At 45.4% G+C, this 283,153-nt stretch overlaps 10 protein-coding genes, 2 long non-coding RNA genes and 2 other non-coding genes across 32 annotated transcripts in view; 6 read left to right on the top strand and 8 right to left on the bottom strand.

Annotated features, from left to right (window-relative positions):
• Window positions 1-60,383, bottom strand: part of Cog7 (component of oligomeric golgi complex 7) — a 63,339-nt gene extending 2,956 nt beyond the window's left edge. Inside the window, exons 1-16 of one of the 3 annotated variants that reach the window (XR_005730309.2) lie at window positions 60,019-60,383; window positions 56,062-56,210; window positions 55,628-55,744; window positions 52,730-52,898; window positions 44,451-44,533; window positions 43,573-43,695; window positions 34,739-34,937; window positions 29,092-29,219; window positions 27,876-28,030; window positions 22,619-22,735; window positions 20,241-20,306; window positions 17,422-17,608; window positions 15,149-15,289; window positions 10,024-10,107; window positions 7,642-7,795; window positions 6,519-6,633 (exon numbers count right to left, since the gene is read on the bottom strand). Coding sequence is in view for 2 of the 3 variants with exons in the window: in XM_005323747.5 (XP_005323804.1) it covers window positions 6,519-6,633; window positions 10,024-10,107; window positions 15,149-15,289; window positions 17,422-17,608; window positions 20,241-20,306; window positions 22,619-22,735; window positions 27,876-28,030; window positions 29,092-29,219; window positions 34,739-34,937; window positions 43,573-43,695; window positions 44,451-44,533; window positions 52,730-52,898; window positions 55,628-55,744; window positions 56,062-56,210; window positions 60,019-60,187 (2,002 nt within the window). In the remaining variant the exon portion in view is untranslated. Of the gene's footprint in view, window positions 1-6,518; window positions 6,634-7,641; window positions 7,796-9,960; window positions 10,108-15,148; window positions 15,290-17,421; window positions 17,609-20,240; window positions 20,307-22,618; window positions 22,736-27,875; window positions 28,031-29,091; window positions 29,220-34,738; window positions 34,938-43,572; window positions 43,696-44,450; window positions 44,534-52,729; window positions 52,899-55,627; window positions 55,745-56,061; window positions 56,211-60,018 lie in introns of those variants that run through there. The other 2 variants (XM_005323747.5, XM_078024212.1) reach the window with 2 other exon arrangements.
• LOC120887723 (small nucleolar RNA SNORA42/SNORA80 family) lies at window positions 38,206-38,338 on the top strand. The gene has a single exon (XR_005731056.1). It is a non-coding gene; the product is annotated as a small nucleolar RNA SNORA42/SNORA80 family (small nucleolar RNA).
• Window positions 60,384-70,663: 10,280 nt separating the features above from the next.
• On the bottom strand, window positions 70,664-102,393 carry Gga2 (golgi associated, gamma adaptin ear containing, ARF binding protein 2). Of its 2 annotated transcripts, none has more exons than XM_005323748.5 (17): window positions 102,182-102,393; window positions 93,250-93,334; window positions 91,904-91,979; window positions 90,351-90,449; window positions 89,129-89,252; window positions 87,292-87,395; window positions 86,239-86,319; window positions 85,621-85,758; window positions 82,533-82,614; window positions 80,489-80,614; window positions 79,561-79,665; window positions 79,268-79,296; window positions 78,765-78,895; window positions 77,976-78,133; window positions 75,424-75,593; window positions 73,938-74,048; window positions 70,664-73,452 (listed from the first exon to the last, which is right to left on the bottom strand). In XM_005323748.5, the coding sequence occupies exons 1-17, from the start codon at window positions 102,279-102,281 to the stop codon at window positions 73,342-73,344; spliced, it is 1,830 nt and encodes a 609-aa protein (XP_005323805.1). In that variant the 5' UTR covers window positions 102,282-102,393; the 3' UTR covers window positions 70,664-73,341. The 2 variants fall into 2 exon arrangements, with proteins under 2 accessions (XP_005323805.1, XP_021581123.1); XM_021725448.3 differs by having other exon boundaries at window positions 93,270-93,334; window positions 102,182-102,321.
• LOC144367525 (uncharacterized) lies at window positions 95,405-96,493 on the top strand. Its single transcript, XR_013426993.1, has 2 exons — window positions 95,405-95,517; window positions 95,670-96,493. It is a non-coding gene; the product is annotated as an uncharacterized LOC144367525 (long non-coding RNA).
• Window positions 102,394-115,554: 13,161 nt separating the features above from the next.
• Ears2 (glutamyl-tRNA synthetase 2, mitochondrial) lies at window positions 115,555-137,828 on the bottom strand. Of its 7 annotated transcripts, none has more exons than XM_078024209.1 (10): window positions 134,707-136,388; window positions 133,210-133,365; window positions 130,812-130,881; window positions 128,876-129,065; window positions 127,857-128,329; window positions 126,360-126,468; window positions 123,249-123,402; window positions 123,002-123,132; window positions 118,922-119,057; window positions 115,555-118,465 (listed from the first exon to the last, which is right to left on the bottom strand). In XM_078024209.1, exons 3-10 carry the CDS (start codon window positions 130,816-130,818, stop codon window positions 118,382-118,384), a joined length of 1,284 nt encoding a protein of 427 aa, XP_077880335.1. In that variant the 5' UTR covers window positions 130,819-130,881; window positions 133,210-133,365; window positions 134,707-136,388; the 3' UTR covers window positions 115,555-118,381. The 7 variants fall into 7 exon arrangements, with proteins under 7 accessions (XP_077880335.1, XP_077880333.1, XP_077880332.1 ...); XM_078024207.1 differs by lacking the exon at window positions 130,812-130,881 and adding an exon at window positions 133,518-133,587 and having other exon boundaries at window positions 134,707-136,386; XM_078024206.1 differs by lacking the exons at window positions 130,812-130,881; window positions 134,707-136,388 and adding exons at window positions 133,518-133,587; window positions 134,282-134,684.
• Window positions 119,197-125,244, top strand: LOC144367524 (uncharacterized). The gene is made up of 2 exons (XR_013426992.1): window positions 119,197-122,591; window positions 122,677-125,244. It is a non-coding gene; the product is annotated as an uncharacterized LOC144367524 (long non-coding RNA).
• On the bottom strand, window positions 121,875-121,976 carry LOC120887747 (small nucleolar RNA U13). The gene has a single exon (XR_005731076.1). It is a non-coding gene; the product is annotated as a small nucleolar RNA U13 (small nucleolar RNA).
• Window positions 136,883-148,880, top strand: Ubfd1 (ubiquitin family domain containing 1). 3 transcript variants are annotated; one of them, XR_013426991.1, is made up of 8 exons: window positions 136,883-137,061; window positions 137,250-137,582; window positions 138,646-138,854; window positions 141,927-141,992; window positions 142,134-142,239; window positions 143,555-143,599; window positions 146,047-146,129; window positions 148,498-148,645. XR_013426991.1 is itself a non-coding variant. In XM_078024211.1 (8 exons), exons 1-7 carry the CDS (start codon window positions 137,037-137,039, stop codon window positions 146,125-146,127), a joined length of 885 nt encoding a protein of 294 aa, XP_077880337.1. In that variant the 5' UTR covers window positions 136,883-137,036; the 3' UTR covers window positions 146,128-146,129; window positions 148,498-148,880. The 3 variants fall into 3 exon arrangements, 2 of the variants coding, with proteins under 2 accessions (XP_077880337.1, XP_077880336.1); XM_078024211.1 differs by having other exon boundaries at window positions 143,555-143,619; window positions 148,498-148,880; XM_078024210.1 differs by lacking the exon at window positions 143,555-143,599 and having other exon boundaries at window positions 148,498-148,880.
• Window positions 148,881-160,297: 11,417 nt separating this feature from the next.
• Ndufab1 (NADH:ubiquinone oxidoreductase subunit AB1) lies at window positions 160,298-168,012 on the bottom strand. Its single transcript, XM_005323751.5, has 5 exons — window positions 167,796-168,012; window positions 163,949-164,071; window positions 162,680-162,767; window positions 161,398-161,497; window positions 160,298-160,459 (listed from the first exon to the last, which is right to left on the bottom strand). Exons 1-4 carry the CDS (start codon window positions 167,961-167,963, stop codon window positions 161,406-161,408), a joined length of 471 nt encoding a protein of 156 aa, XP_005323808.1. The 5' UTR covers window positions 167,964-168,012; the 3' UTR covers window positions 160,298-160,459; window positions 161,398-161,405.
• Window positions 168,013-174,300: 6,288 nt separating this feature from the next.
• Palb2 (partner and localizer of BRCA2) lies at window positions 174,301-200,979 on the bottom strand. 8 transcript variants are annotated; one of them, XM_021725449.3, is made up of 13 exons: window positions 200,798-200,979; window positions 198,689-198,748; window positions 198,472-198,571; window positions 194,815-196,275; window positions 191,585-192,411; window positions 191,164-191,235; window positions 189,234-189,395; window positions 187,621-187,706; window positions 186,918-187,079; window positions 184,934-185,050; window positions 181,178-181,265; window positions 178,436-178,584; window positions 174,301-174,800 (listed from the first exon to the last, which is right to left on the bottom strand). In XM_021725449.3, the coding sequence occupies exons 1-13, from the start codon at window positions 200,843-200,845 to the stop codon at window positions 174,590-174,592; spliced, it is 3,543 nt and encodes a 1,180-aa protein (XP_021581124.2). In that variant the 5' UTR covers window positions 200,846-200,979; the 3' UTR covers window positions 174,301-174,589. The 8 variants fall into 8 exon arrangements, with proteins under 8 accessions (XP_021581124.2, XP_013213324.2, XP_021581126.2 ...); XM_013357870.4 differs by having other exon boundaries at window positions 191,585-192,267; XM_021725451.3 differs by lacking the exon at window positions 178,436-178,584.
• Window positions 200,980-201,070: 91 nt separating this feature from the next.
• Window positions 201,071-229,568, top strand: Dctn5 (dynactin subunit 5). Its single transcript, XM_005323754.5, has 6 exons — window positions 201,071-201,264; window positions 202,170-202,238; window positions 218,150-218,268; window positions 220,668-220,779; window positions 226,100-226,202; window positions 228,878-229,568. The coding sequence occupies exons 1-6, from the start codon at window positions 201,217-201,219 to the stop codon at window positions 228,973-228,975; spliced, it is 549 nt and encodes a 182-aa protein (XP_005323811.1). The 5' UTR covers window positions 201,071-201,216; the 3' UTR covers window positions 228,976-229,568.
• LOC101978579 (general transcription factor 3C polypeptide 4) lies at window positions 213,404-216,067 on the bottom strand. Its single transcript, XM_040276674.2, has one exon. The coding sequence runs from the start codon at window positions 215,887-215,889 to the stop codon at window positions 213,856-213,858; it is 2,034 nt and encodes a 677-aa protein (XP_040132608.2). The 5' UTR covers window positions 215,890-216,067; the 3' UTR covers window positions 213,404-213,855.
• Window positions 229,569-230,282: 714 nt separating the features above from the next.
• On the top strand, window positions 230,283-252,928 carry Plk1 (polo like kinase 1). Its single transcript, XM_005323755.5, has 10 exons — window positions 230,283-242,151; window positions 242,779-242,947; window positions 243,722-243,866; window positions 244,708-244,801; window positions 246,182-246,401; window positions 250,429-250,584; window positions 251,561-251,638; window positions 251,832-251,986; window positions 252,080-252,262; window positions 252,440-252,928. The coding sequence occupies exons 1-10, from the start codon at window positions 241,753-241,755 to the stop codon at window positions 252,644-252,646; spliced, it is 1,806 nt and encodes a 601-aa protein (XP_005323812.1). The 5' UTR covers window positions 230,283-241,752; the 3' UTR covers window positions 252,647-252,928.
• Ern2 (endoplasmic reticulum to nucleus signaling 2) lies at window positions 252,922-270,411 on the bottom strand. Its single transcript, XM_005323928.4, has 22 exons — window positions 270,316-270,411; window positions 268,127-268,232; window positions 267,739-267,772; window positions 267,459-267,531; window positions 266,355-266,427; window positions 266,132-266,239; window positions 265,732-265,833; window positions 264,712-264,976; window positions 262,999-263,077; window positions 262,768-262,915; window positions 262,535-262,656; window positions 261,695-261,850; window positions 261,287-261,446; window positions 256,286-256,370; window positions 255,911-256,100; window positions 255,738-255,837; window positions 255,449-255,648; window positions 254,237-254,384; window positions 254,024-254,151; window positions 253,536-253,659; window positions 253,395-253,462; window positions 252,922-253,316 (listed from the first exon to the last, which is right to left on the bottom strand). Exons 1-22 carry the CDS (start codon window positions 270,409-270,411, stop codon window positions 253,011-253,013), a joined length of 2,871 nt encoding a protein of 956 aa, XP_005323985.4. The 3' UTR covers window positions 252,922-253,010.
• Window positions 270,412-283,153: the final 12,742 nt, after the last annotated feature.

Here is a 283,153-nt window from a genome sequence, read left to right as displayed (position 1 = left end):
AATCAGGGAGGGAGACAGACAGCAGGAGAGGAAACCAGGGAGAGGAGAGCCACAACCCGAGGGGGCCTAGGTGGGAGTGGGAGGGGCCGGAGAGTCACGTGGAACTGCGACAGGCTCAAGGCCAACCCCACCTCTGGGGACTGAGCATTACCCAAACCCCCCCCCCAACTGTGTGTGTTTGTCACCTGTACAGTAGAGAGAACCAGAGCCCCGACTTCCAGGGATACTGTGGGAACTACAGCCACACGCAGGGCCCCTGCAAGGTGCTCACACACTTGGAACTCAACACGTGGCAGCTCCTAGTTCTAGAAGGATCATGAGGAGAGGAAAGGATCTCACAGGGTCAATGGGAATAAACTGTGGGGGAGGAGGCTGGTCACGGAGGCTGCCTGATAGGGCAGGATAGGGGGCACCTGCAGGATCGCAGTGAGGCTGCAACACGACAAGCCCTTGCAGGGGACCCGGTCAGGCTGCGGCAGGGCAGAATGAGAGGTGACGCTCCAGGCCAGGGAGATGGCCTGGCTGCCAAGGAAGAGGGACACTTGTCAGGAAAGGAAAGAAGGGGAGACGTGAGAGCCACATTAAAGAAAAGAGAGAGAGAGGGGGAGAGTATGAAGCCGACTGTGAAGAAGAGCACACCGTGGTCCTGCTGCGACCACCACTAAAACCAATGACACACGGCCCAGGCTCCGTGAGGACCGCCACCTGCACTCGGCGCCGGGGGACGTGTGGGAAATGGAGCAGCGGCATGGTGTGGCGTTGTTAGGTCGTGATCTTGTTTACACACCCACCTGCCCCACAAATCTAAATTAGAAGGCTAAAAAGACAATCAGGGCTTGGTGGCAGAAAAGCACAAGGGCAACTCGTGCAATCTCAGGTTTCCCAGGAAACTGGCGGCTGGGGTGCTGCAGGGGCAGGGGAGCAGGTTTGGGAGAGGAATTTCTGTCAGAGAACGGCAGAGAGCACCTGCGTTTGAGAGCTGCTGGAGATGAAAGGTGACCAGTGTCTGGTGTGGGTCTCAATTGTCCCCCAACAGTGTTGAGGCTTGGTCCCCAATTCAGCGATACTCAGAGATGGGGCCTCTGGAGGTGACTGGGTCAAGGGCTCTAATCCTTGATGAATTCATTGAATGGCTATTGGGAGGAGGTGGGAAGTTAGGCAGGGCCTCCATGGGGGAAGTAAGTCCTTTGGGGTGTGACCTCGAAGGCTGTCTTGTCCCTGGCCTCTTCCTCTTTGCTTTCTGGCTGCCATGAGGTGAGCAGCTGTCCTCTGCCATGCTGTTCTGCCTCGCCACAGGCCGAGAGCAACGGGGCCAGTGAGGAACCATGAGCTGGAACTTCTGAAACTGTGAGCCAAGATAACCTTTCCTCCCGTAAGTTGATTTTCTCGGGTATTTTGTCACAGCAATGGAAAAACACAACTACATAAAAATGGGTGAAAAGGAGAAAGGGAAATGAGCAAGAGACCAAGGCTCGTGCCCCAGGAGACAATCCAGAGGGAGAGGGATAAGGAGGCAGAGGAGGTCCCACACTGGGCATAGAGCTGCACCGTCCCTGTTTACTGAACAGGTGGGTATGGCTCTTCCACTCAGTGGCAGCAGTTCATGAGTCTGCACCTGCCCACAGACGAACACAGAGGAGGCTCAGCCCCAGAACAGGAGCCACCCGCCACAGTCCCCGGTCCAGGCCTCCAGGGAGTGGTAGACCTCTACACCACGCTCTGCAGCGATTTCGTCCTCAGCCCAAGCCACAACTCCTGCCCCACTGCCAGCCAGCACTTGGACCATGACAAGGACACAGGCCTGAGGTTTCCTGAAAACAACTGCTACAGCCCAGTGTCTGTGCTCGGGAGCACGGGGGCAGGGGGCCCCCGGGACAGTTTAACTTCCCCAAAGGTCAGTGTCCTTGTGGGGAAAGACCTCGTCAAGGTCTTTAAACCCTCCACGGCAGCTCTCCGAGAAAGCCCTTTCCCTGTGACAGAAGGCTCCCACTGGCTGCTCACCACCCAGTTCTTAAAACCTAGAAACCGCCAGGTGCTGTCGGATGCTCACTGTGTAATTGTTCCCAGTTTTCTGTATGTTGGAAAATTTCCATCACAAAATGTTGAGAAAGGAAAACAAAAAATAAAGAAAAAACGAAACGCTCAGCCTGGCTGTTTTTGATGTTCTTATGTTTTCAACCATGTTGAAATCCACTTGGGGTGGCCACCTGGGCGGTGCCCAACCCATGGCCAGCACACAGTAAACAATTCACACACATCTGCGTGGTGAATGAGTAAATGAATGGGTGAAGGGAAACAATGGCTGGCTGGCTCTATCTTCATTTTTTTTTCCCTCTTCGGCAGGGTTGGGGATGGAACCCAGGCCTGGTGCATGCAGGGCAATCGCCCCACCACGGAGCCCCACCCGCCCGCAGACACAGATTCTAGGGAAACAGAAGCAATTCTGTCCTTCCTTGTGATGAAACCAGAGTACACACAGCACCACAAGTTTGCCAAGGAATCTGAACCAGCACTTAATCCTTAAACTTGACATAGAAAAGCAAGATTTATGAGTTAAATGATTAAGAGATTTGCTCTAAAGACTCTAGTGAAAAACATGAGAGAAATAGAAAAACCAGGGGCCATTTTTGAAGCTGGGCTTTGAGTACCTGGGGCTTCGTGACACTATTTGTGTGTGAAATTCCTATGAAAAAAATGTTTACTTTTTTTTTTTTTAATTTAAAAGCACATTTTAAGGGGCTAGGGACATAGCTCAGTGGTACTTAAGTGTGAGCAGACCCTGGCTTTGGTCCTCAGCACCAAAAATTTAAATAAATAAATGAAACTTAAAAGTACATTAGAAAATAGTTGAAAATAAAAATCACTGACATGACCACAGAGTCCTTCAATAATAATAATTAACATTCTAGAGTACAGATACTTCTTGCACACAACAGAGAAATACATTCTTGTAAAATAACGCAGGAGGCACAGATATATGAGTAAAATAACCATCCTTCACATCTTTGCTCCCACGCCCTGTGCCAGGCCCCTGGTCCCCAGGGACGGATTCTTCCAGGCCTGTTCCCAGGGCTTTCTCACTGTATGTACTCAAAGGGTGGGTTCGCTTTACTCTTGATAAAGACCACCCTCAGAAAGCCTTTACCAATTTACTCTCCACCAACAGGCTCTTCACTTTGATTTTCTTCTGGTTTAAGTCATGAGCTACATTGCACACAGGACAGAGGTAGAAAGCACATCACAAACGTTTTAGAGAACAACTAAACGCCACTGGCCACGACACACCTCCCTGGGCAAGAACAAGGCCCCTGCAGTGCCCAAGAGTCCCCACATGGCCCTGCAAGTGCCGAAGCAGGTGTGAACTGGGCCAGGTCTGAGATGGCCTCCTGCTCTGCCCTGCAGTCCGCCCCACAGGTCCCCCACCCCAGCATGCTGCCTGGCTTTGGGTCTCAGGGACTCTGGAGATTTGCCCATGCCATGTGTGTAGCTCTAGCTCCCTTGCTTTCCAGGGTGCAGTGATTTTGTTGGACAGCCATATCATAATGCATGTACCCATTTTAATGCTGAAGGACCCCTGGGTTGCTTCCAGATTGGGCTACTACCAAATCATTATGAAGACCTTTATGATATATCTGGGGCACATATGGATCTGTATCCAGGAATAAAACCTGACGGGCCAAAGGGTCAGCACATTATCACTCTTATTAGAAATGCCAGACTGTTCCCAGGCAGATATACCAATTTCCTGAGGTGGATCAAAGCTCTCTAGTCTTTTCTTCTTACATTTATATTCACAGCAGTTCTGAAAATGGAACCACACGGCATATGGTATACTTAATACACTGGGAACACCTTTCCAAGTCATTAAATATTCTTCTATAATATTTTAATGACTACATAGCATTTTATTATATGGATATACTAGAAAATTTTAACTAATACCTGTAGTTTCTCAAAATGTTTCAATGTTTTGCCTTTATAAAAAGTGCTGGGGTGAAAATTCATAGTTATACTCATGATCATTTATTTTTCCATGTTTTTATTGTGACGTACTAATCATACATAATAGTGGGATTTGTTTTGACATATTTGTACCTGCACTCATGATTATTTTATGAGCATAATTACATAGCAACAATCTAAAAGGTAATTTTGTCAAATAGCCCTGTAGAAATTCAAATTATACAATATAAACTGTTATCTGTCACTATTGCCAATACTAAATGTAGTGGCTTTAGTATGTACATGGCATCCCTCAGGATCCATGGGTGATGGATCTTAGGAACCCCAGAGATATCAAATCCAGATATTTAAATCTCTTATAGTATTTGCATATCATCTCCACTATCCTCCTGTGTACTTTAAATAATCTTTAGATTACTTACAGCACCCAATATTATATACCTGGTTTCTATGCTATTGTTTAGGAAATTATGACAAGAAAAAAACCTGCATGTTTGGTACAATGGAGATTTTTTTTTTCCCAAATATTTTTGATCCATAGTTGGTTGAATCCACAGATGCAGAACTCACAATCAGAAGACCAACAGTATACACACACACACACACACAATTTGATCAGTTAAAAATAGTATATTCTATTTTCATTTGCAGTTACTTGAAGATTAATAAAGTTAAATAAATCTTAATTTGGGGGAGTTATGAGAAGGCCTTCATGTTATTTACTGTATTTCTCTACATAATTGTTACAGATTTTATGCCCGATTTTTTTGCAAGTGGAGTGCGACCATTATGTGAAGCTTTTTTTTAATATATTTTTTTAGTTGTCAATGGACCTTTATTTTTATTTATTTATATGTGGTACTGAGAATCGAACCCAATGCCTCACACTTGCTAGGCAAGCGCTCTACCACTAAGCCACAACCCCAGCCCAAGCTTTTAATTGTGCTGGTATTACTTAAAAATCGTTTTTTACTAAACTATCTTTGCTGCAAGATTAGTATATTCAGAATACTCATGAATATGTGTTCATATAATGGTGATGATCATGCAGTGAAATACAGCCCTTATTTTTCTGTGGGGGATTCGTCTTTGTCTTTCTGATCTGTAAGATCATTTATAAAATAAAAATATTAACCATCATTAGTCACATATGTTGCTGTTTCTTCCAGTTGACCATTTACCTCTTAATTTCCTTTTCAAAATTTCTATCTTCCACTTCAAAAGGTCTTCCATTCTCTCCCCTAAGATTATATTATATCCACCCATATTTTAGCTTAGTAAGTTTCACATTTTAAATATGAACTGCAAATACTAGTCTTTTTAAAAATAATGAGTGTCTTTTGTTTACGGTCCTATAAAACCTATGGAAATTTCATTTGTATCATTTTTGCAAAAGATTTATAGACATGAGACAGCAATGTCTGTTCTCTGTGGGACCCAAAGCTTTTGTTCTGACGATTAAGCACACCAATTATCCTGCTCAATTCCTCTTCGCATCCTAAATAAGTTTTCTTTTTGATGTCCCAAAGCCTAAAGGAGAGGTCTCCCCACAGTCCTGTGGTTTTGTCAAATTCTCAGTGTATGACTGATCAGGTATGTATTACATGATTTATCCGTTGTGTATTTCAGTGCCTTGTCATCTGACACTGAAGAGTATGTGACTATTGCAGGTTTACTGAAGGACTCACTTTTTATCCACATAAAAGAATCACCCAGGTCCCATCTGCTACCTTTTGATTTGAATCCAACTTATTTGTAACAATCATCCTGCTTTTTTAAAATTTTAGGCTATCTTCTGGCATTCTCAGTTTCTAGCCTTCTGGGGTGACTAGTTTATCGTCAGTGTGGAAACTCCCTATGAGCTGCTGAATCTTCCACATACCAGGTTGCTTCTCCTTGGGGCGGGGGGCCAATATTAGAAATTAGGATAATTTTTTGATCAATAAGTTCATGATCCCTGTTCAAATCTGTCAGGCCCAAATAACAAAAAGGAAGTATCTAAATGTATTATATTTTTGTCTGGTCAGTTTAGAGACTCGGGAGCCCTGGGAGTCAGCAGCAAGCTAAGGCTTGAGACATCTGCACAGGAGGCATTCCCTCTATGGGGAGAGCTGATTTTTGACAGAGCAAGCAAATCTGTTCCCATGAGGTGGCACGTGACATGGCACGAGGCCCACATGTCAGGGAGCCGAGGGAGGTGAATGCTCAGCAGATCCCCATCCTGTGAGCTCACTGCCACCACCAATCACCCAGGACCCTGGGCACCACCTCCCCAGCTGAGGGGCCCTGGGTCCACTGCAGGGTCTCCGCACTCCTCCAGGGCTGCCCTGCCTCCAGTTCCTTCCCCAATGGCCTGGCCGGAGCTCTGCCCTGCTGAAGTGCCGCCGCAGGAGCAACCAGTGGCCCTGATGTTTTTCAGTCTCCACTGAATACTCTGACAACTATTTAAGTGGGGTTGAGAAAGAGACATTGGTGAGGAGTGAGGGTGTTAAAAACAAGCCTCAAGGGTCACTGGTCCCTTGGCCACAGGAGTCGTGGCTCCCTGGTCCTCTTACCTTGCTCAGGAGGAAACGGGAGCTTTCCGGCGTGCAAAGCCAGCTCTAAGGCAGAGTCCTCCTGAGTCACAAATGGCTCAAGATTCAGGGGCAGGGACATGATGTACTGCCCGATCTGAAACAAAAGAATGCACTTTCAGTCGGACACTGACGCAGACGGGCACTACTTACGTGGGACACTTGTGCAGAGTCAACAACAGAAAGACAAAGTGGCCAGAGTTGGGTGAGCACCAGTGTGTGGCAATGTCAGCTATGGCGACACCTTCAAAAAAGCCAATGGCAGTTTGCGGGGGACTGTGGATTCACCCTTCTCAGCAGCGGCCCCGATATTCAGGGAGGCGTTCACACAGTGCCTCCCAGGGAGGTGGTGGGTACCAAAGTGCTGTGTGAAACGTGAAGCACTGTGTGCACAGAAGTTCCCGATCCTGCGCACAAGGAAAACCAGGAAGTGCGCACGCCAACCAGAGCTGGCCCAGCAGGGACTCAGAGCCTGCCTTCCACACTGCATCTAGACGATCCAACAGGGGAAGGAAGGGGTTCTGTTTGAAAACAGCCACTTATAACTGCAAACTCACTTGGAAAGAAATATGTAGTTTTCACAACAGAAACTAGAAAGTAAAGATTGACAAAACCAGGCTGGGGCTGAGCTCAGCTGCAGAGGTTTGATTCATCAGCATCAAGTAAATAAATAAATTAATTAATTAAATAAAGGCATTCTGTCCATCTAGAATTACAAAAAGTAAAAATAAGACTGACAAAACTTTCTTGGCTGACAGGGAATCACAAATGGTCAGGTAATGTGATATTTGGGACAAGCCCACAATCATTGCAGCATTTGTCCTGTGTTGTCAGATACTCCTGTGACAGTTATCACGGGTATATCTGACGCACCTATTTCTATTACAGCTCATAATTGTTTTATGTTTTAAGTATATATTTTATCTCAAAATAAGGCTGATTTGGGGGTTACAACAATATATACATTCTAGAAAGGTCTTCTGAGACTGTTGTTGCATTTCTTTTTTGGTGACATATTCTATGACATTCACCTATGGACACTTAATTCCACAAGCTGCAAGTCAGAGGGGTACTAAGGACCTTCTCCATCGGGCTTCATACACACCTCTCAGAACGAGGGCTCCAGGAGCTCATGCAGAATCTACAATCCACCCAGCCCGAGGCCTCTGGGATGTCCACCCTCACTTCCCACCATTTAGCATGGTCTCAGCATTCAGTGGTCTGTGTTGCCAACAAACAGTTCTTGGATTGGTCTCCCTCTAAAGAATCACACAGATGGGAAGAATGGCATGTCTTTTCTTTCCTCTTCATTCATTTACTTAGCACACTCTCTCACTCTAACCAGATAAGTGGCCTCTTACCTCGCAACCACCACTATGGTACATTTCATCTTGAAAATGGCAACAAATCATCTTTCTCCCCACAAGGCTGGGAGAAAGGAAAGATATTACTTTCTGCTGTTGGATTTTCCTTCTAATTCCATTCAACAAGCATTTCCTGTGCACCTGCTACGTTCAAAGACCCAGGCCAATTCCTGAATTTGGTACCTTTAGGTACCAAACTTTGAGGTTAAATCCATGGGCCCAGTTTTGTTTGAAATAGAGTGTCATATTATTATAGCTGGTATCTACGTGGTTTTTAAATTTCCAAGGTCTTCTCTCATTTTCACCCCTTTATGATGCTCACATGATTTTGGGGGGAGTGGGGTGGGGTGATGGTTTACCAACAAGGCAAAAAAAATTTTCAACAAGGCTCGACATTTTAATAATCTGTCACCTTAAACTTCTATCAACTGGCCTTAGATGATAGGGACAGCCGTCGTTCCTAGACAGATCCCATGGCTCCAGCTTTCTCTTGGGGACTCTTGCCTCTATTTGTTCTCTGGAACTCGGTGTGGAAATGGATGCTTATCATCACACCTGTGGGTATTTATCTGCTATGCTCACATAATCAGTAAGCTGTTCTTGACATCCCATGCCTGGGGAAAATGAAAATCTCTGGGATCAGACAGGCCAGGGTTTGAGCCCCAGCTCTACCTCTGCTCGACCCTGGGTGACTTACTCTGTTGGAACCTTGGTGTCATCACTGCTCATATGAGGATGAATCGAGACCTACTTCAAAGTGCCACTGAGAAGGTGAAATGGATACTATGTGATATGCACATAAAGCACCTGGTGTCCCCACTGGGTGAGTGGCTGCTCCCTCCCGGCTGCCCTCTTGTTCACTAGAGCCTTAGCCACTCCTAGGAAAGAGGCTACTGGACAAAACTGAGACCATGGACCGTCTCACAGCACTGTCCTGGCATTTGGTGCACATTTAATAAAGGTTCCTTTCCTGCTTCCAGGGGTGACAACTTCCACCACATGGCAGGGCACCACGGGTGGCAAGGGCCTGGACCTGGGTCTCATCCAGCTTCCTCACTCCCTACACTTTGTTTCTTCAACCTTAGCATCAAGGCAGTTGGCTCTCACGTCCTTTCCAGAAACACCACTTTCTGAATCAGTCTAGATCATGATGCCTATCCTCCTAATCCTGAAGATATAAGCACTCCAATGCCTGGAAAGACCACCCACAGCTAGTCTCGTCCATCCAGGATGGCAGGCAGTGCCCTGGCACACAGGAGGAGGACGGCCACCGCAAACTCGCGCTGCTGCAAACAAGCCCCCGCTGAACACCAGCCTTCCCCCGCTGCAGAGCAGAGCTGCCGTTCACTACTTCCAACTTAGAATAATTGCTTCTCGAATTCCTTATCTGTTACAATTAAGTCACAACCTACACAGGAGCTGGATTCTAAGAGGTTCGGGTAGATAACCTACAACACTCCAGAAGTTTCTTGCTATGTGAGGTATGCACGGCCAGGGTGTGTTACTCCTGTGCAGTCAGTTATCTGCGCACACTGACAATTAGGAGCAAGGGAGCGGGGCTGCAGGAAGGAATGGAAGGAAAGGCCATATGCAGATGACCAGGGTGACTGTCAATTCCTGGGGGTGAGTGAGGAAGGCAGAAATGATTCTAAGGCCCCTCCCCGCTGAAGGTATTTCCTGTTCTCTTTTCACTTTAAGCTTCTAGGTCTACCATTCTTCTTAAGAGATGTGCTTGGTGCAGTGAGGTTCACCACCAACGCACCCAGCACCAAGCCTGGCACAGGGTAGGAGCTCGCTAACTGTGTGCTGAACTTGAATTCAGAAACAATACGCACTGCTCTTCTCTAAGACAAGACAGAAGAATGTGACCACTGGCTCCTTGATTTCCCAGGTCCTAAGTTTTTACTGGACTCTCAAATCTAAAGCCCTCAGGAAATGGTCAATCTCATATAGGGAGAGAGGGAACAGGGTAAAAATGTCTTAGGGCCTGAAGTGGTTTTGTGGCGCTGCTGTCCAAAACCACGGGTGCAGACAACACCAAGGGGCAGTGAACACCTTACCTAGAAGGCCAGAAACAAAAGACCAGGTGAGACCACCCTGGAGAAGCACCCGGAAGCCCTTACGTTGCTGATGTACTCCAGAGGGGTGAGGCTGAAGGCGGGCAGGTCATCGGTCAGGGTCTCGCCGATGCCAGCTGTGGTCCAGCTCTAGGGGAGGAGAGAGAAAGCCGTTGAGGGCACGTCTGGCAGTGCTGGAAACGCCACGCCAAGGCACTCGAAGAAGCGGCCTGCCTGAAAGGGGTCAACTGCGATCAGCACTGACCTCTGAACAACCCAGCGGCCAGGGGTTTCTCTTCTTCAAATCTCCTTGAAGCCCAGAGAAAGGAATCATTTCTCTCTCGCTGGGAACACCCCTTCTCAGTCCAGCTACTGGGTGGCTCGGCTCCCTTTTATCTCACTGGGCACATGAAACGAGAGTCAGGGACCATGTCAAATCCTGCATCTTGGGAAGGAGGCTCAGAAGCCCCTGGGCTGCAGGCTTAGCCCAACGGCAGTCCCCAAAGCAACTCTGCCTCAATTAAAGCTGCAGTTTGTACTCCTATCTGCCTTCTGGATCTATTTCTCCACTGACTCGGGCTCAGAGGGAAGGGAGAGGATGGAGCCTCCAAGCCTCAGCAGCCACCCTCCGTCCTCTCCGTGACTCTGTGACCTCTGACGGACGAGGACCTCAGCCCCTCCACATGGCTCTGGCCAGTTACAGCAGAAACATGTCGGACGTTGCTGCTGGAGCTTCTCAGCACCCTGCAAGTGAACTGCCCCCCACACACGCTCACAGACCCCAGCTGGGCACCCCTCCTACACAATGCTGGCCTCCCGGACCCCACTTGAGCCGCCCTAACGGCAGCCTGGAAAACAGGTCCTTTCCTGGTGGCCCGTGGGAGTGACTCCTGAGGTCACCATGTAGCTGCTCTCAGCAGCCACCTGATGCCTGATCCGGTTGCTTGATCCTTTAAGTAGCATTCCGGGAATGGAATGACCACGTCCACCCCCCTACTGGGCTCCCAGCCCAGGCTCAGCCCGCAGGCCTCCGTGGCCGCCAGCATCGACTCCACTGCTCCCGGGTCTCCTGGTCTTTGCTGTGGGTGAGTTCTGTCCTTCTCCACCTCTTGAGGTTTCCTTGTTCTTGTTTGAAAATTCTTTCATTTCAAAAGATCCCACCTTTTTTCCAAGTAACTCAACCCACTGAGAAGCAACTCTAACCATCCACACTCACCAAGTACCTGTGAAGTGCGAGGTCTCATGCTAAGCTCTGTGAAGCTGATACAAAGAAATCTAAGACTTGCCCTTGTCCTCGGAAGCTCCTTGGAGAAGCAAGATCCCCCTGATACGCCCATGCTGCCTGCCCCCCACCCTGTGCACACACATGCACGTGTCCATGAGAGCTTTCAGGGTCACATGGGAGATTTTATACGGAAAGAGCTCAGGCAAGCAAGAACTCAGGGTGATCAGAGAAGGGCTGGCCATAGGATGTATGCAGTGCCCTGAGGCAGGAGTAAGGCTGGAAGGAGAAAATCAGGCTAGGGAAAGATCTTACCTCCAACACACTGACTGCAAGAGGAAATGGGGGAGGGGGAGAGAGAAAGAAACAGAAAGAGAGACAGAGAGAGAAGAAGAGGAGGAGGAGGAAGAGGAGGCAGAAAAGGAGGAGGAGGAGGAAAGGGGAGGAAGAGGAGGAGAGAGAAGAGTCAGAGGCAGGAGAGAGACAGAAAGGAAATCTATAGTTCAAAAGAGACCCCAAAAGACATGCCAGTCAATCCCCCTGTGCAGGATCCTGGATCCTGATTCAGTTAAAATGACCATGACATTTATAAGACAGTTGGAAAGTGCACACTGGTGGATGATATGGAGGAGCCACGTTCTTCTTTTTCAGGGGTGATTGTAGTATTGTGATTATTCTTAGAGTCCTTGAATTTTAGATGATAGTTTTTTACAAAAAGACTTAAAAATAAAAAGTCTCTAAAAACAGACTGCCAGACTGGCCCTGGAGAGTGGAGGCAGGGGGATGCTTTGAATGGGGCGGGGCGAAACCACAGCAATGCCCTGTGAAGACCGAGGCAGCAGCTGAGGAGGATGGGGGTGCATGGGAGATGAGAAGCTCAAAAGCGGCTCAGAGATGGCAGGAGCCATGGAAACTGCTGGGAAAGACCAGTGACAGTTGGTGGTTCACTGGCAAAGAGGGCGCAGAGAGGAGGCCGAGAAGTCACCAGGCGGGAAACAGAGGCTCCTGTTAAGACCAACAACGGTGCCACAGGGCAGGGCAGGACCACTGTGGGGGCAAAGACCAGCGTGGCCACCATCCAGCCAAGGGATGGGTGCTGTGGGCTGGAGGCCGGAGAGGGTGCTGAGATGGCAGGAGCAGCAGCATCAGAATGGGATCCGTGCAGGAGGAAGAAGGGAGCGAGGAAGAAGTGTGGAAAGGGGAGAGACAGAGTGCGGAGCCTGGGAGAGGCCTAGGCCAGGCAGGAAAGGCGACCTGAGGAGGGCGACAGGGAAATGAGGTAGGTTATTTCTTAATTGTTCAAGTTTATTTAAAATGCCCTTCAAATGGGCTTTTCTACCCATCTGTCACCAGGTAATACAGATGAATGTCAATGATCTGTTCTGAAACTGGATACGGTGTTGGTTTATAGTCTTAAAACATAAAAGGGCAACACAATTTACAGCAAATGTTAAAAGCAAACATCTAATGACCAGGGTTTAATTTTCAGATCCTTCAGGCCCAAGTGTTTGCCTTTGTTTTGTGTGCTCTGCGCTGGCTCGCAGAGAACTCCTCCTAATCTGCAGAGCTGCTGGGCCCATTCCCAGTGGCCGTGAGGCCTGGAGGTAAGATCCCAGCCACCGAGGCTGAATCATATAATAAAGAACTCTGGAATGCAGAAATGGAGGGGAGAGGACAGGTGGGAAGCAGAAACCTGTTGAAATGTAGAAGTCGGACCAAATAACTGAGGGAATTAATTTCAGAACAGAAGGTCAATATCTTAAGCTTTGAGAAAATAAAAATAATAATAGCAACCAAATCTTGAGGCAGAGCAGGGGAGATGAGTGATACAAGGAAAGCTAATACCCTCAGAGCAGGTGATCAGTGTCAGTATCTGTCTAAAATGGAAACACAATTAACAAAAATTAATGACTCCAATCTTCAGAGTTCTCATCAACTTTTTTCTTAACCATGCAGATATCTTCAGAGAGCTAATATCTTTTGTGATGAAAAAAACAATGATCTCAAGTTCAACAATTTCATTTGTTCTCTTTTTTTCCCATTAAGTTCAAATCAAATAAAACTTATATTGTATGTGTTTTGCTTTTAAAAAAATTCAGCATGTACAGAGGAGCTCCATTTCTTCTTATGGATCTATCTGTGACTCTACCTGGCAGCATTAGAAGGTGTGAAGAGAAGTCCAGATTGCCAGATCATTTCTAGATGGTGCAATTTTGAAGGGATTTCTTTGCACTTTCCTATATTCTTTGAGTTTCTGAAAATTAATATATGCATAATTTTTATTTTTAAAAATCAAGTCATTTCTTTTAAGACTAAGAATCATAGCAAGGGGCTGGGGTTGTGGCTCAGTGGTAGAGCACTTGCCTAGCATGTATGAGGCACTGGGTTTGATCCTCAGCACCACACAAAAAGAAATAAATATAATAAAATGATTGTGTCCATCTACAACTAAAAAAAAATGTTTAAAAAGAATCAGCAAGGAAGAAAACTTCTGCTCATTAATAAGGTCTACTCTGGGGCTGGGGCTGTGCTAAGTTCTATCATATGAGTCCTCACCAATCTGTACGTGAGAACGACTGAACCCTCATGGTATAGACGAGGAGGTGGAGACCTCAGAAGAACGAATAACCTCAGTCTTGCGAAGCAACGCGACCACGCACGGCAGGGACCAGGCCCTGAACACTCGCCGCAGCAAAGCTGCCAGGCAGCCGTTTCTGCTCCAGTCTCATCTAGTTTCACCTGTCTTCAATGCCAGAATGAGAAATGTGACTGGAGTAGACTCCTTGGCCCTAAGGAAGAGTGAAAACCACAGAACCTCGGGCACAGGAAGAACCTTACAAACATGGAGTTAAGCTGAGCCATTTTATTTATGGAAATTCTGGTACCCAGAGAGGGGGTGAGACGGGACTGACGTCTTACAGCAGCCCAGGCTCCTGGCCTCAGGTGCTTTCTGGAGGGCAGCAGACAGCAGAGAACGCATAATCATGCCATGAAAGTTCTTGCTGCTTCCTTGGGGGACATTAAAGGCCCATAACTCAGTCTTTCCCAAAAGACTGTTTTTCAAAAGAGTGGAATCCAAATGTACTTAGGAGTTGATTAAGCAAGGGGCAGTCCCACCCCATAATCCAAAAGGAAAGTGGTAAGATCTACGCTGGATGGGAGGAGGAGACAGAGCAAGGGGAGCCCAGGACCCCTAGGCGATGCCTCCAAAGGGGTCAGGACAACCAGGCAAGAGCAGAGGGTGCAGGACGAGCATTCGAGACAACTCAGAAACAACCAGACTCAGGGTACCAGGAGAGAATGCAGCAGAACCCTCCAGGGCCTCCTCAAAAACACAAGATCGGATCTGATAAGGCGCTTTCCTGAGCCAAGCTCCAGGACCAATTCTCCAGAGACTCTCCTGTGGCATGAAAACAATTCAAACTCAAAAGGCAGCATGGCCTCCTGAGCTGGCCTGAGCCGGGCAGTGGCACACCCTCTCCCTTCCTCCCTGGGAAGGCAGGCTGTGCTTTCTGAATCAAGCCACACTAGCAATCCTAGAACACATCCTGCAAAAAAAGCATCTAAGTAACTACAATTAAGATAAGAAATTCATGCTAAGGCCAGGGACAGCGGTGCTCTCCTGTAATCCCAGGGACTTGGGAGCCTGATGCATGAGGATTGCAAGGTCAAGGCCAGCTTAGTAAGACCCTCTCACGAAATTTTTTAAAAAAAAATTTTTTTTTTAAATGGCTGGAGATGTGGCTCAGTAGTAGAGCACCCCTGGGTTTAATCCCCACTACCACAATAAATAAATAAATAAAGGAAGTTCATGGGTAAGCCATGACAACGTGGCCCTCTGCAGCCTAGGACAATCAATGTAGGATCCTCCTGAAGCAGGTGCGGTCGGGAGGGTTAAGGCTAGACTTAAATGTGCTCGAGGAGGAGGCAGGACCTGGGGGGAATCACCAAGGTCACAGGAAAACTCACCTCCATCTTGGAAACGAGTAGCAGCTGCTGTTTAATGCGCAGGAAGACGGAGTCGAAGGCCAGCTGGTGGGCCTGCTGGGTGAGCCGAGTCAGGGCTGCCCGCGGTGCGGCCAGCAGGTTGTGATTACTGGAGCCTTTTTCCTTAGACAAGAAAATCAAAAGGCACTTTGTGAGGCCCTGAAACCAACCAAGGTATCAGCTACTCATGTTGAGAGTTACTGAGAGGAAAAGAGTGAAAGGGGTTCTGTGTACACCAGTGCCTGAGCCTGGCTGCGCCCCAGGTCCTGGGGAAACATCCCAGACCACTGAATCCGAGTCCTCCAGGGTTGGAGCCCTAGAACCTAAATCTCTGACTCACTTTCCCAAGGTGTTTCAGATGCATTTGGGCTAATATTTTGGTCTCATGGATTGGCAGTTTAGGAAGACACAACCTGTGACCCTCCCTCAGGGATAGAGGAGGAGGAGAAAAAAATGACCAGAGGCTTCACACATAAGCAAGAGTGATGGACAGAGCCTGATTCCCAGGGAGGTCAGGTCAAGTTACTTGGCTGAAAGCCAGGTTACGCACCACCTGTGTGAGTCCCAAGGAATGCCAAACAGCCTGAGAAAATACAGAGATGGAAAATGTAACCTTAGTTTTGCTATTACAAATGAACTGATTACAACAGACATGAATCAGATTAGCAATAAAGATAAACAGAGCTGCTTTAACCTAACCTCAGAAGCATGGATGAATGAGCTTACAGAATTGCCTTAAGAAGCATGTTTGTCAAGCTCAAGTGCAGCCAGTTGGTGGGCCACAGTGCAGAGACAGGGAGACCCTGGGAGGGAGAACCGGAGCCTCAGCTGTGTCTAACCTCACTGTGCAGTTCACCCCAGAGCTCTGGGCTGGTCAGGAGCACTGGAGACTGCATCTGGTGGGACAGAGAGAGACACACCTTCTCCAACCAGACCACGAGGTGGGGAGGATTCTGGACCTGATGACCACTGCCCTCTTACAACCCTGGGAGCCATTTCCAGGAAACCCTGTGACTTATCCGATTTGCTGGGAAGTTCTCCCATCTCTGAACCCAAGAGGCCCAAAGTGCAAAGTTAAAGGGAGCTTTACAGCAGACAAATAAAGATCTCAAAGAAGGGAGGAGGGGACCTTTATCCCCAGGTCCTCCAGACTCCTTGTGGTGGAACTCACAGCACAGAGCTTCCTGGGGTCTCTCTGGCCCATCTCTGGGGAAGCAGTGACTTCTCCAAATGCTGATTTGGGGTCCTCCTGCCTGTACATATGGTCCCTCCTGCCATTCAATAAAAGGGGACTGCACCAAACACGGCCAGGGGCTCCCAGCTCCACCCGTCCTGTGGACAGGTCTGCTCTGGAACGAAACACAGCAAGCCCCCGGCCATGGTGCAGAGCCACGTCTCAACCTGGCTTCTACCAGTAAGAAAGATCCATCTATCGAAGGGCCTCTAAGTTGCTTTTGTGAATTGAGCTGCCATAAACACTGATATGGCTGTGTCCCTGTGATATGCTGACTTTAAGTCCTTTGGGTATAGACCAAGGAGTGGGATGACTATGTCAAATGGTGGTTCCATCCCAAGTTTTCTGAGGAATCTCCATAGTGCTTTCCAGAGTGGTTGCACCAATTTGCAGTCCCACCAGCAAAGTACGAGTGTGCCTTTTCCCCACATCAACACCAACACTTATTGTTGTCTGTATTCTTAATAGCTGCCATTCTGACTGGCGTGAAATGAAATCTTAGTTTTGATTTGCATTTCTCTAATTACTAGAAATGTCAAACTTTTTTTTAATTTGTTGATCGAATGTATGTCTTCTTCTCAGAAGAGCCTGCTCTGCTCCTTAGCCCATTTGATTGGTTGTTTGTTTTTCTGGTGTTAAGTTTTGTTCGTTCTTAATATATCCTGGATATCAGCTCCAAAATCATACTGGATATCAGTATGGCAAAATGGTGCAAAGCTACAACCAGAGAAATGAAAAGCTGTGCTGTAATTGTGTACAATGAATCAAAATGCATCCTGCTGTCATATATACCTGATTAATATAAAATTAATTAATTCATTGATTAAAAAAAGAAAGATCCATCGCCCTCCAAGCAGCATCTTAATGGTTTCAACCCATTTGGGTGATTAGCTCCTTAAAAGCCCAACATGAATGAGAAAGAGAAGTGGTGGCAGGACACACAGAGGGCCTGGAACCTAGAGAGGGTGGGTGACAAAGGAGGACCTTTCGTTTGCAAGAATGCCATCGTCTGCTCTCCCACCTTGAGGGTATAGAGGGTCTCCATTAAACTGGCGTACTCGGCAGGGTCGTCTTTCTGGAGGTAATTGTACTCCTGCCACGGGTTCTTGGCAGAGCTCCTCTTGTCTGTCAAGATGCTTTCCTGAAAGCCAGCCAGGCTCCGAGGGCTGTAGGAGTCGGACAGATACTTCCCCGCTGTGGACAGAATCCTGTAATGAAAGCGATGGCTGTTACGCCCCGGGCTATTTTTAAGGAGCTCTTTTTCTCTGAGCAGGCAGATTATTCCTTTCTAAATTGTAAGACATCAAACGAGGCAGCAGAATGAGGTCCAGTTCATAAGGGAATGAAGACAGCCTTCATTACTCAGGAGGGAACTGGACCTCAGGAGCACAGTAGGGCCAGGTGATTCGGTTTCCTATTGAACACCCCAATGGACACTGTCTTCCTAATGGACACACAGCCTACCCAAGGGCAGCTCTCATATGCTGCCATCTGGGACGCAGTGTACGTTCTATGTAGAACATTCTTGCTATATGCGCATCACAGTGTTGAATAACCAGCTGTCGGGATGAGCCACCACCACTAAAGTCACAGAGACCACTGGGCAGGGCAGCGGGTGATCTGGTCCCTGGAGAATAGTGACAACTTGCCACATGCCTCTTTACCCACAGGATGCACCGTCCCACGTGCTGGCTGCTTGCCGGGGAAATGCATGAGCGTGCACCGAGGAGGGAAAGCCACAGTTCTATCTATTTCCTTAGCTCACTTCCTTTTCATGATAAGTTGTTGCCCACTCTTCTGCCCTAAGAACTTGGACACTTATACTGGATTCCCAAAACCTGGTTGTCCATTCAAGTTGTCCTACTATGACACTTTCCTGATGAAATACAGATGCCCTTAGATTTATGATGGGGTTACGTCCAGCAACCCTTTATAAGTTGAAAGTGTCCCAGGTACAAAGTGCATCTGATCCACCCAACCTACTGGTCATCTTCGCTCACAATGCAGCACACCATAGAGCACCAGTAGCTTCCCTTCTGGACCACATGGCTAAGGGTAGCTGAGCCTCACTATTGCTACCAACATGGTGAGAGAAGATGGTAGCCTGAACATCACCAGCCCAGAGAATACCAAAACTCAAAATTCAGAGTGTGGTTTCTACTGGATGTGCATTCCTTTCAGACCATCCTAAAGTTGAAAAATTATGAGCAAAACCATAGTCAGGGGCCTCTGTAACAGTGTTCCAGAGTGAGTGGCGGACACTGGAACACACACAGAAACTGCAGTAATCTCCCTGTGTCTCACCCAAGCTGCCCAGGACTAGAGAATCTCTCCAGTGACACCCAACCCAGCCCTGCTTTACTCAGGCCATAAATCACAAAATGACTCCTTCTGCAAAGAGGTGAGAGCCTGGTGGCAATGTCGGCTATCACTGCCGCAGACAGGAGTGTTCTGGGCGATTGCTCTGCGCCCCGGGGAGTGGTCCTGGTGAGAGTGTGGGTTCCCAAGGGGAGACTGATGGGGAGATAAGATAAGCTTTACAGGCGGCCACCACACATGCCACACAGGCTGTGCAGCCTCCCAGACAGGAACACGGATGGCGACTGTCCCTTCCCAGGCTCAGAGCAGCTAGGATGACATCACCCCCTTCAGAGGCTGCTCTCGTCTTTAGCCAAGGTGGAGCCAGGCTCTCGCCTCTCAGGGACGCAAAACGCAGCTGGAGAGGTTCACCCTCACCCTCTCCTCCCTCTCACCTTCCTAACGGGACCGCCTTAGCCTTTGGATGGTAAAGATCGAGGAAAGCCTGCATGTCCTGATGAGAAAAGATGTCTGATAGATATACTCAGAGAAATGCCAGCACAAGGTGACACGCGGGACGCTCACAAGCTCTGGTGACTCAGGCGACATCAAGGCTCAAGTCAGTGCCTCTCGTACAAAGCTATTTCTACAATTTTTTTTTAACTTAGAAAGTTATTACCTATAGCAAAGTCTATGCCTCAGTGTCCCTTTGCCTATAAACATGAGGTTAGAGTAGTAAGTGCACACCTCCTCAGCCACTGGGGGGATTCATCTTCACCAGGGATTCCTAGTGAAGCTCAGGAAGTGTTATAAAGGGGGAAGGGGACACAGGTGTAGGCCCAGCTGAGACAGGAGGATCACAAGTTCAAGCCAACCTGGGAAACTTAGTGAGACACTGACTTAAAATGTTTTTAAAAAGGGGGCAGGGGGTCATCTGGGGTTGTAGCCAGAGTGTGTGCGTGTGTGCTAGGCAAGCACTCTAACCACTGAAAGAAAGATGGAAATATGGGAAGTTGGCACCCTTTGGACGGAAAAAAATGGGCCAACGGGGCCATCTCAGAGTGATGTAAAAGCCCTAGCAGCATCACAGAAGAGGGGGATAGGGGACCAAATTCTCCTTGCACACACACCTGCTGCACAGGTTTTTACTGCAGGCTGGGGAAGGCTGTCTGGTTCCCTGCTCTGTGAGATGGCCCGGGCCCTTCCCCACCACTGGAACACTGGAGCCCAATAACTGGCTTGACAAACATCAGTGAGCGCCCAGCCCATACACGATTTGGAAACAACATGTACTGTTTCCTCCTTTAGGCTGAGACCTCCACAGCTAACCAAAATCACATGACTGGTGCCAGTAGAACAGCCTTGCCCTTTATAGGTACTCAATAAATGTTTAATGATGACAATAATGACACCTTGTATCTAGGTTCAGACAATTCATGAGCTTTCAGATTTGACCATATGCTGCCCTTGCTGTACTGTACTGGATCAAGTTCCTCCAACCAAGAACCCCAGGGCCTGGACGACAGGACACCCCACTGCTACCTGTTGGCCAGCTGCTGCTCGAAGTCCCCACACTGCCGCAGGAGCTCTCCACAGGTGGCTATTATCCTAAACAAAACAAAAAGCACTTCAAGTTCAAGTACCTGGAATGCCAACATTTACCGGACAAACATTGTCTCATTCATAAAAATTCTAACTATTCACTCCTTTTGGTGGAGCTGTGTTCTGGTGAAGTCATGAACCCTCTGCTGGACCACCTGAGCCATTTCACCAATTAGTAATTAATATAAAGGTAAATGGTGGTCCCTTCCAATACCTTCCATGTTACTAGTATGAACCACAATTCTATCCAAGTGACTTTACATTCCAAAAACATTGGGCTTTATCTTTGAGAAAATGGGTTGGAAATTTCTGTATAATTTTAAAATCCATATATATTACTTACAATGTGTTAGATGCCTACTATTTATAAGGCATAGAACTGTTTTGACACTAGAAGTCTCTCTCTGCCTCTGAGCCCGTGAAGGCAGATGAAGATTAATCCATTTGCTTCTCAGAAATAAGCCTAGTGACCATCACGTCTGTATTTCATGATATTTTAATTTCCAAGTAATTTTACGCCAGACCTTAAACCCCAGCTAGAGCCCTTCAACAGCAAACTCATAAGGTCAGGACAAATCCAAGGATTAAAAATATCTTTAGTTAACTTTTAACTTTCTCTAAAAGCGCCTGTCGTCACCAGGGTATCTGGGCATTCCATCATAAGAAAGGTTTATGAGAAAGTAAAATATTCCACTAGCCTCAGGTGCACAGAAAAAACCTGTGCAGAATATGTCCCTGTGTGCTACGCCACTACAGATGACAGGGGACTCAGTTAACCTCTAGAACATCACATGTCATTAAAAATTAAAAGTCCAAAACAGAGTTCACGAGGTGGTGATCCAACACGGTCCTGGGTGGTCCCGGGTCACTCTGGACAGCCTTCAGTGGGCCTGGCTGTGCTCTGGCATGGGTCACTGCATTGCATACTACATGTGTCACCAGTATTTGGGCCAGGGACCAGGCAAGAAATGTAAGTGGGTGACGTGGGCCAGATGAAGAATGGCTAGTCCCTTTAGAACTTGCATCCATGAGATTTCTTTTTATCTCAGCCAACAGAACAGCTGTTAGGCCACTTGGGAGCAGAGAACCTCGACACTACAGAGAACACATGCCAGTCTCACAGGGACCTCGGCTGCCACCGCAGTGCCACATTGTGACAATGCAGGCATGATAACACCAGAGCATCCAATTTTGTAGGCAACATTAGAAATTTGGGCGATGTTAAATTCGATTTGTCAGTGTTGGTGACTAATCCAATTTAAATGCTATGATCAAAAAACACGTCTATAGGGCAAATCTGGCCATGGGCCACCGTCTGTACCCTCCAGCTGGACATGTCCAGGGCCAGACCTTCTCAGGCCACTCCTGATTGTACTCCCACCTACCTACAGGCTTGGAGCAACAGGGCACCTACTCAGTGGCCCACAGGTCACAGGACTTCCCCAGGATCTGGCCACTGACAATGGCTTTAGAGGGTCACCTGAGTGCCTCTCACAAAACTTGTGTGTGACCCTTTCTAGGACACACGGTATTGTCATACCACAGAATGTGTGGTTGTGTGACCCTTTCCAGGACACACGGTGTTGTCATACCACAGAATGTGTGGTTCTCAGATCCAGAGGCAGGACCGCTGTTCATCCTCTAAAATATAAGCAACAAATCATTTCATGGCTGAAAAAGCTGCAGGCTAGAAGAAAAAACCTCACAACAAACATAAAAAATTAAGTCATTAAAGAAGATGAAGCTGGGCACAGTGGCACACTCCTCCTGTAACCCCAGGGACTCAGAAGGCTGAGGAAGGAGGACTGTCACTCCCAAGTCAGCCTGGGCAACTAGTTAACCCCCTTCTCAAAATAACAGATGAAAAGGGCTGGGGTGTAGCTCAGTGGTGGAGGGCCCCTCAAAAAAGGGAAGACAAAGCTTTCCTAAGAACTTTAATTTATGAGCGGAGGAGTCCTTTTGGTGTTTTGTTGCTGCTGTTGGTTGGTTTGGTTTGTTTTTTGTTTATTGACTTGTTTTTGGAATCCAGAATACTAGCTTTTTTAAAAAGGCAGTTGAAAAGCTGAGTGTGGTGGCGCCCATCTGTAATCCCAGCTACTCAGGAGACCAAGGCAGGAGGTCACCTGGGCAACTTAGCAAGACCCTATCTCCAAATAAAATTAAAAGGGTTGGGGATGTAGAGCACTCCTGGGTTCAATCCCTGGTAATCTTAGAAAAATAAATAAATAAAAGAGGCAGTGAGATTAAAAAAAAAACCACCTGATAAACACATTTATTGTACAATTAGGCCCATGCTTAAACTGCAACCCCCACGTTACCTGATGGAGTTCTGAAAAGCTGTCCAGTCTTCTTGAAAAAGGGAGTTGGGAGGAATTTCGTCCAGTTTGCACTTCTTTCGTATCGACTGGAGAGCACTGGTGAAATCAGACACATACCTCGAGGGAAGCGGAAAAATGACAGGTATGTGAATAAACTCCGCCACTCCAAAGACGCCTGCAATTCCACAGCTTTGGACAAATTGCTGATTACCTTGAGAATGTCTGCGAGTGGCTCCCACATGGGAGGAGATCACCAACAAACCTCTGACCACAAAAATGCCTTCCCATTGTGGCAAGACCATCCTAACCACCTGGCAGGGCAGCCTTGAGAGATGCTCAAGATGAAGAGGAAGGCGACAGCCACTAAGTCAACTCCAATGACAATCAGGCAAGAGACGATGCTGGTAAATTCCCCTCATTCTAACAGATGCATGTCTTTGGAAGCAGATTTGAAGAACTATTTTGAAAGCCATGTGTCTACTATAATAACCAAATGTGACGCAGGACACTGCGGGGCAGCTGCAGACATTCAAGGTACTTTTGCAAGCGAATCCCCTGGATTTAGACCCAAGGCCACGGCAGACGACCACACCTCCACAGCAGGCAAGGGCCCGGCTTCATCAGCACAGGATGGTACACGTGAGCTCAAAGCCGGAAGACCCTCCCTCATGGACCGCAGCCTGCTCTCACTGAGTGAACACGCTTCTTTCCTTGCACCCTCCACACTATAATCAAACAACTCAGTTAGTGTGTGTTTGCTCAGTGCGTGTTGCTATGGGGGCCTGTGAGGTCTGTGAGATCAGGGACTATGCCTCTGTAACTCATGATGGGTCCTGAGGAACTAGCACTGGGCAGAGCATAAAGGAGACACTGGAAATAGTTCCTGAATGAATGACAGACTTGCATGGCACTGTTGGACAAGCGCCTCTGGGTCATTGGGCCTCAGTTTCCTCATCCTTAAAGTGGATTTAATGATGTCTTCTGTATCACCTCACACAGTTGTTGTGGTGATAAAATTAAATAAATGACATAATATACATTCTCTGGAAAGAATAAAATGACTGTTGATGCGGAATGGGTGGTGTTTCTAAGGATTTAAATTTCTTGGAACATTAACACATCAGTTCATGTCCTTGGGCGGGTTTGGTGGTGGCAAGGATAAAGTGAGGGTTCTGGCCTTTGGAAACCAAAAAACTTGTGACTTTGGGTACATCGCAAGCAGCTTTCCCTCTCTGCCCTCTAAATCAAAAGCTCTGAGTGAGGGAGGTAGAACATGAAGCCCAGGGCCTGAAGAGTACGTGTGTGCAGTGGAGAGAAAGGCCTTTCAAGGTGCCAATGGAAGGAAGGACCTCAGACCACGACCCCACATGCAAGCCACACTGCTCTCCCTCCACACAGGCTTCGGGCTTTAAAGCAGAAAGCTACAAAACTTGTGTTCCAGGGATGGCACCTTCCCTTCCCATCAAGAGAGGGGACAGCTCCCTGAGGGAATTAGTTGTCAGGGGGCGGGGCCTGGGCCTCAAGGGCAAGTTAGCAGGGCAATGCCCAGGAACACCAGCTTCAGCTGTGGGAGGGTAAACAACTGTGTCACACCCTGCAACTATGACAAGCATGCATTAGGAGAATATGCCATGCACAGTCCCCAAGCTCTGCAGAAGTTCCTAACAGTGTCCCGGGGGAAGGTGAGCAGACAGGATATCTCATTGTCCTTCCATCTAGAACTCAAAATGGGTTTATCATGAAATCTCAGATGAAAGGGTAGCCTTTACCACATTATTTTTGTCTTCAAACTCTCCAACTCTCTCTCACTATGCACATTTCCAAATGTCTACACACAGAGTTGCTCTGTTCGGGATTTTAATTACAAGCTTTGCTTAATATCAAAACCACCATGGAAAGAAGGTATTATTATCATCAATTTACTCAGAAGGAAGATATTAAGACTCAGAAAAGACTGGTGACATGCTCAAGATCCTAACTAGTAAGTGCCAGGACCTGAGCCCAGGCTGGTCCCATTCCAGGGCCCTCCCACCCACCACAGCTGCCAAGTCCCTCATTCTGTGGCCAGGACATCGCCTGCTGTATTCTACAGTTTCCCTCTAGTTCAAGCCAGGCCCGCCTGCTCCTCCCTCCCCCTGCGCCCCTAACACCCTCCCAAGCCCGCCTCACCAGTGAACCACGTCCCATCTGAACCCTGCTCGAGTTAGCTTCAACCTGGATTTCCTAGTTGTATAAACTTTAGCTATTTTAGTAAATCTTCCCTCCTAGAGGAGATGACCTGATTTCACCATACAGTTTGAATTTTTAATATGGAAATTATTTTTAAAAACAAAGTAAACAAATAATGAACAGAAGAACTAAAAGCAAAATTGTAAGAAGCAAAAGCTCAGAGAAGCAGGAGTTAGAGCAACAGCCTTAAGAAATCTCAAGGCCTCACCTTTCATGTGGAGACAACATTTAAAGTTTGTTAAATTTTTTTTCCTTAAAGTTTATAGGGAAGAATCAGAAAACTAAAAGCAAAATGTTCAAAACCTAGTTACTCATGAGGTCTAAAAAGTGATTAGGAAAGGAGAAGACTTTCACATTTTTATGTCTTTTCATATTTTAGGGGGAATTATTTCTAAAAGCATCATTTCTGCTATTTCATAATAAAATTCTTAGATCAAAATTAAAAAAATCTTTCAGGGCTAGGGTTGTGGCTCAGTGGTAGAGCATTTGCCTAGCATGAATGAGGCAATGGATTCAATCCCCAACACCACATAAAAAGCTAAAGGAACTCAATAAAGGTCTTGTGTCCATCTACAACTAAAAATATTTTTTAAAAAAATCTTTCCAGGACTGGGGTTGTGGCTCAGTGGTAGAGCACTTGCCTAGCAAGTGTGAGGCCCTGGGTTCGATCCTCAGGACCACATATGAATAAACAAATAAAGTGAAAAATCCATTGGCAACTAAAAAAATTTTAAAAAATCTTTCCATTCACAAAATCCTGATAGTGACACGAAAGAGTTAAAACTTTGATTAAATTTGCTGCTGTTGCTGCTGCTTCTCTTTTTCTGGGAACACATCTGGGCTCATCTGGGCACAGTTCCAGCCTTAATGCCAACACTTGGAGCTGCCCTGTGAAGGTGGTGACAGCTCATGGCAGTGACCAAGCGCTCTGGCTCAACAGCCCTTAGATCTCCCGGGGGGTGAGCTTGGTATTTCTGGAATGACAAGAGCTTTCAAAACTCCCCCATCAAAACTGCTTCAGTTCAATTCGGGGAGTTCTGAGACTCAGGGCAACTTCCTTGTGGAACACGCTGCGAGGGAAGGTCCCTCGGAGAGCATAAGAACGTACTTGTGTATAAACTAAGACTGGAGCCCGTAACTTCCTGAGGACCCTTGCACCTCAATTAAACAGGTCAGAGGATCCAGCCTTATACCGCTTTCTTTTTCTTCTTTCTGACAAAATGTAATTTAACTTTCCCTTTATTTTCCTCTCCTTTGGGAAATAGCGCGCGCGTGTGTGTGTGTGTGTGTGTGTGTGTGCGCACGCGCGCGCGCGCTTAGGCATGCACACTGAGCTTTGTACATGCAAAGCAAACAGTCTACCACTGAGCCATACCCACAGACCCTTCAGTAACAGCTTTACTGTGATATAACTCACACACCACAGAACTCACCCATTTTAAAGAACACAATCCAACAAGTTTTTAGTGTATTCCCAAAGTTGTAAAACCGCGGCCACACTTTAAACCATTTTCCTCAGCCCAAAAAGAAACCCACACCATTTAGCAACCATCTGCTGTCTTCTCTCAGTTCCCCTGGCCTCAAGAAACCACAAATCTACCTTTTTAAAATCTTATTTACAGACTTGACTACCCCGGGGAATTTCATATAGATGGAAGGACATAATATGGACTTTTGTGATTGGCTTCTGTCACTCAGCATGATGCTTATGTTGCTTATTTTATATTTTTAATTATATTGGAATATGTTTGTGCTCATTGATTTTAAAAAATAAAAAATAACTAAAAAAACTAAATCTTCTATGACTACAGTCTCGGTTTCCCCAGAGATAACCACTGTTTGGCGTGTCTTGCCTAACATGGGGTAAAAGTTCAGCAAACTTTTTCTATTAAGATCCAGATGGTAAATTTGTTGTTGTTGTTTTCTCTACGCTGGGGATTGAATCCTGGACCTTGCACATGCTAGGCATGCCTCTACCACTGGGCTACATCACCAGCTCCCAGACAGGAAATACTTTTGGACTTTTGAGTCACAAGGTCTCTGTCCCAGCTACTCAGCTCTGCCTTCACAGTGGGAAGGAGCCAAATGTCCTAGGCAAGTGAATGGCATGGATGTGTTCCAATAAAACTTTATTTATAAAAACAGATGGCAGAGCAGATTTGATTCATGAGCTGTAGTCTGTCCACTACTATTTGATAGGAATATGAGATACATTTTTAAAGTATTAAAAAAAAAAGGACCAAGGGGGCTGGGGCTGGGGCTCAGTGGTAGAGCGCTAGCCTAGCATGCATGAGGCACCCCATAAAAATAATCAAATAAAATAAAGGCATTCTGTCCATCTACAATCACCAAAAAAAAAAAAAAAAAGGAACTAGGACAGCACTCCTGGTTTTTTGTAAGTAAAGTTTGATTGGAACAAAACCACATCCATTTTTTCTGCATTATTTAAGACTCTGCAGGGCTGGGGATGTGGCTCAGTGGTAGAGCACTTGCCCAGCATATGCAAGGTCCTGAGTTCAATCCCCAGTGCCTCCAAAAAGGACTATGCTGCAAAGGTCTCTATTACAGCAGAGACTGTAAGACCCCAAAAGACTGAAATATTCACTATCTGCTTCTTAGAAAAACTGCAATCTTGCTCTAGAAAATGGACCCTACATTTGTGTTCTTTTTGCATAATATATTAACTTTCTACATGATTCTGCAACTTGCTTTTTTTCACTGAATACTGTTTTGAGACCTGTCCATGTTGATATGTGTAGGTTTAATTCATACTTTGCCACACAGGGTTACCTCGCGAATATACTGCATCTTATCTAGCCACTGCCTAATGGATGGTCATTTAGGTTTCTTCAAATGTTTCGCCTTTACTAATGATGCTTCAATGAACATCCTTAAGAACATCCTCTTGGGCCCAGGTACAAGTGTTTCTCCAGTGTTCACAACAGGGATAAAGAACACATGCATTTTTAATTGGGACAGACAGTGCCTTCCAACATGGCCTACCCTGTTTTAGCTTCCCCAACCTTACTTGGCAAAGAGGGATTTCAGGGCTGTCAGCAGGCCGCAGGTCCCCAAGCCATTGGTAAACCTGGCACATCTGTCAACAGCTGCAGATGCCAGACTGAAGAGCTTGTTCACGGAATGGCTCAGCTCTTGCACACAGTCCATCACTTCCCCGTGCTCCTGGTCAGAGGTGGACAAGGAAGAGCCTCATGAGACTCAAGAATACCATGACAGATAACACGAAGCAGGCAGCTCACCCAGCCCTCTCCTCTCTGGAAAAATCACTTGAGGTTATCGGAAATACTGTCAACCAGGACAGCTCTTCTAGAGCCCGAGCCCCATGGAGAAGGACAGTTGATGTGGCCAGTGATCCCACAGAAATAACTCACGGCAGAAAAGCATGACCAAATGTCTAGGCTGTCCCTACATTTTACATCTCTCCCCTTTTCCTGTGATTATTAAGATAGTACTTCCTCCTCTGGCTCTCAAGCTAGGACTCTAATTCTCCATACCAGTCACTCTAAATAAAAAGGTAGCAGAAGGAAAATGTTTCCCTCAAAAGCATGAAAGTAACTGAAGCAGAAGGAACTTTCTAGGTAAAATGGGGAATAGCAAGAGGCAGCAGATTTTAACTTCTGTAAGATCAGTTCCTAAATGTCAATACACTTCATGCTGGACAACCTCAAGTGACATGAAAACAAAATAATCTTTAAAAGGAGAGGCGCTCGATCCCCTCCCTCCTGCCCACACAGTCCCCTGAAAGCACTGTCCATGGATGTTAAGCTCCTGTGCCATCCACATCATCTTCCATAAACAGAAGTCCCCCTTAAAAATAAGTTACTAGGGGGCTGGGGTCTCAGCTCAGTGGTAGAGCACTTGCCTAGCACATGTGAGGCACTGGGTTCGATCCTCAGCACCACATAAAAATACATAAAATAAAGGTATTGTGTCCATTTACAACTATTAAAAAAAAAGTTACTAAATCAGAATAAGCTTTCCAAAGAACTTAGGCCTCTCATTTTACTAGATCTCTATGAAGGATTTGAAATGGAACACTGGTAGCATATTTGCGGCCTCATTTTACACTTGGATGGCAAGAGCCCGTAAGGATTGAAAGCCATCTCCCCGCTCAGCTCATTCTTTGTATACTTGACCTCACCCCCAACCCTCTGCCAGACTTGGCCGAAAGATCGGTGCACAGAATGCTTCCCAAATGGCCAGTGGTGGCACTGCCACGTTACCAAGGGCACAGCGCTGATCTGGATGAGGAGGTTGCTCTCCTCCATCTCGCCGTACTTCAGCTGGTAGGGTCTATAGGGTCCGTACACGGCATCCACCAGCTCCACGACTTTCACCAGGTTGTGCTCCTCTTTAGGGAATCGGAAATTAAAAACAATAATGAACAAAGGATCTGAATTAATTGCTACAGAGCAACGGGAGAGAGGTACACTACTGGAACTATTCTTGTTTTATCTTCAGGGGTGTCTACTTTTTTGGTTAATCTGCTTTGATCATTCCAGGTAGCTTCTTCAATCTCATTTCAGTAAATATTTGGATACATTTGGGTTTTGTGCATTGTGTGCTGAAAGTTCAATTGAAAGTACAACTAAGACACCCATCCCCTTAATCCTACAACCCTTGGTAGTTGAGGATCCCTTCAGTGAAGACTCAGGGTTAGGTTCTGCTACAGAGAAAGGTTCTGAAGGAAGTCCATCTTACTCTTCCGAGTGTCCTTGGACTTTAGGGAAACAGGAGAGCCCAAGTTCAGTTACATACAAATTTAAAACATGTTTGTATCCAAAATGTACATGTGCTTATTCTACAGTGCAGCAATTCAACTTCTAAGGATTACACCCAAGAAGCAAACAATAGTGCAGGAACACAGTGCACAAGCACGAACACTCTGCCAGGACAGGGCTGTGGAAGCCATCTGAAGACGATGAGGAAGTGCAGCAGCCTGCTGACTGACTCCTCACAATCTCTGCTCCCCTCCACCTGTCCTCCACACCGAAGGCAGAACACTCCCCAACAGAAGCCTGGCCACATCTCTGCCCCACTCGCCTCTTCCCAAAGATCTCTACTGCTCTTCAGCTGCAAAGCCTGACCTCAGGAAGTGGAAGATGGTGGCAATTAGGAGTGAAGGCCCTGGTTATGCATTCAGATGCCCTTTTCCCTCAATGACAAAATGAGGGAACTGATGCCAACAATCTTAAAAGGCTTTTGTTGAGTAGATAAAATGTGCCACATGCCACATCTTTAATATTAATTCTATAGCCACCTCCTCCTTCACTCTTCCCCTGGCTTCCAGCCTCATAGGAACTTCTGGTCCCAAGCTGAGCCTCCTGTGTGGAAGGACCCTCTGCTTCCCTACCTCTTTTCATCAGCTAATTCCTTCAATACTCAACCAGCTTGATTCTGTTGGACTCAATTATCTTTCTTTGTTTATAAATGCTTAGGACCACCTGTTTTCTTGATAGTGCTCATCTCACTTTGTAATCATACATCCGTCAAGTGTGACGACCTGATTCTCTCCCACTGCATACTCTAGGGACGGTGTCTGCTTTTGTTCATCTTTGCATCCTCAGCTTCTAAACTTCAGTACAGTCCTCTGGTGTTTGAATGAGTAAGTTAAAAATATGTTGACCTATCCAGAATGTGGTCATGAAAAATAATTACATATACATTTGTGTATGTGTGTATCCTGATTGGGAACCAGGATTCTCACTGCAGGAAATGGGAGATGTAAGTGGGCTTGAAAAAGCAAAAAGTAAAAATTTTATAGCATTAAATCTGACTGGGAAATATCAGTATAAATTGCCAATTTTTAAAAAATATGTATTTCCTAGCTCTGTCCACCAAAAGAGCCTAGAAGTAATGATACCTCAGCAACAATGAACAGCCATGGTGTTCAGACTCTCATTTCTAAATACCAATTTTCAACAGAAGAAACTAGTCTCCCTGGAAAAACAGCTGACTCCAGGTGAGGGGTAAAGGAAAGCACAGGTGCTTCTGGAATAGTCTGTGCCAAAAAGCAAGGAAGCATTCAAAGACTGATTAGAGACATGCCAAAAAGGTATGAGAGTCAGCTGAATGGGGACCCACAGTACAAAAATGAAATAATTTGGACATCAAAATGATTGGTAACAATGAGGGGGCTGGGGATATAGCTCAGGTGGAAAAGTGCTTGCCTCAAATGCACAAGGCCCTGGGTTCAATACCCAGTATTGCAAAAAAAAAAAAAAAAAAAAAAAGGTAACAAATCATAACACACTGGATTTTTTAAAATCCATGAATTTTTGTCCATCAAGTGGGCTTCTTTGTAAGTATTAAAAAAATAATAAAATATTTTTTAAAATCCATGAATTTATAGTGACATCAAAGAGGCAGAAAGGGGGGCTGGGTGTGGCTCAGTGGTAGAGTGCTTTCCTAGCATGCATGAGGCACTGGGTTCGATCCTCAGCACCACATAAATGTAAAATAAAGACATTGTGTCCACCTAAAAAAACTTAAATAATAAATATTTTTAAAAAAAGAGTCAGAAAGGGAAATTCTTCTTCATAAGAGAATGCCAGCAGATAATTGTAGAATGAATGATATAATTACGAAATCACTATTTTACAATCAGCACTGTAAGAATTCATTAAGGCAAGGCTCATCGATGGGTGCTGATATCACTGGGCAATTGTTTCTTGGGGAATGGCATATTCCTATGAGCTCACAGTATCACCCCACAAATTACCTAATAATTACAAAGAGGAAAAGGTAACGACAATGGGGAGATCTGGAGGATACATTTACAGTGTGATTAATCTAACCTGTCACCGGCAATTCGATATTATGTGTTTCCCGAGGTGATGCAATGGGAAGTCACATCAGCATCAATGCAACAGTTTTGCTAAAAATGTTTGAGATAAATCTACTAATAAAAGCCTGGAATGTGGGGCATTCCATAAGAAAACGACTTTTTCTTCTTCAAAAACGTCCATGTCATGAAAAACAAAAGAAAAATGAAATGACTGTTGTAGATTAAAAGAGATTTTAATCTACAGAAACAGGACAATCGAGGCAATGTATGTTCGTGAACCAGAGGTCAGTGCGAGGCAGAGGTGGGGAAGCCGCTATGCAGACAGACACCTGTGGAACTGGGGAAACCCGAGCACCCACTGCACGTTAGCTGACAATATGAAATCAAAATTAAGTTCTTGGGTGTGATAATATTCTACTGAAACCAAATTTAAGAATATAAACATATGGATACTCATACACAAAATCTGCACATATACATAATCCCAAAATGCTGTTTTAGAAGGCAGGTTGAGGATGATTTTTTTCCCCTTCCTTGTATTTTCAGGATTTATCTATAATAAATACACATTGCTTGTTAACTATAAAATCAACTTAAGTTACATTTTAAAAATTTGCTTTCTTTTCCATAATCTTTTATATTTTAAATTATATCATGTATGGGTATTTGTTAGTAAAATAACAGAAACATGTTAAAGGTAAAATAAAAGTTAGAAAATATATCAGAAATATATTTGATAAACAACAGGAAAAAGTCCACTACATAAGAATCTTTTAGGAGTATGTCAAAATTTTAAACATGGTTACTTCTAGCAAATAGGAATATAGGAGACTATGTAACATATATTTTTGTTGCTTTTTACAAACATATTTAATAACACTATTTTAAATAAATTACTCTAAGATATTAACAAGAAATAGATTAAAACTCCAAGCAGAACAGGCAAATAAGCAACCAAAAAAGAAAAAGAGATCATTTTTATAATATAATTTTCAAACTTGCTAATGCTGAAGTAAATTAAAATGATATATTATTAACTGTATAAGAATCTGACAACGATGGAAGAGGCAGGAACAACCTGGTGCCTTTATTCACTATTATACAAAAATTGGCAGAAACTTTCTAATGAGCAAAGTAGGAAAAACATCTTTCAATTTTTCCACTTCTTCATGACTACAATTTAAAATTTATCCTAAGGACCAATCAGAATTAGGTTTAAACATTAATGGGTAATACAGTTCATAACAGTTGTACTTATAATAGTGGCTAAAAAATTATAAGCCACCGCCAGGTGCGGTGGTACACGCCTGTGATCCCAGTAACTCGGGGGGTTGAGACAGGAGGATCATAAGTTCAAGGCCAGCTTCAACAACTTAGTGAGACCCTGCCTCAGAAGAAAACATTTAAAAAGGGTTGGGGATATAGTTCAGTGGTAAAGTACAGATGGGTCCAATCCCCTGTACAAAAAAAGATTAATTTAAAAAACAATTAAATATAATTGTTTATAATTAAATATATAATTTTTTAAAAATTTAAAAATATGTGTGTGTGTGTGTGTGTGTGTGTGTGTGTGTGTATAATAAAGGTATTGTGTCCATCCACAACTAAAAAAATATAGATTAAAAAAAACAGGTCTTGGGGCTGGGGTAGTGGCTCAGCAGTAGAGCGCTCGCCTAGCACGTGCGAGGCCCTGGGTTCGATCCTCAGCACCACATAAAAATCAACAAATAAAATAAATGTATAAAAAAATTTAAAAAAAAAAAAAAAACAGGTCTTGGGCTGGGGCAGTTGGTAGAGTGCTTGCCTCACATGTACAAGGCCCTGAGTTCAATGCCCAGCACCATAAAAATACATAGCACAAGCTAAATATTTTTATTAATGCTTAAAACAACCTGCATTTACATTTGAATTACTGGGAAGAAATGCAATGCTGTCAGTGACTCCGAGTGATGAAGCTATGGGTCACTTTTAGCATCTCTTTTATTTTTTGTGTTTCCAAAGTATTTTTCAATTAAAAGTAAAACAAAACATTATTTTGAAACCTTCCACAGCCACTGTCAGAAATCTGCACTCCCATGGCCGATGACAAAGCACTCCTCTATCTGACTCTGCAGAGGGTGGTTCTCCTCGCTTGGAAAGTCCATGGCTGTGGGCGGAATGCAACCTGTCCCCTGCCCTGCCTTCGTCCCACTCTGCTCCAGCAGGATCCACGGCCTGCACACTCTGTAGCCACCTGCCAGGGCAGCGTGGTCCTCTGGAAGCCACCCACATCCACCGTGCCTCTCCCACACCTAAGGCGAGTGTGCCAAAAACACCTGTGACTCATCAGGAACCTGAACAACAAACACACTCCCTGGAATGTCCAGGCAATTAAGCACAAATGTCATTAAAGAGAATAACTATTAAATAAACGCAGTGAGTGACACACAGCAGCCACATGGCAGAACAAGGCCTTCCTCAAGCAACTTCCTGATTTGACAGCAGCATGTGTCACGAGGTCTATGATATCTAAAAATTTACGATGGTTTTAACACAGACGGAAAACAGCTGGGAAAACGCACCATCCCATGCATCACCCCCCCAAAGGGAATGAGGAGTGAGTGCTTTTCTCTCAGCCACCAGGAGAGCCCTTTTCCACACAGCTACCCGTAGTCCTAACACAGCTCCGCTGTCACGACAAACCTGCTGTTTCCCCTTCAGAAGCCCCTACAACCTAAGTGTCCCCTCAAACTTACTTTAGAGGTTGAACTAAGGTTTCGTGACTCGAAATGAAGAGAACACTATCCTCCCAGGAAGCCTGTTGCCAGCTCCTGCCACCTGCGTCTTCCTGCCTCTTTCACATGCTAAGCCACAGCAGAAGGTCCCTCAGTCCCCAGAGCCGAGAAAGCACTAGACAATACCCGGGATACTAGACAAGTATATTACAGCCACTTCCCTAAGGGCAGTTTCCATGGACAGCCTTCCATTTGTGTTGGAATCCTCCCCTTTCTGCACAGTCCCCTGAAAAAGAAACAAACCCAGGCCCCAGAAGCTGCAAAACAGCAAGTAAAGACAAGTCGGAGAAGGGAGGAAGGAATGCCTACGTAGGTGGGGGAGCAGTGCCACCTCCAACCCCTTGGCAAAGTGGGCGGTGGTGTCGTAGAACTCCAGCAGTTTGGTGAGCTCCAGCTCGGGTCCCGCCCTCTCCACGCCAGCGCTGAGGCACATAGGCAGGGAGGGCACCAAGGCCCCCAGGGTCTGGATCAGCAGCACTGTCACAACCTCGTGAGGGTTCTTGAAAACCTGCAGTGGGAAACAGGCAGCTGTGTCAGCTCGCGCCACCAACAGGACAGAGTTCTTAAAGAAGCTGTTTTCTGGATCACTCAAAGAAATCCCCTTAATAGGTAAAAAGTGACTAGTCAAGAGCTACAAGCCCAAAGGTCCCCTCACGGCAGAGTGAACGTGCTCAGAAAGCACAGCAAATCTGCAGGACCTGGAAGGTGTCTGGAATGATGGACAATGTCCTGTCCTGTCTACTGCTGCCACCCCCAACCCCCAACCAGTGCCTTCCTATTTACAAATTTACTAAATGTTTTCCTGCGGTGTTTAGATGGTACCAGAAACTGACTGGAGGGAGGGCTATGAAGGTGCCAAAGGAGAAATGGCTTTGGGGCAGGGGTGGGGGCACCAATGAAAGAAAAGCAATTCACTGAATCACAACTGGAAGGATCTTTATGCAGACTCAGTCTGGCTGCAGCCTCTCCTTGACACTGATCTTGATGGATTCTCTTAAGGACCACACAGAAGAGTGTACCTAGACCCGTTAAAATTATTCATTGATAGTCTTTTCTCTCTCATTATATGTACTTTAGATTTCTTGGGAAATTTTTGAATAATGTACATAGTTCACTTAGAAGGGGGTTCTGTCTACACCACCAGGGTTGGTTAAGTACTTTTTTGTTAAAACATAACCTAGATATGTACAAACATGAGATGATACAAGAACTTTTTTTTAGGCAAATCCAAGGCCAAAAAAGTACAAATTTAAAACTATAAACCCAAAAGAATTCAAAATTTCACTACAAAATACTCTGAGATAAATGAAAATGAAAAGAACAAAACAAAACTTACAGGATGCAGCAAAAGCAATACTAAGAGGCCTGCAGAGCTGCAGGTGTGTATGATTAGAAAAAGAAAAATTTCACATGCACGACCTAAGCGCACACATTAAAGAACTAGGGGGAAAAAGATCAAATTAAACCCAAAGTTAGCAGAAGGAAATAATATGTATTAAAGTAGAGATAAATAAGAGGATAGAAAATCAACAAAAGTAAAGTCTATTACACCAGAAATTGCAGGGTGTTTTTGCAAAGATTAATTAAAAAAAAAAAACTGCTTTTACCTGGACTGATTAAGAAAAAAAGAGAAAGAATTTAAATTACTAAAATCAGATATAAAATTAAGGCATTGTACCAATTTTACAGAAATAAAAATGATTATAAGAGAATTCTGTGAACAACTGTATGCCAACAAACTGAATGAAATGGACATATTCCTAGAATACGAATAGAACACAACCCACCAAAACTGGCTCAGGAAGAGAAAACTGGAATCCTCCTCTACCTATAGTAAGGACATTGAATCAATAATCAAAACCTCCCCTCAAAAAAAGATCAGGATCAGATGACTTCACTGGTGACTTCTACAAAATATACAAGAAGAATTAAGGCCAACCCTTCTAAAACACTTGGAATAAAGCTGAAGAAGAGAGAATATGCTATGGACTGAACTGTGTTCCCCTGAAATTTGTACGAGAAGTCCCAATCCCAATACCTTGAATTTGACTATATTTGCAGACAAGACCTTTAAAAAGGTAGCAAAGGGGAGCTGGGGCTGGGGCTCAGTGGTAGAGTGGGCACCTAGCACATGTGAGGCACTGAGTTCAAACCTCAGCACCACATAAAAATGAAATCAAGATATTATGTTCAGGGCTGGGGATGTGGCTCAAGCGGTAGCACGCCACCTGGCATGTGTGTGGCTCGGGTTCGATCCTCAGCACCACATACAAACAAAGATGTTGTGTCCGCCAAAAACTGAAAAATAACAATCCTTATCTTGGACTCCAAGACTTTAAGAATTTTGAGGAGATTAATTTCTGTTGCTTAAACTTGCCAGTCCAAGATACTCCCTTACAACTAATACAGAACACTTCCTAACTCATTCTGTGTGGTCAGCATCATCCCAATATGAAAAGCAGATAGAAACTGTTGGGAAAACATATAACGGCAGCAGCACCCCAGAGAAAAACCCCAACATGGCGCCTAATGACCCTCTTTCTCCTCTTTTTTTTCTTTCACTGGGGTGAAACGTTCCCGCCGGCACCAATGTTCAAATCCTGCGGGTGGGAAACCTTAGCTCCAATAAGAATTAACTTCTTGGGCTCTGGAACTGACATATGGAAGAGCTTGCCAATAAACGGGCGACCCGTTATCTACCTCAGCCCTGCTACCTCTCCTTAGACCTATATAAACCCACAGCCTTTTGTAATAAAGCGGAACCTCTCCGGTGATCTGTGTCGTGTGGTGTCTCCCATTCGTAGCGCGGTGTGGCGTCTTACAGAAACACTGCAAGAAAACCACAGACCAATATCCCTTGTAAATGTATAAGCAAAAATCCTCAACAAAGTACTAGAAACTGAATTCAGCAGCACATCAAAAGGAGTATGCACCGTCATGAAGTGAGATTTACTCCTGGAATGCAAGAACAGTTCAATGTATAAAAATTAATCAATTTAATATATCATGCCAACAGAATGAGGGGGAAATACATATGACCACCTCAATTAATGCAGAAAATCCATTTAACAAAATACCCTTTCATGACAAAACATACAACAAACTAGGGATAGAAGGAAACTTCTTCCAGATGCTAGGGCAATAGGTGAAAACCCAGCTCACATCAGACTCAATGGTGAAAGACTGAAAGCTTTTCCTTCTAAGTTCAGGAACAAGTCAAAGAAGCCTGCTTTTGCCACTCTATCCAACATAGTACTGGAAATTCTTGCCAGAGCAACTGGAAAAGAACAAGAACAAGAAATAAAAGGTGTCCAAATTGAAAACAGAGTGATCTCTGTTTACAGATGACATGGTTTATGTGTAGAAAATCCAAAATAATCCACAAAATACTGTTAAGAGTTAAAATTCAGCTATGTTGCAGGTAATAATATCAACACACAAAATCAGTTGTCTGTCAACACACTAACAATGAACAATCTGAAAAGGAAATTAATAAAAACAAGTCAATTTGCAATAGCATCAAAAAGAACCAAGTATTTAGGAATAAACTTAACCAAAAAGCTGAACAACTATACACTGAAAACTACAAAACAGCAAAAAATGAAAGAAGACAAATAAGTGAAGACATGCCATGTTCATGAATCTGAAGACTTAGTGTTCTTAAGATGTCAACACAACCCAAAGCCACCTTCAGATGGAATGCAAGCACTGATCAAAACATCAATAGTATTTTTTTTTTGAGGAATAGAAAAATCCATTCAAAAATTCATTTGAATGCATGGGTTGGATTAATGTAGGCTTGTCCCTGGGGCCTCTCATAGTGTCCCATGCTAGAGCAAACTATGCCCCCAAACCGTTGCCTGGCCTCTGTGTCCACAGGCTGCTGGCACTGAAGTGGGTTGCACAGTGCATAGAAGGAACAACCACAAAAACAACTCATCTGGAAGCTCAAGGTACCCCAAATAATCAAGATCGTCTTGAAAAAGGAGAGCAAAGTCAAAAGACTCGCCCTGTTTGGCTTCATGAAGAAAGGGGAATGTTATGGTCTGAACTGTGTTCCCCTAAAATTTATAAGTAAAGTCCTAATCCCAATACCTCAAGTGTGGCTGAAAACTTCTTCAAAAGTATAATGATAGCATAAGGACAGACACACAGACCAGTGGAATAGAACAGAAAGCCCAGAAGCAAACCCAGACATCTAAGACCAATTGATTTAAACCTGGGTGCCAAGGCCATTTCATAGGAAAAGCACAATCATAGCAACAAATGGTTCTCAGAAAACTGGATGTCCGTATGCAAAAGTACAAGGTAGGCCCCGGATCTTACACTGTGTAAAAAGTTAACCTGAGAAGGATTAAAGATCCTTAGCAACTGGTTATGGGATGGCCATGCCCATGGTCCAAAATATGTATATATTTTTTTAATTCTCAGAGAATTTACAAAACTGCAAAGAACATTTGTTTCCCTTGATACATCCTACATTAGACTCCACATAGTGCCACCCTGCTAGAGTCTGGGACAAAGAAATAGGGGGAAAGAAACAATCAAATCCAATAAATTATAAAATGACCAACTTGTGGCAGATGCTCCAATCTGTATTTCCTGAGGCAGTCATCCAGCCATCTACTGGAAGTCACGGTTAGACTGACACTTGGGAACTTAAAAGCACCCAAAATTAGAATCCATCATGTCCCCACTGAACTCCACAGGTGTTCCCTTCAACTTCCTACTTCTGTCAATAATGTCTCCACTCACCAGGATGAAAATCTCCCTTTTGACTTTCCTTTCTTTGAATCCCTTTACTGGTTACTAACAATTGTTTCAACGACTGTTCCTTCTTCAACTTGAACAGCACCAGCATCATCCCTACCAGGCAAAGGCTCTGTCTGTCTCCCAACTCTCCTTAGCAATTCACCCTATGTATCACCACCAAATTCTTTTTTTGTGGGGTGGGGGTAGGGGTGGGGGGCAGTACCAGGGATTGAACTCAGGGGCACTCGACCACTGAGCCCCATGCCCAGCCCTATTTGGTATTTTATTTAGAGACAGGGTCTCACTGAGCTGCTTAGTGCCTCACTGTTGCTGAGGCTGGCTCTGAACTCTCGATTCTCCTGACTCAGGCTCCTGAGCCACTGGGATTATAGGCGTGCTCCACCACGCCCAGGTCCACCAAATTCTTATTTTAAATTTACTTTAAAAGTTCTCTTATATTTTATATTTTTAAATATTGCGAGATTTGCCCATTATTCATAGTTTGGTATTGTTACTCTTTTTTATTGTAGCTATTCTGGTGGGTGTGTGCAGCAGTATCCCACTGTCGTTTTAATTTGCATTTCCCTGATGACTAAGGGCACTGAGCACCTATTTGTGGGCTTACTGGCCATTCATATATCTTCCTTTGTGAAGTGTCTATTCAAGTCTTTTGCCCATTTAAAAAACTGGGTTTTTGTTTTTTTTTTTTTTTGCCTTTTTGTTTTTTAATTGTAGGAGTACTTTATATATTCTGGATATAAGTCTTTGTCAGATATATTTGTAGATGTTTTCTTCTAGTCTATGACTTAAGCAGAGGTTCTAATTTTGATGAAACTTAATTCATCAGGTTTGGTTTGTTCTGGTCTGGTTTTTGCAGTGCTGGGGATCCAACCCAGGGCCTCACACATGCTACGCAAATGCCCTACCACTTAGCTACACCTCCAGCCCAGTTTTTCCATGTCTAGTTACTATTTTCTACAGCTAAGGGTCATCACTGAGCCCCCAAGTTCCAAGTCTGAAAACTTCTGTTGTTCTTTCGAAATGGCCACAGAATCTTTTTTGTCCAGTTACTTTAAAAAAGGGGAAACCTCTAAACATAAGGGGTTTAGGGGTCTTAACTGAAACATGCATTTTTTTAAAAATGCCACTAGAGGTCTAGAACATGACTTCACATATCGACCAACCAATGAGAACTCTCTGGAATACAACCATAGTCTAACTTCGCCCCCACCCCCAAGTCATTTAAGTTAAACCAGTCTTATCAACTTGGGCCACAGAAAGATAGTCCAGAGCTGCATTCACTACACACAAAAGCTAATTCAGGATGGACCACAGATCTAAACGTTAAAAGCTAAACAAACTCCTAGAAGAAAACATGGAAGAATATCCTTGAAACTTGAGGACTAGCAATGACTTCTTAGGATACAGAAAGCAACAACCATAAAAGAAAAAACAAAATGATAGGCTTCATCAAAATTGAAACTTCTCCTCAGGGCTGGGATGTAGTTTGGTGATGGAGTGCTTGCACAGTGCCTGCCCAGCACCTGCAAGGGCCTGAGTTTGATCCCCAGCATTGCAAAAAAGTTAAAAAATTAAAAATAAAACCTCTTTCAAGCCACAGACTGGAAGAAAATGTGCAAATGTCTACGAACATATCTGACAAAGGACTTATGCCCAGAATACATAAAGAACTCCTACAACTAAATAATAAAAAGGCAAACAACCCAATGTTTCACATGGGCAAAGGACTTGAATAGACACTTCACAAAGGAAGACATCCAAATGGCCATGAAGCACATGAATAGGTGCTTAGTGCCCTTAGTCATCAGGGAAATGCAAATTAAAACCACAATAGAACACTACTGCACACCCAGCAGAATGGCTAAAATTAAGAAGACCGACAACACCTCGTGTTAGCAAGCACAGGAAGCAATCAGAACTCTCACACTGTGTGGGAGTGCAATAAGGACGACTACTTTAGAAAAAGGCCTGGCAGTTTCCTATAAATCCAAATATACACCTGCCCTATGATCTCAGAATTCCACTCCTAGGTGTTTACTCAGGAGATATGAAGACATGTGTCTTAAAAAAAACACTTATAGAACAATGTTCATAGCAGCTTTATTCATAATGGTCCCAAACTAGAATGAGATCAAGTAGATCAAGTGTCCATCAATAAGAAAATGTGCAAACAAAACGATGTCTCAGTGGTAGAGCTCTTGCCTAGCATGTGTGAGGCACTGGGTTCAATTCTCAGCACTGCATATGAATAAATGAATAAAATAAAGGTTCATCAACATCTAAAAAAATTTTTTTAAATGATGTCTATTCACATCATGTAACAGAATTCAGCAATAAAAGGGAACAAACTAGCAATACATACAAATTAGTAAGTCTCAAAAACCCACCAGATGAAAGAAACCTTGCCACAACAATAAAGATGCCTTGCCACAGAGTGTCTTCCATCTGTGTGAAATCCCACAGCAGGCTAAATTAATTTATGTGGGGGGAACATCAGAGCAATAGCTGCCCGGGAAGAAGTGTGAGAGAACTTTCTAGGTGGATGGTAATGATTCGTGTCTAGAAAGAGGATAAGGTCACATCTATTTGCATTTGTTTGAATTAATCAAATGGTATATTTAAGATCACTGCATTTCATAATTTTACTTCAAAAAAAATACTTGAACTCTAGTTAATAATACACACACACACACACACACACATATATATATATACATATACGTGTTCTTAAATGAATGTTATATCCCAACTTGTTTTGAAATGAATCAAAAAATAAGGTTTGATGAGTAGATAGACGATGGATAGAAGGATAAATCTGTGACAAAGCAAACAGCAAAATGTTCACTGTCCAGCTGTGAGGTAGGTACACGGGTATTCACTGTAGAATTATTTCAGCCTTTTTATATGTTGGGTATTTTTCATACTAAATACTGGGGGAGGGCCAGGGGTGTAGTTCAGTTAGAACACCTGCTTAGTATGTGCAAGGCCCTCGTTTGATCCCCAGCAACAGGCAGGAAAAGGTTCATTTAAAACCTAGGGGAGGGCTAGAGATATGGCTCAAACGGTAGTGCTCCTCTGGCATGCACGAGGTCCTGGGTTCGATCCTCAGCACCACATACAAATAAAATAAAGATTTGTGTCCACCGAAAACTAAATAAATATTAAAAAAAGAAAAAAAGAAAAAAGAAAACCTAGGGGAACAGAAATGTGGAGGAGACACACCTACAGAACCTGCGGCCCTTGGCCTCACCTGCACTCTGCTGAGCTGCTGGAGATGAAAGCCCACCTGACATGCTCACATCCCGTCAAGAAAACAGGCCACGGCCAAAGGTATAAATAAGCATAAACTTATGCCTTCAAAACCAACAGTGAGGACCAAGCAGAAGTCTGAGAAGCCCCAGTTCTTTCTCCTAGATGATTCTCAGACGAGGAAGGGCATTTGTATGTACAGGCAAGAGCCGTTTTTCTCCTGTGGTTTGAGAAGTGGTAGAAGAGGCCTGGGCGGTAAACGGGTGTGAGCATATAGGCCTGCTGAAAACTCATGATCTGAGGTTCTTTTTCTCCTTAAAAAATCACGCAAACAAAACCTACCGAAGTTTGAATTAGGTTAGTTCAAGGAAGAAGAAGCCAGGATGGAGAAAGGGGCTTTAGCCATCCTCAACGCCATGACCCTGTGCAGGGAATCTCTCGGGTACATTTGAGTTTATTCCACCAAATGACTGATGAACATCTAAAGAGCAATCCACAACTAATGACGAGAAAAATAATAAGCCACACCACCAATAAGCCCAAGTACTCGGGCTGCTCCCCTTCTACAAGAGGGTCTGCTGCCCTCCTGGCCTGCGGATGAACCAGTGACGCTCCATTCCCCTCCGTCTGGAAACGCCTAGAGACCTGGGGAGGGTAAGGGATGGGAAGTTTCCTCCTGAACCCTCTGCTTCATTGCCCCTGCTCAGAGGGTGCCCTCAACACTATACTCTTCCTCTAACTCTTGATGAGAGAAGGGAAAGTGACTGCAGGCCAGGTAAGCTTTACCTGAGGTTGAGATATGAACAGCCGGTTCCCCACCACCGCCTGACTAGGGGCCTCCTGCCTTCAGATGTGAAGATAACGGCTTCCAGGAATTCCAAAGGCTCCCTAGCTGAACCACAGGCAGCACTGTCACATTAGATTCCACTTAAGATACGGATAAGAGTGATAAGAAGAGCTTTAATGGAAACCTAAGGACTTCACTGCCCTGGGTTTCCAAGCCTGTCTTTTAACCCCTTGGTGATGGTGACAGATGGGGACGTTTCCCGTGGGGCTCTGCAGCTGAGAGCAGGTGCTCCCAGCCGGTTACCCATTCCCCTAAAAACCACGTAAGCTGTTACCTGCGTGGCCCACTGGATTTGCGTGTGCCAAGCAGCGAGCAAGGCGTCATAGAGGCCGGTGAGCTGGCGGTCCAGGGGCAGGTCACTCTGGCACAGCTCTTGCCAGGCTGCCAAAAGCTGCACCTGCAGAGGCACAACAGAGAGGACCTTGCTGGGAGCACTGAATAAGTGGCCTGCTCCAACTGCCCTTCCCTTCCACCACCCCAGTGAGCACTGCTGCCTGCTGTCCCGAGCCAAGTGCCCGCTGAATCCATTCACTTTTTTTTTCCTAAAAAGGCAGAAAACAAAAACAGTAATCTCCTGTAATAATCATCCAAACCTTGAATGTGTCACCTCCAAGTACCTCTCTCCTTTTACCCTGCCCCAAAGACACGCCAGGATGCTCCACCCAGTGTGCTGCGCTCTTCAGAAGAGACCTTAGAGGTGGCTGTGAGTTGGTGCTAAAGCTTCATGTCCACTCCTTACTGCTTCAGGACACAGGGGCTTGAAGGACTGGGCTTCAAGGACTGGAGGTCAGCCCAGGAAGCTGCTGTGTTTTGGTAACCGAACTTCATCAACCCCACAAAACTTTAAAAAGTCTTACAGTTTGCTGAAAGGCACAATAAAGCTTATGACATGAATCTCCCTTAAGATACAAAAATGGGAATAAATTAAAACAATTTTTCAAGTCTGTTTGAATCCATCTAAATGAATCCAGCTGTAAATACAAAAGAGGATGAAAACTGATGAAATGTTTTCCAACTGGCAATTAGATGTGCCCATACGCTGGACCAAGAGTGCCCCCTACTGGTTAACGAGAAGAAAAACAGCCCTTAAGTCAAACTGCTGTTGCCAGAGCTATGAGCACTCCACAATTGTAATGGTTTGCAGCTTCTTACCTTGTGACACTTGTAATAGTATGCAAGGAGCTGGGGCATCCGGTCAATTTCAGTAAAAACCTTCACAAATATTTTGGACTGATCTAAAGAACAACATAAAACACATATAAGACTGTTACCAGGTTTTCTGGTATAGCCAAGAGAAATAATTCACTAGGTTAAATTTCATAGGTTCTAGGGCTGGGATTATAGTTCAGTGGTTGAGCGCCTGCCTAGCACGTGTGAGGCACTGGGTTTGATCCTCAGCACCACATAAAAATAGAATAAATAAAATAAAAGTATTTTTAAAATGTGGCTCTATGTAACTAGTATTCAGAAGTTCCTAACTAGATAACGAATTAACTCATGCATGGGGATCATAAATATGAAAAAGAAGTAATGTTAGGAGCAGAGTATGTTACCCAATAATCAGACACCACAAGCTCTGCTTGTTAAAGTCAACAAGCATCCCTGACAAGCATCACAAATAAAGCTGACATTACACATCAGCAAATCAATCAGCACATCTGAACAGTAAAATGAACCAGAATCAGGGTTGGCACTGGGCTGGGGGGCAAGCCTGGGGTATGAAATTTAAAGAAGCTATCACTCTCAGGGTTGTGCAAGCACACAACCACTTGCCTCACCTAGTCCTGGCCCTGATTTGAATCACAAACTGTTAGCGACAAGTACCTAAAATAACTGATAATTGACCTCATTTTGTAGGCAAGAAAACTGCAGCACAGAGAGTTTTAGTGACTTGCAGGACTGCAAACTATAGCAGAGATTGAAGTGCTGGCGCCCAATGTCCTGGCCTACAAAAGCAGCGATTTCATCTGACGTGTCAATCCAGTATTTATATGAACTGAAAAACACTGAGACAAGCAGGCCGTCTGTCAGGTGCCAAGAACAAACCTAGCTCTTAACTGCCTCAGGGTCTCTGTACTTACTGTATCTAAGACGATCTTCTGGTTTCTCCTCAGCCAACCTAGACTAGGTTCCTCCTGCAGTCCTGTCATGCCTTCCCTTCACAGAAATAATCTCAGTCTACATTGTTTTATTTATTACTTATATAATATCTGTCTTTCTCAACCATGAACACAAGCTCCAAGGAAAGCTGTAACATTTCCTATCTTGTTTCACTGTCCCCAGAATTAGCACCACACACAGCAGACACTCAATAACTGCACTAAGGTGAAGTCTGTTGAAATAGCATTGTTTTTCAGCATTATCAGAAACATGTTCATGGAAGAAAAAGTGGAAAAAAGAATAAGAAGAAAAATCTACTGATAATACCGTCACACTCTGACATACTAACGTTTAGATGGACATTTAAACAACACTGCTACAATGTGTGCCTTATCTTAAGGTATAATCACAACTTTCAAAATACCTACCCTATAGAGTAGAATTTCTTTAAATGAATAATAAAGCAGAATTTGCCAAAACAGCAAATGGCACATGCAGAAGTTATATCAAGATAGAGAAGATCAATAAGGAAACAGGAATTCAACCACAATCTAAACCAATTAGACCCGAGAGCCACAAACAGCAAAATATGTTCTTCCCAGTAAACAGGGAATATTCTCCAGGACAGACCATAAGTTAGACCATAAAATAAGTGCTAATAAATTTTAAAAGATGGAAATCATACAGCATCTTTTCTCATCACAACAGAAATAAACTAGAGATCAACAATAGAGAGAGAATTAGAAAATTAAAAATATGTGAAAATTAAACAACAAGCTTTTAAACAGCAATTAAGTTAAAGAAGAAATTCTGAGGAAAATTAGAAAATGCTTTTAGACAAATGGAAATGAAAACACAATATACCAAATTTATGGGATGCAGTGAAAGCAACTAAGCAAAGTAATTCATAGCTATAAACACATCCAAAAAGACCCCAGCTGGGATGTAGCTCAACGGTAAAGCACTTGCCCAGCATGCACAGGCCCTGGGTTCCACTCCCAGCACCACAAAATAATAATAATAATGATAATAATAATAACAACAACCTAACTCTAAATCTTAAGAAGAAACAAGATAAACTAAAACCAAAGACAGCAAAAGGAAAGAAAAAATAAAGATTAAAGCAGAGATAAATAAAATAGAGAATAAGAAAATAAAGAGAAAAATCAATGATTCTTTGAAAAGGAATCTTTGACAAATCTTTACTTAGATTCACTATGAAAAAGAGAAAGGACTTAAGACAACTAAAACCAGAAGTGAAAGAGAAAGCATTACTACCATTGCCACAGAAATAAAAAGGATCACACTGAGTACTTTAAATAATTATATATCAACACACTGAATAGCCTAGATAAAATGGATGATTCTTAAAAAAAATAAACTTTATAGAAATAGAAAAACTCTGAATAGACTTACAACTAATAAGAAGACTGAATCAGTGATCAGAAATCTCTTGAAAACAAAAAGCTCAGGACTGGATGGTTTTCTTGGTGAATTCTTTTATACATTTAAAGAAGAATTAACACCAATTTTTTCAAGTTCTTCCAAAAAAATTACAGAGGAACACTTCCTAATTTATTTTATGAGACTAGCACTACCATGATGCCAAAAATAGACAAAGAACTACAAGAAAACTATACACCAATATCCCTGATAAATATTGACACAAAAATTCTCAATGAAATCTTGATAACATTAAAAGGATTATACAGGGCTGTGGTTGTAGCTCAGTGGGCTAGGGTTGTAGCGCAGTGGTTGAGTGCTTGGCTCACATGTGTGAGGCACTGGGTTCAATCCTAAGCACCACATAAAAAAATAAATAAATGAAACAGAGATATTGTGTCCATCTACAACTAAAAACATTTTTTTTTAAAAAAGGATTATACATTGGGGCCTGGAGTTGTGGCTCAGTGGTAAGAGCATTTGCCTAGCATGTGTGAGGCCCTGGGTTCGATTCTCAGCACCATGTATAAAAAATGAATAAATAAAGGTCCATCAACATCTGAAAAAATATTTTAAAAATAAATAAATAAATAAAAAGGATTATACACCATGACCAAGTGGAATTTATTCCTGTGTGCCAGGATGGTTTAACAATGCAAGAATCAATTACTACTCCACAGTAACAAAATGAAGGGGGGGGGTGATCTCCTTAATTGATGTAGACAAGGCATTTAACGCAATTCAATACTCTCTCATATTAAAACACACTCAACAGACTAGAAATACAAGGAAACTACCTTAACATAATGAAAACCAAATACTTTCTCTTTTCAATTCATTACATTTTTGGGGCACTGAGGATTGAGCCCAGGGGCACTGTACCACCAAGAACACCCCTGGGTTTACATTCCCATCCCTTTTTATTTTGATATAGGGTCTGGCTAAGTTGCCCAGGCTAGTCTTGAACTTGTGATCCTCCTGCCTCAGTCTTCCAAGTAGCTGGGATTCCGTGTGTCACTGTGCCCGGCTGCCCATATAATTTTGTAAAGCTCACAGCTAACAAAATATTCAATGGTGAAGATTATTCCAAGTCTTTCCTCTAAAATTAGAAACAAGAAAAGGATGTCCACTTCCTCCAATGCTACTGAATGTATTAAGGGAAGTATTAATCAGAGAAGTTAGCAAGGAAAATTAAAGTAATTCAAATAGGAAAAAAGAATTATCTCTGTTTGCAGGCAAAGTCTTATATATAGAAAACCCTAAAGATTCCGCAAAAATCCTCTTAGAGCTGAGTACAGTAATGCACACTTGTAATCCCAGCTACTCAGGAGTCTGAGGTTGGGAGGATCACAGGTTTGAGGCCAACCTGGGAAACCTAGCAAGACCGTGTCTCAAAATAAAAATAAATAAAAAGGGCTGAGAACATAGCTCAGTAGTAGGTAGTCCAACCCCCAGTACCACCAAAAAAAAAAAAAAAACTATCAGAAATAATAAGTTTAGCAAAGTTGCATTAGGCAAAATCAAATCAATACACAAAATCGAGTTGTTTCTTTACATTTAATAATGAGCATTATTAAATATTTTTAAAATTTAAAAAAATATTTTTTAAAAAATTTCAATTACACTAACATCAAAAAGAATAAAATACTTTGTAATAAACTTAACCAAATAGCTAAAAGATATACACTGAAAACTACAAAGCACTGCTGAAAGAAATTAAAGACACAAATAAACAGAGAGACATCTCATGTTTATGGATTGGAAGACTTAATATCATTAAGATGTCAATACTAGTCAAAGTGATCTACAGATTTAATGCAATTCCTCCCCAAATCTCAACAATTTTTGCATAAACAAAAAATCCATCCTCAAATTTATATGAAATCTCAAGGGTCCCTGAAAAATCAAATCATTTTGAAAACAAAATGAAAATCTCATACCTCCTGACTTCAAAACTTACTAAGGGGCTGGGGTAGTGGCTCAGTGGTAGAATGCTCACCTAGCATGTGCAAGGCCCTGGTTTCGATCCTCAGCACCATATATAAATAAAGGTATTGGGTGCAACTACAACTAAAAAAATAAATAAATTTAAAAAAAAAAACTTTCTATAAAGTTACAACAATGAAAACAGTGTAGTTCTAACATAAGTATAGACATACAAACTATGTGTCTTTATATAGTTTATATATAGACTATATTCTGTGGATTCAGATCAACAGTGGAACCAGAAACAAACCCCCATATACATGGTCAAATGATTTTCAACAAGAGTGCCAGATCAGTCAGGCACGGAACACCAGCAGCTCGGGAGGCTGAGGCAGGAGGATCACAAGTTCAAACAGCCTCAGCAAAAAGCGAGGCACTAAGCAATTCAGTGAGACCCTGTCTCTAAATAAAATACAAGAAAGGGCTGGGGATGTGGCTCACAATGGTTGGTAAGCGCCTCTGAGTTCAATCCCTGGTACCCTCGTGCCAAAAAAAAAAAAAAGAATGCCAAGATCATTCAAAGGAGAAAGGAAATTTTTTCAGCTCAGAAAACTGGATATCCATAAGAAAAAAGAAGGACTCTTACAAAAATAAGATATTCAGGAGGCTAAAGCAGGAGAATCCCAAGTTTGAGGCCTGTGTAAACAACTGAGCCAAACCCTCAGATTTTAAAAATTATATGTATAAAAAAAAGCAGAGGCTGGTAATATAACTCAATGGTAGAGCAACTTATCTAGCAAGCACAAGGACCTGGGTTCAGTCCCCAGGGCTGAGGGAAAGAACTAATCCCACAGAATGAGAGAAAATATTTGCAAATCATTATCTGATAAGGGAGACAGGGAAGGGCAAGAGGCAGAAAGAGGAACGTAAGTACACAGAGTAGGGGAACCAGATATTACTGCATGTATGAAGTTGACAAACTGGGAAAAATTTTCATCTTATTTTTTGAAGTTAAACATCACAAGTAAAACTAAAATGAAGTTTTATATATATATATATGTATTTCAAATTATCTTTGAGAAAAATTATAAAGAAATCATACAGCATAGAGAACAAAGGAATGGAAAGAAACATACAAGCAAAAAATATAAAAATAGACACATAAAAGACTGGAAATTTCTGTTTAAAAAAATAAAACCTAGATGGGATGAAAATTATTATTAAAAGACATACAAGGACTAGACTTAAAAACAAAATTTGGACTGGAGTGTGGCTCAGTGGTACAGCACTTGCCTGGCAAGTGTGAGGCCCTGGGTTTGATCCTCAGCACCACATAGATACATAATATAAAAGATCCATTGACAACTAAAAAATATATATATTAGAAAAAAAAAGTAAAATCCAACTATGTGTCATTTGTAATAGACCACTCTAAAATAAAACATCTCAGAAAGTCTGAAGATTATAAACAAAGCAAAGACATACTAAAGCAAATAGAAACAAAAAGAAAACAGAACTCATAATATTTAATACCCAAGTTGAACTGAGATAGAAATCATTCAATGGGGCCATGGCAAAATTTAATAAAAATGCTATTTAAATACTAATAGAGCAAGAAGGAAAAAAATGAAGGTTTTCCAAGGTGGCTTCCAAGAAGCCAACACAATCATGATACCACAACCCAGCAAGGATATTCACTTATGGTATCTCAATTAAAAAAAATCTAAATAAGATTAACAAATACCTAGCAGTACATTTATACACATACACACACAGAGTAAACACGCAAGGTTTGTTCTTAAAATGCAAGAATGAAGTCATACTCGAAATGTTATTTATGATTTATCAGTTAGTAGGTGAGTGGAAATAAAAATAACAAATTAATCCTGATAGATGCTGAAAAGGCACTTAATAAGTTTGGTAATGATTTTTATTTTTTAAAAATTATCTAAGTGCTCACTTGATAGTATAATAAATAAATAGATCTTACCTAACACAACAGTGCCTTGTTGCTGCCTCTGGAGTTACTGCATAACCCAGGAACTACAGAGAAAGATTCTCAGCGGAAACAGAGGCACACAGTTCTCCAGAGCTGAAGTGAAGGGACAGCAATTTGATAAGGCTTCACTACCCAGAAGGGGGCCAGACCTTCCAGGCCGTACCTCTGGAGCCAAGAGTGGGGAGAAACTGCCTTCTAGGGGAGCAGTGTGACCACGGGCACAGGAGGCTAAGCTCACTCGTCCACACTGCTTATCAACTATCCAGAGGGCCCTTCTCCAAGAGTTTTGTCCCAACTGGCCCTGGACATTCCTGGTTTATGTTGTCCCAGATTAATTAGGAAAGCTCTCCCTTCAGTCATAAAAAAGTGTTCATCTGCAGCAACACAGATGACCATGGAAGGCATCGTGTTAAGTGAAATACGCCAGGCAACGAAATACAAACAACGTATGACGACTTCTGTGTGTGGAATCTATGAAAGCTGAACTTAGTGAAGGACAGCGGAATGGTAGCTGCCGGGGCAGGAGGTGGGGGAAATAGAGGATGTTGGTCAAAGGGTACACACTGTCAACAGATGAGTCAGTTCTGGGGATCTAATACACAGCATGGTGAATATACAGCTACTAACAATGTGCTGTGAAATTGAAATTTGCTAATAGTAAATCTTAAGTGTTCTCAGCACAGTAAGAAAAAGTAGTAACTATGTGTAGCAGTTTAGACATGGTGTCCCCCAAAAGCTCATGTGACATAATACAAGGTTTGGAGGAGAAATGATTGGGTTATATCTTTAACCTAATCCCTGATAGGGATTAACTGAGTGGCAACTGAAGTGGTGGGTGTGGCTGGGAGGAGGTGGGGCAGTGGGGGCCTGGCTTTGGGGTATCTATTTTTCTCTGGCAAGTGGTCTCTCTCTCTGCTTCCTGATCATCATGTGAGCTGCTTCCCTCTACCATACTTTTCTGCCATGGTGTTCCACCTGACCTCAAGCTTCGAGGAATGGAGCCGCCATCTATAGACTAAGACTTCTAAAACTGTGAACCTTCAAATCAACTTTTCTTCCTCTACAACTGTTCTGATTGGGTCTTTTAGTCACAGCAGTGAAAAAGCTGACTAAAACACTATGTGAGGTGATGGATACACTACCTAGGTATCAAATCCTCATATTGCACATCTAAATATACACAATTCTACCAGAGAACTCAACTGCTGAAAAATAACATAACATCACAGTATTCTTGATAAGGGTCAAAACTTATTCCAATGTCACATTTAAAATGTGTACATTTCTCTAAATATAAACTTTATCCAATAATTATAATCTAATTTTGAACTGTACTTATTGATATGAATACTGAAGTATTTAGGACTGAAGTGTACTAATGTTTGCAACTTTGAAATAGCATTAGAAAGACTAAGATGGGTTGATGGATGGTAGGTAAACACGTGATAAAGCAAACTGCAGCATAATGCTAATGCTGGAATCCAGAGAGTATGTTCAGGACATTTGTTTCAACTTTTCTGTATGTTTGAAAATTTCACATAAGATGTTCAAAACACATAAGCATCATAAGTTATAATTTAGTTCCATTTTTTCCCTTTGTAGTACTGGTTATTGAACCCAGGGTTTTACACATACTACCCAAGAGCTATACAACTGAGCTATACCCCTCACCCTTTTTTAAATTTTTTTTAGTACTGAGAACTTAACCCAGGGGTGCTTTACCACTGAGCTATATCCTCGGCCCTTTTAATTTTTTTTCATTTGAGATAGGGTCTCACTAAGTTGCTGAGGCTGGCCTCAAACTTGTGATCCCCCTGCCTCAGCCTCTTGAGACATGTGCCATGGTGCGTAGCTACTTCCAGTCTTATAATATGATCAACATCAAGACATTTTCAAGACTGAAGACTCAGAAAGTCTTACCTTTATAAAGAAATGTGCAGACACAAGAAAGAGCCATACTCACCTACAGACTGAGAAGTGAATGCTGCTACAATCTGAGGACTGGCCAGGGCCTCCAGTCTGTTCTTCAAGGCCTCTAAGTGCACACATTTTTCTGAGTAGTCTGGTGTATCCACAAGCATTGTCAAGCTGTTCTGCATGCCAGTTAGCTTGGCAGAAATCACAGTGATATCCTGTAAAAAAATGAGAATAGAGGGTATTTATTTTAAAAGACTCCAGCTACCTCAATTGGGATTGAATAAAATACAGGAAAAGGCAACTCTTAATATAAAAAAAATGGCCAATAAACATTATATTCAACATTACTGGTACTCAAATAACTGCAAATTAAAACAAGAATGTGCCATTTTCCTCTAAAAAACTGGGAAAGTTTTTAAAAAATTATGATAGCTATTGTTTGGCGAAGATGCAAAAAAAAAAAGACACTCTGGTGTCATACATGTCTGCTGACTTACTCCAACAGCAACATGACAAGAGTCTTAAAAATACTCACATCATTTAACTTGGTATTTTCTCTTCCAGAAATGATTATTTCTTTAAAGGATATAGAGATATTACTGTATTATAATTAATGTGATTGTAGTGTTAAAATAACAAAGCCTAGAAGCAACATAAATCTTCTATTATAACAAATAAAATATAAATTATGGGTCACTCATAATGGTATATGGAATACTGTACAGCCACCCAAAATTATGTTTTTGAAATGTACTAAATAAAGGTATTGTGTAAAACTACAACTAAAAAATAAATATTAAAAAAAATTTACAACTTACTATTAAATGAAATAAACACTATAAAAAAGTATATAGACACGAGTCCCAATTTTGTTTCATATACATCAATGTAATATATGTAATACATACATATATATTAGTTATACACAGGTATAACTGAATGTACACAGTCATTACATCTGTATACATACAAAAATACATACCTAAGTAAAAAAGTGTACAAACATGTATAAAAAATACCTAATAGGGGCTGGAGCTGGAGCTCAGTGGTAGAGTGCTTGCATAGTATGGGTGAGGCACTGGGTTTGATCTTCAAACCACATAAAATAAATAAATAAAGTTATAAAAATTATTTTTAAAAAAATCCTTTACAGACTTAAAAAGTATATTTCTGGGGTCTAGAAATATGGAACATTTTCTTTCCTTCCTTGTGTACTGAATTCCTCAAATCTTGTAAGATACACATAAATGAGTTTTTTAATTAGAAAAATAATTAATTAAGAAAGTACTACTTGATAGTATTCCAGCATTCAATGAGCTGTGATGTATCAGACACTGTATCAGACATCTGAGACTCCCAGATGAGTAAGGTCGCATTACAAAGATGTGCTCACAACTCAGTGGGATAGAAAGATTCTGATGCAACTTCAGAACAATGGCTCACATGTTACAGGAGCAATCAGTTTTGCCTTGGAGAGTCAAGGAGCCGTCGTAGGGCAGAGCTGTGAAGGGTGGTGCTCTGACTGGACCTAGAGGGACGAGTGGAGGTCCACTCTGATGCAAAGAAAAGCAGAAGGACAGTTCAGGCAGAGAATTGAAGAGCGGAAGGAGATGGCACGTTGGTCTGGAACAGTCACGTGGTGGACAGACATGGGGGGGCAGCCAGGGAAACGCTGAAAGGCAGGCCACAACCTGTCCTGAAATAGGCTGCCCTATTAGGGGCTCAAAATCTATCCAGAAGAGAATGGGAAATCACTTAAAGTTAAAATGCGAGGGGAGGGAGACAAGGAAATGGCAGGTGCCAATTTATGCTTTAGGATATCCCCGTGGTCGCATGTGGAAGATAAATTAGTGTGGCAAAGAGACCAATGGTCAGCTGTCATAATGGTCCAGGAACAAATGATTAAAAGCATGACTAGAATCCTAGCAGAGAGAAAAAGAACAGATATAACTGAATAGGAAAGAAGGAGCAGTTAAGGCTTCTGGCGTTTCTAGGCTAAATGCTTAGATGGAAAATGGCCCTATTAACCAGGATGGGGGAACACAAGAAAGAGTGATGGTTTATGGCTTTGGAGAGAAATAAACAATTCAGCCGGGCATGGTGTCGCACCCCTGTAATCCCAACTACTCAGGGGGCTAAGGCAGGAAGATCTTAAGTTCAAGGTCAGCCTGGTAACTTAAAAAGATTATGTCTCAAAATAAAAAATAAAAAGGGCTGGAGATGTAGCTCCGTAGTAGAGCACTGGCCTAGCATGCATAGGCCCTGGGGTCTATGCCTAATTCTGAAAAAAATAAAAATAAAAACAGAATTCAGTTTTTGAAATGCCAAATGCTAAGGAGAGTCCAGCTGGATACTGCTGGTCTTGTGAGCAGTTAGTTTCAAGTATCAGGAGAGTAAAGGGCAGAAAAACAAGATGTATTTAAACGACTAATTGACATTAGTAGTTAAAATAGTAAACCACTAATGTCAATTATTACAAGCAGAAACCTTATTTATTTATTTATTGTAGTCCTTGGGGACTGAGCCCCATGCTCGTTAGGCAAGCACTCTACCACTCAGCACATTTCCAGGCCTTCTTTTTCCTTTTGAGACAGGGTCTAAGTTGTCCAGCTGGTCCCACACTTGCCATAAACCAGTGTCAGCCTCCAAGTAGCTGAACTGCAGCTGTGCACACCACCCCTGGCGGGGACATGTTGGTTGAGACTTCTCCTCCACTCACTCTCCATGACCAAGAGGCTTCATCAGGCAAGGTGTGCAGAGTGTGCGGGGGAGGACTGAGAGCAGTTTCAGATTTTCCCTACAGGACGTCTGAACATTTCTGTCTGCCGCGAATGACATCCCTGGAGGTTGGGGATATTCTGATGAGAGGCTATCGCATTTGCTTTCCCCAAATCTCAAGCTCTCGCCTAAATGAATTTCCAACACCCCTAAATAAGATGCCTACTTGAGTCTTAAATGTCTCCTCAATATCGGCGCTCAGCGTGCTCCACTTGTCCGCTTCTTGAAGAGATTCAGCAGCAAGCTGCATCCTGGACTTCACCTGGTCGATTTCCACCAATACCTGAAAGGAAATGAAGCAAAAATGAAGCAGAGTTCCTTTTCCTCTACCTTCCCCCAGTGACCTGAAGCATGAGTCTCGTGGCATGCTCCTTCTTCGGGTAGTTTCTGTACCCCAAAGCACCAATCACCTAGTCAATTTTACTCAGCATGCTGAAGAGATACGTAAGTGGAAAGGACGAAGCTGGAAGGTGACTAAAATGATGGCTAGAATTCTGAGTTCAGGCTGGCCTTTGGCAATGCTGTGCTGTCCACCATCCCCTGTGAGAGTGAACACCTTCCAAAAACCAGAATCCCCACATAGGGCAGGAGCCGAAATACCTGCATCGACTGCGATGTGTCCTGTTCAAATTTTTTAATGTCTTCCTTGACAAGAATCATTTGTTCTTTTAGAAAAGATGCCTCCTGTTTAAGAGCTTCAACATCACGGAGCACTTTGGGCATGTTCTGAAGGGCCTGGTGACTTGTTTCTGTAGCACAAATCAAGAACAGCAACATGCACAAAAGGTAAAAATTGGAGCAGTCACCAGTGATAACTTTGAAATATGAGAGACAACAGAGAGAAAACTGCCGGAAGCAGTACAAATCACAGAGCTTTTAGAGCCTGCGCCAAGTGTCAAGCAGGAGACAGGATGGGAGGGGAGGAGGCCTTAGTAAGGTCCATGTCCTCCTCCTCCTCAGTGTCCTAAGTATCTTGGATTACAGGCATGTGCCACCACGCCCAGTATCTTTTGGCAATTCTTAAGATAAGTAACACTTTCCTAGGTACCATGGCTGCCATATTGCAGACCCTGAAAACAAAGTGAGTCACATACTGAATCCAGGTATTTTATAAGTTTGAGGGATTATGAAGGTCAAGGGTGACCCTAGTTGACGAGCGGAGTCCACGGCAACCAGGTTGCAGCAGATAAATAGTGGGGAGTCTCTAGTTAATCCAGTGGTTCTCAAACCTGAACCTGTTTCAGAATTACCCAGTTTCTCTCTCAGTAGGTGTGGGGTAGACCCAAGATCTGCATTTCTAATCCTTCTTCAAACAACAATGCTGGCCCCAGGACCACACATAAGAACCACTAGCCTGCTCCTTCTGCTCCCCTCATCAGACTCAGAAGGCAAATTGTACCTCTAGAACTATGGCACCAGAGTCTAGGTGGCCACTCTGTGGTCTACACAGGGACATGCCAGAGACATGACTGGTTTCTTCAGGCAGTCCTTTCAAAAATGATGTCATCCATGACCAGGTGATGGTGCTTTACCACTTAAACAATTTTATGAAATAGTCAAAAGTATGATGAGAAAGTAGCAATGCTGATTCATGGTCATTCCAAAATGCAGTCCACCGAGCACCAGTGTCAAAGGATATGGTTAAAATGCAGGTCCCGGGGCCATGGGCCAGAGACTTTTATTTAGTAGGTTTGGTTTGAGATCAAGGAACCTGTGTTTTATAATGAATATTCCAAGTATAGAATACAATTTGAAAATCTTTGCAGAACCTGATGTGTAATCTGGATTGGGAGGTCACCAGCAGAACCCTTTAGCCCTTGAAGAGCAATTCACTGGGGAATCAAGCAAAGGAGTCCACAGTCTCCTGCTCCACCCTTGCACTGAATGGAACCTTAATATCCTGATGACGTGCTGTAGAAACCTGCTCATTCAATTCTGTCACAAAATAGCAATACTGACCCAAGTACGGGTCTAAGGCTGAGGGACCAGGGTCAGAACCTGTGAAGGTTTCTTCAACTGACTCAACAGGGCTGACATGGCCCCAGCCACGTCTCCCACTGGCTAAACCTCAGTCACTCTTCAGGTCCTGCTGACCCCCTGTGAACCTCTTTTTCCCTCTCCTTAGCATCCCCAAATTTAGCTGATTCCTATATCTATCATAAAAATTATTTCTGACAGATGGTAGCATACACCTGTTATCCCAGACACTTGGGAGGCTGAGGCAGGAAGAATGCAAGTTTGAGGCCAGCCTCAACAACTTGAAGCCCTAAGCAAATTAGTGAGACTGTCTCAAAGCAAAATAAAAAAGGTCTGGGGATGTGGCTCAGTGGTTAAGTGTCCCTGGGTTCAATTCCTCGTACCAAAAACAAAAACAACAACAAAGAAAAAAAACTCTGTCTTTGGGGGAAGTGCTGGGGAGCGATATTGGGCAAATCATATTCTTATATGTGTGCATGTACAAATGTAAAACAAATCCCATCATTATGTACAACTATAACGTACCAATAAAATATGTGGAAAGAGGAAAAAAACCTAACTCTTCCAGTGGTTGCCTCCCTCTTGAAGGGTCAGGGCATTTTCTGGAGTGTCAGCAACATTCTATGTTTTGGGGTGAGTCTAAGTTATAGTAGTTGAATACACTTGCCCAAACTTGGCAAACTCGTCAGATAAGACCCATGCATCTCACCTATGTAAACTTCAGCTAAAAGAAAACGGTAAATAAATATTGAACTCTACTGTGTCGGGTTCTAACTGAAACTTCAAGAAATGAAACATACCAATATACATACTTACAACTTGTGATTTTGAAATACACCAAAAAAATTAGATGGATCAATGAATAGAGGGAATGGATCAATGGACAGATTCGTGGTAAAGCAAGAACAGTAAAATGTTAATTGCATAATCTAGACAGTGAGTTTATGGATGTCCACTTCACCATGGCTTAGTTCAAGAATCTGCTATAATCCTTCATTTTCTCTCCCTCTTATCCCTCATTCCAGAATCCATCAGCAAATTCTCCCCTTTCTTGCTCCTAATATTATCCTGAAGTTCCTACCTCTCAATATGTTCACTGAATTACCCCCAATCATCTCTTTTTCACAATCATGAACATTCAGTGGAAGGACCCAGCAATGTTTTTGTTTGTAGTTTGGTACCAGATTGAACCCAGAGGTGCTTAACCACTGATCCACATACCCAGGTTTTTTAATTTTTAATTTTTTTTTTAATTTTGAGTCAGGGTCTCAATAATTTGCTTATTGCCTTGCTAAATGACTGAACCTGGCTTTGAATTTGCAATCCCTCTGCCTCAGCCTCCCAAGCCACTGGAATTACAGGTGTGTGCCACCATGCCCTGTTCAGGGGTTCTTTATCACAGAGCTGCCTCCCCACAATTAAAAAGGCTCTCATAAATTTCCAAATATTCCCAAAGATGAGGGCAAAGTGGAAGAAAAGGTTTTGTATCCACTTTCCCACTTCCTTAACACATATAAAGCACTTAGAATGTCATGTGATATACCAAGTCCTCAAGTGTCTGCTATTATACTATTATTCATGTCCTCCCTTTGCCCTAGGAAGTTCTCATTCAAGGACTACTGCAGGGAAAGCCCTTTATGATACTCCCAGACAAGAGATAACTGCACTTTTCTGGCCAGCTCTCAGGGCTCCAGGTTCTAGTCTCCTTAAAGCCACCCTTCATTAAAATTTAACTATTTACATACTTTCCCCACAGGCAGCAAGCTGCAGAGAGTTAACTTTTTCCTCCCCAGGGCCCATTTCTTGATACAAGACAGGAGATGCTCCCTAATTACTAAAAAAAAAAAAAAAAAAAAGCAAAGTACAATAAAGAATCTGCACTGAAAGAAAACCTCTAGTTCCTTTCCTTAAACAATGAGCTTATCTATAAAACAAAGTTCTATTTACTATTCGGTTTCAGCGGAAGCAATGTGTTTGCTTTTTCCAACAAAGCCTAGCAGAGGGCTGGTGTGCAGAATGTACTGAATCAACATAGAGCAAAATAAAGTCAAACAGAGGAAGTATTTGACGTGGCTACTGATGGATATTATTTTTTATAACTAACTATCCCTTAAAAAATGGCTGAAGTTTCCATTCTGGCCAGCCTATCTTCTCCCATTAACATAAAGATCCATTAAAATATTATTTCATCCCGGCGACTCAGGAGGCTGAGGCAGGAGGATCTTGAGTTCAAAGCCAGCCTCAGCATATTAGCGAGACCCTAAGCAACTCAGTGAGACCCTGTCTCTAAATAAAACACACACAAAAAAGGGCTGGGGGTGTGGTTCAGTGGTTAGGCGCCCTTGGGTTCAATACCGGGTACCCCCAGCACCCCCCTAAAAAAAAAAAAGAAAGAAAACTAATGTGCAAAATTTGCAAGTGTTAAAGACAGTGCAGCAGCAGGCTGAGGCTTCCTCCTGGATGCAGTCGGGTCTGCAGGGCTATTTACTGCCCAATCCGGGCACGGCCAGGGCACCCCGCCCAGCTCTGCCAGCCGGGCTCAGGGGAGGGGCTGGGGGGCCGGGCCCCCGCGCGACTCACCCTCCACGGCGTGGTTCACCTCCTGGATGAACAGCTGCAGCTTCATCACCAGGGTGGCTGCGTGGCCGTCCGCCTTCCCGGCGGCCGAGTCTTTCGGGCCAGCCCTGAAGGCCGCGTTGATCCACTCTTTCACGTCGAAGTCGTCGGCCAGGAACTTGGAGAAGTCCATGGCGACACGGCCTCAGGCCTGGCGTCCAGGCCCGAAGAGTAGGCTCCGGGCGGCCACGGGGACGCTGAAGCGGGTGACACGGCGAGAACACCGAAGCTGGCCTCTATAGCGCCCGCAACTCGCCAGGGTGCAGCCCCTCAGTCAACCGGCTGGGGCTGCGACGGGAATGAGCCTCACCGCGCGCCGTACTCCTTCCGGAAGTGGGCGGCCGTTACCATAGCGACTGCCGGCGCTTGGTAGGCGATCCCGGAAGCGCGAGCTCCTGGCAAGTAGGGTCGTCCCCGTTCGGGCTAATAATGTGCACAGTCTTTGAGTACTACTGGTCTCCCCAACGTCTAGATGAAGAACAGAGGCAGTTAAGTAAGACTCGGGCCAGCTGGCCCTGGCGCCTGGTGTTCTACTGCTCTCCCAGGGGGAGCAGGGGAAGCCCGCGTGATCTGGCCTCTGCCCACCACTCTTCCTGCGGGTCTCACGTAGCCTCCTTTGTTGGCCTCCTTTCCCGAAACACTACCTTGAAAACCACCGGTTCTTGCTCAAAACAAACAAACAACGCGACACCTAGGAAATGAGAGACTATGTGGGAGGCTTCCTATGTCATAGGAACCCCAACTTTATTCAACTACTTGAGAGCCTCCTGCCTCAGCCTCCCAAGTAACAGGGATTACAGGTGTGCCACCGCGCCCAGCTAAGTCACTAGAATTTGACAAAGATGAAAAGGCCATCAGTGGAGGATTTCCAACAAATGATCCTGAGATAACTGTATATTGGAATGTAAAAATTTTTGCTATTCCTTCAATCAGCTGGTATTTTGGGCCTTTTGAAAATTTGCCCATTTCATTTAATTGTATAATTTGGGGCATAAGATTGTTCATAATACTACCTTATAATCCATTTTAATTTCTTTAATTTTATCACTTGTTTCCCCCCCCCCTTGGTCAATTTGGCTGATATTTGTCAGTTTCATTACTCTTTTCAAAGAACCAACTTTTCCTTTATTGCAACCTTTTCTGTTTTTTGTTTTCTACCATTGATTTCTGCACTCATCAGTTTCCTTTCTTCTGTTTTCTATTAATTTAGTTTGCTCTTCTTTGTCTAATATATTAAACTGGAATTTTAGGCTACTGATCTGAAACCTTTCTTCATTTTTTTTCTTTTTTTTTTTGGGGGGGGTGCGGTGGGGTTGGGTACTGGAGATTGAACCCCGGCTGTTTAAACACTAAGCCACATCCCCAGCCCTCTTTATTTTGTATTTACAGATAGGATCTCATTAAGTTGCTCACTAAGTGGCTGAGCCTAGCTTTGAACTCGTGATTCTCCTGCTTCAACCTCCTTAGCCTCTGGGATTACAGGCATGGGCCACCATGCACAGCACCTTTCTTCTTTTCTAATATCTTTAAATTACTGGTGTAAAAGAAAAAAAGCACTGGTTTAGCTACATCCCATAAATTCTGATGTTTTCATTTTCATTTGATTCAACGTATTTTCTTTTCATATTCACAGTATGACTTCTTTAATCCATGGGTTAAATGTGTTATTTCATTTCCAAATAGTTGAATATTTCTCAGATTTTTTCCCTATTGTTGGTTTCTAGTTTAATTCCATGTGATCAAAAACATTCCTGGTGTGATTGAAGCTCTTTTAATTGTGTGAAGACTTGTTATGACCTAATATTGGCCTATTCCATGCAATGTTGTGTGTACTTGAAAAGAATATGAATCCACAGTCACTGGATGGAGTAGTAAAGTTGATTACCAGTTTGGTTGAAATGTTTTAAATCCTTATAGTTGTTCTATCAAGTACTGAAATCTCCAACACTTGTCGAATTTATTAGCCTAATATTATTCAATGGACCTTTGTCTCTCATAGAGTTTTTATTTTTTTTCTCCTGGTGGTGGTGGTGCTGGGGATTGAACCCAGGACCTTGTGCATGCAAGGCAAGCACTCTACCAAGTGAGCTATACCCCCAGCCCTCTCAGAATATTCTTATCTTAAAGTCTATTTTGTCGGATATTAATGTACCCATTTCAGCTTTCTTAAGGCTACTGTTTGCATGGCTAATCTTTTATATTCTTTTACTTTCAACCACATTGTGACCTTAGAGGGTCTTTCATAAACAGCATATAGTTGGACTTAGTTTTGCTTTTCTTAATATGGGCTGACAGCTTCTGCCTTTAGATGGGGATGCTTAGATCATTCAAATTTAATGTAACTATTTTGAAATAATTAGGTTCGCATTTGCCATTTTCTTCTTAAATCCTTTCTATTCCATTTTTATTTCTTTGTCTCTTTTTTGGACCCTCTGTTCCTCCTTTAGTCTTAAATGAACATTTTTTTCAGCGCTAGGGATCAAACCTAAGGTCTGATGCATGGTAGGCAGGCACTCTATCACTGAATCACACCTCCAGCCCCCAAATGAGCATTTTAAAATATACTATTTTGACTCTTCTGATTTATTTACTATATAATTTAATCATTTTGTTATTAATTGTTCTAAGGATTATAATATACAGTTTCTTTTTTTGGTAGCGAGAATTGAACTCAGCGGCACTTGTAACATACCCAGCCCTTTTTATATTGTATTTAGACAGGATCTTGCTAAATTGCTTAGGCCTTGCTAAGTTGCTGAAGCTGGCTTTGTACTTGCAATCCCCCTGCCTCAGCCTCTAGGATTAGAGGTGTGTGCCTCCACGTCTGGCTGATTGGGTCATTCCTTTTTTTTAATATTTATTTTTTAATTGTAGTTGGACACAATACCTTTATTTTATTTTTTTATCTTTATATGGTGCTGAGGATCAAACCCAGGGCCTCACACATGCCAGGTGAGCCCTCTACCGCTGAGCCACAACCCCAGCCCCTGATTGGGTCATTCTTATTGATCTGTTTTCAAGTTCATTGTTTCCTCTATCATCTCAAATCTGTTGAGTGATGGTGAAGTTTTCATTTCAAATTACTATACTTTTCAACTCCAGGATTTTTAGTTATTTTATGCTATCTTGGTATTGAAAATAACTATTATTTGTTGTCATATTTTCTTTTTTTAAATATAGTTTTCTTTTTTATCCCTGCTGCTGGAGATTGAACCCTTGAACCCAGGGCCTTGTACCACTGAATCAAAACTGAGCAGTAAACATGATTTTCTGTTTTCCTTTGGGGGAAAAAATTTATAGATATGAATGAAATAGCTGCTGTGAAGACCATCTGCCAAGTCCATCCTCTGGAGACATTCAGAGAGAGTTTCCATTTACTGCTCTTTCTCCCTCAGTATGAGTCATCTTTCCTGTTTCTTTATGTTATGTTTTGATTGAAAACTGAACGTTGCAGTTGCTATACTGTACTACTAGAACAGATTCTGAACTTCTGGAGGTCATCGCTGTCCTTGCTCAGTAGCTTGCCTGAACTGACTTTGTGAACTATCTCCCTTATGGTATGTGGTCACTGATGTCTCTGCTCAGATTTTTTATTCTATTTTTAATTTGTTTTCTAAATCTAGCATCCTACCTCCACAAAGCTTAGTGGCAGTTAACGATCAAACTAAAATTGTGCTTCCGTTTTGAGACAGTAAGTGTGCAGGGCCAGGAGCACATTCAAAGTTCAGGCCATGTTCAGGTGTGGCCCGGCATGTCCTGGCCACTCTGCCCTTCTGTGCTTGTTCAGTGTCTGACTGTGGGTTCCGTGTCAGCCAGGATCGTGTGGCTAGCCTGGGCTCTCTGGCCACTTATGAAGCCGTACCCCACCTCAGCAAGGAATACATACACTCTCTCTACTGATGACCACGACCTCAAACTCGCCCTCCCCACTTGCACACCTCAGCCGCTGCCCCTAACGTCAGGAAAAAAGAAGCCGCCAGACCCTCTGAGTTGGGGGGAGGGGAAGGGGAGGAGCACCCCCAGGAAAGAGTGACACAGACTGCAGATGTCCATGTCCAAACTTCAGCAGTTTTTCCACAAGCGTGAGGGCTTCTCACATTGTCAACTCCCTTTGCTTGGTTTCCACCACTGACATGATCACCCCAAATCTCCAGGCTCATAGCTGCTTTTTGGAAAGGGGGTTTTTCATTCTCTTTACTTGACCACATTCAAAAGTTCTTCCCCTAAGTCCGTCCTTTTTGAGACATGCAAGAGTGAGTTGACCTTTGCTACATGGCCCTAAGCCATGTCCAGGTCCCCCAGATCAGCTTAACACGGGGAAGTTCCACTTCTTACCAAATGCGCCCAGGAGGCCCTCTCTGATGGACATGTGAAACGTAGCTGGGGTAGAAGAAGTGGGCATCGGAAGGTGTGGGATGCTGAGCCACCGATCCTGACTTTGCTTGATATTCTCCTGTGATCCCGTGAATAGGAAGGAATGCCAGCATGTCACAGCATGAGACAGACCAGTCACCAGCACCATCGCACGTATAATTCCCGTCTACCAGTTGTGTCTGATGAGCAGAGCGTAGGAACTCAACAGAAGAAACACCTGAAAATGTTAACAGGACCTGAGGCGGATGCTCAGGGAGCAGAATTAGGTCGCAGCTGCATGTCTAGGCCCTTGGGACAAGCCCCATCACTAGCAGGAGAGACATGCTGTCCTCTTCAGAGCACCCCCTCCAGCCCTGCAGGGTCGGGGAAGAGTGCAGATTAGCCAGAGCTCAGGATCTGTCCATCCAGGTCAATGAACAGAGCATGAAAGATTCCTCACATGTTTTTACAAACTTTCACAGCTTAAAGCTTACTTTTCCTTACCCATCTTTTTAATCCTCACAACCTTTCAAGGTGTTAGTCTTTCTTTTCTGCAGAACTAGGGGCTGAACCCAGAGGCACGTTATAGCTCTTTTCATTTGTATGTATTTATTTTTGGTACCAGGGATTGAACTCAGGGGCACTTAACTATTGAGTCCCATCCCCAGCCCTTTTTTGTATGTCAGTTAGAGACAGGGTCTCGCAGAGTTGCTAAGGGGCTGAGGCTGGCTTTGAACTCGTGATCATCCTACCTCAGCTGTCTCAGCCACTGGGATCACAGGCCTGCGCCACCCGCCTGGCTTCATTTATAATTCTGAGACAGGTTCTCAATAAGTTGCCCTGGCTGGTCTCAAATTTCTGATCCTCCTGCTTCAGCCTCCCAGGTAACTCAAATTCTAGATACGTGCCACGGCATCCAGCATTTTTTCTGTTTCAGAAAGAAGAAATGGAAGCTCAGGTGTGGCTAAGCTTGGATGAGGCTATACTGTGGAGACACTTGAATGCTGGGGAAATTGGTTTTATTTAATCAAAGTAATCAAAGGTCACAATTAAAGAAATGGCAGATTTGTACTTCAGGGAGATTTAGTAGAGTTGGGAAGATGGTGGAGGACGTACACTTAGCAAATGGCTGTCCTGGGAGAAGTCACAGAATAAAAATAGAAGGGAAGAGTGTGTAAGAACCACAGGGCAAGAAAGCACCAAGGGGCATGGCAGGTGCTGCTAGTTCTCCCCTGATTTCCGCCTCACACACTAGGCCTGTAGTCTCCAGAATAAAGATGAATCCCAATGTCCTTTAAAATTAGGGATGTTGTCGTCCCAGCTACTTGGGAGGCTGAGGTGGAGGATGGCTTGAGTCCCAGGTTGAAGGGCAGCCTGAGCAACATAGCGAGACCCCATCTCAAAAACGGATAAAGGAATTCAGTGAATGAAGTTGGGTGTGCCCAGGTGACTCAATGCTGGCCATTGGGATTTGAGAATTTCCACGTGGAGGTCATGGAGGTGTTCTTTAAAGGATCAGGTGAACTCTCCTCCTCCCCTTCTTCCCCACTGGTTGGAATTCAGGTGTAAAGGCAGAAATTATGACTGCTGTCTTGAATCGTGACATGATCTCTGGAGTGGCACACTCTCTTCATGGCAGAGCAACGAGATAGAAGGAACCCAGCTGCCTCCCACCATGGATGGCATAGCAGCCCTCATCATCTCTGGCCTGGGTTCTGGAATGAGAGTTACGTGTCAGCTCAAAAAAGATACGACATGGGGCTGGGGGTGTGGCTCAGTTGGTAGAGCGACTGCCTTGCCTGCACTCCTAGCCTATGAGAGGCCCTGGGTTCGTTCCATCCCTGGCCCGGAGGGGGGTGGGGAAGCTGCATTTCCACTCAAAACAATTGTATGTTGAAATATAATTCCCAGTGTGAATTTGTGTATGTGTGTGTGTGTGTGTGTGTGTGTTTGCCGTTCTGGGGATTGAACTCGGGTCCTTGCTCATGGTGGGCAGCGCCCTGCCTCTAAACTACGTTTCAGAGGCTGGCCTTGAATTTGGGATCCTCCTGCTTCGGTTTCCAGGTGGCTGGGATGACAGGTGCACACCACCACACCTGATCCCACTTGAGTGCATGTCAAAGTGGGGATCAGGTTATGAGGTCAGAATCCTCACAAATGGGATTAGTACCTCTGCCATGTGAAATACAGTGACAAGGCCATCGATGAACCAGAAAGTGGGTGGTCACCTGGCACCAATCTGCTGGCACCTTAACCTTGGACTTCCCAGCCTCCAGGACTGTGAATAATAAACTGGCTGTTGATAAGCCATCTAGTTTATAAACTAACCCGCCTCCATACCTCAGAATGTGACTTCTTTGACATCATTGCAAATGTAACAAGATGGAAGTCATAGGTTGGGCCCTAATCCAATATGATTGGCATCCTAAAAGGATGATCATGTGACGATGAGAACGTGACCATGAGGGCAGGGACTGGAATTCTGCATTTGTAACTGAGAAACACCAAAGTCTGCCACAAACACCAGATTCTCCTACAGGAAGGAGCACAATCATGGCCCCAAGTTCACACTTCCAGCCTCCAGAACTTAGGTATTTCTGTAGCCTTAAGCCACCCAGTTTGTGGTACTGTCACTTCTGGAAAATAATACAGAGGAAACTACTAAGCATGTGTAAGCCACTACTGCTTTGGATTTTTCCATTTCTTACAGCTGATCTTAAGCCTAACAAGTAGAGGGTATGAGTCACATTTTATAAAAAGTGTCAACCTTTTCTGCTGCCTCTGGAAATACTAGATTATTGGCATCCTTAGCCCAATTTCAGTGGTCCCTTGGGAGCAGGAGAGGCTGTGAAAGGAATGAAGTGATAAAACAGAAGCTACCATTCTTAAGGTGGCTCAGAGAAGCCTCAATCTCAGATGATTTTTTTTTTTTTTTTTGTTCTGGGGATTGATTGTACACTGAGCTACATCCTCAGCCGTTTTTGTTTTGTAGACAGGGTCTTACCAGGTTGCTGAGGCTAGCCGGGGCCCCTAGTTACTGAGATCACAAGCACGCAGCACTGTGCCTGGCCCAGTTGATTTTGACAAATAATTGCACCTAAATTTAGAGTCCCTATTGTATCTGGTATTTTGCTCAACTCATTAAATCCTCCCCAAAACTTACAAATTGTTAACATTTTTTCTTAAGAGTATAAAACTGAGGCTGGGTTCAGTAGCACAGACTTGTAATTCCAGCAACTCTGGAGGCCAGGACAGGAGGATCCTGAGTTTGAAGCCAGCCTCAGCAACTTACTAAAAACTGAGGCCCAGAAAAGTTAAGTGGCTGCTCAAGACTCTTCAGGTGGCAAAAAACTAAAACCTGAACCCACCTGGGACTCCTAAGCCACTCTATCCCACTCTATCCACCAGGCCAGGCCCCTAAACAAGGAGGGAGAGGCTAGAGATTCAGGAAGCTACCAGAAAGGGACTATGCCAGTTCTACTATGCTGCTCTTTGAACACACACCCGCTTGGTCATGCCACAGGTTGTCAGGGGAAAGGCGAGCAGGGTGCCACTCACTCTGTCAGCATTACTTAACTCAGAGATAATGGTGTCATCACAAGATGAAAAACAGCGAATCTGCTGAGCTTGCCTAGACCCTCTCTGAAAAGGGACGAGGCATGTACGAGGCGAGTAGGAACTTTTACCTTTTGTATTTTAATTTTGAATCACGTGACTTTTACTGTTAAAAAAATTAACACTGAACATATATAAGTTTTATTTTCATCTTAGAAATGACAGAGAATGAAGAATAAATTCAAAGAAAACTTACATAATTCTGTGACCCAAAGATGACCACCAGAATGTGGACACAATACCTTGGGGGGCCATTTGGCTTTAAAATGGGGGTCCGTGCTGGGATACATGGTGGAGTGCTTGCCAAGCACGGTGAGGCCCTGGGTTTGATCCCCAGCACCACAAAAAGGAGAAAAAAATTTTTGAAAACGGATTCTATGATAAATATAAAAGCATGATCTGTTCTTCACTAGCAGTAGCTCTGAGGGCAGCTTCCTGCAGCCCATCTCATGGTGGACTGCTCACGTACTCGTCTCTTCTTAGTAACCAAACCCCCATTCCATGTGATGTACCAATCCGATGTTCTCGGTTGTCTTTGCACCAATGTGTGAACACATAACTGAACAGGACGAGATGTGAGAGCAAGGGTCCGCACACCTTCTAGGAAGCCCTCAAAACAACGTTGGCATTTTCCCTCTCCTTTCCTCCAGCTCCTTCCTGCAACTCACAGTACCGAGGCGCTGTGGAGCTGAGCCATCTTCTTGGAACACGTCCTCAGGGGCTTTAGGGGATGGCAGGAGCCTCCCTTCTTATTGACTGTGATGTCTGCAGCAGAGATGGTTCTAGACAGCCCCTGGCTTCCTTTCTCACGGGAATGTAAACTGGGTGTTCTGGCCTTATTAAGCAGTAAGTGGTGCTGGGTGATTTTGTTAGAAATAAATGTGATAAAAGGCTTCTCTACATCTACTGAGAGGACTGAGTGGTTCTGAGCTATTAATGTAGTCGATGGCATTCCCAGAAATGCTTTGTGCAGTGTATTCTTTCACTATACTACTGGCTCCAAAGCAGTATTTTAGCTAAAACGTCCCACTCTTCTGCCTGTGTATAATCCCAGCAGCTCAGGAGGCTGAGGCAGGAAGATTACAAGTTCAATGCCAGCTTCAGCAATTTAGCAAGACCCTGTCTCAAAGAATAAAAGGGACCTGGGGATGTGGTTCAGAGGTTAAGGGACCCTAGGTTCAACCCCCCATGCCAAAAACAAGCAAGCAAGCAACAACTGATCTGTCCACTACCTGTTCCATATTTTGGTGTCAAGGTTTTAAATTTCAGGACGTTTACAAATTTGCTAAATAAATTCTCAATTTGTACCTCACTGAAAATATTTTTGTAATTTAGAGTGACTTTGGCTTAAAATAAAAAGGATTGCATTATGCTCTTTAATTTCAAGAAATCCTTTTCCCTAGGTCACATGGCTAGTGAGAGCATCAGGGAAGGCCCTGGATTACAGGAAGGGTTAACAGTCGTTCCAAGCTGCTGGGGCTTCTGACCTCCACATTTAGGTCTGTCTGTGGGGCCTGTACTCTGAGGTGTTATTTCAACTTCTAAAATTCTAAGTGGGATGAAGGAAGTGAAGTACATGTTCCTCTCAAGACGGAAAGTCAAAGGAGAAAGTCCATGCTTTCCAAAATGCCACCTTTCTAAGAACAAACATGGTTGGCTGCAGTCATGGCTCAGAGATAGAGCACTCGCCTAGCATGTGTGAGACACTTGGTTCCATCCTCAGCACCACATAATGAATGAACATGGTATAACTGGCAATGTGTTGGACGAATGGGACGAGAAGCCTGAATTTTCAAACTCTGGACCTTGAGTACCTGAGTTAGGAAACCATAGGCTTGGTTCATCTGAGGATGATGCCTATGCTCTCCTACCTGGCCACACCCTGCTCTAGGTGAAAATCATCAGGCTGAAAAGAAACCCATAGCAAGCATTCCAGAATTCTCTTAGTTTAAAACAAAAGCAACAACAACAACAAAAAAAAAATCACCTGGTTGATAGAATTCATACTTCTGGGGCTGGGTAACTAATTCTTCATTGAATATACTTAAGAAACTTGGAACTAACATTGTAGTAGTTAAGTACGATTTGTATTTTAGATATTATCTTTGCTATCTACCTTTAATATTTGCCATTTCAATTAGTGCTATTTTATCTTAAATGGGTAATAATCATTTCCTTTTGGTTATCATTTATTTTTTTATTTCTGGGCAGGGGTACCCAGGATTGAACCCAGGAGCACTGGCCTACTGAGCCACATCCCCAGATTTTTAAGGATTTTATTTAGAGACACAGTTGCTTAGGGCCTTGCTAATTTGCTGAGTCTAGCTTTGAACTTTCAATCCTCCTGCCTCAGCCTCCCGAGCCACTAGGATTACAAGCATGCACCACCCTCCTGTTTTCAATTTACTATCTATACCTCCCATTTATGTTCAAAGAGTGGCAGAGAAGGTGTTTGTGTGTGTGTGGGGGGGAGTGGAACCCAGTGCCTCACACATGCCAGGACAGTTGTTCTATTCCTGAGCCCTAGCCCCAGAGTAGCATTTTAGAATAGCATTTTGGCTGAGTCTTTAAGTTCAGTGAAGGGATACAGGAAGAGGAATGAACTGCATATATAGTCAAAAAGATAAGAAAAAACATGGCATTTACCAAAGAGCTTGAACAACTTTATTGTTGCGGGGCCATGTGGGCTCTATTCTTGGCAGGTGATGACAGGAGAGTAGGGAGCAAACTTGCAGAAGGGCACTGGACGCCGACACAAGCAACCTGGATTGTTCCTACCCACCTACAGGCATTAGGAAGCCATTCAGAATTTTTCAGCCTAAGATCAAGTGCTCTGATTTGCTAGAGAATTCTGGTGGTGGCAAGTATGAATCACAACTGGGAGGCTACTGCAGTATCAAAACAAAACAAGAAAAGCCAAATTAAGGCATGGAAATGTGAATGTAGGGGAAACAGACTACATGGGACAAAACCGAGTGGATGTACGTGAAGCACAAATGCAGGACCCAGGAAGTCTCAGACAGGTGCCTTCGGGTCAAAGAGCACATAAGGGAACAGGGAGAGAAGGAGGGGTTCTGTTCTAAGCAAGAGGGGGGCCTCCGGCGGAACCTCAACTGACAGTCAAATCGGATCTGATGTCAGCAGGGAGAGGGAGCTTGAGATGAGGGTTAGGATCCACCTAGTGGTCTAGCGGGGCTTAGTTGCCAGGCTCAGTGTGTAGACTCAGAAAAGTCCGAAGGACCAGCCCTGGGAAAGCACATTAAAGGGGCAGAGGTAGGTCAAGAAATAAAGGTAAGCAGGATTCCAGACAGATGAGGACAGGAGACAGCACTGGCCATCAGTGCCAGTTCTCCAGCTGACACAGGATGAACTCGTCTCTCTCCAGAGGACCAGATGATCCATCCGCAGTGCCCACAGCAGTGCTGGCTACGACAGCCGCTGGTGGGTGAGGGAACGAGAGGGTGCAGGCCGGGCTCTACGCACTCACTGAATTTGGTGATTAGAGGAACTCACGGCATGAACCAGGGACCCCCGAGGTCAGCCACCTTCGTCCTCTCTTCCTATCCATCCTCTCTCCAAGTCTACCTATGCAGAGTACCATTTCTCCTGGAAAAGAGAAGGATCTTCAGGGATGCACATGAGTTCATCTCTAAACTACAGGATAAAAAGCCTGTCTTCTCATGTGCAGTCTCATTCACCCATGTGGACTAAGTTCTTCACAGGCAGACACTGTCGTCCTGATGGGCACCCTTTAAAAACTTTATGTGATAGCTTTTCTGTAAGACACTGGAACATGAAAATAATTTGGGGGTTAAGATTAGTCTCATATGAATTATGCCAAATGAAGAAATCTCCCCATCATTTCTCTGTCTTATGAGTTTGCACATTTGCTTACAAATGAGCATCCCTTGAGGATCTTTACAGCTGCCATTTCCGCCAATTAATGTTGGCAGATTTCCAACTATATGCAGACATCAAGACCAGATCTCATGATTAAAAGCTCCAAACAGCCTTGCAGGTTCCTAGGTTGACTGCCACCCAGAAGGCCGCCTCTTGGCCCTCCCAGCCCTTCACTGGTACATCTCAGCCAGGCTCAGGCACCTTTTCCCAGAGTCTAGCTGAGCAGGACTTGTTAAATATGCACATCAAAGATCAGAGCAAACAGTAGATGCTCACTAAGGATCACCTGACTATATGCTTGAATTTCTCCTTCAGCTTATAAATGGAACAGATCTCCAGCTCTGCTCAGGTCTTCAGGGTTTTGTCTTCGTGGGGTCACTGGCTCTCCATCCTTCATGTTCTCCTTACTTCAACAGGAAGCCGATTCCCTTCTAGCCCCTCAGCTCTAAACGCAACTGGCTCTGGGACTCCTACTTCCTCAACTTCCCGCAAGGCAGAATGGCCACTCAAGATTTATTCAATGCCTTTCATTCCTAAGCTCTTTCCATATCTATCTGCATCACAGTCCTCCATCTTGGATTGTGAAGCTGACAGGAAAGGGCTGGCCACTAGCTATGATTTATGACTAACCTGGTGTCACAATCAAAGAGCTCAGAGGAGATGCTTATGGAGAAAGAGGATGAGGATGGAGATGAGGGTCCTGAGTAAGGGCCCAGACAGGCTGCCCAACCCATGGAACCTAAGGCCTGGGGTCTGCTTTCCCTCTGCCTCAGAGGGTCCATCTAAGGGCGATTCTAAGGCACAGTGGTGAAGGACATGATTGGCCCACCAGGTGGTCTTCTGGTCTCACGGCAGCCCCTCGCTGGAAACAGTGCAACAAGCATTCCATTTCAGAGATCTTTCCGAACACATGCAAGCAGCATTCTCGAATGAAATGGAGACAAGGTCTTTCTTGGAAGAGTAGTGTCCCCAGAAGACACTCTTTGCCCCAAGACCAACCAGGTCCCTTTTAAGGTCCCTGAGAACAGCAGTCTGGGAGCAACCAAGACTTTCAAAGGCTGACAAGGCACAGAGTGGATGAATGAAAAGATAACATACATGAAAAAAACTTTGGCTTATAAAACCTCCAACCTGAGGCAGGGACATCGGTGTCCACGACATGCAGAAACAGATGACTGCAGCAGAGATGGTCTTCAGAAATGCCCGGCAGCTTCCACACTGCCACCCCAGCCCCGCTCTTCCCTCCTCCCAGCCCCCGACAGCACACACAGTCTCTGCAGAATAGGGCAGAGGTGGCATTCAGAGCCTGTGTCAGGAGACAGTTTTTGGCACTCTGCACTAAATCACGTGACTGGTTCCAACTAGACAGTGAGAGGAACGTGGCCTAAGCTTGACTTGAAGGGTCTGTCTCACGAAAAATTATGCTGCTCCCAAGACGGCCAGGTCTGGAAAGTCCTTTACTTCTCCTACTTCACTGAAAGGCTGCCCACCCTGGTTGAACGTCAGTTTATACCGCAACCGGATAGGTTCCTGGGAGGTGAGAGATACAAGACATTCAGTTAGACGGGAGCAACCCCGAGGCCAGCCAGAGCAAATGTCTCTAAGGAATGGTGTTTATGTTAATTTCCCCCAAATAAGGGCTTCAAACAACTACATGACAGACACCCTGGCCTGCCTTTTCTGGGGCTCCAACAGGGGAGCCAGACATGTGGGAGCCCTTCCACACTTCCACAGTCCTGAAGTGGGCTGCAGTTCAGAGACTGCTAAGGAAGCAAGCTTCACCCTTCAGGACTCCACGAGATTAGAGGGAGCTCCTTGCTTGGTTCCCAGAATAACAGACCTGCTTTAAATAAGTCCCCAAGAAAACCACCAGCAAGGGATGTCCCACCAACGCCCCAATCCTGCGCCACCCAGAGGCTTCAGAGCAAGCCGCGTGTGCCTCTCTCTCCCCTGCGGTTTCCTCCCTACAGTCCAGGAGCCCCGTTTCCCTGCTCCCCAAGGACACCAGCACTCACTTTGTGAGGATTGTCGAGCAGCAGCATCTGAGAGATCACAGCTGGAGGCACCAAAGGACTGAACGCAGGAAGCTTGGAGCTGGAGGCCGGCTGCAGCTTCACTCTCATTGACTATCAGGGAAACAGCACATAAACATTCCTACCCAGCCCCAGGCTCAGGGAGGAGATCAGGGCAACAGGAACCGGAACTCCACACCACCCATCCAGAAGAACTGGCTTCTTAGGAAATGTGGTATCTCAGTTCCCACTACCTGATGAAAGGCCCCAAAGCCTTTCCTTCCACCCAAAATCTATCTGAAGGGGTGTGGTCAGTGGCAGGCAGCATGAAGAGCTGCGTCACATCTTGGGTACAATTCTCACTCTGCCTCTTACTAGCTCTGTGACATCAGGCAAAAACTGCTAAGTCTTCCGTTGATGGTTTATAAGACAAGGGCTGATAACAGTCCTTAGAGTACCGACTGTAGAGTCATGTAACTATGATACTAACCACAGAGTGAATAACATGCTTCACAAAGGACACCTTGAGGACAAAACACTTCACGCAGTCATGTGCTGCTGCCTTGAATCTTTTCCTTTCGGGAGATGCCCCTTCCCCTGTGATTAGGGTATGGGTATTAATCAGTGGGGCCCTACTTATTATCCCAACTTGGCCAAATAGTTCATCTCCCTGGACACAAGTTACTGGTCAAAGGTATGCAAGTAACCCCAGCAAGGCCCAGCAGAGCCCTTCCTTGGGCAGTCATATGCACACCTCAGGCCACATGAGCTTCTTTTCTTTTTTTAAAGAGATAGTGTCTCATTATATTGCCCAGGCTATACAAACTCCTGGGTTCAAGCGATCTTCCTACCTTAGCCACCTGAGTGTATCCTGGTTCAGTATAGCCCCAAACCAAGAGATTCTTAAGCAATCATTTTAAAACCTACCTGGATTGATTCAGGTGAAGTGAGATATATTCAGGAACCCCCAGTTAAGGGAGCCAATAAAATCCCCATTCTATATAATGCTAAGTGAAGTAAGCCAATCCCCAAAAACCAAAGGCCGAATGTTTTCTTTGATATGAAGATGCTGACTCACAATGTCGATGGGTGGGGAGCATGGGAGGAATGGAGGGCAAAGGGGAGAGAGGGGAAAGGAAGGGGCAAGGGGTTAGGGATGCCGGTGGAAAGAGTTAGACATCATCACCCTAAGTACATGTATGAAGACACCAATGGAGCAAAAATACTTTGTGTACAATCAGTGACTTGAAAAATTGTGCTCTAGATGTGTAATATGAAATGAATTGCATTCTGCCGTCATGTATAACAAATTAGAATAAATAATTTAATTTTGAAAAATAAATAAATAAAATCCCCATTCTATCATCAACTAGTCTGAGAGAGAGTTCTATCTCTTACACCTAACAATGTCCCATAAAGGATCTGGTGCTCAACGATGACAGCCATTCCTGAACAAGTCAAAGAAGCTGGCCAGTAGCGGACGACTTACCTTTGGCACAGCCACTTGAAACATGATGTCCCAGACTGGCTGGGTGGCCGTGCTCATCATGGTCAGCAGTAACACCTGCACCTCTGGGTGGCCAGGGGCCCCCGTCTGGGAGAAGTGGAGCAGAATTCTGAATCCGTTCCGGTCATACACGATAATAGGAGGCAGGCTGCCTGGGAGAGAGGGACCACCAGGAGGGTCAGTACTGCCACCAACTGCCACGAAAGCCAGGCCTCAGAGACCTGTGTCACGAGGGCTGCTGCTCCTCCAGCTCTTGGACTTCACCCTCTGCACCACCGTAAGCCAAGACCTCCTGTGTCCACCGAGTTTCCTATGGTCCTCCAAACTGACCTCTCTCCACAACCAACCATCCTAAGCACATTATCAGCTTTTTAAAAGACAACATCTTTTAAGGGAGATAAAAATAAAGTGTGAACACTGTGGAAAATACAGAATACTATAAGATTTTTTTATTACTATTGATTCTACCCAGAAATAAACAGCCCAAACACTTAGGCTTATTTCTTTCTGGTCTCTTTCATGACTACATACACACAGCCACAGCCACCTGAACATTCAATTTTACAAAACCGTAAAGACAATAAATCTGAAATAGGCTTAATGAAATTCCAAGAGAAATCCCAAAGAGATTGTTTTAATTTAAGTAACAGTGGATTCTAATCCTAATTTTTTGGGAAAAAAAACATGCGACTAACCAACAGGCAAAAAAAAAAAAAAAAAAGACGGGCAGGGCTATTTATGTTGGTAAATATTCAGAGAAAAAACTGCACATCAAGTAAAGTGGAATAAATCAGAGCATGCAGAACAAACCCAAATACAAGAATTTTACAAGAATAACTATTTCAAAAATCAGTAGCTAATTTGATAAAGGGTATTCAGCTGACCTCTAAGCACCTGGGGAAATTTTTAACGAAGATCCTTATGCCAAATGTCACTTATCAAAATGGACATCATAAAGATGTGGTTTTATATAACTGCCAAAGATTTAAAAGAGTAAAAACATAAGTGAAGTGTGTGCTGAGAGTATGGGGAAAAGGCAACCTTTTGGGAAGGGAAACTGATAATGCAGATCAAAAACTTAAAATTGACACCCAGCATTTCCCCACATTCAGGAATATGCTTGATAACCAGGAGACCACGTAGAAAGGCCACCCACGATGTTCACTGTACCACTATTTTTAACAACAAACAAGGTCAGCTTTCACAAAGGCACTGGGCCCAAACACACTTCTGCAATCTCAGCTACCAGGAAACTCAGGCAGGAGGATCACCAGTTTGAGGCTGGTCTGGGCAACTCAGTGAGGCCCTATTTCAAAATAAAACAAAACTGGGCTGGTGGCAGAGCGCTTGTCTAGCATGTGCTAGCCACTGGGTACAATCCCTAGTATCACTAAAAAAAAGCAACCAATAAATGAATCATGGCACATCTATTTAATGATATAATATATGGAGCTATTAAAAATCAAGGTTTTAAAGAACAATTAAGGGCATAAAAAATGCTATAAGCTTATAATGTAATAATAAATAAAACCAGACATCAAAATAGTCTCTACATACTGTGATGTCAATTTATTAAGAAGAACATGTCCACACATATGGGCATGAGGCCCTGGGTTCAGTATCCACCACAGAAAAAAAAGAATATTAATAAAATTTCCATCTCAGCCCAGCTGGTAGTGATTTAGATGATGATGCTTTTCTGCTCTGTCTTTTCTAAAACTCTACAGTGAACATGTTTTCTTGCTTTTAACTTTTTGTTTTACTTTGTTTTGTGCCAAGTGTGATGGCACATGCCTGTAGTTCCACAGACTTAGGAGGCTAAGGCAGGAGATTGTGAGCGCAAGGCCAGGCTCGGGAATTCAGCAAGACCCTGTCTCAAAATAGAAAAGGAGAGAGGACCAGGCACAGTGGTGTGCACCCGTAATCCCAGCAACTTGGGAAGCTGACACAGAAGGATCATGTATTCAAATCCAGCAACTCAGTGAGACCCTGTCTCTAAGTAAAATACAAAACAGGCCTGGGGATGTGGCTCAGTGGTTAAGTGCCCCTGAGTTCAATCCTCAGTACCCCCTCCCTCAAAAAAAAAAAAAAAAAAAAAAAGGAGGGGTTATATACCCAGTGGATATTACTCAGCCACAAAGAAAAATGAATTTACGGCGTTTGCTGGTAAATGGATGGAACTAGAGACTATCATGCTAAGTGAAATAATCCAATCACCAAAAGCTAAAGGCTGAATGTTCTCTCTGATATGCAGATGCTAACACACAAAAATGGCAGGAGGCGGGGTGAGGGGGTAGAAGTTCACTGAATCAGACAAAGGGGAGTGAAGGGAAGAGAGGGGAATAGGAATGGGGAAAGATAGCAGAATGAGTCGGACATGACTTTCCTGTGTCCATACATGATACACAATGAGGGTAACTCCATATCATGTACAACACAAGAATGGAAAGTTATACTCCACGTACGTATAACAAGTCAAAATACATTCTACAGTTACATAGAACTAAAAAGGGAAAAAATAAAACTGCACTTACTGGGCTTCACAGACTCCAAAGGGACAAACACCTGAGCCAGAGGTGTGTTCTGGGAAGCCGGGGAAGGAGCCAAAGGGCCAGCCTCCCAGGACCAACCTGGAGAGGACTTAGTACCTGGTGGCACTTCCTTGGGGATACTTTTCTGTGGGACATAATTCCTACAAAGAAATAAAAAAATATCAAAGACAAACAATAACTATATAGAGAATTCCAGGAATCTGTGATTTGGTTTTCTGAAGAGCAAGATGAGGAAGTGAATACACACACACACACACACACACACACACACACACTTATCCACAGAATGTCCACGCAAGGCGGGTGACTAACATCCACACAATGAATTCTAACATAGCCCCTAAAGAGGATGAGGCAAATACATGCAAACTGGCCAAGATGTGCAAAAATAAGACACAATAATGTACTGCCACATGTAAAGGAAAAAGCCAAGACTTTCCATGTTTTCATACAGTGGTTTTAGGGCCTCCTGTCATAAGTCTCTAGTGACTGAGTTTTGTATGACTTAAAATTACATGACAATTGAGAAAAATCAGTAAGAAAACTTCAAAATCATCAATTTGCCTGATCTTAAAAACAAAAACAAAACCACAGCACCCTTCATTGATGTCTTGGCCGGAATGTACTTAGGACGAGGAGCAGCAGGGACAGGGGACGCAGCACATGCAGTCTCAGCAGGAGGACACCCCTCCAGGGAGAGACCCTGCTGCTCAGATGCCATGGGGAGCTGTCAGGAGCCAGACCCTCCACTTCCCTGGGCAGAAGACTCACAGAGGACCAGGAGACGGCTGTGAGAGCAGATCCAGCAAGTTCCTGTCTGCGGAAGGGCTCTGGACTCCGCCACCTGGCGGTGTGTTGGCAGCAAGGTTCTTCTTTTCCTTGCAGCAGTTCTGACTGGCGACCTGCAGATGGACGATGGCTAAAATAAGGCTAGGGGGTGAAGGACCATCAGCCGTGGTGGGACTGTGGCCCCTTAGAGCTGCTGAAGCCTGGGCTTAGGACGTGTCCTTAGGAGGAGAAAGACAGGCAGGAGAGCACAGGACCCCCGAGCAGATCTTCAGGAAGCAGGAGACTATACCACACAAGACGGGATAAAGGTGGAGAGGTAAAGATGTCAGTCCTGGGGACCTGAGCCAGCGAGGTGCATGAGGAGGAGCACTGACCCCCATGTCCTCTAGGACTATGCAGTAATCCCTCCCTACAAGGCCCTGCTGCCTCAGAAGGCAGGCTGGCCACCCCCTACTCTCCCTGGGCCGTAACAGGAGCTTCCTTACCTTGTTCATAACTGGAGCATCACTGATCCCTGTAAGAGAAGAAGACAGACACACAACCGTCACTCCACCGGATTCAAGCCGGAGGTCAGTGGCACACCCCTCTCTAGGACTCTGGAAACAACTTACACAGGCTCATTCAACTCACCCACGGCACAACTCCAAAGAGACCTCTCTGAGCTGCCTGGTAAACCTGACTCACTCAAAAGCAGGCCTACGCACCCTGAGGAAACCATCACCCGCTCCCTCTCCTCAGGTCCGTTCTGTGCCTGAGCCCCACGAACACCCACACGAACCTAAGGCTGCCAGGTCCTGATGAAGCAAAGACTGTTCAGACCCACTGTCCACCTCCAAGTCAATCAGGGGGCAGTTCTTCATGCAGCCTGCTGGGTTCTGAAAGACTAGAAACGAGACAGGGTCAGAGAATAACGAAAAGATATCAGACAGCAAAGTCTCCAATCAAGGGTTGGGGGTGTAAGTAAGTGGTAGAGCACTTGCCTAGCACGTGTGAGGCCCTGAGTTTGATTCCCAGCATGCGCACGCGCGCACACACACACACACACACACACACACACACAAAATCTCAACTCAAGTCAGCATCCCTCAGGCCTCCTCCTAATCAAAAGACCCTGTCCCCTCAATCCACCCCAGAGCCACCTTCCACATCAGCTGGGGTCCTGACACACAATCTGAGCTGAGATCTGTACTATGGAGCAGCCAGAGGCCTGCTGCTCACGCCAGAGATCAGTCTTCCTCCAGAGGTCCCCTCAGTCTGGGCAGCAGCAACTGGGGCTTCTTCAGCTCGGAGGCCTTTGGAGGTTTCTGACGCCGGCTGATCACAGCCACCCGTCATGCTTGATTAACACAGACACGGAGGGGTTCAGCAGCTGAGTGTTCCAGGAGATTCTGACACAGCTAGCCTCCGGCACTAGGAACCACTGAGGAAGACCATTCTTTTGGTCTCTAGCTCCTGTCATTCAGGAGAAGGATTCAGACCCAGGCACCACACAGCCTTCGGCTTCCACAGGGTCCAGCCTGGCCGTCGGTTCACAACGGCTCCTGTAGTCGAAGCTGGCCACGTGAAACGCGTTCTCGCAGGAAAAGAGAACAGACTCAACCCTCTCATTCATGTGCCATACTCCACAATACTCGTAGGGTCCATTTCCTTTATGGGATTTGTAGACTGCCCCAGGTTAGAAGGCGGGAAGAGCTCATGGTACACACCTCTAGAGACAGGCACGTCTCCCACTGAGCTGGGCACTGTGTTCCCAAAGGTGACACGGCCCTCCATCACCTGTTTGTACAGCAGAACTCCCTGGGTGAGGAGGTCATTTGCCTGGAGGATCTCCGCTGCAGAGGAAACGAGAATCAGAACCCTGTGTAGCTACCGACCACCTCAGCCCTCTCTGCACCACTGCACACAGCAGCCCTCAGGGGTCAGCACATAAACACCCTCTGTGCTCAGACCTCCTCGCTGAACCCCTCAGCCCTAATACTTTTTTTTTCTTCTTTTTTTGGTACTGGGGATTGAATTCAAGATGTTCTACCCTTAAGCTACAACCCAGTCCTTCCTGGCCTCAAACATGGGGCCCTCCTCCTGTCTTACCTGTCGAGTCTCTGCAATCACAGGCATGTGCCAGGGTGCCTGGCAGCCCTAATACTCTCTCTCTCTCTTTTAAATATTATATATATTATATACTTATTTATATATATATTTAATATATATATATATATATATATAGTTGTAGAATTTATTGTCAAATAAATACCTTTATTTGTCTCATACGGTGTTAAGGATCAAAACCAGTGCCTCACACGTGCGAGGCAAGTGCTCCATCCCTGAGCCACACTCTCAGTCCCCCTAATACTCTAAGTTCCCACTGCAGTAGGAAATGAAACTTCTCACCATGTCTACACTGTCTGCCATAAGAGCTGACGGTAAGCACTGGAAATATGGTTCATTGAGAAACTAAAACTTTCAACTTTAATTTTATTAAACAAAAACTAACATGAAACTTTAGTCAATGTGGACACAAATATTAAAAAAAAATTTCTTATTACTTTATTCAGTTATTGGAGAGAATTTTTAGAAATGAGCCAGGAACAGTGGCTGAGACAGGAGGACCACAATTTCAAGGCTAGCCTGGGCAACTTAGCGAGATGTGTCTCAAAGTAAAGTAAAAAAAAGGACTGGATATATAGCTCACTGGTAGAGCATTTGGCTAGCATGAGTGAAGTCCTTGGGTTAAATCACCAACACCACAAAAAAAGGGAAGAAGGAGAAATAAAGTGTTTAGAGAACAAATTGGCATGTGAATTAGGATTTTTTTTAATTTTTATTTTTTAGTTGTTAATGGACCTTTATTTGTATGTGGTGCTGAGAATCAAACCCAGTGCCTCACACATGCGAGGCAAGTGCTCTACCACCGAGCCACAACCCCAGCCTTGTTTTTAAGCCTACATATTTTATAAAATTGCAAATGTAGATCCAACATTCCAATGAAATGAAGCATCCAAACTGAAACTTACAGAATAAAATACACACTGGATTCCAAAACTGCTTAAGCCATGGTTAGTACCTACAAGCACGTCTCTCTAGGAGACACAGAATAGGACCAGGGCGATGTACAATAACTACCACAGGTCAAAGTGCTGGAAGATTACTTCTCAAGAGGGACCAACTGCTTAGTTCCCTCAAATTTTCTGGCTGTGAATGGAGGTTACAAATCAACAGCAAGTGTTTTTATATTTAACATGTGAGATATTTACAAACTCGGATCTGTGTACCTTTGACTTCACTGACATCACTGAGAAAATGGTCAGACAATAATTACATTGCAGGCCTCCTGAATCCACCTATCATGTATTCTGCTCCCTCAGTTGAACCCGAATCTGACCAATCCCTGATGTAACTGGCAATATAAGAAATATCATTATACATCACCATGGGGTAGGAGGATACGCAAAATGGAGACCCGGAAGTCTATAGTCAAGGAAACGATTTTTAACGGTGGTGGGAGATAGGTGCTGTTCCCACCTCTGTGGGATGGCCACACACTTAATCTCATGATAAATGTCCACCCTTTTCTAGGCTTTGGATCTGCTGATTTCCTGTTCAAGCCCAGGTAACTCTGAAGTCAGTTCTGGGTCAGCTAAGGCCCCCTCCCCCAGCCCACTCTGCCTGCTCCTGCACCGCAGCAGCACAGCAGCAAGGATGCATCTGCTTTGCTCTTAAGGCACCAGCTACTCAGGGACCAGAACCCATTACCCAGCGCGTCGTCGTCATCGGTGGTGTCTCCCGCCAGGCGGAACAGCGTGGGCCGCAGCTTCTCACACCTTTCATACACGACCTGGGGAAAGAGCACGGTTCACACCCACACCTGGGCCCCCACAGGCCCCAGCTGCGCCATTCAAGTGGGGAGCAGAGTCTGGGCTGCAGGAGGGCCCCTCAGTCTGCCCCAGATTCATGACTGACAGCAGCCAGTTTCAGAAAAAGTTTGAACTGTAAATATATGATTTTTTAAAAAATAAAAGTGAGCTCAGAAAAGAACCCATTGTCTCTGGGGGCACAGCACCCCCTCCTCCTCAGGCCCCTTTCCCAGCCCTGGGCTGGAACAGCTCAATGGACGACTCCCTGCTTGACCGCTAGAGTCTGAACTTCCCACCCCAACTGCTGTCTGATGCCTTGATCCCTTCAACAAAACTACCATCATGCCCGCCCACAGGGCTCGCTCCCTGTCTCAGCTGTAAGTCCCGTTCTCATCCTGGGGACAGCCCACCCTCACACTGCTAAGCACATATAGCTCTGCGCAGCTTAGATTTCCATTTTTTTCTCTCCCGCAGTCCTGGGGATGGGGCCCAGGGCCTCACATGTGCTAGGCAAGTGCTCTCCCACTGAGCTACAGCCCCAGCCCTAGATTCCCCTCCTTGAAGGGGGCTGCACCATCTGACACTCCAGGCCTCCCGACAGCTGACTGCCTCTCTCCCGTTTCTGCTGTGTGAAGAACAGCTGTGCTATTTTTTTTTTTTTTGAGAGAGAGAGAGAGAGATGGAGAGAGGGAGAGAGAATTTTAATATTTATTTTTTAGTTCTCGGCGGATACAGCATCTTTGTTTTGTATGTGGTGCTGAGGACCGAACCCGGGCCGCACGCATGCCAGGTGAGCGCACTACCACTTGAGCCACATCCCCAGCCCAGCTGTGCTGTTTAAAAGTCCAACACGCTGACCTTCCTGAAGGACTCTGGTGCAACCTCACCGTGGAAGGAGATGGGCTTTGGAGCATCTGCCTAGCTCAAGCCCAGCACCCTTAAAAGTTCTTTCCTACCACCCACCAAGGAAGGCTAGCATGATGTTCTCCCTAAAGCTGCCCAGTCCCAGTCCCTGGCAAGTCAGCCAGGGCAGATACACACACCAAGCTGGCCAAATGGATTTTACTCTCAGGAATTTGGGATGGGGAAAGACTCTAGTTTGTTTCTGCTAGTCTTCTGAAGTGGAAGGACGGGTAACAAAGGAGCTATGTGAAGGCCATCTTTCTTTCCTCTGCAGAGAAACAGAAAGCTGGACCGCCGAGGGAAGGCTGAGGGAGGCCTGCAGGGGGAGGCAGAGAGCCGAGGGTAAGAGAGACCGCGAACAGCAGCTTCAGGCAGCGCAGCAGCGCCCCACTGCCCACCTGAGGCCAGGGGAGATTCCTCCACAGGACAACAAAAGCACCAGCAACAAAAGAAAAAAATAAAGTGAACTTCTCTGAACTTAAAAAATTTTTGTGGTCCCAAAGATGCTATCAAGCCACTGGAGTAGCAACCCAAAATGGAAGCAAACTGTCTGATAGGAACTTGTATCCAGAATATATAAAGAACTCATATCACTTAAATAACCCAATTAAATGATTAAATGATAGGCAAAGGCTGGGCACAGTGGCACAAGCCTGTAATCCCAGCAGTTCAGGAGACTGAAGCAGGAGGATCGCGAGTTCAAAGCCAGCCTCAGCAATAGCAAGGCACTAAGCAGCTCAGTAAGACCCTGTCTCTAAATAAAAATAGGGCTAGGTTGTGGCTCAGGGGTTGACTGCCCCCGAGTTTAATCTCCAGTAGCAAAAAAAAAAAAAAAAATGTAGGCAAAGGATTTGAACAGACTTTCTCCAAGGAAGATATTTAAGCGGTCAAAAAGCACATTAAAGAATGCTTGACATGGGCTGAGGATAGAGCTCAGTTGGCAGAGTGCTTGCCTTGCATGCAGAAGGCCCTGGGTTCAATCCCCAGGACCACAAAAAAAAAAGACGAAGAAGACTGTTTGACATAGCCATCAGCAAAATAAGGTCACAGTGAGCCTCTAATTCACACCTAGGACAGCTGTCATCAACAAGATAACAAGTGTTGGCAGGATGTGGAGAACTGAGACCCTTATAATTGAGTGTGAGATTGTAAAATGGTGCTACGTTGAAAACAGTTTGGCAGTTTCTCAAAATGTCAAACAGAGTTAGCATAAGATCCAGCCATTCCAATCCTCGGTATATCCCAAAAGAATTTAAAATAAATACAGGGTACTGGGTTTCTTTTAGGGCTGATTAAAATGTTTTAAATTAGATAATAGTGATGACTATTTTTATGATATGTTAATTATCTCAAGGGTGTTATCAAAAAGAAAGATGGGGGGGGGGCTGGAGATGTGGCTCAAGCGGTATCACCTGGCATGCGAGCGGCCTGGGGTCGATCCTCAGCACCACATACAAACAAAGATGTTATGTCCGCCGAATACTTAAAAAAAAAAAAAAAAATTAAAAAACTTCTCTCTCTCTCTAAAAAAAAAAAAAAAGAAAGATTGCTCTCAGAGTATGTAAGATATAAATAAACTAAACTGTGATATATAGCTGTTAGGAATGGAAAATGGGCAAACACTAAGGAAAATAGTTTGGCAGTTTCTTGAAAATTAACCACACACTTAGAATATGACCTAGCAATCCCACACCTAGGCATTTACCCAAGAGAAGACACATGAAGATACATGTTCACACAAAATGTTTATAGCATCCTGTATAATCAACAGATGGACAGAGCATGCTACATCCATGCAACAGACTAGCCTAGCCATGGAGGGAAGTGGTGCTACCAGGGCAACAGGAGCAGGTCTCAATGGGAGCGCCCAGTGAGAGCCAGGTGAGAACTCAGGACGCACTGTTATCAGTCCACTCACACCCACCGGAGCCAAAAGGGAAGCCTGCTGATGGGGGTCGGGGTGGGGAAGAGAGGAGGGAGGGGATGACAGCCACACTTATTATCTTGATGAGGATGATGGCTTCGTGGACCTACAGACACACTTTCACACACAGGGAGGTTTCCAAGTCGGAGCAGCAGGTCACCTGCAGGGCCTCCTGGTCGGGCGGGGCCTGCCCTGGCCTGCGGTACGTGCTCAGCATCTCCTGCAGCACCTTCACGTGGCTTCGCACTTCCTCCACCGCGCTCACTCTTCTGGACACCTTCTCTGATTTTTCTTGTTCCTTTTGGGATAAAAAGGACAGAGTAAGAGAGCAGAAGCCCTGGATGCAGCTTGAACAGAGAAGGGAAGGGGTACCGTACTGCTGGGGCTCAGGGCTCAACACTAGGTAAGTGGGGCGCTCACCTAGCAGGTGGGAAAATACTCAGAGCCAAGAATTCCTGGGGCAACAGCACAGGGTGGGGGCCTTTGTGCTACCAGCCTCCATCGTGTTGGAAAAAGAAAACTCCCAAACCTGGACTCTGTCCACACCAGTATGCCTGTCTCTGGCACAGAGCCACATCTACAAAACGCTCTGAGCACCGCAGCAGAGGAGCTGGGAAGCACAAGAGCACAGGGCTGCTCCCCGGCACCAGCCCACTGCCCCTCAGGGAGCTCAGGGCTTGCCCGTCCACGCCCGTCCACGGCTCACACTGACACTCAGCTCACATGGGACCATCAGTGTCACATGCTGCTGACACAGAACCCACTGAAAAGCACCCACCTCCTTGACCAGATTCTTGATGAGCCGGTTTGCTGCCTGGAGATCCTCAGGGTGGTTGCTCTTGAGAAGTCTCGTCAGAAGCTGAAGAATGTGGTCAAGAGGAGGGGGTGACACTGTTAATTCCCTCTGGCCCAGAGCCAAAGTGGCAGCAACAGAAGCCTTCATACCAACAGCAGCCCCCACATCACGTGCATTATTTTACCACGTGTCAGTGATGCTGTGACGGAGACTGTGGCCGTCCTAATAACAGACTGCTAGTTTTCATGGGTCGGGGACGGGAGGGTTATGTCCCCTAGCAGATATCTCGCCAAGTCTGGAGCTAGTTTTGGTTGTCACAACAAAGAGAAGGTACTTCTGGCAAGCAGCAGAGGCCAGGGGGGCTGTGCTATCCACCAGTGCCCAGGGCAGCACCCCCAGAGCACTACTGGGCTCAGAGGTCAAGCGCGCTGAGGGCGCCGGGACCAGGTGCTCCGCGACGGGGCTGCCCCTCCACCACAGATGGCTGGAAGAGGGGACCTGCTCTGCTGGGACACTGGGCCCTGCCTCTCTTTGACATCACGTTGTCCCCTGGATCTTGGCCTGGGATTTGATCACCTTCCTCCCCCTTCCCTTTCTGATGCTGGAGGACCAACAATTTGGGGAGGCCACGATGGAAGGACAACAGTGAGCGTTGTGGGGGGAGTGTCAGGCCTACTGGCACTGAAAATGATGTCCACTGACATTGACCCTTTCCCCTCCCTGACCCTAACCCTAACCCTATACCACACATCTGGACCCCACACCCCACAGTCCCCTGGGTTACCCTTGGCACCTTTCTTCCCCCCAAGGTCAGGGGTATGGCATCAAAGTGTGGCATTTATTATCTGGCCCATCCACAAACACACGTGGACCTTCTGCTACCTCATGCCTAAGAGCCTGGAAAGAGATGGAACTCACCACCCTATCTGCCCACACTCTGTTCAAAGATCAGAGGACATTTCAAGAAAAGGGCCCAAGACAAGCAGCCCAGTCGGACTCCGCGAGAGCCGCTGAGGCCGGCAAGGCGTTCTTTACCTTGGACTTCTCTTCGTCAGCATCGAAGATGGAGCTCTTGGGCCAGGGAGAAGGTGGGGGCAAGATTTTGTCCACTGGTAGCTTAGGGTCTTGTTTTATGATTCCTGAAATATGCATTTCACAAGGTTAAGATATAGATATGGGTATGCGGGGACTTTAATGGGGTCCGGAAGCCCTTAGTTCCTGATTCTAGGAAAATGTCAACATCCTTGAAAAGCCACACCCGGGGATGACAGAAGTTGTGCATCATCTCACTGAGCATCCAAGGAGCCACCATGACCAGCAGTGTCAGAGCACAGCCAGCTGCAGCCCGCCTCCGTGGGCTTTAGGCTACAAAAATAACGACCACTGACCACGACCGTAGAACCTCCCAGGGCCCAGAAATGACAGCAGCATCCCCGGTGAAGCTCCTAAAAGTGCTACGTGAGTGCACGTTAGGGAAAAATTACCCGTCCTGAACCCAGTTCCTTCTTCTAAGAAGCCCCACGTAAAAGGAAGTCAGATTCCCAGCTTCCTGTCGGGACACACGAAAGTGGGAACACGTAACTAACCGTCACCCCAACAGCAATAACAAAACCCTAGACACCTACGATCTAACGCCTTTTCTCCAACCCATGAGACAGCTGAGATCACAGGACTACAACCAAATTAACCTGGAACCTAAGGCGAGGCAGAGCCCCCGGGAGCCGAGGAGGCAGCACTGGTGAGATAAGTTGCCCCTCTGCTCACAGGCCAGCGACCAGGCCAGTGCAGGACTCCTGGGGTTACAAAACAAAGACACAAGCTCTTCTCCAGGGGCTCGAAAAGGAAGCTGGGAAGGCCAGACATTCCACTGAATCCTTTTCTATGGAAGCAAAGCTTTTAAACTGCTGGGAGAAGGGCGACCACCTGCAGCCCTGGGAGCACTGGAGGGACCTGCTGCAGCTAGAAAACGAACAAGGAAAAACAACCCTGTTCCCTGGGGCAGAAGCAGGATTCATGCCAGGATCACGGGCAGATCATACCAACACCCAGGAACACAGTGCCTGCCCAACAGAGCTTAACTGGAATAGATCCTGCCCCTGCCCCCCACCCTCACCCTACCATAAGGCACACACATGCAAGCACACAAAGGAAGCCGGGTGCAGTGGCACACACTTGTAATCCCAGCCACTTGTGAGACCGAGGCAAGAGGATTGCAAATTTGAGGCCAGCCTCAGCAATTTAGCAAGACCTTGTCTTAAAACATAAAAGTGGCTAGAGATATAGCTCAATGATAAAGCACCTCTGGGTTTAATCCTCAGTACCTTCCTGCAACCCCTCCTGCCCCCCGAAAAAAAAGAACATGGAGGAAGGTTCTCTTTAAGATACAGAGCAAAAGCTGGGTGCAGTGGTACATGCCTCAGTGAGGAGGCTGAGGCAGGAGGATTGTGAATTCAAAAACAGCCTCAGCAACTTAGCAAGAGCCTGTCTCAAAATAAAATTTATAAAAAGGGCTGGGGATGTGGCTCAGTAGTTAAGCGCCGTAGGTTCAATCCCTGGTACCCCCCCCAAAAAAAAAGAAAAAAAAGAAAGAAAACAAAACAACAGAGCAAAGGGAAGGCAGAACAGAGACTGAGAAAACTCCAGCAAGTCAGCCCCCAACCTAAACACAGGCTATTAGGGCATAACAAATCTCAAGCCTGGCGTAACTGCAGCCCCTCAGAAGGAAAGGTCCACCCATTTCCAGGGATAAAGACATTGACCTCAGTTTCCATCATCTATCAGCGTGTTCACCTTTGACAAATTACAAGGGACATAAAAAAGCAGAAAGGGCACACCACCGCGAGGGGACACTGCGTTAGCCACAGGGCCACACCTTGCTTCTTCAGCATCTGATAAGCATCTCGGATCTTGATGTCTTCTGGAAACCACACTGTCCAACTAAAGAGGATCTCGATGACTCTCCCTTTAACTTTTTCTGTGGCCCAGGCCCCTAAGTACTGAGAGTAAAAAGAGAAAGAATTAGAGACTTGAAAGGGACTTGTCCCGTCGGAGACCATCTGGCTGACACCCCCAAAGAGGCACAACGAGAGCCCAATTACCTGGCCAAAGCCCCTTCCGTCTCCAGAATGCTAAAATTAAAGCCCACTGTACATGGGCCAAAGTCAGAGCCTTATCCACAACACTGGGGACATTCATGTTTTTACTAAGGCAAGGGTAGACTTTAAAAACAAAATTGGGGCTTTAAAAACAAAAATGGGAAAGCGCTTGCCTCGCACTGGGTTCCATCCTCATCATCACATAACAAATTTATTAAAAATAAAGTTTTTTTTAAAGAGTGATCTTTTCCCACTTCTTGGCATAGAAAGCTGGGCATGGTGGCACACATCTGTAACTTGGTAGGCTAAGTCAAGAGGATGGCCAATCTGGGCAACTTTGTGAGACCTTGTTTCAAAATAAAAATGTCAAAGGTGGGGGATGTAGCTCACTAGTTCAGAGCCTGCTTCCCATGCCCAAACCCCTGGGTTCGATTCCCAGTACGACACACACACACACACACACACACACACACACACACACACACACACACAAAAGAGAGTTTCCTGAGTGATAAGGGTGTCTTGTTAAGTCACAGGAAGCCCACTTGGACCACACCTGGTTCACAGAAAGAAAGGGGTCAACCAACGTTGGTTACTGAGAGTGGATCACTAACTCAGGTGCCAGTAGGAAAGAAGCAAAGGACCAGGCAAGAGGTGGTGTGAAACTCAGAGTCACACCTGGTCACCTCCCAGCACCAGGAACCCTGTGCCTCGGAGCTCAAGCTCCTCTTGTCCACACCCCCCCCCAAATACTGTGCCATTTCAAAGAGTGGGAGGTCAGCTGGAGGGGTGCTGGCCAGCGGATAAGCACCCCACCTTCCCAGGGCATGGGGAGGAGACCACGTCCACAGCAGGACCTGTTCTCGACAGCTAAGACAGGCAGGCAGGGCTTGTCCAGGCGTGGCCTGCCGTGGCCTAGGAAAGCCTTTGAGTAGGACAGAGTCACGGCAGGAGTCAGAAGGTTGGGTGCAGTGGGCAGGACCAAGCCCAGTTACTCACTTTGGGAGACAACACTTTGATCAGCTCATTCAGGAAGCGGAACTTGGCCACCTCATTGTGGAACTTCTCACCACAGTGGTTCATACATGTCTCCAGGACCTGTGCAGACAGAGGACGTCCATGAGAAGGAAAGTCAGTGGCTTCTCACCTTGAAGCTGAGAGCACCTGCTGGTGACTAGGAGACCAAAGCTGACCCCTCCTGCAGCCTACAAGGACCCTGAAGTTTTGGGAAGAGGAAACACTTTCAGATCAAGGGAAAAAAAATGTTACCTGTTCAACATGCTATGTTCATGCCCAGGCAGTACCTCAGTGGGGTGTGTGTACCCCGAGGTCACCCCTCCTGTTTGGGACCCTATGGGCAGGTAAAAATGGCCTGAGAATCACTCACTCCCTGGAGGAAGAAATGGGGTATGCATTGCCCAAGAACTGTGCCACCAGAGGTCACCTGGCGGCTCTCCAGAGGCAAGCTTGGCCCACACATATCACCTGCAGTCCACACTGGTTTTTCAATGTCAAGTCAGTTACCCACTTTTTTTTTTTAAGTTAAAGATCTTAACTGGCTTTATTTTCGATTCTAGAATTGGGCAATACTTCATTCCATAAAAAGAGTGAGTGTCCCCCAACATTTAAACATTCAGAGAACTCACATAAAAATCTGGACTTCTAGTTTCTCTTAAAGAAAACAAAAGTTCTAAGAAAACTGGGCCCCAACTCAGGCTGGAACGAGCCAGCAGGTCCTCGGCGCAGCTGCCTCTGCAGACAGGGCACACGCTTGCACCCACGGCTTCACTCATTTACATTTCCAGTCTGGCCCTTGGGCACTGGATCTTGCCAGCCTCACTCTGAGAAGAACTTCCTTTCCTCCTCCTAAAGCGGCTCAGCGCTGCTCTACACGGACAGATATGGCTGGGCAACTTGGCTCAGAACTCCCTCCAGCCCGCGAAGGGCAACCTCTCAGATGTCCCACCTCAGTGAAAAGGCCTGGGTAGAGACAAAGTCCCCCTCAGTCGAACCCAGGAGCACTCTACTGATAGACCCAACCTGATCTTTTCTTAAAATTGGGAGCCATCTCGCCACAAAGCCATGAAAACATAATTTTAGCTTTACTATAAATTACTGCAAATTCTGAACCTGCTTGGAATGCCGGCCCGTGCCTTCAACTCACCCATGCCTGGCTCTCTGACCAGATAGCAGCCCTCTCTGAAACTTTAGTGACGCCTCACAAATCTTGGCCTTCCCTGGCCAGATAACGACCCTCTCTGAGGCTCTAATGACCTTCATAAATTTTGATGTCGGGGCCAGCAAAAATGTAAACTACCATTAGTGTGATGCTCGTCAGAGTTCTGTTATCTGTAACCCCCTTTCAGTAACTTTCTGGGCTATAAAGCTGGGCTGCAGGAAAGCTGGGGTGCTGTCTTGTTCCCGGGGTTTTGGCTGGGAGAGGCAGCCCGGTCGGTCGAAATAATAAGCTTGCTTTAATTTGATTTTAATTGCAGTCAGTGGTCTTTTCTTGCATGCTGGTTTAACATCTACCTCTGAGCAACCAAACTCACCGTCAGGGCATAAAGAGCTTCCTTCTCTTGTGGAGACTGGATCTTGTGGGCCAGGAGCCAGGGCGCATGTGTGGGGCTGAAGGAAAACAAACAGATCCCAACTGTGGGTGGGGAGGAAAAAACTAACTGGTCTTGCTGAGTGTGTTTGAAGCAAGAGCTGGTGACCAAAAGCAGAGGTGGAATGTGACTGGCACCCAGTCCAGGGCACCCACCCCCACCCACCCTTGCTGCACCTGCAGCACTTGAGCTACTACTCCTCTGCCCAGGCCACATCTTCCTGCCCTTGGCCATCCCACCCCAGCCATCAGTCCCAAGAAACAACTCTTAGTGGAGCAGCAGGGGCCCAGACCCACATGCAGCCATGTCTGAGACACACAGAACCCGTCTGTCCGAGCTAACTGCCTGCTGAAGACTGGGGCAGGAAGTGGACAAGGCACCGCTCTCTCTGACTAACTGGCACCATGGAAGTTAAATATGCACATCAACCACTTGGTTCTTCAGCTGCTATCCAGGGGTTTGGAAAAAAGAATTTGATAAAACCGTACCCTGGGCTGGGGGTGTGGCCCAGTGACAGAGTGCATGCTAAGGCCCTAGGCTGAATCACCAGCACCCCCAAATTAAAAACCTAGCCAGCTGTAGTGGGGCACACCTGCAGTCCCAGCCACTTTGGAGTCAGCTGAGGTGGGAGATCACTTGACCCCAGAAATTTGAGACCAGCCTGTGCTACAAAGGGAGACCCTCTCAAAAACAAAAACCAAAACAAATAAACCAACAAAACCCAGCCAGGCCCAGTGGTACCCGCCTGGGATCCAGCTACTTGGAAGGCTAAGGCAGAATGAACCAGCTCCAGGTCAGCCTGGCAACTGTTACAGGCCTGAAAAAATAAACTTTCTTGATTTACTCATTGATTTTTTCATTTCAGTCCTGGGGATCGAACCCAGGAGCACTCTACCTCTGAGCTACATCCCCAGGCCTTTTTAATTATTTTGAGACAGGGTCTCACTAAGTTGCTGAAGGTCTTGCAGTTGCCTGGGCTGGCCTCAAACTTGCAATCCTCCCAAGTCACTGGGATTACAGGCGTGTGCCACTGTGCCAGTTCAAAATAAAATTTAAAAAGAAGAGCTGAGGATGTGGCTCAGGTCTAGTGTCCCTGGATTTAGTCACCAGCACTACAAACAACAATGAATTTACTCATGAATTTACTAATTTTAGAAAAAGAGATGGTGGTGGGGGGAGAAAGATAGAAATCCTTCCTAACTGTGTAACAGCCATCAGTCCCAAGAGACAAGGGCCTGTGCTCAGTCTGGGGTCCCCACAGAGTCAAGTGTTATGTGAAGTCACCTTACCCATTGGGGTCAGTGTTCACCTGCTCACAGAAGTTCTGGATAGCCGACCAATCCTGTTCTGACACGCTTGGGTCTGTGGCTTTGTCTGCCAAGAAAATAAATGCTAAAGTTAAAGACCACATCATAAAAAGGTTACACACCCTTCCCCAGATACGAGGGAGTCAAGAGCTGTGACATCACACCATCAGATCAGACTGTGCACTGCAGAGAGCGCTGGGGATCACGCCTGTGTTGTTAACGCTGTCGAGGGCCATGTCTGGCACATATCATGCCCATCCTGAATGCTTGCTGGGTAAATAAGTGAGCAAATTAATTAACCAGGACACTGAAAGCAACTCCATTTCTGGTGCGCAGAGGCTGGCCTGTGAGTGCCCTCTGTCAGGACTACCCCATGCGGGCTCTGCAATGTGGTGGCACTGGGGTCCCTGCATGTGGGAGGCCACCTGTAAGTTTCCTAGCTATGTGACAGGAAGACAAGAACCTGCCACAGGAAGATGGTCTTGGTTCTGACCCCCCACAGGCCATGCTGGGGGCTGGGGCTGAGTGGTAGAACGCTCACCTAGCACGTGCTGGGCGCCGGGTTTGATCCTCAGCACCACATAAAAAATAAATAAAATGAAGGTATTGTGTTCAACTACAACTAAAAAATAAATATAGCTACATACATGAAAAAAAAAAAAAAAGAAAGAAAAAGAGTCATGCTGGTCCTGATGGAGCAGCTCTTTCAGGCTCTGGAATCAGAGGTCAGTCTCAGGGTATTTTGGTGCTATCATTCCTCTAGTCCAAGTGTCCACTCCACTCCTCTCAAACTCCTATCCATTCTTCAAGACGCATGTGAATTTCCATCTCCTCTAGAAACCTCCTCTCTTGATCCAACCCACTAATTTTCTCCCCTTCTGATTACTTAGGGCTCCATCCTCCACCCAGAATCAACTGTTCCCGGTACAGTCACACTATGTCATGTGGAAGTCATGTGTCTTGGCCATGAGATTCAAAGGGCACACCCACTGTAAATGCCAGGAGAACATGAAAAAGGAGTGCAAGGCCATCACAGGATCACTTCTGTACTCCCAGGCCCCACTCAAAGTTCTCTCCAGGTGCTCCAACACTAAGTACCCTAGCACCCTATGCACCATTCAGTCCCAACTCAAGTTAAATGCTTCCCCTTTCATAAAAGCTTGCTTGATTTTTCTTTTTCTTTTTTGAAGACAGGGTCTTAAAGCCTCATTAAGTTGCTAAGGATGGCCTTGAACTTGTGAACATTCAGTCTTATCACCCCAGTTGCTGGGATTACAGGCCTGCACCAGAGTACTGGGCTTCTTGGATCTTTTTAATGCCCACCCCTACAAAACAGAAGCCCTCTCTTCTTCCTCAGAATTCTGGTCTTTTGAGGTGGGGATCGCTAATTCTAGGGGGTCTCAGTAGGAAGACAGTATCTTCCTCGTGGGATTGTCATATGATTTAAAGTGGACAGCATCTAAAGTGTTCAGCACAGTTGGGCACAGTGGCAAATGCTGGTAATCTCAGCAATTTGGGAGGTTGAGGCTGGAGGATTGCAAATTCAGCAATTTAGGAAGATCCTAAGCAATTTAGCAAGGCCTTGTCTCAAAATAAAAAATAAAAAGGACTGGGGATGCAGCTCAGTGGTAGAGCACCCCCGGGGTTCAATTCCTAGTACAAAAATAAAGTACTCAGAACAGTAGCACAAAGTAATCAATAAAGGTCAGCTCCTGTTACTCATTATGTTAATAGTCTCTGCCTTTTCCTGCAAAAATACATATAAATGCCCTTCTCTACCTAAGGGGAATAAACCCCTGAAGGCAGAAGCCCTGCATGCCCTGCAGTGCTCAGCACAATGCTACACACAGGGACCAAATGCAGCTGCTCCCTGACTTTCGGTGAGGTGACTTAAGGTGACTTAGCCAAATAAACCCCAAGTTGCAAGTTGAACTTCCTGTTGATACTCAAATAAATTAAATAAAGCAATGATTTTCAGACTCTAGTCTCAATCACCTCAAAATAATCCTACATCAGTTAAGCTTCGATTTCAGTCCATTATAAGGTCAAGGTGGACACCTCAAAGGTATTCTGAGCCCTACGAGTGACTGTACACAGAGGCACAATCCAGCCTTGCCCCTCCTCCCTGGCTGCCAGAGGAGAGACAGCATGGCCGGCACTAGCCTTTTCAAAGAAAGGGAGAAACCACCACGGAGTTTATTCACCTCCAAACCCTTGACCAAGTTAAAGCAGCCAAGAGGTCTATAAAATGTAAGTTAGATTCTATTTTATTTGCTAGTTTCTTATGAGGATTTCCTCAAGAGTTTATCATCATGACCCAAAAGTAAGAGAAATAGTAATAGCTGCCATTTTTTTTCTATTATTCTTTTCATTTCTTTCTCTACTTTTCTTTCTTTCTCTAGCTGCGATTTGGGCCAGGCAACAGGCCAAGTATCCTCAGAACAACTGAGGTTCGCACCATTATCTCACATTTACAGATGTGGCCCAGCCACAGAGCAAGAGGAAGTCCAGTCCCACATCTGCCTGGCTCCAAGTCCCTAAGGTACCCCGCTCTCAGTATTCTTCAGTTCCTTGACAAATGCAGGGTGGGGCCTCTGGGGAAGGAAGTGAACAGTCTCAAGGCAGGAAGGAGGTCTGTCTCACTCACCTGCCACACTCCGGCACCCAGACCATCACTAGCCCAGATACCTACTGAATGAACAAGGGCTCTGTCTTTTGCTGTGCAGTATTTGACTGGCTGGCTGGACATACTGCCACTGTCAGGAGATGACGATTACAATTCCAAAATAACTGGGTCTCTGAACACATAATCCCCACCTGCCAAAGCTATTTCAGAGGCCTCGAGCAGCTCCAGAGAAAATGACCCTCAGAAGACCAGCAGCTGGGTCTGGACAGGCCACAGCAACTGTCCAGGTCTGTCTGACACCAATTCGATCCAAGGAACAGCTAGGTGCCAGAAAGGCATGACCAGGGAGAACTTAAAGGATTCCTCCTCTGTTCTGATTATCAAGGCATTGAGATGGCTACTCCAGACTCCACCAGGTGGCTTACCCGGCTGACACGTGGGTGAGACAAATGAGTGCCAAGAAATACTCTGTTCCCATTTATTTGCTTAATAAAATAAGTATTTGGCCAGGCTCAGCGGCACACAGTTGTAACCCCAACAACTTGGGAGGCTGAGGGAGGAGGAGCTCAAGTTCAAGGCCAGCCTCAGCAACTTACTATTTTTTTTTTTTTAAGATTTTTAGAACCTGCCTCAAAGTCAAACAAACAACAGGGCTAAGAATGTCACTCAGTGGTAAACTACCCCTGAATTTGATCTCCAGCCCCCCAAAATAAAATAAAATAAAAGCAGTGTTTATATGATTGATTTCAAGCCTGCTCCAGGATCAGAGGTCTTAGAAAACAGCGGAGCCTCCAGCTGTGAGAGAAAGACTAATTCAAAAGTCCAATCATCTTACACCAGCTGCCAACCAGCCCCAGGGTCACAACTCCAGCACCAGCAGCAGCATGTACTAGCAAGGGGAGGCTTGGGGGAGAGGGAGGGAGGCAGTCACCTTTAGCAACAGAATTCAATCCTTCAGCAGTGTGCACTGCACAGGGAGTCCCTCCCCAGGGGCACACATGGACTGGACATCCTGGAAGTCACTTTATTCAGCACACATGAAAACCTGCCAAGACCCACCATGAAAATGTTCTAAGCTGGACTCCCAACAGAGAAGGGTGAGCTCAGCCCTGGAAAACCTCAGACTATAAATAGATTGCAATCCAGACCTCTCCAGAGCCCCAAGGGAGGAATAAAAGTGGGGCTGGAAGAAAGGATACATCACCTGGGAGTAGATCCAGGCAGAAGGAAGAACAGGATTTACCAAGCACTCAATTTTAACTAGGCTACTGCCTTCCTGGTACTTCGGCCAGAGCTCGAATCCAGACTCAGAGACCAAGAGGACCAAGTGTTCTTAAAAATAGCACAGGACTGGCAACCCCAGGGATTCCACCAACAGAACTGGTTAAATGGACTACAGTACAAAGACACAATGGGCATGTAAAACTTCCTTAAAAGGAGTAAGGTGGGCTGGGGCTCAGGGGCAGAGCGCTTGCCTAGCATATGTGAGGCACTGGGTTCTATCTTTTACACTGCATTAAAAAATAAACAAAATAAATGCATGCTGTCCAACTACAAAAATAAAAATTTTAAAAAAGAGTAAGGCAGCTAGCTGTACATGAAGTCACGTGAACCATGATCAAAATACACTATGTGTGTGTGGGGGAGCTGCAGAACCGAAAGCACAGGAGCTGCCATTTGTATTTTAAAGCATGAGTCTCTGACAGCTTCCTGATCCTCTGGGAACTATCCCTTCTCAATTCTAGGGCCAAGCCCAGCTGAGTCTGATGATGGCCTTCCCCATCTTCATTTCTAGGGATGGCCACCACCCAGGCCAGTCCAGCAATCTTCATATTTCTCCCTCACCCCCATCCAGATTCCAAAATGAACATAAGACCCAAGCTGGATCAACAAACAGAATGATAACTTTCTCAAATCAATAGGAAAAATTAATTATTTCTGTTGGGAGTGCAGCAGAAGAAAAAAGCAAAGTAGAGAAAATTCACATGAAGAAATGGGGCTGCTGGCGGAGCACGGTGGTGCACGCCTGTAATCCCCGCAGTTTGGGAGGCTGAGGCAGGAGGATCGGGAGTTCAAAGCCAGTCTCAGCAAAAGGGAGATACTAAGCAACTCAGTGAGACCCTGTCTCTAAATAAAATACAAAATAGGGCTGGGGGTGGGGCTCAGTGGCCGAGTGCCCCTGAGCTCAATCCCTGGTACAAAAAAAAAAAACCAACAGGAGCTGCCGACTGAGCCCTTGTCTAAGGTAAGCTGCTTTACTGGCACCACCACTGCACTCTATAGCAAGGCAGTATTTAAGTGCTTTACCTATATTAAGGCCTTTCTTTGATCCCCCCAACAATCCTAAAGGGAGGTATTAATGCTGCCCCCATCTTAAAGATACGGTTGCCGTGCTTGCTCAGGCAAGAGCTGTCAATGACCCACCTAGAGCGGCGTCCTTCTCCATCCAGCTCAGACCCCCCTCGCCTCCCTTTAGCTCCCCTCCTGCCCTGGCGGACCATGAGCCTCTACTGTTCCCCCATCCCACCACCAGTACCTCTCCCTCAACAGTTAGGGTTGAAACTGTAGTTTACTTTCTCTGCTCCCACACCCAGAAGAAAAGGAAAATACGACCCCAACATCCAGCCACCAAGACGACAGCACAGGTTTCTGATGTCCGATCTCAAGAGGGAGAAGGGTAGGTCTCCGGCTCTACCCCACCCTTCCTCAACCCCCTGCTCCAGGGAAATCTGGCAATGTCCAGAGATATGTTGGCTCATCAGAACTGGAAAGGGCAAGTGTGTTACTGCTATCTAGCGGGCTAAAGCCAGGGCTGCAGCTAAATATCCTTATCCCAGGACAGTCCACTACCACACAGAATCACCAGGCCCCACATGTCAAGGGCACAGAGAGAACAGCTCTGACCTCAGGTGGCCAGGTGGGCTCCCTTTCACTTCTTCTTCTTTGTTTGGTACCGGGGATTGAACCCACAGGTGCTTAACCACTGAACCACATCTCCAGCCCTTTTTATATTTTATTTTGAGACAGGGTCTTGCTGAGTTGCTTAGGGCCTTGCTACGGTGCTGAGGTTGGCTTTGAACTCGTGATCCTCCTGCCTCAGCCTCCTGAGCCGCTGCCCCTTTGCTTCTCTTACTAGTCATTCCCGACCTTCCCTACTTTCCTCACATCCCCTCCTGGCTCAGCCCGACACTTCACATGGTGTAGCAATGACAAACTAGTTCACGTGTGCAATCATCTCTATCTCCTTCCCCAGACACTCAGAAACAAAAGCTGCCCTTCCTCCCTGTGGAGCCAAGTCACCCTTTCCTGCTCTGACTCTAACCTCCTTCCTGTCACCCCTTCCTTGCAATCCTCCTGCCACAGCCTCCTGAGCCACTGGGATTACAGGAGAGTTGCTGGGACAGGTGGCAAGTGCCACCACGCCTGGCTCCTTTACTCCTGCTAGCTACCCCTCTCTGTCCTTCCTTTCACATATAAACACCATAAAAAAAGGCCATCTGAGCTGGGCGCAGCAGCTCACACCTCTAATCCCAGCAGACTGGGAGGCTGAGGCAGGAGGATCCCAAGTTCAAAGCCAGCCTCAGCAATTTAGCAAGGCCCAAAAGAATTTAGCAAGACCCTGTCTCTTAAAAAAAAAAGAAAAGAAAAAAAAAAAGAAAGAAAGAAAGAAAAAAGAAAGTGCTGGGGATGTGGCTCACTGGTTAAGTGCCCCTGGGTTCAATCCCCAGTACGACCAGTATGACCCCCTCAAAAAAAGCCATCTCCCATACTCTCCCCACAGATTATTCTGCCTGATCTTCACCGGGCAAACAGTCTTTTTTTGGTTGTTGTCGGTATGAAAATTAAACCTATGGGCACTTTCCCACTGAGCTACACCACTTTACTACAGAGCTTTATTTTGAGCCAAAGTCTCCCTAAGTTGCTGAGGCTGGCCTCAAACTTGTGATCCTCCTGCCTCAGTCTCCAGGCCTGCACCACTGCACTCGGTTGGGCAATTGCTGATGACTTTTAAAAACCAAAAAGATTTCACATAAAAATGGTTGCATAAGGCTTCCCTGAAAAACTGTAAGATTCAGCAACTTTGGGACATCACCCCAATAAACTGGAACTGAAGAACCCTTCTGGGGGAGCGCCTAGGTTCCAGCCACTCTATCTCCTCTAGCTCAGCTGCCATTTGTCATCCCACCCAGTCTACTTTTCTTCCTGCAGCTCCAGCCTAAGCTTTCTGTTCTCCACTGCCCCATGAACACAGCCTCCCAAATCACCTGTCTCAACCATTTAACATCTGACCTTTTAAGCCAGGCACAATGGCACATGCCTGTAATCCCAGCAACTTGGGAGGATAAGGCAGGAGAATCACAAGTGGGAGGCCAGCCTAGACACCTTAGTGAGACCCTCAGCAACTCAGCCAGACACCGTCGAAATAAAAAAGGGCTAGGGATGAAGCTCAGGGGTAGCACACCCCGGGGTTTGATCTCCAGTACCACAAAACCCCAAAACTACAAAAATATCCCAAAACCTTTGAGTTACCAAAATCAAAATTCCCCCTTCTTCCAAATTCTGATCCAATTTTAAGCAACAAACCTACCTACCAACCACACCCTTCCTTTGTCACCTGTGCCCTGCCCCCAACCTCCCACCCCCCCTGGTTTTTCTGCTCCACCCTCAGTCTGCAGACTGCTCTCCCTACCTGCCTCTTCAATGTTGGGATCCCCCCCCACCCCGCCCATGCTCTGTCTCCAAACCTCTGCTGTTCCTCCCCTGCACAGCCTATCTGGCAAGCTCACTGTCAAGGAGCCAAGACTCCCAAATCACACCTCCTGCTCCTATCCTCCCTGGAGCCAACCGCCTGGAAAGCTCCTCTTCCTGGTACTGCAAGCACTTCAAACTCTAAGGTCTTCCTAAGCAGCTCCTCCTAACAGGTGAGAAATAGGTGACAACTGGGACCTGGTCTGAAACCTGGGATCCATTCTACAGTCCTCCTATCTCTTGCCCAGCACTGCAAAGCAGACACTGCTGTTTCTCCTCTCCCTCCCCACTGCCTTTGTCTTAGCACCCTGAGCACATCAAAAGAGCTTTTATCTATAGCCCCTGCCAGAAGTCTCTCCCTCTCTAAACAATTCAACTCCACATGCTGCAGGCTTTCAGGCTTACTTGACCACGGATTCTCCTGCGGAAAAAAATTCCTCAGCTACCCACCCCATGGATAAAATATCAGTTCCCTTCTGCAGCATACAAAATCCTTGTGGATCTTACACCAATGAGCAAATGAGAGTGCACCTCCTTCCAGATTCTCCGCTCCTTAGGCTTAGCACTTCAGCAGACTGACCTACTAGTTTCCAGAATGCTCCACATTCTCTGGTCCTCAGCTTTTGCACATGCAGTTTCCTCTGCCTGGAATGTGGTCGCCTCCATTGTCCACTCAAACACCTCCTCCGCTGTGACAACCCCCAGGTAAACAAACCGAATCCTCCCACTGCATGCTGACAAACGCCCTTCCCCGCAGCTCCAGTGAACCAGGTGCTGTTAGGGTCCTGCCAGCACCCAACAAAAAAATGCCTTTGTGAGCTAGGACCCTGGGTTACGCTTCTCAGGACCACGGCACCTAGCAGAGTCCTACACCATCGGCTTTAGGAGTCTCAATTCCTCATCAGTAAAAGGAGGATAATAAGAACCCCCCCAGCCCCCAAGACCACCGTGAAACTTTCACAAGACACGACGTCTGGGCTGGGTTGCAGCCCAGAGGTAGCGCGCTTGCCTACCGTGCGCCGTGCCCTGGGTTCAAACCCCAGCACCGAACAATTAAACAGCTGGCCAGAGTAAACATGCACAAAAGGCTTTAATAAAGGCTTATTTTGACATTAAAAGCAACAGGCAGAAGGACTGCGAGAGGCTGCGTATTCTCCACTTGATCTGCTCACAGCCTAAGCGTCCCCAGCTCTCAGACAGGGTCGTAACTGAAGCCGCCTCTTTGGGGTCCCAAGGAGCGCGGACGCCGGCTGCACGGGGTTGGATGCAGGAGGACAGCTCGCGCGCTAGCCCTGCAGCCGCCTAGGGACGAGAAGCGCGGCCTTGGGGGACAGGGCGTGCGCGGGGGGCGCCCAGGGCGTCCCCGCGCGGATCCGCGGCTTCGCCGTCCCCTGGGGCTCCTCCCCCCGGGGAGCGAGGCGACCCCACCGCTCGCCTCCCCCGCGGCCGCCGGCCACAGAAAGAAAGGCCCCGGGAGGCGGGAAGCGAGGCCTCACGTGGGGCGCTGCGCCCGCGCCGAGGGACGGCCAGGCTACTCACTGAGCCACAGCTCCAGCGCCGCCGCCGGGCCTGGGGGGCCCTCAGCAGACTCGGTCCCGGCCGCCGCCCCTGCCCCCGCAGCCACCGCCGTCGCCGCCATGGGCCAGACCCCACTACAGTGGCCGCAGCCTCCCCTGCCCCTTAGCTGCTGCCGCCTGGCGCGACCCTGGGCTGCCGACGCGGCAGGCGCAGAAGGCCACGTGACGGGGCGTGGTCAGGCCTGGACCCGCCCAACCCAGGCCCCGCCCCCACGCGGGCTCGGGCTTCCCTCACCGCCTCTCCGGGTCTCCCGAGACCGCCGGCAAGGTCAAAGTCAAATTAGCCTTGCGTGGCCTGCAGAAGTAGGGGTGCCAGATAAAAGGCAGGACAAATAATCATCCTTTTAGCTTTTTTAATCCAGGAGGGTCTTCCCAAACTACCTTCTCCTCCCTCGCACCGTCCCCCACAAACCCTTGTTTTCTCCATTACACTATCGACTTATCAGACATCTATTTTGCGAAAGGACTCTAAATAAGGGAACCAAGCAGATGTTATCATCTGTCCACAAGATAAGTCAAAGGGCTAATTTTTACAGAATAATGGGCTGTTGAAACAAATGTGCAAATTTCACAAAACCGGCTTTCCCCCAGTGCTGAGAGCTGTCCTTCCAGCAGACAGAATTAATCCGCATGTCTACAAGCCAGAATTATTTTGTATTGCTACCAGCCATCTACTACTTAGAGGACTGCCAGACTTCTCTGATGAAAAGCTAGACCCTGGCAAGGTGACCAGTCCACACGATGCCCAATTTTCCACTGAAGGGGGCTGGGGATATAGCTCAGTTGGTAGAGTGCTTGCCTTGCGTGCTTAAGGCCTGGGTTCCAATCCCTGGCCACACACACACACACACACACACACACACAAATACACACACCAATCTTCCACTAAAGTACAAAATCTTCCCTGCAGTCCCTTACCTATTTCACCCCACTAAGCAGGGACCTTAGTCCAAAGAGCTCTGTACTTCAGGACCTTCCATAATGCCTGACATACCAGGCATTACTGTATAAGTACTTGTTGAATGTGCAAATGAAGAGTGAAAGCAATGAATACACAAACTAAGTTTAGAAGGACATTTCCTGTGCTACTGAAGCCAGATTTAAAGTTAGGTAGTCAGTGTAGTTAGGTAAATCGGTCTAATATCAAATGAGATTTAAAATGGAGGCCATGTTGAGGATGAATTCTGGGAAAAATTGAACAACTCTTGGAATGTTAATGAAGTCCTGGAAAAGCCCAAGGCCAGAGCCCATCCCAAAGAAGTGTTAATGAACAGCCCCCAGCAAACTTGAAGATGCTGATTTAGAAGTCCTTCCTGCCCAGATTACTTCTTTGGCCCACCTGTGTCCAACCCCTCAGGCCTTCCCACCTACATGCCATAACTGAAAGAACTATAAAAAGGGGAAACAACTGCACTTCCACGGATTCTATCTCTTGGGTTCCCTTCTTCCTCTGGGAGAAGTCTTTTCTGCTGTCCTTTAATAAACTTCTAATTTCCACCGGTCAACAGCGGTAACACTACCTTAATTCCAAAACAAATCCCCTACCCACACATATTCCCATCTGTTCATAACGCCCTTCAACACTGAAAATTATGAAACTACACTGAATGACCCATGATTGGACTGTTTACTGTGTGTCAGATCCTATGCTAAGTACTTTGCAGTTATTGGTCTTAGTCGATTCAAGCTACTATAACAAAATGTCAGACCAGTGTCTTTTTTTTTTTTTTTTGGTACCAGGGATTGAACCCAAAGGCACTGAGAACCGTGCCACTGAGCCTCATTCCCAGTCTTTTTTTATTTTTGATTTTGAGACAGGGTCTCACTAGGTTGCTTACAGCCTAAGTTGCTGAAGCTGGCCTCGGAACCTTCAATACTCCTGATTCAGCCTCCCAAGCCACTTGGATTGCAAGCATGTGCCACCACACCCAGCTACACCAGTGTCTTAAATAACACACATCGATTTCTGTCAGTTCTGGAGGCTGGGAGGTCCAAGATCAAGATGGCAGCAGACTGGGCTCCTGGTGAGGGCTCACTTCTTGGTTGCAGATGTTCACTTTCTCGGCGACTTGCTCATACGAATTTTAAGGGGACACAATTCAGTCTATAATATCACCGATAAAGGGAAAATTTTACTTTAATTTTGTAAATTTAACTGTACTTTAATAATGAAAATTATGTATGTATTGTTTAAAGCATACCCTCTTATGTCACCTGATTTTGGTTTGGGGAAATAATTTTACATCTCTGTAAACTGTAGGTAACTGACACCAGTGGAAAATTATTTCTCTCCATGGACATGCAAATGAATACTATCCGGGGAACACACAACCCTCTTCCTGTGGAAAAACCAGTTTGGCCTCCATTTGCACAAGCATTTCCATATCCCTGATTTATAACCTGTTCTCTGGATTCTCCTTTGAACTAATTTAACAGCTCACCAATTTCTTCATTAATGAGCTAAATAATGCTTTTAACGCACATTAGTCTCTTGAAAATTCTAAACATCTGGCAACATTGGATCTGGTTTTCCTCCTTGCACCAAATACCTAGAAATGTCAAGAGGCTGCAGTTAGAGAGAACGGTTCTCTAATTGCCAAAGACTACCCTTCACTTCTTGAGTATTTCTTATACTTATTACTTACTCTAAGTACCTTCAGTTATTTAACATTTTGACATCTACATCAGTGTTTTTCAGACTAACATGTATCAGAATTATCTGGAGGGCTTGTTACAGATTGCAGGGTCCCGTCCCACATTCTCTAATGGAGTAGGTTTGGGTTGAGGCCCCAAAATTTATCTTCCTATAATAGATTAAAATAAGGAAATGGAGAAGGAAGGATAGGATAACATATAGGGAAAACGGTTACTGCAGAAGGAGATGAGAGGTAGAGTGGAGGGATGGTAAAAGGAGGCAATGTAGAACCAATATATTTTTTTTTTTTGGTACTGGGGATTAAACTCAAGGGTACTCGACTACTGAGCCACATCTCCAGCCCTATTTTGTATTTTATTTAGAGACAGAGCCTGAGTTGCTTAGTGCCTCGTCGTTGCTGAGGCTGGCTTTGAACTCACCATTCTCCTGTCTCAGCCTCCTGAGCCGCTGGAATTAAAAGCATGCACCGCTGCGCCCAGCTTAGAATAAACTTTTAAAAAGTCATGTGCATATTTACATATACCACAGGGATCTCCACCTTTATGCATAGGTATAGTTCAGTTGGTAAAGTGCTTGCCTCAAATGCACAAAGCCCTGGGTTCAATCCCTAGCGCAACCAAAAATAAAAATAAAGAAAGAACCAATCAAATATAAATACACAAGGGAAAGGAAGTCTAGCAGAGGAAGGAGAATGGGGGAGGGGAGAGGAGGGAGGGTGAGAAGGAAATGGGGAGGGGGTCATGAACTGAAATCCAAGGTTGTTGGAATAACCTCAACTATTGTATAACTATAAAGCTCTAATTTTAAAAAGTTTTTTTAATAAATCTTAAAAAAACAAAACAAGAATTTATCTTCCTAATGAGTTTCCAGATGATGCCAACCCTGCTGGCCTGGAGACTACAGTTGAAAGGTTAAAGAATAAATGGACCCTTCGGGGCACAGTGGCGCATGCCTGTCATCCCAGTGACTTGGGAGGCTGAGACAGGAGGATTTGAGACCAACCTTAGCAACTTAGTAAGGCCCTAAGGATTTAGTGAAGCCATATTAAAAAAAAAAAAATACTATAAAAGGGCTGGGACTATAGCTTGGAGTTAGAGCTCCCTGGGTTTCAATCTACCGTACTACAAAAAAAAAAAAGAAAAAAAAAGAAAAGTATAAACCCACTATTTTGTATAATTACTATACACTAATAACTATAAAATAATATTTATTAAAAAAATAATTCATAGCTGGGCATGGTGGCACCACCTGTAATCCCCGCTACTCAAGAAGGCTGAGGCAGGAAGACCACAAGTTTGAGGCCAGCCTGGGCAACTTAGTGAAATCCTGTCTCACCAGGGAGGAAGTGGGGAAGGCAAAGCAAAAATACCAGGGAATGATACTGGCCAAATTATACTGTGTGCATGTACGAATATGCAACAACAAATCCCACCACTACACATAACTACAATGCACCAATAAAAAAATGTAGGGAAAAAATAAAGAAATCTTGCCTCAAAAACTTTTTAGAAAGGGACTGGGATGTGGCTCAGTGGTAGAATGCTCCTGGGTTCAGTCCTCAGTATCATAACAAAAATACATTAATACATACATACGTACATAATAGTTAAGAATTCAGATTTTAAACCAGGAGCCGCCTCTTCTCCAAGCCTACATTTTTGTGATTAAGTAGTTGTACCCCTTTTAGAGATGGCTTGGTCTCTCCGACTCACTACTCGTGTCCCTTTCATTTATGTTACCTGAGTTCCTGTAGGCACCTGAGTTTGTGACACTCTTGCCTAGTTCCATACCTCACTCATACATTCTCTTAACATTCCAGATCATACTGCTGGATTAAGTAATGGGCATAATACAGGAAGAGGGAGACGGAACCTGTGGCTCCTGCCCTCAGTGCCTCCCAGTCCAGTGGGGAGGGAGGACTGTAACAGGGCCACAAGACCCCAACAGGGTGGGGTTCTGCTCAGGAGGAGTGAGCTGCCTGGGAAATAGAGAGTCTGAAATAATTAGTAAGAAACAGACAGAGCCAGGTAGTAAAGCAGCGCCTCTGACAGGTCTTCTAGTCCTGATAGGAGCTGGAACTGAATGACTGAAAAATGGCCCTGATTCTTTATTCACACACAATTCACATATGAGTCATGATGGCTTCTGGCAAGGAGGTGTGAGCTGCCTGGGAAGGCACGGTGGCACCCCCCTGTCATCCCAGATGCTCAGGAGGCTGAGGCAGGAGGATCACGAGTTCAAATCCAGCCTCAGCAAAAAGCAAGGTGCTAAGCAACTCAGGGAAACCTTGTCTCGAAATAAAATACAAAATAGCACTGGAGATGTGGCTCAGTGGTCGAGTGCCCCTGAGTTCAATCATCAATACTAAATAAGTAAAGTAAAAATAAAAAGTCTGAAATAATCAGTAAGAAATAAAAACAGAGCCAGAAATTAGATATAAAAAGAGGAGCCCCTGATGGGTCTTCCAGTACTGATGGGAGCTGGAACTGAACTACTGAAAAAAGTGCCCCCCACTCTATTTAAGGGAAAGTACATCAAAGGCAGGGATAAGGTTTCAGCAGGAGGAGTCTTGTTTGGGGCTTGCTTCTCGGTGTGGCAGGGATTTGCAGTAAACAGGTTGACTGGCATTTGGGAAAGACACACCCATCTCCAGGAGGCTGTGTGGCTCCAAAGGGTCATTCCCATCTCCAGGGCTGTGCTAGAACTTGAGCAGTGAGCTAGAACAGGGTACCCAGGGATCGGCGTTCACAAACCAGTGGATTCCGACTGGGAGCTTCCGAAACAGGCTTCCCTGCCTGATGGCTTTTAACATCGCTCCGTTTACACACAGCTCAATTCACATATGGGTCACGGATGGCTTCCGGCAGAGGACCTCATCTAAATGGATATAGAAGTAGAGGACTCTGACGCAGTCAGGAGGAGGTCAGGGAGAACCCTGTTGACGAAATGACGGCTGAGCTGAGATGGGAGGGATGAACAGTGATTAATAAGAGAAGACAGGGGGAGGCAAGGAGGATCAGGCAGAGGGATCAGCATATGCAAAGCCCTGTGATGGGGAAGAGCAGGGCCCTCTGGGGATCTGGCACGTGTCTCTAGCACCTCGCACTGTGCCCCAGGTCTCCTCCTGTGTGCTCAGGCAGCCCTGACTGCCATTTCCTTCACTATGTTGTGAGGAAGATCTGTCTTGCATTTCTGGAGAGTGAGCTTTTATAGGCAATGACATGTCTATTTCATTGAATGTCTGGTACTTAACTGGCACAAAATAATTAGGTTGGAACAGCCCTCTGTGGCACTTCCTGCCTAGCTCAAAGCACCAGGGCAGGTTAACTGCACCTCTGACCTTCTTTCTCTACTTCTGCATGTTCCGTTCCATGGGCCTGGAATGTCCTCCAAATAACCTCAGGGTTGGCTAGTCAGATTTAGCAAGTTAAACTAACAGAATTCCAGGTAAATATGCACTTCTGGTACAAAACAATGTTTTTTTGTTTTTGTTTTTTTTTTTTTTTAGCATAAGTCCTAGTGGGGAACTTACTAAAAATAAAAATTAAAAAATAATTTGTTTTTTATCTGAAATTAAAATTAAAAAGCAGCTGGGTACAGTGGCACATGCCTATAATCCCAGAGACTCAGGAGGCTGAGGCAGGAGGATCCAGAGTTCAAAGCCAGCCTCAGCAACAGTGAGGTGCTAAGCAACTCAGTGAGACCCTCTCTCTAAATAAAATACAAAATTGGGCTGGGGATGTGGCCCAGTGCGAGTGCCCCTGAGTTTAATCCCCAGACCCCTCTCAAAAAAAAAAAATTAAAAAGCAACAGCTCACCTCCTCAAGAGTGTGTTCCCTGACTTGCCTCCTTCCCAATTACGTATACAATCATTTCCACGTGCCTGTATGGCTTTGCCTTTGCCTGTCCCCCACACTGCTGTCACCTGTATACTTTGTACCACTGATCTACATCCCCAACCCTTTTTATATTTTGAGACAGGGTTGTGCTATATTGCCAAAGCTGACTTTTTTTTTTTTTTTAAAGAGAAAGTGAGAAAGAGAGGGGGAGAGAGAGAGAATTTTTAACATTTCTTTTTTAGTTTTCGGCGGACACAACATCTTTGTTTGTATGTGGTGCTGAGGATCGAACCCGGGCCGCACGCATGCCAGGCGAGCACGCTACCGCTTGAGCCACATCCCCAGCCCCCCCAAAGCTGGCTTAGAACCTGGGATCCTCTTGCCTCAGCCTCCTGGGTTGCTGGGATTACAGGCGCGTACCTCTGCTCCCAGTCCACACACTTGCATTATCATTATCATTAATTTCTTTCCAGGCTGTGATCTCTTTGAGGCAGGAGTCTCATCTTTTGTCCACTTGTTTTTCGTCTGTGAAAGCTTAACAAATATCAACCCATCAGTAAATAGAGGCCACAGACCTCTGCAGGCGGGGTTCCACAGCTGTGGCCTGTCTTACTCCTCTGCACACTCCCAGGCCCCCAAGGACCTGGCACAGAGTATGTGTCCCATAAATGAATGAAGACAAAATTGGATGGACTCAGCCAGACAGATTATAGATAGAAAAGACCCCTCCCTTTTGGGCATCTGTCCTAATGCAGTCAGGATGAGAAAAACGCTGTAGAGGCCAGATATGACTTTCCGGGCTTAGACAGAAAGGCTAGGACCCCAACATTTTGCCCTGCACTAAAGGGTAAGAGGGAAATCCCCAGGGCCTCATAAAGAGTTTAATGAGAGCCTAGCCAAGCTTGTACAGCCTTCTAAATTTAAAAACTGTCATGTTCACATTCATATCATGTGAGTTACTAATGAAAATAGTAACCACAAATGATGTGAAGTTCCTGAACACTGCAAAACAGTATCTAATTAAACATAGGACTTTGGCAGAGCCAGCCACTCTGCGCTTGACTTCACACCCTCACCATCTGATCCAACCAGATGTCTGTCTGGGCTTATTCAACATTTACTGACCCTGTACTGATCACAAGTTCAAAGCCAGCTGCAGCAACGGCAGGGCGCTAAGCAACTCGGTGAGACTCTGTGTACAAGTGTCAATCTCAGCATCGGAGGCAGTGTTGGACAAGAAGCATGAGGCTCCTGAATGTGTGGACCTGAGGATCGGACCCTGACAAGTGACTGTAGGACCAGTTACATAGACAGTCATTTCCATAACCAACTCTTAATTGTGTGCTGATTAATGAGGAGGAGGAGGCCTCTGGAAGAAAGTCAGGGGCTTTCCTGGGGAGGTGCTACTGAAGCACAGATATGAAGGCTAAAAGGAGGATGAGGCGGAAGGGGAGAGCAGAGGGTGGACAAGAGTGTTCTAGACAGAGACAACAGCATGAGCAAAGGCGCTCAAGGACTTAAGGCAGGCTGATGTGGTCAAGGACTAGAGAACAAGAGGCCATCGGCAGGAGGAATGAATGATGCATCACTGGAACATGTCAGATCTGCCAGGCCCTTTGATGGTTAATCATTTTTCTTTCAATTTTCTAGGGTAAAATACACATAAAACGTATTCTCTTAGCCATTTTCAGCATATAGGTCAGTATTATTAAACACATTCATAATATTGCACAACCATCACCACCACTGTGATAATTAATTTTATGTCAACTTGACTGGGCTACATAGTTCCCAGATAGCTGGTTAAACAACATTTCTAGATATGTCTGTGAGGACAATTTTGGAAGAGATTAGCATTTGAATTGATGGACTGAGAAAAGCAGATGGTCATCCTAAAGGTGAGTAGGCCTGATCTGATCTGTTGAGGGCTTGAAAAGAAAAAGGTGGAGGAGTTGAATTAATTCTGCTCGACAGCACGAGTGGGGCACTGGTACTCTGCCCTTGGTGCTGCACCACCAGCCTTCCTGAGCCTCCAGCTTGCAGAAGGCAGATCATGGGACATTTTAGCTTACATTATCGTGTGAACCATTACCTTATCTTAACCCTCTTCCTAGATAAACATCCAGCTAGTTCTGTTTCTCAGGAGGATCCCCAAACAGGCCAGAGTAGACCACGATAAGCTGGTCATAACCGCAGCCCTCCTCCTCATCCAATCTTTTCCTTCCAGGGCTCCCTGCTTCTGCTCTGGCCCTGCTCAGATCTCTCTTCAGCACAGCTGCCAGAATGATTTTACAAAAAAACACAAATCTGACAATGTCACTTCCCTGCTGGGAATATCTCAAGGCTTCTATTTTGTGAAGACCAGATCCTCGTCTTCACTAACTGATCGCCCACTTTGTTCAGGTACCCGGTACTCCCCACCCAGTCATGAACCCCAGGGAAAAGCAGACCCCACCCCCAGCTCAGACTGTCTACAGGGATCCTCACTTCCCCAGCAATGACGGGGAAGTCAGGAGGGGGGAGGGTGCGTCAAGAAGAGTTTCTTTGATTTTAGAAGAGACAGGACCACAAAGAGCTGCTCTCTTCCCAAAGAAGGAAGTTCAGAGAAGCGGCCACCTGTGCAGACAAACCAAGGCTGCTGCAGGTGCTAGGGCCAACAGAACAGAGGTGGAAAGACCCTGGCTCTCACTAAATCAACCAGGCCTGGAGGCTGCTCTACCCCTGAACTTCCTGTTACGTAGGACAATAAATCATCTTGTTTAAACTGGTTAGAATCTGGATTGTGTTATTTGCACACATACCCCGATACATTTTGCTTGGCAAATAAAAGAGGTCATTCAGTTCTCATCTCTTGCCAGTTTCTCAGCAGTCACCTCTACTTCTCCCCTGACCCCAGCGCTTGGATCCACTCAAGTTCAATTTTCTTCCCTCTGCTTAGGATGCCCTTCAAACCCCCATCTGCCTGGGAAATTCCTACTCATTCCTCATAGGTCACATAATCTGTTAAGTTACCTGATGGCTTCTCTAGACTCTTATTGCTTTTTTCAAAAAAGGTTTCCCTTTTCTCAGTATTAATTTTCCTGATCCCTGGGAAGGTAAACAATTTTGTCATAAGCAAAACTATTAACTGATAAATAGAAATTGAATCCAGAGGCACTTTACCACTGAGCTACCTCCCCCGTCTTTTTTGAGACAGGGTCTCACTAAATTGCTGAGTGTCTTACAAAATTGCTAAAGCTGGGTGGCTGGGGATATAATATAGCTCAGTTGGTAGAGTCCTTGCTCACATGCACAAGGCCCTGGGTTCAATCCTCAGCACCACCCAAACACAAACAAACAAAAAGAAAACAGCTAAAGCTGGCCTCAAACTTGCGATCCTCCTTAGCCTCCAGAGTCACTGGGATTACAGTGTCACTGCACCCAGTTTGAATAGACAACTTTATAACCCAGCAATCTGGGAGGCTGAGGCAGGAGGATCACAAGTTCAAGGCTAGCCTGGGCAACTTAGTGAGACCCTCAGCAACTTAATGAGAACCTGTCTCAAAGTAAAAAGGTTTGGGGACGGGCTGGGGATGTGGCTCAAGTGGTAGCGCGCTCGCCTGGCATGCGTGAGGCCTGGGTTCGATCCTCAGCACCACATACAAAGATGTTGTGTCTGCCGAAAACTAAAATAAATAAATTAAAAAAAAAAAAAAAAGTTTTGGGGACTTAGCTCAGTTGTGAAGCACACTGCATTCAGTCCCTATTATCAAAAACAAAACAAGTCTCTCATAAAGGTAGTATCTTCCAGGTCATGGACTAAAAGCAAATTATAGGCAATGGATCAGAGAGCTAAATAGCAAGTCTTGCAAAGAGGTAAGATTTCCTGGGGTAAATGAAAGTGATACTGGGGGACTATTAGAATGTGGCAGAAAGGCACCAGCTAATGACTAGCACTTCTGAAGAAATGGAATCTGATGGACAAAGCCCTCATTTTTTTCATGATTTTTACTTGAATCCATCCTAAATATCAGGCAGTGTGCCAGGCGCTATGGTTATAGCGAGGAGCAACAGAGACCTCCCATCTGCCTTCATCTTTCATATATACACATATCCAGTGCAGATACTGGGGACGGAACCCAAGGACACTTTACCACTGAGCTGCGTTCCCAGTCCTCAGCCTCCCAAGTGGCTTGCATTATAGGTGTGTTATTCTACCTGGCCAATCTTTTGTTTTTTTGAGACAGAGAGTAAACATGAACAAATGGACTATGTAATTTAATACAGTAATTAGTACCATAAAAAGTGATATAAATGAGATTCCAAATTTGGATATAAAAATCTAATTTTCTGGAGAGGATAATTTCTGAGTGACTCTGAGAGAATATACTCAGGGAAGGAGCTGCCCTCTCACTCACTACAGGGGGTTCCCTGCAGCCACGGTCATATTACACGATTGTGCCCCATTGACCACAGCTGAACGGACCAGGGGAAGAAAGCTGACCCAATGAGCCTGTTGACTCTCTCCTGGAGTATGGCTAGTCCACGCGGGTTATCTTGGCGTTGGTCGGAGGAGAGAGGAGTCAGCTTTGGAGCTGGGGCGGTTCTTCGACAAGTACAGAGATGCAGGAAAGCCAGTCTCCAGAGGGAAGATGAGAGGACAGGGACGGAGACAAATGTCAGAAGCTGTGTGGTCTCAGAGGGACAAAATGTGACTGCTTGGGGTCCCAGTGGGTTTCAGATACAGATTCTAATTTTTCTGAGGTCCAGTGGAAGTACTGCTCTTTGGACCCGTGAGAGTCCTAATTCTTATCTATGAAATTAATTTGATAGATGCAGTTACTGAATGTTTTGTCATGCAACCAAGTTTCTAAGAAAGAAAATAACGTGGGGCTGGGGATGTGGCTCAAGCGGTAGCGCGCTCGCCTGGCATGCGTGCGGCCCGGGTTCGATCCTCAGCACCACATACCAATAAAGATGTTGTGTCGGGGCTGGGGATGTGGCTCAAGCAATAGCACGCTCTCCTGGCATGCGTGCAGCCCAGGTTCAATCCTCAGCACCACATACCAACAAAGATGTTGTGTCCGCCGAGAACTAAAAAATAAATATTAAAAATTCTCTCACTCTCTTTAAAAAAAAAAAAAGATGTTGTGTCCACCGAGAACTAAAAAATAAATATTAAAAAAATTCTCTCTCTCTCACTAAAAAAAAAAAAAAAAAGAAAGAAAAAGAAAATAACGTTGATCATGATGGATGACAGCTAGTGTTTATCAGGTGCCAGGCAACACTCTCAGAACTTTGTGCTATCTATGCTAACCCATGAAACTCTTGGAGGCAGGTAAATTTTTATTCCTATTTTAAGGTTGAGGAAACCCAGGTGTAGAAGTCACACAGTAAGTGGCAAAATCAGCCTATGAATCTAGACAGCTGGCGTCCATGTTCTTTACCACTGTTATTCTCTCAAAAACAGCAGGGGACAGACTTGAGGTTATTCACAATGCATGAAGTCATTTCAAACATTTCTACTAGTCCTGAGCAAAACCTCCAATTAGGAGATGCATGCTTTTGCCTGGCACAGTGGTGCATGCCTGGAATCCCAGCCACTTAGGAGGCTGAGGTAGGAGGATCCCAAGTTCGAGGCCAACGTGGCAACTTGGTAAGACGCTTGATAACTCAGCAATACCCTCAGCAACTTAGACACTGTCTCAAAATAAAAAACAAATAAAAGGGCAAGGAATACAACTTAGTGACAGAGTACCCCTGAGTTCAACCCCAGTACCACAGGTAAAAAGAAAAAAAAAAAAAAAGACATTTTCTATACAGCTCATACCAATTGAGGAAGCATAGCAGCAGCTGCATCAATTTGGCATTTTTAAAAAATTGTGCTAAAGTTTAAAAAAATTTTATTGTGATAAAATGTTTTTTTTTTGTGGCAAAACACAAAAACATAAACTTTACCATCTCAAACATTTTTAAACGTACAGCTCAGCGGTATTACAGACATACCTCTGTGCCACTGTCACGAGCACCCATCTCCAGAACTCTCCCTCCTGTGAAACCAAAGCTGCAGAGCCATTAAGCAAGGACTCCCCATCTCCTCTGCCGCAACTGGCAACCTCCACCCACTGTCTGTAATGGGGCTATTCTAAGCACTTCCCATATGTAGAATTATGGAGCATTTGCAGTTTCGTGACTGACATTTACTTGGCACAGGGTCTTCAAGGTTCTTCCATGTTGGCAGCATATGTCAGAACCAGTTTAGCATTCTGATCACTCAACTCTGTTAAAAACACTCACATTTCCTGGGCACGGGCCAATGCATTTCTTGTAACCATTCTTAACATCTCAGAAGCAGAAGCTTTGGTGCCACTTGGTAGTTGGGCTGAGATTCTGGGTTGTCACAGACCTGAGTCCCTTTTTTTTGAGAAGAGCGTCCCATTATGTTACCCAAGCTGGTCTCAAGTTCCACATTCAGCCTGAATTCTGACTCATTTCATATCCTCAATTGTTACTTAACTTTTCAGAGCCTCAGTTTCAACATACATAACATTGGAAAAAACACCACTTTTCCCCTGGGGTTGTGAAGTTTTAATGAGATGATGGGTTACAGTATTTAAAAAAAGTTAATTTGAATTTTTAAAAAATTTTTATTTAATTTTAAAAATTAATTTTTTTAAAAAAATTAATTCTTAGCACCGCTTTTAAATTTTTAAAATTAATTTAAAAGCGGTGCTAAGAATTAAACCTGCTAGGCAAGTGCTCTACCACTGAGCCCAGCTCTACCCCAGCCCCAATGGGTACAGCATTTGCCAGCACAATCAGAAATGCACAACTGAGGGAGGCTGATATATACCACCACAATAAATCACAAATTGTTGTTTTATTGTTGTTTTTGTTTTTGTAGTTGTAGATTGTCAGAATGCCTTTATTTTATTGTTTTTATGTGGTGCTAAGGATTGAACCAGTGCCTCACACATGCAATGCAACCCCTCTGCCACTGAGCTACAGCCCCAGCTCCTAAGTATTGTTCTTATTCTGTGTCCTCCTTCTGTGGTCAACACCCATTTCTGCAGATACAGGCACTGAAGCAGGATACTACTTCATCTGAGGAAAGACACTCAATCACACACACACTAACATTCCAGCCAGAAAAGGAAACTAGCAGCTTTTCCTTATAGCTCTACAACTAGTTCCAAATAGCATCAGCAGTTTCACTTAGAAAAAGACATAGTTTTTCTTTTCTTCTTTTTGGTCTTCAGTCATAGTTAAGATAGACATCTTTTTCTGGTACTCATCAAGAAGGCTCTCACTGGCTGGGTGCAATGGCACACGCCTGTAACCCCAGTGGCTTGGGAGGCTGAGGCAGGAGGATTGCAAGTTCAAAGACATTACTCCTTCTCTGGAACAAGCTCCCTAGTTTTTCTTGAGAACTGTTCCTCCATTGGCTATCATTCCTGTGGGGCTACCTAGTTCTGGCTAAGAACAACATGACCTCAGTTAGCTAACCGGACAGATTCAGAATCTCAAATCTTTAGCTCAACCATCCAAAACTGAAGGAGAAAACACAGAAAATAAGTAACAACAACAAAAACATAACTGTAGGGGCTGGTGATATAGCTCAGTTGGCAGAGTGCTTGCCTCTCATGCACAAAGCTCTGGGTTCAATCCCCAGCACCACAAAACAAAACCACCATATAACTGTAGCTCATGGTCCCCACTGTGGACCGAGACAAGACTAGCCCCTAGCTCCTGACACCTGGTTCCTACCTTGTCCTAGGTCTGGTCTTTCACTTTTCCATAGCTTCTTTGACTCTCTCATAGTCTCCAGTTAGGAAGAGCTGCAAGTCTATTGCTTCCAACCAAAGAACTTTATCTGGAGTATTTTTAAATATATTTTAATTATACATGGACACAATATCTTTGTTTATTTTTATGTGATGCCGAGGATGGAACCCAGTTCCTCACATGTGCAGGCGCTCTGACACTGAGCCACAGCCCCAGTCCCTATCTGGTGTACTTTTAAGCAAACATTAGGACCCTATAAGGCTCAACAGACTCTTTAATCTCCTTTCCCTACTCTCCTGGGCAAAAATTAAGGTAGTTATCTATTATTGCGTAATGAATTATCCCAAACCAAGTGGCTTTAAACAATAAACATTTACTGTATCACAATTTGGGCACGTCTGAATCCCAGACCAGTGTCACTGAGCTGTTCTGGCTCTGGGCCTCTCATGCAGGTTGCAGTCAAGACATTGGCCAGGACTGTAGTCGTCGAATGCTTGGCTGGGCCTGGAAGATCAGCTTCTAACATGGTTCACCGTTCAATCCCCAGCCCCACAAAAAAAAAAAAAAAAAAAAAAAAAAAAGCAGCAGCAGCTAACAGCTAACACGGCTCACCACTGGCTGTGGGCAGGGCCCGTCCACAGGGCTGCTTGACTGTCTTCACGAGCTGGAAGCTGGCTTTCCCCCAAGTCAGGGATTAGACAAAACAAGATGGAAGCCAAATATACTCCATGACCCAGCCTCAGAAATCAAGCTGTGTCGTTTCCTAAACAGCCAGCACAGTCCAGGGTGGAGAGGAACCATGCACAGGTGAGTACCAAGAGGCAGAGATCACGGGGCCACCTTAGAGGCTGGCTGCCCACAGAAGGCTACAAGCCTTGTAAGGGCTTTGTCCCCAGGCACCAGCCTCCTTTCCTTTCAGCTACTCCCAGTCACCTAAGACCCTAAGAGGAAATCTCATTTTGGAAATCTGCAGACAATGACTTACAAACAATGGCATAGAAGTGGACGTGGAGACAGACACACAATGGCAGGGTGAAGGTCTCCTGCCCAAGGATCCTATCTGGAGAACCAGAAACAGGTGACCTTCAGAGAAAGGCTGTCCCAGGTTCAAGGACAAAAGTAGCATAAAACAGGGCTCACCCTTGGCAGAAGTATGATTTCTCCCATTTCAACCCCAAACAAAGCCTGCTCAGCCCTATCTGTTGTCGTTTTAACTCCAAATTGCACCACAAAAGTGAGATCCATAGTTCGGGCTGCTGCCAAACTATGATAAGCTGAACTGTGTCCCCTTCAAATTCATATGACGAAGCCCTCACAGAATGTAGACTGCATTTGGACGCAGGACCGTTAAAGAAGTCACACAGTGAGGCTGTTAGGGCGAGCCTTGATCTGACTGGCATCCTCGTCAGAGGAGATGAAGACACACAGGGAGACACCAGGTTTGTGTGCACCGAGGAAGACCCTGGGAGGGCACAGCAAGGAAACGGCACCTGCAAGCTAAGGAAAGAGGCTTTGGGGAAAACCGCTCGATCTTGGACCTTCAGCCTCCAGATCTGTGAAAAAATAAATCTCTGTTGTTCTGTGGTATTTGGTTATGGCGGATGCAGCACCCTAACCCCCGAGCTCTCTGGGGTTACACTATTTGGGGCTGTGTAATGTGATTTGAAAGAACAGACACAAGAACATCCCTCCCAGAGTCAAGGAGGCGAGACAGCTGAAGACCTGCCATGGAGCATGAATACACCGTACATGTAACACACATATGCAGCAGGGATTCTGGTTCATGTTCAGCTCCTTCCGTAGTGCTCCAGAGGGCCCCAGGCCTCCCTTTCCTCTCCTCTGAAGGCAGCTCCCAGGTCCACAGGTTCGTACAGCTGCCTCCAGTGTCCTGCACATCTTCTCCCTAACTGGAGAGCACCTTCTGGATTCGTTCCCGCACTTCTGTTGGTCCCAGGGACACCATCATCTCAGCTACAGGGGGTCCTTGCTAAGAAAGAAAAGGGAAAACAATGCCTTATTGTCTTAAACCGCCTAAGGAACTTGTGCTGAGCCTCAGCCTGCAGAAGACATGCCCAGGCCAGCCCCAACCCGGCCGCCTGCATCCCAGGAGCAGGCCTTGTATTTTACAAGTCTTGGACTTCCTGGATGAGGATGGGTCTCAGGGGACTGTCTTTCTGTATTAAGCAAACTTGTTATGTCTCCTACCCTCAATAACCTGCAAACCCCGTGAAGGCAGGGATCACGTGTCCGCACCAGACCTAGCATGGGGCTTACTTACAGCAGCTACTTCCTAACCACAGTCCACCGAATGACTGAAGGAGAAGGCGATCATGTTTCACTCATCTTTGTATCCCCCGAAACTGAGCTCAGAACCTGGCGATAAATGTGAGTTGCAAAGCTACGGGAGGTCCCAGGGAACAGTTCAGCCCAGCTCCCTCCTCACCAGCTGTCCACTGAGGGCCACTCGGAGGAGTTTCATCACGTTACTGTGCTTTGTGCCTTCCAGACCTTCCGACAGCTTCTTCAGTTCTCCATTCAGCACATCCTGCGTTAAGCTCACGCCAGATTTTTCCAAAAGCCTAGAAGAGGGTCGGTCTATAAGGGGCTTGCGCAGGTCAATGGCAAATGGGTGGGAGGGTGACCTTCACAGGGTTATCACTTAACCACAACACAAGCCCAACTGTGTATGTATGTGAGTGTGTGTGTGTGTGTGTGTGTGTGGTAGATGGTAGATATCTACCATCCCCCATTCAAGCTGGAAAAACAAAAACATCAAGGGGACCACATACAGAGATAACCCAAGCTCGAAGTCACCATAATAAGAGGATTTTCTAATTGCTACCTCTGAGTCCTAAATCTCTGTCCTAGTTTTCTCATGTGTGTAAGTGGGGATAATTACAGCATCTGCACTGCACAGGGCTATGTGGAAAGTGGAAACTTGAAGGTGCTAAGCACGGGGCCCAAACGCAAGGTACACGCTGAAGAGCATTAGGTTACATGTTTCCACAGAAAGTTTAAAAAATCAGCTGACACTTATTATATTCAAGAGCTCAGATACATTACAAGAGGACTTAAAAAGAAATTTAGAAATGGATTAGACACAGGATAAAAGAAGAGATAATTTCTGAAAATTATCTGAAACACAGTTTCAAGACTGGCTGGGGAAACCTATTTAAGAAGCATCCAGAAGATCAGAGGAACAGACTGAGACCAACTTGCTACAGCCTCTCTTCCCACAAGCCGAAGCACTTAAGGATCTAAACTCCAGGGGGCCAGTCACTAACCGCCCCCAAGTTCTGGTGTCCAGCTGAGGTCCTCTCCGAAAAGCATGCTTGAGTTTCCAGAGCGATTTCCCATTCAACCACAGCGTGACTGCAAACCAACTGGTCCAGCTCTGAGTGGGGTAAGCAAGAGGAGGAGTAGGCTGGTTGGTGTATCCACAGAACTTCCAGCTCCCCTAAGAGTCTACCTGAGATTTTAAACTGGAGCCCCTAAAGAGGGACTGAGGCGGGGCGTCTCACTGTTACAGATGATCCATGAGGCTGATCTGACATGACCTGCTACTCACAATGGGGTCCACACAGCTGGGTTCCAAAGGTCAGCTCAGCATGAACTACTGGCTCAGGGAACGGGGTTCATAAGTGATTTGAAGAAATTGCTTTTCGCACACAGTCTGTGTTCTTACTAACTGCCAGTACTTCAGCAACTAGCTTCAGTTTAAGACAAAAATGTCCAATTCCTACTGCATCATCGCCGTGGTCTCAATATTTTTGTCTTCCTAAATTTGTATGTTGAAATCCTACCTCCCAAGATGATGGTGTGAGGGAGTGGGTTTTGGTGAAGGAAAGGGATTGGTACTCATATAAAAGAGACTCCAGAGAGCTCCCTTATCCCTTCTGCCAGTAAAAGGATAGAAGAGCAATAGGCCACAAAAGCAAGCCCTTAACACTGAATCAGCTAGCCTGCTGATCTAGGGTGGCTGGCTCCAGACCTCAGAGAAATCACGTCGAAGCCACCAGTCTATGGTACTTTGTTATGGTAGCCCCACTGGACAAATATAATCATTACCTGGGCCACATGATTGCAGCTATTTATGAAATTAAAAAGATGAAATATAAAATATAAAAGGTAATCTGGGGAAAAAACCCAGACACTCCCCCTATTGTCATTATGGGCAAGCAGGCTGCCAAGGAACAGACGAAGGGATGACAGCCCCTGGCGGCCACTCATGGCAGCTCGGGACATGGGACACGTCAGAACTGGCCCAGAGCTTGGCGTGGACACAAAAGGGACTTCTAGTGATCTGGCAGCTTCTGAACATTCGGGTGTCAAATTTCCTGACTTGAGTGGGAGTCCAGAGTCTGTGAACTCTAATGCCCTGGCAGGAAGGAAGAGTCTTGGTGAATTATACCTAATGGCCCCACTGCAGATGTCTGAATGAAGAGCAGCGGCAATGACAACTACCGGGAGTTCATTCTCCAGAGTCACTTACAAAAATGCTTACTAGTACCCATGTGAGGTCCTTCACGGCAGCATTACTTGTAACAGCAGAATTTGGAAGCAACCCAAATGTGCAGCAATAGGAGACAAACTCAATAAATTATAGTAAGTGGCTATATGTACATATAACGCATCTGACATATAAAACAGCACACTGAACGCACGTTTTCTATCATTTTCTAATGTAATAATCACAGCAAAAGCAGAGGTAAGTACAACAAATATCTGTGGTTTTGGCTGCTACGCATCCATCCCGTTTTCTTCTGATACTAGTTTCCCAAATCTCCTTGGGGAATTCTCAGCCATGTGTTAGCTGGAGGTCCACTAAGAGTCCTGCACATGGCCTAGGTCTAAGCCAACCACCACATGGCATTCCCCAGGCCTCAGTGGTTCAGGGAAAGGAAGATAAAACCAATCAGCTCCTATTAATCTCAAACCATAGGGAAAGAGGTAATCCTAGAATATTGTCTGAAACTGTATTTTTTTTTTTTTGGGGGGGGCAGATACCGGGGATCAAACTCAGGGGTACTCAACCACTGAGGCACATCCCCAGCCCTATTTTGCATTTTATTCACAGACAGGGTCTCATTGAATTGCTTAGGGCCTTGCTAAGTTGCTGAGACTGGCTTTGAAATTGCGATCCTCCTGCCTCATCTTCCCGAGCCTCTGGGATTACACATGTGCACCACCGTGCCCAGCTGAAGCTGAGATTTTGAGGCATACAGTGGCTGAGGCTTTCCTACAAAAACTGTGCCGTTAATGGCCCCCCAGCATCCCTTTTTCACTTTATCTATTTAGCAGGGTTAGGGATGGAACCCAGGGCTCCACACGTGAAGCAAGTACTCTAATACTGAGCAAATCCTCAGCCTTAATTTATTTATCTTTTTTTTTTTTCACGTCAGTCAAGCAATGTGCTGATATTGTAACAAGGCTTAGAGGGAGGGATATCTCACACAAGAGTGTGAACACCCAATCATCACACTTAAGAACCGGAGGATCAGTCTTATTTATTTTTCAAAGACAGGGTCTTGTTTTGTTGCTCAGGCTGGTCTTGAATTCCTGAGCTCAAGCAATCCTCCTGCCTCAGCCTCCTATGTAGGAGGCGCTCACTACCATGTCCAGCTTTCTCCCTTTCTTATGCAGTAATAGAATTTTAAGTTGGGCACATGGCTGTCAAATATTAAAACTACACTTCCAGATTGCCTGGCAGCTAAGTGTGGCCCTGAGACATAACTCTAGAATATGGGTAGAAATGGTGTGTGCAGCTTCAAGGAAGGTCCTTAGGGAAAAGGAATGTCCTATCCCCTGTCACCTTTCCTCCCTCCCCTTCTGGTTGAATGGTGGACAGTCCATGAGCCACCACAGACCACAGACAAGAGTGAAACTGAAGAGACAGGACCCTTAGGACAAAGATAAAAGCTATTCAGTCCCAGGCCACCTCCTGCAGGCTGCCAGGGAGATGTGGACTTCCATTTCTTCGGGTAGAGAGCCCCCTGCCACCTGCCCAATACAGAGCTCTGCAGAAAAAGCAACCATGGAGGACAGCGGAGAGGCGTCGGCCACACGGTGTGGCCCTCACCAGCAGAATCCAGGCAGCACATCCTCTGGCCTTGGTAGGCGTGGACACCCTTCCCCTCTTGCTTGTGCCATCCTTGGTTGTTTTTACCCTTGTAACCAAAACAACTGTTATGGTTCCAGAAAGAAGCAGTTCCACAGACAGATGAGGAAACGAAGCTCAGAGAGCTCCACTTGGTCAAGAGAAGCCACCTTGGCAAGAAGAATTAGCTTGGTAAGTGGCAGAGCTAGGATGCAGCCCAAGTCGGGCCAAGCCGCTGAACCCACCGCCTGCACCCAGGGAGAGGCTGGTCCTTTAGGCTACCTCCTAACCTAAGAAAGCCACAGTGAGCGATTCTCCCCAGCACAGGCCTATGCTGGGGGTCCCACAGGCCAGGCCAGGGGTAAGGGGCCGGGGGAGAGAGAGGGGAAGGAGAGTGGAACCTTGAGCTCAGTCTGCAGTACTCACCTCAGCAAGCGCTCGGCGATCACATCCACCTTCTCTGAGATGGCGCCCAGCTGTGCTCGACCCACAGCAGGCCGAGTCCACAGGTAGGAGTAGGCCGGGGAGACCAAGTCCTGTAGGCGGCAGATGTGACCCTAGGGAAGGAGGCCATCATTGCTTGTGCTGGGAGTGAAGCTCTAACCGCCCTGGAAGGTGTTTAAACCCACATTTGGAAGGAATGGCTCATCCTCCCAAAGTGCCATCTTCTCACCTGTCGCAGCAAGATGATCCTCTCCACATAGGCTGGGTCCAGGACATCCCGGTCTTGCAGACGGCTCCCAAATGCCTCCTCCACAAGGGCCTGCAGCTGCCCCACCAGATGGTGCCTCTGGGACTCACTGCTCACCAGCCGTCGGAGGTGCAGCCTACAGGAGAAGTCAGAGGGCCACGCTGCCTTGGCACCCAACCCCTCTCCCCAGGGAAGCCAGCTGGCTTGAAGAGTGACACATCACATGAATCCCCTCCCCCAGCATTAGAAGCAGGAGTGTACTTCACACTTATAAAAGGAAGGGGAGATAGGGGATCTTACTAAGGTTACAGTCAGCCCAAGGGTCGAGGCCGCGGCAGACAGGTTTTGTTGCTAGCACTTTTAATACAGTAGCTGACAAATTCGTTCTCTTGTTTTGGCTGGGGGTGCTAGGGATCAAGTACAGGTCCTTGTACCTGCTAAGCAGGCCTCACCACCGAGCTACACCCCAGCCCAGGAGCTGGTTTTTAAACGAGGAAGAGATCATGTTAGACAGTCAGGGCTTCCTTTGGAAAATGAGAGGAGCTGCTGCAAAGGGCCCTCGTCTGCATAGCTTCCACTGGCTGGAGCAGGCTGGAAGCCTGGCTTAGACCTCAGAGGCCTCCAGGTCACCTGTTCCTCTAATTCCTGGTCTCTTACTTGGCTCTCCGCTTCCCTCATGCTCCCTGTCTGGCCTCAACAGGCATCTAAGTTTATAAAGCAGAATCTGGAGCGTCCGCCTCCTAGCCTTACTACATGATGGGGCTTTGGTGTAAAAGGAGAGGTCAAAAATACAGACCCTAAGATTTGGAGCAGAGTGTTGTTTGAAGTATGTGTTGAAGTTTAAGTCTGGCTTTTCTTTCCAGCTCAAATCTATTTCAGAATTCTTTGAACTGTGGATTCTCTTCTTTGGAAATAGTAAAATCTCTAAGAATCCAAGCCTCAAACCAGGTCCTGTCATCCTCAGTCCCCTAGGCTGCCATCCCCTCTCCCTGGCAGGACTAGAGGGGCCAGAGAGAGTGGTACAGGGTCAGGGACCATTCTGAGACACTGGGCTCCTCGTCTGAGATGTGGTAAAGAAGGCAGGGAGCAAGGAGTGGAGAAGCACCTCACAGGCTCTGGAATCGGACCAGCCTGAGGACGAGGCCTGCCTGCCAGGTGTTTGCAGTAAGTTACACAACCACTGGGAGGCGGGGATCCTCACCATAAAGATAAGTGGGGACAATAAAAGACCTCCTCACAGGGTAGCTATGACAATTAAATGAGGGACTGCAAGTACAGTCCTGATAGCAAGGCCTGCATGCCACATTTGGAAACTACTGACAGGAGAGGGTCTGAAAAGAGGCTTTGGCATGTGACAGGGTGGAGAGGTGAGACCTCTAGAGAAGTTTCTGGAATGCAAACTGGTCAAAACAAGTTTTAAAACAAATTTTTAAAAGGTATGAAGGAAACACATGAATGCAGTACTGAAACTGTTTTTAGAATCTGCTTAGCAGCTGGATGGGACAGTAGAAAGAAAGAAAAATAAAGACGGAAGAACAAAACAAAACCAAAAAAATCCAAGAGCCCCTCATGGCCATGTTTGCAATAATACCCGTAAGGTCCAGGACCTGGGACACAGCAAGTACAAAATAAAAGTTAATGACTATTGTCACTTTCACCACAACACTAGTACTGTTGCTGCTATGGCAACTATATTTATTATTGTTTCTTAAATAACCACAGCAATGGCTTGAGGAATGTCTGAAGATAACCACTTTGGCTACATTAAGCCTTTGGCAGCAATCCTAATGCTCCACCCCATCCCTGACTCTCACTAAGCAAAAGTCCACCTCTGTCTTTCTTACGACCCCTCCCTGCCGCCACCGGGTGCTTCTGAGAGGACTGGAATGAAACACTAAGTATCTCTCCTGTCCTGGCCCCATTCCCCTGGAAATATCACTTTCTCTATAATAAAAAGAGACATGCATGTGGTGTTTAATATGTATGCTGCACTCATTCTTGCACACTCCATGCAAGAGACTGTGGAAACTTGAATTATTTAAATTCTGACTTGGACTTTGCACAATAACCCAGGGCAAGATCATAAGACTGACCTCGAGGTCTGATGGGAGAAGTACATGAAATGACATCCTTAGAACAACTGCAGGGCAGGTTGCCTAGCATGCATGCAGCCCTGGGTTCAATCCCCAGCACCAAAAAACAAAACAGTAAAACACACACACACACACACAATCTGCAGGTGAAGTGAATCTCTGCACCAGTAGGAGCTTATCCCCAAAGCAGTGCTCAAAAAGGTGCTGAAAGGTGCCTGGTCCCTGACAGTGCCTGGCCCCAATTGGCAAACTGGATCAATGGCCTTATCCCTAATGCCCTTTGACTGACACGTCACAATGATATCTGAACTTGAATGGTGAGCCTACTGGAGGTTCAAAGTGAAGACCTACTTGATAGCAGCTACCTGAAACATTAACCTGATGCCATGAGATGGTGCTGGTTCCCTGGGGAGAGGATGGGTAGATTCTTTTTTTTTTTTTTTTAAGATAGATAGATAGAGATAGATAGATAGATAGATAGAGAGAGAGAGAGAGAGAGAGAGAATTTTTTTTTTATTATTTCTTTTTTAGTTTTCGGTGGACACAACATCTTTGTTTGTATGTGGTGCTGAGGATCGAACCCGGGCCGCACGCATGCCAGGCAAGCGCACTACCGCTTGAGCCACATCCCCAGCCCAGAGGATGGGTAGATTCTAAATGAAGACGTTCCCCTCCAGGCTTTGGGTCATAACAGAATCCATGCAAGGGGTGTCTAGAAACAACAGCAATGATAAAATCAGCCCCACCCACTTACTGAGCACTTTCTGTGTGCCAGGAGTTCACGCAACACTTAATTCTTACAACAATCACATATGATGGGCATTAGCCCTAGAGTAAAGAAGATAAAATGCAGGCCTGAGGAGTGACTTGCTATGACCACTCAGCATTAGACACTAGAGCCAAAAGTCACAATCAGGTGCATGGGACTCCAGAGCCCACTTTACCTTCCACTGTGAGCTACAAGGCCCTTTCCTACCAGATCTTCATGGTCCCTACTCACCTGTTGAATTCTGGGAGCTTCTCCAGGTCCAGCAGGGCCGAGTGGCAGGTGATCCGAGTCAGGTCGAACTGTGCTATCAGCTCCGGCAGGGTCCTGCCCATTTGGTTTTCTGCAAGTGAGGCCCGTCCAGTGGCTCAACTTCCTCCCTCCTGTCCTCCTTCCACTTTCTTTTGTGGGGGAGAAGGGGACAGAATCTTGCTATGGTGTCCAGCTGTCCCTGAACTTGTGATCCTTCTGCCCCACTCTTCCAAGTAGTTGGAATTAGAGGTGCACACCATCACGCCTGACCTCCTTCCACTTCTGAACACGAGAACTCTGGACTCCCCTTTCCACTCCAACCCCAGGGATCTGAATTCTAGATATTAAGGCCCAGATGAGCCTCTCATTTTCAGAAAGGGTTCTTTCTGTCAGTAAGGTAAATACAAGTCTGAAAGTAGGCAAAATCAATCCTTGTTACCCTAGAAGACACCAGATGCAAGAACAGTGTGCCCACTGCCTGGCTGTACCAGATTCCAATTTGACTGTAAAATATACTGATGCCCGGAACCAAACTTGGTTCCAGAATGCAACCACTGTTCAGAACTGCAGTGCCTGAAGCTGATTCACATAAATAGCTGCTCCTTCCTATGCGTCAGTAGGCATAACGGACATGGAAAAGACTCAAGTGCTAGATCCCTCACTAGCTGTGTAACTCTGGCAAGTTACTCAACCTCTCTGAGCTTGACAGAGGGATTAGTCCCCAAGTATATTTTAAGAGTTAAATGAAGTAAAAGCAGAATAAATCATGAGCAGACTGCTCTGGCCACATTTCCAGAAATCTCTGCCTTAAGAAGTCATTCTATTTGATGCTTGATTCTACAAGATCTGGGTTCTAAATTCTGGGCCAAGTTTAAGGACTCAGCTCAGAATAAACTGAATTTGTAGTAATGTTAGTATTGTGGTTAAAGTATATGCTTGTATAATAGCAATAATCATGGGAGTTAAAATTTTGGGGCTTATTATACAGCAGGCTCTGAGCTGGTAGCCTTGTGTTCATGAGCTCAGTTGAATTCTAACATAACCCTGAGGCAAATATTTATCCCCACTGTACAGATGAGGCAAATGGTACTTTAAGCTCTGTAAGAACAGGAACTAGGCCTACTGTGGTGATTCTCTAGAGCCCCAGCACTCTACGAGCTGTCTGGCTCAATAAATATTTGTTGAATATTGTTGAATATAAAAATGAACGTGGGCTGGGGATGTGGCTCAAGTGGTAGCACGCTTGCCTGGCATGCGTGCGGCCCGGGTTTGATCCTCAGCACCACATACAAACAAAGATGTTGTGTCCGCTGAGAACTAACAAATAAATATTAAAAAAAAAAAAAAAAAATGAACATGTCCAAGATCACGTGGCTAGTAGGTGGCAAAGTTGGGACTGATGACCAGGTCTGCCTGGACCAAGGGCCCTGTTCCTCAGTGTTACACTCCGCCTCCCTGACTGCTCTGTTGAGTGGGTACCTGCAAACCCCGAGCCACAGTTGGTGATGATATCGAGCAAGGCTTCAGGCAGAAAGCCAGCAGCAGCAAAATGCTCCAGGAAAATGTCCCCTTGCCTCTTGGACAGCTTGCTGCCATCCCTGTTGAGCAGCAGGGGCAGGTGGGCAAAGTGTGGTGGCCGCCAGCCCAGGGCCTGGTAGAGAAGCAGGTGCTTGGAGGTGGAGACGAGCCACTCGGAGCCTCGCAGCACATGGCTGATGCCCATGTGGTGGTCGTCCACCACACAGGCCAGGTGGTACGTGGGGAAGCCATCACTCTTCAGGATGACTGGGTCCCCCTCCACGCTGGCCACTTCATGCCGACTCCAGCCATATACTAGGTCCTGGAAGGCTGGTGCCTCCTCCTCCAGGCGGAAGCGGATAGCAGGCTTGGGATCCTTGGCCAGTTTCTGGGCCACCTGCTCCTGGCTCAGATTCCGGCACCGATTGTCATACCTGTTGGGGAACAGAACAGCATGACAGTTAAGAGAAATGCTGCTGGACGTGGTCCTACCTTTGTCTCTGATAGATGCATGACACTGGGCAAGTCACTTACCTCCTTAAGCTATCTCATCATCCTAGAATGGGAATAATAGTAGACGTTGTGTGGAAAACTGAGATGACACAAGAGGCAGACACTCCTGTTTGCCACCGTATCAACTATTCCCCTCTTCTCCCTGCTGTTGAGGAAATGGCAAGCTGCCTGGACTGAGGGTTGAATCTAGACAGCAGGCAGTGAAGATCTGAGGCCTACCAACAGCCAGGGAGAGAGGATGGAAGCAGATCCTCCTGGACCAAGCCCTGGGATAACTTCAGGCCTGCCTCAGACCCAACTGCAGCCCTGAGCTAAACCCTGAGCCGAAGAACCTGGCTCAGTGGTGCTCAGACGCCTGACCCATAGAAACCAAGAGGCAACTAAAGCTGGAGGTAACCGGTTATGCAGCAACAAATGACAAACACACCCAAGTCTGGGGAGGCATCGGAAATAGGCTGTGGCCTCACCGGGGCGTTTGATGGCTCCTCAGGGCCTCCTTCTTCAGGAGTTCCAGCCGCTGTGGAGAGCAGAAACAGGGATAGGCAGCTCCTGTCTTCAGCAGCGCTTCTGTGGCCTGGGCATACAGTGCCAAACGCTGAGATTGCTGGTAGGGCCCCGCAGGACCTCCCCGGCGGGGGCTCTCATCAGGGGGGATGCCTGGAACACAGGTAAGGAATCACTATCAAATAACACCCAAGAGGCACACAGTGCTCACTCCCAGGAGCTATCACAGGCGCTTTGCACGCTAAACCTTTCAGGCCTCAGAAGGTCACAAGGTCAATACTATCCTAATTTCCCTTTTCCAGATGAAAAGGGAAAGACAGAGAGGTTGAGCGTTAGAGGCCACAGTCTGGTGGAGTGAGGAGTCAAACAAGGAGGGAATGGGCCCTCCACTGCCCATCTCTCCATCCACCACTGCCCTGATGAGGGAGGAAACCAGCCCAGGCCTGGAACAGCGAGCGGACTGAGGAGAAGTAAGCAAAGTTCAAGACACGCCTGTCAGGCTCAGATGGAATCCTGGCTGCGCCACTCACTAGTTGTGACAGGGATTGCAGAGAGTGTTGCTGTGTGAGTGCTAGGGTGCCAAGCTCTCTGCAGGTTTCATTATGTTATGTGACCTCCCTGAAGCCTTGATGTCCCTCCCAGGTAGATGCTGATATCCCATCCTGTCAGGAAGAAACAGAGGCCCAGAGGTGGCATGGTACATTAAATGGTCAAAGATAAGGGGCATCACCAGCTACAAACTCAGGCTAGTAGGCCCCAAACCCCCATTCTTTTCCCCCACTTTTTTATTGTGCATTATACTTGTACTTAACGATGGGATTTCCTGCTACATAGATGTACATGCACACGATACAACAATTTGGCCCATATCACTCCCCACATGTCTACCCTCCCTCCCCATCTCCTACCCCTTGTTCCTTTCCTTTAATGATCATGAGACACCCCCCCCCACACACACCTTTTCCTTTTTTCTGTCTAGCTTTCACATATGAGAGAAAACACAACTCTTGACCTTCTGAGTTTGGTTTATTTCACTTAATACAATGGTCTCAGTTCCATCCATTTTCCTGCAGATGACATACTTCTATTTTTCATTATGGCTGAAAAAAACTCCACTGTGTATACATGTCACATTTTCTTTATCCATTTATCATCTAATGGACACCCAGGCTAGTTCCATAGTTTGGCCATTGTGAACTGTGCAGCGACAAACGTGGGTATGCATATGTCACTTTAGTATGATGACTTTAATTGTTTAGAATAAATACTGAGGATTGGAGAAGCTAGGTCAGATGGTGGTTTCATACCCAATCTTTTGAGAAACATCTATACTCATTTCTATAAAGGGTTGTTCTAATTTACAATCCCATCAACAGTGTAGAAGTGCTCCTTTTTCTCCACATCCTCTCCAGCATTTATTATGGTATTCTTTTTTGGTGTGGGGGCAGCGGGGTGGGGAGGCATTAGGAATTGAACTCAAGGGTGCTTAATCATTGAGACACACCCCCAGACTTTTTTTATTTTGAGACAGGTTCTTGCTAAATTGCTTAGGGCCTTGCTAAGTTGCTGAGGCTGGCCTCAAACTTGTGATCCTCCTACCTCAGGCTCCAGAGTGCTGGGATTACAGGTGTGTGCCACCAAGTCCAGCTATTGTTTGTATTCTTGAGGGCTGCCATTCTGACTGATATGAGAAGAAATCTCAATGCAGTTTTGATCCTCACTTCCCTAACTGCTAATGATGTCGAACATTTTTTTTTCACATATTTGTTGGCCATTTGTGTTTCTTTGAGAAGTGTCTGCTTAATTTGCCCACTTATTAACTGCATTATTTGGGTTTTTTGGCGTTAAGAATTTTGAGTTCTCAGGCTGGGGATGTGGCTCAAGTGGTAGCGCGCTCACCTGGCATGCGTGCGGCCCGGGTTCGATCCTCAGCACCACATACCAACAAAGATGTTGTGTCTGCCGAGAACTAACAAAAAAATAAATATTAAAAAAAAATTCTCTCTCTCTCTCTCCTCTCTCATTTTCTCTTTAAAAAAAATTCTCTCTCTCCTCTCTCACTCTCTGTTAAAAAAAATTTTCTCTCTCTCTCTCTCCTCTCTCACTCTATCTTAAAAAAAAAAGAATTTTGAGTTCTCTCTATATATTCTAGATATTCATCCTGTGTCAGATGAGCAGAACTCATCTCTCCCATTCTGTAGGTTCTCTCTTCACATTCTCAATTGTCTCCTTTGCTGTGCAGAAGCTTTTTAACTTGATGCCATCCCATTTATTAACTCTTGGCATTATTTCCTGAGGCTTACAGTAGGATAGTTTCAATTTTTGCTATAATCAAATCTAAGTTATTCTCGGCAGGCCCACCTAACCTAGCATCCTACCTCCTCAGGTCATATAGGATAGACAACTGTAAATGGTTCCTGCAGAGAGAACACAAGGATTGGAGAACACAAGGAAGACTCTGCCCTCAAAGAGCCTTCAAAGGAATTAGGAAGATAAAGTCACCGGTTGCCCTGTGGCACTTCACGCTAACATAAACACTGCAGGTGGATGGGACTGGGCTCAAACCTACTGATTTACATGCAATGTCTGAAGGAGGCAAATCCATAGGAAGAGAAAGTAGATTAGCAGTTGCTGGTGGGGTAGGGGAAGTGGAATGAAGAGTAACTGTTAAGAGACAGCAGTTTCTTTTCCAGATAATGAAAATGTTCTAGGACTAGTGGTGACAGCTGTACAACAAGGGGAATATACTAAAAACCACCGAATTGTGCACTTCGAAAGGGTGAATTTCAAGTTATGTGAATTATATGTCAGTTAAAAAAAAAAATGACACCCAAAGTGAGGAGCTCTAGACATCAGCCATCCTGGGGACCTGCTCTCTGCCCTGAGAACCGTGCGGGTGTGTGTGCTCCGCTGAGGGGCTCAGACCTCACCCACCCATCAGGCTGCACCAGGAGCTCCAGGAGCCAGGGACCATCAGCCTGCTCATCACTCTACCCCTCGTGCCCAGCACAACACCTGGACACATGGCAGGAGCTCCATGAGGTTCTCACCTCAGCTTTGCTTTAGCTCCAGGCAACCCCTGTCCCCAGATCTCCAGTGGCCCTGCTTTGTTCACTGCCCTGAGGCCACGCTGGCCTCCTGGCCACTTCTCAGATCCACCCCGCACTTCCTTTCCTGGGAACTTTGAGACTGATTCCCTGGGCTTTGAGCAGTTTCCCTCAGGTGATTCCAGGACTGGCCCCTATTTCATTCAAGTCTCCACGCCAATGACTCCTCCTCAGAAGAGACTACCCCACTGAAAAGCACTCCTCACCCAAGTCCCCAACCCTTCTCCACACCTCTTATCATCACTTAACATCAGGGCAACAGGAATGAGCTGATGAGTCTGTCCCTTCTCCATGAGCACCGGGTCTTTACCTAATGTCCCCAGGGTCTTTATCTAATGTCCCCAGCACCTGGACTGGAACATGGATCACAATGAGTGATCTTACTAAATACATTCCTTTATTCAATGAGCCTCAAAGGAATATGTGCTAAAACCTATATTAGAATCTATAAATAAAAATGATTTCTGCCCTTTAGAAACTCAGAGTCTAGTGAATGATTTACACGAGATGAGAGCACACATCTCAAAACAATCTTGGTATTTTCCCTTAGGGTCGTTAACTTTGACCAGTCATACCTGTCCCTAGCAGAGGTTTGCAGGGTTGTTTTGACCTGGGAAACACAACATACTCCTCCTTGTTTTCCCTGAGCTTAGCTGTCCTCAGAATTAAACTTTCCACAGGATCAACTTCAGAGACTGCACATATTTTGTTTGGCTCATATAATGTGTTTAAAAAAAAAAAAAGTCTGAGCTCAGACTTAACAATGGGAAGTATTCATAAAATAAAAATGAAAAATAAATAAAGTGCACTTCTGTCCCTCTTGGAACCAGAGGACTGGACAAGCTGGGCCACATTCCCATGGGACCAGGAGCTGCAGCTCAGAGGCACTGCCTCTTTTGGAAGACGCCTGCTTCCTCTGCTCACCACAGGCCCAGCTCCCCAGTTCCCACTCGCCTGGGAGTCTTGCCTGGCCTGGTAGGGAATGGACTTGAGATTCTGAGATAAGAACAGGAGTCTCAAACAGCCTTGGAGCTTGCTTTAGGAGCCCTGGCATCTTTCCAGGTGGCAAATGCCACCTCAGGTAGCATAAATGTACCTTTTTTCCATTCTCCACCATGAGAAGATCTACAGACTCCTTTTCCTGCTCCCTATTCCTTCCTTGAAGATGGTCCTCTCCCTGCCAGCCTCACCTGCCCACTCCAGCATGTCCTCAATATTCTCTGCTGCCCCAGGCACAAGGCGGCTCTGATCCGTGTCTTCCAGCCTCAGGATGAAGCTCCCCTGATGCTTCTTGGCAAAGATGTAGTTGTACAGGGCAGTGCGGAGGCCACCCAGGTGCAAGAAGCCTAGTGGAAAAGAACAATTCAGACAAGTCAGGGAAAACGAAATCACAAGTCTCATCTGAGGGGCAAACAAGTTCTTCTTGTGACCGAATGTCTCAATGAATTAAAGACCAAATATGGGGCTGGGGATGTGGCTCAAGCGGTAGCGCACTCGCCTGGCATGCGTGTAGCCCGGGTTCGATCCTCAGCACCACATATCAACAAAGATGTTGTGTCCGCCGAGAGCTAAAAAATAAATATTAAAAATTCTCTCTCCCTCTCCTCTCTCTTTAAAAAAAAAAAAAAGACCAAATATGGCTCTGCCTGTCCCATCTCCCTGACCAACAACCAGACAGTCAGACTGTCACAAAAGAGGACTGGGTGGTGGACTCATTTAAGTTCTCATCTTGGAAATGGAAGATCATCCATGTTCTGGAGCCTGTCATTTTGTAAAAATGCTCCAATTGTCCCTAAATGTATTCACCACTCTACTTTGATATTTGCCTCAAGGACACATTTCCCTCAAGGAGAGGTAGACCGCATCACACAGGCATTTAACTTATGCCTTGGTCTCCTTTGGAAGACCAAGTTAATTACAAGTGAATAACAAATTTAAAATTCTATAGCTGGTGCAGTGATATATATCTGTAATCTCAGTGGCTTGAGAGGCTGAGACATGAGAATCTCAAGTTCAAGGTCAGCCTTGGCGATAAACTGCTTCTGGGTTAAATTCTCAGTTACTCCCCCTCCAGAAAATACTTTAAAATCCTATTTTGCATATATACTCTATGCACACCTTATAAGTTAATTTTGTATACTTGAGCACTAGCTTTAAATACTAACCAAAACAAAATTTGACTCCACAATATTTTCCTGCACCAGAGTTTAAACTTTTTTTAAAAATATATATATTTTTTGTAGTTGTAGATGGATACAATACCTTTATATTTATCTTTATGTGGTGCTGAGGTTCAAACCAGGGCCTCACATGTGCTAGGCAATGGCTCTACCACTGAGCGCCAACCCCAGCCCCCAGAGTTTACACACTTACTTTTTCATCATTCTTCACTGAGAACTTAAATTTAAGTTTTCCTACGGCTGTCATCTCCCCTCCCCTTACTTTCTTTGGTCTAGTCCAGAGACCTGAGTCTCTACAGTAAGCTCATCTACATTTCCAGGTATCTGAGGGAGCACAGTTTTCCTCCTGTTTCAACATGGACTCTATGTGTGACCTTTGCCACCACAAAACCAGTGGTGTTCAATGGCACTGGGTACTAGGAACATGAAAGACACAGTCCTCATAGTTAAAAACAAGGCCTCTGACATCACATTTACCTGGATTGAAATTCCGCATCTATCACTTACCAGTTGCTACCCTTTGGGCACTCTACTTAAATTTTTTGAGCTTTAATTTCCGTATCTGCTAGAGGGATTAAAAACAAAAAAAATAGGCCAGCCGTGGTGGCACACATTTGTAATCCCAGTCTCTCTGGAGGTTGAAGAAGGAGGATTGAAAATTAGAGGCCAGCCTTAGCAATTAGCAAGACTAAATAAATAAACAGATAAAGAGCTGGGGGGCGGGTTGTAGCTTGGTGGTAGAATATCCCTGTGGTAGTGGTACCTACAGTATCAAAAAAAAAAAAACCACTTTATTACAAGGTTGCTGTGATATCTAAATGCTTGCTGCTGAAATATTCCTTCAATTAATTTTTAGCTAGCACAGTAATCTATGCTGCTTGATGATTCTTTTATCTGTTTGTAGTCAACAGCTTTCCTATACAAATGAGCTCTTCCTGCAAATCTTCAGGGAAATGGGAATTATAATGATCATAACAGAGGGTACTGTTCGTTAAATGTCTTTTATAAGATTAGACCTTACTAAGTGGCTCAGCTACATTGGCGCAAATCCAAGGCAAGTACTATTATTAGTTCTACTTGACAGCAAAACTGAGGCTCAGCGATGTTAAGTAATTTGCCTAAGTTACACATCTAGGAATTGGCAGAGAGAGAAATTTGGATCCAGACAATCCTAGGACTTGGCACTCTACCGTTAAGTACTCCTAAAAGCAAGGCGCACAGTCTAGTGCTGATACACTATAACTGTTGCCAGCTCACAACAGACTAGCATAGAAAGAGTAAAGGTTTCGAAACATGTAGCAACTATTTTTTTGTATAGCAATTTAATAGAGTAAATTTTGTCTGTTGTACTGAAAAAAATAAATGGGCTTCTATGTCCTATGTTTTCAGATCTTCCGTTTTCCTAGTACTTCATTTATATTGATTTTTACAATATAATTGTGAAGTTATATTGTAAAAACACAACTGAAAATTAAAAACCACTGCTTCCACCATGGATGATTTGAGAAACACTGCTCTCTATATAGGATACAGTGTGCATAGAAAGCTGTCACGTGCACCTGGAACTTGGCCACAAAGATGCTTATCTGCTAGCTGCGGGGTATGGAATAAAAGGCTTGCCAAGCGCAAAGCAGAGCGGGCAGAAGGTAGCCTTGGTGAGAAAGAATGTTGGGAACTGGTGTGGTAGTGGGTTGACAGGAGGTTGGAGACAAGTGGGTCTCCAGCAGGTTACACAATGGATCTGTGCTTCGCTGGCTTGCAAAGCTCTCAACGCTCCCAACCGCGGGGCTTTTGCACCTCCCATTTCCTCTGCCCAGGTTTTCCCATGAGCTTCACATAGGAAGACCCCTTGGTTCTCGGTTCTCAGCTCACACGTTCTCTCCTGAGCAAGGCCTTCTTGAGCATCTCACCCTAACCTCAGCTTCCTACTCTGCTCTGTTTCCCGCATGGCCCCTGTGACTCCAGAGTCACTTTTTATAAGTGGCCACTAGAACACAGACTTCATTTTCAGTGACCACCATCCCGACGACCAGGACGTGGCACGGTGTATACTCAACACGCGTTCACTGAATGCATGAAAAAAGTGATCTATAGAGATGTTGCAGAGATGTTCCCGGAAACGCGAAACCTTTCCGCTCCGGGACCTCAATTTCTGCCTCCGTAAAATGGGGTCGCGCTGCCCTCCCCCGTCTGACGCCACCGGAAGGGATTTGTTCAGGAACCTTCGGGGGGGCGGGGACGGGGACGGGAAGGTGGGCCGCGGCCTGCAGCGTCACGTCCGCCGAGGTTACCTGTCGGGCTGGGAGCGAACCGCACTCGAACCGCAGTCCCGGGATCGATGCCCAGGCTGGCTTCATGCCGTCCCACCGAGCGGCCCAAGGCCGCCGGGGGTGTCCGGAACCGAAGCAGTCTCTTCAGGAGCGTCGCCATGTGGGCTAGACTCGCACACGTGGGCTTCTTAGTGCGTCACTTCCGGGGACTCCTCCCAGCCAATCTCCCTCTGCCACAGAGAGCGCAGCCCCGCCCCTTAAAGGCGCAGGCCCCTACTTTGAAAACACGCCCCCTAGACGGCAGCTGCCAAACTCGACCACGAGGGGGCGGAACCCAGCGAGCGGGCGATTTCCCGGACCCGCCCCCCGCCCCCACACAAGGCTCGGGAAAGCTAAAGCGTGGCAGGGGCTGGACCAGGGAAGCGGAGGAGGCGGGTCTCCATAGAAACCTCCACCTGTTTCCGGCCAGGCTGAGCGAGATTAGGGGCTGCTGCGGGGGCCAATCTCAGCCAGCTCGCTTCTTCCCAGCGGCCTCTGCGGGAGCGGTGGGTGTTGTACACAATCATCATGGCGGCGGCCGGAGCCCCGGATGGTGAGTGCGGAGGGGGTGGCCGGCGCGGGGCTGGGACCCAGGCTGCGGGCGCTCGCGGGCGGGGCGGGGATGCGGCCTGGACCCGGAGGGAGGAGCGTGTTTCGGGAGCGGTGAAGCGGCGGCGCCCGGCCAGAGTCGGGTTCCAGGCCCAGTCGGCGGCGAGCGCCCACCCCCTAACCCCCTTGCAGGCATGGAGGAGCCTGGCATGGACACGGAGGCCGAGACCGTGGCCACCGAGGCGCCCGCGCGGCCCCTCAACTGCATGGAGGCCGAGGCCGCGGCGGGGGCGGCGGCGGCCGAGGATTCCTGCGACGCGCGAGGCAGTCTGCAGCCGGCCCCGGCCCAGCCCCCTGGGGACCCCGTGGCGCAGGCCTCGGTCAGCAACGGCGAGGACGCGGGTGGCGGCGCGGGCAGGGAGCTGGTGGACCTGAAGATCATCTGGAACAAGACCAAGCACGACGTGAGGGTGCCTCTGGACAGCACGGGCTCCGAGCTGAAGCAGAAGATCCACTCGATCACAGGTAATCTCGGCGCTGACAGCCCGCTCCCTCCACCCCACCCCCCTTTAGCCTCCAGTGCTTACGCTGCACTAGACATTGTGCTCGCTGCCCTCTGTGCATCGGCCCCCTCGGTCCTCCCAAGTCAGTGCTTGCATTCCTCCTCATCTGGTTAATAATGGGCAGATGAGACCCTCCATCTCAGAGCTAGCGAGTGGCCCAGCCGAGATTCCAACCCAGCTCCGACTCTTTAAGTCTGTAGTGTCGCTAGTAAAAATCACCTGAGGCACTCGTTAACTTCACAGCACCTCGGCCCTTCCCCGGGAGATTCTGATTCATTGGGTTTGGGATTCGGCCAGGAGCTTATTTTTTTAGCATATCATCTTAGATTCCAACTTTCACAAGGAAAGGTTAGGAAATACTGCTGGTGGCTGTCTTGCTGACCCTTCACAGGTACTCATATGTATTCATTTTCTCTCATTTACACTTATTTTTTTTTCATTTATAGTTCTTGGCCATTTGAAATGATGCTCTTTTTTCTCTCTGTGGCCTATAAGCTGGGTAAAAGCAGTAACTTTGTCCTTATTGACTTCTATATTGCTGACACCTGTGAACCCTCCTTGAATATTTGAGTGATTGGATGTTGCACAATTTGGAAACAGCAATAGCTAAGAAAATTTTTTTTTAGTTGCAGATGGACACAGTACCTTTTATTTTATTTATTTATACGGGGCTGAGGATTGAACCCAGTGCCTCACACATGCTAGGCAAGTGCTCTACCACTGAGCCACAACCCCAGCCTGTGATAGCTAAAATTCATTGAGCAATTCATTGAACAAAAACAGGCACTATGCTGAATGTTCTACATTTGTCCTGTCTCTTAATCCTTATAACAAATCTATGCAGAAAGATCTACTTTCATCTCTGTTAGAAAGTTCTGGAATTTGAGGCTCAGATGTGAATTACCCAGGTTCACAAAACAGATGATGATGGAGCCCCTGTTCACTTCCTGCTCCATCATCAAAGTACTGTATGGTCCGTGCATTTTTTTTTTCCTTTCATTCTTTGCCCTCTACCTTTTCCCAAGGTCTCCCGCCTGCCATGCAGAAGGTCATGTATAAGGGACTTGTCCCTGAAGATAAGACGTTGAGAGAAATAAAAGTGACCAGTGGAGCCAAGATCATGGTGGTTGGCTCTACGATAAATGATGTCTTAGCAGTAAACACACCCAAAGATGCCGCACAGCAGGACGCCAAGGCCGAAGAGAACAAGAAGGAGCCTCTCTGTAGGCAGAAAGTGAGTCCATCTTGTGCTTGTTGGTCCTGAGAAATGAGAGGCTTTGTCCTCTGCAGCCTTGGTTGATGATGTTCTCCCTAGAATAAGCTCCTTTTTGGACAGGGCCCCTGATGGAAATTTATGGCAGCAGTTGGGTGCAGCAGAGTGGAGGTGACAGCTACCTGAGATTTGCAACTTTGTCTCGTCTGGCGGGTCAGTGTGTCTCAAGTCTACCTACTTTAGGATAAGGCCTTTGAACAGGGAGGCTTCAGACCAGATATGAAAAGAAATTAGATGTGGGCTTCTCTATCTGGCTGAGTGCAAAAAGAAAAAAAATGTCAGTACTAGTATTAAGCCTCCATTTTGAAAAGTGGTTACATTTGAGTTTTTGTTTGTGGCTTTTCTCAAGTCAACAAGTGTAATTCTGAAGAGGCATGGAAATCAACCAATTTCAGAGTTCCTCTGAGACTGACCATTTCAGGAACTCGAATGAAGCTGAATAGGAAGATAATGACACTTTTTTATTTATTTATTTTTTGTCCTCCTGAACCATGAAATGAGGACCTGACTTTTCTCCGTTGCTCGTTTGGATAGAAGAGATCCAACTTTGTTTTGTAATCATTGTAGCCATTAAAATTCCTTTTATTTTTACTTAATTATTTTATTTTATTTTTTTGGTTGCTGTAGTGGGGTTGGCAAGTGCTCTATTACTGAGCTACATCATCAGCCCTTCTGAAAAATTTTGTTTTGAAATGGGATCTAGCTAAGTTGCCCAGGCTGGCCTCAAATTTGCAGTTCTCCTTCTTCAGCCTCCTGAGTGGCTAGGATTACAGGCATGTACCACTATGCCAGCTTCAAATTCTTTTTTTGTTTTTAGGAAAAGTGAGATTATTTTACTGTAAAGGGAACAGTTTAGGAAAAATCATTGTTCGTGATCTTATTACCCAGTGAATCCCACTTGTTGCTGAATAGCTTCCTTGTACAGAAAACAGGTGTTCTCATTTTAATCTGTGTCCTAAGCAGAGGAGAGCAACTTGGACTGATACCAGTTTTAGTGATAATAGGTACTAAGATATATGGCCAACATTAGGAAACCCAATTTTGTGTTAGAAATCCGTAATCCCTTTTGTGTGCTTTCAAGTTTTCAAAAGGGTTCTGAAAACCAGGAGTGCTTTTATAAATATGCAGCAAAACCTGATTAGAGTGTGAATATTCATATTTTGCTCTAGAAATATTAACATACTGGTGACAAGTGGCTCCCCCAGGCCCCATAGAGGATATTATATAATTTTGAAAGTATATTTTCTGAAACTTTTTTTTCTTTTAGCACATGGACACAATGTCTTTATTTTGTTTATTTTTATGTGGTGCTGAGGTTTGAACCCAGTGCTTTACACATGCTAGGCAAGTGCTCTGCCACGGAGCCATAACCCCCGCCCTGAAACTCTTAAAGTCTAAAATATCTGTGTATAGGAAGTTTTGTGTTGGTTTTGCTTTTTGGTGCTGGGGATTAAACCTGGGGCCCTGTACATACTTTACCACTGAGCTATTCTCCTACCCATCCTTAGGATTTTAGATAAGGGATCATAGACCTATATTACCATCCAAAAGGTGTTTATTTGAAGGTTTTTTCACTCTCCACATAAGGGGTCATAATATCCTGTAATGTGTTCTCTTTTCCCACCTTCCCTGTCACATGTATGAACAGATCTGAGTGAGCATTCTCACTGGTCACACCCTTAGAGCATAACATGCCTTGTAAATACAGGTTTTAAGTGACTGGTGGTAGTTTAACAGGCTTAGAACCGTTCTCCACAGTGCAGGAAGGATTCTTCAAAAGGTGCTTGTAAGGCATGACTCGTAATTATGCTTCCCACCTGTGCCACTTTGTTTGAGTGATGCCAGTTATTATGAGGTATGACATGGCCTAATAAGGGATCCAGTCCCTTCAGCTTTTTATGGACACGTTCAGGTATCTGGAGCTGATGTGCAGGGTGACTCTTTGCTGGCAGTGTGGCATTCATTCCTGCCACAGGTTCTGCATGTCAGTGAGTAAGTGAGCTGGCTCATGGTTCCTGGTGCTTACATTTGACCAAATTTTTACCCTCTGTCCATTCCTTGTCCCCTAGTGCCAGCTTTACCAAGCATTGACCTGGAAAGCCACAGTTGGAGAAAAGATGAGACTTGAGAGCTGTAGGGGCCATGGATTCGAACCCCTATGAGCTGCCTCACCTCCTCAGCGTTGGGTGGGAGTGAGGTTTGAGACTTCTTAGTGTCAAAGTAGTCAGTGTTTCTGCTTGGAAATGTAATTCCTCAAGTTTTCTTTGAGGCTGGGGTTAAGGATGGGGCAGTAGGGAAGACGTCTTCGATGGGCTGGGGGTCCCTTCTCAGCAGTTAGGTTGATTACCAGCATCTTGAAGTTCTCTTTGGGAGTTGAAGTTGACAGAGATTGCTGACATTTTCTACCTGCCAGAAGAGCAACACCCTTTGCAGCTTTATCAAGGTGTTTAATCCTTTCATTGGTGACTTTTTGCAAAGAAAGGGAGTAGAACATTTGATTGAGCAATCTGGAAATCCTCTTGGCTCCAGAAGTTCATTGGATATTATAGCTACATTGAGCTGATTAAATAATTAAATTAAGTATTCAGTTCTTCAGTCTTGTTTCTGTTTAATTATTGCAGTACCAGGGATTGAACCCAGGGGCACTTTACTACTGAATTACACCCTTTTTTAAATTTTGAGACAGGATCTTGCTCAGTCGCCTAGGCTAGCTTTGAACTTGTAATCCTTCTGCTTCAGCCTTCCTGGTAGCTAGGAGCATACACCTGGCAGTTCTCAGTCTTACTAGCCACATTTTAAGTGCTTAATAGCCTCATATTGACTGATGGCCAACACAGGTGTGGAAGATTCCCTCATCACAGCAACTCCTAAGGACAGCACTGCTCCGCTGTGTCAAGGGATCATGGTCTGCAAACATTAAAGGCTTTTGCACAAAAATGTTAAGACTTTCTTCATCCCATTTTGATACAGAGCAATGTGATTAAATTGTAAACAGCTATGTCACGTGACAGTGTCTTCTGGCTTGTGTTGTAGCAACACAGGAAGGTGCTGGATAAAGGGAAACCTGAAGACGTCATGCCGTCTGTCAAGGGGGCCCAGGTAAGCCCGACTTCTTTGTGACCATCTGGAAAGGAACCAGTCCCACCTTCAGAGAGTCTTGTAATTGTTTCCTCACGTCCTGTCCCTTCTTTTCTCTGTCCAATTGTCCCTGCCCCTCTCACCATGTCGTCGTGCCTCCAGGAGCGCCTGCCAACGGTACCCTTGTCCGGCATGTATAACAAGTCTGGAGGAAAAGTGAGACTCACCTTTAAGCTCGAACAAGACCAGCTGTGGATTGGCACTAAAGGTAAGTTGGTTCTCAGCCTCCTCCCAGCCCACGCCTGCCTCTGCCGCCCAGCAGCACTGGTTCTGAGGGCTGCCGCTCCTCGTTGGAACCTCTCGCCTCACTGCTTTGTGTGCTTCTGGCTTTTGAATTTGCTTTTAGATGCTCATGTCTTGTTTGGACCCTTTTTGCTCCTGTGCAGTCTGATACCAGAGCCGACCTGTTGAACATTGGCTCCTTGCACAGAGAACCAGAGGTCCAGAACATGTGGCCCAGGGCCAAGTGCTGGTCTCCGTAAAGGGCTTTATGGGCTTACTTAAACACAATTTGCAAAAATCAGGAGATTTTACTTAATCTGATTTTTGAGGGGCTTCTCTTGGGGAAAAAAAAAAATCAAAAGATTGGGGCCTGCCTTCCCATGGCACCGAGGAGCTAGAACTGAGTAGTGGTTCGCAGTGGGCCGTGCTCCTCTCCCCGTGTAGCCAGCTTGCTCATTATGTCGCCTGCCTGGTCCCTGTAGGTCAGTAGACCTGTGCTAGGTGAGGTTTTCCTGACTGCTGCCTGAGTCCCCCCGCCCGGGTGCCCTCCGCCCTGCTGTGCGCAGTATCTGGGTCACCCTTGCTGTTTCCTGGGGAGTGTCTTGGACCATGCTCGCTCTCCCTTCCCTTAGTGGTTACAAAGTCTTGTTGGTTACATTCTGTAACGTCTGTGTCCCTTTCTTGGCCACCATGCGTGTGTGTGTGTGTGTGTGTCAGGGCTATTAACACCTCTCAAGTTGTGTTAAGAGCAAGTCTGTCACCTCCCTGCTCGGCCGTCATCTTCTGTCCTGTCCACGTTGTGTACTCTTTTTTTGTTTTGTTTTTACTTATTTTTTAGTTGTAGTTGGACACATTACCATTATTTTTATGTGGTGCTGAGGATGGAACCCAGGGCCTCTCACATGCTAGGCGGGCGCTCTACCGCTGAGCCACCACCCCAGCTCCCCCAGTCATATACTCCTTTTGTCACTGGCTCCTACATTCAAAACACCTTTGGCCCCTTAACACCAAGTTCAAATGCCTGAACCCAGTGCTGCGTGTTCTTCACAGTGAGCCCCAGTATAGATTTATTGCCTGCTCTGCGTGCCCTGTTGTCCCTGTGTGTCTCGGCTGACTTCCTCCGCTTTGCTCATGCTGTGCCCTTCCTGTCGTTAATGAACTCTTCAGAGGCCCTGCCGCAGTGCCCCCTCCTAATGAAGCCTCCCTGATAGCTCCCATCCCCTCCAAATGAACTGCTGCCGCTTCTGTTCCTCATGTCCCCAGAGCACTCATTACTCTCTGACTTGTCTGTCCCCCGTTAGATTCCCGGAGGGAACCGAACAATTCACCTGTTTCTGGCCAGCACTGTAGGTATTCAGTGTGCGAGGTAAATGCTAAAGAGAAGTATAGGGGTCCCATTATCTGAGGCTAATTGGTTTCAGGGACAGGCCATTTGTTATGACTCCACTAAAATGGGACCAAAGTTTTATAGAAAATAAAACTTGGGACAAGGGTGGCGGGGAGTGAGATTTTTATCATCTAGAACATTCTAGAACACAGAAATAAGTTTCTTATTTTCAATTCTGTGCTGGTTCTTAAAATGAGCAGATTGAAATGCCAAAAGCGCTTGAGTTTTCTAACATTTTATGGTAACTTCTTATAGTCTTCATTTCACATGCAGCTCAACTGCCTGGTCAGAGCAAGCTTTGCAAATTTGGAGGGGCTCCCTGGTTTCTCCAAGGGCCTTCAAGCCCTTCACTAGACCACTCTTTCCTGCCCCCATCCTCCTCATCAGCGGCCAGCTGCCTGCCTGTGTTGGCTTTGCGGGTGATCTCGCTTGGTTCTCCATCATTGCATTCATTTGCTGGAGCGCATAGACCTCCTGCCTCTTGCCAGACTTCTCCCTTGGCTTGTGGGCAGCCCACTTGAAGGCAGTTGCCAAGGTGGATCCAGGAAGAGAGTAATGTGCAGGAGGGTAGGTGCAGCACGGTCTGGTGAGGCCTGAGTCTCTCCAAGCTCGCTGGGCCCTCAAGGAATATCTTTGTGTTATGAAGTGGTGTAGGAGATGCATAGTAACCACGTGGACAGACTTTACTAAGAATTGCCCGTCCTTAAGTTGGAGGTTTTCAGTGGCCGCCTTCTTGCTTTGGCTTGAGGGCAGAGCTCTCGAAGCAGCTTCCGAGCTAATGAGAGCTTCCTTCCTCACCAGCCCTGGTGCCATCCAGACTTGGCCGAAGCTGAGACCTTACTCCCACCCAGACCTTGGGGTCAGTGTGCCTCAGCAGCCCAGGGAGCAGATGCCCTTCCCACTGGCCCAGGAGTCCTGTTATTAGTGGCAGTACTTGGAGGAGGACAGCTTGTGCTGGGAGCTGGCTGCTAGCCACTGGCATTGTCTTTCCACCAGCCAGAAGCTGCTATGGACGACCCTCCCTGTCCATCCCTGTCCGTGGGGTGCTTTGCTAAGTAAGCGGCCCCCCCAGGCTTTTGTGCTCTCCTTGCTGCTTGTGTAGGAGGAAGCCGAGCTGATGGACTCGGGCACAGCAGAGCAGGAAGCACCCGCAGCTCCAGGAGCCCTGAGCCCTGTTTGTGGCGCTCTCGTCTAGTTTAGTTGCCATCACCCTGGAACGGGGGACCAGCAGGTCCAATCTCTGAAGGTTTCAAGAGAAGCCAGAAATCCATATTTTTATGTGAAATCTCCAGACATTTCAAGGTGAAAGCTGTTTTAGAAAGTTTCAATCTTCACCACTGGTTTAGAGACCTAGAAAGTCGAAGCCCAAGAGAACATCTTTGGGTTCCTTGCCCCTGATCCCCATTTTTCAGAGGCAGGGCCCCCAGTGTGGTCAGCAACAAGGCCAGAACCCTGTCTGTAAATTGCTAGTCAGGCCGCTTGCCTATTTTCACATTCTACCTTTCCAGATTTTTCTTTCTGCCAAGGCTGCCATGGGTCCTTCTCTCCTTGATTCAGCTTGCTGGGAATGCCTGCCCCTGCCTCACACCCACCCTGCTGCACGGGGCTCCTGCCCAGCAGGCTCATCTCACTCCAGGCACCCTGTCCGCCACCTCTTTCTTAGCGTCTTCAGCCCGTGTCATCAGTGTTGTTTCAGTCGTCATTCACGCCAGGTTGTAGAACACCTGATGTGTGCACAGGGAGAATGCTCGGCAGGGCCTGGTGTGGAAGGTGGCCTTACAGCTGGAGCACTCCTCCCTCCTGTGAGAGCCCCGGGAACACTGCTGCTCCTCTGTCCTTGGCCTCTTAACTCCTATGCCAGGCGCCCAGGATCTCAGCCGATGCTGAGCTTGGGCCGTGAGGGTATAAAGGAGTTTCTTGGTATTTATTTAAAAAACCATCAGACTTTGAAAACTATCGCCAGGGAAGATCTATTTCTGCTCTCAGAAACTTTTGTCATCATTCCCAATCCTGTTCCCCATTTGCTCCTGCGAAATTCCAAGTCTCCTAGCTGGGAGTGGTGGCACGTGCCTGAAATACCAGCCACTCGGGAGGCTGAGGCAGGAGGATGACAAATTCCAGGCCACCCGGGCGACTCAGCAAGACCCCGTCTCAAAAAATCAAATGGGCTGGTGATAGAGCTTAGTAGGAGTGCACCCCAGAGTTCAGTCCCCAGTAGGAAAGAAAGTTCCCAGCTGCCAAGCAGGGATGTAGGGGCACTATTTAAAGATGCTGCCCCGTGGTCCCTCAAGGGCCTGGTGCCATGAGCCGTTTACTGTAGATCCTGTAGCCTTGATGAGGGAGGGACTGCTGCAGCCGAGGAACTGGGGGGCCTTTGAATAACCACTGTCGTCCCTCTCAACCTAGAGCGAACTGAGAAACTGCCCATGGGCTCCATTAAAAATGTGGTCAGTGAACCTATTGAAGGACACGAGGACTACCACATGATGGTAAGTGGCCTGACCTGGCCCCCAGCTAGGTGCCGGTTCTGCCTTCTCTAGCAGGGGGTGGATTTCAACTGAGCTTTGCTATTGAAGAAAAAACATTGTCTTCTAAGGACTGTGTTAAGACTCTTGTGTTTTCTTGTCACTAAGAACTTGACCCATGACCCTCTTCTCAGTTCTGTTTTGCAGCTGCCCCCCTACCCCCCACCCCCATGCCACAGCTGGAGGGGCGCGTTTCTCCTGTGCTGTTAGACTTCTCCTGTACCTCCCTCTCATTTGTCATATTTTGTTTTTAGACCAGGAAAATAAATACGAAGAGGAGGAATGGGTTGTGGATTTCATTTTTAAATTTTTCTTGATTTTAAAAAAGAGAGCACCCCCTGGCCTTGGTGTTGAGGCGTCTAGGTGTCACCCTCGTGGTGTCCGATGCAGGGCCAGGCTCTCCGCAGGGCCCAGGCTGTGCTTCCAGGCAGTGTGTCTGGAGCCACTCCCCAGGTCTGCAGAGCAAGCAGTGTAGACCAGGCTCCCTTTTCCAGCACTATTTGAAGGGGTCCCCCCACACCCCCCCCTTTTTTTTTTTTTTTTTTGGTAACTTTTCAGTGCTGAATATTGAACTCAGCCTCAAGTATGCTAGATCGAGGGGCCACTTTATACAGGAAGTTTAACTGCCTAAACTCTGAAGTTGCTATGACAGGGACTTGACCTGAGCTAGCAGTGGTGTGAGGGCAGGACCATTTGCCCTCTTCTGTGAGGAGGGAGGTTTTTTCAGCGTCTATGGATAGTGGTGCACTCCGTCCCAAGGAGAAGGAGCAGTTCAGTGGTTTGACCAGCGGGTGGTGTTGCGAATTCCATGGCAGAGGGATCTGTCAGAAGATCTCCTTGTTAAAGGGAGAAATCAGCTAGAGAGCCAGCCTGTCCCTGTGCCTGCCATGTATGGTGGTGCTAGTGCAGGGCTGTGGTTGGGACTCTAGGCTGCAAGTTCCTGTCCTTCCTGAAAGTGGCCACAACATCACTGGGGCTTCTTTCAGGCCCATCCGTGGCCCTTCACCCTGCTTCACTGCAGTCTACATGACTGCAGACAGGTTTGATTTGCCTTCATTATTTTTCTGTTTTAATGGTGGCATTTTTGTGTTTGAAGTATTTGTGTGAGCATTTTGACTCTGTAGGGTTTGCAGCCTCAGATTTCAGGCGGCCCGATGGTAGGGATTACAGACAAGTTGAGCCCACCACCCTGGACATCTCTTCAGGACTTAGTGTGCATGGTAATGAGTTAGTCCTCAGAAAAGTGTTCATTTCCCTAGGGAGTCATTGCTGGCAGAGGGTGGTTCTAGTCACTCCTCCTTCTAAACACTGCTAAGTAGCATTTTTGTGCTGATGAAAAGTATTTACTTCCCTCTTGAAGCACATGCCATTTCTCTAGCTAGATAAATGTGTCACAGTTCACAATTAGAGAAATGTGGCTGTGCTCTTCTTTTGGAGATGAGTTTCTAACAGTACAGGAAAGGAAAGGGAATACCACAAGCCATCCATCCCCCCATCACTGAGAACAATTGTAAATCCTTTGTAACTTGGTTTAAATCTTTTCTTCAAATAAAAAATAAATTCTGCCAACAGCAATGATGTCCCCATTGTCTTCCCCTTCCCCCATTCCCATCATCACACCTGTGTGTCTTTCCATCTACAGTTCTTTTATGTATATGTCGACGGACAAGATTGAGTATTTTTTTTTCCGGTTTTCATAAAGGACATCATGGTGTGTGCTGTTCTGCAACTTGGTTTTTTTCGTTCGACATCATGTTCAGTCATATGAACTCTAGATGCACAAGGACCAGCTCATACCTCTGTAAAGCACGCCAGTGTTTATATGAATAGCTTACACCACTCGGGATCCCGCATCCCCTTCCTGATGGATGTGTAGTTGTTGCTGGGGTGTTATTGTCTCCGCTAGCGCTCTCTCAACGTGCCCACCACTCTCCTTGTGCATGGTGTCAGGTTTTCTAGGGCAGCAGTTCTCAAACTGGTCTTGAGCAGTGTTGGATTACCTGGGAGCTTATTGGAAGTTACTCAGGCCCTGCCCCAAACCAAAACTCCCAGGGGTGCAGCCTGCGGTCAGTTCTCGGGAGCCTTCCAGATGGTTCTGATGCACACGCACGTTTGCAAGCCACTGCCTTGGGGTTGGCCATGCTGAGCCCCACCCCCCTTTTCTTTTCCTGGTTTTTAAACATGTTAGGAGAGTGTCCCCCTGTGCACAATTGCATTTTGTTTTCTTCCCTTTTGAATGAATCCACTTCCCAGCCCTCTCCCCGTGTGTGTGGTTCTGCCTGCTTGGTCACCCGCCTCTGAAGTTGGCTTGGTTTTCCTTTTTCCCTTCCAGGCGTTTCAGTTGGGCCCCACGGAAGCCTCTTACTACTGGGTGTACTGGGTTCCAACTCAATATGTGGATGCAATCAAAGACACTGTGCTGGGCAAATGGCAGTATTTTTGAAAGCACTTTCACCTCTGGCCCAGGAGACTGACCCAAAGTGAAGGACATTGCCGGAGAGGCCTGCAGCAGCCCTGGATTTCAGAGTTCTGGAACTTTGTTCACACACACAAATCTCGATTCAATCGGAGGTGATGTGGTGACTGAAGCCAGAGGTGATGTACTTTCACCATTAGCTTAATTTTAACTTAAAATCACCGATTCCCTTTCTTGCAGTCAGCTTCATACCATTTTTAAAGTCAGTATGGTGGAAATCAATAAATCTGAATTCCGAACGTGTTGTGTGGAATACTCTTAAGTCTGTTTGAGAGTAGATCTGCCAATTATGTTGAGAAGGAAATGATGAAAAGCTTTGAGTTTTGTTTTTGTTTTTGTCTTTTTTTAAAAAAAAATGATTTAAACTGAAATATTTTCATAAATCTTTGGTTGCAAACATTTGGACTGCAATGTGATGAGTTGGGGTATTTTTTTTTTCTTTTTCCTTGGTATAAAATTGTATGCAAAATGTTGTGGGGGGGTTAGTAAGCCATTTTTTTCTGTTGATTGATTGAGATTTCTTTCCTTTTTTAATTTTCTCACTTCCCTAGATTTGAGTTTTTGTTTTAAAAACCCAAAGATGTCAGTTCCTCTTTTGGTACCTCATCCACGCTTCCTTTCCTGGGCTCTCTCCCACGTGCTGCTGCTGCTTGGGAATGCACATGGGAGACGGGAGCTGCTGGGTCATGGTCAGGGAGCCCTCACCCTTGCTGTGGTGGTGTTGAGCAGCAGAGTATCTCACAAGTGACTCCTGTCTAAACGTCTTACCCTTCGGGCCCCGACTTGTGGGGCATTCCATTGCCTGTTCAGCGGTCGTGGGCAGCCCTCGCTGAGCAGGGCTTTGAGGCCCAGCCTGGCCTGGATGTGCCTAGGCTGGGCTCCTCCAAAGCCCCAGTTTGGAGAAGGAGCCAGGTGGAAGATAGTTGGTGCAGCCATATAGCCACAGATCCAGAGACCTTCTTTCTTTGGAAGTTTTCAAGAAATTCTTAAGCAGTCCAATGATTATTTCAATTATGCTTCTCCATTTGGTCCTTCTGCTCATGCATTAAGTTCAAGTGTCCTTTATCCCAGCTTCAGAGATGCTGCCTTTCTCAGTAAGAAGACACCTGACCTAGCGGGTTGGCCAGTGGTGTTTGAACAGTGAAATGGGATAAATTGCTTTCATGATCAGCTCTCCTCTGGTTTCAGCCCTTATGTTCTTTGTACATGTACACTTCTGTCATCTCCTATGGCTTGATTGACTCTGAAATGAGGGACAGTCTCTTGGTGGATGACACCCTCTGTGCTGTTTGCTGTATCTCTGCTGCTGTCTCTGCAATTCTCCTCTCTCTGGTTGCAGGCTCTCATAGTAAGGTCTGGCAAGAAATCTTCCCAACTTCACACTTTGGATTCTAAGCTGTTCCCCCTCATTCTGTGAAATGTATTAGCATGTGTTTGCCTAAGATGACTATTCCTTGTGAGCCAGTTAACGACGATATTCTACGCCCTTCCCTTCTAAGCTGTAGTTCAGGAATCTCCATAGACAGACTCTTGCTTTTTGTGGTGTAGTCAGTGCCAAGTTACGCATCTGGGCAGGAAAACCTACTCTTCGCTTTTTGGGGGCATAAAGTATGGATGTGAAGTGCAGCGTCCAAGAACCTGCCTGTTTGCCATCGTTGGAAAAGGAGCAGTAACTGCAGCTCTTGTCCCTGTTGGCAGTCGCTGGGGAAAGGAGTGCACCTTTGCTGCTTGTCCCAGCCGCCTCCTGTGGTTGACAGGGCTGCAGGGGAAGGGATCAGGTAGCAAGCAGAGCCGTCCTCTGGGTTTAAGTACTGCCCTTTGTTTGCTGATGTCCCCATCCTTGAGACTTGTCTGACAGTGCCATGTGCCCAGTTTTGGTCTTTTTGTCCCCAGAGTGGCTCTGAGACCCCTCCCACCAGCCCCCTCCTCTGCCCTCACCCTCCTCCCTCCCGGCCAGAGCGAGTGTGCCATTGTCCCCCTGCTGCCCCGGGGCCAGACTGCTTCTCACTTAGGCTGGTGTCATTTCAAGAGGACCAAAGCCTGCGTGAGCCTTTTTATTTTCAGTAAAATGGTGCTTATTTCCTTACTTAAAGATATTATATATAAATAATGACGTGAATGACACCTTTTGTGTGGAGCTGTTGAGTTCTGCTTCACAGAGCTCCCTTAATCTGTCGTCACAGTCCTGAGCTCTGCAGGAGACCTTGCTGGAAGCCCTCGGGAGAGCAGAGGGGGACAGCACCGAGGCCCCTGGGGGAAGTGTTAGAGGCCCACCTCTGGGTCCCAGCAGTCTTCACTGTTTTGTCACTCAGTCACATCTGCCCAAATCCATGTGAGCAGAGCCAAGTGCCCCCCCCTTTAGGTAGCAACACAGTGTTTTGTTTTCCCTCAGGATTATTTCTGTACAGTTCCTTCACTGTCGGGTCTGAGGGGACCAGAACTTTCCCTCCCTGTGGAAGGGGGCATGCAGGTGGATAAAGGAAGAGCTGACTCCAGAGAGGGCCTCTGAGGGCGTCACCTGAAGCTTGAGATGGAGAGGTCCTGCCCTGGGGTTTGTCATCTCGGTGCCACCCAGGGGGCTGCTTTGCTGTCCGGAATTGGTAAAGCGTCCTCCTCCGGGTCTCCACTCGAGGACATCATGCCTTTCTTTTCCTCCCTGAGGAGACTTGGCAGAGTAAGGCAGCCTCGGAGCCCTGCTGAGCCCCCCATCAGAGGACCTAGACCGTGAGTTGCTGGAGCTCTGTGGTGGGAAGTATTTTAATCCATGATGGGTCTTTAGCAAGTGGCGTTTGCTCTTTTTAAATGAAGTTTAACTGAGGATGCACTTTCTCATAATCTTGTGGACATGGTCGGGGCCAGGCGAGGCCCTCAGGAGGCTCCTTAGTTGCTGTTTTACCTGAGGAGGGCCAAAGAGGTTGACTCTGCTCCCTTGCCACGTCTCAGACAGGTTGCCATATTTCACCCAGAAGGGACGCGTTTTCTTCCTCTTTAACCATGTGCCTGGAGGAGCCATGCCGGGCTCTTGCCTTTGGCCCACCCTTTCTTTGCCAGGGGCCGAGAAGGAGAGGGGTTAGACCCAGAGTCCCAAGGGCAGGCTTTCTTCCACCCATCTGCTGGGGGACCCTCTCTGTCACTCCCTGCCTCTGTTCATGCCTGTTGTCTTGGAAGAAGATGGTCCCTGTGTCTTAAGGCTTGTGGTGAAGTCATCTGCAGTTAGGGTCGGCACCTGTTTCCTTCTTCCCCAGACCTGCAGCCTTTCTGAAGTCACAGGTGGCCCGGAGCCCGTGATACGCAGAACATCTGGTAGGTTTACCTGCCGGCCGAGTGCTTGAGTGCTTCTACTGCTTTCTAAATTTCTGAGAACCTTTCTCTTCTTTGTTAAAGAGCTCTGCAGAGTTATTTGACAATATGTGTAAGTACCATGTTTCCTTGTGGCGTACGCTCTGTTCTGGTTTGTTTTGAAATCAAATGCCTGTTTGGGAGGAGATGAACGTATTTAGTCTATTAGATTTGCGCTGCTGGATTTTTTTTTTTTTTTTTAAAGTGTAACCTTGACTAGCTGTCTTATTGTTTATCCTGTAAGATTAGTCTATCAATTAAAGTTTGATAATTAATTGCGTCTCTTTCCTTCCGATCCTTCCTGCGTCTAATCCTTACTGGGGACTGACCAACACTTGGAGCTGGGCCCGAGGCCATCTTTTGCCAGCTGTGGTCTTATTTGGCTGTAAGTAGATCCAAATTTATTCTCTGCTGAAACAGTTGAGAATAAAGAGATGCTGGTTTTATTTACTCTAGTGGTCCAAGTGACCAGCCTGCGGGTCAGCCACCCTCTGCTAAGGTGGCTACCTTTGTCTGCTCTGACCTCCACGTGGCAGAGGTACCCCCTGCCCTTACCCTCCTGACTGGGTGCCTTGTGCAACCTCACCAGCCACTTAGCCTTTGAGGACACATTCAGTTAAACACTTGAGAACAGAGCTCTAGCTCTGGCCACGTGCTACCAAGACCCAGGAAGAGGGAGGGGGAGGATATTATTACCAAAAAAGGGACAAGAACAGAATCCTTGGTCTAAGGAGTGAGAACTGGTCTCTCAGAACTGGTTCGGACCCTCTACCATCCCCAGACAGTAGATAGTGTCTCTTCTTCCCCGTGATCTAAGGGTTCTGGAAGATTTGGTCTCATTTCCCTGTTCTGGCAAGGGGAGGGCGTCTGTTCTTTTTCCATTTTCGTTTTGCCTCCTAATCCTGATGGAACACTGCTGGATTCCTGTGGCCCTGGCCGTGATCCGGAGAGGACAAGGTGGGTTGTCCACCTGCTGTACATTGGCTGGTACCCACCTGGAGAGAATCTTGTGTCTCTGCAGAGGGTACTTCTGGATTTTATACCAATTCCAAACAATTATTTCAGGCACCTTAAAACTAACAGGATGATTGGTGGTTCTCCAGTGGAGAATGAGGTCAACTCCAGTGTGAATATTTTTACTCTACTGTTGGGAAATGTCTGTCAGTTTCTCAGCTTTGGGTAATTTAACAGAATCCTTCCTACACCAGGGACCCAGCTACCGACAGGTATGGGGCAGGAGACAATGCTTTTCCTCCTCTTGCCCGAGAGCTCTGACAAGACAGATGTGCAGTGGGAATGAGGTACTCTCTCCCCCAGCCTCCGCCCACACACTTGTCTGCTGGCAGCTGGAACTCTGTCTCTCTGGCTTTGCCTAGTTGGAAAGCTGGTACAGAATGGTTAACATCCCTACACCATTCACATAGGTTTGCCAGTTATTAAAATATTAGCCACCTCTGCTTTCTGGTCTAGACATACCAATTTGTTTTGCTGAAGCACTTGACAGGTGTGCTGACGTTGTGGCACTTCCAAGAGTCTCAGCACACATCTCCTAAGAAGGGTGTTTTAAACCTAAGAAAATTCCTATCGATTCAGTGATACCGTCCCATAGGCCAGCATAGCTTTCAGAAGAATTTCAGTTAATGATCCAGTTTAAAATCTCTAGTCTTGTGTTGTTTAATTACCATTTTAACTTTTCTACTGTTACTAGTCCTGGCTTTTTTCTCTCACCTTGAAGTAATTCCCTTCTCTGTGTGTCGCCCCACCCGCTGCACGGGGGCTAGAACCCGGGGGCCTCATGCATGCTAAACAGGTGCTGTACCCCCAACCCTAAGCCATGTCCCCCAGCCCTCCACCTGCATAGTTTGTCTTTTCATTTGCTGCTCCTCTCCATCTTGTCCTGAGTCTGCATCTGCGTGGGTTTCTCATGGCTAGGGAGCTGTGGTCCTGGAGGAGGCTTGTCATGGAACCAGATCCCCAGAGGGCAAAGTCCTTTTGTTCAGTAATCATTGTGGCTCTGAGGCCATATCCTGTTCTAAGACTGGGGCCCATAACCGAGGACTCTTGTGGTTCTTGGTGACAATTGACACAACTTAGGCACAGGGATGTGGCTCCTGTAACTCCAGAGTGTCCAACCTAGCCCAGTGCCGGTGCTTACATCACATTGCCAGGCACCTGCCACATACCTCTGGGCTCTGCTTTGTTCTTGGTTGACCTAGAGCCTGCAGACTAGCAACCAAGAGGAAAGAGAATTTCCCCACCTCGAGAGTTCAAGTAAAAGTTCCAGACAAGGCTTTTAAGGGCTTGTTACTCCTGCTTTCCACAGACAGACATGGTGACCTGCTGCATCCACGGCATGTGCTGGTCTGCGTTCACCCATCGTGAGCCTCAGGGTTTCTGGTAGATATTCCAAAGCTCAGAATATAGCACTTTTGACAGGCCACCTAGCAGGGTGTTGACCTCTTGCCATGTGCCAAGTAAATGCCACTTGGAAAGAACTTCCTCTAGGGCTTCAGCCCCGGGGTGAAGATTGGGAATCAGAGGAGGTTCCTTTGGGTGCTCTATACGCGCTCCGTCCGGTCCTGTGGTCTCAGCTTCTCCACTGATGGGCCAGGTGCTCCACTCATCATGATGTGCATGATATTGTCGCTCTTCTTCATGTCCCTCCTGTTACCCCACTTTTGCTATTAGCAGTATCTTGGGCTCGGAGAAGTAGAGGCTTAGCCACGTGAGCGTGGCTACATTGAGGCTACATTTCAGAACTCCAGTTTGCCTGGTGCTACTGTAAGTCTGCCCTTACTCCCCTGACTGTTGAGAACTTAAAGCGGTTTGAATTTTCCTTTCTTAAAACTCTGAACCTTGGCATTTATGTATTGTTTTCATTAACTTTATTAATAAAGTAAATATTAAATTTGCTTAATTTGCTCATTGATTTGCTATTTTAAAAACTAAAATAGTCATACGTGTACTGGATACAGAGATGTCAGAGGATAGGTTCATCTCTCAGTTCCCAGCTTCTCAGCCCATCACCTTAGGCTTCAGCACCTGAGCGGCCATTCCCTCTTAAATCTCTTACTGGTGTGAGAGGGCAGGGTCCTTGACAGAAACCTGGCAGAGGAGGGAGGCACCCAGACTCCAAGCCTCATTCCCCAGCCTGAGCTTCTCCTTGAGTCCTTGTCATTAGGTCTCCTGCTCGGGTATTTCACAAGCACCCCAAATGTACCATGTCCCAAACTGAAATCACATCCCCCTTTAGATCTGATTCTCTCCTCTGTTATGCTCGAATTCGGGACCCCCAAAAGACCACCAGAGACCAAGATCGATGTAAGCAGCAAAGAGGTGTTTATTGCGAGCTAACTCGGTCCTCCGCGTGCACACAGCAACTGGTGACTCTTGAGAGGCCCCGAGCCCAGGGTTTGCAGCAGTTTTATACACTCTTTGGAGAAGGCAGGGACCCCCACATACATCATAGCATCTCTTAGCAAATCATCACACACCGAGGGAAAATCAAATAATAACTCTAAAACCTGATTAGCACATTCACTGGCGGGAACAAGTTGGGTAGGGGTGATTGGTTAGTACAAAAGGGGTATTCACTTGAACTGATTGGTTTGAGCCAAGAGGGGTGTATGTGCTGAACTACATGGTTTCCCAACATGTTATCAACCACCATAAACTACTGGGGGGTCATCTGGCATCCCAGGTGTTTCCCTGTCTCATGCTGATTGGTGGCTGCTAGGGGGTTGCTATGGATCCCCACCTAGCCTGACTGAGTCAGGGGCACCTGGCTCCACAGATCTCTCCTGTTATTTGTAGATAAGCAACTTAGCAGGGTGGAAATGTGCCTAGGAGTGCTCTGTGGGTCTTTCCAAGGACAAAGGTCATGTCCCTTCCTTGGACAGGCTTTGCTCTGAGGTAAGGGCTGGTTTTTCACCTCATCCCTCTTTATTTATTTATTTGATATTGGGGATTGAACATAGGGGCATGTTAACCACTGGGTTACATGTTACCTCCCCAGTCTTTTTTTTTTTTTGACAAGAGTCTCAAACTTGATCCTCCTGCCCCCGCTTTCCAAGCTACTGAGGCTATAGGAGTGCACCACAGTAGCATGCCCTCCGCCCTCATCTGGTTTAGACAGCAACTCCCCAGTACTGAGTAGCTCAAGCCACAAACTTCGGAAATTACACTCAACTGATTCATTTTCTTCTTCATCTAGTCAACTTCTGCCGTTTTATTCCCAGAATCCTCTAGTCAATCTCTTTACCCCCACCTCCAAATCATTTTTCTCATGGGCACTTTGAGTAACCACCAGGATCATCCCCTTCAGTCCACCCTTGGTATAGCCGCCAGCAGCTGATCTCAGGTACATCTGGATGTCTCCCCTGCTGGCCTCCCCTCCTCTTGTGGCACTCACTGCCAACAGGTTCCTCCAGCAGGTTTTCCTGTGTGGCCTAACCTTGGCCACTTCTTCAACCATAGGTAACCCACCCAACCTGGTCCCCGCTGGCACTGTGCCAGACTGAACAGGCCAGGCCCCGCCTGCTGGTTTTGCCTGCACTGCTGCTTCTGTCTTCACAGCCCTAGAAATTCCCCTCGGCCTCCACTCCCCTTAAAACTTTCCCCACGTGCCACTTCCTCAGCTTCCAGTGGATTAATGCCAGATTTCACACTCTTCACTTTTATTTTTCATATATTATATATTATAATTTAGAAAACAGTGATTAACAATAGCCACGTCTAGGGGCTGGGGATGTGGCTCAAGCGGTAGCGCGCTCGCCTGGCATGCGTGCGGCCCGGGTTCGATCCTCAGCACCACATACCAACAAAGATGTTATGTCCGCCGAGAACTAAAAAATAAATATTGAAAACTCTCTCTCTCTCTCTCTTAAAAAAAAAAAAAAACAATAGCCACGCTATATTATCTCTCTTGGTGACGATCATTATCATTTTGATATGGTTTATAGAAATTGGATCATTGCTATTTTTGCTTAAAATATCAATCCATTTCCTATAAAATTGTTTCTGCTCATCCAATCCCATATTGTTGGATCAAATTATAAGTCATCAGCATACTCCTTGTTACAGGTACATAAAATTTTCTCCGGTTTGAGAAATTTTAGACAGGTGAAAGCATAGTCCAGTGAGCTCACATGTACACATCAATTAGTCACCAATTCACAGTTTGCTTTTTTTTTTTTTTTTTTTCTTTTTCCTGAATCACTTGAAAGTCAGCTGCAAGCTGGGTATGGTAGCTCACGCCTGTAATCCCAGCAACTCAGGAGACTGAGCCAGGAGAATTCCAAGTTTGAGGCCAGTTTGAGCAACTCAGTGACACTGTTTCAAAAAATAAAAAAGGCTGGTGGGGGCTGGGATTGTGGCTCAGTGGTAGAGAGCTTGCCTAGCACATGTGAGGCACTGGGTTCGATCATCAGCACCACATAAAAATAAATTGTGTATTGTGTCCATCTATAAAAATATTTAAAAAAAAAAACTGGTGGTAGAGTACCCTGGGGTCAATCTCTAGTACTAAAACAATGACAAGGTCAGCTGCAGACTTCACTGTTTCACTCCTAGATATTAAATGTCTCCAGAGAACACAGTAGAATTGTAACCACCGCATATAATCCTATTACACATAAAAAATTCAACATTGTTATCACTTAAGTACAGCCTAATTGTCCCAAAAATGTCTTGTGGGGTTTTTCCTCCCAATCCATTTCAGCAACACATTTCTCAACTTTGTTCTCTCTTTGGTCTCCTTTAATTAGAAGTTACCCTGCCCTTTTCCATGACGATTATTAAATAATTATTTAATTTATTAAACATTTTTTTAAAAAGAGAGTGAGAGGAGAGGAGAGAGAGAGAGAGAGAGAAGAGAATTTCCAACATTTTTTATTTTTTAGTTCTCGGCGGACACAACATCTTTGTTGGTATATGGTGCTGAGGATCGAACCGGGGCCGCACGCATGCCAGACGAGCACGCTACCGCTTGAGCCACATCCCCAGCCCCTATTAAACATTTTTAAATGAAGTACATGTCTGATATTAGAGATTGAACCCAAGGCCTCATGCATGCTCTGAGATACATTCCCGTCTTGAGATAGGGTCTGAGGTGCTGACGATGGCCTTCAACTTGCAATCCTCCTGCATCAGCCTTCTGAGTAGCTGAGATTATAGGTGAGCACCACTGTAACTAGCTCCTAATTTTTTGAGATTTGAGACAGAGCTTCCCCAAGTTGCCTAGGCTGGCCTCAAACTTGTTATCCTTCTGTCTTAGCCTCCTGAGTAGCTGGGACCACAGGCATGCACTACTGTGCCTGGCCCATAACATCTTTAAGAGTCCTAGCTCTATACTATCCTACTTTCTGGATTTGTTTGCTTATGATCAGATTCAGGTTACACAGTTTTAGCAAGAATACCTTGAGTGAGTGATTTGTCCCCAGTGTATCACATCAGAAACAGCTTAGGAGACTGGCTGGTGGCATTATTGGAGATGCCATCACATGGTCTTTGTCTTCTTTATTAGACTGTGAGCTCCATGAGACGTACTATTTATCCTTGTGTACACAGGCATGGCAGAGTGCCAAGCACATGGTAGGCACTTCACTGTCTGAGCACACTTGCTCTTTGAGGACACAGAATGAAGCAGCTGGCAGAACAGGGAAAATGGCTGGAGGAGGGTTAGGACTAGGTCTTGAAAGGCTCACAAGCCACCCTTCCACAAAGGGAATGGCTCGCAGGATGCACGATGTCCTCACATTTTAGGAGGCCATTAAAAAGCATGCAGCTACAAGCCCATTTATCCCGTCTTCTAATTTGGCCAGTGTGCTGCCTCCCTACTATGGTGCAGAAGCCTCCAGTGAGTTCTTACAGCAGAAAGGCCCTGCTGGGGTTTGAACACCCACATCTCAAATGGCATTACCCATGAATTATCTGTGCATGTGTGATCCAGTGAACATTTCCCCTCGCTCTGGCTCCAGCTGGAGTGATGTGACTGGACCATTTTACTGCAGGTATCAGCAGTTACCTGGTGGCAGTACCACCTGACTTAGTGATCTTTGGCAACAACAACCCTGACACGTTTTTTGCAGTATCACATTTGTAGTACGAACCATAGAAGAAATTTCATGCAGCCTCTTTGGTTCCCTGTTGGGTCCCCAGTGCCTAGTAAGCACTCAGGCTATTTGCAGAATGAATGCACCTATAAAAATGTATAAGGAGGTGCCTTTTGATCCAAGTTGGCAGTTTTCCAAGGTACCTTTTTTTTTTTTTTTAAAGGAAGGTACATTTTGACTATGATTGCTTCCTATTATCAAAAAAAAAAAGGGAATTGGGCTGGGGTTGTGGCTCAGTGGTAGAGTGCTCGCCTAGCATGCTCAAGGCACTGGGTTCGATCCTCAACACCACATAAATATAAAATAAAGAGATTGTGTCCACCTAAAACGTAAAAATAAAAAATATATATGAAATATGGGTACATATATATAATGAAGGGAATAGAGGACTGGGGATATAGCTCAGTTGGAAGAGTGCTTGCCTCACATGCACAAGACCCTGGGTTCAATCCCCAGCACCAAATACACAAAAAGGAAAAAAAAAAAGGGAATAGGCCTGGAGTAGCTAGGGTGACACAGCAGGAACTGACCATACTGGGCACCCCAAATGGGAAGCAGGTGTGAGGGTGGACCCAGTTCCAGAGCTGACTGCTGTCCTGCTACCTCATCCCTCAGCCAGATCATCTGTCAGCAGGTGTCTCAATTCAGTGCCTCTGCTCAGTGACATTACTTACTGCAGGCTGTTGGTTCTTGGCAGTTTCAGTAGCAGGAGACATGTCTTATGACACAACTCAAATCTCATCAAGACCCTGCAGTGTACGTGTTATCTCTACATCAACCCCAAGGAGCTAACACAGGGCACTCGGCTGACGTGTGACAAAGGGACACAATGCCACACTGACCTTCCAGGAAGAAAGAGCGCCTCCCACCCTCCAAAACTTACATTCTATTTATTTGAAAAGAGATCCTTAAGTAAGAGATGAAAAACGATTCCCACATGCCCACAGCAGCTAACATATGATCATCCATTAGTTAATGGAAGTGATAAACAATTTTGTGAAGCAAAAAAGTCCTTTCACCACTCATTCCTGGCACTGAGGAGGGGGAGGGAAACTTATTCCAAGTACACTGCTAGAAAAGCCATGTATTTTTGATAGGCATGAACATCAATGACAAATCAGACAAAACTTTAAAAATATTAGGAAGTTTCAATCTATAAAGGCACTTTATAGACATCATTGAAAAACTGAAGATGAATTAAAGTGTTGGTTTTATAGATTTATTTTCAAAGGGCAGTACACTTAGAGAATTTAAATACAAGTCCAGGAGAACTGCTCTGTCAAGGTCAGTGACGACGCCAGAATGGGTTCTCACTTCTACACACTCCCCAGGATCATCTGAGTCCTCTCTTGGTGAGGAAGAGGGGTCTGGCAATGACAAAGCAAGTTCAGTATTTGTCTCTGGTGTAGTCACCAACTCTTAAATGACATATTGAAGGTGCTAACTCCAGTGTAACTAAATGTTACAGACTCTAATATGGTGTTTTAATTTACAATGTCTTTTGATGACTCTGGAGCCTAAGTAACAACAACTTGCACTTACGGGGAGACTGCTGCACTGGGCATCAGGGAAGCAGCACACACGGCTCGCTCTGCCTTCACACAGGCCCATTAGGGCCTTCGCTCCAGTTTACCTGTCAGGAAACCTGCGCAGCCAAGCAGCCCAGCAGCCCTGCCCAAGACCACCAGGCTGACAGCACATGGTACAGCTGCGAAAAATCTGGGTTACTGACTCCAAAGTCCATCCTCTTACTCAGGAGGCCACCAGGCCATTTAGCTTCCTGGACAGTAGGGCAGGCAGGCCATGGGTGGGCAGTTGATGGAGACAGAGGTCTGTTTCTGGGTTACCTTGCTCAGGGTTTTATGCAGGATTCTTTTTATGAGGATGGCCAACAATCAAGTGAATCCATCCAGGAATGACTGCTCTCAACCTCTTGAGGACAAAAGGTCATCACTAGCATGATGCTTTTTGAATGGCAGGTAAATGAAAGTAGCCTGCTAATTTATTTGTTTGTTTATTTATTTATTTGCGATACTGGGGATTGAACCCAGGGGTGCTCTATCACTAACCTACATCCTCATCCCTTTTCGTCTCAAAGACAGGGTCTTGCTAAGTTGCCAAGGCTGGCTTTGAACTTGCGACCCTCCTTCCTTACCCTCCCAGGTCACTGGGACTATAGGCATGTGACACCACACCCTGAAAATCTCTGTCAAGCATTTCCATCTTTCATTTCTTCTTGAGTCTTGCTTTATTGAAGAACCAGACAAATTCTATGGGAGGACCACATTTCATAAGTCATTTTTACCTGATATTTTATTCATATACATCCTTCTTATCTGCAATGTAATCAACAATTTCTTGTGGACACATTAACTTTTCTGCATCTATATCAGGAATTTCAAACCCTAAAATGAAAAAAATTAAAACAATGTGTGAATGTAGAAAAAGCAAATGCTTTAGAACGGAAAGCACCTAAAACTACCAAAATTCTCCAGCAATCTTGAATCCCATTTAGGTTGTGAGCCTGTGAGGTTTTAGACTGTATGCCCACGTTGAGTCTAAAGGGGTTTTGTTGTGGTGGTTGTTTTAAGGACAGAATTAGATTAACAGAAAACTCCTCCTCTTCACTATACAACTCAATGGTTTTTAGTGTATTCACAAGTCTGTACAGCTATCACTATTATCTAATTCGATAAGAATTAATCTCATCAATCTAATTTCCTCAGAACATTTTTATCACCCCTAAAATAAAACCCAGTGCCCTTCAGTCAGCAGTCACTTCCCATTATCCCTGCCCTAGCAATTGATCTACTGTCTCATAGATTTGCTGGTCACATTTCACACAGTGGAATCATGCAGTGTGTAGTCCTCTGTATCTGGCTTCCTCCATCTACATTGTCCTCAAGGTTAACTCATGAAGTATTATGTTCTTCACTCCTTTTTATGAATGTTTGGATTTTGATAGTTACAATTTACAAAGTGCTCACTTTAGTCCAAATATTATGCAGAGAACCTTACATACAATCTCTAATTCTCACAGCAATCCCAATCTTGAGATGTCTACTATTGTCATCCTCATTTTATAGCCAAGGAAAAGGGCTTTGAGGGATGCAATGCTCAATCCAGACCCAGTACTCTGCCACTAATAAATTAGATCATACCTCGAGTCAACCCGTGAGGAATTTTAACCAAGGCCTGTTCTGCAGAATGGCACAGAAGTCCCTTTGCTTCCTGAATTGAAGTAACTTACTCAGAAATTAGCAAAGAGCTTTATAAAGGTCTCATTTGTACACAAACAGTCCCGAACAAAGAAAATTTGGACCGTGCACGTAAGGTATTATGAAGACCAAGCCAGAGGGTGTACTGTGTCCTCAGCATACCTGTTACTTCTGCCTACCTAGCTGCTGGATCATCAGCGTCTCTACAAGTGAAACTTTTGCCCTTCATCTTGGACCTGTCTTAGGAATCTAAGCCCCTCAGGCCTATTCTGGCCATTCAGCTCCCAGCTTCTAGGATTTCTTTCAGTTTAATCCACCTAAATGAAGAATCAGAATATGCAGATGCAAGACTAAGCCAGTGCGTGTTACCAAACTCGTCTTCCATGGCCATGATAATCTCCACTTGGTCCAAACTGTCTAAGCCCAGGTCTTTCATAAAATGGGAATTTACCGAAAGCTGTAAGAAAGGAACCAAACAAAAAATTGAGTCTGTAAAAGCATTTGCTTCCAAGGTAACAGAGCAATACAATGGCATTTAATCATCATATAGACTTTTTAAAAAATATAGGTCTTAATTAGCATTACGTATTTGATCTACAATGGCAGGTACACACTATGCTTAAAGGTACCTTATTCGACTTTGTTTTAAAGTGGTTAACAACATAAAGCAAATGAAGGCACTCACGTTACATTATCTTACTCTGTGTGTGTGTGTGTGGGGGGGGTACTGGGGACTGAACACAGGAGTGCTCTACCCCTGAGCTACATCCCCAGGCCTTTTTAAGACAATGTCTCGCTAAGTTGGCAGGATTCACCTCAAACTGTGATCATCCCACCTCGGCCTCCCAAGTCACTGAGATTACAGGTTGTGCGCCATCACACTCCAGCTTTTTTTTTTGGGCCACTCTTCTGAATAACATCTGAAGGAGTTTGGTTTTCTTGCTGCCTTACTGACAACTAAGACCCTGCACCTTAGATATAACATTCCCCTTAGGAATAGCACATGGCTTCAGGCCCAGTGGTGTGCACCCATAATCCCAGAGATTCAGGAAGCTGAGGCAGGAGGATTGCAAATTCAAGGCCAACTTCAACTTAGCAAAACCCTGTCTCAAAAATAAAAAGAGCTGGAGATGTAGCTCAGTGGTAGAGAATCCCTGGGTTCAATCCCCAGAACCATATGCATACACAAAATAAAAAATAGCATACAGAGTGCCTAGAATGTGAAAGGCTAATGCCACCAAAAAAAAAAAAACAAGCTGTGCTCTCATACAAAAGATTTAGTTATTTAAAAAGGAATGTATACTACCACTTGTGGCTTTTTTTGGTAGTGGGGGAATTGAATGACAGGGTTTCTCATATGGTAAATGTACCTTCTAGTTCTGATTTCAACCCCAAACCCATTTGTTTTTAAAAATGGGTGAGAGATACACACAAACACATGGAATATATACTTACATAAGCATTGAATATATTCGTAAAGACACAGAAGCTGGTGACACTGGCTGTCTCCCAATGTTAGGGGAGCTGGGTGGCTGGGGACCAGGGAGGCCGTTTACTGAATATCCTTTCAGGACCTTTGAATTTCACACCATGTGCTTAAATATGCTAAAGAGAGAAATTTAACCCACCATCAATTACCTTTTCTGGATCAATCTTGTCATAGAGTTTCAGGACATACAAAACACGGTCCTTGATTCCCTCTAACGTCAAAGGGGGTGCATCACTATACTGGCGGCACAATTGTGTAACTCTCCCTGGAACCTAGAGCAAAGGCAGGAAGGAAACACGGCCGTGAACCCAAAATGCCTCTAAATAAATGCACAAGTAAGTCTACAGGTATCTTTCACAAGGCTTTTGGGACCATATAGAACCCACATCATCTGATTCTAATTGTGGCCATGGTACCAAGTCACAATACTGGACAGTCTCAGAAACCCTAGCAATAAGCAGCATCAAAATGGGCCTGGGGAGGAGGTGGTTGGTGGGGGCTGGGGTTGTGGCTCAGCGGTAGAGCGCTTGCCTAGCACGTGCAAAGAGCTGGGTTTAAGCCTCAGTACCACATAAAAATAAATAAATAAAAGGTATTAAAAAAAAAAAGGCTAGGGATGTGGCTCAATTAAGTGCCCCTGGGTTCAATCTGTGGTACAAAATAAAATAAAATAAAAGGAAAAAAAAAATGGGCGTATTTCCCCTCAAAGCCAGGCCTTGCCTCTCTGCCTCCTGGGTTCAGTGCTCAGGTTCTGGATGTTCATCACTGTTCAGTGAGACTCACTACCACTAAAATCGTCAAGGGCCTGCAGACACAGCAGCCTGTTTCCCCATGGCCTCGCCAACATCCCAGGGCCTCTACAAGGCACTGCAGCTTTAGTAGCCAGGTGTGAATCAAAATAACCCAAGACAGACCTGTCATGGTACACTCATGAACCTACTGAGAAACAGGGAAAAAATTAAGAAAAAAATGATATGAAGAGGAATTAATGCTGAAGAAAGGGGAAAAGAGAAGAGGGAGACCACCAAGTGCCCAGGGCCCAGAAGTAAAGTAAGCAGCTAGTAGGTACTGTCCGTACACAGCTACCCATGCGACCCACTGGGTGTCAGCATCAACCCAAGCATCACTGGGAAGTGCTTACAGAGGCCAGTTTGGTGCCATGGGATTAAATTAAATTTAGCTGTTTGGGGTTGGGGATGTAGCTCGGTTGGTAGAGTGCTTGTCTTGCATGCACAAGGCCTTGGGTTCAATCCCCAGCATCACTAGTAATAATAACAATAATAATAATAATAAATTTAGCTGTTTGGACTCTGGAAAGTTACTTAGCCTTTGTGTTTCTCAGTTTCTTTACCTGTAAGATGGGGATAAACAACAGTACCATGCTCACAGGACTGCTGGGAGGCATCAGTGAAGTGAAAGAAAGGGCTCTGACCTCTGTCTGGCGTGTGCAACTCAGTAGGAATAACTTAGGGTTATCTACAAGGATCTTGAGGACAACCTGCCACTGTGATGCCTTCGCTGCGGTGATGCCCCAAAATACTAGATGCTGTTTTTTCCCTTTCAGTCTCTTTACTCATCTTTTTTTCTTTTGGGGACTGGGGATTAAACCCAGGAGCACTTTACCATTACATCCCCAGCCCATTTTCTTTTTCCAGACAGGATCTCAGTAGGTTGCTGAGGATGGCCTTGAACTTGCAATCCTCCTGCTTGGGACTCATGAGTGGCTGGGATTACAGGCATGCACCACTGTGGCCTGGATTCTTTATTGATTTCCTATCGTTAAATCAGGCTATGGTGCCGTCCTGAGTATTTGACACACAAGATGTCTTTGAGCTCTGACAGTAACCTTATGAGATACTTGGTACTATCACTCCCCATTACAGTTGAGGAAGCTGAGGCAGAGAATGGCTATAATCTTGCCTCAAGTCCAGCCACATAACTTCTTGGAGAGTCTTACTGTTCCTTGTTGCAAGATCTCAGCTTAGAGAATGAGCAAGCACCTCCCCAACAGCCAACACCTTCCCTAAGACCTACACTTAACAATTATATGCAACAGAAATTGCCTCTCCTTGACATCAGGGAAGGCACTATTTGCAGGAAGAGTGAGTCCTCTGGAGTAGTGACTCAAACTGATCAGTTTCCATCAGGATCCATCTTATTTTACTGGGGTCCTCCTCTGCCTGAGGGAAATGCAGAGGAAGCTAAGGAAATGACTATAAATCCCGCTCTACAACCTGCCCCTGAACAGCTTTGTCCAAGTAGCCCAGACATCTCAAACTCAGCTGTTGAAATAAACTTCATACATGTCTCAAAACTCTGGCTGCAGACCTCCAGCCATCTAGGAGTCTAGCCAGGAACCTGAGGGTCAACCTCCACTCTTTCCACTCTCACCATCACATTAAGTCACCCAGCTTGGCAGAGTGGGAGGAAAGGCTCATTCCTTCAACAAACCTTGCTAATTATTCTCTCCCAGTGACCTCAGCATTCTCAATACCTAACTTAACTGTTTGTCCATATCTTTGAATAAACTTAATCAAAACCACTTTGTAAATATAAATACAATGGTTCCTCTGCTGTGTATGTAAACCAAGAAGAGGCAGTACATTATCTTCAAGAGCCTTGCTTATTCAAAATATGGTCCAAGGGCTACCAGCAGCAGAATTCATGAGAATTCCATGGAAATGAAACCCCTCAGGCCCCTTCCCAGCCCCTCTGGATCAGAAGCTGTATTTTAATCCAGGTGACCTGTATGCCCAATGAAATTTGAGAATCAATGCTGTAAGACGAGGATAATCATGTCACATTTTGCCTTATGCTGAAATCAGTCTCAGGACCCAAACACTCAGCAACTATACTACTGCGCTTTTAGCCCCCAACTTTAAAATGACATTTACCTTTTGATATAGCCAAGAGGACACTGCCCAGTGAATTATTAATCCATTACACTGTCAGTGAATCTCAGCATTAGCTGCACAAAAGAATCACTGATTCTAGATTCTGACTTGGCCTGGGCATCCGTATTTTTTATTGTAACATGCAGTCCTGATTGAAACCACTATTACAGGAAGCCCATCAGCTTGAAAAGGGGTTTCTCAACTTGACCTTGGGAGTCTTTAAAGCTGTAATTTTTTTTTTGTTTTTTGGTGCTGGGCCTTATGCATGTGAGGCAAGCACTGTACCACCAACTGAGTTATATCCCCAGCCCTAAAGCAGTAATTCTTAATCTTGGATGCACTTCAGAGTCATATGGGGAGCTTAAAAACAAAACTGAACTGCCATGTCAGGGTCCCATTCCAGAGAACTAAATCATATGAGGAGTGAGAGGAGGGTCAAGGGATTTCTTTTTTTTTTCTAGTTACCTAGGTGATCTGAGCGTTCAGCTAGGGCTGAAAACCACTGCCTCGCGTTGCAACCTCACATTCACTTCATCAGATAGGAAAGCTACTTTACCTGTTCGCTATCCTTACTTCCAGAGGGTCAAAAAACAGGTAAACAACGGTGCCAGTGAGGGAAATTAAGACAGAAATCCAGGAAAAAGAACTACTCTGAAGGAGGCTGCCTCTCTGCACCCTATCTTTACTCTCCCCCTAGAAAGTGATGGCGGTATTTATCATGGTGACCACAACTAACAGCGACCAGTGTTTTGATGGCTGACCAAACAGGTGCCCTGCCTGCATTATCTCAACGAACCCTCGCTGCCACTCCACCGCCCCGCCGTTCAGCCCGGGGCTCGGCGAGGCGAGGAGACCAGTTCCGCGGGGGCAGCCGGCGCGGGAACCCCGGGTGCGGGGGAGTCGGCTCTGAAAGCAGTCACCAAGTCGCCGGCCTCCCGCAGGGGCCCACCAAACACGGGTCGGCGGCGGGGCTGGGGAGCCCACCAAGGCCCCCCGGGTCACCTGCTTGCAGCTGGCACGGTCCGGATGCCCGCTACCCCCTGACCTCCAGCGACCGGATCCCTGACCCCTGCCAAACCCCGGCAAAGTCACCGCGAGTCACCTGCGTGAGCACTAAGGCTAGCTGTGTAGTCCCGGGCCACGTCCGGTTCCCCGCGGGACACAAAGCGGTGCTGAGCGGCCGGGCCAGGGCGGGAACGGGGACACGAGGCAGCGGCGCGAAGGCCGCAGGCAGGCGGCGGACACAGGAGGAAAGGACACGAGCCGCCATGGCTACGCCGACCCAGGATGCACTGCGCCGCAGCCTCAGGCCCAGATTTTGTCCTCGCTACGCACAGAGCGGCGCTGTCTGGCGCCGCCGGCGGTAGCGGCCCCTAGCGGCCCCTGGCGGCACTGCGCCCTCGAAGCCGCGCAGCCCTGCTGTCCAAGTGCTAATGGCACATATGCGGTCTTCCCTTGAATGCTAGTCCTTCATGCTAGAAAGGTATTTGGTTTTATTTCTTCTCTGAAAATTCTGAAATACATTTATTTAAAAGTTGTGATGCCACAGTTCTTCCATAGGCATTTAAATTTAATAGTTTGCAACAGTTCAAAAAGTGAGAATCAATTTCAATCCATAACTAAGACTAATAAATGTAAGGTATAGGCTACAACAATATACATGTCTTAAAAAGTGCCAGGCAACATATAAGTAATATTGTTAACAAAAGTGGGTAAATTAGCCGGGCTTGGGGCCATAGGCCTGTAATCTCAGCAACTCAGGAGGCCAAGGCAGGAGGATCACAAGTTCAAAGCCAGCCTCAGCAACTTAGTGAGGCCCTGTCTCTAAATAAAATATAAAAAGGGATGGGATATGGCTCAGTGGTTAAGTGCCCCTAGGTTCAATCCCCAGCTTAAGGAAGGAAGGAAGGAAGGGAGGGAGGGAGGGAGGGAGGAAGGAAGGAGGGAAGGAAGGAAGGAAGGGAGGGAGGGAGGGAGAGAGGAAGGAAGGAAGGAAGGAAGGAAGGGGGGAGGAAGGAAGGAAGGAAGGAAAGAAGGAAGGGGGGGAAGGAAGGAAGGAAGGAAGGAAGGAAAGAAGGAAGGAAGGAAAGAAGGAAGGAAGGGTAATCTTAGCTATTTAGGAGAGTAAAGTGGAAGGATGGTAAGTTCTAGGTCAACCTTAGCAACTTAGTGAGACCTGTCTCAAGATAAGATAAAAAGGGCTGGGGATGTAGCTCAATGGGACAGTACTTGTTTAGCATACATAGCAGACACTTGAGTTCAACTCTCAAAACTGGAAGAAAAAAAATAAAAAGAAAAACCCAAAAGAGGTGAGTGGATTTGGGAAGTTTATGCTAATTTGAACATATATCTCAGCTAGGAGCCTAAGGAAATTGATTTAAATTGAAGCACACTGCCATGGTGAACAATCCAAAAATTCCTTTAGTTTCATTTTTCCAAGTAAAATGAAATATATCATCTTTGAAATAAAATGCATTGTATGAGCCCATTATGATAAAATTATTCCTATTTATTCATTCACTAAAACGTTGAGTCTCTATAATGAGCTTATTATTGAGGCCATAGCAATGAGCAACCCAGAGAGACAGTCTATTCTCACAGAGTTTTACATTCTGGTATAAAAATAAAGACAATAAACAAAAATATGTGAAAACAAGGCAGTACTATTCATAATAGCCAAGATATGGAGTCAGTGTTGGTGTCCAGCAACAGATAGGTAAAGAAAATGTGGCATCCATACACAACAGGATATTATTCAGCCATAAAAAGGATGAAATCCTGTCCTCTGCAGCAACCTGGAGGACATCATGTAAGTGAAATAAGCCAAGCACAAAGTCACAGATGCTCTCGTTCATAGGTGGGAGCTAAAAAAGTTGATTTCATAGAAAGAGAATAGAATAGTAGTCACTAGAAATAAAGAAGGGGCCAGGGTAAGAAGGACAGAGAGATGTTGGATAATAGGTACCAAATACAGTTAAATAAGTTCTAATTATATTTTTGCTTTCCTGAACCATCTTTCTTAGTCTCCCAGCACCACCATGCCCAGTTTACTGCTCTGCATATTAAGCGATTGTTTTTTTTGTTGTTGTTGTTGTTTGTTTTTTGGTCCCAGGGATTGAACCCAGGTGTGCTTAACCACTGAGCCACATCCCCGGCCCTTTTTATTTATTATTGTGAGACAGCGTCTTGATCAGTTGCTTAGGGTCTCACTAGTTGCTGAGGGCTGACCTTGAATTTGGGATCCTGCTTCAGCCTATTAAGTTGCTGGGATTACAGGCATGGGCCACCTCAACAGGCTTTCTTAAGCCATTGGAAGAGCACTTGTATTACGAATTTGGAGTAACTGCCCAGGCTCCATTTTAAGTGGCAGTACTCCATTCCTGCTGAAAACTGGCTCCAAAAAAAAACTCTGCCTGGAGTTCTATGATCAAGGCCCTGATCTCTTCACAGAACCTATCCAGTATTTCTGTTCTGTATCTCAGAAGTGATTTCAAACACTCATAGTCTAGTATGTGAATGAAATCTGTTGTGCTGTAATAAGAATGTGGGGCCACCTATCATCCCAGCAACCTGCCATCTTCGGTGGTTTAGTTCCTAAGCAACATAGCGAGACCCTGTCTTAAAATAAAAAAATAAGAAGGGCTAGGGGTGTGGCTCCCCCTGCCCTTGAGAATGTGCAGTCTTCCCATGCTCCGATTTGTGAGAACTTGAAGTGAACTCACCCCCTCTCACGATGTTACATCCCATGGTATCAGAGCCCACGTGGAAGTTATGTCAACTCCTGGACTTCAAAGTACACCTGAACCCACGAGTTCTGACAGACACTGTGAAAACCCAGGCTGGGTGGCAGGTGGAACCTTCAGCCGCTTCTCCCAATGCCAAGAGCTCAGGCTGGGACAGAACCTGGGGCCTGAAGCCAACCCCTGCCCAGGCCTCTGGCCTCTGAGAAGCTTCTTGTCACATATTTGGGCTGCTTTGCTCAGGCCAGTTTTTCCTGAGAACAGGTTGCTTGTATAAAGGTGCACCTTGAACTTCAGTCAGACTTGACTTTCCCCACAGGCCTGCTTCCACCCTAGCTAAGCAGTTAGACTCTAATTATTTTGGAACACACATGATTAATAAATCTCACCTACTAAAGTATATTTCCTGTGAGATTTGTTCTCATTTTTCTCTCTTTTGAAACATATGAACCTAAGAAAAAAAAATTCTCTTTGTATGGCAGTAGATCCCTGTGACTCATAAAATCATATTTTAATCATCTCCTTCTTTTAAGCCTATGTTACATTTAATACTAGGGTCACACATAACAAATCACCTCTTATTTAAATCATATAATTGGGGAGAGTTCCTTTACCCTCCAGCAAATAATGAAGAGAAAATGTTTACATGGTTTGTAAAGTAAAAGGTCCAACCTTAAGATTCTCCTTCGTGTTTGGAGAAGCTTTAACAAAGAACATTGATGCCTTTCGGTAGCACTTCCATCACAAGATGGATGGGCATAGTGGCACATGCCCATAACCCCAGAGAATCAGGAGGCCGATGCAGGAAGTTTGAGGCCAGTATGGGCAATTGAGTGAGATCCTATCCTAAAATTTAAAAAATAAATAAATAAAAAGGGCTGGGGATGTTGCTTAGTGGTAGGTGCTCCTGGGTTCAATCCCTAATACTCCCTCACCCCCCAAAAAAGAAAGGCTGGATGAATGGATGGACAAGCATGAATGCCATCACCCGTCATTCCTCCCTTTTTCTAGCCCGTCTGTACTTCTGTCTCAGCCCCTCTGTTGTCCCTGAGACCCTGCATCACCAGTCCTCTCTTCCTCTTTAAACTTTCTTTTATCTGGATCTTTCCCCTGGGCCCCTGAACACGCTTAAGTTATTTAGTTCATTTATTTATATGCGGTGCTAAGAATAGAACCCAGGGCCTCTCACGTGCTAGGCAAGTGCTCTACCACTGAGCCACAACCGCAGCTTCTCCAGTTCACTCTTTAAAATTCACTCAACTGGCTCCTACCTCTGACCTGAATGTTCTGTGAAGCTCACTACTACATCTGAGATGGCCAACACCAACTGATAAGAGTCTCTTTGGCAATTCATTTCCTGCCTAGTTTTTATGGCTGTACTTCCTCTGCTCATTTAAAGGCTGGTTCTGAAATTTGTCCTTGACCTACTCTTGACTTTGATTCACTCCAGAGACTTTAACTCCCACCTGCATCCAGCCAGGCCTCTCCTCTGAGATTCACAGTCCTACATCCAGGTGTCTAGTCAACATTCCTAGTGGATGATCTGTAAGCATCTGAATTAATTCTCACAGTCCCTTTTGTCTTTTTTTGTACCAGGGATTGAATTCAGGGGCATTCGACCCCTGAGCCCCATCCCCAGCCCTATTTTGTATTTTATTTAGAGGCAGGGTCTCGGCGAGTTGCTTAGTGCCTCCCCATTTCGGAGGCTGGCTTTGAACTCCTGCCTCAGCCTCCCGAGCCACTGGGATGACATGCGTGCACCACCTGTGTCTCTATTTCATTGTCACCCACTAAGCCAGAATTTTAAGACTCCTTCATTTCTCACATAATCAGTCACTCACTTAGTCCGGCCCATTTCTTTTCCCTCCTAAATCTTCCATTTCTTCTGTTTCATTTCCACTGTCTCTACCATAGGTCAGTCCCTCCTAGTGTTCCCCTGCCTCCGCTCTTGGCCTCCAAAAAAGTCCATTAGCTACTCTGTAGCTAGAGTAGGACGTCATCTCCTCACTGCTCAGACCCTGGAGTGCAGAACAAAGGGCTGGTTTGTTCACAGTCCTCACAAGGCTGCTGGCTACCTCTATCGCTTCCTAACTCCATTCTTCACAATGTCATTCTCCAGCAATCCTGATCCCTCCATCCTGTCCTTCTGCCCGAGGCACCCTTTGTTTCTGCTGTGCCTGATTATCCCACAAGACTCGGCTAAGTTGTCACCCTACTTAGTTTCTTGGTTGTGCCTTTGAGCTTCCATAGTACCTGAAATGTAACAGTACTTGTTACTTTGTCACAGTCCCCAATGCTATAGGGAACGGGCCTTACAACACTCATTTTTATACCCGTAGTGTCAAGTGTGTACTGTTCGTTCAGTAGTTACTGGACTGGAATCACTGCTTAGCTCTACTGTTTTATTTTTTGCAAAACTGGGGACTCAACCTAGGGGTGCTGGAGTACTGAACTACAGCCCCAGCCTTTTATTTTTGAGACAGGGTCTCACTAAATAGCTGAAGCTGGCCTCAAAACTTGGCAATCCTCTTGCCTCAGCTTCCCAAATTGCTGGAATTATAGGCATGCCACCTTGTCCAGTTCCACTCATTTTTTCTTAACTCGTTTTTTGTAGTGTACAGGATTGAACTCGGGGCCTCCTGCATGCCAGGCAAGTGCTTTACCACTGAGCCACATCCCCAGGCCAGTTTCAGTAACTTTTTTTTTTTTTTTAAAGCCAATGAATATTTTTTTTTTTTTAAAGAGAGAATGAGGAGAGAGAGAGAGAGAATTTTTAATATTTATTTTTTAGTTCTCGGCGGACACAACATTCTTGTTGGTATGTGGTGCTGAGGATCGAACCTGGGCCGCACGCATGTCAGGCGAGCGCGCTGCCGCTTGAGCCACATCCCCAGCCCAAGTTTCAGTAACTCTTAATTCAAGTTTCTCAGGGGTTCTTGAGTAAATTAAATGCTTTTGAAAAACCATTATCTATGATCTGCTAGTGAATGAACTAGAGTTCCGTTATGCACAGGAAAGTTGTGTTTTATGTAAATGGATCAAAGGGTATAAATGCAGTAAGAAAAATCACTACAGTGAATATTAAAAATGTCTTTTAAAAAATGAACTCAAAGAATACCATGTAAATAACTAAAGTAGCTTGAGATAAAATTTCCAATGATACCAACATATTAGCGCCTTAAAAATTTCTGTCAGACCACTTAGGCAAAGGTGAAGGCAATGAACTTAGGAAAGTTATGTCATTGGCTCAAAAATGACTCTAGAGATAATGCAGGCACTGGGACTAGGGAACCAGGGATCAGGCTCAGTGGTAGAGTACTTGCCTAGCATGCCTGATGCCCTGGGTTAGATCCCCAGTACTCAAAAAAAAAAAAAAAAAAAAAAGTACATGTGAGAATCAAAAAACAGTATTTCCAAATTAATAGATTTGTATCACTTTTAGTATATTTGTGAAAGTAAAATAATACAAATAGCATAAAAAGTATACTGCAGGGGCTGGGGATGTGGCTCAAGCGGTAGCGCGCTCGCCTAGCATGCGTACGGCCCGGGTTCGATCCTCAGCAGCACCACATACCAACAAAGATGTTGTGTCCGCCAAGAACTAAGAAAAAATAAATAAATGTTAAAATTCTCTCTCTCTCTCTCTCTCTCTCTCTCTGTCCCCCTCTCTCTCTCACTCTCTCTTAAAAAAAAAAAAAAAAAAAAAAAAAAAAAAAAAAGTATACTGCATATTAGTATATTCAGTTAAGTGAAATTTAACTCCTTATGCAAACATTATTGGCTAAATATTCTAGCTGTATAGTAAGCAGTTCTTGTTTTTGAAAATGAGCTAAATAAAATAGGAAGAAAAGAATATGCCAAGCAGAATTTATCAAAATAAATATTTATTGACATTTGAATTTTTATATACACTTATTAAAAGCAAATGTGCAAATATTGGGAATACAAAAAATGACCTAAAGCCCTTTCCCCCCAAAGTAAGTATAAACAAATACTCAAGATCAGTAGTGCCACCACCAGCAGAATAAAAATAAGTCTCTTTGGATGGACACAAGTAATTATTTTAAACGTCATTCAGATATTCCTTTACAGTTGTACTCCAAAGGGAAAAAAAAGAGGCCAAACATCTCCAGAAAACTGTTATTTCCCTCTTTACTTATATGTAGCGATATATAAATATATTTCCATCTTTTTGTCCAGCCAGTAAGTGAGAATCTGTACCAGACCATTTAACAAAAGACCAATTTTGGTCAGAGATGGGTGGAAGGACAGCAGTACAATGACCCAGAAGTAAGTCCCAAATGGCAATTGTCCCAGAAGTCAAGACTGCTGCTGCAAAATGATCTTTCACGTCCCCTTCTAGGAACCTGGTACCAAGCAGAGAAGAGACAATTCAGATTACATGTCAAAAAAGCTTTTTTTTTTTTTTTAAGTATTAAAAAAAAAAACTTGATTTGGGGCTTTTTTTTTTTTTTAAGTATTAAAAAAAAAAAAAAAAAAAAAAAGCCCCAAATCAAGTTCCCTAAAGCCCTAGAGCACCAACCAGAACAATCTCCCTGTGGCTGTGAGTGTCCAACCGGAGAGGACCAGGGACTCGTGTGTGGCACTGCAGTCCCTGCCTGTCCTCAGGTTGCACACTGGCCCCTGGAGGCCTTCCTCCCTCTCTTCACACTAGCCAAAGCCAGTCCTTTGCAGTGGCTTTGCTCTTACTATTTCCTCGCCTGGGAGGCTCAATCCCCAGATCTCAGCAGGCTGGATTCCTGTCATCATCAGCCATGTCACTGCCATAAAAAGGCTATACCCAATGAACCATCTGAAAGAGCACACATTTGTACCTGTCCCTTCTGTTACATTCTCTGGTTTTATCTTCGTAGCACTTTGCACTGGGTGAGATTATCCTACTGCCATACTTGGTGGGGTGTCTCCCCTACGAAACCATAAGCACCATGAAGCAGAAATCTGGTTGCCTTTTACCAGTCAGCTACCTGGGTTTGGATTCCAAGTTCTAGAATGTAAGAGTTATGTGATTCTGGGCATAAACTAATTCTATCAGCAAAATAAGGATAATAAGGGCATAAGACTGTTGTGAAGTTGAATGAAACAGTTCATATAAAAAGCTTATGGGGGGGCTGGGGATGTGGCTCAAGCGGTAGCACGCTAGCCCGGCATGTGTGCGGCCCGGGTTCGATCCTCAGCACCACATACAAACAAAGATGTTGTGTCCGCCAAGAACTACAAAGTAAATATTAAAAATAAATCTCTCTCTCCTCTCTCTTAAAAAAAAAAAAAAAAAAAGCTTATGGGCTGGGGTTGTGGCTCAGCGGTGGAGCGCTCGCTTAGCACATTCGAGGCCCTGGGTTCGATCCTCAGTACCACGCGAAAATAAATAAATATATTATGTCTAACCAAAAAAAAAAAATATTTAAAAAAAAAAAAAAAAGCTTATAAGAGGGCCTGGGGATCTAGCTCAGTTGGTTGAGTGCTTGCCTCACATGCACAAGGCCCTGGGTTCAATTCCCAGCACCACCAAAAATAAAAACACTTATTAGTACAATCCATGCCACACAGGAAATGCTCAGTAAAAAATCAGCTTTCAGCTGGGCACAGTGGTGTACGCCTGTAATCCCAGTGGCTCTCAGGAGGATTGCGAGTTCAAAGCCAGCTTCGGCAATGGCGAGGAGTTTAGCAACTCAGTGAGACCCTGCCTCTAAAATCAATCAATAAAAAGCTTTTATCTATTATTATCACTCAGTGTCATATCATCAGCCCTTTGCAGAGCCGGTGCCTATGCAGCCTCAAGGAATATTCTCTGAATGAACAGAATGATATTTTTATCCCCTTACTGCTACCCAGCTCTGAATACCTAACCCTTTACTCTTCAGAAGGTCCTCGAGCCGGCACTGCCAATTAGATGCTCCTCCATCTTTTTGGTCCCAAACAATGTGAGCCCCGTGTGTGGCATATGGTGCACCTAACAGCAGTCTCTAGTATTTATTTCTAACTTCCACGAGATTGGAAATAAAGGTGCTTTGTTATGGTCTCCTCCAAAATTTATCTGTTGAAATTTAATCATGATACTCGGAGGTGAGGATTTTAGGAGGTGATTAGGCCATCAGGGCAGAGATCACACGAAGAGGACAGTGCCCTTATAAAAGAGGTCTCAGAAAAGTTGGCTCATCCCTTCTATCAGATGAAGACACAGTGAAGAAGTGCCATTTATGAATAAGGAAATGGACCCTCACAGATGGAATCTGCCAGTGCCTCGATCGTGGAATTCCCAGCCTCCGGAACGATAAGGAATGAGCTTCTGTTATTTGTATGCTACCTAGTTTATGGTATTTTGTTATAGCAGCCCAAACAGATACTTCCCACAGGATTGGCATTAAATAGGCTTTCAAAGTTTGCTGAATAAATGAGTTTAAAAATTAACAGGAGCTGGGTGCAGTGATGCACTCCTGTAATGCCAATTACTCAGGAGGCTAAGGCAGGAGGACTGCAAGTTTGAGGTCATCCTTAGCAACTCAGTGAGACCTTGTTTCAAAATAAAAAATAAAATAACAAAAAAAGCTGGGGATGTGGCTTAGTAGTCAAGTGTCCCTGGGTTCAATCCCTGGTAATCTCCCCTGTCCCCCCAAAAAAGTGACAAAGGAAATGCTTGACCAAGTAGTTATCTTCATCTTCAGTTTCTAGGGCAATTACTACAGTTCTCTCTTCACACCCAAAACAGCAAGTTCTATGTGTAAACACAAATTGAAGATAATATTTATGATTTTTGCAGGTGGGATACTAGGGATTGAACTCGGAGTGCTCTACCACAGACCTACATTCCCCAACTTCTTTTTATTTATTTTGTGATAGGATCTTGCTAAGTTGCCAAGACTGGCCTCCAATTTGCAATCCTCCTGCCCCAGTCTCCTGAGTTGCTGGGATTACAACTGTGAGCACCTGGCTCAGTTATGATATTCTTGTTAAAAAACATTTGCAGAAGTGCCACAGCTGGCCAAGTGTACATGGACAGAGACTATCTTTTGGATCAAGCAGGTTTAGCACAAGGTCCAAAGAAACAGGCATTAAAACCATCCAGGTTCCTCATCCTTACAAGTTATTAAAGCTAGACTCTACTCTGGATTGACTATATTTTTCCAATCCTTGCTGCTAATTTCACACATCAATAAAGGTAGTCTCTAGGACTTACATGTTCAGATGTTGCTTTGTTGACCTAACAATATCCACTACTTCTAAAGTTTATCAACTCAGAACCCCCGGGGTGCCAATAACTGTGTCATTAGTGTCAGTCAGTACCCACGTGTAGAAATGTTTATCAATAAGTAACAACTGCCTGCATAGTGGAGGCTCAGTCAGATTTCAAAGTGAAGATGTCTTCCTAAAGTGTATTTAAAAGTTCCTTAATTCAGGTCTTAAGGAAAGAACATGCACTGTGAGGATTCCACAGAGAATGTGCGATACTCTGTGTATTTAAAACATTTTCCTAAAATATAAAAATAAACATTTTCCTTACAGAAAAAAACAGGGCTTGAATACACATGTATTTTTTTGAGGGGTTGGGGTACCAGGGATTGAACTCAGGGGCACTCAAACACTGAGCCCCATCCCAGCCCTATTCTGTATTTTATTTAGAGACAGGGTCTCACTGAGTTGCTTAGTGCCTCACTTTTGCTGAGGCTGGCTTTGAACTCACCATCCTCCTGCCTCAGCCTCCCAAGCCACTGGGATTACAGATGTGTGCCACTGCACCCAGATTGAATACACATTAAAGAAAGAAAAAAAAAGGCAATCTAAGCTCATACCGATGTGGATCAATGGATATAAGGGAATCTGGGAGTTTGATTCAAATCAACTAACTTCATCCTACTCTTAACCTTACTATTATAGTATTTCATGTTTTCCATTCATTAAAGTGACACAAAGGTATCTCGTTTTTGTATCTGCAGAGTGCCTTCCAAACTGTCACAACCACAGATCAGCAGTCACATGCACTTGCCTTCCAGCCTGCCCCTGTGGGAGACAGTACAGCATCACGCCCACATTCAGGGTCGTCTTAGGGTTAATCACAATCAGCTGAAACACAGGGCTGCCCAACGCCTCCCTCTCTTTGGCACAAGAATGACTCAGAACAACAAACAGGAGCCCCTAATTTAAGGAAAAAAAAATCAATAACCAAATACACCATTAAGAGCATGTTTGGGGCTGGGGATGTGGCTCAAGCGGTAGCGCGCTCGCCTAGCATGCGTGCGGCCCGGGTTCGATCCTCAGCAGCACCACATACCAACAAAGATGTTGTGTCCGCCGAGAACTAAGAAAAAAATAAATAAATGTTAAAATTCTCTCTCTCTCTCTCTGTCCCCCTCTGTCTCTCACTCTCTCTTTAAAAAAAAAAAAAAAAAAAAAAAAAAGAGCATGTTTGGCAGAGATAAAAACCAAAGAATAATAGGAATGATCAACAGACTCCGCAGGACCCAGGACTGAACTACTGGCTTCATTTTTTCTTCAGACAGAAATGCTGACATTACCACCAGGCTGGACTCCCAGCTTCTTGAGCACAGGGCTCCCAATATGTGCTTTGGCCAGTCTTGCCAAGCAGGAATCTAACTGATCCATCGACTTCCTCCATGACCACAACATCTCATGCAAATTCCCATTTGCGGAAATGTTGTACAGGGAAGGAGGACACAGAAACACATACAGGGAGTCCTCGAATTACAAATACTCATCTGCAAGTTGTTTTTTGGAAATTCAGAACACATTTTTCCATAAAAACAACTTAAAAATATTTTAAATTGTAGGTGGACACAATACCTTTATTTTGTTTATTTAGTTTTATGTGGTGCTGCGGATTGAACTCAGGGCCTCACACATGCTAGGCAAATGCTCTACCATTGAGCTACAACCCCAGCCCCTAAAAACCACCTTTTAAGGGGAGACTAGAGTCTTAGCCCAGATCATAATAGCCTATTTAAAACTCAGACACTATTACTCTCTACTAAGGTAAGGAAAAAAACCCACAAAAGATAAAACAAACAAAAACAACAACAAAAGATACTGTCATGTATGGCTGTTTCTGTGGGAAAAATCTCACTCAGTTTTAAAATTACAACTTCTAATAATAATATTAGTGTGTGTATACATACATACATACAAATATGTATGTACACGTACAGACATATATACATTGAAATTTCTCTTTGGGACTAAGAGAAAATTAAACTGTAAGGTCATTTTACGATTAGCATTCATTTTCTACTTCCTGCATTTTTGAATGAATTTTTAAATAAAAATGAATTACCTTTGTATTTAGAAAACTTGAGAATCTTAAAATGTTAAAGGCCACATACTTAACAAAGAGTTAACATATGATGGCCCACAGGCCAATTCTGACCCAACCCTTATTTTTCCCGAGGTAAGAATATTTTTCAGTTTGAAATGGTTAATTATATGAAATTCGGATTTCCTTGCTCAGTTTTATTAGAATACAGTCACATCCATTCATATATGTCTAAGGCTGATTTCATGCCATAAAAGCAGAGTAGAGAATTACAACAGAGACACTATTTTCAAGGAGGGTGAAAATATTTGCTCTGTGGTCCTGGATGGAAAAGTATGCCAAGCCATCAGTGCTCTCTGGGGATGCTGGTAAGTGGTAGAGCACTTGCCGAGCACATGTAAGGCTCTGGGTTCATTTCCAGCCTACTAAACAAACAAACAAATAAAAAGTGAACACTATTTTTGAAGGTTGGCTTTATGGGGAACTGTTAGTGTCTAACATCTGTTGCTGGGTTTTTTTGGTAGTAACAGAGATTGAACCCAGGGGGCACTCTCCCACCGAGCTCCAGCCCAGTCCTTTTTATTTTTTATTTTTAGATAGGGTCTCCCTAAGTCGTCCAGATGGCCTCATATTTGCAACCCTCTGCCTCAATTTCCTGAATAGCTGGGAATGTAGAGGTGTGCCACCTTGTAAGGCCTACCTAATATATTTATGTTAAATGTTTTAATATCAAGAAAGTATTAATGCTGTAACACAAAAGATATAAATTTATTTAAATGCACAATAGATAAATTCTAGAGACAAATCCAACCTTCTTGCTTCAAGGATGAAAAATATTAGGCTCAAGATTATGTGACAGATTTTCTAAGATCACACATCTTTCATGTTTACAGCGTCTGGGTGCTAATGCTCTCAGAGTCACCACTGATACCCAGCAAGTCAGTGTCTACACGAGCACTGAGCCTCTGCTTGGGCTTTTAACAGTAGATGCTCATGTGGGTTAGTCCTCACTTGGGGACAACTAACTTCAACCTGTTTGGGTGTCAAAACTAGACTGTAAGTTAAGTCTATTAACAATGGTAAGTAACTACATTTGTTTCTATATGAGAACACTTAAGCCCAAGGGAAAAACATGTCTAAGACAATTTAATCATCCTCTCTAAAGGTACTCATTCATATCTCACATCATTTATGGCAATGTAGTCTGGAGTCATATCTCATAATAGGCATATTTTTTAGTCAACAAATTCATAACTGGGAATAAACATTTGCCTATAAGTCATAAAGCCAGGAAATTCAATAAGTAACTACATTGAATCAACACTTATCTTCATTCATAAATGTCATGAAAAAACAAACACTGATATCCAGTTTTGGAAAAACTGTCAACAGGGAGGGTCTGCTGGTGAGACCAACAACAGCATGTAAGTCAACGCCAAGTGGTCCCAGAGCAGCACTTACCATTTCAGAATAGGCTTTGTGACAGACGGAAGCTTGATAAGAATCGTCAATGTGCATCTTTTTCAGGAGTTGACCAGTTTTTAAATTCCTTAAGACACCAGAAATAAATAAGCTGATCACATTCTTCTGGCAAACTGGTTTTCACATAATATTATCTATCACAGCATAAATAAAAGGTGACCAAGGGCAAAACTAAGGGACACAACACTTCATTTTTGTTTATTCACAGATTTAGCTCAAAGTAGAACTATAGGTTAACTTTGCCAATAGTTTGATAGTTTAGCCTTAGTTAAATAGACCTATTTATCTGCTCCACCACTAGAGATAACTCTCCAAATTCCATGAGAACAGTTTTCCATTATCTCATTTTACTTGGTATTGAACAGGCACATGGGACAGTACTATGATTATGATTTTGCTATGCCTAAATTTTCCATGGGGGACAATGGCCAGGAAACCAAACTTGATTGGGTGAGACTATACCAAAAACAGATCTAGAGTCTACCTCCATTATACGTTTACACTATAGCTAGACCAAGTTAATGGAAAGAGAAGGGAAGACTGAGAGTAAAAAATGGAAGAAGAAAGTAGAAAAGAGGGTGAATACAAGGAAGAAGAACAAATGGAACATTTGTGGGAACCACATCCTGGCTTTGTTGAGGATTTGTGACTCTGAGCCACAAGATGAAGTCCAAGTTCCTTCACGGCATTTATAACTCTCATGAATCCAGTGCTGCAATACTACATTATTCGCCTCTCCCTTGCCTGAAATTTTACCAAGCTTACGACACTGTGCATACCCGTGGCTCTAGATCTTTGGTCAAGTTATCTTTCCTCTAAAGGCCAGTTCCCGTCCATTCCCCATGGCAGAGATGATGTCCCAGCTCCTCCAAGATGCAGGAACTCAATTTAGGCCCTCTCTCCTCTTATGAGTTCCCAGTCTTCTCCTCTCGTCTAATTCTAGTACTGTCCATATGCCTGATTTTGTATTTAATATATGCTATGATAGAATTTAACATGTTCATTCAACAAATACAGAACTTTCTTTGGTGAGAAACTGTGTTTAAAAACCTGAAGAAAGAAAATTAAAATTTCATGGGTACATGCAAGGTTTTCCTACTAGGAAAACCAGAATACATTCATCCCCTACAGAAGCTGGCATATGCTCTATATTCAGTAATTGCTTTTTCCCCAGATCCCAAAGCATGTTGCCCAAACCTCTATCACTTTGAATGTGTGTGAAGTATAAAAGAATTTCACTGGAATTATACACTGTGAATTGTAAAGGAGTCTTATTTACTACTAGATTTTAGAAGCCTTGGGACCAGGATTCAGATGCTTCATTTCTACATCCCTCAAAGAGAATGGGACACCAGTAGAGATTCAGTTATCTTTTGATTGTATGAAAAATGTTGCTCAGCAAATATAGTTTAATCAAGATAAAATATTTAAAATTCCAGCAAGTTACCAAATATGGCCACTCAAATCCCAAGTGTAACATGAATCACTATAGATATCTAACAGATCAGAAGTTAAATAAGAAAGGTGATGCTGGGTGTGGTGGCACATGCCTGTTATCCTAGCACTCCGGAGGCTGAAGCAGGAGGACTGGGGGTTCAAGGTTAGCCTGGGCAACTTAGTGGGACCCTGTCTCAAAATAAAAAATAAATCAGGACTGAAGATGTAGCTTAGTGGTAAAGTACCCCGGGTTCAATCTCTAATGCCAAAACCCCCTCAAACAAACAAACAAACATTACATAGAGCCCAAAAGGTCAAATGATAGTTTCTTTAGATAACATGATTGATGTCATTTGAGTACTAGTCTAGGCAAGGAACTAGGGAAAGCACTAAGAACAGATGCAAGACATAGCACTTATCTTCAATTGCCAGAAAAAAGAAAAAATATATAATGTAGTAACTAGTAAGTAAAAAACTAGGGCCATATAAATTTAAAGAGGGAAACATCAATGAAGCTGAGATGACAGGAAACTCAAGGCAGCTGTGGGGTGAAGCTGTTCCTTAACAGGATATCCTGCAAGGGAAGCCTAGTAAAGAGATCCCTCTCCACTCCCAACCTTTGTGATCTATTACAACCCAAACGCCAAGGTCTACTACTAGAAAAAGGGCAGGAAAAAAAGAAGCTAAGGAGTACAGAGTACCAGAGAAGACAGTTTTGTAGTAGAGCAACAGGAAGCAGAAGGTGAAGAGAAGTCAACATGGCGGGAGTGTAGCTCAGTGGTAGAGTATTTGCCTAGCATGCACAAGCCCCTGGGTTCAATCCCAAGTATCCCGGAAAAAAAGAAAGAGAATGATTTGGTTGTTGAATATTGACTGATGGCAAGGAGACCAATTATTATATTATATTTAAGTCCTGAGTCAAATAATTAAGGTCTGGAAACAGGAGAAAGAATAGAAAGACAACTTATAGAAAGAACATTGTCTTCAAATAAGACTGTACACAAACCCTGGGAAATGCACCCAGAGTGGATACTGCTGTTCTAGGTGGCAGGGCCTCTGGAAATGGTGTCTCCTGGACGACTAGAATAATGAAGACAAATTTCAGAGGCTCTCTAGTGGAGAGAAGACAAAGTTTCTCTCAGTGGCCATGTTTTCTAGTTTATTTCCAGAGGGCTGGGGTCAGATGATACATAATTGATAGGGTGGTGGGTGGCGGTGACACTAATAATTTCCTCTTACTAAGACCCATTTTAGTCCCAAGGAAACAGTTAACAGACAAGGCTATTGAGTGGGAGAAAAAAAAAGTCAATATATTTTCCTAATAAATTAAACTTATAAGTGCCTATAGCTGGATATGGCTCTCTCCTGTACTCAGACAAAAAGTGTCTGGGTGGTTAGGGACTCTTCCCTATACTAAATTTGTTAATTTGGTTCCTATATGTTATCAAATATGTTATATGTGTTTTGTACATCTAATAATTTTGGATTATATCTTGATACAATATGTTGCAAAAACTCTGGATTCTGTTAAGTTCCTCTGAAAACACTGATTATGTTGTTTGCTTGTTCTAGTAAACAACTAACCTGGCTGAATTTCAAATGCTGAAATTCCAGTTCAGTTTTTTTGGCCTTACTTGGGTTGCTCACAGTCCACCCTGGGCAATGCAGTTTACAGGATCAGTCAGGTGGTTAGGTAATAATTATATTCAGAATTTTGGGTTTCCTCTTTGGTCTCCTTTTTAGGACTTTTCTCCCTTACTTTCTAGCTGCTGTGGCCACCTGAATTCTGTCCTTTGGTTCTTTAAGTTGGCAGGACAAAATGTTTGCTATTAGGCTTTTTGTCACCCAGAAATCAGGACTGGGGACTGCCCCTGGCTTAAAGCTTTAAGAATAAAAAACTTGTTCTGTGCCATTTCCTGCTTCTAGGTGAGAAATCCATTATCTTTCTTTTTTTTTTCTTGTTCTCTGGTGTCTTCAGATGGTTGTTTTTATATTTTTTTCGAGAGTTTGTAGTTATTTGAGGTAGGAAAATTCAATGAACAGAAATTACTCAATTATTAAACAGAAGCAAAAACAACTGTACATTTTTACAACAAAATTCCATTTATTTTAAACTAGTCTACTCTAAATGAATGCAACTCTCTTGGTAAGACAAGCATATAACATCTGACAGTTAAAAAAACCCACTAACAACAACCATGTTTACACAGTCTCTTGTCTAACCGTCACTGTCCTGTACAATCAGAGGCATACCCCAACTGAATGATGAGAAAACTAGGACCTCAAGGGAAGGCTTACCAGATAACAATGTTGTTCATGATAGTAGTACCAAGCAGAGCTTCCTGCATCCCTTGGACCTCACCAAAAGTAAGTATAGTCTCTTCAGGGGGCATCAAAAACTGTTTTTCTTTGCTTCTGAATTTAAAAAGTATTAAAAATTAGTACGGTACACTAAAGCAGTTTTTTTAAATTTTGTACCAGGGATTGAACTCAGGGGCATTCAACCACTGAGCCACATCCCAGCCCTCTTTTGTATTTTTTTAATTTAGAGACAGGGTCTCACTGAGTTGCTTAGTACCTCACTTTTGCTGTGGCTAACTTTGATCTCCTGATCCTCCTGTCTCAGCCTCCCAAGCCGCTGGGATTACAGGCGTGCCACCATGCCCGGCAACAAAGCAATTTCTAAGAAGTCCTTCATACATTATTGAATTAACATAATAAAATTTAAGCTAACACTGAAAAAAAAATTAAGCAGATAACTGTATATTCTAAACTTCCTACAATGAATTCACATTTCTTTCATATTAGCTACTTGGGATGTTGCAAGTATCTCAATATCATCATATCCAATATTAAGCTCAAACTTTCTCTTTAAATCTCATTTTTTTTTCACATTTTTATCTCAACAACTATACAACCATCTACCCAGATGACCATCCCTGAAACCTGCACATTATTCTTTTCTCCTTCCTCTCAATCTAGTCACTCACCATGTCTTAGTAACTTTATTATCTCATTTCTCACAAATTTGTCTGCTTCTTCCCATCTCTACTAAGACTTTTGTAACTTAAGCAAACACTTATTTCTGTTTCGTTTTATTTTGCAGTCCTAGGGATTGAACCCAGGAGTGCTCTACAATTGAGCTACATCACCAGGTTGTTTTATTCTTTTGTTTGAGACTCTCGCTACATTGCTGAGGCTGGCCTTGAATTTACAATCTTCCTGCCTGAGCCTCCTAAGTCACTGGGATTATAGGCATAGGTCACTGCGCCAGCTAATTATTTATCTCTTGCCTACAATAATGCCACAGGTCATGAATAAATAAGACAAATAAGGTCCTTGCCATTTGTTATTAGGAAACATGAATAATAATAGTGTAACCAGCTGCAGGTACAGCTCAGTGGTAGAATATACATGTTAAGCATGCACAAGGCCCAGGGGTCAATCCCCAGCACAAAAATAAAATCAAAGAAAAAAAAAAAAAAGAAAGAAAGAAAAGAAAAAGTGTAATAAGGATATGGCAAAGAAGATGTCCGAGTTCAGTTTTCTACAGGTTGAATTGAGGTGTCCTCAAGATGTTTAAAAAACAGGCACAAAGGCCTAGAGCTGGAGAAAGCACAGAACTGAAAATGGATGTTTCCAAGTAGTCAAGTCAGCATCTGGAAGGTCACTGGAGCACTGGACACCAAATGTGTGGAATGAGGACTGGGTCCAGGACTTTGAGGTGGTACTTTGGACATGAAACCCAGGGCCTCACACATGCTAGGCAGGCACCTACCACTGAGCTACATCCCCAGCCTGGCTTTGAGGTTCTTCTTCTTCTTGTTCTTTTTTTGGTACCAGCGATGTTCAGCCACTGAGCCACATCCCTGGCCCTTTTCATATTGTATTTAGAGACAGGATCTTGTCGAGTTGCTTAGGGCCTTGCTAAATTGCCGAGGCTGGCTCTGAACTCTCAATTCTCCTGCCTCAGCCTCCCGAGCTGCTGGGATTACAGGCATGCACCACTGAGCCTGGCTGAGGTATATCTAATACGTAAGGGGAATGCAGAGATTTCAAAGAAGTCTGAAGAAAAATCAAACTCAATTCACTTATGTCCCCCGCTCTGCTGACTTCTTTCCTGTCATGTCTGGCCTCTGCTTTTCTGACTTGCTTCTAGGTGGTAACCTGGCACTGAGACATTCAATACAGAAAAACAGGATCCTAATCATCTCCTTTCCCTGAAACCTGTGAGAAAATGCTTCTCCATCTAATAGTCACAATCAACCAATGCTTTGCTTACCTTCCGTCCTCTGCAAAAGTCATGATTTCCACTTGCTGATCACAAAGGGTCCCACTGCTACTAACGAGCCTCCTCCCTGTCAGGCCAAGCACAGCTTTTATGTTTCCAGATTTCAGTAGTACTTGTTTTTCACTTTCATCCTCAGAGGAACAAAGTAATGCCCTGAGGAAAAATGGGGAAAACCCAGGAGTAAGCCCTCTTTTTTTGGTACTGGGGATTAAACCCAGGGGTACACCACTGAGCCACATCCCCAATCCTTTTTATTTATTTATTTGTAATTCTTTTTTTTAGTTGTAGATGGACACAATATCTTTATTTTTATTTATTTTTATGTGGTGCTGTGGACTGAACCCAGGGCCTCATGCATGCGAGGCAAGTGCTCTACCACTGAGCTACAACCCTAGCCCGATTTTTCTTTCTTTTTTTTTTTAAACAAATCTCTCTTTAAATCTAAATCCAAATTCTTTTTTGAGACTGAAGCCTAGAGCTGGCTATATACCTGTAATTGTAGCCACTATGAGATTGAGGCAGGAGGATCCCAGGGTAAGGCCAGCCTGGGCTATATAGTGAGATCCCCATCTCAAAAAACAAGACCAACCAACCAACCAAAACCCTAAGCCTAGGTGATAACCTCCACTCAAAACAAGATGACAGAGACAAAGATAAAGGGAAAAAAAGAAAAAGAAATCCCCTTGGGAATTACCTGATTTCTCTGATCTCCAAACTTCCCAAAGCCACACATACAAGATTACAAACATCGGGCACTGGAACTATTTGTAACACAGGTACCTAAATAAAACAAAGCACCCTCAAATTATATTTGGTTGTTTAACTTTAATCTAAATGTTCCAAAATTTATCACATTCTTTTATATTCTCACTATACCAGGACTGTTTCCGACATGTGAACAAATGTGAATAGGTTCACATTTGTTGGTCTTGTTTTTTGTAAGTTGTAAACCTATGTATACTATTTGCATAAGTTTAGTTGGCATTTCCTTCAGCGGGAAAAAAAAAAAATTCCTTTTTTTTGAGATAGGTTTTGATGTGTTGCTCAGACTGGCCTTGATCCTTTGAGCTCAAGTGTCCTCCTGTCGCAGCCCCTCCAGTAGTTGGGACTGCAGGCGCACACCAGTGTGCCCACTGAGTTAGCATTTATTTAGTGCAATTTATACTTATGATAATGGGAATAATTAAGTAAATTCTAACAAGTGAATACAGAGAACATTATGCTGCATTTAAAACTACATATTTATCTTAGTTGTTCAAGAAATTGAGGCAGGAGGACCATTTGAGCCCAAGAGTTCAGGGCTAGCCTGGGTAACATAGTGAGACCATCTATTAAAAAAAGAAAATTATGTTTAGGGGCTGGGAGTATAATTCAGTGGTAGAGCATGTGCTTAGCATACAAAAGGCCCTAGGTTCAAGCCCCAGCACCAAAGTAAATAAAAAAACTAAATAAAAATATTTATTCACTGAACAAATATTTATTGAGCATCTCTACTGAGCACAGTGCTAGAAGCTGTGAGTACAATGGAAAACAAGAATGAAGTATAAACCAGTATGAAGAACACGTTAGCCACAAGGAAAAATGCTTATTTACATGGTAAGGGAGAAAAGACAGATTAAAAAATTTAAAGCACACTAGGATTGCAACCATGAAGCTCTGCATGATAAAGAAAGCAGAAATGATGTTTTGGTGAAGGGCAGGGAACATGGGTTTAAGGCAGTTTAAAAAGTCAGAATGGACATGAAATTCAAGCTCCACAAACAGGTCTTATGTAAAAATTCTTTTTTAGATAAACAGGTAATAAAGCACATCTTGATGGCAGAGTCTAAAAGGTGGGTACAGTTCAGTGTACCATGTTTCTGTATGTTTGAAAAAAATTTTTTTTTTGGTACCTGGGATTGAACTGAGGGGCACTCAACCACTGAGTCATATCACAGCCCTATTTTGTATTTTATTTAGAGACAGGGTCCCACTGAGTTGCTTAGCACCTCAGTTTTGCTGAGGCTGGCTTTGAACTCACGATCCTCCTGCCTCAGTCTCCTGAGCCACTGGGATTGTAGGTGTGCACCATCATTCCTGGCTGAAAATTTTCATAATAAAATGTTGAAAAAATAAACCAAAATATTTCTGCTCTGTCACTTCTGGTCAGAGATCCCAATGTTGCCAAGCTGTTCGCTATATTATCACACAAATGACTACTAAGATATCTAAGATTCTTCTTTTTTTGAGGTGCTGCGGTTCAAACCCAGGGCCCCATGCATGACATCCCTGAGTTCCAGTTCCATCACTTCTAAGGTTCTGACTTACCTCTGTGAAATGCCAGGTGTAGATTTTTTCCCACTGCCAAGTATCCAGAGGTCTCCAAAGAGAAACTACATATTCACAGGCTGTTATGATACATGGCTCCTTAAAACCAGCTCGTTCCCACCACATGGCACTCACATCCACGGAACAGGAACCAGAAGGATTCTGACCCAGAATGGTAACAACAGTTATGTTAAAGGGATACCTGAGGTCTGTTTCATGAAAAGAATAAATATAAAAAATGACGAATTACAAGGATTAGATGAACTACCAGGTAGTAAAAAGTTTTATGCACATCAAAAGAAAGAGTTCTGTGGATCTTATTTAAAAATACTGCCTATACATGATGTACATGATGACAGATTTAAAACGCGTAACTCCAGGATGGGATAAATTCTTTTTTTTTTTAAAGGATCAGTGGTTGACAGGGCTTGGTAAGAAAGAGCACGAGAAGGTAGAGAGTGAGAGAGTGAGAGAGAGAGAGAGAGAGAGAATTTTTAATATTTATTTTTTAGTTCTTGGCGGACACAACATCTTTGTACATGGTGCTGAGGATCGAACCCGGGCCACATGTATGCCAGGCGAGCGTGCTACTGCTTGAGCCACATCCCCAGCCCGGGATAAATTCTTATTTAAGCACAAAAGGATAGTTCATGAGAACTTAATAATTTGGTAATATTCTGGTAAGCCACTCATGAGTTGTAGAGGGAGTTACATTGAAATCACATATAATATGCTACCTCTAATTATGATGAAGAAAACACTGTGCATTGAAACCCCCAGAACATTTCCAGGAGAAATTCACAATTGTACACAGATTTACTGAAAACTAGAAAAATAAGGTTAAAAAAAAAAAAAAAAAAAAACGACAAATGAACAGAAGGAAGAAATTTTTATCAAGGATAAAACTGAAATAAGTTAAGGAGAAATGCTAAAAAAATATTCAATTAATACTTAATATAGGGGCTGGGGTTGTGGATCAGCAGTAGAGAGCCTGTCTACCGCATGTGAAGCCCGGGGTTTGATCCTCAGCACCACATAAAAATAAATAAATAAAGGTATTGACAACTACAACTAAAAAATAAATATTAAAAAAGAATTACTAGGGCTGGGGATGTGGCTCAAGTGGTGGCGCGCTCGCCTGGCATGTGTGCGGTCCGGGTTCGATCCTCAGCACCACATACAAACAAAGATGTTGTGTCCGCCGAACAAAAATATATTAAAATTCTCTCTCTCTCTCTTTAATAAATAAATAAATATTAAAAAAAAAAAAGTTCCTGCCTCTAAGTGGCAGGTATCATTAAAAAAAAAAAAAGATTTACTACAACCACAAACTATTTTTTTTTTGAAGACCAACAGAAAGGACAAATCTCTTAAATCTGATGTAAGAAAAAAATACTTTAGAAACAGAACATAGGTACAGTATCTTTTTACGATATTTTTTAGTTGTAGATAGACATCACCAAAGTGATTATCTTAGAAGCATACCATCTGAGTAGGAGAGGTATGAACGACTCTTATCTCAGTGTGTCCATCAAAATGCCTGATTTAAATTTAGTCACTATCTTTTTTTTTTTATATTTATTTTTTAATTATCAGCAGACACAACATCTTTGTTTGTATGTGGTGCTGAGGATTGAACCTGGGCCGCACACATGCCAGGCGAGCGCGCTACCGCTTGAGCCACATCCCCAGCCCCTAGTCCCTATCTTGAACTACTTTGCTCTTGGCAGTAGCCTCACATAAACTTTGAGGAAAGCTCAAAATAAAAACACAGATAAATATTGTAAAAAAAAGAATTCAAATTGTTTTTTTCCCTCTAAATCTCTAATAAGAACAAGATGGTATATGATCAAATTCAATTTTCTTATCAACTCCTTAGATTTTTCACATGTATGTTACAAGACACATAATAACAGAATATTCTTCTGACCTTTAACTTGGAAATCAATTGTAGGCTGCCTGGGTTTAAGCTGTCACAGGTGGGAAGATCTGCTACTTTAGTCTGTGCAAACAAAAGCCACACCATTAATATACACTTTATGTATAAGGTTGGCCTTCACTCATTCATCAAAATATCTATCTCATATATTATTTTCTCTAATAAGAGAAAAGTTCCAAATGCAACTGTTTCATTGATGGCAAAAAACAGGATCCCCTATGTTTAAAAATATATTTTTTAATTAACCTTAATTTCTCCAGAATGAAATGCACGTTCACAATGAAATCATGTTAAAGAAACAAGTTAAAACATTCTTAAACATCAAGAAGCAATGGTGAGGAAGTCATCCTGTCTGTATTCCCTAAGATATTTTATTCTTTCAGAGAAAACTTCACAAAGGAAACACTTGTACCTGTTCAATGGAATGTTTATGCAACTCCAGGCACCTATTTCCACAGAGTTGATTTTCTCTGAAAGTGAATGACTCAGTGGGTAGAAGTGTTGCTTGGAGGCCAGAGTCATGGTCATGGGCAGGCTGTTCTTGCCTACCTGACACATGCAGGCTGGTTCCCAGTTTGGGTGAGCTGGTGGAACTGTCGTACTGCTTACTGTCACTAGCCAGGCTGACTGTGTCTTCCGGGGTATAAAGCTGGGATGTAGAGCAAGTTTGTCCAATGACCTTGGCAGATGCTTTTTCACAGTACGCCTGGGAACCAAGGGCTGGAGTAGTGCCTAACATGGGGAGAGCAGATGAACACAGGTCCACAGCGGGTGTGCTATTATCGTCAGATGCAGAAGTATTTAAAGGAGTAAAAAGTATCATGGACGAAGAAAGGCCCTTGTTGGGAGGCTGATGTTTTAGATTTGGTATTTGACGATGTGCTTTTCTTAGTATAGCAATAAGGTCCTCTTCTGAGTCCTCCATTTCGGCATCTATTTGTTTAGGACTCAGTTCCTCCAGAACAACACAATTGTCCTCTTTAAGATACCTCTCCTTGCACATTTTTGATTCCAGAGGCTCAATAAGTTTTTCTGAGCAGGACTTCAGTTTTTCAAGCATAAGAGGCCCAAAGTCGTCTTCAGGTAACTGAAAGTCTGTGACATTGAGAAAAGACAACAGTTGCTTTAAACTTAGCATTTCATTTTTATAAAATGGAACACTGAAAGCATCATCCAAAGCTAAATAAGCGTTATTAATGGAAGAGAGGGAGTCCTTTTTTCGACAATGAACTTCCTTCCCTAAAATAGAAAATTAAGCAACAATAGTAACAAAACCCAACAAGAGATATTAATATCTAATAGTGAGTTTTTAAATACTAAATAGTAAAAAATGTTCATTACTTCTCCTACTCATGACTTTGAAACCTTATACAAGGGCTTAAAATAATTACAGAGCCGTGAAAAGTGTCACACGCCTTTAATCCCAGCCATGAAGCAGGCTGCAGAGGGTGGTTAGCAAGTTCGAGGCCAGCTTGAGCAATGTAGTGAGACTTTCTCACAATTTCTTTCCTTTTTTTTTTTTTTTTTTTTAAGGATTAGGGATGTAGCTTTGAGGTATTGCACTTGCCTAGCATGTACAAGGTCCTGGGTTCAATCCGGTACCTTCCCCCAGCCAAAATAAGAGGTAGGTGGTTAACTAGCAGCTACCCTTTCACAGGACCCCACAGTGTGGTACTGACAGTGCTAAATAGGAGATGGAAGAATGGGGTCAAGTCCCAGCTTAACCACTGACTTACTGTGCAGCTGTGGGTAAGTCAATTTATTTTCCCTTTCAAGCAAAAATTTATTTCCCAGCAGCTTGGTAGGCAAGAGGATCACCAGTTTGAGGCCAGCCTTGGCAACTTAGTGAGACCTACCTCAAAATAAATAAATAAACAGAGAAAGAGAGAGAGAGAGAGAGAGAGAGAGAGAGAGAGAGAGAGATAGAGAGAGAGAGAATGAATGTATGTGTGTGCGCGTGTGTGAGCTGGGGCTATAGCTCAGTGGTAAAGCATCTCTGGGTTAAATCCCCAGTACCATTAAAAAAAAACACAAATACAAAAACAACAAAAAACTATTGTTCTTGGGCTGGGGATGTGGCTCAAGCAGTAGCGTGCTCGCCTGGCATGCATGCGGCCCGGGTTCAATCCTCAACACCACATACAAACAAAGATGTTGTGTCCGCCGATAACTAAAAAATAAATATTAAAATTCTCTCTCTCACTCTCTCTTTAAAAACAAACAAACAAACAAACAAAAAAACCATTGCTCTTAAAGTATCTGGGGTCATACACTATTCAAAATGTAGCTGCATATAACTGATGAACCAGTACAAACTGTCATACATATGTATAATGTAATATTCAGTTCTTAAAAAAAAATTAAGAATAAAGTACTGATACATGTTACATTGTCTATGTATTCTGAAAACATCATAAGTGAAAGCTGTTAGACCCAAGGGTCACATAGTAATTCTATTTATATGAAATATCCACAGTAACTAAGTTCACAGAGATAACAGATTGGTAGCTGGGGGAAAGGTGATAGAAAGCAGATGCTTAATAGGTATGGCATTTCTTTCTGAAGTAATGAAAATATTTTGGAACTAAACAGAAATGGTAGTTGCATAACATTTGTATGCAACTAAATGTACTAAATGCTACAGAATAGTTCATTTAATTTAAAAAAGTTAATTTTAGCTTATGTTAATGTCACCTTCAGAAAAACTTTTTTAAAAAAAATGTAGCTGTAGGTTACTAAAATCCCAGTGGAGCATTTTGAAATATAAAGAAGAACATTTCTAGATTACTGGCGTGCATACTTCTTGATTTTTTTGCATTCTTGTTGACGTCAAAGAAGGAAAAAAGTCATGATTATTATTTTAATTTAATAAATTACAGATCACACACTAAAGTCTATGTTCAAAGGTACAGAGCAGCCCGCTGCCTACTTTTGTACAAAAAGTTTTATAGGAACAGTCCCAATTACATATTGCCCACGGCTGCTTTTGCAGGACAGCTGAGTACTTAAGGTGGAAAGAATAAAACTTGGTCTATACAGGGTGTTTGCTAATAACTTACTTAAAGCCACAGTGATAATCCAGTTTTTATGCTCAGTTTATCAGATATGATTAACTCTTGAGAAAATGAATAAAGCTAAAATTACAATATATCCTTGCTTGTTATCCTCTAAAATCTTATCCTTTTGATTACATGATCACTTCTAATAGTTGTTCAATAGAGGCTCACTCTAAAACACACTTCTGTTTATTTCAAAACACTGTCTATATTAGTAGTATGCAACAACAGTAAGAATAACAATAACAATAATAAAACCTTTGATAAGCACCAAATTTAATTTCCTTTTCAGTGTTGATTGACTTTTTCAAACATATGAGTGAACTCTAGTACCACACTGCCAGGTTTCAATCTTGGCACTGTTATTTCAATTAAATTACATTAATTAAAGTTGTTTTAGTCTCCCTGTGCCTTACTTTTTCCTTAACTGAAAATGAAGATAAAAATAGATTCTGCCTTATGTAGGGAAGCTGTGGTGATCCAATGAGCAACCGCACAGCATTCAGAAAAGTGCCAGGCACAGTAATTATCAGCTATCATCATTGTCATCAAACACAACCTAATTTACCTTGAACTCTCTTCTTACCATGAATAATGGCTTTTTCATTCTGCTGCCTGCCCAAGGTGACTTCTTCCTTGGATCTGTTAACACCCAATGTGCTGAAAATTGGCCAAATCAGTTCACTATGACCTAGTGCTGGGGTGCAGACTGATTTCCTTTTTCCTCTGTGTCTTCTACCAGATGGCTGCAAAAGAGCCCTCCTAGAACAGTTGTTATCTTCAGTGGACCCAGGGGGAGAGCTGACGTCAGGGGGAGAGAGAAGCTCCTGAGGACTTCTTGAGATTGCTTGTCCTGTGCCTGTGTCCAAAATCTCAGTTTCACTCTGGGCACTATTTTCATTGGAAGGGTTTAAATTTTTAGGTGCTTCCTTACTTTTATTTTTAAACTCCTTCTTCCTGCCACCCAAGTGATTTTGAATTACAGCTTCTAGGGCTACTTTCTTCTGGCAATTGGACATGCGACGTGTTGTTCTAACATAGTATTCCGCCGGAAACAAAAGGCCTTCAAGCACTGTGCAAGAATGTATTTGATTTTCTGTAGAAACAGAAGGGACTGCTTCCGGGCTAAGACTCTTAGATTGACTTAGAACCTCATTTTCTTGAAGATTTTCATTTCTATCACTAAAAGCATTAATGGTAGATTCCTTGGTGTGATTTTGTTCTTTTAAGTTTTGCTTTATCTTTGCTGGTAAGTTATTATAAGGGAGTTCACTTGCAGAACATGAATTATCTGCCTCTAATGAAGGACTTCTAGGCAGCTGGCCAGTGGTGCCTGCAGCTTTATTTACTACTGTGCTATCTGGAGAGACAGTCATTTGGTGGCCTTGTACCTCCGGGTTTATGGGTGAAGTAAGGCTAATGTTTTTAAACCCCTGAGTAATGAGTTCACAATTACCTTTAGGAGGCATATGTTCAAGGTACTCATGATTACTGTTATCTGGTATAGTATGCAAAGGATCTTCAGTGTTATTGGAGAAATTATTTCCTTTAAATGGGGTATCAACTCTTTCTGATTTGGCATTTGATGGAATTAATATATTCTCTCCATCAGTTTCTACAAGTGGTGCTGGAGAATCTGGAATTTCAGACTTACAACTTGAAAGGGAGGGTATTTCAGTTATTGGTGACCTAGGATTTTTGCTACCGATTGCTTCCTGTTTCTTTAGTCTTTTTCCAGAGAGTATGAGTGAATCAGTGTCAAAGAAACATTCGCCCTCCTGTGAGACATGTGCTCTCTTTGGCTGCTTCTTTCTTCTCCCTGGAAGCTTACTCTGCCTTTTCTCACTATCAGGGCCATTTGCCCTGTAGGGACAATGTTCTTGGATGTCATCCATTCCTGAAACACGTAATCCTTCTTCTGGGCCATCTTCAGGGTTAAAAGACTCAGGCTCAGCAGCAAGTGTTATAGGTGTCTTTTCTCCAGTGTTGCCATCCAGACGGACATTGATTTGTAACTCCTTATAAGGAGATCCTTCATTTTTAGGTTCTAAGAGGGAAAAATATATACAAATATTATTTTCCTTTTAAAATGAAACAAAAAATACCCCATTTTTATTTAAAAATCTATAGTGATAGAGTGCTTGCCTAGTATGCATGAGGTCCTGGGTTTAATTCCCAGTTCCAGGAAATTATAAATAAAAACAAAAATTATAGTGTATGTATGTACATATACATACATACACTATAATTTTTATTATATATATAGACAAACACACACGCAAACATTCATTTGGGAAAAAAATCAATGGCATTACATTTTAGGCAGGATTCAAGTTTTAAAAATTCTAATAAAGTACAGAATTATAAACAAATGTAAACAAATATAATTATACTGAAAAGGTGCTTTTTAAAATGGAAAGATTTTTTCTTTATCACAATTATGGTTTCTCTTAATTTAAAAAAAATTCTATTAATTTCTTTTGATGCTGGGGACTGAACCCAGGGCCTCATGCATGCACCAGCTGAGCAATGCCCCCAGCCCCTCACCTGTTTTGTGTGCATGTACTTATTTATTGTGAATACTGGGGACTGAAACAAGGACCTTACACATATTAGGCAAGTGTTTCATCACTGACATATATTCCCAACCCTTTTTTTTCATACATTTAATTGAGACAGAGTTTAACTAAATTGTCTGGACTAGCCTCAAACTTGTGATCCACCTGCCTCAACTGTCCAAGGAGCAGCAATTACAGGCATATGCCACCAGACCTGGCATCTTCTTTTCTTTTTCTCAAGTAATTTTAACATTACTTTCTCATTTCAAAAGCCCCTAATTTTACGATTAAAAATTACTTGAATTCTGACACCAAAAATGACTAGTTTTTTAGAGTACTTTTAATCTAAACTTTTTTCTCTATGCACATGTACATACATCTTTTTACAAAATCATCTTTATGTTAAACAATATGAAACCTGAGGGAAAAAAAGAGCAATTGAATAAACAACTATATGTATAGTTTTTTGCTCACAGAATGGGAAACAATACTAGCAAATCATATCTGATAGGAACTTAGGCAGAATCCCTACAACTCAACAACACAAAGACAACCTAGGTTGGGGATGTAGCTCAGTTGGTAGAACATTCACATAGCATGCATAAGACTCCGAGTTTAATCCTCAGCACCACAAATAACATAACTAATTAAAGATATTAAAAAAATAAAATGAACAAAGAATTTGAATAGAGATACTCCTAAAGAAGATATACATATGACTACAAACACACGGAAAGATGTTTAATATCATTGTCACTAAGAATTCTCTACCTAATAATAAAATATATATATAAACTTATATATGGATATTTATTGCAGAATTATTCATAATATTCAAAAGTGGTAACAACCCAAATATTCACTAATTGATGAATGGATAAACAAATTGTACATATTCAATGGAATACTAATCAGCTGTTAAAGGAACAAAGTACTGACAGAAACAAGGATAAATGTATGGATGGATGCACACTGAAAACATTAAGTAAAAGAAACCAAATATAAAATCCCACATATCAGGGCTGGGTCTGTAGCTCAGTGGTAGAAATGCATGCATGAGGCACTGGGTTCGATCCTCAGCACCACATAAAAATAAAGATATTGGATCCATTTACAACTAAAAAATATATATTAAAGAAAAAAACCCACATATTTTAAAAATTCCATTTCCACGGAATTTCTGGGGTAGGCAAATTCAGAGACAGAAGTAGATTAATTCCCAGGGATTGGGACTAGGAAGGAGTAGGGAGGGCTGACAATGGGTACGGAGTTTCTTTTTGGGGTGATGAAAATGTTCTTGACTTAAGTGATTACAGTTTTCACAGTATTTGTGGATATGTAAAGAACCACTGATTTGTACAATTAAAAGGCACTCTACCACTGAAGTACACTCCACCTTGTCTAGCAAATGCAAGGAGGCTCTGGGTTTGATCCCTAGCCAAAAAAAAAAAAAAAAGTTAAGTTTTATTAAAAAAAAAAATCCTTCTAATATTTAAACGTGAAATTGGTTTTTTAACATTGAGGAGGGAACGAAAACTAAATAAACATTTCAACTCAAATATAGTTTATTGCTTGAATTTTATGGTAAAATGTGTTGCTTCTTATCTGCTGGCTGTGGAAAAGGATAGCTTAATGTTCCTGGAAAATTATAGTAAAACAAGTATAAATAAGTAGGCTGGATTTACCTGAGTGGTTTAGCTGTGATGAGATTTCTTGCTGGAGCGAGCAATCCTGTTCTACTGTTTTCTTAACAGAATTCTTAACCTTCTCAGCTCTTTGGGCACGCTGGAGAAAACAAAAGCAGCTCAAGAAATACCTTCTTTTTAATGCTTCATTACCGTTGAGAACTATTTTGATATATTTTGTACTACACCTTTATCTGAGAGACTACGATTCACCTACCTGAAGGCGGGCCAGTGTCTTGCTGTATTCCCTTTTCAAGAAGGCTAATTTTTCCTTCAACTGGAAGAAGAAAAAACACCAACAACGCTGAGCAGTGGAAAGGTAGAGACACAGTGCCTATCAGATAGGGGTCAGCGGTGCTCAGTGGGGTGGGGTTTCTCAGCAAGACGCAGGGAGGGAGTGGGTCTGGCCCACATAAATCTACTCTCAGCTCTCAAAAGCACCAAGCTCTTTACTCTTAGAATCTTTGCACAAACTGTTTCTTTCACCCAGAGCATGTCCCCCTTTTGCCAATTCATCCTAATTCCTTTAAGCCTCAGCTTAGATTTTTACTTTCCTGGGATAGACTTCAAGTTCTTCTCCAAATCCAGATTAGGCACTCCATTCCTCTCTGTGCTACCCTTATCACGGTATTTACAGTACCAACTATGTTGTCTGTTTAATTCTGATTCTTTTCTCCCCACTCCCATGAGATTCTTGAAGGTGGCAGGAGCTGTCATCCTATAGTCATTCAATAATCATTCTCATCTGCTAATGGTCCAGGTATCTCTAGCACCTGGAATATAACTGATACTCACTAGCATCAGTGGGTATCAGTTATCTCAAGTGCTAGAGTGGTCAATGCAATTTACACTCAGTTAAGGGTACAGATAATATACAAGAAAACAGATAAGATTTCACAGGGTAATAAGTACCTAGATAAACTGGGTGATAAAAATGGTTAGGGAGGCATTACTGAGGAACACCATTTCAACTGACTGACTTGCCCTGATTGAGGAAGTCAGCTTTGGGAAGATCAAGGGGACAGATATTCTGGACAGCAAGAACCACAAATGTTAAAGCTGCATGGTGGGATGGGATAAGTTATTTGAGGAGCACATAGAATGAGGAATTCCCAGACAGGCACACAGTAGATATTCAACAGAGATCCATTAAAAAAAAAAAAATTAATGAATTGAGCTGAGTCAAATTATCATTCTCTAAAAATCTGGGTTCTCTTTGTCTCTCTGGCTTTGGTGGTTCAAAGGATTCTGAGCTGCAAAGCCACGTTTTTTTTTGTGTGTGCTTTCTAGGAATTTTAAAGGCACTCATCCTTCCAAGATCATGTAGTTTATAAATGGCACTATTTAAACTTAAGTAGCAGGGCTCTAGTCGATGCACTTAGCTCTCTATGCCACCCTGCTTTGCACCAACCTTATCAAGTGCTGGGAGTTATCTTGTTTACTTGTAAATTATCTTTTCACCTCCAAGAGCAGTTAAGCAAGGCTAAGAAGACTGATGAGTTAATGTGAATGAATTTAGTACACTTTTAGCACAGTCAGCAGGAGATGCAATCAAGTTAACAGCAGCACAAGAACCTGGAAACAAGCTAGAAGCCTCTAAGCAGATTAATATTTAAAGAAACAAGGTCACTTCCAAACTACACCATCCTCACAGAACTTTTTTTTTTTTTCTTTTAAATAAGGTAAGTGAGGGGCTGAGGTTGTAGCTCACTGGTAGAGCACTTGCCTAGCACGTGTGAGGCCCTGGGTTCGATCCCCAGCACCGTGTAAAACTAAATAAACAAAATAAATGCATTGTGTCCACCTATAACTAAAAATATTTTTAAAAAATATGGTAAGTGAACATGTCCTAACATGGATATTAAAAATGGGCAAAAGCAGAACTTGCAGAACCACTCAGATCATGCACTTATGAACATTCTCCTCCTTAATAAGTACATATGACTTTTTGGTGGCTCCTACCACCACACACACACAGACACACACAGACATCTGGATGTACACGGGCGTGGGGTGCAGGAAATCCAGATTCAGATGTGGGCGTGGGGAGGAGGAAGGATGTCCAGGGGGACTCAAGCTTTATCCCCGAAGCTCTGCACTTTGTATTTAGGCATTGCTACTGTAGTGAAAATGGATCTTGTTTAAACGCCACCACGTGAGCACCGCGCCGGCCCTCCACACTCTCACTTCCGGTGCCCCCGCAACCCTAACAGAAGAGTGGATCCGTGGAGGCTGCTGCCTCGGACAGGGGAGGAAACCAGACCAGGCCGAAAGTCCTAGGCAGCGGGTCAGAGTCCCGCGTCAGCCCTCCCCACGCCCGTGGCACCTTTTCCTTCTCCGCACAGCTGAGGGGCTTCCCGGAAGGCTCTTCCATTGAGCTGGAGGCCGAGCGAAAACAGCAGCCCCGGCCCTGCGGACGCGGGGACCCAGTTGGACCTAGGTCCAGGAGGCACCCCGGGAAGGAATAGGGAGCCGGGATCCCCTCAGCACGCGATCAGCTGGCCCACTCGAGCTCAGCGCGCGCCCTCAATTCCGGCCAATAAAAACACACCTCTCGGCCTGCGCGTGCGCAACCCGGGATTGCCGAGCAATACAGCGCGGGGTCGTCTAGAGGAGAGCCGAGCTGTCGATGAGACCCGTGTCCCCAGGAGAGCGGAAGTGGAGGAGCAGCCGGAAGTAGCCGGAATCTCCGACTGACCGCCGGGCTTTGACGCGCTCCGGAGGTGCCCAGAAGCGGTGGCGGCCATGGAGTTGGGCGAGCTCCTCTACAACAAGTCCGAGTACATCGAGACGGTACGCTGTTCGGACATCTGCCCTCCGCTTCCTAAGACTGGGTCCCTTTGAGGCCTGGCGGGCAGCCGCATCCTATCCCTGCCCCACCCACCCTGGGTCTCTTTGGCAGTTCGTCGCTTGTTACCTAGTGTCGCTTCGGGTGTCATCTGATTCTGTTATTTAGTCTGTGCATGGCTGGTTTGGGCTGTGTGCATTGATTCTATTCATGATATGTCTTTGAAATGCTGGTGACAGAGCAAGTGACCATGTGACTGTTATTTTGGTTTTCTGTGCTTTCTGATAGCTCAATGATAATGGCAAAGTCGTTAGTTATCCTCGTTATAGGATTCTAAAACTGAACTATGAAATTGGGACTCGAATCCTCTTTTCTGTCTGATGTCACTAAGCTACAGAAGTACAGATTATTGATCCATTCGCTGAATCTTTAGGTAGCTAATCCACTCTAGCTTTTTTGGATTTTTCATTCCATTTTAGACTGCACTCTATACTGTGCAATATGAGCCTTTTCCTTTCTTGCTTTCTTTTATTGTTGAGACAGGGGTCACGCTATGTTGCCCAGGCTGGTCCAGGACTCCTCAATTCAAGCAATCCTCCTGCCTCAGTCTCCCAAGTATCTGGGACTATAGGCACAGGTCACCGTGCCCCACTCCAGTGAGTTTATGGAATCTGTAAGCCCAGAAACCCTCTCAGTTTCCTCACTCTGGGTGGTCTGGTTTTGTTTGGTACATCAGACTGAACCTTGCCGATGGTCTTCATCACTGAGCTACACACCTAATCCTCCCCCCTTTTTGACACAGCTAAGCTGGCCTGGAATTTTCAATCCTCCTTCCTCAACCTCTTGGGTGTCTGGGATTACAGGTTTTCACTATTGCAGCTGGCTTACCCCATTTTATGTTTCCTTTTAGGCATCTGGGAACAAAGTTAGTCGCCAGTCAGTGTTGTGTGGAAGCCAGAACATCGTTCTCAATGGCAAGGTAAGGGACAAAGCCTGCTCCAGGATGTACACCTTGCTTTCTTTCCACTGATTATCATGTTAGCAAGATAGACAAAATGTTGCAACATCTCCTGTTTATTGTTGTACATTTTCAGTTCTCTTTTTTCTCCAGATTTGATTTTTAAAATTTTTTTAAATATATGTATTTTTTGTTTGTAGACGGAATTTATTTTTTATGTGGTGCTGAGGATCGAACTCAGTGCCCCACATGAGAAGTGAACACTCTACCACTGAGCTGCAACCTCAGCCCCCAGAATTGACTTTATTGAATGCAAAAAAGTTTCAGTAAAAGAAAGCAACAGAAAACCCTTTTTCTTTTATGCCAGAAAATAATACAGTGGTACTCAGAATCAAAATTATTGTACAATATTGTAGTGTGCCCTACACCACTGGACACAAAACATAAATAGGCAATAAAACATTTTAAGGTAGAAACTAAAGTAAACTTGCCAAATTATCTGATTAATGATAATTAATAGTTGAATGTTAACTGAGACATAAAATTAATGTTTTTAATGTCTGTGAAATGCTGGTGACAGAGCAAGTGACCATGTTACTTGCTGTTTCAAAATAAAAAGGGCTCACCTCACATGTGCGAGGCCCTGGGTTCAATCCTCAGCACCACATAAAAATTAAAAAAAAAATGTATATCTGAAAAAGAATATACTCTTTAAAAAGTTAATGTGAGAAATAAGAAAGATATTAAAATATGAGAAAAATGCAAAGTAGAATCTGAAAGTCTTGTAATCTTGTAATCTAAATAGATTGAATTAGCAAAGGGATTAGTATAAACCTAGGAAGAGTATTAGAACATTTCAAAACCAGAGAAAATACCAGAAGATACATTGAAGCTTCACAGACTCTGAAGCCCATAGTTAATTTCTTGTCATCTGAGACACACAGACTTTTGCTGTTGTTTTTATTTTTTTCATACTGGAAATTGAACCCGGGGATGCAGTTTTATCACTGGCCACATCCCCAGCCCTTTTTATTTTGAAACAGGGTCTTTTGAAACAGTTGCTTTGGGCTTCACTAAATTGCTGAGGCTGGTCTTGAACTTGTAATCTTTCTACCTCAGCCTGCTAAGTCACTGGGATTACAGCCATTGTGCCCCTCATGAGCCACACAGTATTGAAATTTACTTCCCTTTAAATGTTGCATCTGTAACTTCCAGAGGAAAAAAAAGTTGAGAATATAAGCTTAACTATAACTAAGAAATCACAAGTATGTTCCAGTAGAAACACAATTAATGTCTGTGAAATGCTGGCGATAGCAAGTGACCATGTTACTTGCTGTTTCAAAATAAAAACCCACTATATTATGAGATTTAATGGAAAATAAATAGAGTTTAGTAATTCCTGCTTAGACATACTGTTCCTGCAGAGAATTAGAAAATTCAGCTTACTCCCTCTGACTCATTAGCAAATATGTGAAGGTTTTTTTTAAATCTCTAAGCTAATTCTGAAGCATTTTCTGTTACTGTAGGGAAGAATTATTTTCTTGTGATGAAATAGATATTTAAAAATAGCCATCCTAACCATTTTTATTATTTATTTATTTTGCTGTGCTGGGAGTCAAAACCAGGGCCTCATGCATGCTAGTCAAGTACTGTACCACCGAGCTTAACTACCTTTCATTCTTAGCCCCATTTTATTTATTTTTAAGTATATAATTAATGAATATAATTAATTATATTCATGATGTTGTACAATCCCATTATCATTATCTATTTCCAAAACTTTTTTTTATCTCCCCAGATAGAAACTCTGCACCCTTTAAGGACTAACTCCCCATTCTTCCCACTCCCCAGTCTTTGGTAACCTCAGTATACTCCATCTACTTTCTTTCTTTCTTTCTTTCTTTTTTTTTTAATGCGGGGATTGAACTGAGTTTCACATATGCTAAACATGAGGCATACTACTGAACTGTTGCCCCCTAGCCACTTAATCTACTTTTTGTCTCTAAGAATTTCCCTGTTCTAGATAATTCATCTGATAGAATCCTTTTGGACTGGATTATTTCACTTAGCATAATCTTTTCAAGGTTTATCTATGTTGTATCACCTCAGAATCTTTTCCCTTTTCATATCTGAATAATATTCCATTGAGTGTATATTCCACATTTTGTTTATCCATTTGTCTCTGAGTGACACTGGGTTGTTTCTCCCTTTTGGCTCTTGTGAATAATGCTGCAGTAAACATTGGTGTACAAGTATCTGTTTGAGACCTAGCTTCAGCTGTTTGGGGTGTGTATCTAGGAGAGGAATTGCAAGGTCAAGGGGTGATTCTGTGTTTAATTTTTTGAGTAATTGCTTAACTGCTTTTCACAGTGGCTGTACACCATCTTATATTCCTACCACCAATGTACAGGATTCTGGTTTCTCCACGCACGTCCTCACCAGCACTTGTTATTTTCTGGTTTTTGAATGATAGCCATTCCATTGGGTAGGAGGTAGTATCTCATTTTGGTTTTGTGTTTCCCATATGATTACTGATGTTGAATGTATTTTCATGTGCTCATTGGCCATTTGTATATTTTTTTTTAGGGAAAAGTCTGTTCAGTCCTTTGCTCATTTAAAAAATTGTGTTGTTGGGGCTGGGGGTATGGCTCAAGCGGTAGCACACTCGCCTGGCATGCGTGCGGCCCAGGTTCGATCCTCAGCACCACATACAAACAAAGATGTTGTGTCTGCCGATAATTAAAAAATAAATATTAAAATTCTCTCTCTCTCTCTCTCTTTAAAAAAAAAAAATTGTGTTGTTGGGGCTGGGGTTGTGGCTCAGTAGTAGAGTAGTCGTCTAGCATGTGTGAGGCCCTGGGTTCGATCTTGCACCAAATAAAAATAAGTAAATAAAATAAAGGTATTGTGTCCAACTACTTCTAAAAACCCAAATATTTAAAAAAAAAATTTGTCTTTTTTTTTGTTGTTGAATTGTAGGAGTTTTCTTTATATTTGTGTCCTTGACAATGTCCTTTGATAAAAGTCTTAACATTTTTTTTCTTTTTGGTGGGGGGGAGTAGTGGGGATTGAACTCAAAGGTACTGAACCACATCCCCCCCACTTTTTTTTTTTTTTTTTTTTTGTGCTGGGGATTGAACTCAGGGCCTTGTGTATGCAAGGCAAGCACTCTACCAACTGAGCTATATCCCCAGCCCCTGTTTTTGTTTTGAGACAGGGTCTCACTAACTTACTGCAGACCTTGTTAAGTTGCTGAGGCTGGCCTCAAACTCATGATTCTCCTGCCTCAGCCTCCCAGGAAGTGGGGATTATAGGCAGGTGCCACCACACCCAGCTAACAGTTTTTAATTTTGGTAAAGTTCAGTTTATCTACTTTTTCTTTTGTTGCTCATGTTTTTGGTGTCATATTTAAGAATCCATTGCCAAATCTAGAGCATGAAGTTTTCTTCTAAGAGATTTATGGTTTTATCACAACTGGTTGTCCATTTTGAGTTAATTTTTGTATAGAATGTAAGGTGTGGGGGGGTCCATCTTAATTCTTTTGGATATAGAAATACAGTTGTCTCAGCCCATTGGTTGAAGACACTATTCTTTTCTTATTGAAAGGTCTTAGCACTCTTTTGGGTGTGTGTGTGGTACTGGGGACTGAACCTAGTGTGCTCTACCACTGAGCTACATTCCTGACCCTTTCTAGTTTCCTTATTTTGAGACAGAATCTCTCTAAGTTACAGGGGCTGGACTTAAATCTGCAATCTTTCTGCCTCAGTCTCCTGAGTCTTTGGGATTGCAGGCATGGGCCACTGTACCAGATAGTCTTGGCACTCTTCTAGAGAATCTGTTGGTCATAGAGTTTGAGTTTGTTTCCAGATTTCCTCAGTTTTTTGTGGTCAGTCTATATGTCTATTCTTAGTATTACATTGTTTTAGTTGCTGTAAGCTTGTAATAAGTTTTTGTTTTTGAATTTTCTGTATTATGTTTTAACCAGGAATTAAAAGTCCTCCAACTTGATTGTTTTGGCTATGGAGGTACCCTTTTTGTGTATGTGTGTGTGTGTGGTGCTGTGGATCAAACCCAGGACCTGTGCATGCGAGAAGCGAGCAAACACTCTACCAGCTGAGCTATATCCCCAGGGCCCCTCTTTTTTTAAAAAAAATAAAAAAAGATATTTTATTTGGTAATTTTTTTTGCCATACACAAAAGAGTATGTGTGACATCATGTCACAAAACGTAAGAATTGCCCAGTGTGTTAAATTTTTATTTTTTTTTTAAAGAGAGAGTGAGAGAGGGAGAGAGAGAGAGAGAGAGAGAGAGAGAGAGAGAGAGAGAGAGAATTTTTAATATTTATTTATTTATTTATTTTAGTTCTCGGCGGACACAACATCTTTGTTGGTATGTGGTGCTGAGGATCGAACTCGGGCCGCACACATGCCAGGCGAGCGCGCTACCACCTGAGCCATATCCCCAGCCCATAATTTTTAATTTTTAATTGTGCCTTTAATTCTAGTGGCTTGGGAAGTTGAGGCAGGAGGATTGAAAGTTCAAGACCAGCCTCAGCAACTTGGTGAGGCCCAAGTAACTTAGTGAGACTCTGTCTCAAAATAAAAAGTCAAAAGGGCTGAGGGTGTGCAGTGGTAGAGTGCCCTGGGTTCAATCCCTGATACCAAAAAAAAAAAAAAAAAAATCTACACCTATGAATCTACCACCCAACTGAAGAACTGAAACAATCAAAGTATAATCATGCGTGCTAACATTCTGTTCCCCCCATCTCTTTCTTCTGCCTCCCTCCAAAAGGAAACTGCTATCCTGAATTTTCTGACTTACTAAATTATATTGATATTATACTAAAGAAATTGACCACATACATATCTGTCCTTAAATAATATATATTGTTTAGCTTTATTAGGTTTCCTATGACTTACATTTTTTATACTCAGTTATAATAATGATAGTAGGAAACACTGAAATCACACGAAGTACCATAGTTCTCAGCTTCCATTTGTAAGATTCATTGGTGTGTGCATTTTCATACTGTGTTCAGTTCCACTTAATCAGTCTCCTGTTGGTGAATAGTTACATTGTTACTAATTTTTGCTTTTGTAAACAATCCATTCATATTTCCAGCCTCTCTCCATTTCAGAACTTTGTCAAGTATATTTTTTTGTGGGGAGGTACCAGGGATTGGACATTGAGGGACACTGCCCACTGAGCCACATCCCCAGCCCTATTTTGTATTTTATTTAAAGACAGGCTCTCAGAGAGTTGCTTAGCTCCTCACTGTTGCTGAGGCTGGCTTTGAACCTGTTGTTACCGCTGTTGACCGGTGATGAGTTCTTGCTTCCCCGATGTTGAAGAATAACACCAAAGAAGCACGCCGAGGCAAGGTCAGAGTAGAAATTAGAAATTTATTAAAGGACAGCAGAAAAGACTTCTCCCGGAGGAAGAAGGGAACCCAGGAGGTGGAATCCGTGGAAGTGCGGTTGTTTCCCCTTTTTATAGTTTTGGTGATGGAATGTAGGTTGGAAGGCCCGAGGGTGGGACACAGGTGGGCCAAAGAAGTAGTCTGAGCAGGAAGCACTTCATTATCACTTCTTTGTGATGGGCTATCTTCAAATCTGCTGGGGGCTATTCATTAATACTTCTTCCAGGTGGACTTTGGCCTAGGGCCTCTTTGGGACTTCATTAACATTCCATGAGTTGTCCTGTTTTCCCTGAGTCATTCCCAGCATGGCCTCCATCTTAGATTTCACTGGGTATTAGACCCGATTTACCTAACTACACTGACTACCTAACTTTAAATCTGGCTTCACTGTGATCCTCCTGTCTCAGCCTCCTGAGCTGCTGGGATTACTGGTGTGTGCTACTGTGCCCGGCATGTCTGTTTTCCTTTATATCAGATGTGATAGAGCCTGCAGGGTGAGAGAATGGTCACTTGGGTGAAGAGGATAGAGTGTGAACAGTGGAAAGTGGGGCAGGCCAGTGTCAGTGGTGGAGGCTCGCCCAGCATGTGTGAAGCCCTAGTTTCAATCCCCAGCACCACAAAAACAAATACCAAAACAAAATAGTAGGGAGAAGTAGGGCCTGGTGAGTTGGAGGCTTGAATGATAGCCATCCCATTCAGCTGAATCTCAGCTGAAGCTGAGGTTACTGTTCCGGAGCTTCTGATTTTTTTCCCAAAAGACATTGGAAATCGGAAATCTGAGTGTTTTAAATGAAATGTCCCATTAATCAAATAACAACATCTAATTTAAAAGATTTTTTTTTTAAATGTTGTGTCGACCAGATAAAACAGATTTGCAGGTGCAGTACTTAAACTTCCAACTTGCTACTTCTGCCTTTTCTACTGTTTATTTTAATAAACTGTTTGTTTTGATATCACTTTCTTCTCTGTAGATCCTTATATCCACCTGCTTTCATTTGAACATCATCTTGTGTCCCCCCCCCCCTTGGTAGCAGAGATTGACCCCCTCCCCACTCTGTCTGTCTCTTTGGTAGCAGAGATTGAACCCAGGAGTGCTTACTCACTGTGCCACACCCCCAGCCTTTTTATTTTTAATTTTGAGACAGGGTGTCACTAATTTGCTTAGAGCCTCTCTCAGTTGCTGAGGCTGGCTTTGAACTTGCAATTCTCTTATCTCAGCCTGCTGAGCTGCTGGGATCACAGGTGTGTGCCACCTTGCCTGGCTTTGCTTCTATTTTGAACCTGATGTCTAGTTCTCATTTCACTCCTTGTGAGAAATTAGGAATTGAGTCCCTCTTGCCAACTTTCTTTTACCACTTGTGATATAGTTTACTTCTTTTTTGTGCATATTTTAATAGATTATTATTTCATTTTTTAATTTAATTTTATTTTTTTTGACCTTTAAATCTTCCTTTTTATTTAAAAAAGTCAGGTGTAAATATACATATAATTCAAAGCCAAGCACAAAGTTTAGCACAGTGTTGGGTAAACATAAAATATATGTCACTATACACAACACAGACTCATTTTTATATACAGTCTTATTTCCGTGCAAACAAGCTTGATATTCACTTTCATATATCAAAGTACAAATCTGAGTCAAAGCCTTGAAAAAGACATAATTCATCGACATTTTGCATTTAATTTTGCATTAGTACCCCAGAGAGAGAGAAAGGGAGTGATGGGGGGGGGGCAGAGCGCTCGCCATGAACCTACGACCCTCATGTCAGCTGGCTGAGAGGGCAAGGACCCAGATCTGCCGCAGCCACTCACACCACTGTCCTGGCCGCCTCCCAGCACCTGTTTCTGTGTGAGATTAACAGGGATTCGGGATGAGATTCAGAGCGCTGAGGGTTTTCTCCAACCCACGTACAGAACTTCCACCAGGCTGCCACACTGTGACAATTTCATGGGAGAGCGACACCTTTTCCCCATCTCAAGTCTTTCTTGAGAAGAACGAACAAGTCCTTGGAGGCTGCTGGGGGCCTGGACCTGGGTGTCCTCTCCCTGGAGCCACAGACGAGCCCCCCACCCACAGTCAGGAAGGAGGGACAGGGAGCAGCAGGGACAGACGCCTCCACACCAGAGGGGCAGAAGCCTTGGAAACCCCATTCCTCTGCTAGACTGGCCCGTGGCCACCGCACCATGGAACACAGCACAGCAGCAGACGTGAAGCTGTGCCGTCCCCCAAGACAACCTGGCCATCGCCTCCTGATACTGCCTGTTGCTGGGCGGGTGGGCGCTGTGGGACAGCCCTCAAGCTCAGGATAACCCTGCTGGGCGCCAGGACAGGGATCCAGTGCTTCCTATGGACGCAACACTGCATCCCTTTAAGGACAGTTCCATGTGCTCTGGATTCAGGCTGAGCAGCAGACACATCACCAGGCCCACGGCAGAGGTCACTGCCAAGACTCTCTTAGCCTCCAGAAAGAGCAGCTCCGCGTCTAGGAGCTGTGAGAGCCCTGAGACGGCCTGAGCTCTGAGCGGCCACTGCTGCCTTCACTGAAGACCAGAGCCGTCTGCCTCAGCTGCACCCTTCAACCCGACAGCCAAGGGGAAAGGCCAGGGAGGACACAGTGGTCAGGAGCCGTGGGAGTCCTGCAGGCTCGGAGAGCACAGGTCGCTGATGGCAGAGCTGCTGTCCACCTGGCTGGCTGCAGGATGTGACTGAGCACGACCTGCTCGGTCAGCAGAGCTAGAATTTCTGCTGGGGAAGAAAAATATGGGCTGGGAGGCAGGGGAACGGGTGGTGGTAGTGGCCCCATCCTGAATCCCACAGCCCAGCCCAGCCTCTGGACTCTCTGACCAGGAAGTATACGTTGAGGAAAACCAGACACAGCTCACCCTATTGCTAACAACTAACACTGCCACCTTCAGAAAGCAGAACGACAGTTTCTCTCAGGAAGGGAACCCCACCCCGTGGCTGAACAGTTAGAAAACTTTTTCCCTCATCCATTCTTCTTTCAAAAAAGAAATTTTACCTCTAAACATATCCTACAGCTGAGGGAACTAAAGGAATGGAAAGCAAGAGAGGTCGGGGGCAGAAAGGGGGACTGACTGACGACACTGACTCCTGCGTCTGCTCCAGGCCTTGTGGCCAACGCCAGCCTAACCAGGGCCGCCCTCCTGCCCTCCAGCACTTCACCTGGTACCTCGTAATCAAAACCATGTCCCAATATTTAACTGTCAACCTTCAACATTCTTTCAACCTGATTAACCTCTTAAACCTGCTAATAAGTCCAAATGCATGCTTCAACATCAATATCCTCAAAACTTCCCAGAGGCTGAAGCAGAAGGTGACTCTCAACCATGAGCTTGGTCAGGGTTCCAATAACTCCCGACACTGAGAAATAATTGGTAGTTTTGACAGATTTAACAGCAGTGGAAAAGCCTGAAGTCTGGGTATGGACACAAGAGGACTTCAGCATGAATTTCCAGTGTAACAAGCTAAACATTTCTTATGTAGAGTAACAGGAACAAATTAACCCAGGCACAGGTGACACACACATGGAAGTCGGACTCCGGAAACGTGCCATGGCTTCGAAAGTCTCACCGTGCAGCACCTGACTCCTGCACTTCAACTGCAGGCCAGCTGTCTCCCTCCCATTCCTGACATGGTTATTACAGGTACAGCAAAAACCAACTTGAAAGCCACCAGAACAGCCCCGGCAAATTTTAGGAAGGTCCAAAGAGGGAGCTAAGTTTAAGTGGAAGGGGCCGGCAGCAGCCTCTTGCCACTCCCACTTTCCAAGGCTGCACGGATCACCACTCCAACGGCTGCACGGATCACCACTCCAACGCCGAAACTCCAACTGTTTGTGAGGATGCCATTAACCCCAAGTCTCTTGTCTGCTCAGCACTGTGGCTGGGGGAAAGGATGGGAGAGGACCTTCCTACTGGGCATGTGGACACCAGGCAGAGCCTGGAACTGGGCCATGACCCTGCAGAGAACCATGTCTAGGAAATCATTTGCCACATTTAATTTTACAGACAAATACTAAATTCTAAGATCCTTTTTAGTTATTGCAGTAGTTAAATTTTCTCGAAAATGCACAACTGCTTTAAATAAAAACTTAAAATAAGTTTTTAGTGGCAGCAGCATAAAATTCCCCAATAAAGAACAGATTCCTAGAGACGGGCATGTTGGCACACACATTATCCCTGCAGCTCAGGAGGCTAAGGCAGGAGGATTGAGTTCAAAGCCAGCTTCAGAAACTTAGTGAGGCCCTGTCTCTAAAATACAGAAAAGGGCTGGGGATGTGGCTCAGTGGTTAAGTGCCCCTGGGTTCAATCCCCAGTACCAAGAAACAGAAACAAAAACAAAAAAACACAAATTCCTATGACTCTAGTCTGCAGCAAAGAACCAGGTGAAACCTAGGATGCCTGATGACCACAGCTGCACTGTCCTCCAGTGCTCACCACGCTCACGTCACATGCCCTGTGAACTGGACAGCTGCAGGCACCAGTGCTTCTCTACCACTCTGACCTGTGCCATGCATGTCCACCATGCTGCTGGGTTCCCCACCATGAACACCGATTTAACAAGCTCGTCCCTCAAGTCTGGACAAACATGATGCTTAAAATCACCACCAAAATGAAAAAAAAAAAAAAAGCAGAAGAGTCCAGCAAATAGGGGCAGGGGCTGGGGCTAGGGCTCAGTGGCAGAGCGCTTGCCTAGCACACGTGAGGCCCTGGGTTCGATCCTCAGCACCACATAAAAATAAAATAAAGGAACTGTGTCCACCTAAAAAACATATTTAAAGAAAAAAAAAAGAGTCCAGCAAATATATGATTAAGCCTAAGAGAAAAGCAAGCCCTTGAACAGAACAAGACACTCTGGGGCAGTGCTGGAGGGGCCTGCGGGAAGAGATCAGCACAGGCGTGGCTGTCTCCTCCACAGCAGCCAACGGCAGACACAATTTCTGAGTGAGGCAAAATGTCTTTCACTGAGGATACAAAATACAAGCAGGAGACCAACTCAAAATAAAGGCAAAACAACAACAACAAAAATCAAAACAAAAACAAACTCACAAAATAAGAGTGAAGAGTTCGTATTTTGAGTTCCCATCTGACCTTCCAGAGCTATGCACTACTTCAAAGTGCAGTCCAGTTAATCAGCAACGATCTCTAGGGCACTTACTCTAAAAACCCAGGAACACTGTGATTCCAGAATGTCTATTAAGCGCAATTAAGAGACATGAAACGTGACATCTCTTAAGACTACAAATACCGATATTCCAAACTCCAAGGAGCTCTGCAGAGCAGGAATCCCAGGCTCTGCTCAACTCGGCTGCACACATCTATGGCACTAGAGCTCTCACTGCCCTCTCTCCAGAACTCCCTGGACAGACTCCTCAGTCACCATCCAGCAATGTTGACATTAAAAATACTTAAGTTCCAATTTTCCAAAGAAGAAAGAATTTTTCCTCTTTGCACAGCATCTCAACCCAGGTTGCACAGTGGGTGAAGCGGGCACTGTCACCCTCACATATGTTAAGGAGCAGGATCAGCAAATCTGATGATATGGAGACGATCAGAAACATATCACAACTGTTGGCTTCGAACAGTCACCTGATTGTGTGATACATTAAAACTGATTCAGTCTTGGCTTCAACTTCTTAAAAATATAGAATTTTAAAGGACAATGTTATCCATATGCATGAGAAACAAGAGTCAACTGGACACAGATCTGCAGCTATGCACTGGGAACAAAACATCAGCCCACACATTGTTTTAATACTTTTAATATCTGTTGGTGTGTGGAATGCACGGACCAGGCTATTCAAGCCCTCTAGACCCATGGGCTGCCTCAGACCAAAAAAGGATAAGACCTAACTCAGCCCAGAAGGCCCTCACACGATTCTCTACCAGAGACCACCAGGCTCCTAGATTCCATAGGACAATTTTTTGTTCAAACTGTTTTCATCAAGACACTTGAAAGTAAATGTTCCTCATTGGGTAAGGAGCTGGGGAACCATGTTCATCTCAAAATGACACCAAGCCTTCAGTCTCTTGAAAGATATCTTTTAGTCCTGGAGATGGTGTGCGCTGCCCTCCCAGAGAGGCCCTGGCGACAGTTAGGAAGAGCACCTCTCCACGCAGTCGGCTTCCTCCAGCGCACGGCTTCCCATGCTCTGGAATGCTCCACAGCTCACGCCCTTCTGCCCTCCACTACTGCATTCAGAAGACAGGAGAATCACAGAAAGGACAGGGGCTCTGCAGCAACCTCTTAATCCAGTTAGGATCTTCTGGGGCTGGGTGCCGAGCGATGCTGTCATGGAGCAAACACCGTCTGTATATCAAGCTCTGGCAGGACTGGTAGGTTAAGAAGCACCGGAGCCAGATGTGCCCATTAGAGCAGATGGCCTGCTTGCGATCTGTGAACGGCAAGATCTCTTTACACAAGCTGCAGTGTTCAGGGAAAGTCCGTTTATTCATCTTCTTTGAGATGTGTCCGATCAGCACCCGAGCCGTTCTGTCCTCATACTCTTCATCAGACATTAGAAAGTTGCAGAGCCCTCTGGTGGGGATGCTGATGTTCTCCGTGATCCAGGTGTGCAGGTACACTTCCCCCAGGACGCGCTTCATGTGCTCCCTGGTCAGGTGCATCTCCACAGCCTCGATCTTCCCTTGGATCTCAAGGAGCTTCTCCTCCACTGCCTCGTGGCCTCCACCGTCTCCCGATGGGGGCAGTGAGTCGTCTGTGGGCTCCTCTGCTTCGCCCTCTCTGCTCCTCTCCTGCAGGCCTGGCTTAGTCACCTGCCTGGAAGAGGCGCCTTCTTCTTGCTGCTCATCCTCTGCATTGCCCATCCCAGGACAGTCAACGATCAAGATTTTTGAGTCTTCATGGGCAGGTTTCCATAAGGCTTCTGAAGGAGTTTTCTGCATTGACTGGTATAAAATCCTCAGGAGAAAAAGCTTAAAATGCCAAAAATAGGTGACTCCACTGCTTTCGATCTTTTTTTCCAAAGCTTCATGTAAAAACTGAGGGATATGTTTATCTTTTAAAATTTTCCAGCGTACTAGGTCTATTAAATCCACCTGCTTAAAGAGGTTCTGCACTGAAGACTCCAGGAGCTGAGCAGCTGCCTCCTCAAAGGTTTTGAGAGTAACGAACTGGACCTGATAATTTTTGTTGACAGGATGAAGGCCATTGACCATGCCCTCAGTTGTGATGATGGCCAGATACGCACCACACAGGCTCACTGCTATCCCATGAGTCCTCACTGAGCCAGACACATCTGAGAGTTTAATTAACTGGTGCTCGAACTTTAATGCGACATCTGTGAAGATGGGAATCAACTGCCTCACTTTCCCATCCCTGGAACAAGTGTACATGGTTCCGTTCTGTTTGTCTGCAGTCATGGAGACAATGGGCAGGGAGTGAAGGCCTGTGACGTGGGAATTGTGAACATTCAGACCTGCCTTGGAGATCAAAAGAAGACACCAAAACACGTAGGAGCCTCTTGCAGCCACCACCAGGCTGCAGCTGCACTTCCGGTAGGGGTGATAAAGCGGCACGCACTTAATGCTGTGCACAGGCAACTGGTCCATTTCTTTCCACAAGACAACAGGCTGCCTCAAGGTGAAGTAGCCCTTGACTGCTTTGAGATTGACAGGGATAATTTTTACGGGTCCAAAAGCGCTCCCCACGATAAGGCCACTCATTTTCCGATTATTGTGCTCATATTCCCACCAGAATAAAACACTAGGGGAGCTGATTCCAGACTCGATCGTGTTGCATGAGGAGATGGACTCCTTTCCTACAAAGGGCAGCTGAAATTGCCACACGGCAATGTTACCGTTCTCAAAGAGGACAGCCAAGAGCACACTGCCCACATCCCGGCACTCATTGTTGTGCTTGACCTGCTGAGTGGTGCAGATGCCCGACCACTCCATTCTGACTGGGGTCTGCATGCTGTGCCTCCTCTGAAATTCGGCAAAATCCCCGAGATTTCCCTCTGGAGCCTCATTGTTAGAGAGCCTGTAACTGGTCTCATAGAGACGCTCTCCATAAATCTCAGTCAGATCAACCAGCTGGACCCACTGGAGTCTGTTGAGGTTCACCTGGACAGTCGGGCGATTGTCCATGGTCAGCGCTGCCAAGAGGCACCTGCCATTTGCATTGCAACCCATGGGAGACCAGCTGGTGCATTTGAACCCTCTCATTGGTGGCAAGGCCTTTCCCTTAGGGTTGAACACCCTGTCCAACATGAAAGTCTGGATGATGGTGGGGTCTTTGGAGCTGGCAAATTTCTCCTTGCACTCAGCAACTTCTGATTTTGAGCCAACTTTGAGCAGGCAGCTGTTGAGAGGGGCGGGCACTGAGGTGCGGTGGATCACCAGGTCCTGGCCCCGGTTGCGCTCGTGGCAGATGAGCTCCAGCACGGCGATGCTGCAGGCCGTGGACACCTACACACAGTGATTCTCCGACCAGGCCAGTGGCTCCAGGCCGCTCACCGCGTACTGCAGCTTCACGGCTGGTTCCCGCCGAGTCACCTTGAGGCGGAACGAGGGCCGGGTCCTTCCCGCCCTCCTTGCCCTCCGCGGGCCCCAGCCGGGCCGACAGCGTTCAGGTCCCCTCCGCGCAGAGGTCGGCTCCCGGTGCGCTCAGCCCACTCCGCTGCGCGGCCACCGCCCCCAGCCTCATTTTTTTATATAGCTGAACAGTGTTGTTATAGAACTTTTTAAGATATGTACAAAAGTAAGAAGAGCATATTAAATTCTCATGCATTTGTTCACCAGCTTCTACAGTTTGCAATATTCTTTTTTTAATATTTACTTGTTTATTTATTTAGTTTTAGGTGGACACAGTATCTTCATTTTATTTTATGTGGTGCTGAGGATCGAACCCAGCACCTAACAGCATGCTAGGCAAGCGCTCCACCACTGAGCCATAACCACAGCCCCAGTTTGCAATATTCTTATGTTTGGGTTTCATCTCTATACTCACTAAATCCAGACCTTGTTTGACTAGGGTCAGGTTGAAGAGGCTGGAATATTTTAAAGCAAATTACAAACTATTGAGCATTTTATTTTTAAATGCCTTAATGTATACCACTAATATTCAAAGGCTTAAAAATGTGTAGAGTGCTACTAAATTAAAACCCCAACACTTTCCTATGATAGGTTGCACATCCTTAGTCTAAAAATCCCAAACCTCAAATCCTCTGAAATCTGAAACTTTTTGAATGTTTAAAAGAGATTGTGAACAGATTTCAGAGCTTTCAGATTTTGGATTTTCAAATTTCAGTGCTCAGCTGGTGAAGTCTATGCAAATATTCCTAAATCCAAAACATTTACAACTCTTCTGGTCCCAAGCATTTAGATAAGAGATACCCAATCTGTGCCATCTAATCCTCAGCCCATGTTCAGTCTCTCCAGTTTCTCAAGATAGCTTATTATTATATCTACAAGGGATTGTTTAATGTGGCCTTTATCCTCTTCTCCCTCCAAATCATTGACTTCCTGTTTATATCTCCTTTTCTTATACATAGCTATTACCTTAAATAAGGCCCGTTATCTATTTTTGACTTGATCTGCTCTAGTCATCTAAAGGGTCACTTTTCCTCCAATCTCACCTGTAGACTCCAGACTACTTCCAGAGTAATTCTTGTTTATTTGTTTTTTGGCAATGCTGGGGATTGTACCCAGGATCTTGTACATGCTGGGCAAGTACTCCACCACTAAGTTATATCCCCAGCCCCAGGGTAATATTTCTCAAATGAAAAGGGAGTTCTCTGAATTCTGTGTTTAAAAGTATTTCATCATTTCCTTATAGATTTCATCAGTCTCCTATGAAAAACCTAAGCTTCTGTGTTCACACGTGGAATTCGGCATGGCTTGGTCCTTTGAGAATGTCTACTGTGTGCCAAATATGGAGCATTAATCCCCATAGGTTAGATTTCTAGGTGTGTTGTTCAGCCTCTCCACTCAATCTCAGGGGAAGCCAGATTTTACTCCATGCGTTGTAGCACTTAGTCTGAGTTCTGAAATTGGGAGCTGGGCAGGACTTCAGTGGGTCCGCCTCTGGGAGCATAAGTTGGAGGTAGTCAATAGTGTTGGGAGATAAGAAAAAAGTGGGAGCAGACAGGATGATCACTGAGCAGGCAGCCAAGGCTTGGGCGGGGTGGGGTGGGCCTTTGTGAATTCAGAAAGACAGGTACACGTGCTCTCCTGTAGGCATTCTCAATAAACGTTGAGTTCACTGAGTCCTGTTCATGGTGGACTAGGGCAAAGTTTGTGATATACTGGGAATATCCCAGTGTCATTCTGCAGTCAGTGTCATAAGAACTCCTTACTGCTTGTGACAGAACATTTGATGCAGTAGATCATAGCATAACTTACTCAGTGCCCTGGTTTTTTGTTTGTTTGTTTTGGCTTAGTTTGGTTTTGTTTTTTTGCATTGTTAGGTTTTGCATTTTATTGTTTTAGGTTATGTTGGTAATTTTTTAAAATGTGCTTTGTTTTATAGACCATCATAATGAATGACTGTATCATCCGAGGGGATCTGGCAAATGTAAGAGTTGGACGCCATTGTGTTGTGAAAAGTCGTAGTGTCATAAGGCCACCATTCAAGAAATTCAGCAAAGGGTATGTCATTGAATTATCTTGGTTCAGTCTTGGGCAAGATGCTGGTGGTGATGGTGTTCTTGTGTTGAGTTATGGTGTGGGGAGCAGGTCTGTCCTATTTGGGGCACTGAGTAAGAGTTTGCTGTAATGAACACATCTCTTGTGGTCATGGTTTTAATTTGGCTGATGCTAACCAATTCCAGAAACAAAATCCACTTAATCTGGCAAAGCAAAGGATGTTGTGCTTTAATATACAGAGGCGTATTTGACAGGACCTAAGAGTCTTCTACCTAAGAGGAGAAAAAGGAGCCAGGCCTCACAAGGGCCTAGAGCCTGCAGCTGGAAAGCCAGCAGCAGTCAGCACACCTGTCCTATCTCTCCTCTCTGTCTTCAAGATGATGCTGTGTGTTCTTTTCAGTCCTCTCTTTCCATCCCCACTTTCTTTTCTGTCTGATTGGCTGCATCTGGCCCGTTGGCTCTTGGAGACTACCATATTGCCTCGACCCCTTGATTATCACTTCTCTTTTTAAGCTCCCAACATATGTCAACTAGATCTTATATCTTATTTCTAAATTCCTGGGATAAAGATTGTGGTTAGCTCAGTTTGAGTGAAGTACCTACCCCTGGTCCAAATAGCTGAGGATGGGGCCAAGTTAGGATTGACCTGATCCTTCAGTAGGATTAAGAACAGTCCAAGAAAGGACCTAGACAGAACAGAAAGACCAACCAGGGTATGGTGTTCTCTTTGCATCTCTCCTCTGTGGCTAATTGCTTTCCTGATTCTGACTTATGGCACCACCTATATTTCATCCAGTAACTCAGCCTGCATTTATTGAGCACCATTCCTATACCAGCCATTGATTATAAAGCTGATTATATAAAGATGGATAAAATAGAGTTTTTGCCTCAAAGTTCTCAAAATCTAGAGGTAGAAACAGTTATATAAACAACTACTATATAATACGATATTAGAATGTGATAGCTGTCATATAATGTGATGCTCTGTCACAGGTGGCAGAAGTTAGAGAAGGAAAGAGAAGGGAGCACCTACCTTAACAGTAACACCTAGGAGTAGGTCCTGCAGGAGTAAACCCATATTTCCTATAATGACGTTGAACTCTGGGCTCCACACAGGAATTGGGTTAAGGAGCCATTATAAATCATTCACGTGAAAATATTCACCCATTAGCTCAGAATGAACTAAGGGTGGGGGGCAGGGTAAGAGGACCAGAAAGCTCTGTGGTTTCCTTTTGGGGACTCCTATGGTGACTGCTGCTCTGCTAAAGTTTGATGAGATCAAGGATTTCCTTGTTGCACAGGAGTAAGGACTAAAAATAATAATGAATTAACAAAGATTTAAATGAATTGTGAGTCATGGAGGATAGCTACTAGCTCTTGATAAAATTTTTCTGACAATGTGATACAGGGCTGGAAAAGGCCAGTAGGCAGATAGCTACTTTATATCCGTTCTGGGCCAAGTATTTAAAATATGATCCCATAAATATGATCACAGATCATGGTTAATGACACTTGAGGAATCCTGGCAAATGGGAATGAGGTCGGAAGTCTAGAGAGAGCCTGTTGACTGCCATTCCTCCTTCAGGTCTTGGCTCAATTGTTATTTTCAATTCAGCTTTCCCCAACCACTGTTTGGGCAAAGTTATATACTTTTCCTTGTTACATATTCTCAGAACTTGGTACTGTGTCTCTGTAGCACTTACACAGTTGTAACTAATTATTTGTTTAGTCAGTTACTTCAGTCTTACTTATTCTCTTGACTGTAAACTCCTCATGGACAGGATTGTGTCTTTTGCTTACCATATATCCTCACTATCTGGCACATAATAGGCACTGAGTAAATATGGTGATTTTAAGAATCTTGGAGATTAAAAGTTATAGTTCATGAACCTGATATCAGTTCCCTGAAACAGGGCAGATTACTAAAAACGTCATCAGCGGCCATTGTCAAAGGAAGCAGAAATGAGTGAACATTCATTTTTATTTGGTGCCTGCTCTTATTTTTTTTCCACATTTTTTATTGGTGCCTTATAGTTGTACAGAATGACGAGATTTGTTGTTACATATTTGTACCTGCACACAATATAACAATATAGGTTGCCCAGTACCAGTCCCCAGCGCTTTCCCCCTCCCTTCCTGTCTGCTCTTTTAACTTTGAGGATCTTGCTTCTTTTGCCATGCTGTTTCCTTACACATTTCTTTGGCCCAGTATTTCTGATCTTGAGCTACCAGTCTCACCTGCATTCGTCATCTTCAACATGGTAGAGTTTTATGGCCTGGGGATGCTTAGAACAGTCTCATGGAGACACGATGAAGTTGAGGTTATGATCAGTAGTTCTATAAACCTTGAACCAAAGTACGTTGCCTTGACCTTTCTTTGTCATCTTCTTTTCCTTCTCTAGTGTTGCATTCTTTCCCTTACATATCGGGGACCATGTCTTTATCGAGGAAGATTGTGTGGTCAACGCAGCTCAGATTGGTTCTTACGTTCACGTTGGCAAGAACTGTGTGATTGTGAGTATGGTGACTCAGCCAACTAAGCAGCTTTGTCCCTCTGCCTCCATCCCTTAGGTCAGTGGGAGTCTGCTTCTGTGACCAAGCAAGGTAGTAGTAGTTTCTAGTCTTCCCGAGGTTGGGTCTTCCTTACTGGATTTGGAATTTTTTCTAGGCATTAATAACAGTGGCTAACCTTATAGAACCTCTGACATAAGGTGTTAAACTCTTCCTTTAGTCACTCACTTAATTCTTTCAATCATCCAAGGGTGTGTAGGTACTGGTATTGTCCCTATTTGCAGATGAGAAGACCGAGGACCTGAGATGTTATAGTAAGTGGTAGATCTAGGACTTAAATGCAGCAATATGATTAGCTGTGCTGCCACATAATCTACTGGTTGCTTTAAAAATCAAGGAGCTTATAGCCTAGTGGGGGACAAGGGATCTGAAGGGCAGGTAGAAATTGGCACAGAAGACAAGGGGAGCTTGGACAGTCAAAAAAAGGGAATGACATGTAAAAGGGTTAGAGTCACCAGATGACATAATGACATAATGCTAGGGGACCTGCAGGTAGTACAGGGTACAAATTGGCTCCCTGCTCAGCAGCACCTGTAGGACCCTGGTCCACAGGGAGAATAAGTGTTGGTTGGTTTATTTCACCCAGCCAAGGTCTGGATTTCTTGCTGTTTCATAGGTGAAAAACTTGATTTCTTTTGGGGATTCTAAGAACATAATTGGTGAGAATATTAATGACCAGAGCCTATCTGCCTTAATGTTTAGGGAAAATGTTTCCTACATTTTGGATGTATGTCTTAGAATAGATTCTAGGAAAACTGAAGACCATCTTCATGGTTTTTTGTTTGTTTGTTTGTTTCTGGTTTTTTTTTTTTTTTTTTTTTGATACTGGGGATTGAACTTGGGGGCACTTAACCACTGAGCCACATCCCCAGCCCTATTTTATGTAGAGACAGGGTCTCACTGAATTGCTTAGCACCTAGCTTTTGCTGAGGCTGGCTTTGAACTCGTGATCCTCCTGTCTCAGCCTCCCAAGCAGCTGGGATTACAGTGTGTGCCACTGCACCCGGCCATCTTCATGTTTTTGATGGTTGTTTCCCATGATATAGAGTCAGCTCTCTGCCCTGGATAAAATTCAAACTGTAAAGTTTCAAAAAAACAGAACAAAAACAAAAACAAAAACAAAAAAACTTGCAAAAGCCAAAGTGGTGCATACCTGTAATCCCAGGGACTTTGAAAGCTGAGGCAGGAGGATCACAAGTTCAAGGCCAGCTGCAGTGACTTAGTGTTTCTCAAAATAAAAAGGTCTGGGGATGAACTGAGTATTAAAGTACACCTGGGTTCATTCCCCAGAACCAAAAGAAAAAACCCAACTGGTAGAAACCAGGCAGTTCAAACTGCAGAAGCCACGAGGGCCCAGCAAAGGGGGACAGTGCAATGGAGAACCATGTTCTGCAAAAAGCACCCCAGCCTGACTTGTGCAGATCCAGGGCATGGGCGTTTTGCCCAGCATTCATCTGCAGAGGAATTGCCCAGTGTGTGTGAGACACAGAAAGTCTTGGTTCAGCTTGACATTGAAAAAAGGTAGGAGATGGAGTTGATCTCCAAATAGGAGAGAGGAGAATGGGGACTTCTAGGGGGTGGGAAAGGGAGGGAGGGTGAGAGGAGAGAGGGTGGGTAATGCATCCTAAAATATAGTAAGGAATAAGTTCTTGTGTTCTGAATCACAATAAGGTGACTATAGTTTAAGATGACTTATTGTGTATTTTAGGAAGAACTTTTTTTTTTTAAGAGAGAGAGAGAGAGAGAGAGAGAGAATATCTTTTTTTAAATTTATTTTTTAGTTTTCGGTGGACACAACATCTTTGTATGTGGTGCTGAGGATCGAACCCGGGCCGCACGCATGCCAGGCGAGCGTGCTACCACTTGAGCCACATCCCCAGCCCTTTTAGGAAGAACTTGAAGAGAGAAGTTTGAAACCTCCACGTGTGTAAAGAAGTGATAGGAGCCCTGGGTGGTGTGGTGGCACACACCTGTAACCCCAGAGACTTGGGAGCCTGAGGCAGGAGGATCTAAAGTTCAAGGCCAGCCTCAGCAATTTAGCAAGGCCCTAAGAAACTTAGCAAGACCCTGTCTCACATTAAAAAAAAAAAAAAGACCCTTTTAAATTTTTAAAGGGGTTGGGGGATGTGCCTCAATGATATAGTACCCTGAGTTCAAGTTCCAATAAATAAATAAATGAAAATAAAAGGACTGGGGATGTATCTCAGTGGTAAAGCACCCCTGGGTTTATCCCCAGCACCGAAAAAAACAAACAAAAAAACCCCCCAAAGTAATGATAAGGAGGTAAAATGATTTAATTAGTACACATTTATATACACAAAGTATCCTACTGTGCCCTATAAATATGTGGCTATAATATAGAAATTACAAAGAAAAGTAAGAGTGAAAGGGTGATAATAAAATCTGTCCTCTCCACTCACCCTGTTTGCCAACAGCTAACATTCCAAGCCACAGCTGGATTTTTCTGATGTTTTCTTTGACAAAGTAAAAACATTACCATAGTGACCTAGTCCTGTCATCTGTCCTCTATTCCCAGAGCAAAGTGTCTGAAAGGTCAAGATGCAGATTCTGTTTCTAATGCTTAGGGAGTGCTAGGCTTATCGACAGATGCTCTGCTTTTTGCACCACTTTACAGTATATCCGCTTATGGCCTAGTCATTGTTAATATCCGCAGACTTGCTTTGGCAGGTTCTTAGATAATCTCAGGAAAAAGATTGCTAGAATTCTAGAATCTCAGAGCAGTGGGAGCTCTTTTAGAGTCTAACTGTCTGCATGACACACAGCTCCTTCCTGGAGTGTCCCCTGTGATATCTAACCATTGCTTTGATGTGCAAAACTATAGGTATTAATCAGAATTACTCAGATGCCTGAAGGAAAAATTTAACAAGCAGCAATAATAAGCACTGTTATTGTCCTATGAGTGTTATATTTACTGTCTCTTATATTGACAACATTCCTGTAGGATGTGTTTTACATTATTTCATGGGTGAGGAAACCAAGACTCAGAAATGCCTCGGAAGCTGTCACAGGAGCAACATGGTTACAGCTCTTGATTCTTCCTTGGAAATTCTCAAGTGAAGAATAAAGAAGTGGTTCCCGCTGGGCATGGTGTTGCACGCCTGTAATCCCAGCTACTCAAGCGGCTGAGGCAGGAGAATCCCAAGTTCCAGACCAGTTTGTACAACATAGAGTACCTTCTCAAAATTTTTCAAAGGAAGAAAGAACTGGAACGTGGGTAGTATGCCCGAGATCCTGGGTTTAATCCCCAGTGCTGCCAAAAAAAAAAAAAAAAAAGTAGTTTAGCTTTTCAGCTGTTACCAGTCCAGTCATGCCTAAGAAGTACCTGCATGTTTCATGTGGCTTCGAGAATACTTCTGAAGCCCAGTAAAGCATTATTTCTCTAAGTGGGCAGAGTGGCCAACTAGAGAACACAGCAGGTGCCTCAGGCCACCTGGTGGCTGGTGGCACACAGTGAAAACATCTTCCCACTGTTCAGGGCCCTTTTGTCATGGATCTCACTGTGGGACATACTGTGCTTTATGCAGTACATCTGTTCATTTCCACTTAGCACCCCATGTGCTTAGTCTGAATTATTAGGAGCTTAGCCATGACAAAAGTCTTAGAATTAATGTTAATTTGGGATCATCAGGGGAGAGAGCCAGTTGCTATGTCTTTGAAATTGGCACTAGCAGATAAGTCACAGGAAATAACTTTCCAAGGAAGCGTGAAGAGCTATGCTTATAACTTGCTTTAGAGTTGAAGATGTTGCCAAGTATTGCCAATGCCACTGTCCCTCCAGCTGGAGCAGCTTAATCAGCCACATAAGGAATTCAGACCTTGGAGCTTTAAAAAAATTTTGATTTGGATATTTAATAAAAGGGAAATATTTGGACATGACCAAATCAAAGGTGTCTTTCATAATGTTTGATAAAATCTGAAGTCTGGATAGGTTAGCCTTATCCTGGTATTTTTAAGATTTCCACACTCTCGGGCATTCCACTGTGTCAGATTTTCTAATGAGAACACAAACGAGTTTATGTTCCTTGGTGATGTAAACACAGCTTATGGGGAGCATGACTTTTATTCAGTAAGTAATCAAAGGTACAGCCTTGAACTGTATACACAAGCTGCTCTTATCCCACTGAACACCTGAGTCTCCTTCTTACCCTCAAAATGCTGTAGATAATGGCAGAATTGAAAAATGTCAGCAATGGATAAAATGAAGCATAAAGTTCATCCCAAACACTCAGCTGACACTTGCCCATGGGAGAACAAATGAAAGAATAACTTCCTGTACAAATGAGTTTGTCAAGACTTTTCCAGGAGGAATTGACAGAAGAGCACACAAATAAGCCTAAAACTGGTAGATGCAAAACCTAATGCATTAGCCTAATATAAACGAAGAATATAGAAGTAGATCCTGATTTTGTGCCCGGATGGTTCCAAGGGTTCAATTATTGATGCCAGGAGAATTAGTCCTCGAGCAGGTTCTTCATTCATGGAAATAAGATGGCTGTTCTTGGCTTCCATCTGTCCACAGGAAGCCCCAGAGGAAAGCACTTCTATTCCCATTAGTCCCAGCTCAAGTGCTGAGGTTGAGGTTCACTGGACTTAGCTGGCTGATAGACCAGTTCCCTAATCAGTCATTGTCTTGGAACTTGGAGTTTGGCATGTGGGCTGAAGTGTATAGACTGAGATGGGAACAGGGTAAAATATAGATTCTGTTATCAGGAGAAAAGGAAGCAAAACAACAGATGCCCACCAAATCAAGTCAAAGAGAAAATTAAACAGAAGTCTTTTTTTTTTTTAATGTTTATTAGTTATTGATGGACCTTTATTCATTTGTTTACATGTGATGCTGAGAATTGAACCCAGTGCCTCACACGTGCTAGGCAAGCACTCTACCACCGAGCCACAACCCCAGCTAAACAGAAGTTTTTGAAGACCAAAGTTTGCATAGTCTCTAATGCCTAGATGACATGCACTGTCCCTGGCATACAACTCTTCCCCCCAAATGTACACACACACACACACACACACACACACACACACACACACACACACACACACACACACACACACTCCTTTCTTCTCAGGTTCCATGTAAAGCAGGCAATTGCAACTCACCCTCTTGTTCCTGTCCCTGGCTATTACACAATATCATGAATGGAGAAAATATAGAGTCGCCTTCTACACAGCTGCCTAGATAATCTTTACTGCCATTTCCTGACCTGTTTCCTAGTAATAAAAATTTTAATTTCAGGGGCGCAGATGTGTGTTGAAAGACTGCTGCAAAATTCTTGACAACACAGTGTTACCTCCAGAAACCGTGGTCCCACCATTCACCGTTTTCTCAGGCTGCCCAGGTAACCTTGGTGTTGATTATTTTTATTTTAACCTCTTTAAAGCTTAATTTTATTTTTCCATCCCAAAAGTAATGCGTGCAGTTTCTGTCTTTGATAATATGTTAACATAGCAAACTTAAAAATCTTCTAGTACCTCAAAATGCTATCTAAAATATGTCAAACTTCTCTTTCTTAAATGCATAATTGGGTTCACAAGAAAATAAGGAGATTGTCAAGGATGAAAAATGAAGAGAAAACTAAACCCAAGCTGTGAGATTACAGAGGTTGATGCTGTCTTCATAACAGGGAGGTCTAGGACATGATACTCAGGGTGGGTGAGGGGAGAAAGCCTTGGACCTATAATGCAGAGAGATCCTCCAATAACCCTGAAAGGGTTTCCTTCAGGCAAAGAGTGATATAGAACAAATCTGCCACCAGGACATGGAAAATACATTTCTTTTGTGGCCTGGACTCTGGCTGGAAAAAGAAGTTTCTTTTTAGAGAATTTTGACAATGAGCTTACTCTCACATTGGCTGGAAATTTGAATTTATACTTCCTGAATGGCTGAGAAATCCTAAAACTGAGAAGTTAGCCTAAAGCATGATGTAAGACCAGTAATATTCTTGAGATGCCAGAGAGGAGCAAATGCATGACCTCCTGAGCCCCTCATGAGCTCAAAGTTCCAAATTATAGACGTGAGGAAACAAAATCCCTGCTCATTCCAGAAAACTCTGAAGACACTAAAAAGCAGAAGGAAGAAAACCCCCGACACCTGCCACCCAAGACAATCTCTGTTCCCCATGTTGACTTGTGCAGTCACCAAGTCACGCAGCATATACAGAGACACGTCACAGATTGAAAGATGCAATGTGGTATGAAGAGAGCATGTGACAGTACTTGATACCTTCCACTGGGTGGTTTTAATTGCTTTTCCAATTAAAAGAAGTCTCGTCACTCAGATCATTGATTATGAATTTCAACGATGTACAAAGTCATCACTCAGTTTCTCTGGGGAGGGCAGTTGGCCATTCTGTGTCACGCTTCTCTGCTTTTGCTGAGAAGAAACGAGACTTTTTTTTAGTAACTCTCTCCATATTGGAATCCCACTGTTTACCCGACATGCATCTAATCTGAGTTGAAAAGGATATTGGCAGAGAAAGATCTTAATCTTTTAAAACTTATTCAAGTTCCTTAGCACCAGCTTCTTATTGTCATTGAACTTTGATGACAGAAGACTGGGAAGCATTGGTTGGTAGTTCAAATTTAAATAATAAACACTGGTTTTGAAATGCCCTACCACTGAACTACAGCCCAACCCATTTTATTTTATTTTACATTTTGAGACAGGGTCGCACCAAGTTGCCCAGGCTAGCCTTGAACTTTCAATCTGCTTGCCTCAGCCTCCAGAGTAGCTGGAATTACAGACATATGCTACCATGTCCAGCTTCTCATGAAGGATTTCTGCATGGGAACTTAAAGGTCTCTGCATAAACGAGGAAACAGTCTTAGAGAGGGTGGGTTGGCCTCATGTCCAGGCTGATTAGTGGGGAAGCCTTGACTGTCCCTTAAGACCCTTATAGAGATAGAGTCGGTTCTATTTGCACTGTGTCAGGACTTCTCGTTTCTTTTATGTAGTTTCACAGATAAATGTCCACCATCTGGATACGCTGTTGGCTGTCTTCATCTTTCAATCCAGAGCCACAGGGTTGCAGGAAAACTGGCATGTTTTTGGAGAGCAGCACATGATATAACCGAGTCATGGGACAAAATGAAAGGGAAATCAGCCAGAAAGGATGAGAGTCAGGAGCCAAGAACTCAGGTGCCTGCAGGAGCCAGACAGACAAAGCAAATGGTGGATGTCATAGCCTGTCAGCTGCTTCCTGCAGGCCTGATCAGATCTTCTGATGTTGTGTGAGGAGCTAAAAATTGGTATTTTGATGTGATATCTGTATGTTTTTGAAGAAAGACCAATTCTCCTTGCAAAGCCAGACTAGGCAACTTAGTGAGACTCTGTCTCAAAATAAAAAGGTCTAGGGATGTAGCTCAGTACGGAGTGATCCTGGTTTCAATCCCATTATTTAAAAAAAAAAAAAAAAGAGAATATAAAAAGAGAATAATAACAATAATTTAGATTGTCATACCACAGGATATGAATGTTGAAAATTTTGCTAGCTGTTTCTAAAGTGCTCTTTAAGACAGTTGTCTGAGTGTAGTGCCTGCAAGTTCCTGCCTGTGATTACTGTCTTTCTGTGGAGGCCCCTTCTGTGGTCCTCCCTTCCTTGATTTATCTATGTCTGCTGTCGTTGGGTTTGGGGTTTACTTTCATTGCAGACAGGATAGTTTCTTACCTCAAAGACAAGAGTAAGGCTGGCTCAGTGGGAGTAACAACAGAATCCTGGGAGTGGGCAAGTCCTGGTCTGGAACAGCCTCTGAAATAATCAGTAATGCTCTAATAATTGGGATCTTGCACTCATGTCCTATCTACATCTACCTGGGCTGATTCTTTGTTTGGAGAACTGTATAGTTGCTTCCATGCATTCACAAATTCATATCATTTAGAAGATATGATCAGTGGAATACTGTCAGTACTGAAGATTTGGAAAACCTAGTATTTAGATAAAATTGAAAGAAAGGTCTCCTGTAGGCTGTAGGCCTCCCTGGCTCCCCTTGGTTGACCAGGTCTCTCTTTCCTCAGGACTCTTCTCAGGGGAGCTTCCAGAATGTACTCAAGAGCTGATGATTGACGTCACCAAGAGCTACTACCAGAAGTTTTTGCCCTTGACACAAGTCTAGTGTTTCTGCTTCATGTCTTGGATTTGTTTGAGCTCTAAGATGAACTTGGGGACGAAGTGAGCGTCAGCATCTCCAGGAGCTTGTGCGTGTTTGACACTTCCTCCTTTCTTTATTTTATTTTATTTTTTAAAATTGAGAATGTTTCAAAACTTCACGGCTCTAAGCTCTTAAGAATTTAATAAGAGAACATCTGGAGGAGTCGGCTCCACATGCTGTCTCACACCTTATCTGTCAACCGTCACTTCATCCCATTATCTGTGGAACACAGAGTTGACCTTCCTAACTCTGCAACACTCCAGCACCGTGGTCCCGTGGATGGCTAGATCCAGGCTGAGAGGGGCCTGCAGGGCACAGCACTCCCCCAGGGTGGAGGTAACAGGCAGGTGTGCCGCTCATGGCCACGCCCCCTCATGGCACCCACTCAGAGGACGCTCAGCTCTGTTGCTGCTGACGTGTTTGACCAGGGGCCACAACTGCTCATAATCCTGGAGAAAGTGTGACTTCTGAGCCCTGATTCCTGTTGCCTGTTGGTGGTTAGTGTGTCTCCTCCCCAAATTACTGTCCCGAGGTGGTTAATAAAAGTCTTTCTAGCATTCTGTTCCAGGGCCTTTGGTTTTCCCTATAAGAGAAGTCCTTAGCACCCCACAGTTTGTATTTGCAAAGTTCCAGGTTTGAGTCTCCCATGTAAATGGATTAGTCAGGTGGTCACTCCTTGCCTCAAGGTATTTGTCTGATTTCATTGAAAACAAAGCATTTGTGAACACTTGCTCTCTGACCTAGAACCATTCAACCCACCTCATATTTGCCTAAAACCTCACAGGTCATATGTATGCATGAATGGCTCTTAAAATTGTCTGGTGGGCACAGAGCCCAAGGAGCGACACGGCCAGCGGTATTCTTACCATCTCCTCTGGCCAGTCGCACCACCCTTCCTGGTCCTGCTCCGACCTCTTGGCTTAGAAAGGAGGTTTAGAGTGAGGAGCTGAGAAGGTTGGCCTCCTCAGGACTCTGGCCTGCTGAAGGTGAATGGGACAGATTGGCTCAGCCTGGAAGTCAGAACCCAGTAGGAGCCAGCTTGACCTACCTTCCAGTTGTGGGGTTTGCAGAAAGAGCCTTATGTAATCATCTTCGCTAATTCTATTAAAACTCCCTTCTGGTTTGTCATTTTTTGTGTGTTCGTGCATTAAAAGATGTACACATGGATGAGTTGTTTGAGGGTGAGCATGCTCCACTCCCAGCCATGGCTGCTGCTGTTTTCCCCAGGCTCTTCACCATGTGCCTGGTGTCAGGTCACCATCTTTCTATTCATTGGCTCACTTATTTCACAAAGTCCTGGACCCAAGAGATCCTCCTGCCTCAGCCTCTTGAGTAACTAGGACTGTAGGTGCACACTATGCCTTGCTTATTTCTCATCAACTCTGTAAGGTGGATGTTATTCCCAGTTTACAGACAAGAAAACAACTCAGAGACGTTAGACAGTTTTGTCTAATCCATACTGGGAAGGAATGGCTGACGCATGTCTGTCTGGCTCCACAGCCTGCACTCCAGCTGTGCCCTGAAAGATGAGACAAACTTACCTTGAGCTGTCTGCTGTGTGTCTGCTGTGTGTCCTCTCTGATGCCAGCCAGCCATGATAATTCCCATGTTTCCTGCTCTTATCCTGGCATCTCCCCAAGGTCCTTCGTCCTTCTGTGCCACCATAAAAGTGAATCTCAGAATTGGCAGAGTTTAGACTTCAGAAATCTCCCAGGGCCTGTCTAACAGACTTCCATCCAGCTGTGCTCGCACATCTGCAAAAGGAAGCCTGCCGCTTTTGCGAATGACTACCTACTTTGTTGGTAAACAACTGAAATGTATGGGATGTTGGGGGGCCTTTCAAATGTACTTTTAAAATCATTAATTCAAGCCCATAATTTCAAAAATCAAGTCCAGTTGCTAGAGAAAGGAGATATCATGGAGTAGGTCTCCTCAGTGCAGAGTTCCAGTCCCACATTCTGTGTCCCAGATGCAACCTCTCTGAACAGTTTTTGGTTCTCTGTTATACAAAAGATAGGCTGTGCACGCACAAGCAGATCCAGGTGTGTGCCCCAACTCTTGTTTATTCCAACAAGGGAGCACCTACACCTGTGTTCTGCATCTGGCTTCTTAATACATCTTAGAGATGGTTCCATACCAGGACTGAAGCATTATAAAAAAGTACCAATCTTGTTGAAGATTCATAGAATGTTTACTATGTACCAGATACTCTTCTGAATTCTTTACATTATTTAAATTGCTTAAATCTTCACAATTGATCATGAGATAGATCTAGTCATTATCCCCAAGGGACAGAGGTTAGGTAAATGGCCAGATTAACCCAGCTGAAGTGGCAGGAAATCCAGGCATTCTGGCTCGAGAGCTGGTACTTGCAGCCAGTATATGCTACAATCCCTCCATGCTGCGAGATTCTGCATCGCCCAGAATTGTGACTCTGGCCAGCCCTTGCTTTCCAGAAAGCAAAAAGTGAATATCTTGCTTTTCCAGGCAGGCAAGGAAAAGGGGATGGGGACTGGATCTTCCAATAATGTGTGCCACTGGCAGAAAGGCTAGTGTCCCCTCTGAGAAGATGTGTCCTTGCAATGTGCCCTGTTACCTTGTAGCTACAGCTGTGGTCTGATGATTATAAACAGAAGCAGCTTTCCTGGAAGAAGGTATTTCTTGCATGAGTTAAGTGGCGTCTTTACGATTTGTACCATAGTGTTAGACTCTGTAAAGAAATGTGCAAATTAGATTAGAAAAAATCCAGTTAGGATGCTTTGTTGCATGTGATAGAATCCAGCTTGAAAAACAAATATGGCCTTCAACAGATGAATGGATAAAGAAAATATGCATATATACACAATGGAATATCACTCAGCCATAAAGAAGAATGAAATTATGGCACTTGCTGCTAAATGGATGGGACTGGAGACTGTCATGCTAAGTGAAATAAGCCAGCCCCCAAAACCAAAGGCTGAATGTTCTCTCTGATATGTGGATGCTGACACAAAATAAGGGTGTGTGTGTTTGGGGTGGGGGAATAAAAGTTCATTGGATTAAACAAAGGGGAATGAAGAGAAAGGAGGAGGACTGGGAATAAGAAAGTAGAATGAGGGGCTGGGGATATGGCTCAAGCGGTAGCGCGCTCGCCTGGCATGCGTGCGGCCCGGGTTCGATCCTCAGCACCACATACCAACAAAGATGTTGTGTCCGCCGAGAATTAAAAAATAAATATTAAAAATTCTCTCTCTCTCTCTCTCTCTCTCTCTCTCTCTCTCTCTCTCTCTCTCTCTCCCCCTCCCTCCTCTCTCACTCTCTCTTTAAAAAAAAAAAAGTAGAATGAACTGGACATCACTTTCCTATGTTCATATGTGAATGTACAACCAGAGTGACTCATACCATGTTTAAACATAAGAATGGGATCCCAGTTAGACTCCATGTATGTATAATATGTCAAAATACACTCTGCTGTCATGCATATCCAAAAACAACAAAAAATAAATAAAGCCAGTGTAGGCAGAAAGGAGGGGCGGGTTATTGGCTCCCAAAACAAATCATGGAAAGACAAGCATAAGCAGTAATGTAATGGGAACCTTGGGCAAGTTATTCCATCTCCCTGTGCCCTGGAATCCTAAACTGCAGACAGGGAACAACAGTGGCCCCTCAGAAAGCTGGAGTGGGTACAGTTAAATGAGCTGTATGAAGGGACAGTTCCTGGCACTTGGCACTCCAGAAGTAGTAACTTTGCAGGGACAACTCTTTGCAAACGTGAACTCCATTGAGCTGGCTGGCTTTCCTCTCTCTTTTTCATTTGCACATTAGTAAAGGGACATATTCGGCTACTGTAACAAAGAAACCACCAAAATGTAGTTCCTCCAGCAAGATAGAAGTTTCTCTCTCATCTCACAGTGCGTAGATAGGCATATGGGCCAAGGCAGGTGAGTGATGGGCTCCATGATGTCATCAGGCACCCCAGCTCCTACTGTATTGTCACATTGCTGAGAGCCACAGCCAAATTGGAATGACGCATAGCATTTGTGCCAGAAGGGAGTGGTTGAGAGGTGACGCCAGTGATCTATTCAGATGATGATGGTTACGTTAAGCTGTGTATTCAATTATATATTAGACCCCTGCTGTCTGCCTGGGGCGGAGTTAGGGTTAGGGTTAGGGTTAGGGTTGGAGTTCTCGCAGGGATTCCTGGAGAGTTCACATTGGTTGGGGAAGTGCCTGAGGAGGGATTTCCGGTTGGTGGTTCCTGGAAGGGCCGCGTGGGTGGCGTGCACGGGCTCGGATAATAAAGGAGTTCCTGTTTTGAACCTACGTGTGTGCCTCGTGGCGGCTCGGTTATTTTGTGCCCTATTTTGTGCCCAGCCAGACTGTGGCATCACATGGCCACATTGGACAGCAAAACCTCGAGGAAGCGGGCATGGTGGTGCATGCCTGTAATTTCACTGGCTCAGGAGGCTGAGACAGGAGGGAGATCCCTCAGCAATTTAGCGAAGCCCTAAGAAATTTATTGAGACCTGTCTCAAAAGGAAAGGAAAAATGGCTAGGGAATATAGCTCAGTGGTAAAACACGTGGGTTAAAATCCCCAGTACAAAAAGGAAAAAAAAAACCTGAAAAAAAACTCAAAAAACAGGTTCTAATAGTGAAAAGGGGAAACCGGACTTTGGGAGACGCAGGTAAACTTGTGCCGACTTATGCTGTGTTGCCTCCTTTTCTCAACTGTAAGTGGCTTTCTCTGTAGTTTTTTTTTTTTTTGGTGGGGCTGGGGATTGAACCCAGGGTCTTGCGCATGCGCGGCAAGCGCTCTACCAGCCTCTGAGCTCTATCCCCAGCCCCTCTCTGAGCATTTGAGGACATAACAACTATCAGCTCCAGATTCGCATCCTGAATGAAAGGTTCCCCTACCTCCCAGTTTTAGTTTGGCAGATCCTTGTTGGATTGATCGCTGTGGCCAGTGGTGTTTGGCTCTATGATGAGCCCAATCTGGGTCATGAGCTTTCCTCTGTGCCCCCTGCCAGGTGGGGAAGAAAGCCAGACTCCATTACCGAAGCGAGGTTCTGAGAAGACAAAACCGGTATCTACTACAGACAGTGAATGAGTCTATGATTATGTTCTGGTATCATTTGAAAGTGTGTTAATGTCCTGAGTGTGTATCCTAGGAAAGGCCAGCTGGACTCTGTCTCCATGGTGGCTCTGTCTCCAGGGACAGTCTGTCACCAGATAATTACTTTTATAACCCCCTGAGAAGAAAATCTCTTTGTCCTTGAAGTAGTCCCAGAAGAGGAGGCAGATGGAAAAGACCTGACTGGGAGCCTTCCAGTTGGCAGTTGGCTTGGGGCAGAGAGGGATTTGTTGGCTCTCGGAGCTTCGAAGGCCAGGAATGGATCAGGCTCCGGTTAGATCCCAGGACTCCAAACAGGGTCATGGGATCCATCTCTCTTCCGTCCGCTCTCACCTCTGCTCTTCTTTGAGTTGGCACTATTTTCAGGCTCCATGTGTGACCCCACAGCTCTCCTTATTGATAGATAGGACTTCCCTTTGCTGGGGAAGACCAACCAACCAACCTGGATTTGGTTCTTGGTTCAGACTGGACAGTATTCAGACTCAAGTCATCGCTGTGGCCAGGAAGTTCAAATACACTGACTTCTCCCAGCCATGTACCTGCATGGGCTGAGAGTTGGCACCCGGTGGTGGGGGTGATATCAGAGGAGGGTGGGAGGACCAGGCAGGAAGAGTGATCAGGGGCCATCCAGTCCCCTTCCTTTTTCTGTTGTCTTCATTCCTCTCCTGCTTACCTTCACCACCTACCTCGTCTCTCTTCACTGTCTGGCGGGTACCTTCAGAGGATACTCCTGAAGGGGCATCTGGGCCTCAATTAGGGAGCAGAGGGAAATATTGCTTGGTCCAAGAGGGGTGTTCAACAAAAAGCCATTTAGTGCACAGGCGTCTTCTAGAACTGCTTTCCTATGGACCCCATTACAGCCCAGCAGGGCCCTTGTCACGGTCTGAGGTGGAATTCTAGTTACGTTCTTGTCCCCACACTGGCTCCTGAGGAATGAGACTTGAGCCTGTGGGTTATTCAGCACATTTTTGACGGGGTGATTGCCCGGATGTAGCCCTACTTCTGCCCCAGGTTAGTCTCACATGCCAGATCCTTGGTACAGGGCACAGGGTTGAATGCTGAACCTGTGAGGCTCCTGCTGACTGGTTCTGTTTTATGTGGGCAGTGCACAGCCCTTGTGGTTGGTTGGAATGGGTGGTGGCTTCTGAATTAGTCATTTCTGTATCCATTAATTCACTTAGGACCTGAGGCCACAGTTTCTTTCTTTGTCATTGACCCATCTGGGTGGCAGCAGACTTGAAATTAATCAGACTTGAATTAATGAGATAGTGTACCTATTTAACACACCCTCAGAAGTTTCTCACTATAAAGAAGAGTTCTGGTGACTGGGGAGGCCTTTTCAATATCCTGATCCGTCAGGTGACAGCCCTGAGGGTTCTGTCTGGCCTTGGCCACTCTCTAGAACAAATTGGCATCAAGCCCATCTGGATGGTTGCGACAGGTACACAGATCCAGCTGGTGATCTCTTGGGGTAACTTCTGTGAGCTTCGAGGCCCTTGAAATGGTACAGGCAGTGTTGGGACAGTGTGTCCAAAGGCATGGTTATTATAGAACTGGTCTCAGCAAAATGTCCTGCCAGCTTGGACAAGTGCCGTCCCAGCCGGAACCCTCAGAAACTTTCAGAATGGCATGTGCTTTTTGTAGCATGTGTGCTTGCTGCCTCTTCACAGTGGGGATGTGGGACCTGATATCATGTGACATAGAGAAGAAAGTGTCATTTGCCAAATTCTTGACTGAGCCACCCCTGAGTGCTTGGTACTGCCCTAGGTCCTGGGAATACAGCAGAGAATAAGATGGAGCCAGTCCCCACCCACAGGATTTTTTTTTTTTTAATAAATATTTACTTTTTAGTGGTAGTTGGACACAATACCTTGATTTTATTTATTTATGTGGTGCTGAGGATCGAACCAGGGCCTCGCCTGCGCTAGGGGAGCGCTCTACCATTGAGCCACAACCCCCCCCCGCCCCCCACAGGATCTTATAGCTTGGTAGGGGAGAAAGCCAACGAGTCCTTGGACACGGAGACCCGAGGGACCTGTATTCAGGGTCATCATAGTGGTCCAAAGTGTGGGCTCTGGAGACAGGCAGGGCAGGCCCACCCTGCATTTACTAGCCCTGTCACGGTCACCCCACCTCCAGAACCTCCATCTCATCCACAAGTGGGCAAGATGGGGAGGGTTGAACTTCAAGTGCATTCATGTGCAGGTGTGAGAGCGGGCTGCGGGTGGGCACTCAATAAATGGTCCCTATAAATAAAGTCACCAGAATGTGAAAACCCTTGAGTGAGCCCCTTAGAGTATAAGATGCAACTTTTTTTTTTTGTTTGTTTGTTTGTTTGTTCATTTTTGTTTTAAACTGGGGATTGAACCCAGGGGCGCTGAGCTACTGAGCTACATTCCCAGGCCTTTTATATTTATTTATAATTTTGAGACAGGGTCTCACTAAGTTGCTGAGGCTTGCTCAGCCTCCAGAGCTGCTGGGATTAGGTATGTGCCACCACACCCAGCTGCTACATTCTTATATGTATGTGTATGTGAGTGTGTGTGTATGTGTGTGTGTGTGTGTGTGTGTGTTTTAAAATTTAAAATTAGATTAAGAACACCTTTGCTTTCATAATCAGTCCATCACAAAAAGATGGAGAAAAGAGATCATTCTTCCCTGCTTTGCATGATGGAGTGCCAGGCACTTAGAAAACATTTCATTCTCCCAGCTGTCTAAAAGGTAGGGATTTTTCAGGCTGGGGTTTTAGCTCAGTGGTAGAGGGCTTGCCTCACGTGTGTGAGGTACTGGGTTTGAGCCTCAACACCAATATAAATAAATAAATAGATAGATAGATAGATAGATAAATAAAAGTATTGTGTTCATCTACAACTAAAAAAAAAATTTAAAAACTAGGGATTTTCACAGCCCATTTTGCAGAGGAGGAAATGAATAAAGGGAGAGGTAAAGTAAATTTGCACACAGCTGAAGTTAAGTAAAGATGCCACAGCTAGTCAGTGGCTGGACTGCAGTCAGAGCCAACTCCTACCTGGCTGCAAAAGTTCATGTTTCATGAAGCTCTTCCAATTCCATGGACCCGGTGCAGTTGGCTCTGAGTCCTTGCTTGCTGCTCCAGGGGTTAATTCTTTGTTTTCCTGAAGTTTTCTCTGGTGGGTTGGCTCCAGGCACCTCTATGTCCGGGGACCTTTCTGTATCTTCAAGTCCATGGGCATTGGGCAAAGCGGTCATGCAGATGAAAATCATCTGAGAAAAGACATGAATGAAATTCACACCTCCGGTTTCAGACTCTGGGTCTGAACATTCACCCCTGTTTTCCCTTGGCCCATCAACTTGTCTCTTCAGCTGTGCTCACCACAGTCTCTGATGTCTGGGGTGCACTTTCTGGTTGTCCATGGGAACAACAAGAGCTGGAGGAAGCAGTAGGGCCGGGGGCTGGGAGAATAACGAAATGAGAGGCTTAGGGATTGCAAAGGCCTGGGGGAGACCAAGAGCCCAGGCCTCAGCTCAGGTTCTTTTTATTTTAATAACAACAACTACCAGGCACAGTGGTGCATACCTGTAATCCTAGAGACTCAGGAGGCTGAGGCAGGAGGATCCCAAGTTTGAAGCCAGCCTTAGCAACTTTAGCAAAACTCAAAATAAAAAATGAAAAGGGCTGGGGATGTGGCTCAGTGGTAAAGCACCCTTTGGGTTCAATCCCCAGTACCAAAAAAAAAAAAATAATAATAATAATAAAATAAAACCATGTGCTTTGTGCCTGGCATTGTTTGAAGTGCTGTCCTCGTTTAATCTCTTTACAAGTATTTTCAATATGCACTCCTAGATAGGGTCCTAGGAGATGGGCACTCTAATGACCTCCATTTTATAGTCCTGGAAATTGAGGCAAAGAGAGGGTAAGTAGTTTGCCCAAGGTCACACATCGGGAAGGAAGTTGCTGGCATTAAAACCCAGGTTATTTAATTCCCAAGTTAATAATACGTCTATAGCTTTTTAGCAGGAAGGGAGGGAGGGAGCAGTGGACAAGGGGTTTGCAGCCTTACAGCACAAACACCAAGGCCCCGAGAGGCTGTGTACAGGCAGGCACTGTGCAGGTGGGTGTATTTGGAGTCAGCAGAGTTGGTTGACGTTGCAGATCCTCCCACCTCCTGGCCACATAACCTTGGCAAGCAACCTCATCCAGAAGTGCTCATTTCCTCATCTACAGAGCAGGAATAATAATTCTTTTCTCCTTGGTGTCGCTGTGAAGATGAAGTGCAATCATCTTTGCCAAGCTGGCACATAATCAGAGCTCGGGAGGGTTCACTGTTAGAATCATTATTACTGAACTGTGCAGATAGATTGTATTAACACACCATAATTGCTACATAGGAACCTGGAAACTCCAAGCCCGGTCTTAGCAACACAGTGCCACTAGTCTCAAAATAAAGCAAAAATAAAAATGAAAACTTCATGTTGTCAAAGAGAAGGGACTATGAAAACAGCTATTACAGGACCCCAAGAAATTAGGGATATTTTCCTCATTTTTTGGTAAATGTTTCTAAATGGAATAAATAAAGAATACATGGATACTCAACAATAGTTCTTGGGATATGTGAATGCAAAACACTCTAACTTGTTTTATTGGTTTATTCCATGGCTTAAAAATCATACTTTGGGGCTGGGGATGTGGCTCAAGCGGTAGCGCGCTCGCCTGGTATGCGTGCGACCCGGGTTCGATCCTCAGCACCACATACCAACAAAGATGTTGTGTCCGCCGAGAACTGAAAAATAAATATTAAAAAAAAATTCTCTCTCTCTCTCTCTCTCCTCTCTCACTCTCTCTTTAAAAAAAAAACCATACTTTGTGGTGTGGACATTCTGCATAAGAGTTCAAATGGCAGGCTTGTAACCTGTAACACTGCAACATTATAAATGTAGAATTACTTTTAGGGATCTGAGAAAATTTGCATTTAAGAAATTGGCTTTGTGGGCTAGAGCTGGGGCTCAGTGACAGAACTTTTGCGTAGCAACTGTGAGGCACTGGGTTTGATCCTCAGCACCACATAAAAATAAATAAATAAAATAAAGGTTAAAAAATGGCTTTGTATTTTATGACTGTTGCACCTGGATATATAAAATATTATATGTTTATAATTTTATCAATGCCAGGAGGATCTTCCCCATTAAAAAAAAAAAAAAAAAGGTGTCCATGACATACAACTTCCTGGCTTTTTGTCACAAGTTGGCATTTGCATTTCGTGGCTACAGCGGGAGAAATCTCTATAACTGGTGATTTTTATTGTGATTTGTGTCTGCTGGAGCTTCTGGAAAGAAAGGGAGCACATGAAAGAGAGCCAGTTTCTGGATGGAAACCCACATTTGGCTTTGAAAAGGCAGTTAAGCTGCTAATGAGCCCTTGTTGGAATCTCAAGTCTGACCCTTGGAGGCTGATGATTTCCTAGCCTGATGCGCCTGTTTTTGAATGGGTCAATCTGGACTCTTAAGACTGTCGAGAAAGGAAGCTGTGCTTGTCATCTGGCCCTGGACCACAGCTGTCTGGCCCTGCAGCCTGCCCGTGCTGCAGCTGAGGAAAAGCAGGGGTTGGCCTGGAACCCCGACTTCACACATCCTCACCGCCTGGACCAGGCTCCAGCCCGACACCTGCTGCATTCTGTAGTGTGCGGTTCAGCCCCAGCTGGAGCCGGGCTGCCTGGAAGCAGAAGCAGGCCTAGAGCCTCGAACCCCCTCCTTCCCACAGGGAGTTTGCACCCAGTTTCCTCTGGACTTGGGCCTGCACCTTTTCCTTTTCTGATTTGCTTCATTCCCTTCCTCTGTTATATGCCAGCCATGTCTGTTCTGGGAGCCCTGTGGCTCTCTCCACGTGGGCCATCAACTGGAAGGCGGTGTTGGGGACTCCACACAGTGCATCAGGGGCACTTCTGGGGTCTTGTAGCATTTGCTTTCTCAATCTGGGTACTGTTTGCAAAGGGCCTTTGGGTTTGTGATTATTCACCTAGCTGTTGAATTACGACAATGTTTTTTTTTTCCCTGTAAATATACTAAATTTCAGTGAAATTTTTCAAATAAAAGATTACACACCAAGGGGACAAAAAAAATAGCTTAATTGAAAAAAAATTTTAACTTTTCTTTTATTCAGCAAACATTCAGTGCTTACCCTCTTTAATCAGGCATTGCACTGTGACCTTGGAACAGGGGTAGAAACCACAGCACCAATCCTCATCATTGTCTCTCAGCTTAACCAGGAGGCTGGGAAAGAGCACAATATGCTCAAGTTTGAGGGCTGGGGGTGTAGCCCTCAGTGATAGAGGGAGGACTTTTCTAGTATGTGCAAGGCCCTGGGTTCAATCCCTAGTATCAAAACAAAACCCAAACAAAAAGACCATTGACTATATGGTTAGGTTTTGTTCTGTCAGGGACCCATAGGTGCTAGGGCAGCACAGAGAAAGAGCTTCTAACCTGGGTGCTTTGCCACTCCAGAGTGGCCACTGCAGTGCCTACAGAAGCCAGACAGGAAATGGGCAAAGGTGTTGAGGATGCTGGGAATGCCAGCCAACCGGAAGAACATCTAGGCTTATAATTGCTTGAGCTGATTTTCTCCCCTTCAGGAAAAGCCACAAACCTTCATTTTTATGGGCGCTCCCTTTTTAAATACTGGAAATGAATTCAAATTTTTAAAAGCCAAACAAAACAACCTGCAGGACAAACTTGGCCATGACATGCCAGTGTGCTAGGCATTCTTCCAACCAGCCATCCTCCCCCTGACCAAGAAATTGCAATGTCCACTGGGAGGTAGGTCCAGCAGTGAGCCAGCATCTTTGGCTGTGTTTGTGTGTTGCTTCTTGAACTTCACCACGTGTAGGAATCACCTGGGCAGCCTTGTTTAAAGGCAAATTCTGACCCTGTAGAGCAGGTAGAGCCTGAACAGTTGTCCTTGCCTTTCTAACGAGCTCCCAGGTGATGGTAATGCTGCCGCTCCCTGCACTGAACTTCAAGTAGTTGCTCAGTAAACAGGGACGCAGAGGGAGCCAATATTTGAAGTGGGGGTATGTGGAGGATTTGCCATGAGAGGTGCATTAAAACAGGACAAGCATCCCGTTTTTACTTAGATTTCTGTTTGTTTAGCCTGGGTTGGCAGAGAGCTGATGATGGCAATCAGGTACTGCCCTAAGCCGCCTCTTCGTGCCGCCAGGTCTCCGAGTTTCTATTCCAGAAGTCGGGAGGCGGAGGGAGGAAGGTGTTAGGAAAAGCCACCAGGAGGCGGCGCGAGTGAACTGCAGGAGCTTCCCCGCCGCAGGAGGCAAACCCTAAACCAACTGTCCCCTCCCGGGACTGGGTCTCGGCATCCCCACGCGGGGTAGGGTTTCCCAGGCTATCACACGTGCAGGCTGTCTGCGGATGCTGTCAATCAAGTTTTCTAAGGGGCTGGATACGGAATTAAAGGCGGCTGCGGCTCCGGTCGCTCCCATGGTGCCGCGCGCCGGGCGGGTTTGGATTTTAAATCCCCGCGGCCAATCAGTGGCGCGTAGGCTTTTGTAACGTTCCCAGCGCCGCGTTTGAATTCGGGGAGGAGCGGAGCGGTGCGGAGCCGAGCCTCTGCACCCAGCCAGGTCTGCTGAGCAACTCTGGGAACATGAGTGCGGCGGCGACTGCGGGGAAGCTGGCGCGGGCACCAGCCGACCCAGGGAAAGTCGGGGCTCCGGCTGCTGGAGCCCCAGCGGCTGCTCCACTAGCGAAAGAGATCCCCGAGGTCTTAGTGGACCCACGCAGCCGGCGGCGCTATGTGCGGGGCCGCTTTTTGGGCAAAGGCGGCTTCGCCAAGTGTTTCGAGATCTCGGACGCAGACACCAAAGAGGTGTTCGCGGGCAAGATCGTGCCTAAGTCTTTGCTGCTTAAGCCGCACCAGAAAGAGAAGATGTCCATGGAGATCTCCATTCACCGCAGCCTGGCCCACCAGCATGTCGTAGGCTTCCACGGCTTTTTCGAGGACAACGATTTCGTGTTCGTGGTGTTGGAGCTCTGCCGCCGGAGGGTGAGTGTGGCTGCGGCGGGGGCCCTGGAGCTGCCTGGGGGCTCCGGTTGGGGTGTCCGGACCTGGAGCTGCTGGGAAAGAGTTTCCCGGAAAGGGGCGCTTGGGACCCGGGGCTGCTGGAGGCTGCTGGAGAGTGGGTGCTGGGAACCCTCGAGCTGGGAATGGAAATGGGCCCTGCTCTGGGCTGCTGGGCTCTCGGAGCTGCTAGGAAGGAGGTTCCGGCCAAGTGGCCCAGACCTACTGCTGCTAGGAAAGGCGTCTCCTGGACGCGAAGTGTGCGTTGGGCGGTGCAGGAGCCCGGCGGCTGCTGAAGACTCCTGGGTCGGGGGCGCCGCGGGCCAGAGCTTCCGGAGTGGGCTGGGTGCGGGAGAGGGTGCTTGGGGCCGAACTTCTGAGCTTCCGGAGAAGGTCGGGAGCCTGGGGACTCGAGCTTCCAGAGCGGGACTGGAGGAGGGACCGTAGGAAAGGGGGTGCTGCAGGCGACTGCAGGGTCCTGGAGAGGGCGCGGGGCGGGGGGAGGATCCGATGGGGAGAAACCTGCCCAGACCCTTCGGTCCGCCAGGGTCCGGGTTCGTCCAGGGCTCCTTTGCCAGGTAACCCTCAAGTCCGCCTGCCCTTCTCCTCCAGTCGCTCCTGGAGTTGCACAAGAGGCGGAAAGCCCTGACCGAGCCCGAGGCCCGCTACTACCTGCGGCAAATCGTCCTGGGCTGCCAGTACCTGCACCGAAACCGGGTGATTCACAGGGACCTCAAGCTGGGCAACCTCTTTCTGAACGAGAGTCTGGAGGTGAAAATAGGTGAGATGCTGCTGGAGGGGGCTCGCCGCCACTGTTGTCATGGTGGGAATGAGCAGGCGCCTGGAGAGAGGGTATCAGGAGGAGGGAAAGGCTGGGCTGCTGTCGCCTTTAGACGTCTCTTTAGTCTAGAAGTTTAAAACGGAGCCCACAAGCCTGAGTCTGGCCTTCAAGATGCTTCATTTGTATGCCCCAACATGGTATCTTAGAAAAATAATTTGAATTCGTTTCTTATTTGGGAGAGGTGCTTCTGGAGTGCTGGGAGAGCACTCTACCACTGAGCTACTGCCCAGCTGGCTTCCATTTTTAAAATTGGGAGACATGGCCTAAAAAATTGGATTTGGAGCTTCTTTTAAACTGGAAGCTCCACTATCCCAAGGGTGGCATTCCCTCAGGGCACCTGTGCTAGGCCGAAAAGCAGGTGTGTCTCATAGATTCTCCCTCTGGCTTGCCCCTGTCCCCACCTCTCCCTGTCACTTCCTTACCAACTTACTAAGCAGCTGTCTTAAAGGGTATTCCTTTAATCCTCAAAGGCATTTGAGTTTTGCTCTGTCAATTCCCTTTTCTAAGAGGAGGGTTGAGAAAGGTCAGCAGGAGGCCCTGGTCCCTGTGGCCAGTGCAAGGAGGATTCTGGGTAAGCCTTCCTGCCCACGAGGAACAGAGGCTTGTGGGATCAAATGACTCTGATGCTTGATGGGCAAGCCTGAGCCAGCTGTCTGCAGTGATAGATGGCAGAGGCTGGCATCTGAGTACCCCCTCTTCCTCCCTCTGTCCCAGGGGATTTTGGACTGGCAACCAAAGTGGAATATGATGGGGAGCGGAAGAAGACCCTGTGCGGGACTCCTAATTACATAGCTCCCGAGGTGCTGAGCAAGAAGGGGCACAGTTTCGAGGTGGATGTATGGTCCATTGGGTGTATCATGTAAGTTGGGAGTTGGCTCCGGCCCTATTTGGCCTCAGAGGGGGCCCTTTGAGACATTCGCCTGGCTGCATTCATCCTGCCTTGTGGAAAGGCTGCCCCCCAACAACACCTTACCATAGCTTTCTTCATCACTTGGATTCCCATGGCCTGGGCCTTAGCTTCAGGGAAGGGGCTGGAGGCCTCCACAACCCTGCTGTGGCCTCCGAGACCAGCAGCAACAGCAGCATCAGCTGAAAGCTTGTTAGAAGTGAAGAATCCCAGGACCCAGACTATACCTACCAAATTGGAATTTGGATGTTTCCTTTGCACAGTGAAGTTTTAGAAACTCTGATCAGCTCGGGGTGGGAGGTGCCTTGATATCTGGATCAAGCCTAGCAGAGAAGGGTTAGTGGTGAGCAGAGGCCTGGGCTTTTTTAGGTGTAATCTGTTGTGTTGTTGTTGGCCTGGGTACTCGGGGGTGAGACGTGGGTTGTAGCAATGGCTTTCAGACTTCTTTGCAATGGAACTTTTTTTCAAATAAAACCGACAAACCTTCGGTACAGAGTTACTGAACATGGAGCTGCTCCTACAGGAGCAGGTAGTCCACCTAATGACCTGATGTACATGGCCTGCACCCTCAGGCCCTGGATCGCTGCAGGCCAGAGGGGAACAATCCCTGGCCCACTAGAATCCAGGTCTGGTCACTTGTATTCTACTGAAGGCTAATCCTAGCTATTGATCTTGGGGCTGCTAAGCAGAGTGTGTCCAAAGGATGCCTGCTCTTCCTTCTGGCCCTGAGGCTACTTCTGCATTTGCATTTTTGCCTGAGAGGCTGGTGCTGAATCTGACCTTGTGCTTACAGGTATACCTTGTTAGTGGGCAAACCACCTTTTGAGACATCTTGCCTAAAAGAGACCTACCTCCGGATCAAGAAGAATGAATACAGTATTCCCAAGGTGACTAACAACACTTTAAAATTAATTTTTCTCCAGAAGCTTATTTACTGAGCCCAACTCTATACTGAGGACAGAGATAGGTCTAGGGGTTCACGGAGCTATAGGGGATGTTTATCTGAAGTTGCCTCCAGAACTTGATGCATATGTACATGTAAGCATTTTTTTTTTTTCTAGTGGAAGTTTGTAGATTATTGAAAGTAGATAGAAAAGCTATGTAAAAAGAAGGAAAAAAATACAGGAGACAATCAGGCAGATGGGTTGATGCTTTGGAAATGGACTAGCTTAATTCAAATGGACTCTTCTGCTTAGCATCCAGGTCACACCTGGCCAGTGTCTTGACTCTGCTGAGTTTCCCATTTATAAGGTGGAGGGACTGCCTCTGGAGCTTCTCCAAGAGTACTTGCATTCAGTAAGTGCTCACTGAATTGTGAGCCATTGTGAATCCAAGGGCTTTGCAATGGCAAAATGGTGTCGAATTTTCACAGCCACCGGCACAAGTTTGTTTAAAGGAATAGCCTGTTTCAGAGGCTGGCACCTAGCCATTTCCCCAGTTTGGTGTCCTCAACTTGTGACTTGCTGTCTTCAAACAATCATACTCGCCTCTTAAGTCCACCCTTGTTGAGTCACAAAGAGTTCATTATTAGAAAGACAGCAAGGAATGACCCAAGGTGACCAGATTCCATGGGTGGGAGTACATCTCCACCTCTTGCTGGGTGTGTATTCTTAGGCAAGGCCCTCACCCTCTCTGTGCCTCTTGTGCCTCTGTGTGCCTCAGTGTCCTCATCCTTACGCCCAGATGTTTTTGTGAGGGCAAATGAGTTAATAGACAGGAAGCACTTGGAACACTTTCCTGGTACATAGTAAGTCCAGAATCAGTGCTAAGCCCTTCCTGTGCATTGGCCCTGTGTTAGACTGTATCCCATTGAATGTTCTCAGTGGGGCTCCAGGCTTGGGGCTGTGTTCCCATTTTATAGATGCAGATGCAAAGGCATTAGAAAGTCCAGATTACTTGTCAAGTTGATACTAAAGGCCAAAGCGGAGGTTTAAGTGCAGGTCTTCCAACCTCAAGGCCTGTTCTTCAGTGCTCCTCTAGTGGTGAGCAACTTTAAGTGTACAAGGGCAAGTTCAGGAGAGAAATTATGCCAAGTTAATCTTGAGTCTCAAGGGGAAGGAAACAATTATACTCGCCACTTAAGTCCACCCTTGTTGAGTCGGCAAAGCTGATCGTGGAGAACTTGGCATTGCTCTGGACTGCTGACCTGTGGCATCCTTGAGACTAGGGGCCTGTCTACATGTGGGCTGGTCCTGCAGGCCACTGTGGCAGTGCTGCATGTGGGGTCCCTGTCACATCCTGCTTAAGGCTTGTGCTCTCTGTTCCAGCACATCAACCCTGTGGCTGCCTCCCTCATCCAAAAGATGCTCCAGACAGATCCCACTGCCCGCCCCACCATTCACGAGCTGCTCAATGACGAGTTCTTCACTTCTGGCTACATCCCTGTCCGTCTCCCCATCACATGCCTCACCATCCCACCAAGGTTTTCAATTGCTCCCAGCAGCCTTGACCCCAGTAACCGGAAGCCTCTCACGGTCCTCAATAAAGGTAAGCACACGTCAGGGTAAGCCAACAGAGCCCAGGATTTAGAGGTGCATACAGCTTGCTGTGTGGCCTCCAGACCTCGGGTGTGGCATGGGACTGGCCCCCATCCAGAAGGTCCTGGTGTCCTCCTGCCCCAGGGCTCTATCTGGAAAGCAGACCTTACGCAACTTGGCTGGATCAGGGTGTCGGGCTCAAGAAGAAAATGGCTGAGCCCACCAAGCCTGAAAAATAGTTTTGGATCACTGTGAAAAGTTCCCACGATCACTCTTGCATGGCTCATTGAGAAAATATGGAACATTTCACATAGACACCCAGGACATAATGCAGTAGACCCCCTGGACCCACCACTTAACACTCGCACAGATCTTGACACATTTGCTTCATCTACTTGGTGGTTCCTTTGAAGTGTTTTTAAAGTGAACTCTAGCACTCCACCATTTACCCCTAAAACTTCAGTATGCGTCTCTTTAAAAGGATGGACATTTTCTTACAAAATCACAGTCAGAGACTCTTTACTGGGTCCTGTCAGAGGGTGGAGTTAGGAAATGCATATTTGGGGGGAAACCTCGTGTTTATGATATTTCTGATTTTATCATCTTAATGTTTTATTTTTATATTGATCAAGCTTATGAAAAGGTGGTAGACAGGACTAACTCCTATACTTTCCTTTTCCCCAGATCCACCAATTACATTTTTTCCATATTTGCTTTGTCAGTCTCTCTCCATGTATCTTTTCCTTTTTTTTCCTGAGCCATTTGAAAATATCTCATATACATCTTGTCCATTGCCCTTAATAGTTAACTGTATAGTTCCTAAAAACAGGGTCTTTTACAAACCACGGTACCTGGCAGACATCATTATCAAGTTCAAGCCTTTGAACATGGATCCAATGTTGCCCCCCACCCCCAAATGTCATCTTATAGCAATTGTCTTCTCCACTTTGAAGTTAATGTTTTTCTTTGGTTAATTTAAGTGGCTGATTCAGACAGAAATGTGTTACATTTTTTTTTTTTTTTACTTCTGATTTTTATACTTGGATGTATTTCTTAAGTTGAAAATCTTAACATAGTCCAAATTTTTGACATATATAAAGTGGTTCCAAGGTTCTAAAGCTCTGCTTTGCTTAAACTATCCTTTGTGAAATATATTTTTTTAAAAGTAGCTTGAAATACTTTGTTTCTCTGTGTGGATATGTCACCATTTTAATACAGAACTTAGAACTATTTCAGTTTTTGGCTTTTAGGGATTACTTGCTTGCTTTTAAAACTTTTTGGAATTAATTTGGGGCTTACCTAGAAGAGTTACAAAATAAAATGAAGCAGAGTCCCATAAGCTCTTCATCCAGTTTCCTCAAATGTCAGACTCTCGCTTAACCAAGAAACAGTTATCAAAACTGAGACATTGGGGCTGGGATTGTGGCTCAGTGGTGGAGCGCTCGCCTAGCACAGGTGGGACCCAGGTTCGATTCTCAGTACCACATTAAAAAAAAATTTAAAAAGGCATTGTGTTGTCCATCTACCAAAAAAAAAGATATTCTCTCCTCTCCTCTATTCTTATTCTCTCTCTCCCCCCTCCCTCTCTGCTCCCTCCCCCTCCCTCCCTCCCTCTCTCCCCCTCCCTCCCTCTCTCCCCCTCCCCCCTTCTCCGCCCCTCCTTAAAAAAAAAAAAAAAGAGACATTAGCTTTGGGACAATATAACAAACATCAGCCTTTCCTTGACCCATCAGTTTTTTCCCATCATACCCCTGTTCTATGCCATTCAGGACCCCACTTGGCATTTAGCTGTCATGTTGCCTTAGTCTCCTCCACCCTAGGACACGGCCTCAGTCTGTTTCGTGGTCATGGCCCTTTGAAAAGCACTGGTGAGGTTATTTCCTAGAATACCTTTCAATTTGTTTTTCAAGATTTACTTACTATTTAAGTGACTAATAGAGTTATCCCTGCCCCCTAATTTGATTTCGATGCTTCCTTGAGATTACATTGGAGTTGTGCATTTTGGGCTAGACTACTGCAGAACTGATGTTCCTCTCGGTGTTCTATCTCATGTTGGATTCTGGGTTTTTTTTTTTTTTTTTTGGTACGGGGGATTGAACTCAGGGCATTCGACCACTTAGCCATGTCCCAGCCCTATTTTGTATTTTATTTAGAGACAGGGTCTCACTTAGTTGCTTAAGGGCCTCACTAAATTGCTGAGGCTGGCTTTGAGCTCGGGATCCTCCTGCCTCAGCCTCCTGAGCCACTAGGATTACAAGTGTGTGCCACTGGGCCCAGCTTTTTTTTTTTTTTTTTTTTTTTTTACTTGGTGATGTTAATCTTGACCACTTGGTTAAGGGGGCATCTGATGGGTTTCTTCATTGCAAAGTTACTATTTTCCCTGTATCATCAATAAGTATCTTGCAGGGAACTATTCTGAGACTATCTTCTTTCTCCTCAAACTATTGCCCATTAGTTTTTGCCTCCATGTGTGGGTTATACCTGCAGCAACTATTACTGTGTATATATTTTTTGTGTGTGTGTGATGCTGGGGATTGATCCTAGGGCTTTGCTCCGGCTAATACTCAGGTATACAAATGCTGATTTTTTTTTTTCTACCCCCCCTTGCCTTTTACATATCATTGATTGGATTTCTTCTACAACGAGTGTTGTCCCTTCTCTTCCATTTACGTAGTTAATCATATTAGCAGTGGACTCATGGATCTATCTTATTCTTTAGGCTAGCATACTATTATTTTAAGGATCACTTTTTCTTTTGTTTTTAATTTGAAATATTTAGCATTAAAAAAAAAAACTTACCCAAACATAGAGAACTATGATGAATTTCCATGTATTCTCACTGCTTTTCAGTGGTTATTAACATTTGTTTATCTATTCTACACACTGTCCCTCACTTGTTCATTAGCGTTTTTTAAAAAATATTTTACTAGTTGTTGATGGACATTTATTTAATTGTGGTGCTAAGAATTGAACCCAGTGCCTCATACATGCTAGGCAAGTGCTCTACCACTGAGCCACAACCCCAGCCCCTTCCCTAGGATTTTTTTTTTTTTCTAACATTTTTTATTTCTTAGTTCTCGGCGGACACAACATCTTTGTTGGTATGTGGTGCTGGTGGATCGAACCCGGGCCGCACGCATGCCAGGCGAGCGCGCTACCGCTTGAGCCACATCCCCAGCCCTTTTTTTTTTTTTTTAAGAGAGAATTTTTAAATTTTTTTTTTAGTTTTTGGCGGACACAACATCTTTGTTTGTATGTGGTGCTGAGGATCGAACCCCGGCCACACGCATGCCAGGCGAGCGCGCTACCGCTTGAGCCACATCCTCAGCCCCTTCCCTAGGGTTTTTAAATCCAATCTCTAATTCTTATTACTTCACACTGAAGTCCCCATACTAGCATAGTGTTTTATTTATTGATTTTGCTATTTTTGAAAACTTTGGTTTACATCTTTGGTTACATCTAGGCATATAAAACAAATTTTTTTTTTTTTTTGGGCGCACATTTGTTTTAAATTTCTTTAGGCTTACTATTCACTCCTGAGAAGAATTAATATTACATTTTAACATTTCATATGTAACTAGTTTCAGCATTATATAAATTCAGTATTGTATAAAACAAATTTTAAGGTGGAAAAATCTTAAATTTTCATTAAGTTGCCTACTAAGTCCATGAATTATGATTCTCAGCCCTGGGTCTTTCTGGATACCGAGGATGCCTTTAATTCTTTGCCTAAAGCGCAGCAGCTCTGAGCTGTAGGTGATTTCAGGCCGTCTCCCTAGGTGATAGGTGATGTCCTGCGAGGCCACGCTGTTTGGTCAGAGGCCTGAGTGCCTGGCTCTGTGGCCTCCTGGTGAGCACCAGGAGCTGTCACAGGAGCACAGCAGCTGCTCTGATAAGCGAATACTGACTCAGTTTCCCCAAAGCAGTGGTAGCCACAAGCTCTTCTCTGGGAATAGTGCCAGCTGTCACGGTGGTCCTGTGTCCCCGCCTATGACACACCCCATTTTGTGCCCAGCTAATGACTGTCACCTTCCTAGGCACAGAGAAGCCCCAGCCTGATCGTCCTCGGGAAAAAGAGGAACCAGTGGTTCGGGAGACGAATGAGGCGATCGAATGCCACCTCAGTGACATGCTGCAGCAGTTACACAGTGTCAATGCCTCCAAGCCCGCAGAGCGAGGGCTGGTGAGGCAAGGTGAGTACTGCAGGGCCCCAGTGGTGGGGGGGGGCGGTGCTGGGGCCACCTGGAGGAGCAGGGAAAGTCAATAGCGTCTGACTCCCTTTGATTTCTGTTTCCTATTGATCAAAATTTAAATGAGTGAGCCTGACACCCAAGGCCCTCAGGGTGGGGCCCCTGTGGCCTTTTTCTTGCACTACAAGTATTCCACCTTCTAGCATGCCAGCGTGTACGTCTGTGCATGCTGTTCACTTGCTCAGTAGATCCCAGCCTTCCCTCCAGACACCGAGACCCAGGCCCAGGCCTTTAGTTCCTTCTGCTCCTGCCCCTGGAAAGCGCTTCCTCCCCACATCTGCGAGCCTCGAACTCTTGCTTCTTCCAATGTCTGCTCCACAAACATCTCCTGGCACCCACTGCTGGCCTTCTCAACCCTTTACCTGCTGGGTAGTTAGTTATCCATAACCGTTTCACCCAGCTTATTCCAAAATTCCCGGCTTTGCTTAGTGTGTTTAAAATGATTGTTTCATGCACTGAACGTAACAATTTGATATATTCAGAATTGTGTATTTGCTCAGTTTTTTAATCCAGTTAGGCACTGACTTTTACCATGAGAGAACTAACTTATGGAGTTTGTCCATATGTGTTTTGATTGATCTCCCCCCCACACCCCACCTCACATGTGAGCTCCGAGGCCAGGCTTTTGTATCTTGCTCTCTCCGTGAATTCCCGCCCCAACTCCTGGTGCGCAGTAGGCTTTCTGTGAGCGCCAGCCTGCTGGAGGGGCGGAACTTGGTGCATAGTGTGATAGCTTGCCAGTTAGGTGTGTGTGCTGCCACTCCTCTGGGCTCGTTGGTGGCAGAGGCCCTGCTGTGCCTTCTCTGGGGCCCCAGGCCCTTGGACAGAGCAGTGGGTGCTCAGCAAGCTTCCTGGGTGTGGGCTCTGAGTGGGCGGGGAGGAGACTGGTTCTGATCAGTGGTCTGTCTGTCTGTTCCAGAGGAGGCGGAGGATCCCGCGTGCATCCCCATCTTCTGGGTCAGCAAGTGGGTGGACTACTCGGACAAGTATGGCCTCGGTAGGTCTCTCCCAGAATAGGGGGTGGCTCAGGTCAGCCAGTGGCCCTTGAAGTTGTTACAAGCTCTGGCCTTTTGTGGCTCCCAGGTCCCCTTCTCTCAGAACTCTCCTGTCTGCATCCCAGGCCTCCCAGTTCCAGTCCCCAGTCCCCCGCTTCCTTCCCCTTTCTGAGGTCTCCCTCCCCCTGCCTCTAGGGTATCAGCTGTGTGACAACAGTGTAGGGGTGCTCTTCAATGACTCCACACGCCTCATCCTGTACGACGACGGGGACAGCCTGCAATACATAGAGCGCGACGGCACCGAGTCCTACCTCTCCGTGAGCTCCCACCCCAACTCCTTGATGAAGAAGGTGAGCTGAGCCCCTGGCGGCTCTGGGCGGCCGGGGTCGGCCACTGCGCAGCAGGGCTTCAGTCACAGAAGCCCCTCCCCACTCTCCCTCCAGATCACCCTCCTGAAGTACTTCCGCAATTACATGAGCGAACACTTGCTGAAGGCGGGCGCCAACATCACGCCCCGCGAGGGTGACGAGCTCGCGCGGCTCCCCTACCTGCGCACCTGGTTCCGCACGCGCAGCGCCATCATCTTGCACCTGAGCAATGGCACCGTGCAGATCAACTTCTTCCAGGTAGATGGGACAGGAGAAGGGTGGAGGGGGGGTCGGGAGTGTGGGTGTTGGTCCTCCGCTGCAGGCACTGGACGGGAGCCAAGCGGTGCTCCCCCTCCCCCAGCTGCGGTGCCTTCCTCCCCCGTCCCCTGTGCACACTGGCAGCTGGGATCTCCTGCCTCCCTTCCCTCCTTCCAGGACCATACCAAACTCATCCTGTGTCCGCTGATGGCAGCCGTGACCTACATTGACGAGAAGCGGGACTTCCGCACGTACCGCCTGAGCCTGCTGGAGGAGTTCGGCTGCTGCAAGGAGCTGGCCAGCCGGCTGCGCTACGCCCGCACCATGGTGGACAAGCTCCTGAGCTCGCGCTCGGCCTGCAACCGCCTCAAGGCCTCCTCCTAGGCCTCCCCCTCTGGACTGGCGCCTCCTCACCCCCACCAGCTCCCGGGCCTACGCTGGTTGGCTCCCGTGGGCAGTTTCTGTAGTGTGCCCCAGCCCTGGGGGCTGGGCAGGAGCTCCGTGGCCCTGCAGGTGGGGTGTGTAAGTTATTTTTGTACATGTTGGGGTGTGGGTTCTGGCTCCTGCTCTCACTCGGCCCACCAGATGAATTGCACAGAGAATTTCTATTGAATCGGGACTGCCCCTTCCTCAGCTTTATACGCATTAAACACACGTGAATCTTCACTGTGGCTGTGTTCCCTGAGGGGCCCGGGCTCAGGGAAGGTGTGCTCCAGCAGACCCAGGCTGCCAGGCCTCCCTGGTTTCCTCAGGGACTGAGATGGGCCTCGGCCTCCGCATCGGCTGCAGGCCCAACTCCCTTGCCTGCTGGGATGGAGGCTGTCTCTGCGCCCTCTGCTGGCTCAGCTCCCGGTAGCTCCTGGCATGGCTCCCTGGCCTCCGCGGCTGGCGGGTAGTAGGGCAGGAAGAGGCTCTCCGAGGCGCAGCTCCTCATGGTGCGGTGGGTATGGAGGAGCAGCCGCGGGAATCGCTGGGTGAAGTACTGCACAAAGCTGTCGGGGACCTGGCCCAGGGCTTGCTGCACCTCGGCCGGCAGCTCCCTGTAGTGGTGCTTCTGGGGGGTGATAGGGGACCCTGGCTCAGCTGTGGCCCCCCTTCCAGGATCCAGGCCCCACCCAGACCCAGAACATACCTTGTTCCTCATGGCCCGCAGCAGGTCGCGCACCGATGTCCCCTTATATGACCGGAACCTTCTCAGATCTGTAGGCAGAGAAACGGGCTCTGGAGTTGCCCCGCATGGGCTCCCCTTGGCCACCCCAGGTGTGTGCCTTGCCTGTCTGCAGTGGCACGGAGATGTGCTTGTGCCAGTTGTGCCGGACCACCTTGTAGCCGCCCGCCTCCAGCGCCGTCACCAGGGGCCCTTGCCCAGACTCCTTCTCCAGCCAGTCACTGGCGTCCTAGGACCCACAGAGCTCCTGAGCCTTGTGATCAGTGCCAGCCGCCCCAAGGCTAGGAGTGTCTCGCGGTAGGAGTGTGAAGCAGAGAGCCTCTTGGTTTAGGGTGGTCAGGACCATTGTCTCTTGGGGACTTGGATTTGCTGGGCTGCACCTTTGGGATTTACCACCTACCCAGAAGGCAGGTGCCATGTGTCCATTGTATAGAGGAGCAAATGGGTTCAGAGGCACAGTCCCCTTGGTCAGGGTTACACAATGGAATGGAATATCTGGGCACGACGGAACAGGTAGTTCCGCTGACTTCCCTTGTTGATCAGGACCCAACCTTAGGACTTCTGGGGGGCCATTCCCAAGGTTTCCCTCTGACCTGGAAAAACTGGAGCTGCTTGGCTCTGCTCCAGAAGAGGGGGTGGGCCAGCACCTGTGGAGCGGAAGGGCGGGCCTGCGGCACAGGGCTCAACATGGCTTCCACCAGGTCCCGGGCCACCACCTTGTCTGGGGGGCAGAAGGAAGGATGGTTCAGGCCTACCCAGCCTCGTGCCCTCTTCCTCCCTCTCTGCTGGGCCTAGGTCTCCCTCACCGTGGGCCTCTTCTTCCAGGTGAGTCAGACAGGTAGCTCCTGCAAGGATGTTGGCCTGGCGGTAAAGACTGTCCCCAAAGGGGTGGCTGCCACCAGAAAGCACATAATAGAACACACAGCCTGTAGAGAAGATGTCCACAGCAGTGGTCTGGGGGGCCAGAGAGACGGGAATGAGGAGGAGGAAGTCACCCTGGCTAAATCCCCTCAGGGGTTGGTTCAGACTACAACTCCTGGCCATGTCCTGGGCTGCATCTCTTGGCGTTAGGTCCCTTCCCCTCTGCTCTGTTGAAGACCCCCCTGGCTCTTCACCTGGCACCTGTGACCCTGCAGAGTTTTTGGTTTGGGTTTTCCCGCTCTTTCCTGCAGGTGCACAGGGAGCATGACAGAGGCTACAGTAGGTGACAGAGGCTACAGTAGGTGACGGTGAGCATTGGAGACCTGGCATTGGCCCTGACCCTGCCAGCTGATCCCCAGCTCCCGCTAATCGTCCCCAGGAGATTCTGCTAGGATGGCAGAGCTGATTTTTTTTTCCCCCCTAAGAGAATCCCAAATCCAGATTTTTATGCGGGATTTCCCCTAATGTCAAAATAGTGGCCAGTAATTTAAAAAAATAAACTTTCTGGGCTTGCAGCATTAGTGCATTGTTCCTTGGATCTCCAGCCCACCACTTGGAGCTTTCTCCTGATTTGGGGAGTGGAAGTGATTTCTCTAGTGACTGTCCTTTGGTATTATCTACACCTATGAATTCAACTTCCACCCACACACTGTGACTCCAAAATCTATAACCCTGGGGTCCCCAACTCCAGTGCCCATGGGGTCAGAAGCTGTTCTGTGCTTTATCTACATCAGCGGATGCTCCCCAGAACCCTCCATCCACATCAGTGATTGTGGACCCAACTCTACAACACCCAGGACGCTCTACCCCAGCTAATTAGATCAGAACCACTGGGTACCGGGGATCTGGGCGTTTTCTTCCCACATCAGTTCCCCAGTAATTGTGAATCAGTGAAGATTGGTTTTTATCTTAAGATCCCCTGCGCAGCAAAATCTCCCTGTTGGAGAACCACTGCCCTAGTAAGAAGAGCCCTTCTGCACAGATCAAGCAGCAGAGGCTTGGAGCAGTGGATCACTCAGCAAGTGGGGTAGGGCCTCTTCTGGAAGGCAGCTGGGACACAGGGAGCCCTGTGGCCTGGGGCAGGCGGGAAGACTCACAGGGCTGTTTGGGGGCAGGAGTTGTAGGAGCTCGGGTGCCATCCAGCCTTCGGTGCCAGGGATGCCCGAGCGGAGGCTGAAGCTGCAGCGGCCGGCAGGCAGCTTCTTGCAGAGGCCAAAATCCGAGAGGACCACCCTGCCTTGACCCTGGCCGTCAGGCCCGGTGAGGAGAATGTTGCCCGGCTTCAGGTCACGGTGCACTACAGGGGTGGCATGGAGAGGGAGCTGGTGGCTGGTGCAGGAGAAGAGCAGGTGGAAGTTGGGGACAGGAGGCAGGGCCAGCAGTTACCTATGTGTAGGGAGTGCAGGTGTGCCAGGCCAGATGTCAGCTGCTGGAGTACCATTGTGGGCTCCAGGCCCCAGCGGCCAAGGTCAGGGTTCTCTACATACTGAGTAACATGGAAGGGCAAAGTGTCACTATGCAGCCCAGGACCCCCTGCCCTCCCTGAGCTCCCAGCTCACCTCCTGCAAGGAGGCCTGGCAGAGTTCCAGGGCAAGGTAGTGGAACTGGGGGCTCCGCTCCGTGCAGAAGTAGCGGAGCACATTGGGGTGCCTGTCGGACTCCTGCAGCAGCTGGACCTCCCGCCGAACCAGACTGAAGCACTCTCGGAGTAGCCGTTTGACAGCCACCGCCCGACCCTCAAACTGTCCCCTGGGAGGTGGGTAAGGGGACAGGGGTTCGAGAGAGCAGATAAAGGAAAGGGTAGGAACTTGTGAGCAGAGGGGTCAGCCTGTCCCCACCCTGGGGAGTCTTGAAAGAATGGTTCCCTAAGAGGTAACGGCCAAAGGCTCTCGGTGCCCTGTCTGTAGCCTGGCTCCTGCCTGCCTGCCACTTACCGGAAAACGAATGTCCCACCTGCCCCGCGTCCCAGCACGTCTTTGGGGTTGAAGGAAATCTTTCCCACTACAGTGAGCTGCTCGGCTAGGGAACAGAGGATGGCGGTGTCACAGGGAGCCTCTGCTTGCTGCCCACAGCCCCCCTCTGTCCAGTCCAGACCTCCCCCTCCATGCTCAGCCTGGTGGGTAAGAGCCAGCACCCAGGTGTCAGATTAACAGGTCCAAGAGCTCTTCCTTCCTGTGTACTTGAGCAAGTTAATTGACCTCTCTGCCTGGGTTTTCTCATCTGTAAAGCAGGGCAATGTCAAGGACCCTACATCATATTAATGTGAAGACTGAAGGACTATGGGAAGAGGGGGCAGGAAGATGTTTGCTGAATTAGCCTCTTTTCTGGCATCTTCTGCCTTGTTTTTTTTCCCCCTGAATTTCTCTGCCATTAGCCCCACCTCCACCAGTTGTAACTGAATCCTTTAATTGAGGTTGGACTGGCTTCAAACAGGAAGGTGAACTTGGCAGTAGCAGCATGATGAGAGTGAGCATAGTTACAGAAAAGACTGGCCAGAAAGGAAGAAGCGGGGCACTGGGAGCCTCTGTGGCCCCAGAGTTAGTTCTAAGGTGGCAAGGGACCCCCAGAAGGCCTTGGTTTCCCATTAGGATGGATGAGGTGGGCTCAGGGGAGCAAGGGTCTGTAGGTTTGTAAGGGGCGCTCTCCATACAGCCAACTATATGACACCCCTGAATTGTGCAGAGCATAGGCCCTGAGAACATGCTACTCGCTTCTGGTTCTATAATCGGCTCTAGAAAAAGTGGAAAAGCAAATTAAAATCAGGGTTAGGAAGCAGTAAGAAAAGCCCTATTATGGTTGGGATATGAGGTGTCTCCCAAAAGCTCACATGGAAGACAGTGCAAGAAAGTTCAGAGGAGAAATGTCTGGTTAGGAGAGCCTTAATCGGTTAATCACCTGGTGGGATTTATTGAGTGGTAATTGAAGGCTGGTGGGGTGTGACTGGAGAAGGGAGGGCATTGGGGAGCATGGCTTTGGGATATATATATTTTTATTGGGGATTCAACTTGGGGGCACTCAACCACTGAGCCACATCCCCAGCCCTATTTTGTGTTTTATTTAGAGTTGGGGTCTCACTGAATTGCTTAGCGCCTCACTAAATTGCAGAGGCTGGCTTTGAACTTGTGATCCTCCTGTCTCAACCTCTGCTGGGATTACAGGCGTGCGCCATGGCATCCAGCTGGGGTATATATTTGTATCTGGCAAGCAGAGTTTCTCTCTCTGCTTTCTGATCATCACGAGAGCTGCTTCCATCCTCCACACACTCCACCATGATGTTCAGCCTCAACTCAAGCCCCGAGGAATGGATCTGGCTGTCTACGGACTGAGACCTCTAAAACTGTGAGCCCTTAAGTAAACTTTTCCTCTTCTATAATTTTTCTGTTTGGGTCTTTAAGTCATGGCCCCCCAAAAGTTGACTAAAACCAGCCCCAAGCCATGCTCTAGCACTGCTTGCTAAACATTCGTTCTCATCCTCTCTGCAATATGCATGCAGTAACCTAAGTTGGTGTTCCCTGGACATCCAACTTGAATGAATGCATTCAGGGCTTTGCAGAAAGCACATCACCTGTACTGTCTGTGGCAGCTCAGAAATCGGGGACAGAATCGACTGAAAACCTGTTGGAACAAGTGCTGGTCATCTGGTTTCCATTCTATTGTACGCCTGCTTTTCCTGTTCTTGATGCCCATGGTGTAGGATAAATGCTGGCTCAGTGCTTGCTAGACTGATGTTCAGTGGCACCCTCGGTACTAGACAGAGTCCAGCCTTAAGGCCTTGAGGACCTTGAATTCAGGTATTTATCAGCCTTCTGCAGCATCATAGTAGAGAGGCAACACATGTAAGAGGTAAGTTATAAAGCATTCAAAAGTTGTCATGTCGGGGACATGACACAGTCAGAATTATCTCTTGGAAGTCCTGAGCACACACTGTATTTTGCTGCTGCTTTGACATAGGCTGGGAACCTTTAGAGATAGTCGCATCCTTTCATGGGTGTTTGCCAGTGTTCAGACAGGGCAGGATCCCACAGCAGCCCATTAAGAGCACAGGCTGGAGACAGCTTTCCTGTCTGAACTCCTGAGCTGCCACTCAGTAGCTCTATGAGCCTGGAGGTGAGATGCAGAGTGTCATTAAGCTTTTCTGCCTTCTTCCATAGAAGAGGCATCATAACAGTACCTACAGCACAGGAATGTTGTTAATGTGAGTTCATATATGCAAAGTGTTTAGAACAGTGCCTGTACACAGGAAATGCTAGAAACAGGCTCACTCTGGTTCAGGCTTGATAATGTCCACTTGCTGTTGGATGTATGACACGATTGGCAGTTCTGAAGGACACCCAAGTATGCACGGGTACATGCATTTGTGTTAAGTGATTTGTTAGCCATAGAAACACTCATAAGAAATGTCCCTCTCTCCTACTGAGATAGGAGGGCTGAGATTTCCAAGATCAGAGTTCCTGAGCTTGACATTTGTGTCCTAAGAATAAAATAGGCTGCCCCAAGTGCTGGGGTGGAGGCTATGTTTGAAGAGTGGGTTCTCAAGAGCTTTTCTCCATGAGCCATATTTTGACTCTCCCAGGTCTAACTGAGATTCTGATACTGTGGACTCCGAAATAGTTCTATCTGGGTTTTGCCTAAATGGGCAAATCTCAGACTAACAGTAACTCCGCCTTTTCCTCACAGTGGCTTAGCACACGTTCATTTCATACCTATTTATGAGAGGTGCTGTTTTTTAATCTCCAGTGCCCAGTCAGTCTTGATCCAACAAACATTCAGTGAGCCCTGCTCTCTGCCAATGGTCATAGGAGTAAGCTAGACCAGCATAATCCCTGCTATAAACTAGCAGGGCAGCTGTTCCCAGACTGCCACAGTCCCCGCCATTCCTTATTGTCTCCTTGGTGGCTGCTTTACTCTATCCACTTGGTCCATGAGCATGAATCTGCAACCTTACTTTCACTTGCAGAATGTAATCTTTGAATTTTAGTTTGTGTCCCACTCTTTGGGGCTCACTTGCAGTTCCCCCTTCTTGGGCTCCCAGTTTGGGCTTCGAATCTAGGTTATTTCCTGTTTCCCAAGTCTGGATTTTGTGCCCCTTCTTTGAATTCCCGAAACTCCTTCCTTATATGATCCCACCACCACAGCGTTTTCCACACTACATAATCAACGCCTGTTCTCTCTGGGTTTTGTCTAGAGTGCATGAAAATGCCAAATAACAAGCTTATTCACATTTTAAACAAAGAAGTGAAAGAACTATAAAGACTTTAAATGACAGAGGAAATCTAGTATTATATAGTTATTTTTTTTCTACTGAGTTTAATAACAAAATTACCAGGCTCTATCTAGGCTAATCTCTTTGATTTTTCTTGGGCGCTTGTCCCAAAACATCGATATCACCCTGACTCTTTCCCTAGAGTGCATAAATAATTTTTGGTATTTTATATAACAAGGCTGTCTTGGCTGAGTCAGACCTGAGACTCAAGTTCTGAGATTCTTTTCCTTCTTCCTTGTTACTTCTCTAGAGGATGTCTGAAATCTAGTGACTTAGATGGAAATTGGGGAGACTTCTGGGGAAAGAATTTCTACCTCCTCAATGACTGGAGCCTGATGAGTTGGGGTGTGAGGGGTAACGGAAGGAAAATGGCAAGGAGGGTTTGCAGCACCCTTTGACAAAAACGACCCGGGAAAAGATGGAGTCTGGATTGTCTGCACTCCACCCTAAAGTCATCTCCAAACGGAGATGAGGGTTTTGGGGTGCAATAGGGTGATTATTCCCTGGACCCACTTTGAATCTCTAAAATGACAAGAATTACAATACTTCAGGGCTTAGGCAACTTGGCTGTGGGACACTGGAGAAGAGCTGGCCTGGGCTGCGGTGTAGCTCAGTCCTACAGCATATGCTTTGTCTGTGCTGGGCCCAAGGTTCTATCCCACAAGATAATCACTGATCCCGAGGAAGGGGAGTGTTTCCCTCTCAGCAGAGGCCTGAGGAAGGGGAGCACACAGGGGAGCACTGGGATTGTGGTGCAGCTACAGTCAACTGCAGGGTGGACTTCAGCCTGAGTTGACAGCAGGTGGAGCTGCTGCATGGGGAAGAGGGGGGAGCAGAACCAGGAGGGGCCAGGCCTGGTTCACCAACAGCACCAGCCCCGCCCAGAGCCAGAGGAGCAGGAGAAGCACAGATGTGCTGAGCCCCCGGAAGCATCCCCAAATACCACAGAATCTTTGAAAGGGACTGTCGATAGGCTTAAATTGAGAAAAGATGAAAGGAATATTTAAAAAGATAAAATGGTGCCAGGTGTGGTGGTGCACCCCTGCAATCCCAGCAGCTTGGGAGGCTGAGGAAGGAGGATCGAAAGTTCAAAGCCAGCCTCAGCAACTTAGCAAGGCCCTAAGTGACTCAGCAAGATTCTGTCTCTAAATAAAACATAAAATAGATTTGAGGATGTGGCTCAGTGGTCAAATATGCTTGGGTTCAATCCCCAGTATCAAAAAAAAATAATAAAATAAAATTTTACTTAGATAGCTTACCATTACCATTTTAAATGTGATATTATTTTATATTAATAACATCACCTAGGCCTGATTTAAATAATAATGATATCACCTCATTGGGAAAGGTTACTATGAGACAGGTGTTTTTAGTCTTTAACAAAATGAAAAAACTGAAATTCACAGAGGTCAAGCAACTGGTCAATGTTAACAGAGAATAGAGTTTGATCTACATTCAGTTCTATCTACATCCAGAGTTCTTTGAAATTAATAATAAGTATAAAGACCACCCTTGGGTGCTCAATAACACAATGCCCTCAAAGCACCCTCTTATTATCTTATTTAGGTGGAACCATCCCACTATCATGGCTTCTATTAAATTCATTTTGAAATTAAGTGTGCCCCTCCCTTTTCTGTCCTGATTCTGGCCCATCTTGTTCACTCCAGCTCACCTTCAGGATCGCAGGGTGGATGGGCTTGCTCGGAGGGACTTTGAAGACTCTTCTGGCATTGCGGGGTGGCCTCTGGGAGCTGGGCCTGAGCGTCCTGTGAGATGGCAGGGCCTTCAGATGCTGGGGGAGTCTTCTGCTGCTTCTCTGCCAACTGCTGCTGCTAACGCATGAGGGTTCAGGGAGCTTAGCCCAGCCAGGCCTGCCCAGTGAGGGCCCGCACCTAAGCTGGCCTCCACCTGGACCATGAACCCACACAGCACAGGAGCAGGGGACTGGGAACTGCTGGGGGGAAGGCAGGGCGCAGAGTTGGAAAGGGGTGAGGGAGAGGGTGGCTCAGTGGTCTGAGAGGAGCAGAGTTCTCTCTGGAAAGACACTACGATGCACCTGAGGTCAGAGCAATGGGCTTACCTGCCTCATCAGGAAAAGAATCCAGCCTCCCAGGAGGACACCTGTGAGACTCGCTGCCAGCAGGTCTTGGGATCCCAGCCCTGGATAAGAGTCTGGAGTTTTCTCTTCAGGATGTAGCTCTGCGTCCCAAGGTTCCTCTCGACTCAGGCTCAGGAGCTGGGAACGAAGCGGTTTTCAATCTTGGTACTCCCTCTCACAGTGGAACCCCCAACCCTTCCCCAGTCCAGGGCAAGGCTTAGCTGAAGGGGCAGTGAGTGGTCTGTTATGGTGGGAACCATGGAGCTCTCCGTGGTGCTGAAACATCATGGTGCCCAGGAGTGTGGTTTGCCAAACCAGCATCTCCTTGCATGTCACTAAAAATACAGGTACTCGTGGGGCGTCATTAAAAATACAGACGTCCACCTCCAGAGACTCTGCATTTGGTGTGTCTGGAATGGATTCCTGGGTGATTCTGATGAGCGACCAGATTTGAGAATTAGTACTCCAAGTCACGGCTCTTCCTCCTGACCTTGAACTACTTACTGGTACTTCTTATCTAACCTGCTCCCAGGAAGGCAATTTTTTTTTTTGTAGTTTTTCTGTTTTAAAATTCTCACTTGATGAATATTTTACAATATTTGTGCTGAAGAAAAATAAAAGACAGCAAACCATGTTTCACTGTTTAGGAACCCAATATCTTTTTGATACTTCTAACAGTTCTGACAGTGACAACCACAAAATGTTTGTCTTCTCTGAAACTCTGAGGTCACCTAATCCTCCATCAGGCTACTCCTAGAAGCCTGAGGGAAAGGTCCAAGGGCTGTCCATGTATCTGCTGCCCTCTGCCCTTCTAGCACTGACCTCTGAGAAGACAGTTGAAGTGTGGGTACTCTCCGGGGGTCTTGTGGCAGCAGTCCCACTCCCTGAGGTGGGATGCACCCTCAGCATGGTGGTGTGCAGGACTGGGGGTGGCTCATGGTGTCCTAAGGGGCAGGGACACAAATCAGAGGGCTGAAGGTGATCTCAGCCTTCTAACTTCTAAAGTATCTGGGCTCACAGACCCTTTATTCCAAATTTGAGCCAAGGGACCTTACCAATGAGCAGCCATTGGCTCGGGAGGGCCACACTGCCTGAGGGGTATCTGACAGCAGTGCTGGGTGAGCCCTCCCGCTCCCCCGAGACTTGGAGCGTCACCTCATCTGTGGTCGGGCCATCCATGGGGGCCAGGGTCAGTCCACGAGGCTGTGGGAGAAGATGGACAGCCATGAAGGAGGCCCCTCTCCTGCTACATTCCTCTTTCCAGCCCTCGAGAGACCCCTTCTCACCACCAGGGCCACTCCTGTGTGGACCAAGGCTTTGGAGACATAAAAGCCAGCTTCTTCTTTTCCTACGTACAGTGTCATCCTAATGGGGGAGAGAAAAGAGAACAATGGGTCACAGTGGTGTGTGGCTTCAGATATCCACATAGAGGATCTTTCCATATTGGTCAGGTGACTTGTGTTAGTCAATGTCCCTAGAAGGGACTTGTAAAATGCTTGTGTACTGGGGCTTCCTCCCTGGTATTGTTCTTGGGGACTCTGAGATGACCACTGAGGAAGACCTGGTGAAGTAGCAAAGAACTATGCTGTTTGATACCTTGTAGGCCATATGGAGAGAGGTGAGTGGGGACCATGCTAGATTGTTGGCTCTCTCAAGTCACCAGCTGACTGCAGGCCAGAAGAACCACCCAGATGACCCACAGATGCGTGAGAACTAATAAATGCGGTTTTTTAAGTGCTATGTTTCGAGTAGTTGGGCAGCAAAATGGATACAAACGTTGTAGTCACGATTTATAAATTTATGTCTATCCCAGCCCCCCCTTTAAAAAATCTCAATTTTCTAAATCTGAACACATCACCTGACTCTTCCCCGACTTCTGTTCTTTCCGGGCTTCCTCCTCTAGTGCTCCCTACCCCTGAAAATGATGGCACCCACATGCTTCTAGAAACCTAAGTGTGACCCTTGGCCCTTTCCTCGTTCACAGCCACCCTGCTTCCTAATCATTCTTGCTATCATCACTTCTTCATGTCTTATATCTTATTTCCATCTCTCGTTTTTCACTCTCGTCCAAAGTATCATCCTTTTCCTGAACTAAAGCATATCCTCTCAGCGTCCATATTTCCCTGAATCACTCTTCACATTGCGACTAGAAGGAGCTTCCCACAATGAAACTATAATCAAATCGCTTCCTCATATGAGGGGTCTCGGGGTCCTCCAGTGATTTCTCCTTGGCCTTGGGGAAAAATGTTCAAGCCCTTTACATGATCCCACAAGATCCCAGTTAACTTAGAACTTCAGACTTCACTTCCTGTTGGCTATATGCTCCAGCTTATTTAATTTTTTCTGTTCCCTGGATGACGTGCGTTCTATCTCCCATTTCCTATTTACCTTTTACATTTCAACTTACATGTCCCTTCTTTAAGAAGCTTTCCATGACTGCCCCTGTCCCCAGTCTCAATTTGGGTATCTTTCTTATACATTCCCACCATACCCTGTACTTCTCTCATCTCATCCTTTCTCACACCATGCTAGCACTCTGAGATTCCTGTAGGCAGGAACAGTGGCTGTTATTGTTGTATTCCTAGAGCCTAGCAAGTGACTGGCACATAGTAAATGCTTAGTTAAGTTTTTGGGGAACAAAATGAATAAATGGACAATCCCAGACTTTCCCAGTCTGTCTCCTGATACTGCAAGATGGAGACACCAAAGTATTAGGTGTTATGAGGGAAGGTGATTTTTAAAGTATTTAATAACCAGGCACAGAATCTAGCAATCAGAGGGGCTGTGGCCTATAGGCTCACTCGTAGGCCACATTTTACCCTATTAGTTGCTGAACAGTGGGGCTATCCAGGGGGCCCTGGAGGTACTTGGGGGCACAGTGTTTTGACACCTTTTTTGGTGCTGTTGGTGGTCATGGTTGAACATCATGCCTGGTCATTGGGTCTGGGCTGGGAAAACTCCAGAAGCTCCCTTTCTGGCCCCCAGGAGTGGATACCTACTGAAGCTGGGTGTCCAAGACAGAGAAGTGTGTGGCCGTATGTTGGGGGCCTGAAGCAGGCAGCCGGATGTGGCCCCAGCGGATGGCGAGGAAATGCAGGGTGTCCCGAGCCAGGGTGAGGTGGGGCAGCTGGTGCAGGCCATCCTGATGCCAGGTGTAGATGCCCATCACAGGCACACCCAAGTCCTGGGTCCACAGCACCGTCCCACTTCCTGGGTCCACAGTCAGCAGCAGGCCCATGCCACAGGATGTGAGGTAGCTCATGTCTGCCAAGGAAGATGGCCGGGAGAGGTCAGAGCCCTGGTGGACGCATCCGAGAGCATCCAGGGTGGAGGGATGTGCAGGCGTGTGGGGGTCCGGTGAGATTACTTGGAGGGTTTCCAGGACATAGGAAGTTCATGGGATCATCCAAAGGTGACTCAGATGTGCGTGAGTCAAACTGGGTCATCTGAGAGGAACCTTGGGATGTAGGGTAGTCAGCCATCGACTGATGCTCACTTAGGATGGGTCATCATTGTGGCCTAGATACACAGTCACTTGGAGTCACTTAGAGTATGAAAGAGTTAAGGGCCCTGGGAGTGTCGCTGTGATGTGTCAGGGTACCTTCATGGAGTCTCACGCAGAAGGATATAGTCAAGATTTGAGGGGCTATTTAGGGGCACCGGTGAAGTCCTTGGGCATTGGGAAGGCCTGGCATACTATCCAGGGGGTGGCTGGGTTTCTCTTGGGGGTCATGTAGGGTTCCATTAGGGCAAGTGGGGAGTGCTCAGCGTGTGTGGGTTGCTTGTGGTCACTTAGAGGCTGGAGTGGCCTAAGGCTACCTGGTTGGGGTCATTTGGGTTATGGAAGAGTTGGGATGGTGAGACCTTGCTCGGAGATATGAGGGTGAAGTCATATCTTGGAATCATCTACCAGGGGTATGTCACTCAGCACTTGAGGGGGTCTGTGGGTCAGAATACGGGTGGGACTTGGTCAGGGATGCCATTCAAGGTTCCCTGGCCTGGGGAAAGGTGGCACTCACATTTCCCAGGTGATCCATCCATGGGGGCTGCTGAGTAGCGGCAGTAGGTGGTGTTCCAGCGCAGGGCTGGGGCCCTTGGGTCATGCATGGTAACCGTGTACTCTGGAGATTCCCCCAAAGCAAGATTACCAGGAGTGCCCATGTGATGCTTCCCTCACCCCATCCCGAAGGCTGTTCATTTTGTGGCGTAGGGACTTCCTGGGCACCCTCCTGTAGGCCTGGTGAATATCCCAATGACAGAGCAGGAGGCTGTCCATTTCTGTATCCGCCACCATTGAGTTACATGTTTGTTGATGACTAACCAATCTGCCTGGTCTCAACTTGGATAGCAACTGCCAGGCCTGGACAGAGAATGAAGGGTGCTGCCCCGAGCTTGGGGAGCATCTGGGGCCTGACTCACGTGTTCGGCCGATGTAGAGGTGGGGGGTAGAGAGACTGTCTGTGGTCAGTGTCATCTGAGTCTCCCCTGACTCAGGATTCACTATGAACCAGGCGTCCTGCTTCCGTCCTGCAGAGGGGGATGGCGTGGGAAACACTGTGCCTCTGTGTCAGGCTGGCCCATCACAGCCCAGGTTCCCTCCCGCTGGCTGGACCTGGATGCCAAAGACTGGAGAGGAGCTCACCTGTGTAGAAGACCCCGTCGGAGCTGCGGCAGGGCGAGGCATGGACCAGCTCTGGGATGGTGAACGGCAGTTTCTAGGATAGGGACAATGTTCAGGAAGAATTGGAAACACACACACACACAGCAGTCAGCTGTGCTGGACACCCTTCTGAGGTTGACCTCATAATCACATTTTCATGAGGCATCATTGTTATTATTATTTACACTTCCCAGAAAACTGGAGCTCAGAGAGGCCAAATAATTTGACTAACGTCACACAGTCATTGAGTGGCAGAGCCAGATTTTATACCCAGCTAGACAGTCTTCCAAGGCAGTACACAACCACTTTGCTACACAGCTTCTCAAGGGCCTGCAGATAGTCCCATACCCAGTGTCAAGATGCCCCAGGTTACACCCGATCCCTGCCTGATGCCCTCCTCAAAAACACACACGGAGACTTTCAAAACTGTCAACAGCCATGAAAGACTCAGAGAGGTTGAGGAGCTGATCCAAATTCAAGGGGACCCTGCCCAATGTGGCTATGAGTAGAGATCCACCCACCACCCTCCTCTGCCCTGTTCTCTCCCTGGAGTTGAACTTGTCTGGATTATGTGAGTGGAGTCCATGTGCTCTTGATCCTTCTTAGGTTTGGATAATGGGGACAGGGTAAGATCAGGGTATGTATACCCTGTTACCAGCCAAACAACTCCCAACTTTCAGAAACGGAGCCATATCCAGCTGACCAACAGCGGACCACGGGTGCAGGAGCAAGTTTGATCCAGACCAGCAGAAGAACCACCCAACCGAGCCCAGCCTAAATATCATCCCACTAAATTTCGAGTTGTTTGGTTTTGAGGCAATTGGTTATTTAGCAAAAGCTAATTGACACATAAGTTTATCCTTAAATCCACCAGAGTCCTGAGAAGCCCCCTCAATGTCCTCAGCCTGCTCTGCTGACAGTGAGGGCCACGCTCCCTCCAGCAGACAGCCTTCCCATGGTGCTCAGAGCCTGACTTATATCCCCGGTGAGACACCCGGATTCTGACCATGCTAACCCAGTGCCCTTCAGTGCACCAGCTGACGGCATCAGGGCCCCCGCCATCCCAGAGTTCTGTAGGAAACCCACCATTAATCCCTGTTGTCTCTGGGTCCCCAGGATGTACAGGCTGCCGTCAGCAGGGTCGGAGAGAAAAGCTGTTCTGTGGGACAGAGAAGGACATGGAGAAGCTTGAGGTCAAGGCCCTGATTTTATGAAGGTCCCCATTCCCTCCAAATTCTCAGCAGGAGCCCCAAGATCTTCCCCTGTATCATATCCAGACCCAATTCTCTTCCCTCCTTTCTAACACGCACCCCCTCAAAACAACCCTCCCGTCTCCATCTCCCGGCTGCTCCTCATGTTCACTTACTCTGTGACATACATTGGTCCTTGGATGATGGGATCTGCAGGGACAGGACACGCAGCATGAGCCCCCTCTAGACTCTAGTTGAGAAGCACAGCTTGTGCTTACTGAGCCCAGCATTCGACAGGAATGTCAGGTCTCCTCCCAAGAACTCTGTGAGGTGGGCTCCTTGGCCCCATTTTACAGGTGAGGACATCGAGGTTCCAAGAGGTGAAGTGGACTTCCCACGGCTACCCAGCTGGGAAGTGGGGAAGCTGCCTGCAGACACTGGCTTGGTGGGAACTTGGCACCCACGTGCTTACTCTCTATGCCCAAGTGACTCCCTACCATGCCCACCATCAAACTAGGGACCCAAGGAGAGAGCAGGGGCAGCCCCGGGCAGCCCCTGGCACACCATTCTTCAGCGTCCACTTCAGGTCCCCTGTCTGCTTGCTCAGCGCGTGGAGACTTCCATCCAAGGTGGACACGAGCAGGAGGCTCTCTGGCTTCAGGGTCTGGGCCTGTGGTGGGGAACAGCGTCAGCTCCTTTGAGAGGCCTGGGCTACCCTTGCTCCTGCCCCAGGCAGGGCGGACTGTGACCCCTCTTCTCCCAGAGGTGGGATGGAGGGGGAGGAAGGGTGAGCTGGGGGCTCCATGGAATTGACCCCACTGTATTTAAATTCCCACTTTCTCCCGGCTTCCGTTCCTTCTGGCTTTTTAAAAAACACTGCAAGTTGTTTTTTTAATATTTATTTTTAGTTGTAGTTGGGCACAATACCTTTATTTTATTATTTTATGTGATGCTGAGAATGGAACCCAGGGCCTTGCACATGCTAGGTGAGTGCTCTACCACTGAGCCACAACCCCAGCCCTAAGGTTTTTTTTTTTTTTTTTAATATGTTTTAGTTGTCGATGGATCTTTTTAATTAATTAATATGCGGCGCTGCGGATCAAACCGAGGGCCTCACACATGCCAGGCGAGCGCTTTACCACGGAGCCACAACTCCAGCCCCAACACTGCAATTCTTAATGAAAGGACTTCCCTGATCCTTCCAGCCTCCCTATGAGATTGCATCTCTGAGTCTCCCCATTGCACAGATCAGGGAGTAGGAAGCTCAGGAAGGTTAGGTTACTGCCCTAAAGACACACAGATAATCAAAGGTGCAACTCGGTCTTGAACTACCAACTCGGACTCTAAGCCTGGTCTCTCTCTCTTTGGCACAATGTCTGCCTCTTTTAGAATGACCCTTTCTGCCCCACACCCTCCCCCCAAACTGGCCCAGCTGCTTTGGGTGCCAGACTCCAACAGGCCCCCAAACCACAGCTGGGGGGTAGCTGTGGGGAGGGAGGCCTGGACCTGGCCCCTGCTGGGTTAACTCACCTGCTGTAGCCCCTCCCTGAGCAAACAGGGTGAGGCTGAGCTCACAGCAGGCATTGTAACATCCGGGTGGCCCAGCCACACCCCTGCGAAGGCCACATCCTGCTTCAGGACCCTCAGCTTGGGGTCTGAGCCTACGGTATCTGGTGCAGAGTGCGGCAACTTTCTCCCAGACCCACCCCCCTCTGACTTTTTTTGTACCTGGGATTGAACCCAGGGGCACTCAGCCACTGAGCCCCATCCCCAGCCCTATTTTGTATTTTACTTGGAGACAGGGTCTCACTGAGCTGCTTAGGGCCACCACACCCAGCTCAAGCCCCTCTCTTCTCTGGTCCTGAGTTCTTCCATCTGCAACATGGCAGAAGTGAGGATGGCTTAGAGAAGATGCTACACACTGATTGTCCCCAACGAATTTCGTTTGACCATTCATGTTCAAAATTTTGGTTTTTATTACCAATTTGTGTAACATTTGGAAGATTTCACTCTAAAAAAAAAAAATCAGATTTTCTATTTGTTCCCATTTCTCATTTTTCTGGAAACACCAGCTCTGGCCCCACCGGGCTCTCATTATTACTTGACAACCGCGGATGGACACAGAGCTGGAAAGGAGGCTGGGGAGTAGCTCAGGCCAAGGCCCTTCCTTTAGTGCTGGGGGCGGGGGCTCCAGGCTGGGCAGTTGGGTTCTAGGTTGGGCATCTTCTGTGTCCTGACTGCGCTCCCCCAAGATTGGATGTCTCTGCTCCTGGCTGGGCTGGACCAGATCCCTATCACCTTGAGCTCACTTTTCTCAGAGGTTCTGAACCTGGTGTCCCGTCTTGGATAAGGTGTGTGTGGGGGGGTGCATTGCCAAGCACCTGGTATTGAAAAAACGTAGAGGTGCATGTCTCAGCAGGGGATCCTTAAATTGGTCACATCTCTAAAGGAGGCTCCCTAGAAGTTTGAAGGGACCTGGCTCTACTGCCAGACTGTCCCCTTCTCCAGATGGACCCTGCTCCCTGCCCTCCGTGGACAAGAGGCGGGCGCTGCGCCTCCCTGTGCGTTTCCACGCTGGCACACCTCTCCAGCTCCAGACGCAAGTGGCACTTCCCCAGGGACCTACTGGAGGTGACCCGGGCCGGAGAGGAAGGGAAGGGGCCCCATTGCCCCGCTGTCCCCTCACCCGCCCTCGCCCCCGTCCCCTGCTCCCCGCAGACTCTAGAGGCGCTGCCTCGTCGCCCAGCTCTCACCTGTGGCCCGAGCGTCCCCAGCAGCGCCGCGAGCTGGAGCAGGAGCCCGAGCCCGGGCCACAGCGGCGACCCGGACCCCGGGGCGACGGTCCCCATAGCGCCAAAAGGCAGCCGCACACTTGGCCGGATCCCTCCGGGCCTCCTGGGGACCGTGTGGTTCCCGCCCTCCCCGGAGGAGACTCCGCCCTGGGCTGGGACTGCTGGCCACGCAGAGGCCACCACCTCAACCTGCGGTCGCGGGCCTCTGCCCTCCCCAGGACACTCACACCGCATCGCCCGTGGCTGACTGGAGCCGCCTGGTGCCCCTCCATGACGGAGTGACATGGGGGGACTCTGTGGTGCCCTTTGTGCACGAGGCCCTCAGCCAGACCCTTTCTTTCGGTGTGTCCCCTGCTGCTCCCTTCACTTCCTTTCTAGAAAGCTCTTCCCCACCCATCACCAGAAGGAGAAATCCCGTCCCAGGCTCTGGTTTTTCAGACCGAATGGAAGACACCCTCCGATCCCACTTCCATCCCGTGTAACCATGGAAACGGCCAGGACCTCAAGACCTGCAAACCTTGCTTAGCAGACGTGCAGCACGGTTCTGTGGCACGGTTCTGTGGCACGGTGTGTGCTAGTTTTGGTTTTTGCTATTGTGATGAAAAGGTCTGAGGAGAACAATTAGAGGAAGAAAAGTTTATCTGGGGGCTCCTGGTTTCAGACGTCTCAGTCCACAGCCAGCCAGCCCCATGGTCCTGGGCCCAAGGTGAGACAGAACATCATGGTGGGGGGGGGAAGCAACTGGCACCAGGAAGGAGAGAGAGAGAGAGAGAGAGAGAGAGAGAGAGAGAGAGAGAGAGAGAGAGAGATTGATTTTCTCTCCTCACCATGGTCAAAATAAATGCCAAAGGCATGCCACCGATGACTCACCCCCTCCAGTCACACCCCACCTGCCTACAACGACCACCCAGTTAATCCACATCAGGGGATTAATCCACTGATGAGACCAAGGCTCTCGTAACCCAATCACTTCACTTCTAAACTTTCTTTCTTTGTCTCCCACATGAGCTTTTGGGGGACACCTGACATCTAAACCATCCCAGCGTAGTTGGGTGACTAGAACTCAACATAACATATATTTTGTGACGATCTAGAAGAGACTAGCTCAAAGGAAAAGCAGTAAGAACTGATCAGAAAATGGAAAGCCTAATTATTTGGGTTTGATCAGTTCACACGGTGTACGTGCATGGAAATGTCCCACTATACCCCATATATATGTACATGTGTGAACATTAGAAAAAAAATCAAATAAGTAACATACACCACGAAGGCTTTGGTTGACTTCTTTGTGCCCTCATGCCGAGCTGTTCCGATATTCTCCCCCATCCTCATAGCAGTCCTAACTTCCTAACAAAAGTGGTTTCTTGCCCCATTAGAAACCAACCCGAGCTCCTGAAGTGTGCAGGACCTCTTCCTGGTGCTTTATGTTGTCTACACTGTGCATTTGTTTTGGAAGGCGCATGGCGTGGGTTCGTGGTCATTTCTCACCCAGCCAATCTGCCTCGTGTGATCTATGAGTGAACTGGAATATGCTGTGTGTGTGATGATTGAAATACTATGTCTTCCAGAAACTTTGTAAAATCAGAAAAGAAAACCAAATCATCATGGCTCCCTGTCCTGGAAGCACAGTACCTGCAATAACGGGTTTCCTCTGGTGTCTTCTCCCTGTCCCTATAGGCCTGGTGAGACCCTGTGTTAAAATATGAACACCTTCTCCCTCTTGAGCTTCCTTTTCCCACTCAAGCAGAGGCTGCAGGTCCCTGATCCACACGTGCAGCTTCCTGGCCCCAGGAACCAGCCCCAGGCTGGCTGACTTGGGGATCCAAGAGCTGCAGGCGTCTGGGCCTTGCTTCCCGGGCAGAGTCTGGTAACGTAGTAAGGCCCCAGAGAAGTGTGGGCAGAGAAGGGGTATCAGGGGGGTTCCCACGGACTGGCACGATCCAGAAGTGGGTGGATGTTCCCATGTGCCCAAGAGTGGCTTGAAGGGGGAGGGGATCCCCAAGTTAATGTGTGAGAAACTGAATCTCCAGATTCACACGCTGAGGGTATTTTGGACAGGGGCACTTGGGAGGTCACTGGAATGAGATGAGGTCCCGAAGACCCCCAAGGAGGGATCAGTGGCTTTATAAGATGAGGAAGAGACCCCAGCTGGTACACGCCCTCTCCTTCACCACGTGGTGCCTCCTGCCACGGGGAGGACATAGCAAGAAGAGCCTTGCCAGAGCTGGCACCAGACTCTTGGGCTTCCTGGCCTCCAGAACTGTGAGCCAAATAAACTTCTCTTGTCTGTAATTTATCTAGTCTGGGATATTCTGCTATAGCAACCTAAAATGGAGCAAGTTAGAAATAGAAGTAGAGAGATGGATGAAAAGCTTAACTGAGGGTGGGGATGAGAGAAAGAGAGAGAGAGAGAGAGAGAGAGAGAGAGAGAGAGAGAGATATTAGAAGGGAAAAGAGGTTCAATGCAGCAAGTTTATGAAGTTTTAGAAAACAGAATAAAATTTATACACATTTTAGCCATAAAGAAATGAAGCTACATTCCTTCCCTCCATCCCAGTTTGTGTTCTTAACTGCTCTGTATCTATGGACACATTCCGTTGGCTCTCCAGATCCACAGATTCCACATTTGTAGATTCAACCAACTGTGCATTGAAAATATTGAAAATATTTGAAAAAAAAAATTGCCTCCATACTGAATGGGCATAGGCTTCTTTTTCTTGTCCTCAGTCCCCGAGCACTACAGAACAGCAACAATTTGCAAAACATTTACATTGTGTTAGGTGTCATAAGTCATCTAGAAATGCCTTAAAGTATAGCCTGGCTTGGTGGGTGATGCATGTTTGTAATCTCAGCAACTCGGGAGGCTGAGGCAGGAGGACCACAAGTTCGAGGTCAACTTAGCAGAGGCCCTAAGCAACGCAGTGAGACCCTGTGTCAAAATCTAAAATAAGAAGGGCTGGAGATGTAGCTCAGTGGTAGAGCCTCCCTGGGTTCAATCCTCAGGATGAAAAATAATTAGATAAATATGTGGGAAGATGTCCATCAGTTATATGCACTCACTACATCATTTGGTATCAAGAACTCGGGCATCCAAGGAGTTTGGTATCCATGGGGTTCCTGGATTCACTCTCGGTGAAGACTGAGGATTACTGAACTTTGATACCAATGTTTTTTTCCTCTATTCTAGCAACAGAATGGAAAAAAATAAACAGAAAGGGCAAAAGTATCCCAGCCACACTAGCAATAAAAAGAAAATACTTAGGAATCAATTTAATGAGAGGGGCACAGGACTTAGGAAAAAAAAAAAAACTAGAATTTTATGAAGGTCATCAAATGTGAACAAATGGAAAGACATGTCCCTGTGTGGGAAGACTTAATATTATAAAAATGCCAATTCTCCCTAAATGAAAATATAAGTATAATGAAATTCTTATTAAATCATGTTTTTTTTTTTAAATTAAAAAAAATCGGTGAAAATAAAGATCTTATGCAAGAGTAAATGTTGGAGAAAAGTCAGGAAGAGTGTGGAAATGAAGTCTAATGGGAAGGGGGTCTTGTTTTACCTCAGAACATATTGTAACACCACAATATCAAGATAATTTTAGCACAGGAACTGCCAACCAGATGAAATGTCAGTTGGATTGAACAGAGAATCCAAAAATATGTAGCAGTATATGTGAGAATTTAATAAATGACAAAGGTGATGTTTTAATTCATTGGAATATTTGACTAATACTGTGGCACAATTGTCTACCCATCAGGAAAAATGCAAATCTTTCTTACGCCGTATATGTATGAGTTACCTATTGCCGCATAGAAGAGTATCTCCAGTATCGCTGGGTTCAATCTCAGTTTCTGTGGGGGGGGGGTGGGCTTAGCAACCATGGTGCTGACCAGAGCTATAGTTGTTGAAAGGGGGAAGGAGTCACTTCCAAGTTCACTCCTGTGGTTGTGGGGCCTCAGTTGCTTGGGAACTGTTGGTTGGAGGCCACCTTCAATTCCTTCCGTGGGGGTCTCTCCCATAGGGAGAGTTTATAACGTGGCCGTGTAATTCATGGAGGAGAGAGGAAGAGGGATGGGGGGAGAGAAGGGAGGTGAGAGGAGGAGAGAGGAGAACAGAGGTAGAGATGCTAGCAAGATAGAAATCACCATCTTTGGTAGCCTAATCTCAGAAATGGCACCTTGGCACCTTTGCCAAATTCTCTGCGTTGGACGCAGCTCACCTTCCACTCACGGGAGGGGGATTGCACAAGGGCTTTCCCTGGGGACACAGTAGAAGCTTGTGTACCGCAATATACAAAATACATTCTGGTAGATCAAAGGTCAATGTGAATAATATGACAATCATCTCCTGTGGGGGGAACTGATTTTGTAGTTTTTAGTAAATTTCTTATTGAAGTGTATCATACAGAACAGTGTGCAAAGAGCAACGGGTCACATAGTAGTTGTCTCCTCCTTCTCCTCCTCCTCTTTCTTTTTTCTACAGGGGGATTGAGCCCAGAGATGCTTTACCAGCGAGCCACATCCCCAGCCCTTTTTATTTTATGAGACAGGATCTTGCTAAATTGCTGAGGCTGGCCTTGAACTTGCTATCCTCCTGCCTCAGCCTCCCAAGTCGCTGGGATCACAGACATGTACCACCATGGGCCAGCCTGTACCTGTTATTGGGTGAGCACATTTATACATGTCAATTAGTCATATACTCAGGAGCACAATTGCCGGGTCATAGGACATGTGTATGTTCAGCCTCCGTAGATTTTGGAAAACAATTTTCCAAACTGTTGTACCAGCTGACATTTGTTGGTAGTGGTGGTGATTTTTTTTTTTTTAATGAAATAGAGAAGATGTAAAAGAAAAACAAATATATGTGAAATATACAAAAAATAAAACTTTAGAATGGTAAAAAGCATGTTAAACAAACACCAGATTAGAAAAATACTGATAATTTAGACAATAAGCCAGGGATTAACATCTACGATATATATATATATATATATCTGCTCCCATAAATTGACAAGAAAAAGACAAAACAACTAAAAAATATGCAAAAGCTATGAATAGACCCTTACATCAGATCAATTCCAAACACGTGAAAATGTGCTCACAATCCCCAGCAGTCAGAGAAATGGGAAAAACAAGATTAAAAAAAGTAACAACAAGTATATCAGTTTTTGCCCATAAATTTGCAAAAAAAAATTAAAAAGAAGCTTCCCGGAAATGTGAGAATAACTGATAATTGCTAAAGTTGATTTATAAGTTTTTTTGGGAGGGCTCCTCCTACTATCTTATTTTCTTTAAAAATATTTGAAAATGTCCATAATAAGTAGAATAAAAGAAACCCCAAACAACAAGGAAAAAGAATGCTGAGTCTATGGTTCTGGGCATATGGCGGCAGCCTCCTCACACAGTGCTGGAGGAAATGCTAATCGTCCCCGAGTTGTTCGAATGCAATCTGCTAACAACCGTGGGAAAATGAAAAAAAAAAAATGTTACCCTCTGACTTGGAAAACTCACTCTTGGGAATATTTCCTGTAAAAATAAAAGCACCCCGGGTTATAATGGTGGAGACATCAGGGTGCTTGTGGCAGCATCGTTCTTGGTAACAAACAAGCCGAAAAACACAAGCAACCCTTCAATTGAAAAACAGCCGACTGAATTATGGAACACCCACCCTTGAAAGAATGGTGTAGAGAAAAATACAAGATATGCTATCTGGGTTTGTTAACAAGGGTTTTGTGGTAAGCTAGAGAGGGTATGTTGTACTAATGAATGGATAAGCCGGCAAAAAAAAAAATAAATAAAATAAATTAAAATCATAATTTAAAAAAATCTACTCAAAAATAGAGAATACTCTCAATGCATATCTATTCCATTTATGTAATATTCGGTGCACTTACGTGGCCTGTGTGTGCATCCACGTGCCAATAGGTTCCTGACCAGGTGAAGTAGCTGTTTGTATTGCAATACAGAACTGTTTTAGTTCCCCTGCCACGTTTATCCATTCAAAGATTCATGACTTGGAGGCTTGGTCCCCAAGGTAGTGGAATTCCAAGGTAGTGGTACCTTTAAGAGGTGGAGCCAAGTGGGAGGTCCTTAGGTCAAACAGGGAAAGGGGACCACCCCTAGGAAAGAGACAATAGTTCCCCAGTTTCTCTGTGGTTTCCTGTTTCCAGATGTGATCCTTCCTCCTGGATCCTGCCTTTTTCATGACACCCTTCCTAGGTCCTGCCCCACACTGTTTGTCCTTGCACCCTCCAAAACCGTGAGCCCAATGAACCTCTTTTCCTTATAAAGTCAACCTGCTTTAGGTGTTTTGTTATAGTTATGAGAAATGGACGAATACATCCGTTTTTTTCACACCCTACCAGTTCTGCACATAGTAAATTCTAGAATGCCTTTGGAAACAAAATAGGAGTCTCCCTTTAATCCCCTGAGAATACAATTATTCACTGTTGAAATAAATATCTAAGACCCTCTTCTTGCTTCACATATATGATCTACTTTATCTTTTAACTAACTTGCAAGGAAGGGTTTGTTACCCTTAGTTTATTGAGGAGCAAACTAAGTTTCGGAAAGCTTAATTTGCCCAGGTTTCCCAAACTAGTAAGCAACAAGGCAAAATGATCCAAACTCAGCTCTGTGTCAGGCTCTGTGAACCTCACCTCATTTTCTTTCTCCTGTTCTTCCATGAGTTTCTCCAGAGGTTCACCCCCACTGGATCAGGGACCGTCTACAGAGCTGAGATTAAGTTTAGGCCTTAGTCCCAAAGGAGCCACCGAGGTGACTGGGCCCGGTGCCCACAGAACCAGCCCCCAGTACTCATTGGCAGGCCACACCAGGTTTTGAGGACAAAGTCCCCACTGGGGTTCCTTGCCAATTTTGGTCCCCATAACTCCCCCCGGGGACCACGCGATCGTACATGTCCTCTGGGGACTCAATGACACACAGATTCAGGGTCCAGGGGCACCCTCCTCCTCCTGTTCCCCAAGGCCACTTCAGTCAAGCACTGGATTTGGGAAGCAAGAATCCTGGAGGTCGTTGGAGTGTTTGGCTTTTGCCTCACGAGAGGCCTCTAGTGGTACCTTTTCAAACTGCAGGGTTATGATTCCATTGGTGAAGCCAGGGTGTTGGCCAGCCAGGGGTGGGGAGGGAGAGGGAGGGAGAAAATAGCCCGAGGCCCAGGGAGGCTTCCCGGGATCTGATCATGTTTGTTTTTTGTTTTTTTTGATATGGTAATAGTTCCTGGACATGGAACCCGTGTATGAGAACCAACTGATATGTTTTCAGGAGTTTTGTGACCTGTTGCATAAATCACAATTATTGAAAATTAAACTATAGCAACTCGGGAGGCTGAAAGAGGAGGATCGAAAGTTGGAGGCCAGCCTGGGTAATTTAGTGAGACCCTATCTCAAAATGAGAAGGGGTGTAGCTCAGTGGCAGAAGGCCCCTGGGGTCAGACCCTAGTCTCACACACACACACACACACACACACACACACACACACACACACACTTAAGCTATATAAACCTATAATTAAATACATTATGCTAAAGAGGAAAGTAACATATATTCAAAACATTGCTTTCTAATTATTTTACTGTTATCTCTGCTCTTCGGGTTATTTGCACTGATGGCATCAATATGGTGAAAATACTGTGTAATGGGGTGCTACTTGGACCACATGCCGACTCCCTGCTCAGTGACATCACATTAGCATCTTGGAAGTAGTTATGGTGTGAGTAATTTACACCACAGAAATCAATGTCTATTACAAATTGGGCCTTGATATTAAAACAATGAAGAAATTATCAACAGTGAGAATTAAAATTAAAAGTGTATTGTATCATGGCAGAACTATTCATAAAAGCCAAGAGGTAGAAGCAACTGAAATGTCTACCAAGGGATGAATGGGTAAACAAAATGCTGTATATACAGACAAGGGAATACTATGCAGCCTTTAAAAAGCAAGAAGCTCTGTCACATGCTACAATGAGGATAAACCTGGAGGGCCTTAGGTCAAGTGAAATGTCACTCACCATCATTTCAGTTCGAGGAGGCATCTACAGTAACTAAATTCATAGATGTAGGAATTAGACTAGAGATTGCTAGGGGCTGCTGGGTATAGGGGCAGAGAGTTGTTTAATGAGTTTAGAAAAGTTCTTGGGCTGGGGATGTGGCTCAAGGGTAGTGCACTCGCCTGGCATGTGTGCGGCCCGAGTTCCATCCTCAGCACCACAGGCAAACAAAGATGTTGTGTCTGCCGAAAACTAAAAAATAAATATTAAAATTCTCTCTCTCTCTCTCTCTCTCTCTCTGTCTCTCTCTCTCTCTCTATCTTAAAAAAAAAAAAGTTCCAGCGATGTGTTTCACAATATTCTACATACACTTAACACTACTAAACCCTTACACTTTAAAATGGTTAAGAGGAATAAGTTTATGATATGTGTTTTCATAAAAAAAATATTTTAAAAAGCTTCGTGTCCGGGAATGGCATAAAACATCAAGGAGATGCTCTTCCAATATTTGAAATCTGCTACTGGATTCAGCAAAGTTCCTTGTATCCCCGAAAACGAGTCAAGTTCCCTGTTTCTCTTCCCCCTGGTGAATCTAAACAAAAATATCAACCAACGTGCTGTCAGAGCGACAGCTGGCAAGCCGGTTATTGAAAATGTGCCACCGGATCATGAGCCATGGAGTCACGCACTGCGGAATGATATTTCGATGGGGGACCACCTATAGGACAGTGGCCCCATAAGATCATGTGGCTCAGTGGCGTTGTCGCTTAGTCTGTGCAAGTACACTCAATGATGTTTACACAACACGGAAGCCTCCTAAAGACACGTGGACCAGAACACATCTGTCATTAAGTGCTGTGTGACTGCACTTGGTCTAAAGGTGAAGAGCAAATGGAGACAGGGACAGGAGAGCTGTTCCCTGGTGGTCACAACAGGATGGATTCCGTACGTAACAGATTTGTTTACTTTTCTTAATAAAACGTAAGAGAACCTCCTTCCCCCCGACAGAGCCTGGCACCCCAGCTTCAGGCTTGCTGGGCATCCATCCTGGTGAGTGGCACCCAGTTGGGGGGTTAGGGGAAGTGGTTGGGGTGACCCTGTGGCGTCTCACCACCGCGTCCCCGTGGTGGTGGCCACGGGCAGCTCCTAGCTGTCTTCCTTCCTGGGCTGGTGGGAGCTGCCTCTCAGGAGTTACCCATCACAATTGTCCCCTGGAGGGACTTCTGCCAGGAACCCCCACGGATCAGACCAAGGCTCCACTTTATCCGAGACTCGATTTTTAATACTATTGCTGTGAGTTTTAGGTTTCTGGGGAAGCAGGGCACTGATAGCAACATGGTGCTATTTATTTATTTTATTTTATTGATTTTTAAAAAAATAAATGCCAGCGGAATGCATGACAATTCTTATTACACATGTAGAGCACAGTTTTTCCTATCTCTGTTTGTATATAAAGTATGTCGACACCAATTCGTGTCTTCCTACATGTACTTTGGGTAATGATGTCCATCACATTCCACCATCATTGCTAACCCCCTGCCCCCTCCCTTCCCCTCCAGCCCCTCTGCCCTATCTAGAGTTCATCTCTTCCTCCCATGCTCCCCCTCTTCCTACCCCACTATGAGTCAGCCTCCTTATATCAGAGAAAACATTCGACATTTGTTTTTTTGGGGGGGTTGGCTAACTTCACTTAGCATTATCTCCTCCAGCGCCATCCATTTACCTGCAAATGCCATGACTGTATTCTCTCTTATTGCTGAGTAGTGTTTACAGGGTGGTGGCTTACTGGGGGCCACTGCAGAATCGCCTTACTTAGGCTTTGGGCTTACCTTGGGCACACTGCCTGACGATGCCATCTGGATTCCGGCTTGGGTTGGATCCCACCACCGAGCATGGTTTTGAGCGTGGCTACTGCCCTGGAGGTGAGTTCTGGGCCACGTCCCGGCGAGTCTCAAATGGAAACCATGAGCTCACCCGTTTCAGAAGTCATTGGGAGCAACTGTCAAGAGACACTTGTAAAGTCCCTAAAAGTCCTCTCCTGGGCTTCCCTCAGATCCCAGTGCTTAAGTAGCTCTCTGGACTTCGGCCACAAGAGTGCTTTCAGCTAACTTTTCTGGCCACCCTGGCTGGCAAGAGGTTGGGTTTGAAGTCTCTGAGTTACCTGGAGAAAGGGCGGAGGTGCACGTGGAACCCGCCCGGGGCCTCCAGGGTGGGGCATACAGGGTGCTGGGGAAGGGTTTCCACTTTGAACCTGTTCCTTTTCTTTCTGATTTTTTTTTTTTCTCATTCACAGTTTTGAATGGTTCCTCTCCTATCTGCCTTGAAGCTGGTGTGGTAGAAAGATCTGGAGCTATTCTGTATGGCGCGTCTTTCTGTGTGTGTGGTTTAGAAGGATTTGATTCTAAATTGATCTATAGAAAAAAAATCTTTGGCCCTGGGATACAACTTTCCTCATGAAAATTGTGAGTTCCAGGGCTAAGGGTGTCGCCAAACCTACTCACAGCAGGGGGCAGTCGAGGGTAGCAGTTAAATACCGGGTTTAATACCCTGGCTTCAGCCAGGGGTTCCCAGACATTTGTGGTTACAAGCTTCTTTCAATGAGAAAAAAAAAAAAATTTAAACATTGTACTTTCAAATATGTGTTATGATTTATAAGTTGTACTCATAATTCCTGTTCTGATATTACATGTGTTTGTTGTGAAACAACAAAATTTGGAATTAGGAATGGGAAAAAGTTCAACTTTACCTTAAAAAGCTTTCTTGAGATGTAATTGACAACGACGCATATTAAAAATGCACAACTGGGTAAGTTTCGACACATTTCATGGGTGCCTGCCCCTGAAACCATCACAGGGTCATGATGGTGAACACCTGGGTCAGGCCTAAGCTCTGTGTTTCTTTGCAATGGCTCCTTCCCACCCCTCTCTGCACCCCCCCGCCCCCTCCCCACCTCCGTCTCTGCACAACTCTGCGTCCTTTTTGTCACTACTGAGTAGTTTGTATTTTGTAGACTTTTGTGTAACTGTTATTATCATACAGTATGGATTATTTATTATTCTGGCTCTTTGAGTTTCAAGATAATTATGGATGAAATTAAGGATAAAATCATGATGAAATTAACTTTTAAAATAACATTTTAGTTTGTTAATAGTATAAAATATTTTTGTTAGCAGATGTTAATTTCTTTTTTCTTCTTCTTTTTTTTTTTTTTGTGGTATCGGGATTGAACCCAAGGTCGTTCTACCGCTAAACTCTATCCCCAGCCCTTTTTTAAAAATTTTTTAATTGTTTTTTTGGAGACAGGGTCTGGCTGAGTTGCTGAGGCTGGCCTTGAACCTACAATCCTCCTGCCTCGGCCTCCTGAACAGCTGGGATTACAGGCAAGCACCTCCAAGTCCTGCTTTCAGATGATATTTTCTTTTAAATTGAATTTAAAATTTACTTTTTTTTGGGGGGGGGAAAGACAATACATTTATATGGTTTCAAACTTAACTATATGAAAAGGCATAAAAATGAAAAGTCTCTTTAATTGCCTCCCATACCCACCTAAGTGGCCCTGAATGAACCCTCCCTCCTTCCAGGTAGCCAGTTTATAAGAAGTTGCTTTGGTATCTTGCCGATTTATTCATGCAATTATGAATATACACACATATTTGTGTGTTCTCTCACCTTTTTTTTTTTGCAGAAAAGATAGCATATTGATTCACAGTGATACACACTGTTCTGCAAATAACTGTTTTTCACTTGCTGTAGCTTAGAGATCTTTCCATCAGAATTTATAGAAAGCATTTTTTAAAATAGTATCATCAAGCTGATGGACATTTGGGTGGTTTCCATTTTTTTTTTTTTTTTTTTGCTGGAAGAAACAATGTTGCAATAAATAACCTTGAGCATACCTCCCTTCACAAGTGTGTCTGGGTATGTGGAGGGTGAATCCTTCCAAGCTGGATTGCTGGGTCCAAGAGCACTGGCATGTGTGGTTTTGTTCAATAGTACCTATAGGACCGCCACAAGGGTGGTGTCAGTTAACACACTCACCTGCAGTGCAGGTGAGTCTCACCACCAATGTGTTTATCCCGTATCTCAGTGTAGTATTAACTTGCATTTCTCTTAATGAGACTGAAGTTGAACTGGGTGCTTGGTTTTTTTGAATGCCTTCCTAATGGTGATGGTCTCCTGCATCATCATCATCTAATATCTCAGGACATGAAACACGCTGGGTGGGTAGCATAGGTCGTTTTCTAGAACTTACCATGAGAATAGGGATGACTTCTATAATTGTATAGTCTCTCATCTCCTGAAACTGCATCAAAGATGTGTTCCTTTCACTTACTTGTATCCAATTCTCTACCCAGGAAAGAGGCAAAATAATAGTTTGGATACGAGGAAGATCATCCACCAGAGAGTCTGTGGCTTTCTGGTTCACGATCTCATCCTCTGATGTGAGTTATTCAGTTAGCTGTGAGGGTCCTCACACCAGGTGGAGGGCACAAACCCTCTGGTCTTTCTTTGCTCGATGGTTTTGTGGATGGGAATGGGTTATTTTGATGACACTGGGTTTTCTTAATTACAGGTTGACTTAGGAACTCAATTTCCTGACTAAGCAGAGTCCATTGTTCTGAAAAAGAAAGCCATTTCCCTTGGAAAATTAAATTTGGTTGGAACACCCATTCTACTACATCTAGGGCTGTTTCTACGCCACAGCGGCCTGGTTGACGAGGGGCACGCTGGCCTATGGGACTTGCGGAGCCGAAAATATTTACTCTCTGTCTCTTGACAGAAAT

The sequence above is a fragment of the Ictidomys tridecemlineatus genome, chromosome 10 (assembly GCF_052094955.1).
Source record: "Ictidomys tridecemlineatus isolate mIctTri1 chromosome 10, mIctTri1.hap1, whole genome shotgun sequence".
Taxonomy (NCBI): Eukaryota; Metazoa; Chordata; class Mammalia; order Rodentia; family Sciuridae; genus Ictidomys; species Ictidomys tridecemlineatus.
The sequence above is the reverse complement of the archived record's forward strand: the minus strand, read 5'-3'. Positions and strand labels throughout refer to the sequence as shown.

What these genes read in the sequence shown, in the direction of transcription:
- Palb2 (XM_021725449.3), bottom strand. Translation starts at nt 200,845, where the DNA reads ATGGAAGAGCCTTCCGGGAAGCCCCTCAGCTGTGCGGAGAAGGAAAAG. An exon ending in TTGGAGATCAGAGAAATCAG is followed by an intron (nt 187,080 to 187,620) that starts GTAATTCCCAAG and finishes ATTTTTCCTCAG; the next exon opens with GGCATTACTTTGTTCCTCTG. An exon ending in CCACAGGGGCAGGCTGGAAG is followed by an intron (nt 174,801 to 178,435) that starts GCAAGTGCATGT and finishes GCTTGGTACCAG; the next exon opens with GTTCCTAGAAGGGGACGTGA.
- Ndufab1 (XM_005323751.5), bottom strand. Translation starts at nt 167,963, where the DNA reads ATGGCGGCTCGTGTCCTTTCCTCCTGTGTCCGCCGCCTGCCTGCGGCC. An exon ending in TAGCCTTAGTGCTCACGCAG is followed by an intron (nt 164,072 to 167,795) that starts GTGACTCGCGGT and finishes CCTTTGCTCTAG; the next exon opens with GTTCCAGGGAGAGTTACACA. An exon ending in GGCCATGGAAGACGAGTTTG is followed by an intron (nt 161,498 to 162,679) that starts GTAACACGCACT and finishes TTTTCATTTTAG; the next exon opens with GGTTTGAAATTCCTGATATA.
- Dctn5 (XM_005323754.5), top strand. Translation starts at nt 201,217, where the DNA reads ATGGAGTTGGGCGAGCTCCTCTACAACAAGTCCGAGTACATCGAGACG. An exon ending in TTCAAGAAATTCAGCAAAGG is followed by an intron (nt 218,269 to 220,667) that starts GTATGTCATTGA and finishes TTCCTTCTCTAG; the next exon opens with TGTTGCATTCTTTCCCTTAC. An exon ending in CGTTTTCTCAGGCTGCCCAG is followed by an intron (nt 226,203 to 228,877) that starts GTAACCTTGGTG and finishes CTCTTTCCTCAG; the next exon opens with GACTCTTCTCAGGGGAGCTT.
- Gga2 (XM_005323748.5), bottom strand. Translation starts at nt 102,281, where the DNA reads ATGGCGGCGACGGCGGTGGCTGCGGGGGCAGGGGCGGCGGCCGGGACC. An exon ending in TCAAGAATCTGGTCAAGGAG is followed by an intron (nt 85,759 to 86,238) that starts GTGGGTGCTTTT and finishes TTATCCCAAAAG; the next exon opens with GAACAAGAAAAATCAGAGAA. An exon ending in TTCAAGTGGCTGTGCCAAAG is followed by an intron (nt 74,049 to 75,423) that starts GTAAGTCGTCCG and finishes TTTCCCTGATAG; the next exon opens with TCAATGAGAGTGAAGCTGCA.
- Ern2 (XM_005323928.4), bottom strand. Translation starts at nt 270,411, where the DNA reads ATGGGGACCGTCGCCCCGGGGTCCGGGTCGCCGCTGTGGCCCGGGCTC. An exon ending in GAAGTGGACGCTGAAGAATG is followed by an intron (nt 267,773 to 268,126) that starts GTGTGCCAGGGG and finishes CTGTCCCTGCAG; the next exon opens with ATCCCATCATCCAAGGACCA. An exon ending in CCTGCACTCCCTACACATAG is followed by an intron (nt 255,649 to 255,737) that starts GTAACTGCTGGC and finishes CCACCCCTGTAG; the next exon opens with TGCACCGTGACCTGAAGCCG.
- Ubfd1 (XM_078024210.1), top strand. Translation starts at nt 137,037, where the DNA reads ATGGCGGCGGCCGGAGCCCCGGATG. An exon ending in GGCGGCCGGAGCCCCGGATG is followed by an intron (nt 137,062 to 137,249) that starts GTGAGTGCGGAG and finishes ACCCCCTTGCAG; the next exon opens with GCATGGAGGAGCCTGGCATG. An exon ending in AGCCTCTCTGTAGGCAGAAA is followed by an intron (nt 138,855 to 141,926) that starts GTGAGTCCATCT and finishes CTTGTGTTGTAG; the next exon opens with CAACACAGGAAGGTGCTGGA.
- Ears2 (XM_005323749.5), bottom strand. Translation starts at nt 136,629, where the DNA reads ATGGCGACGCTCCTGAAGAGACTGCTTCGGTTCCGGACACCCCCGGCG. An exon ending in AGGAGCCATCAAACGCCCCG is followed by an intron (nt 128,330 to 128,875) that starts GTGAGGCCACAG and finishes GTTCCCCAACAG; the next exon opens with GTATGACAATCGGTGCCGGA. An exon ending in TGGCCCTCAGTGGACAGCTG is followed by an intron (nt 118,466 to 118,921) that starts GTGAGGAGGGAG and finishes TTTCTTTCTTAG; the next exon opens with CAAGGACCCCCTGTAGCTGA.
- Plk1 (XM_005323755.5), top strand. Translation starts at nt 241,753, where the DNA reads ATGAGTGCGGCGGCGACTGCGGGGAAGCTGGCGCGGGCACCAGCCGAC. An exon ending in ATGAATACAGTATTCCCAAG is followed by an intron (nt 244,802 to 246,181) that starts GTGACTAACAAC and finishes TCTCTGTTCCAG; the next exon opens with CACATCAACCCTGTGGCTGC. An exon ending in GCGAGGGCTGGTGAGGCAAG is followed by an intron (nt 250,585 to 251,560) that starts GTGAGTACTGCA and finishes TGTCTGTTCCAG; the next exon opens with AGGAGGCGGAGGATCCCGCG.
- LOC101978579 (XM_040276674.2), bottom strand. Translation starts at nt 215,889, where the DNA reads ATGTTGGACAGGGTGTTCAACCCTAAGGGAAAGGCCTTGCCACCAATG.